Source organism: Colletotrichum tamarilloi (assembly GCF_030869305.1).
Source record: "Colletotrichum tamarilloi strain Tom-12 chromosome Unknown Scaffold_4.1, whole genome shotgun sequence".
NCBI lineage: Eukaryota > Fungi > Ascomycota > Sordariomycetes > Glomerellales > Glomerellaceae > Colletotrichum > Colletotrichum tamarilloi.
Genome location: NW_026849387.1, coordinates 1 through 216,667, shown reverse-complemented (window position 1 = coordinate 216,667; position 216,667 = coordinate 1). Strand labels below are relative to the sequence as shown.

At 52.8% G+C, this 216,667-nt stretch overlaps 81 protein-coding genes across 81 annotated transcripts, besides 1 other annotated feature; 42 read left to right on the top strand and 39 right to left on the bottom strand.

Annotated features, from left to right (window-relative positions):
• Positions 1–1,152: 1,152 nt before the first annotated feature.
• On the bottom strand, positions 1,153–3,458 carry CTAM01_01718 (glycyl-tRNA synthetase; the record flags this gene model as incomplete). The annotated part of the gene is made up of 2 exons (XM_060517759.1): positions 1,153–1,548; positions 1,605–3,458. The coding sequence occupies 2 exons, from the start codon at positions 3,456–3,458 to the stop codon at positions 1,153–1,155; spliced, it is 2,250 nt and encodes a 749-aa protein (XP_060387293.1).
• Positions 3,459–4,382: 924 nt separating this feature from the next.
• CTAM01_01717 (brix domain-containing protein) lies at positions 4,383–5,660 on the top strand (the record flags this gene model as incomplete). The annotated part of the gene is made up of 1 exon (XM_060517758.1): positions 4,383–5,660. The coding sequence occupies one exon, from the start codon at positions 4,383–4,385 to the stop codon at positions 5,658–5,660; it is 1,278 nt and encodes a 425-aa protein (XP_060387292.1).
• A 470-nt stretch (positions 5,661–6,130) lies between these two features.
• Positions 6,131–7,438, bottom strand: CTAM01_01716 (triose-phosphate transporter; the record flags this gene model as incomplete). Its single annotated transcript, XM_060517757.1, has 4 exons — positions 6,131–6,176; positions 6,233–6,423; positions 6,481–7,110; positions 7,178–7,438. 4 exons carry the CDS (start codon positions 7,436–7,438, stop codon positions 6,131–6,133), a joined length of 1,128 nt encoding a protein of 375 aa, XP_060387291.1.
• Positions 7,439–10,066: 2,628 nt separating this feature from the next.
• On the bottom strand, positions 10,067–10,790 carry CTAM01_01715 (uncharacterized protein; the record flags this gene model as incomplete). The annotated part of the gene is made up of 2 exons (XM_060517756.1): positions 10,067–10,385; positions 10,459–10,790. 2 exons carry the CDS (start codon positions 10,788–10,790, stop codon positions 10,067–10,069), a joined length of 651 nt encoding a protein of 216 aa, XP_060387290.1.
• A 1,521-nt stretch (positions 10,791–12,311) lies between these two features.
• On the top strand, positions 12,312–13,014 carry CTAM01_01714 (uncharacterized protein; the record flags this gene model as incomplete). The annotated part of the gene is made up of 2 exons (XM_060517755.1): positions 12,312–12,452; positions 12,751–13,014. 2 exons carry the CDS (start codon positions 12,312–12,314, stop codon positions 13,012–13,014), a joined length of 405 nt encoding a protein of 134 aa, XP_060387289.1.
• Positions 13,015–13,649: 635 nt separating this feature from the next.
• CTAM01_01713 (dTDP-glucose 4,6-dehydratase) lies at positions 13,650–15,204 on the top strand (the record flags this gene model as incomplete). The annotated part of the gene is made up of 4 exons (XM_060517754.1): positions 13,650–13,788; positions 13,853–13,988; positions 14,044–14,579; positions 14,636–15,204. Coding segments are annotated over 4 exons (1,380 nt in total), but the record flags the coding sequence as incomplete, so codon positions are not given.
• Positions 15,205–17,109: 1,905 nt separating this feature from the next.
• CTAM01_01712 (uncharacterized protein) lies at positions 17,110–17,580 on the bottom strand (the record flags this gene model as incomplete). Its single annotated transcript, XM_060517753.1, has 1 exon — positions 17,110–17,580. One exon carries the CDS (start codon positions 17,578–17,580, stop codon positions 17,110–17,112), a length of 471 nt encoding a protein of 156 aa, XP_060387287.1.
• A 1,918-nt stretch (positions 17,581–19,498) lies between these two features.
• Positions 19,499–20,995, top strand: CTAM01_01711 (methyltransferase; the record flags this gene model as incomplete). The annotated part of the gene is made up of 2 exons (XM_060517752.1): positions 19,499–19,866; positions 19,972–20,995. 2 exons carry the CDS (start codon positions 19,499–19,501, stop codon positions 20,993–20,995), a joined length of 1,392 nt encoding a protein of 463 aa, XP_060387286.1.
• An 800-nt stretch (positions 20,996–21,795) lies between these two features.
• Positions 21,796–24,819, top strand: CTAM01_01710 (Pep3/Vps18/deep orange family protein; the record flags this gene model as incomplete). Its single annotated transcript, XM_060517751.1, has 3 exons — positions 21,796–22,015; positions 22,096–24,679; positions 24,735–24,819. The coding sequence occupies 3 exons, from the start codon at positions 21,796–21,798 to the stop codon at positions 24,817–24,819; spliced, it is 2,889 nt and encodes a 962-aa protein (XP_060387285.1).
• A 304-nt stretch (positions 24,820–25,123) lies between these two features.
• CTAM01_01709 (V-type ATPase) lies at positions 25,124–25,953 on the bottom strand (the record flags this gene model as incomplete). Its single annotated transcript, XM_060517750.1, has 4 exons — positions 25,124–25,272; positions 25,432–25,750; positions 25,826–25,838; positions 25,919–25,953. 4 exons carry the CDS (start codon positions 25,951–25,953, stop codon positions 25,124–25,126), a joined length of 516 nt encoding a protein of 171 aa, XP_060387284.1.
• Positions 25,954–29,912: 3,959 nt separating this feature from the next.
• Positions 29,913–31,365, top strand: CTAM01_01708 (eukaryotic aspartyl protease; the record flags this gene model as incomplete). The annotated part of the gene is made up of 2 exons (XM_060517749.1): positions 29,913–30,104; positions 30,154–31,365. The coding sequence occupies 2 exons, from the start codon at positions 29,913–29,915 to the stop codon at positions 31,363–31,365; spliced, it is 1,404 nt and encodes a 467-aa protein (XP_060387283.1).
• Positions 31,366–32,453: 1,088 nt separating this feature from the next.
• On the bottom strand, positions 32,454–33,131 carry CTAM01_01707 (AIG2 family protein; the record flags this gene model as incomplete). Its single annotated transcript, XM_060517748.1, has 1 exon — positions 32,454–33,131. The coding sequence occupies one exon, from the start codon at positions 33,129–33,131 to the stop codon at positions 32,454–32,456; it is 678 nt and encodes a 225-aa protein (XP_060387282.1).
• Positions 33,132–33,847: 716 nt separating this feature from the next.
• Positions 33,848–35,653, bottom strand: CTAM01_01706 (uncharacterized protein; the record flags this gene model as incomplete). Its single annotated transcript, XM_060517747.1, has 3 exons — positions 33,848–34,034; positions 34,105–35,299; positions 35,368–35,653. 3 exons carry the CDS (start codon positions 35,651–35,653, stop codon positions 33,848–33,850), a joined length of 1,668 nt encoding a protein of 555 aa, XP_060387281.1.
• A 1,501-nt stretch (positions 35,654–37,154) lies between these two features.
• CTAM01_01705 (uncharacterized protein) lies at positions 37,155–39,005 on the top strand (the record flags this gene model as incomplete). The annotated part of the gene is made up of 6 exons (XM_060517746.1): positions 37,155–37,394; positions 37,449–37,485; positions 37,541–37,611; positions 37,710–38,086; positions 38,176–38,715; positions 38,915–39,005. The coding sequence occupies 6 exons, from the start codon at positions 37,155–37,157 to the stop codon at positions 39,003–39,005; spliced, it is 1,356 nt and encodes a 451-aa protein (XP_060387280.1).
• A 1,461-nt stretch (positions 39,006–40,466) lies between these two features.
• On the top strand, positions 40,467–41,033 carry CTAM01_01704 (uncharacterized protein; the record flags this gene model as incomplete). The annotated part of the gene is made up of 1 exon (XM_060517745.1): positions 40,467–41,033. The coding sequence occupies one exon, from the start codon at positions 40,467–40,469 to the stop codon at positions 41,031–41,033; it is 567 nt and encodes a 188-aa protein (XP_060387279.1).
• Positions 41,034–41,907: 874 nt separating this feature from the next.
• On the bottom strand, positions 41,908–43,402 carry CTAM01_01703 (uncharacterized protein; the record flags this gene model as incomplete). Its single annotated transcript, XM_060517744.1, has 2 exons — positions 41,908–43,112; positions 43,237–43,402. The coding sequence occupies 2 exons, from the start codon at positions 43,400–43,402 to the stop codon at positions 41,908–41,910; spliced, it is 1,371 nt and encodes a 456-aa protein (XP_060387278.1).
• Positions 43,403–43,884: 482 nt separating this feature from the next.
• CTAM01_01702 (uncharacterized protein) lies at positions 43,885–44,605 on the top strand (the record flags this gene model as incomplete). Its single annotated transcript, XM_060517743.1, has 3 exons — positions 43,885–44,183; positions 44,235–44,401; positions 44,457–44,605. 3 exons carry the CDS (start codon positions 43,885–43,887, stop codon positions 44,603–44,605), a joined length of 615 nt encoding a protein of 204 aa, XP_060387277.1.
• Positions 44,606–44,757: 152 nt separating this feature from the next.
• Positions 44,758–45,351, bottom strand: CTAM01_01701 (uncharacterized protein; the record flags this gene model as incomplete). Its single annotated transcript, XM_060517742.1, has 1 exon — positions 44,758–45,351. One exon carries the CDS (start codon positions 45,349–45,351, stop codon positions 44,758–44,760), a length of 594 nt encoding a protein of 197 aa, XP_060387276.1.
• Positions 45,352–46,713: 1,362 nt separating this feature from the next.
• Positions 46,714–49,088, top strand: CTAM01_01700 (uncharacterized protein; the record flags this gene model as incomplete). The annotated part of the gene is made up of 5 exons (XM_060517741.1): positions 46,714–46,760; positions 47,013–47,369; positions 47,460–47,897; positions 47,968–48,224; positions 48,298–49,088. The coding sequence occupies 5 exons, from the start codon at positions 46,714–46,716 to the stop codon at positions 49,086–49,088; spliced, it is 1,890 nt and encodes a 629-aa protein (XP_060387275.1).
• Positions 49,089–49,403: 315 nt separating this feature from the next.
• CTAM01_01699 (2OG-Fe(II)oxygenase family Oxidoreductase) lies at positions 49,404–50,571 on the bottom strand (the record flags this gene model as incomplete). Its single annotated transcript, XM_060517740.1, has 2 exons — positions 49,404–50,052; positions 50,273–50,571. The coding sequence occupies 2 exons, from the start codon at positions 50,569–50,571 to the stop codon at positions 49,404–49,406; spliced, it is 948 nt and encodes a 315-aa protein (XP_060387274.1).
• A 622-nt stretch (positions 50,572–51,193) lies between these two features.
• Positions 51,194–52,881, bottom strand: CTAM01_01698 (uncharacterized protein; the record flags this gene model as incomplete). Its single annotated transcript, XM_060517739.1, has 3 exons — positions 51,194–52,378; positions 52,462–52,522; positions 52,583–52,881. 3 exons carry the CDS (start codon positions 52,879–52,881, stop codon positions 51,194–51,196), a joined length of 1,545 nt encoding a protein of 514 aa, XP_060387273.1.
• An 865-nt stretch (positions 52,882–53,746) lies between these two features.
• On the top strand, positions 53,747–57,526 carry CTAM01_01697 (uncharacterized protein; the record flags this gene model as incomplete). The annotated part of the gene is made up of 4 exons (XM_060517738.1): positions 53,747–54,001; positions 54,074–54,384; positions 54,440–55,772; positions 55,829–57,526. 4 exons carry the CDS (start codon positions 53,747–53,749, stop codon positions 57,524–57,526), a joined length of 3,597 nt encoding a protein of 1,198 aa, XP_060387272.1.
• A 224-nt stretch (positions 57,527–57,750) lies between these two features.
• On the top strand, positions 57,751–58,053 carry CTAM01_01696 (uncharacterized protein; the record flags this gene model as incomplete). The annotated part of the gene is made up of 1 exon (XM_060517737.1): positions 57,751–58,053. The coding sequence occupies one exon, from the start codon at positions 57,751–57,753 to the stop codon at positions 58,051–58,053; it is 303 nt and encodes a 100-aa protein (XP_060387271.1).
• A 582-nt stretch (positions 58,054–58,635) lies between these two features.
• Positions 58,636–59,716, top strand: CTAM01_01695 (uncharacterized protein; the record flags this gene model as incomplete). The annotated part of the gene is made up of 2 exons (XM_060517736.1): positions 58,636–58,922; positions 59,194–59,716. The coding sequence occupies 2 exons, from the start codon at positions 58,636–58,638 to the stop codon at positions 59,714–59,716; spliced, it is 810 nt and encodes a 269-aa protein (XP_060387270.1).
• A 1,713-nt stretch (positions 59,717–61,429) lies between these two features.
• Positions 61,430–61,981, top strand: CTAM01_01694 (uncharacterized protein; the record flags this gene model as incomplete). The annotated part of the gene is made up of 1 exon (XM_060517735.1): positions 61,430–61,981. A coding segment is annotated over one exon (552 nt), but the record flags the coding sequence as incomplete, so codon positions are not given.
• Positions 61,982–62,065: 84 nt separating this feature from the next.
• Positions 62,066–62,293, bottom strand: CTAM01_01693 (uncharacterized protein; the record flags this gene model as incomplete). Its single annotated transcript, XM_060517734.1, has 1 exon — positions 62,066–62,293. The coding sequence occupies one exon, from the start codon at positions 62,291–62,293 to the stop codon at positions 62,066–62,068; it is 228 nt and encodes a 75-aa protein (XP_060387268.1).
• Positions 62,294–64,509: 2,216 nt separating this feature from the next.
• Positions 64,510–64,943, bottom strand: CTAM01_01692 (uncharacterized protein; the record flags this gene model as incomplete). Its single annotated transcript, XM_060517733.1, has 2 exons — positions 64,510–64,720; positions 64,924–64,943. 2 exons carry the CDS (start codon positions 64,941–64,943, stop codon positions 64,510–64,512), a joined length of 231 nt encoding a protein of 76 aa, XP_060387267.1.
• Positions 64,944–67,468: 2,525 nt separating this feature from the next.
• On the top strand, positions 67,469–70,619 carry CTAM01_01691 (uncharacterized protein; the record flags this gene model as incomplete). The annotated part of the gene is made up of 2 exons (XM_060517732.1): positions 67,469–67,493; positions 70,363–70,619. The coding sequence occupies 2 exons, from the start codon at positions 67,469–67,471 to the stop codon at positions 70,617–70,619; spliced, it is 282 nt and encodes a 93-aa protein (XP_060387266.1).
• Positions 70,620–75,366: 4,747 nt separating this feature from the next.
• Positions 75,367–76,713, top strand: CTAM01_01690 (homeobox domain-containing protein; the record flags this gene model as incomplete). The annotated part of the gene is made up of 3 exons (XM_060517731.1): positions 75,367–75,507; positions 75,566–76,400; positions 76,466–76,713. 3 exons carry the CDS (start codon positions 75,367–75,369, stop codon positions 76,711–76,713), a joined length of 1,224 nt encoding a protein of 407 aa, XP_060387265.1.
• Positions 76,714–80,819: 4,106 nt separating this feature from the next.
• CTAM01_01689 (uncharacterized protein) lies at positions 80,820–81,239 on the bottom strand (the record flags this gene model as incomplete). The annotated part of the gene is made up of 1 exon (XM_060517730.1): positions 80,820–81,239. The coding sequence occupies one exon, from the start codon at positions 81,237–81,239 to the stop codon at positions 80,820–80,822; it is 420 nt and encodes a 139-aa protein (XP_060387264.1).
• A 1,643-nt stretch (positions 81,240–82,882) lies between these two features.
• On the bottom strand, positions 82,883–83,200 carry CTAM01_01688 (uncharacterized protein; the record flags this gene model as incomplete). The annotated part of the gene is made up of 1 exon (XM_060517729.1): positions 82,883–83,200. One exon carries the CDS (start codon positions 83,198–83,200, stop codon positions 82,883–82,885), a length of 318 nt encoding a protein of 105 aa, XP_060387263.1.
• A 3,872-nt stretch (positions 83,201–87,072) lies between these two features.
• On the bottom strand, positions 87,073–87,210 carry CTAM01_01687 (uncharacterized protein; the record flags this gene model as incomplete). The annotated part of the gene is made up of 1 exon (XM_060517728.1): positions 87,073–87,210. The coding sequence occupies one exon, from the start codon at positions 87,208–87,210 to the stop codon at positions 87,073–87,075; it is 138 nt and encodes a 45-aa protein (XP_060387262.1).
• An 887-nt stretch (positions 87,211–88,097) lies between these two features.
• On the top strand, positions 88,098–91,179 carry CTAM01_01686 (uncharacterized protein; the record flags this gene model as incomplete). The annotated part of the gene is made up of 6 exons (XM_060517727.1): positions 88,098–88,320; positions 88,381–88,684; positions 88,758–88,974; positions 89,043–89,345; positions 89,404–89,889; positions 89,947–91,179. 6 exons carry the CDS (start codon positions 88,098–88,100, stop codon positions 91,177–91,179), a joined length of 2,766 nt encoding a protein of 921 aa, XP_060387261.1.
• Positions 91,180–91,987: 808 nt separating this feature from the next.
• Positions 91,988–95,289, bottom strand: CTAM01_01685 (uncharacterized protein; the record flags this gene model as incomplete). Its single annotated transcript, XM_060517726.1, has 3 exons — positions 91,988–92,173; positions 92,232–94,782; positions 94,838–95,289. The coding sequence occupies 3 exons, from the start codon at positions 95,287–95,289 to the stop codon at positions 91,988–91,990; spliced, it is 3,189 nt and encodes a 1,062-aa protein (XP_060387260.1).
• Positions 95,290–97,069: 1,780 nt separating this feature from the next.
• On the bottom strand, positions 97,070–97,609 carry CTAM01_01684 (uncharacterized protein; the record flags this gene model as incomplete). Its single annotated transcript, XM_060517725.1, has 1 exon — positions 97,070–97,609. One exon carries the CDS (start codon positions 97,607–97,609, stop codon positions 97,070–97,072), a length of 540 nt encoding a protein of 179 aa, XP_060387259.1.
• Positions 97,610–98,960: 1,351 nt separating this feature from the next.
• Positions 98,961–101,297, bottom strand: CTAM01_01683 (vanillyl-alcohol oxidase; the record flags this gene model as incomplete). Its single annotated transcript, XM_060517724.1, has 10 exons — positions 98,961–99,307; positions 99,383–99,519; positions 99,615–99,787; positions 99,857–100,027; positions 100,098–100,196; positions 100,273–100,499; positions 100,559–100,570; positions 100,639–100,668; positions 100,721–100,751; positions 100,806–101,297. The coding sequence occupies 10 exons, from the start codon at positions 101,295–101,297 to the stop codon at positions 98,961–98,963; spliced, it is 1,719 nt and encodes a 572-aa protein (XP_060387258.1).
• A 761-nt stretch (positions 101,298–102,058) lies between these two features.
• CTAM01_01682 (uncharacterized protein) lies at positions 102,059–103,787 on the top strand (the record flags this gene model as incomplete). Its single annotated transcript, XM_060517723.1, has 3 exons — positions 102,059–102,418; positions 102,488–103,528; positions 103,602–103,787. The coding sequence occupies 3 exons, from the start codon at positions 102,059–102,061 to the stop codon at positions 103,785–103,787; spliced, it is 1,587 nt and encodes a 528-aa protein (XP_060387257.1).
• A 717-nt stretch (positions 103,788–104,504) lies between these two features.
• CTAM01_01681 (uncharacterized protein) lies at positions 104,505–106,899 on the top strand (the record flags this gene model as incomplete). Its single annotated transcript, XM_060517722.1, has 4 exons — positions 104,505–105,905; positions 105,968–106,074; positions 106,143–106,441; positions 106,538–106,899. The coding sequence occupies 4 exons, from the start codon at positions 104,505–104,507 to the stop codon at positions 106,897–106,899; spliced, it is 2,169 nt and encodes a 722-aa protein (XP_060387256.1).
• Positions 106,900–108,184: 1,285 nt separating this feature from the next.
• CTAM01_01680 (uncharacterized protein) lies at positions 108,185–109,277 on the top strand (the record flags this gene model as incomplete). The annotated part of the gene is made up of 4 exons (XM_060517721.1): positions 108,185–108,268; positions 108,400–108,813; positions 108,867–108,957; positions 109,210–109,277. The coding sequence occupies 4 exons, from the start codon at positions 108,185–108,187 to the stop codon at positions 109,275–109,277; spliced, it is 657 nt and encodes a 218-aa protein (XP_060387255.1).
• Positions 109,278–109,834: 557 nt separating this feature from the next.
• On the bottom strand, positions 109,835–110,582 carry CTAM01_01679 (uncharacterized protein; the record flags this gene model as incomplete). The annotated part of the gene is made up of 3 exons (XM_060517720.1): positions 109,835–109,972; positions 110,035–110,341; positions 110,398–110,582. The coding sequence occupies 3 exons, from the start codon at positions 110,580–110,582 to the stop codon at positions 109,835–109,837; spliced, it is 630 nt and encodes a 209-aa protein (XP_060387254.1).
• Positions 110,583–110,998: 416 nt separating this feature from the next.
• On the bottom strand, positions 110,999–111,990 carry CTAM01_01678 (emopamil binding protein; the record flags this gene model as incomplete). Its single annotated transcript, XM_060517719.1, has 5 exons — positions 110,999–111,147; positions 111,208–111,442; positions 111,500–111,636; positions 111,689–111,715; positions 111,774–111,990. 5 exons carry the CDS (start codon positions 111,988–111,990, stop codon positions 110,999–111,001), a joined length of 765 nt encoding a protein of 254 aa, XP_060387253.1.
• Positions 111,991–112,789: 799 nt separating this feature from the next.
• Positions 112,790–113,479, top strand: CTAM01_01677 (uncharacterized protein; the record flags this gene model as incomplete). Its single annotated transcript, XM_060517718.1, has 2 exons — positions 112,790–112,910; positions 112,974–113,479. The coding sequence occupies 2 exons, from the start codon at positions 112,790–112,792 to the stop codon at positions 113,477–113,479; spliced, it is 627 nt and encodes a 208-aa protein (XP_060387252.1).
• An 86-nt stretch (positions 113,480–113,565) lies between these two features.
• Positions 113,566–114,045, bottom strand: CTAM01_01676 (uncharacterized protein; the record flags this gene model as incomplete). Its single annotated transcript, XM_060517717.1, has 1 exon — positions 113,566–114,045. The coding sequence occupies one exon, from the start codon at positions 114,043–114,045 to the stop codon at positions 113,566–113,568; it is 480 nt and encodes a 159-aa protein (XP_060387251.1).
• A 1,615-nt stretch (positions 114,046–115,660) lies between these two features.
• On the top strand, positions 115,661–118,194 carry CTAM01_01675 (tetratricopeptide; the record flags this gene model as incomplete). The annotated part of the gene is made up of 2 exons (XM_060517716.1): positions 115,661–118,063; positions 118,120–118,194. The coding sequence occupies 2 exons, from the start codon at positions 115,661–115,663 to the stop codon at positions 118,192–118,194; spliced, it is 2,478 nt and encodes an 825-aa protein (XP_060387250.1).
• A 1,539-nt stretch (positions 118,195–119,733) lies between these two features.
• Positions 119,734–120,343, top strand: CTAM01_01674 (histone H4.1; the record flags this gene model as incomplete). Its single annotated transcript, XM_060517715.1, has 3 exons — positions 119,734–119,743; positions 119,979–120,116; positions 120,180–120,343. 3 exons carry the CDS (start codon positions 119,734–119,736, stop codon positions 120,341–120,343), a joined length of 312 nt encoding a protein of 103 aa, XP_060387249.1.
• Positions 120,344–120,757: 414 nt separating this feature from the next.
• CTAM01_01673 (trafficking protein particle complex subunit 2) lies at positions 120,758–121,384 on the bottom strand (the record flags this gene model as incomplete). The annotated part of the gene is made up of 2 exons (XM_060517714.1): positions 120,758–121,064; positions 121,200–121,384. 2 exons carry the CDS (start codon positions 121,382–121,384, stop codon positions 120,758–120,760), a joined length of 492 nt encoding a protein of 163 aa, XP_060387248.1.
• Positions 121,385–122,259: 875 nt separating this feature from the next.
• On the top strand, positions 122,260–122,681 carry CTAM01_01672 (uncharacterized protein; the record flags this gene model as incomplete). The annotated part of the gene is made up of 2 exons (XM_060517713.1): positions 122,260–122,539; positions 122,629–122,681. The coding sequence occupies 2 exons, from the start codon at positions 122,260–122,262 to the stop codon at positions 122,679–122,681; spliced, it is 333 nt and encodes a 110-aa protein (XP_060387247.1).
• A 520-nt stretch (positions 122,682–123,201) lies between these two features.
• CTAM01_01671 (RNA recognition domain-containing protein) lies at positions 123,202–123,884 on the bottom strand (the record flags this gene model as incomplete). Its single annotated transcript, XM_060517712.1, has 2 exons — positions 123,202–123,708; positions 123,819–123,884. The coding sequence occupies 2 exons, from the start codon at positions 123,882–123,884 to the stop codon at positions 123,202–123,204; spliced, it is 573 nt and encodes a 190-aa protein (XP_060387246.1).
• Positions 123,885–124,713: 829 nt separating this feature from the next.
• CTAM01_01670 (nuclear pore complex protein An-Nup82) lies at positions 124,714–127,453 on the top strand (the record flags this gene model as incomplete). The annotated part of the gene is made up of 2 exons (XM_060517711.1): positions 124,714–125,070; positions 125,129–127,453. 2 exons carry the CDS (start codon positions 124,714–124,716, stop codon positions 127,451–127,453), a joined length of 2,682 nt encoding a protein of 893 aa, XP_060387245.1.
• A 2,393-nt stretch (positions 127,454–129,846) lies between these two features.
• Positions 129,847–129,915: a sequence feature (Short protein (CTAM01_01669, KAK1509546.1) was converted to a misc_feature.).
• A 355-nt stretch (positions 129,916–130,270) lies between these two features.
• CTAM01_01668 (uncharacterized protein) lies at positions 130,271–131,528 on the top strand (the record flags this gene model as incomplete). The annotated part of the gene is made up of 2 exons (XM_060517710.1): positions 130,271–130,382; positions 130,444–131,528. The coding sequence occupies 2 exons, from the start codon at positions 130,271–130,273 to the stop codon at positions 131,526–131,528; spliced, it is 1,197 nt and encodes a 398-aa protein (XP_060387244.1).
• A 2,742-nt stretch (positions 131,529–134,270) lies between these two features.
• On the top strand, positions 134,271–134,807 carry CTAM01_01667 (uncharacterized protein; the record flags this gene model as incomplete). Its single annotated transcript, XM_060517709.1, has 1 exon — positions 134,271–134,807. One exon carries the CDS (start codon positions 134,271–134,273, stop codon positions 134,805–134,807), a length of 537 nt encoding a protein of 178 aa, XP_060387243.1.
• A 772-nt stretch (positions 134,808–135,579) lies between these two features.
• CTAM01_01666 (KilA-N domain-containing protein) lies at positions 135,580–136,961 on the bottom strand (the record flags this gene model as incomplete). The annotated part of the gene is made up of 3 exons (XM_060517708.1): positions 135,580–135,610; positions 135,672–136,833; positions 136,886–136,961. The coding sequence occupies 3 exons, from the start codon at positions 136,959–136,961 to the stop codon at positions 135,580–135,582; spliced, it is 1,269 nt and encodes a 422-aa protein (XP_060387242.1).
• Positions 136,962–140,528: 3,567 nt separating this feature from the next.
• CTAM01_01665 (RHO protein GDP dissociation inhibitor) lies at positions 140,529–142,094 on the top strand (the record flags this gene model as incomplete). Its single annotated transcript, XM_060517707.1, has 5 exons — positions 140,529–140,625; positions 140,677–140,767; positions 141,134–141,797; positions 141,857–141,905; positions 141,964–142,094. The coding sequence occupies 5 exons, from the start codon at positions 140,529–140,531 to the stop codon at positions 142,092–142,094; spliced, it is 1,032 nt and encodes a 343-aa protein (XP_060387241.1).
• Positions 142,095–142,850: 756 nt separating this feature from the next.
• Positions 142,851–143,935, bottom strand: CTAM01_01664 (calcineurin-like phosphoesterase; the record flags this gene model as incomplete). The annotated part of the gene is made up of 3 exons (XM_060517706.1): positions 142,851–143,311; positions 143,392–143,646; positions 143,704–143,935. Coding segments are annotated over 3 exons (948 nt in total), but the record flags the coding sequence as incomplete, so codon positions are not given.
• Positions 143,936–147,000: 3,065 nt separating this feature from the next.
• Positions 147,001–149,303, top strand: CTAM01_01663 (zinc knuckle; the record flags this gene model as incomplete). Its single annotated transcript, XM_060517705.1, has 3 exons — positions 147,001–147,116; positions 147,202–149,223; positions 149,291–149,303. 3 exons carry the CDS (start codon positions 147,001–147,003, stop codon positions 149,301–149,303), a joined length of 2,151 nt encoding a protein of 716 aa, XP_060387239.1.
• Positions 149,304–150,279: 976 nt separating this feature from the next.
• On the bottom strand, positions 150,280–151,244 carry CTAM01_01662 (cell surface protein; the record flags this gene model as incomplete). Its single annotated transcript, XM_060517704.1, has 2 exons — positions 150,280–151,052; positions 151,136–151,244. 2 exons carry the CDS (start codon positions 151,242–151,244, stop codon positions 150,280–150,282), a joined length of 882 nt encoding a protein of 293 aa, XP_060387238.1.
• A 7,782-nt stretch (positions 151,245–159,026) lies between these two features.
• On the top strand, positions 159,027–160,466 carry CTAM01_01661 (TTL domain-containing protein; the record flags this gene model as incomplete). Its single annotated transcript, XM_060517703.1, has 1 exon — positions 159,027–160,466. One exon carries the CDS (start codon positions 159,027–159,029, stop codon positions 160,464–160,466), a length of 1,440 nt encoding a protein of 479 aa, XP_060387237.1.
• An 819-nt stretch (positions 160,467–161,285) lies between these two features.
• On the top strand, positions 161,286–161,596 carry CTAM01_01660 (uncharacterized protein; the record flags this gene model as incomplete). The annotated part of the gene is made up of 2 exons (XM_060517702.1): positions 161,286–161,527; positions 161,584–161,596. The coding sequence occupies 2 exons, from the start codon at positions 161,286–161,288 to the stop codon at positions 161,594–161,596; spliced, it is 255 nt and encodes an 84-aa protein (XP_060387236.1).
• A 1,162-nt stretch (positions 161,597–162,758) lies between these two features.
• Positions 162,759–165,037, top strand: CTAM01_01659 (uncharacterized protein; the record flags this gene model as incomplete). The annotated part of the gene is made up of 2 exons (XM_060517701.1): positions 162,759–163,049; positions 163,103–165,037. The coding sequence occupies 2 exons, from the start codon at positions 162,759–162,761 to the stop codon at positions 165,035–165,037; spliced, it is 2,226 nt and encodes a 741-aa protein (XP_060387235.1).
• A 170-nt stretch (positions 165,038–165,207) lies between these two features.
• On the bottom strand, positions 165,208–165,855 carry CTAM01_01658 (uncharacterized protein; the record flags this gene model as incomplete). Its single annotated transcript, XM_060517700.1, has 1 exon — positions 165,208–165,855. One exon carries the CDS (start codon positions 165,853–165,855, stop codon positions 165,208–165,210), a length of 648 nt encoding a protein of 215 aa, XP_060387234.1.
• A 597-nt stretch (positions 165,856–166,452) lies between these two features.
• Positions 166,453–168,872, top strand: CTAM01_01657 (uncharacterized protein; the record flags this gene model as incomplete). Its single annotated transcript, XM_060517699.1, has 3 exons — positions 166,453–166,474; positions 166,530–168,724; positions 168,780–168,872. 3 exons carry the CDS (start codon positions 166,453–166,455, stop codon positions 168,870–168,872), a joined length of 2,310 nt encoding a protein of 769 aa, XP_060387233.1.
• A 308-nt stretch (positions 168,873–169,180) lies between these two features.
• Positions 169,181–170,423, bottom strand: CTAM01_01656 (UDP-galactose transporter; the record flags this gene model as incomplete). Its single annotated transcript, XM_060517698.1, has 4 exons — positions 169,181–169,300; positions 169,361–170,185; positions 170,269–170,298; positions 170,358–170,423. The coding sequence occupies 4 exons, from the start codon at positions 170,421–170,423 to the stop codon at positions 169,181–169,183; spliced, it is 1,041 nt and encodes a 346-aa protein (XP_060387232.1).
• A 978-nt stretch (positions 170,424–171,401) lies between these two features.
• Positions 171,402–172,539, top strand: CTAM01_01655 (glucose N-acetyltransferase; the record flags this gene model as incomplete). Its single annotated transcript, XM_060517697.1, has 2 exons — positions 171,402–171,647; positions 171,721–172,539. 2 exons carry the CDS (start codon positions 171,402–171,404, stop codon positions 172,537–172,539), a joined length of 1,065 nt encoding a protein of 354 aa, XP_060387231.1.
• A 1,974-nt stretch (positions 172,540–174,513) lies between these two features.
• On the bottom strand, positions 174,514–174,820 carry CTAM01_01654 (uncharacterized protein; the record flags this gene model as incomplete). The annotated part of the gene is made up of 2 exons (XM_060517696.1): positions 174,514–174,653; positions 174,718–174,820. 2 exons carry the CDS (start codon positions 174,818–174,820, stop codon positions 174,514–174,516), a joined length of 243 nt encoding a protein of 80 aa, XP_060387230.1.
• A 1,936-nt stretch (positions 174,821–176,756) lies between these two features.
• CTAM01_01653 (major facilitator superfamily transporter) lies at positions 176,757–178,844 on the top strand (the record flags this gene model as incomplete). The annotated part of the gene is made up of 5 exons (XM_060517695.1): positions 176,757–177,206; positions 177,264–177,337; positions 177,387–177,493; positions 177,545–178,605; positions 178,671–178,844. 5 exons carry the CDS (start codon positions 176,757–176,759, stop codon positions 178,842–178,844), a joined length of 1,866 nt encoding a protein of 621 aa, XP_060387229.1.
• A 613-nt stretch (positions 178,845–179,457) lies between these two features.
• On the top strand, positions 179,458–180,216 carry CTAM01_01652 (uncharacterized protein; the record flags this gene model as incomplete). The annotated part of the gene is made up of 1 exon (XM_060517694.1): positions 179,458–180,216. The coding sequence occupies one exon, from the start codon at positions 179,458–179,460 to the stop codon at positions 180,214–180,216; it is 759 nt and encodes a 252-aa protein (XP_060387228.1).
• Positions 180,217–180,598: 382 nt separating this feature from the next.
• Positions 180,599–182,203, bottom strand: CTAM01_01651 (uncharacterized protein; the record flags this gene model as incomplete). Its single annotated transcript, XM_060517693.1, has 1 exon — positions 180,599–182,203. One exon carries the CDS (start codon positions 182,201–182,203, stop codon positions 180,599–180,601), a length of 1,605 nt encoding a protein of 534 aa, XP_060387227.1.
• Positions 182,204–183,483: 1,280 nt separating this feature from the next.
• CTAM01_01650 (uncharacterized protein) lies at positions 183,484–183,678 on the bottom strand (the record flags this gene model as incomplete). The annotated part of the gene is made up of 1 exon (XM_060517692.1): positions 183,484–183,678. The coding sequence occupies one exon, from the start codon at positions 183,676–183,678 to the stop codon at positions 183,484–183,486; it is 195 nt and encodes a 64-aa protein (XP_060387226.1).
• A 288-nt stretch (positions 183,679–183,966) lies between these two features.
• Positions 183,967–185,182, bottom strand: CTAM01_01649 (HD domain-containing protein; the record flags this gene model as incomplete). The annotated part of the gene is made up of 3 exons (XM_060517691.1): positions 183,967–184,543; positions 184,617–184,794; positions 184,855–185,182. Coding segments are annotated over 3 exons (1,083 nt in total), but the record flags the coding sequence as incomplete, so codon positions are not given.
• A 589-nt stretch (positions 185,183–185,771) lies between these two features.
• On the bottom strand, positions 185,772–186,842 carry CTAM01_01648 (uncharacterized protein; the record flags this gene model as incomplete). The annotated part of the gene is made up of 1 exon (XM_060517690.1): positions 185,772–186,842. The coding sequence occupies one exon, from the start codon at positions 186,840–186,842 to the stop codon at positions 185,772–185,774; it is 1,071 nt and encodes a 356-aa protein (XP_060387224.1).
• A 1,765-nt stretch (positions 186,843–188,607) lies between these two features.
• On the top strand, positions 188,608–190,410 carry CTAM01_01647 (beta-xylosidase; the record flags this gene model as incomplete). Its single annotated transcript, XM_060517689.1, has 1 exon — positions 188,608–190,410. One exon carries the CDS (start codon positions 188,608–188,610, stop codon positions 190,408–190,410), a length of 1,803 nt encoding a protein of 600 aa, XP_060387223.1.
• A 579-nt stretch (positions 190,411–190,989) lies between these two features.
• On the bottom strand, positions 190,990–191,485 carry CTAM01_01645 (uncharacterized protein; the record flags this gene model as incomplete). Its single annotated transcript, XM_060517687.1, has 2 exons — positions 190,990–191,113; positions 191,172–191,485. 2 exons carry the CDS (start codon positions 191,483–191,485, stop codon positions 190,990–190,992), a joined length of 438 nt encoding a protein of 145 aa, XP_060387221.1.
• Positions 191,186–191,449, top strand: CTAM01_01646 (uncharacterized protein; the record flags this gene model as incomplete). The annotated part of the gene is made up of 1 exon (XM_060517688.1): positions 191,186–191,449. The coding sequence occupies one exon, from the start codon at positions 191,186–191,188 to the stop codon at positions 191,447–191,449; it is 264 nt and encodes an 87-aa protein (XP_060387222.1).
• Positions 191,486–193,806: 2,321 nt separating the features above from the next.
• CTAM01_01644 (uncharacterized protein) lies at positions 193,807–194,912 on the top strand (the record flags this gene model as incomplete). Its single annotated transcript, XM_060517686.1, has 2 exons — positions 193,807–193,971; positions 194,025–194,912. The coding sequence occupies 2 exons, from the start codon at positions 193,807–193,809 to the stop codon at positions 194,910–194,912; spliced, it is 1,053 nt and encodes a 350-aa protein (XP_060387220.1).
• Positions 194,913–195,897: 985 nt separating this feature from the next.
• CTAM01_01643 (uncharacterized protein) lies at positions 195,898–196,932 on the top strand (the record flags this gene model as incomplete). The annotated part of the gene is made up of 1 exon (XM_060517685.1): positions 195,898–196,932. The coding sequence occupies one exon, from the start codon at positions 195,898–195,900 to the stop codon at positions 196,930–196,932; it is 1,035 nt and encodes a 344-aa protein (XP_060387219.1).
• A 1,326-nt stretch (positions 196,933–198,258) lies between these two features.
• CTAM01_01642 (uncharacterized protein) lies at positions 198,259–200,060 on the bottom strand (the record flags this gene model as incomplete). The annotated part of the gene is made up of 2 exons (XM_060517684.1): positions 198,259–198,353; positions 198,455–200,060. 2 exons carry the CDS (start codon positions 200,058–200,060, stop codon positions 198,259–198,261), a joined length of 1,701 nt encoding a protein of 566 aa, XP_060387218.1.
• Positions 200,061–202,851: 2,791 nt separating this feature from the next.
• Positions 202,852–203,571, bottom strand: CTAM01_01641 (uncharacterized protein; the record flags this gene model as incomplete). Its single annotated transcript, XM_060517683.1, has 1 exon — positions 202,852–203,571. One exon carries the CDS (start codon positions 203,569–203,571, stop codon positions 202,852–202,854), a length of 720 nt encoding a protein of 239 aa, XP_060387217.1.
• A 2,499-nt stretch (positions 203,572–206,070) lies between these two features.
• Positions 206,071–206,653, top strand: CTAM01_01640 (uncharacterized protein; the record flags this gene model as incomplete). Its single annotated transcript, XM_060517682.1, has 2 exons — positions 206,071–206,404; positions 206,622–206,653. 2 exons carry the CDS (start codon positions 206,071–206,073, stop codon positions 206,651–206,653), a joined length of 366 nt encoding a protein of 121 aa, XP_060387216.1.
• Positions 206,654–207,695: 1,042 nt separating this feature from the next.
• Positions 207,696–209,534, bottom strand: CTAM01_01639 (uncharacterized protein; the record flags this gene model as incomplete). The annotated part of the gene is made up of 2 exons (XM_060517681.1): positions 207,696–207,737; positions 208,035–209,534. The coding sequence occupies 2 exons, from the start codon at positions 209,532–209,534 to the stop codon at positions 207,696–207,698; spliced, it is 1,542 nt and encodes a 513-aa protein (XP_060387215.1).
• A 1,868-nt stretch (positions 209,535–211,402) lies between these two features.
• CTAM01_01638 (uncharacterized protein) lies at positions 211,403–212,586 on the bottom strand (the record flags this gene model as incomplete). Its single annotated transcript, XM_060517680.1, has 3 exons — positions 211,403–211,526; positions 211,599–212,353; positions 212,431–212,586. The coding sequence occupies 3 exons, from the start codon at positions 212,584–212,586 to the stop codon at positions 211,403–211,405; spliced, it is 1,035 nt and encodes a 344-aa protein (XP_060387214.1).
• Positions 212,587–214,747: 2,161 nt separating this feature from the next.
• Positions 214,748–215,622, top strand: CTAM01_01637 (uncharacterized protein; the record flags this gene model as incomplete). Its single annotated transcript, XM_060517679.1, has 2 exons — positions 214,748–215,007; positions 215,067–215,622. The coding sequence occupies 2 exons, from the start codon at positions 214,748–214,750 to the stop codon at positions 215,620–215,622; spliced, it is 816 nt and encodes a 271-aa protein (XP_060387213.1).
• Between the last annotated feature and the right edge of the window lie 1,045 nt (positions 215,623–216,667).

Sequence of the window (216,667 nt, the reverse complement as noted above, 5' to 3'; positions counted from 1 at the left end):
CCCTCTCGGGTCCGGGGGATCCACTTTACGGGATACACTCCCGCGGCCCGTCTCGAATCGGTCACGTGCCATTTTATCAAGGTAGACAATCTACACCGAGGCCTGACATCTGGACCAGCTCGTGTTCTTCAGCATGAAACAAGAGAGAATACAGGGTAGAACGTGAGGTGGGGAAGTCTTCGCCTTTTCCTCTAAAGTTGTGGTCACTTTGGGGTGAATCGTATAGGTCAGTCATTTTGCGTTTGACCAAGTTGCACCCTTTCACGATCTTTTTGATCGTATAGCATCCAGAGAACATCAACAAACCCGAAGGAGAAGTCCTCTTGAAACCCCTCCTTCCACTACACCCCCGACAGCGATCCCGTATTCACAAGACAGTCTGGAAACGCACCCCCTCTTTCCGGACGACGCAACAGCGGCACATTAGCGAGTATGCTCCAAGAACAAAAGCTGCTCGCGTCCAAAGTGTCGCCCTCCCTTTATTCCCAATCTTCTTTCCACGCATGTGTGAGTGTGAGCTTGATTTCACGATTCGCTCCCCCTTGATAAGCAGAAGAGGGAAAGTCTTTCAGAACGTGACATGGTCTCTGCTGTAAGACGAATTGAACCTCTACTACAACAGATATATCTCAGGGTAGCATAACAAAGTTTTCACAGCCTCTTCGTTGAAAACCTGCGAGAGTCAAATACGCACTCATTTGTAGCGGCCCCAAGGAAGTTACATTATGCTGCACGGGATGCTCCCTTGTGTGGTAGGTATACAGCTCTTGCCAGACACGAACGGAAAGGGGTCCCCCTATGCCTGAAATAACAACACAGCGTGAGGCAGCTCCCTCGGATCATCGTGTGAAGAAGGGTAGGAAGACGATACGAAATTCCGTCATGCCTGAGGTACACCAGGGCATGAGGACGCACCGACAAGGTATCAGGAAATGATTCAAATGCACAAAGGCTCAATTGAGATTGTTTACAGGTGTCGCTTCTGGGCGACTTCTTTTTTTCAATCCCCCCTCCCACGGACTTTTTCAACATCCACCTATTTCTTTCTTTCTCCATCTCTATAGAGAGGCCCTTTGTGACGGACAAAAAATAAGGGGGGGGAACATGGTATCCATATGAAAATTCTTTTTTTGCTGCTGCCATTTCTGTTTTTTACCGGACAGTGACATCAACCTCCTGGCTCTCAAACGTAGGGAGCTCAGCCGCGACGTCCTTCCACTCCTTTGCACCGGTGACGAGGCTCTGGATGGCCGCGATGATGGTGTCCTCGTCGGCGCGGACCTGCTTGGTCGAGTCGCGATCGCGGAGGGTGATTGTGCTGTCCTGGACGGTCTGGAAGTCGATGGTGATGCCGAGCGGGGTGCCGAGCTCGTCGTTGCGGCTGTAGCGCTTGCCAATAGTGGCCGAGGACGAGTCGACGCGGGCCGAGATGCCGTACTTGCGCAGCTTCTGCGAGATCTTGCTGACGAAGGGCTGGAACTGCTTGTTGGCGGACAGGGGCACGATCAGGACCTTTGTGGGGGCGACTGTCGGGGGGAAGGACAGGACCTGGAGTCGTTTGATTAGTAAATCGTTCATCAAGGGATGCTCAGGGGTTAACTTACACCACGGGCCTCGTCACCGGCACCATCCTCGGTGGCGCGGTTCCAGTAGACGTGCTCAATCAGCGAGTACAGGATACGGCCGATACCAAAGGAGGGCTCAATAACGTTGGGGGTGAACTCCCTGGTGTTCTCGACGCGCTTTCTGAACTCAATCTTGACGAGGTCCTTGCTGACCTTGACCGTGCCGCTGCCGACGCCGGCGACCTCGAGCTCCAGCTCGCCGTTGTCGGTGAGCTGCTTGGCGAGCTTCTCGCGCTGCTCCTGGGTGGTTCCCTCGAGGGCGGCCTCGACCGTCTTGCCGTCCTTCTTGAACTGGGGACCAAACTTCTTCTTGTCGATCTCGACCTGCCACTCCTCAAAGATGAGGGGCTCGTCGAGGCGCTCGCGCACGACGAGGGGCGCGCCAGTCTTCTTGGCGTGAACGGACAAATCGTAGGCGCTGCGATCGGCGCAGCCGACACACTCGATCCAGCCGGAGGAGGTGAGGAGCTCGGCGTCCCAGCAGTCGGCGGCGTAGTGGGCCATCTCGTTCTCCATGTGCTGGCGGAAGCGGACCTTGGTCATGTCGACACCAATCTTTTGGAGGAAGAGGTGGATGCGGGCGAGGAAGTAGCCGAGGGTCTCGTTGTCGACGACCTTGTTGCTCACGGCGTCGCCAATGGTCATCTTCTTGACCTCGGTCTTGCCGGCGAGCTGGGTGTGGCGATCGAGGAGGGTGAGCTCGACGGTGTTGACCTCGGGGAAGCGGACGTGCTTCTTGCCGCCCTCGGGGTCGACAAAGTGCTCAATCTCGGCCATGAGGAACTCGCGGACTCTCAGGAGACCGGCGCGGGGGGAGATTTCGTTTCTGTAGGACTTGCCGATGGAGGCGGAGGCGAAGGGCATCTGCTGCATGTTGAAGTCGAGGAGCTTGGCAAAGTTGAGGAACTGGCCCTGAGCGGTCTCGGGGCGCAGGTAACCGGGCAGGTTGCTGCTGGGGCCAATGGCGGTCTGGAACATGAGGTTGAAGGCGACGGGGGGCGAGGGCTGGAGGCCGGTGTTGGGGTTTCTGAGGTCGTACTTCTTGATGAGCTCGCCGAGCTCCTCGCCGTTGTAGTTGTCAATCTTGGCCAGAATCTCTTCGTACTCCTGGACGACAGCGTCCTCAAGCTTGACGGCCTCGGCCTTTGTCTTTCTCTTCTTCTTCTTCTTGGGGTCATCCTCCTCCTCGACCTTTTGGCCGCGGGCCTCCTTGTCACCCTTGAGGCGGGCCTCGAGAACGTCCTCAACGAAGTGGTCGGCGCGCAGGATATCGCCGTTCTTGGGGTCCTTGCACATCCAGTCGGCGAACTTGTCGACGTGGCCAGAGGTCTTGAGGACCTCGTGCGGGGTCAGGACGGTGGTGTCGATCTCGAGCATGTCCTCCTCGAGGATGAAGTGCTTGCGCCATGTCTCGACGATGTTGGCCTGCAGAGCGCAACCGGGAGGGCCGTAGTCGAAGAGGCCAGCGACGCCGCCGTAGATCTCGAAAGCCGGGGTGAAGAAGAGACGGCGACGCAGCATGGCGTCGAGGGTCTGCCTGTCGAGAGGCTGACCCTTGAGGGTCGTCGCGGTGGTCGTCATCTTGGAGGAAGAGCCGGCGGCAGCGGACGAGGGCTTGTTCTTTTTCGAGGGGACGAGGACTTGAGCCCGGGAGAGGTGACGGGAGGTGGTGAGGGTGCGTTGGTGGGAGGAGGAGTATGGGTTTGAGTAGTGGGAGGAGGGGGAGGGGTAACGTTGGTGGGAGTGGAAAAAAGCGGCCGGCCGAACTGCACAGAAGCTAGCTGTGGAACGAATTGAAGGTGATTGGTGTGCAACAAAGCGAAAGGGCTTCATCTGCTCGATCGTTTGGTGGGGTTGTTTAGAGGAGCGTGAGTCATCTGGGGAGGATGGAGTCACTGGCAGCTCACTGTAAGGTAGTCTGGGCTGCTGCAGCCAAGTAAGTAATGCCTATGGAGGGCTAACCTGGATGGATGGCCGGCTCTCAATTGGAAAGATGCCCCGAAGAGAGAGAGTGCGTGCAGTGCAGACTGCAGAGTGTGAGCTAGGTATAGAGGGGTAGGTAGTGTGTATGAGCGAGTGTGGTCGTGGTCGATGTCAATGTTCGTCTGCCCTTTCCAGTTTTCACACCCCTCGTTGGTGGGCAGCCTGAGGTGGGAAAAAAAGTTCTACCCTCCAATTCCAGGTTGGCATTGGGTGCACCAAAAGAGGCCTGTCTGTCAGTTGAGGTGGCCCTGTCGTTGCGATCCGCGCCAGGCCAGGAACACACACGGCACCGGACGGACCCCCTTCCTCTGTCCCGCAGCCGCAGACCGGCACCAGGCGACTGGACTCGACCAAAATCTTGCCTTTTGGACCCCCACCCCACTCGATAGGTACCTACGTATCTTACAGTGGAATCACGGATCATTCAATTCGCCGTTACTTCGTCCACCAACGACGAACGAGGAAGACAATCCCTGGCGCCCCCGCAAACCGAACGTCGGGACCCATCTCAAATGCATCTGCTGCAGGGATTGGTCGGTGCCCCGCCAAAATTTCTCCAAAGCTGATTTTCACTGATTGTACGGCCTTTTTTTTTTCTGGACCGACGAAAGTTGTACAGCATCATTTTCTTTGCGACAGATACCCTCAAACCGAACCTCCAAACGGCGATCGAGCGATCTTAATCCACGGGCAAATTGTCTACGAACTCGGATAGAGGAAACTCACCTTCTATCAATCGAAACGAAAAAGAGAAAACAGAAGCCAATCTTCAAGATGGGCTTCTCCAAGCCGGGCAAGTCCATGGGGGCTTCGCTCACAAACAAGACGTCCAACAAGCTCAAGCGCAAGGAGATGTACGTCCTGCAAAAGAAGGACAAGGATAAAGCCCAGCGCGAGATGCGCTTCCGCCGCAAGAAGGAGGAGGACAAGAACCCCGAGCTCCGCGCCGCCCGCCTCGCAAAGAACAAGCCCCAGACCATCGACAGCAAGCGCGTCTGGGACGACGTCGACGACGACAGCCTGGGTAAGGTGGTGGACGTCGAGAGGCTCAAGAAGAGGAGGATAGAAGAGGAGGAGAACGCCGCGCTGGAACAGGAGCTCGACGCCGAAGATGGCGAGGACGATGGCGAGGACGACGACAGCGATAACGACAGCATGCTCGACGACGAGGAAGACGAGGCCGCCGCCGCGGAGAAGAAGGCCGAGAGGGAGGCGCGGCGCGAGGAGAAGCGCCGCGCAAAGAGGGACTCCTCTGCCGCGCCCTCGACGACCTCGACGAACCTCGACCTCACCCCGTCCTCCCTCGCCCTCAAGTTCCCCAGCCTCTTTTCCGAAGACGCGCCCCCGCCCCCCAAGATCCTCATCACCACCTCCCTCAACTCGACCCTCCACCACGAGGCCAACATCTTCCGCACCATCTTCCCGAACTCCACCTACGTGCCCCGCTCCGCCCACCGCTACGGCCACAAGTACTCCCTCCGCGAGATCTCAAAGTTCGCCGCCAACCGCGACTACACCGCCGTCGTCCTCCTCAAAGAAGACCAGAAGAAGCTGACGGGCATGTCCATCGTCCACCTCCCCGTCGGCCCCACCTTCACTTTTACGATCACAAACTTCATGGAGGGCAAGAAGCTCCCCGGCCACGGCAACCCGACGAACCACTACCCGGAGCTCCTCCTCAACAACTTCAAGACCCCGCTCGGCCTGCTCACCGCCGCCCTCTTCCAGCGCCTCTTCCCCCCGCAGCCCGAGCTCGAGGGCCGCCAGGTGCTTACGGTGCACAACCAGCGCGACTACCTCTTCTTCCGCCGCCACCGCTATGTCTTCCGCGAGAAGCGCGAGACGGAGAAGAATATCACGACTGCCGAGGGCTCCGAGATGAAGGGCGTCGAGGGCATCCGCGTCGGACTGCAGGAGGTTGGCCCGCGGTTCACGGCTAAGCTGAGGAGGGTGGACAAGGGTATCGGCAGGGCGGGCAGCGAGGGTGAGGAGTCGCAGCCGTGGGAGTGGAAGGCCAGGATGGAGAAGGACCGCAAGCGGTTCCAGTTGTAGAGAGTGGTTTTTTCCCCCGTGTGGTCTTTGGTCACCTCGGTCGCTGCGGATGTCGGGGTGTCAAGTACAGTGATGCATTGTGTTATTGGCCAGGGAGTACCCCGTACGGCGTTATTTACATGGCTTCAAAAAAAGGGTAGATTGGGTTTTTAAACATGTCATGTCGCGTATCACAATAAAAGAAAGAGGCATAAAGATGCGTCAGGTTTTGGTTGGAAAATAAAGGAAGTGTTTTATTTTTCCCTTGCTACGAATTCGAGTGCCTGTGTTCCCCATACGCCGAGCCATGATAGGTTTGGGTTCATGTAAAAGAGGTATCATCCCAAATAGACCCTGTCTAATCCCGACGGGCTCAATCTACTCAACGCCATCTTGATTCCCATGATCACCATGCTGCCAAAAAAGAAAGAAAAAACCGTTTCCGAAATGTTATAAAGTCAACGTAGAGCCTCAGCCAATGTGACCATGGCCTACTTGCGCTGGTTGCGCTGGTGCTGAAGCATGACGACAGAGTAGCTGCGTGAATCGTTAGTTTAGTGTTCATATGCAGAGAGGCTCTGTTCACAACTTACGCAACAATGCCGCCAATGGCAACAAAGACACCAAGAACCGACTTGTCGCCAATGGCTCTGCCTGACACCATCCAGCCAAGAGCAACAATGGTGCAGGTCTTGAGGTGACCAACAACAGTGCTGGACACAGGACCGGTCTGGGCGATGATGAAGAATTGGGATATGTTGATGAGCGAGGCAAACGCGCCAGACTATATGTTGCCGGTTAGCAACAGTGAATCAAGGTACTCAAGACAGAGGAAACCTACCATGCCAATCATGATCCAGCGGTTGCCAGGAACATTGACCCAGTCGGGGAAGGTGTCAACAAAGGGAATGACGTAGAGAAGCATGAAGGAGGCGATGGGAGCCTGGTTGTAAAGCAGCTGCATGCTGGACATCTGGAGCTTACGGTGGTAGCTGGCGATCCAGACGGTGTAGAGAGACGAGGCAAAAATGCCAGAAAAGGCAAAGACGACACCCAGGGTAGAGGTGGTCTTGACCTTATCGTCCTTGGTAGGCAGAGAGTCGTAGTAAGAGACCATGCCGACTCCGAGGCAAGCCGGGATGAGCGCCATTATCGCATTCCTGGGCAGTGTCGCCTTATAGAGCACATAGTTCATGAGCGCGACGGTCGGCGTCAGCAGGATCCGGGCAATCTGGTAAAAAGTCACGGAAGAGAAGGCCAGGGAGAGATTCGGCAGGATGACGTTGAGGCACATGGCCACGGAAAGCGGCAGCAAGTCCCGGATGGCGGCACGGCGCGGAGTAAAGTAAGCGAAGGTAGGCCGGGAAAGGACGAACAGCGTGCCGAAAGTGACCAAGAAGTGGAAACTCGCAAAGGTGAGCTGGCAGAGCTTCCATTGAGGGTCGGAGAAGATGGCCTTGTTGGTGAAGACCTGGGTAAGGTATTGTCAGCATATTTTCGCATCCCTGGGGAATCGCAGGTTTCGGTGGTATACTCACGATTCCAATCGTCGCCAAGGTGTTGACGGTCATCCAGATAATGGCAGAAGTCATGCCAGACTTCTGGGGCTCCTCCTTCTCATTGGTCTTGGGCAAGAGCTTCTCGTCCTCCTCGGTGCCCAGCTCTTCATCATCGTGCGACTTGAGGTTCTGAACGCTGTCCTCCATCGGGTCCAACTTGGTTAGCTCGTGGAGAGTCGCGGCGTCGGTGGAAGACGAGGCGAAAGAGCCCGCTCGCTCGGTGCGGTAGTCGTCAGTCATGGTGGGCAACGACGAGAGATGGCGAGACGAGGTAATTGGTGTGGAAGGAAAAGAAAAGCAGACAAGCTGAGTGAGTGAGTGAGATTCGAGTCCACGGTAATGAGCGGGAGCAAAAGGAAAAAAGGGCGGGCAGTCGGCGAGGCGGTGCGTGAATTCAGGCGAGGGCCGGTGCTGATGGATTGAGATCGTCGCCAGGTAAGGGCTTTGGGGTCCTATTTCAGTGTACCATGGGAAGTCGGGTTGCACAAGGGAGTGTCGAGAGTGCAAAGTCGTCGGTTCGTTGGAATGCTTTAAAGGGAGACGCCTCGTCTGGTAGAATTCCGAAGGGCAACCGCGGAATTGAAGGGAAAGGGAGTAAAGTAGACAGACGGGTGCAAATATAACGAAAGTCGTATGGAAGGTCCGAGGCGGCGGCGTCCCAAAGTAAGTACGTCGTTCTTGCCCGCCTGGTCTGCCAGTTTTGGGGTCTCGTTCTTTCTCTTTTGCGTCAGACTCAGGGCAAAAAAGGCTGGCGGGGGTCTCGGTGGTGGTAGTACGGGCAAAGTACGAGACTACCTGGGAGGTTCCTTCCCTAGTCGTAGCTACTAATAGTTACTAGGCAGTGACCAGTACCTACCCCGGGCTGAAAGCAGAGAGAGCAAGAGCAAAAGCAGGGATGAGGGATGAGGGATGAGAAGGAAGGAGGGAGACGTAAGGAAAGGGCAGGGGAAGGTGCGGGCCCCACGACCCCGTACCGGGACTTGCGACGTGCGATTTGCGACTTCCACGTCCATCACACACATTGATGATGATTCTGGCACTCCCGTTGCTGTGTCGCGGCGCACACTCTCTCAACTTACCCACACAGACTTGCGCACCGCTGACAAGACTGCATAGAAACAATGTCTGCATTCCGAAAGCTTGGCACACGCTTAACCATCGTGACGAGAACCAGCTAGTTAAGCTATGGCTGCATTGCTCTCCTCTCTCTCGATCCGGCGGCATGGACCATAAAGTAGCCAGCCATCCCATCTGAACAAACAAGACGAGGCCAAACCCTGCTCTGCCACCCCGCCATCGCTGCCGCCGCCCTTCCTTCCCTGGGAGAACGCCCAGTACAAGGCTGCAAGCCATTTGGACCATGGTCCGTTTCCCTGGACTCGGGTTTAGGGGGGCATCGAGTCCTGTACCCTACGGATACAAGCACCAAGGTCTTGAACGTCCTTACACCAAGACATAGAAAAACACCTGCAGATCGAGATGGCTGCATCAAAAGCCACCAATCCAACCGGACGCAAGCCCACGGGTTCCTCGAACTGGACGGGAGCTGTTTTCTGGAGACCGCCTTTCTTTTCTGGTCTGTCTCTCTCTAACTTTTTCTGCCTGCCTGCCTGCCTGCCTCGCCCTCATCTGCCACGGTGGCTTTCCTTCTCTTCCCCAAAACAGAGTCTTGTAGCGCACATTGTGTAGGTATCCGTACGAGTACATGTTGTGGTCCACACCACGTAAGTTAGCGCCAAGCCACTAATACTTCGTAAGCTTCAGCCCCGCTCAAGATCCAATTAGACCCGACTCGACAATCTGCAAGTCTCTCTTCACCCGTCGTATCCGTCACATCTGCAACACCACAGCATGGCACCAAACCCGCCGTATGCAGCACACTCGCACTCGATCTCGACGTTAGCTTCGCTCCAGTCGGGTCCCGTCGTCAGTGTTCTTGACACCTAGGGCAAATAGGAACACGAGATCTTACTGTTCTTCACCCGGCGATCGCTCGTTGCACCTGGTGCCGATGCTTCGAGCAAGAACGAACGCAGCCTCATATTCTGCATCAAGTCGTTTGATCAAGCAGGTCGACAAGCCATCCTCCGCGAGCAGCTCAAGAAGTAACGGACAGCCCGATATGCGCCCAACTCTCTCCGACAGCCGCCCCAACTTTGTCTAATTGTCTGCACTCTCGCTCTCGCCGGCATCCCAGCGTGAACTTTCTGTGATCCGATCCAATTCGCACACGCGTCACCGTGTGGACCGTGGGCAATGGCCTTGACACAGAGAGGGTTTCGACGGAGCTTCCCCCTGGGATGGCGGCTGCTCTTGAGGGACACACGGCGCTGTTCCCATGGTTGCGCCGGTTCGCTCGGTTCCTTCTGGGTCGTCTTGCTCCATCGACTTGAACCAATTGTCCAGCTGTCAAAAATTCTCGCGGATAGAGTTTAGTAGAACAATTAACGCCTAGATTGGAAAGTTTACTCCCTGAGACATTAGAGTCACAGTACGAACCTCCGCCAATGCTGCCAAGTGGCCTACTTCCAGCCTCGCTCCTTGTCGCCAATATCTCTCGACGTCTGAAGGAATGCACCATGTCTTGGCCGCTGTCGCAGCTCATTCCAGCGGTCCTTCAGCATGAACAGCATACAATGTGCCGCAACGCAACGGCATCTTCTGCCGTTCGTCTGTCGGATTACTCCACCGTTTCCCGCAAATTCTGGCGCGGCCAACCGTTGACGAGACTCTGAAATGTCTAGGACATGGGGGGTTTGAAACGAGCCGACAGCAAGTCATGTGTTTTGGCTGGGCAGCAGCGTGCAGTTACTGCAGTGCCTGGCATCTGTCGCTGGAAATGCCGTCCATGGTCCTGATCCATGATCGTCACTGCCCCTGCGCCAATCTCATCTGAAGACGCAAGCATGCAAGTCGAGTCCGCACAGCCGGGAGGAACGGGGGTTCCATGGTCTTGCCGGCTCCCTTGGACGCCAAAATTAGTTGGCCTTGTACGGCGTAGGCCGCTCGCTTGACTTGGGGGCCATCTGTCGTCGGCTCATCTTGCTCAACATCCCTCGCGATGAACATGTCAGCGATTGCGTGGAATCTGGCTACCGTCCACTCCATGCCAGTCTGGTGTTGACTACTATTGTCTCCTCCCTCCGATAAGTCATCCTCGAGCGTTTCAGCATTCCCCAGAGAGACCCTGAGGCAATGTGGTCTACCATGGTGCTTTGGTCGATTCGTGGCATGAGGGGGAGGATGGGAAAGATGAGCACCACATTCTTGCGCGTCTGCCACCCCACAGGGCCCATTGCAAGCCACCAGGGACGCGCGCCCGGCCTCCCCAGCATCGACGGCGCCCGCTGGCGCCGGAGCTGGTGTTGCCTTTGCCCATCACGGCTCCACGTTCGAGGAGCCGGGCGAGTGGGAGAAGCCGGCTTAGCACGCTCCGCTGTCGCCATCGTCCGTCAGCCAATGGAGCATCATGAGCCGGAGACACATTCGTCAGTCTATCCGTGAACGTCGGCCCTAGAGTGGCTCGTATCGGATGTTTACAGCATTGGATGACTGCATCTGTGGCGTCCGTCACGGGCCGGTTCACGAGCATGTTTCTTGCTGTCGTGTTTACTCGCAGACTAACTCGAAGCTCCTCGACTCTCACTGGAAGGTGTGGCCGGGGACGGAGCTCGATGAGCAGACAGCTACATCTAGGTCTTGGCGGTGTGATGGAGTCAAAGTGTAAGTACTTGGAGCCAGGGTTGCAAAAGGTGCGAAATCGTTCTACTGTGTAGACCTTACTGAACGTGGGCATGTTGGACATTCCAGCGCTTCTTAGCCCCTGACATTCTTCTTATTGTTTATTTGCCCCTGCTACCCCTGCTTTCTCCCTGATGAACGAAAAGAGCCCAAAGTATCACGGAGGTAAGGAGGCCAAGAAAGTGATGAAGAGATTGGTTGCGAGCCCCATCCCTCTAGGCGCAGAAGCAAGAACAGCGTATTGTCAGACAATAGGCTGAAAAGGAACTAGCGGCCGGTCTGGAGGCGTTTGTGGAATGGTCCCCCGCCCACGGCGGCCACGGCTGAGAAGCCAGCTGAGACTGGGACGGGCTGGGAATCTCAGGGCACTGGTCTATCTGTGGCTAGTTGACAAACTATTCAGTCTCGACGCCTCGTGGTCGGCCGTGCCGCCATGATACCCGTGGAAAGCGGTGTCTTGGACGTACGTAGTCGCTCTCCCTAGTTTCCATTAGCTTGCGCGGAAAGAAGGGGTCCCATTCCATTGGGAAGTCTCGTTTAAATTGGGGTTGCATCTGTCAAGTTGCTGCACGGCATCTCATGAAAAGAGCGGCTCCGGCTGGGTATGGATTGGGTTTTTGGGAGGGAAAGGTGTTGGGAAGGGAAGCAGAGGGTAAGGGTATGGGTACCGGGAAAGTACCTGTCGCCTTGGACGTCAGAAAGCAAATACGTACCGTTACTTGTCCGGTTCAACTCGCTGCCAATCGGCTCTCGAGTCTTGATGCCTTCCCGTACGTATCCCATCATCACATGATCCGTCAACTCCCTATGGTGAGTGTATTATGTAAGGCACATCCCCCGGTGATCGATACTCGAAATCGCCCGTTCTGACACGTCTAGATACGCCGTTCAAATACAAGCTTTTGCCGGCCGGGTGTCTGCAAGCTCCGGACAAAACTGCGCCGTGTGCGTACTGCCGGGAGACTGGAGCTGTATTTTATTTTTGGGACATCGCGAGGGGCCGCGGCGGGAGAGCCTGAGAAAGTTGTCGTGGACGCAGCCTGTGCCTGGATGCCATGCCAGGGTTCCCTTGGAAAGTCCCCGGTTCGCACTAATCACGCAGGTGCTCGAGGAAAAAGCAAGCACATATACCTCGCTGTTCGCATAGGTAGTAGGTAAGCTGCTGCGATAGTCAGTGGGCAGTGGCTGACGTAGGTATAATACTGAGGAATCGAGAGTGATGGAAGAGATTGAGAGTACGGGTGCAAAGTACAGATACTTTGCAAACACAGGCAAGCGTCATGTTTCAAGATGTTGCTTCCCAGCCAAGACCCTCTTGGTGTCCACCCCCACCATCCACCTCTCAGTCTCGCTCCTCCGTACCACATTACGGATGTCACAACTATTATTTGCGATCCCATTCTCATCGCACTTGTTATACTGCACTTGTCTAGTACCTAAGTACGGTCAAACTGTTCCTTTCCCACCAGTTACCGTAGCACCTGCTTCGAGGGCAGCAGGCCGGCAGCAGCAAGTAGCCATCGCACCATCCACTTTCTCCCACACCGGGCTAGATCGGCATCCATGAGATTGTCCCCAAAACATCAGCCAAGCACCCACACTCAATCGGAGCGACGACCGTGGCTGCAGTCGTAATCGCAAGGAAGCCACATCCACAGCTGCTAACCAAAATCTGAGTGAGATAGAGAGAGAGAACCCAGCTAATTAGCTGACCTACCTACATGTCCCGCTGTACTCTATACATGATCCAAGCTACTCTGATCCCGTTGCGTACGAATAACCTGAATCCCTCTCTCAAGTCTCTTAATTAGCGACGGACAGACGTCGAGAGACACGTTGCCAAGTACTCGCCGCAGCTCGGGCCGGTACTTGATTCTATCCTGGAGCTACGGATACCCGCCCTGTACCTGGTCGTCTATGCTCGTTCCCCAGTCGAGCTTACGCCAATCATCTCGGCCCTTGCTGATCTGCTGTCCACCGACCGCCTCAACTTGGGATGCCTCTTACAGCCTACGCACACCATCTCATTTGAACGCCTACGACGGTTCCATATGCACCTTGCCGAAGCTATCTGAACTCTGGCTGTCACTCTGCCACAGACTTTTTAAAGGTGGCAGGTATCCAGTTCTCGCCCTCCAGACCTCCGTGCCACTGCTCATCTCAGCCTACTGCATCCATCATCTCGTGAGACGGAACGACAAGCGACTAACCACAAAAAATTGGGCTGACAGAACTCCTTGAATTCTCTCTCTCCCTCATACCTATCACCGCCGGTCCTGCCCACTCACTTGCTCCTGCCAATATTTCTCACTACTAGCTACTACCACTACTTTTTCGCGCTGTCAATACGACTGATTCGCCATAGCCACTCCGCTTGGCTCTCACTAACGAACCATCCATCCTTCAACCACCGCGGACCACGTTCGGCCTCCCTTGCCTCAGTTGCGCGCGACTCGGGGTGGTGTGAGTGAGACAGAACAGGGCACAGATCGCCAATGGCCTCGATTTAGACGTGATAGGGATATCCCATATCTGAGGTAAGATTAATTGCCCGACATGAGCGTGTCTTGCGTGTGGGCATCCAGCTAAACTCACTTTTAGGGCCACATACTCTCTCCCTTGAAAGCCCAGCTGGCTTTCCCTACTTGTACTTCAACCTCGCACAAGCCTGACTCGCAATCGAACCCGAACCTTAAACTCTCTTCGAGCTCCCGACACCGACCAGTCCGCACGACTTTCCTCAACCTCTCTCACACGCACACAACCAAACGACACGCCAATTTACAACAGAGATACCGTTCCGACCGTCGAAATGACTCAACTCAACGGCCAGAACCGCGCGCCGAGCAGTACGTTGGAAATCGTCCTTATCAACCCTTATCACCATCCGTGGTTGCTAACCCTCAATCCAAGCCTACAGCAATGGTCACGGCAAGTTCTTCCAGGATGGAGGTATTTGGAAGGAGGCGCCCTTGCTCAAGGGTACCACCAAGTTTGAGCCTCTTCCCGATGTCAAGAACATCATGATTACTGGCGGCGCAGGCTTCATGTAAGTCGCGGTCTTGGCACTGCGGTTTGACCGCAAGCTAACAAAATACCTCAAGCGCATGCTGGCTCGTCCGTCATCTCACTCTCACTTACCCCGACGCATACAACATCATCTCATTCGACAAGCTGGATTACTGCTCATCACTGAACAACACTCGGGTTCTGAATGAGAAGTCAAACTTCACCTTTGTCCACGGCGACATCACCAACCCCACAGAAGTCCTTCACTGCCTGAAGCGGTACAACATTGATACCGTCTTCCACTTTGCCGCCCAATCACACGTCGATTTGAGTTTCGGTAACTCATATGGATTCACTCACACCAACGTGTACGGCACCCACGTTCTGCTTGAGAGCGCCAAGAGCGTCAACATCAAGCGCTTCATTCACATCTCTACTGATGAGGTCTATGGCGAGGTGAACGATGACGATGACGACCTCCTCGAGACCAGCATCCTCGCACCCACGAACCCTTATGCTGCCTCCAAGGCTGCCGCCGAGATGCTTGTCCAGTCCTACCAGAAGAGCTTCAAGCTCCCCGTTATCATCGTGCGCAGTAACAACGTTTACGGACCGCACCAGTTCCCCGAGAGTATGTCATCAAAATACTTGAATACCTATCGAATGATAGCTGACCAACTCGCTCAGAAATTATTCCCAAGTTCAGTTGTTTGCTGAACAGAGGCCAGCCCGTCGTCCTCCACGGCGACGGAAGCCCCACCCGTCGCTACCTGTTTGCTGGCGACGCGGCCGATGCATTTGACACCATCCTCCACAAGGGCCAGATGGGTCAAATCTACAACGTCGGATCCTACGACGAGATCTCCAACATTGACCTCTGCAGCCATCTCCTCAAGGAGATGAAGATCCCCTTCTCTACGACGGACGAGTTCAAGAAGTGGGTTAAGTACACACACGACCGTCCCTTCAACGACCACCGCTACGCCGTCGACGGCACCAAGCTGCGCCAGCTCGGCTGGGACCAGAAGACGAGCTTCGCCGACGGCCTGCGTATCACTGTCAACTGGTACCGCCAATTCGGCGAGGAGTGGTGGGGTGACATCACCTCCGTTCTCACGCCTTTCCCTGTCGTCCAGGGACTGGATGTCTCTGCGGACCAGGAGCCCGTGGCCGACTCACCGCCTACTCCCGAGTCGAAGAAGAGAAAGGTGATTGATGGTGTCAACGGCACCAACGGCCACTCTGTTAGAGCATAGACCATACGCTCATGAGTGGACGAGTGATTGGGAGGGAAGGAGAGGGGGAATGAACGAGAGACATGAAAATTGACATGAGGAAGGGTGTGCTCCTTCAATTGTTACGATGTAAATCCCTTTAGAGACGTGCAACAGGGTCTGGCGTATGGCCAAAGAAAGCTTGGCAAGTTTGCAGAACACACAACACAACAAACACAACACATTTTTCTGGCTCCGGTTTATGGCGGGGGCGTAAAAGGCACACAGTATGGCGGTTCAATCATAGAGAGAACATATGGTCGATGGTCGGCAAATCGAAGCTTTTTTCCAAAAGTCAAGTCCATATTTGATATGCATATGTGATGTGTTGGCCCGATAGCCTTTGTGAGACTTCTTTGATATTGTGTATGATGACGGGCGACTGTTGCCCAGGTAGAGTAGAAGGCCAAGACAACCTATGAAAGTGAGGAAAGGCGTTGCGTTATAGCTCAAAGAGCAATGATCAGGTTATTCGTATCGTTGAGCCCACGTGCAGTTTCTTCTGCTTCTATCCTTTGTCATCTGCATGTTATGCAATGAAGTATGTAATGAACTCTTACAGTCATCGTCATCCATTCATAGAATGAAGTTGGTCCCCCCCCCCCCCTCTTCTCATGACAACATGTGGGCCAAGGTGTAAGCGAGAGAGGGGGCGGCGGTGGTGGCATGCAGGTTCACACGTTTGATGTTGGTTCTTGTTGGAGAGTGAACCATCTCTTTGGGTTCTTTACTTTGGTCCCGAGGCAAGGGGAGGCAACCGGAACAACAGGCATATTGACCTGGTCTAGGGGTATCGTTATTCTGGAATACAGAAGCTCAGATGATGATCGTCTCGAATTCTTTCAATGGGATAGACAGGCAGACTGGCTACATTGCATGGACTGAGGAGGGGGGTTTTCCCACGTGTGATGATGGCTGTGAAGCTCGTGAGCCGCGCCTCTCGGAGACTTTTGGCGACATTCGGCTGTGGATGGTCATATTCCTTTTTTTCTTTTTTTTGGTATTCCTTCTTTGCTCGTGATCCTTCGCATGAGGGGAGGGGAGGAGGGGGCTGGACCACGTGTTTTTCATTCTCTCTTTCTGACATGCAGATGCAGGGGGATTTGTTGCTGGGTTCCTTTGATTGTTTTTAGGGTATTCAAAACTTGAGCAAACCAGCCTAATGGCCCGGGAAGTTATCCTTCTTTCTCCCATTTCCACATGTTTCTTGTGACTGCTGTTCTTATTATTTTCCCCCTTTCTTTCTTAGGTCCTGATGTCACTGTTAGATGGTCAATGGACCATCTGTACGGACAGAGTGGTCGAGAGACACAAGGGAAAAGGTCTCGACCCCTATGAACGGTACGATTACTCCGCTCTCCCCTCTCTTCTCCTCTTGGGAGGTCGTCAAGGGAAGGAGGGCAAGGCAAGGTAAGGTACCGCGCGAATGGTTCGAGATGGATTTACACCCCGGTCATTCAACTTTGGTTGGTTCGGGATCGGCCTTCTCGGAGGCGGAGGGATTCAAACTTGTTCTCTTTGAATTCGAGGTACGGATGGATACCTACCTGCTCCATGAGGTTTGTGTAACCTACCTAGATTGGCAGGATTGGTAATGCCGTGCAGCAGTAGTAGATAGCTCACCTCTCCTTCTTGCGTTGTTCCGGCTTGCTGCTGGTGCCACCGGTGCATATTGAAATACCTATCTAGCTACGAGCGATAACCATCGGGCTCTTGTCCATCTCCGGACCCCACCTTGTACGGACTTGTTCAATTTTATCGAAGGAGGGGAATTGATGTCCCATCTGGGATTCGATTGGAACATGATGGGCTGGTGGGCTGAAGGTTGGAGCGAACGTCAAGTACATAGCAAGGTACAGGAAAGTCACGGCCGAGGAATAGCCCTCTTTATCGCACAGATTGGAATCTGGGTGAGGGCTGGACAGTACATTTCCCGCTTTCTTGGTGGATAATTCTCGTAGATAGATAATGATCCTGTAAAACTGCTAGACAACGGTCCTTGAGGCTTGATTCGCGTGAACCGCTTGACCCCCTCTCTCTCTTCTCTCTTTTCTTCCCTTTGGGTTCCCATCCTCTTCCCCCTTGGACGTGCTTGAGCTTCTGGGTAAGGGCAACATTAGGTGTGGTGTGGGCGGGGGCCCCGGGGGAGGGAGACGACCTACCTTGATCCACAACGACCCGGACCCATTCATCCCCGAGACCCGGGCCAACCAGAAGTGGCAGCGAGAGACCTGGGAGGGAGAGACAGAGCCCCCGAGGCGCGGTTGTGGGCTCTGAAGTTGTGGTTCGGTGGGGTCTAAGCCCAAGCCTCCAAGGTTCCAACGGCGGGGGCCACGGAGAGGGGGGGCTGTCCCTCATCCTTGGGCCTGGGAGTCCTTGGACGCACCGCGGCGATGGAGAGTTCTGAACGAGTGCCTGTGCGTGGGTTTTCCCTTTTCTTTGAGCCCAGACTTCCGTCCCATGCTGTTGGGAACAATATCGCGGGTGGGAGCCGGAATTGGGTTAAAGGATGCGCATAAGGGTTTGGTATGCTTTGCTTATCAATGGGGAGGAGGAAGTAGCATGTATCGTACTCTCAGAGGTCAAGAGATGAAGTGGTGCCAAGGTAGGCAGTGGAGGGTATATTGCAGCTTGCCTGCAGCCTCCGTCTACTACCTCAAGTGCTTAGGTGCAGTAAGGTGCTGACTGCCCGTACCGGCGGTTCCCTGACATCGTACCAGTCCTCGTTTCTAGACTTCATTCTAGATGAGGGGAAGAAAACGAAGGAGGCAGATGGTCCATCATAATTTGGTCGACTCCTCGAGCATAGCAGGCAGCCCTATTTATCCAATCTGTGAGCCGCTGGGAATCTCAGTTGGTTGCAAGTACAATCCTTACGTGCCCAGTGTTTCTTCACGACTACAATGTGTACCCTGATGTAGCACACTGACCTTGCATATCCAGCGTACCAATGCAAAGAGCTTGGTGGCTCGAATGTACGAATGAAATCTCATGTCTTTCGCGTCCTGCATACTGCGTAGGAGTACGTAGGCGTAGAAGCGTACTAGAATTGGAGCAAGAGGTCCAGACGCAACGAAATGATACCTTACCTCGAGCCCGCACCACCATCTCTGGGTCCATTAAGATGCCGTTTTAACGACATGGCCCTCGTCCACTCCCGCAGCTACTGTGCAGTAGAGTATCCAAGCTCGTGTCTCCGTATTAGTTCCAAGCCAGTCGGACTCTTGGAACAAGAGACTCTCCGTAGTAGGTTCCATTGCTAAGGTAAAGCAACGATCTCCACGGCAGCTCCCACACTTTCTGCCGCTGTGTCTGTCCACAGTCCAAGTGATTGACGAGACGGACAGTCTACGGAGTACAGTAATGCATTGTATGTATGTATGTATGAATGCCCGTTGGTAATTCAGCAGTGAAAAGAACCCTTGATCGTTTGCCCCGTCGGTTCCCACCCACCCCCCTCGTCCGTCGTCCTCGTCGTCCCGGTCCCATCGCCAGCGTCCTTGCAAGTTGCGAGATCCCGGCACCTGTCAGGATTTCTGCACAGGATTAGAGCAATGCACTGGCCAAGGGCACCCGCACTAGGACGTCCTCCCCGGAGCAGCCATACCCTTTCAGTGTTAATCCTACCCGACTGGCAAGTCACGTCGTCGCCTGATTATCCTCAAAACGAACGTCCTTTCCACTACTTCGTACCCCCCTCGAAAGCCTCTACTACGTACGGAGTTTCTTAAGCCATCGTCTCTCTGCCAGTCCCGCCCTCCCGCGTCTTCCTTTCCAAGAGAGGCCCCTTCTTTCAATCTTCTCCCGCTTTACCGCACTCGGCCTCGTACCATCTTTTCTCTTTTGTTCCTCTCTCTCTCTCTCTCAAGTCTACACCAAGGAGCAAAAACACACTTTCCACAATCTGCCCGAGCAATCGCAATCGCGACCACCGATCGGCCGACCGATAGCATCCGGATTTGGCACCAAAATCGCCAGCCCTCTATTTCCGTCCTTTGAGATTTCCGCGAGAACCCACTCCGCCGCCCCCCTTTACTGGCCCTCTACTGCTACCTAATCAACCTCGACGAGAACGACGAAACCCATTCTCCTTTTCTACTCACAGCCGCCAAACAAAATCAACCAACCTCATCCCCCCGGCATCCCGTCGCGGGTCATGACATGACGTTCCGGGGCCGCCGACTAGGAACAGAAAGACCGCGATAGGGACCCTTTCCAACTCAGACCCTTCCCGGGTGGCACAAACGGACGGGACGGGTCTCGGCCGCCGCCGCCCATGGCCAGGAAGCGGCGCACCAAGAAGCGCAACAAGGGAACCAGCACACGACCAGACCCCGCGCAGGGCGCCGAGTCCAGCATGTCCACCACCGACGAGCTCGCCTCCCACTCGAGCGACGGCCTGTCGAGCGGCATGCGCGATACCGGGAGCGCCGCCACCGAGATGACGAGCGTCATGGGCAGCACCGAAGATGGTTCGCAGGCCGGTCTCGAGGCCGACGAGGAGTGGAATTCGCAAGAGGAGGAGGGCATGGAGGTTGACGATGACGATAATTTTTCTGTGTTTGCGCCGAGTCACTACCCTCGACCGAGCGAGTCGCATCGCACCGAGATGCCCTACATGACGTCGCCAAATCACCAAGACATGTGAGTAATTTTCTGGGATGTGTGCTGCTTTTTTTTTTCTACGCCTATGCAGAGCCCGCCAAGCGATGACGGTTCGGACGAAGGCTGACTAGGAGGTTACTGCAGGTCGTCAACGAGGTCATTCATGGAGCGAGAGTTGGACTACCAGTGGGAAAACGGTCGTCGATACTGCGGATCCCACTACCACCTTCCAAACGATGAGTGGGAAATGTGCCGCATGAGCTTAATCCACAGAGTCTATCTCCACGTTTTCGACGGCAAGCTGAGCACGGTACCGATGGAGAACCCACAGAGGATACTAGACGTCGGCACGGGCATTGGCGAGTGGGCGATAGGCATGGCGGACGAGTTCCCCAACTGCGAGGTCATTGGCACAGACATTTCCGCCATAGCGCCCACGTCAATACCGATGAACTGCTTCTTCGAAGTCGACGACGCCGAGCTCGAGTGGGAGCGCGAGCTCAACTCGTTCGACCTGGTACACTTCCGCCACATGATGGGCGCCTTCCTCGACTGGAATTTTATCTACAAGGAGGCCTTCAAGGTCATCCGCCCCGGCGGCTGGATCGAGCTGCTGGACTGGGACGACCAGCAGGGCTTCAAGAAGTTCCTCTCAGAGTTCCCTCCCACGTCCGAGATCCACGAGCTCTCGAGAGACCTGACGCAGGCGGGCGTCAAGGCCGGGCGGGCGAGAGGCGTCGCGCACATGAACCCGAAGCTGTTGACGGATGCCGGCTTCACCGATATCAAGCTGACGGAGCACACTATACCTATTAATCTCGAGTCGAGCGAGGGCAAGCTGTGGCTGATTGCCTGCATCGACGGCCTGGAAGCCGAGTGCCTGCGGCCGCTCACAAAGTACATGGGCTGGGAGCCCGATCACGTAAAGACGGCGTGCCACAACGTCGCGAGGGAGATGGCGCGCCTGGCGAGGGATCCGATCAAGTCGCATGGTCTCATCGTCAAGGCGCGCGTATTGGTGGGAAGAAAGCCGACGACTGCGGTCACGCCGCCGAGGGTGTACCCGATTTTTAACGACGACGCGGATGAGACGGATGATACCGCGCGTGAGGATGCTTGCAGCAGACACCATGACGATGACGAGTCCGCCATTGAGACGGCGGTCTGAGTTGTCGAATGACCTACTCGCCTTCACCTTCTTGGTGAGGCGAAGGCAATAATTTTCTGCTCTATCCGGGTGACGAACAGCCCGGGCCTAACTAAATTAGAGCAACCGCTATTACCTTCATGTTCACTTGCATACATCGCAACTTTCACACCGGCAGAAGAGCTTGGCCGGTCATATTTAAAAGCGATCAACAAACTTGCATAGCTCCTACTTATTTTACCTTACCTTCTATGGAAACCGGACGGGGTCGAGAAAAAGTACCTTGCCTTTCAAAGCGATCAACTGAAGATACTCGTATCAAAATGGGGGATGGCAGGTTCGAGGAGGACTCGAGGTGCACCAATGTGCAGACCAAAGGGGTCGAGAGATATCCTAGCTACTAGGCAGATTAAGGATAGTCATTGAAATTAAGATGAAAAAAGACGAAGCTCTCTATTTGCTGCAATATGCTTAGCTATGTGGTGAGATGAAGAATTCCCAGTGAGGATTGCCGCAGAGGTGCCGAATAAGTTGTGAAATGTCACAACTGAATACCTCGAGCTTGAGGAACTTGAGAGCTCGGTGCTTCAGAAGTACGTACCGCCATAGCTCCGTTCCCAGGTTGCAGTGGGGAGCCGGCCGAGCTCCCTGCCTATGTCATCCATCCTCTACACAACAGCGACCACACACACAATCACCAGCCTTCAACGAGTCGTCCACTTTGCGCAACCGCAGCTGGCGCACTCACCAACGCTCGAAGCGAAATCACGATCCCCAGCGACGATGCCCGTATGACCCCGACGTAGCCGCCCCTTCGAATCATGGCTTTGAACCCCACCGACGGCTTCGTCGCCGCCGGCAACGGGGTGCTCGACCTGGACGACGCCGCGCTGCCCATGTTCATCGTCGAGCGAGTCCAGCTGCAGTTCTCCATCGCGGCCGACTTTGTCGCCGCCCAGGTCGCGAACAATGTTTTAGTTTTGGCGTTATCCAACGGACGTATCTTGCGTATCGATCTTAATAGACCCGAGGATATTGATGGTGCGTTTTTACAGTCGGACGGAATGACGGTACTTTGCTACCTACGAATAATGGGTTGCTAACCATGAGACTATTCGCAGACATTGACCTCCCCAAGAAACCGGCAGAAGTCGGCGTCATCCGCCGCATGTTTCTCGATCCGACCGCCTCCCACCTCCTCGTCTGCACGGCGCTCGGCGAGAACTACTACCTCCACTCCCAACACAAGCACCCGCGCGCCCTGGCCCGCCTGCGAGGCGTCTCCATCGAGAGCGTTGCCTGGAATCCCTCGCTGCCCACGGCGTCGACCCGCGAGATTTTGCTCGGTGCCGCCGACGGCAACATCTACGAGGCCTCCATCGAGACCACCTCGGAGTTCTATAAGAAGGACATCAAGCTCAAGAACCTGCACAAGCTCCCGGATGGACCGATCACGGGACTCTGGGCCGATACGTTGCCGAAACGACCGGACATGCGGCGGGTCATGATTGCGACGCAGAGCCGGCTGTTTCATTTGGCTGGCAAGGTCGGCAGCGGCCACGACAGCGGAGGGTCGGTGTACACGAAGCTGTTTGAGTCGGAGCAGCCCGTCATTCACGAGCTGTCGCGCGCCTCGGCCGCCGCCACGTCTGCGCTGGTCGTCTCGCCGGATCCCCCTGACCAGAACCCGTACGAGGACGAGGCGCACGAACGGGCCTACGCGTGGCTTTCTGCGCAGGGTATCTTCCACGGGCAGCTCGCCTCAAGCGCCGAGGGCAAAAAGATATTCAATGAGTCGAGCATGCTCCCGCGGGACAAGATTGGTTCGTCGTCTGACGGATCGGGAAGCAAGCGAAAAGCTACGGCGGATTACGTCGAGGCGATTGCGCTGACGCAGTGGCACATTGTCAGCCTGATTGGAGGCCGCGTGGTAGCCACGAATCGCCTGACTGGAGAGGTGGTCTATGACCAGATCGTGTTGGACCCGGGCCAGAAGGCTGTGAGCTTGTCTGTGGATCTGCAGAAGAACACATTCTGGATGTTCACTGCGCAGGAAATCTTCGAGGTCGTCGTCAGGGACGAGGACCGCAATATCTGGCAAATCATGCTGAAGCTGCAACAGTTTGACTCTGCGCTGCAGCATGCCAAGACGCCCGCGCAACGGGAGACGGTAGCGACCTCATATGGTGACCACCTCGTTGCCAAGCGGCAATATATGGAGGCCGCCTCGGTGTACGGACGAAGCAATAAGCCATTTGAAGAGGTGGCTCTTACCTTTATCGACAACAACGAGCCGGACGCTCTGAGGAAATATTTACTAGCGAAGTTGAGCACGTCGAAGAAGGCGGCCGTCATGCAAAGAATAATGATTGCGAGTTGGCTGGTAGAGATCTTCATGGCGAGGCTCAACTCGCTAGACGACACTATCATTACGCAAGCCGAGCTAGCGGACGGCCTCAACCCGGCGCAGTCGAGAGAGCAGCTCCACGCTGTCCAGGGCGAGTTCCAGGAGTTTGTCAACAAGTACAAGTCTGACCTCGACCGGCGGACAGTGTACGACGTGATCAGCAGCCACGGTCGGGAGCAAGAGCTGTTGCACTTTGCCAACGCCGTCAACGACTACAACTACGTCCTGTCGTACTGGGTTCAGCGCGAGCGGTGGCCCGAGGTACTGACGGTGCTGAAGAAGCAGACGGATCCTGAGGTGTTCTACCGGTACAGCACTGTGCTCATGACGCACGTCGCTTCGGACCTTGTTGAGATCCTCATGCGCCATTCCGACTTGAAGCCTCGCAAGCTGATTCCTGCGCTGCTGGAGTATAACCGCAACTTCGAGGGCACCCCTCAGCAGAACCAGGCCGTCAGGTATCTGCAGTATGTCATCAACCAGCTCAACTCCAAGGATTCGGCAGTACACAACACTCTTGTTTCGATATATGCACAAACCTCCAAAGATGAAGCTGGTTTGCTGTCATATCTAGAATCGCAGGGCGAGGAGCCGAATTACGACCCGGATTTTGCCCTTCGCCTGTGCATCCAGCACCACCGCACGCTGTCTTGCGTCCACATCTACACCAGCATGGGTCAGTACCTGCAAGCCGTCGACCTGGCGCTCTCGCATAACGAGGTTGAGCTGGCGTCTGTGATTGCCGACCGGCCCATGTCCAACCCGCCTCTGCGGAAGAAGCTCTGGCTCGCCGTCGCGCGCAAGGTCATTTCGCAGTCCAACGGCATCAAGACGGCCATTGACTTTTTGAAGCGGTGCGACTTGCTAAAGATTGAGGATCTCATCCCCTTTTTCCCGGACTTCGTCGTCATTGACGACTTCAAGGAGGAGATTTGCACGGCGCTCGAGGATTACGGGCGCAACATTGACTCGTTGAAGAAGGAGATGGACGAGTCGTCACAGACGGCGACGAATATCAAGGTCGACATCGCCGCCTTGGATCACCGGTACGCCATTGTCGAGCCCGGGGAGAAGTGCTACGTCTGCGGGCTGCCGTTGCTGAGCAGGCAGTTTTTCGTCTTTCCCTGCCAGCACTCGTTCCACTCGGATTGTCTGGGCAAGAGGGTGCTGGAGCAGGCTGGGGTCGGCACGAGCAAGAGGATCCGCGAGCTGCAGGTGCAGATTAGTAAAGGTCTGGTGAATGGTGCCAAGAGGGAGGCCATGATTACGGAGTTGGACTCGTTGGTGGCATCAGCATGGTGAGTTTACAACGGGTTGCCTATTTGCGAGTGACGTATTGCTAACATGACGCAGTATTCTTTGCAGCGAGTTTGCCATTAAGAGGATTAATGAGCCATTTGTGACGCCACAGGATAACCTCAATGAATGGAGGATTTAAAGGGGGTGGGTGTGTGGTGGCCTCTGTGGTGTAGACGTCCGCGGTCTCTTCTTATCTTTGTACATGATAGCAAAAACAAGAACCTTGCATGAGCAAGCGTTGTCTTAATGGCTGCAATACCCGGCGTTTTCAAATTCAAGAGTTTGTTCAGAGTACATCCCGGAATATCATGGTTTAAGACTACTATATTGATTCTGATTGTATTGTAACCCGATATCTCGGTTTCGACAACAGCGTAAGTCTTGCTTTGGTGTTGAAGGCTTTGATTTGGATTTGTGGTGGAGAGACAGGCAGGGGATTCTTTTCAGGAGCCTGAGCAGTCGGTGACTTGCGTTTGCGAAGTCGAGAGCAGGAGGATGGAGACGATGAGGCCGTAGAGGCCTAGGACCTCTGCGAAGATGAGGATTAGGACCATGCCTGTGTATAGACGCGGTTGTTGGTTCGTGGCTCTGACTGTTGAATGGGTGTTAGTTACCATTACGACCTTGCTCTTATGACCCTTTGTTCCTCGACCGAAGGCCGTAGGTGTCATCGACAGCGCAGAGTAAACAACAAAGGGGGGGGAAAGGGAAGTGGTTGAGGAGAGAAGTGGGATAGAGGAGAAACGGTTACCTCCAGCATCGCCAACAATCCCGATCGCGAACCCCGCCGCAAGCCCACACAGGCCGACGCTTATCCCCGCGGCGAACTGCAGGAAACTCGTGTGCAGGGCCTGCTTCTCGACGAGGCGGTTCGCGATGATGACGGCGGCGACGAGGCCGTAGATGCTGAGGATCTGGGCCATGATGGCGCAGAGGGTGTTTTGCATGAGGCGGTCCGGGCGGAGGACGCCCGCGGAGAAGATTGCGGCGGAGGATTTGGCGGTGCCGTAGGAGGAGCCGAGGACCGTGAAGACTATGGCGGATATGCAGCCCATTGCGCCGAAGAAGGACTAGTTGTTGGTGGTGGTTAGAGGAGGAGAGGAGGGCTTGGAGACGAGGTTTCGAGGCTGGAGGGAATGACTTACGGAGTATGATGGACTTGGAGGATGAGGTGCGTTAGCTACGAGTTTCGCGGGATCTGTGATGTTGGAAAGGGAAGGTGAGGCTGTAGTACGCACCAGCGGTCCAGGTTCGCAAAGACGATTTCGTCCATTCTGGTGGCAGGGGCGGATGATGTGAGGATGGATTGCATTGACTTTTCTGGTTGATTTAAGCTTATCTGATGCTTAGAGGGCTTTCCAAGATCTGATGAGATGACGGGTAGTTTTACCGGGAGAACGTATGGTCACGCATCACAACTTATATATCATCTACGTTTGGTTGCATCGAGGAGGCCTACTTCATTCGTCGCCATACTACACTCATGCACAGCTCTTAGACTTAGTTGCCTAAAATACGTAAACCAGGCTTGAGGCATACCTATTTCGCGGTACACCTTTTGACTTTCCTTCGTTGAACCACTCACCATTCGCGGTGGCTTGTCACGAACGGGATAATTCCGATCCGATCTTATCTTTTGTACTTACATGTACGGCGTCGGGCGAGAGGTAGCCCTACGCGTGGCACGAATGCTGACTGCCTTACGGATACTCCAGGCCCTGTGCACATTCAGCCGTTATGATGTACCAATGGAGAGACCTACTTTCAACGAGCTGACTGGAAGGATGCGGTGGCCGCGGATGCTCGTGATTGGTTCGTGGTGGCGACAAGATGAGGTGAGCCGGACGGGAGCGGCGCGGTCGGCGCCGGGGACCCACCCCAGCCGGCCGGTGCCAGTGATCCGGATTTAGAGATTCCACGTGATTATACATGTGACTTTCCAGGATGCCGTGCACGGTCCAAGGGGGAAGTGGGGAGCACCGTCGCAGAGATGCTTCTTTTCGGGGGATCTCCAGTTCATGATTCGTCCTCGAAGCAAATGGCTGGCAATCCCCGTTCGGGAGGAAACGAAAAAAGAGTGCGGGCGAGTCAGGGGGGATTCTTGCGCGCCAGATGTGCCAGATAGATGGGCGAACTTTGAAGAACGAGCGGTCGCACCCATCTTCAATCTATGACCTGGGTCCTTACACATGATCTGCACCAAGAGCGGTGCTGTCAGGCGGGTTTTTGGAGTCCTGATACAGTGACACTTTGAAGTCTAATACTCCATACTCACATACGGAGTAGTATCCTTCTTTTCCTATGCCACGGTTCAAGGTTGACCTTATTTACGGATCCCGTTCTTATTTTTACTCGGCCCGCGGACGGTAGAGAAAAAGCGGACACGCCCACCTAACAAATCCACTTCTCGTACGAAATCATGAGAAATACGACAAATTGGAGAGGCCGACGGGCCCGTGGTGGCCTCGTCATCCCTCATTTTCTTTCGGCCTCCTGGAGTCTTGGAGTTCTTGGACGTCTTGCCTACCTTTTGCAGTAGCGCCGGGACTTGGTGCTCTTGGCCCGGACGCTGCTCGCGCGCCACATCCCGGACCATCGGATCTCGGCATCGGTATGGAGTGTGGGGGGGGGGGGGGGGGGGGGGGGGGGGGGGGGGGGGGGGGCGCGCTCGCGCCGGGGGGGGGGGGGGGGGGGGGGGGGGGGGGGGGGGGGGGGGGGGGGAGAAGAGGGAGCGTTTGGACGAAGCGGCGAAGCGCATGTGGTTGGATGACGGGGACTTCCTTTTTAGCTCATTTACGTTCCCTTTCGAATTCCCGTTCCCGCCATTGCCTTATTACACCGTCATGGGAGACTGATTGACGATTCGAGCCTAAGGCAAGGCAAGGCAAGGCTCGATGGACGGGCTCTTCCGGATTCCCGGAGTGGCGATGAACGCATCAACGCGATCGGGTCTGTCGGCTAGACCAAAGTGAAGATTATGAAGCAGATGATTCCTCACCGCGTTGGCGCGTTGCGCAATCCATGAGCGAACATGCGCTGGTGATGCTACGATCTCCGACGTCAAGAGACGCAAGCAGGAGTCTTTTCTAGAGGACTGATCAGTGATGCGGCTCTGGCGGCACCGTGTTGCCGGTGCCAGCACTTGTTCTGTATCGTGAGACCTGGATGAAGGGTAAAGGTATGAAGGAGGTGTAGGTGTCGAGTGTCGAGTATCACCAATTTTAGAGGTTACAGTTCTTTTTTGTGTCTTGCTGCGTTCGTCGTCTTACCCCATGCTGGCTCGGACCGAGAGGATGTCTGATTTTATCAGGGAACGCGACGAAGAACACCTCCTCGGCTGGCCTCGAGTCGCAAGTCATATCCGTAGGTCGGGTGTGGCAGCGAGGGCGCCTGGCTGACCAGAGCGTTGGTGAGAAGCCTACAAGGTAGAGAGAGGTACTCCGTGAGCCCGTAGCGATGTTGGTTCCAGAATCCAACGTGTCTGATATTCCGCTAGCTGAGACAGAAAAGGGTTCGCTGTTGGTCGGGGGTTACATTGATGCTCGCGTTTCACATGCAGCCATTTTTACCCCTGCCCAGCTGCTGCAGCGCAACCGCACGACCGCAACCGCAACCCGCACCGCCCTCTTCTTTTGCGCAGCCGCGGTGCGGAAGACACTCACACGACTATTGCGCGCTCTTCCTTCTCCGAGTACTCAGAGCGCAAGTGTGACTCTCACTGTCCATACTACCGTAGACTGTGTGAGAGAGAGGGAATGTGGGAGCAAGGGGGGCTGGGTTGTCTTTCCTTACAGGCTACGGACCTACGGCTACCGGCCCACGCAAACTGCAGAAAAAAGGGCAGAGCACCGCAAAATAAAGGGGACGGGATGCTTAGAAGGGCAAGATGCAAGCACGGCCACGCGTCTTTTTCGACTCCGCCTGACATGGCTCTCACCACTCGCTAGCCTCCCTTCCCTTTCCCCTACCCTTCCTTCCCTTCCCGTTACCAGTGGCAGTGGTGACTGGTGCGTGAGAGTCTGTGATACTTGTGATACCTGTGATTCCAATACCCCCCAACCCTGTCGGTGAGAAGGTTTGACCCGGGGTCGTCCCGGGCTGGCAAGTCTGGAGACCGTTCGGCCTTCCCCTTTCTTGTCCAACCATCTTGCACCAATTCGCTGCTCCGTCCGTCAACATCCCTTCCTTCTCACCCTTCTAAGCCTTCCGCTGTAAGCGTGACCAAGTGGTCTCTCTTTACGGAGTACGCTGTAAGTCTCTCAGTCTCTCTGTCTGAGTCTCTCTTGAGGAGCAACTCGCTACTCCCGGCCTCGTCCAAACACGCTCAACCCCGGACCCTGTCCGCAACCCCCCGTCAACCCGTCCAGTGCCCCGCCGAGCATGACGACGAGGTCAAGTCTGCGACTGGGTGAGACCTTTTGGACGAGACTGTGGCGCTTGGCAGTGTCAGTTCCCGCCTTGCCCATGGTCCGCGCTGTTGCTGTTTCTATTCCAAGAACAGAGGGGGACCAGAATTTTGACTTTTGGTACAAAGAAAGACTTGCATCTCATCTTTTGACTTGCTTTTCTCGTCCAACCGCACTTTTTGGCTCTGCTTCTGCTCTTTTGGCTTCCTCTGTGCTTCCATTGCATTGGACTATCCTGCTCGTGCCTTGCTCTCTACTGCAACTTACTCATCCAAAGACCACCACCTACACGAGTTAGTATTAACCACTAGACACTCCGAGTCTACTTTCACTTTCTTAACTCCTCCGGATCGCCGGATTTTCCCACTCACTACGTTTACGCGTTGCGCCGAAAGCAAAACGGAAAGGAAAGAAAAAAGGCCTTTGCCTTCGCCTTCCTGTCTCTCTAGTCTGGTTTGGTGGTCCGGTGCCAGCTCACCACTCCCGCCGCCCCCAATTCGTCTTCATCAGCAACGCAAGCTCCGCCACCATCACGGGTGACGAATCCTCTCCCCACCGTGCCGTATACCGAGCCCACTCCCCCCCGCGAGCAGTCGCCTTCACCGAACTCCGGAATTTCGCAACCGACTATATTTTTCTCATCCTTCTAGTTTTCTTCTCTACCGTCCGTGTTGCGCCATCAATGACTTCATAGCACGACGCCATTCTCTTATATCTACATCCTTCCGGCACCCTTGTCTTGGCGGCCGGTCGACACTCACAGCTTGGATATCGATCTAATTCAGAGTCGTACAACTCGCTGTACAAACACAAACACAGACTCAAGATGAAGTCAACAACATTAATTGCCCTCGCGGCTTCACTACTACCCACGGAGGGACTCGTACTCAGAAAGAGCGAAAGCAGCGCACCAAGGGTGGTTGGATTGGACCTGCACCGCGCGACAATACCGTACACACGCAACAAGAGGGACATGTTGAGGAAGAGAGGTTCAGTGCAAGCGACTTTGGACAATTTGGTAGGTCTACAAACGATGTCTTTTCGGTACAATCTCTAACACTTCCAAGGAAACTTTGTATTTTGTGAACGGCTCTCTCGGAACACCAGCACAGCCTATGCGACTTCACCTCGACACCGGAAGTAGTGATCTCTGGGTTAACACTGCAAGTTCGGCTCTTTGCAAAGGTCAAGGCACGCCATGCTCCGTGTCCGGTACCTACTCGGCCAACGATTCGTCAACCTACAACTACGTCGGAAGCTGGTTCAACATTAGTTATGTCGACGGCTCGGGAGCGACTGGAGATTACGTGACGGATAAGTTCACCATTGGCGGATCTACTTTGACCGACTTCCAGTTCGGTGTCGGCTACACGAGTTCATCCGCGCAAGGCATCCTAGGAGTCGGATACAAGGTCAACGAAGTGCAGGTTGGGCGTGCCGGTTTGGCCTCCTACGACAACTTGCCCGCCAAGATGGTCTCTCAGGGCCTCATCCAATCCAGCGCCTTCAGCTTGTGGCTGAATGATCTGGACGCGAGCCAGGGAAACATTCTTTTCGGCGGAGTCGACACGGAGCGTTTCGAAGGCGAGCTCAAGACCGTACCCATCCAGAAGGAGTCTGGCAGCTACGCCGAGTTCCTCATCACCCTGACAAAGGTGACGCTCGGCTCAAAGACGTTGGACGAAAACATGGCCCTAGCCGTCCTGCTCGACTCGGGTTCCAGTCTCACGTATCTCCCCGACGACATGACCACGACAATCTACTCCATGGTGGGCGCCGTCTACCAGCAAGAAGAGGGCGTCGCCTTCATCCCCTGCTCCACGGCCAACTCGGGCTCCAACATGACCTTCACCTTCTCGGGCCAGCCCATCACGGTACCCATCGACGAGCTCGTGCTCGACCTCGTCGCCATCACCGGCAAGCGCACGTCCTTCTCCAACGGCGTCGAGGCCTGCCTCTTTGGCATCGCGCCCGCCGGCGACGGCACAAACGTCCTCGGCGACACGTTCCTGCGCTCGGCGTACGTGGTCTATGACATTGACAACAACGAGGTCTCCTTGGCGCAGACCAAGTTCAACGCCACGAGCACGAATGTTCTCGAGATTGGCAAGGGCAGCAGCGCCGTGCCGTCTGCCGTCGCCGTCGCGAGCCCCGTGTCCGCCACGGACGGCATCGTCCGTGGAGGAAAGAATGCCGCGCCGTCGTTGGCGCCACTGGCGGCGTCCATCTTTGCGGGATCTGTTGCCTTTGCGACTGGGTTCTCGCTCTACCTTTTCTAAATCACCAAAAACAACCAACACGCCGCATTCTGTTGAATGGGTTTCGGGGGATCTTAATGTTTCAAACGGTCGATTTTTGGCTTCTTCATAGCATTGCATTGCGAGGGCGTTTTTGGGGGTTCTCATGTTCTACACAAGATGTTCAAGATTTATGGCTGATGTACCTGCATCGAGCAAGGCGTTTTTTCGGATGTGCATTCAACAAGACAGCACTCATTCCTTTTGGAGGAGGTAGGCAGAGAGAGGAGAGCAGGATACGAAAGAGACGGCCGAACAGCCTGAAGCTGTTGAGTAGAGCGATAACCTACAAAGAGATACCTAGAGCCAGAAACTTCGTCAATGATAGTATTGGCTGATTCTTCATCACTTTTCACCGCATTCAATGAACCATGCTCATGTCGCGATCCCGTCTCTAGTGATGCTTAGCTGCTCTAACCAGTTGTACCAATCGCTTCCATTCCATGGCCTGTGCACCAACCACGTGCTCCATTCGGACCATTCCTCTTCATCTGATGTCTCTCTCTCTCTCCCTGCATGTCTCATTTGGGTTCTAAAAAAAGAAGTCTTTTCTCACCACGGAATACCGACTGTCCGGTTTCCAGTTGCTGCTGTAGGCCTGTACGCAACCTCCTGGCCTGGCCCCTGACAAAAAGAAAGGGACAACAGTACTCATCACACGCTTCTTGGAGAGAAGCTTGAAAAGGGGGCAGGCTACCCCCGTTTCCTAGTTGGGCTTTTGCCAAGGCGTTTCTTGACTATGCCAAGAGGTTTTGGAGTGTTTCCTGGGGGATTTTGGCGACGGGATTATGCGGTTGGTCTGTCTTTTTCTCTCTTACGATTGCCCTTTCTGAGGTACTGAGGTATGATGAGAATGGTAGGAAGGGGAAAGGGGGAGTTCCTCGGCTTGGGGGTATAGTTTGGGAATGACGATGGGTAGGAAGCGAGTGCTTCGAGGGGATCGAAATACCGCTCGCGAGAGTCGGATCGTGAAGCCCAGCGCTCTGTCCAAGTTTTCTTGGGCAGGCTGTACGGGAGATCGTGCTTTTTGGCGCCGTCTGATCCCAGGGCAGGACGAATGCTTAAGAAACTCAAGAAATTTCGAGAAACGGGTCCTTGATGGTCTTGGTATCCTCTTCCGAAGAAGCAGCAGCAGCAGCCGGGATATAACCCCGAATCACGTCATCAACATACCCCCGCGGCAACCCAAACCTCTCCGTCGCCTCGTCGACGCCGCGGTTCATCCGGTCGACGTACTCGGCCCGCGGCGTCGAGGGTTCCGTCCTCTCGGTGTCGACGTAGACTAGTGCCGTGACGTTGCTGCCCGGTGTGAGACCGGCGGCAGCCGAAGTGGCGCCGGTGCCTTTGGAGGCGAGGTTCGCGATGCTGACGGCGAGGTCTTGTTTTTGGTAGGCGTGGGGCACGCCTTCGCATCTGTCGAGGGTTGCTTCGTCTTGGGGCGGGAGGGCGTAGAGGACGCCGTAGACGCCTGGAGCCGCTGAGGGCGGAGCCGAGGGTGGAGGAGGCGCGGAAGCTGAGGCCGGGTCCGTGGTCGGTGCGGCGGCGGCGTCGGCGTCGGCGAGGTACGCGGGATTTATGGGGCCGTTGGGGACGACGTTGGCGTAGCGGCGGGCGTTTATGATGAATGTGTGATCTGGGAGGTGGGCTAGGCCGAGGGGTGTGGAGGCGGGGCAGCGGAGGGACATTTGGGTTGGGGAGAGGTTGGAGCCGTAGGCGAAGTAGAGGCGAGGGGGGTCCGATGAGGCCATATCGTTCGTCGGCTGTGACTGAGATGGTGTCCGAGATGTTGTGGTTGGGATGTCGGCGAGCGTCGGTCTTTCTGACTAGTGAGTTGGGCTTGAGGGTTCCTTGGTAGTTTGGGCTGCTTGCGTATCGTGTTTTTCTTTTCTCTTCTCTTCTTATATTCTCCCAAGAAGGTAATCGCTAATGGAGTACAAATTGGTATCGATTTGGATGTTGCAAGTGGGAGGTGATGAGCGTCCCCAATTTATGGCGAGATGGCTGAGACTTAGGCAGCTAGCACGCCACAGGTCGATGCTCGATGGTCTCAGATGCGGATGCGAGGTGGGGGGAAAGAGGACACTGGAGGATTCGACCTGCCTAACTTCATGTAAGCCATCACACTGGTCTTGTTTTTTTGACGAAACCTTTTCGTTTCCACTGTTGCCTGCAATCGCAGTCCTTGATTCTCATTTCACAGACTTGTTTCTATTCTGAGTTTCCGGTTCGGAAATTGCTACAGTTAGACATACCTCTACGGAGTTTTGGGGGAGCACCTAAATCAGCCCAGTTCCGGGCCGAAAGTGGGACCGGAGACACGGCACGGCACGGTTTTAGCGGCATGAGTGCCTTACATCTTCATTAAAGCATTATCTACTAGTATGTATCCGTACATCACTCATAGAGCCTCCTCTCTCATTTTCATGCATAATTTCGTCAACGTCAGAAACGAGAGTCCTTTGACCTATGACGAAGCAATGATCTCGGCAGCCTGCTCGGCGAGGGCGTACACCGCGGCCTGGATGTGAGCCGTGATGATTGTCGGGAACACGGAAGCGTCCACGACACGGAGGTTGCTGACACCCTTGACCCGCAGATCACTGTCGACGACTTTGCCCATGGCGCATGTGCCCATAGGGTGGTATGTGCCACTAGAAGACAACCTGTTAGTTTCGAGGGCTGGGACGTACAGCACATCCAAAGGTCAGGTAGTTCACTTACATGACGGAAGCACGGATGCGCTCCTCAATCACCTCGTCCGTCGACTCGAGCGTAAACGCCTTCAGACCTTCCGCTGGCGCTTCAGCCTCGACGATCCCCTGGCTCAGAGGCGACTCGCCGCCGATCATCATCCGCGTCATCCGGCGGATCGAGTCGCGCCACACGAACCGGTCAACCTCGGAAGCGAAGAAGTTGGGGTCGATGAGCGGGGCCTCACTCGGGTCCGCGGAGGCGAGCGTCACGGAGCCGCGGCTTGTGGGGTGCAGGCCGACGTTGGCCGTCGTGAGGTAGGTGCTGTTGGAAGGGAGCGCCGGGTTCGTGTTGACGTAGAGCACGAACCCCTCCATGAGGGTGCGCTCGTTCTTGAGGAGCGGGTGCGTCGCCGGGTCGGGTGCGGCGCCCTCTTCTTTGGTGATGGCGGCGACGAGGCCGTCCTGGTCTTCCACGCCAAAGGAGGCGACAAAGTTGTTGGGCTGACCGAGGCCGTACTGCGGCTGGAAGAAGAGGGTGTTGCCTGAATCGACGGTCGAGTTGCGGTACTGCGGGGAGAGGCGCCAGTTGTAGGTGAAGAAGGGGTGGTCGGCAAAGTTCTTGCCGACCTCGGGCGCGTCGAGCTTAGTTTCGATACCGTGCTTGGCGAGTTCGTCGGACGGGCCGATGCCGGATAGCATCAGGAGTTGCGGCGTGCGGTAGGCGCCGGCGGCGGCGATGACCTCCTTGCCGAGGATCTCCGTGCCGTTGGCGAGGCGGACGCCGGTGGCGACAAGGGTACCGGTGCTTGAGCTGTTGTCACTGCGGAGGAGTATCTTCTCGACGAGCGTATCTGTCATGACCGTGACGCCGTCGAGGGGGTAGTACTCTGACGCGATCTGACGGACGCCGTTGCGGCGGTTCTCTGCAATCTCGCCAAAGCCGAGGTTCTGTCCGGCGTTGGCGTCCAGGCCCAGGAGAGCCTTGACGCCGACGGACTCGTACGAGGCGTAGACGGCGTCTCTGAGGGGGTAGACGCGGCCCGTGACCGAGGGTACCTCGACCTTGAGGGGTCCGTCGTACCCATGCTCGTCGGCGTTGACGTCGGTCCAGTAGGCCTCGGACCGCTTGAAGAACGGCAGCTGGCTGTCGTAGCTCCAACGGGAATCGTTGGCCAGTTCGGCCCACTCGTCATAGTCGACGCGGGCACCACGCATCCATCCACCTCAACAAGGGGTCAGTATTTTCGGATGCACTTTTTACCACAGAACAAACTTTGGGGAGTTGACTTACATGTGTTGATGAGGGAGCCGCCGCCGAGACCCTTCCCAGCAGCGCTCTGAATCGTGCGGCCGTTGAGCTGAGATTGCGGCGTGGAGTAGTAGTTCCAGTCAAAGTCCCCCGCGATCAGGTTGGTCGAGTTGACGTAGAGAATGTCCGTCCGGCCAGCAGCACTGGAACCGGCCTCGATGACGAGAATCTTGGCCGTGTTGTTAAGCGCCAACAGCCGGCTCGAGACGACGGAGCCGGCGAGGCCGCCTCCGACGACAATGTAGTCCCAGACGTCGGTTGGCAGCATGATTTCCTGATTTGTGTGTCGTTATGCAGGGCAGCGGCACGTAAAACAGGATTCGACGCAAAGATTCTGAAAAGGGAATACTTGGCGCAAGTTGTGATTGATGCTGCAGATCGGGAACCGGGAGGCTGGGACTGCAGAGTGTGTGACGAGCCGTTGCAGAATGCAATGCAGAGAGAATCGGGCGTAGTAGAGGGACGAAGAGAGAAGACCTCACACACTCGAACCGGACAGACGCCGCAGCCGCTTCTCTTTTAAGAGCAGACGCATCGGGAGATATCACGCACATATCGCCCGTCAGCTTCGTCCTCCGAGGCTCCGTTCTGCGGCCGTTGCGGAGACTTTTGCCATGTGGAACTCGGCGCAATTTTGGATATTTCGATATCGCAAGAAGAAAATGGCCAGGGCCAGAAGGTGGCTCGGGTACGGCGGGTGAGCGACATCGACAGATCAAGAGGTTCTCCCCCATTGCCCTCCCGTTGAAGGGGATCCACCAATATTCCTCCTCCACGGGGAACCTTTCCGGGCCAAGCTCTGTCGTTATCCTCTGACCAGGTTCCTGACTAGTTGACAGAGGCCTCTGAGTGGGCTCATCAGTCGATTGAGTGGTGTTGGATGTTCAAGGATCCGGAGTTGTGGGGTTTCTTTCGGACCAGGTTACCGAATGCAGAGACGACTTGTTCTGCGGTCCGTCATCCCCTGTTCCCTACGACGCGGTCCGCGGATAGGGTTAATGTGATGATGGGACTTGGCTGGTCGATCGACGTAAACTGAGTTTACGATATGCAATGGGTCTACGGAGTACTGCAACTCTATGGAAGCCGTAAGCATATTCCGACTTCGTCAGCGGACAGACAGAACTAACGTCTGTTATGCTTGTTTTCCAAACGTAGTCTCGTTGGTTTGAGATAACTCGACATAGCCGTCTTCTTCACCTGGATTAGCGCGGCTCCATAGCACTTTTGGAGCGGGCCCTATTTCAATATCCCAGCTTCATGCAGAGTGCAAGCACAGGAAGTCCGAGAGACTCTCGATCTTTGTATCGCAAAATCGTATCACCATGTGGGAATTTTCGCGCCCCGTCTACATGGTAGACCTCTTGCGTTATCATGAATTTGTGATATCTCATCATTGCCACGCGGGATCCCAGTGCGCCCGCCTCCCGCATGGCCCATCGGCCGGTGAGCCATGACCATAACCTGGGTTGGTTTCGGGGGTGCCTAAGACGAGGCCTGTTGGACGCCCCTGTCAAGTAGGCCTTTGCTTTTTTTTTTCACCCCTTCGTACGGCTAGAACCTGTGTCTTGACTCGATCATGCATATGTTCTGTTCGCTTGAAGAATGTGGATCACTCGCTGTGCCGTTGCGGAAAGGAGGTTGACGGATATGTTAAGCCATTAGGCTCCCCCGTTCCGTCTGGTGCGGCGTCTGCGGTATTAGTTGAAGACTAGATCTCCAGCCACCATATTCGCCCTGTCGTGCGAGACGACACCCGACACGAATCCATGATGAGAATCAGCGGTGCGCTCTTTGCTCGTCTAGCCGTACCGACAAACGCTACCGTCCAACCAGAGGATGTTATCCAGACCGAGATCGTGCCCCTTTCCGACAGAGCGGTTCCCATTGTCGTCGTCAATGTGCTACTGACGTTTGCCACAACACTATGGACGGGTATGCGGTTATACAGTCGGCGGAAGAAGGGACAGTCATTTACCATTGAGGATTTCTTGACTGTTGTTGCTCTGGTAGGACACGACGTGGTTGCAAGTCGTATTTCAGGTGTATTGACAACATAGTAGATCGCCTTCTATGGGCTAGTGGCCTGCAATTTTGTTAGTGAGTTGGACCACAAAGTCCTGCAGAGCTGGACTATACTAAAAGGTGGTTCTAGTGGTCTATCTCGGAGGAACTGGGCATCACTACTTGACCCTCCAGCCATATCACGTCGAACGCATGTCAAAGGTCAGCCTATAAAGATATCCCCGTGTTGCCCCTGATCTCTTTTCTGTTGCCTCTCCTGAGAACCTCGACTAACAACACGCCTCTCGGGGAGAAAACAGGCCGCATACGGTGTTCAAACCCTCTTCGCCATCTGCCTCGGCTTCATCAAGATCGGCATCACCCTCATGCTCCAGCGCGTATTCTTCGTCCAGGGTTTCAAGATCGCGGCCCGCATCACCACGGGCCTCTGCGTCTGCTGGATGCTCTTCACCATTCTCATTGGCATCTTCATCTGCCAGCCCGTGGCCATGAACTGGAACCCGGCGACGCCCGGCGGCAAGTGCGGGGACCAGAACGCCGCCTTCGCCGCCGTGGGCTACTTTGACCTCGCGACGGACCTCATCATTCTAGTGCTGCCGATACCCATGGTGTATAACCTGCAACTGCGGTGGCCGCACAAGGTGGCTTTGTACATCATCTTTGGCGCAGGCGCTCTGTAAGGGAATCCCCAGCTTCTTCATCTCGCCCTCACATTGTTGTGCCATTATATGGATAACTGACCGTGGCCTGTACGACTTTCTCCAGGACCATGATCTTCGCCGCCCTACGATTAAAGAACGTCTTGACAATGGACTTCACGGACGTGACATACTCCCAGGTCGGCGTCGTGCTGATGGGAACTCTCGAGCCCGGCGTCGCCATCATAGTCTCGAGCAGCCCCCTCCTGAAACCGATATTCGATGCCACCGTCGGCCGCTTCTGGTCCCTACGCGGCACACGCGGCGCCACAACGAGATCCGGCGGGGCAGGGGCGGCCTCTGCCAAGCCGAACACCCTCCAGACGATTGGCCAATCCGGGCTTCTCGGGTCGAAACTTTCTAGAGGCGGGGGAGGGAGGTTTAGTCAGATGCACTCGACACACAGCGACGATGATGACGATTTGGAGCTGGATAGGTTGCGAGAGAAGAGGCATAACGTGGCCGTAATGGCGGCCAGCGGGAATCCGTCGGAGGATAGCGTGGCGAGGGACTTCAAGGGGAGAGGGGACGATGCTTCGGGCTCCGAGGTTGGGATTTTGGTGACGAGCAAAACGAGTGTTGTGAGCGAGGTCAGGGGGCAAGGGTTGTGAGTTCTAGTCAATGTTCACGTCCAGATTATACTACGGCCATTTACTGCTTCACCCTGGCTGCCTGAGATATTGACGTTCGTACTGAAGCGGTGCCAACGGTACACTATATCATGGACGTCTTGAAAAGGCCTATCTGCGTGTTGAATGTTTCGAAGTGGCTTGTAGTCGTGCGAGAATGCTTCAACAGCCGTCAAGTATGACTGATGAAAAGCTGAAGGTCCGGGTACAAAGGTTCTGGGCAACAAATCCTCAGGAAGACGCAAATAACATGAAATTTGATCTATAGAAAGTCATGAATCTAGCACCGGTGATGTGCCTAGTCCTCAGGGAAGCTTTCTCGATCCCCACAGCGGGCCTCTTCTCTTCTCTTAATGAGTACAATTCCGGTTGGTGAACTTATACATAACGAAAGGGACTAACGATGTGGTCCGCGTATCGACAACTAATCAAGGCTTAGAGCAACGGATTTGTGGTTCAAGTTCCTGCTATTGAACTCAGTGCTTCCTTCAGCCATTCTTGGGCAGGGCGGTAGACGTTAGCTTCATTCAAATATATCTTGATCTTTGTACACGGTTTCAGTCAGAAGTCGTTCACTGGGTGAGGCATTCTGAACAGTTTCTTTGACATAATTGCTGTTACACAGGTCTGTAATCCATTGATGAGAAGAAGGTGTGACTTCTTCAATGTTTACCGCCATGAACAGGCATCCTTGGATCGGCAGTTGCGGACACACGCAGAGACCTTGAGGGTGCTGGATCAGGAGGAGAAGGTGGAGCCGCCTACGGGTACAGAGTGAAACTCATGATGTGACCAGTCTCGTGAGTTCGGCCAGCAGTCTCGTAAGTTCGGCCAGACAAAGCCAGACAATGATTAGATGATCGAAATACCACCGTTATTGGCGGTGGCTATTTCATGCTCGCTGAGTTCCGCTTCTATATGGTCTACTATAGGGAGAGATACGGTGGAATTTCCGTCTTTTCAGTACCTACCTATATCAACCTCTCGGTTTCATGACTGCTTTGAAGTCCTACCATGACCTTAAATAATGTCTTGCATGCAAGCAGACATGTATTCATCTAGGGAGAGAAGATGATTTGTGTGACGAGCTGCAGCACGGTTTCCTGAGTCCGCTTCCGACGACCCTCCATTACACCCGAGCCAGAGGCAACGCCATGACAAACGTCTTCCAGCCATTTGTCCATGGTAGCGCTGAATCAACCACGAGGATAGTATTCATTGCAAATGGTGACCACCTCCTGAAATTCGCTTTCAAGAAGATCTGATATGCTGGTCCTTGGCACCAAGAAGACGGCCTCGGCGGCTAATCGAAGAGAACAACAGACATGCAGCGCGGATCATCACCTTTCTGTTTGATGCTTCGTCTGGTAATCCTTGGCGTAGGCGGTTAACATTGGCTTTCTCTAATTCATTATCTGTTATCGTTCTGTGTTTTGAATATCTCTCGTGACAAACAAAAGAGGGTGGCTGTCCACAACTATGGTTTCTTTGATGCGAGGTAGTACTATCTCAACCATGTTCATCGTCAATAGCATGTGAATATCTACACTTCGGGATGCTGCTAAAAAAAAAGGTGAGGCCTTCAAAACAGCTAGGGGTTATACCTATATAAACAGCATGACATAACAGTCAAGTATTCTGTCCAGCGAGCTTTCACCACCCACGACACGACTCACAGTCCCAGACCAACACATCCGACATTTACTCGAATCGCCGCGCCTTTGCCAGAATGTTTCAGCCTCCATTCAAAGATGATTCTGTGAAGGAAACATCCGGAGATCTGCCCAGATTTCCAGAGGATTCCGGAGACAAGCCGTATGCCGGAGAAAAATGGAATTCTGTCGGGCAATTAGGCGTATGGGCACCACTACCTGCGAATGAGAAAAATTATGCACTCGAAGTCAAGCATCGCGAGAAAGACCACAGGCCAATCATGATTTTATACCTCAAAAATGACGAGAAGAATGAGTACGAACCACGAAGCTTTGCCTGGCTCGAGCCACTCCACGAGAACCCTCCAGAAACAGGAAAGGACGAAACGTACAACCATGTTTACAGCAAAAGTCTATGGCGACCCCTAGAAGAGGCAGAAGGGCCGTACAAGTTGGACACCTCGTGTCCTACTAGTGGCAGGAACATCGTAATGAAAATCGAAGCGGGAATTCTGAGGATGGCATGGATACCAGAACCGGGCAAGGATGACCCGCCGAAATGGCACGTGCTTGTGCCAGTAAACCATCCATTTCAAGACTCGGCTTTGATGCAGTTATTTAAAGGAAGTTTGGTTGTACCCTAAGACATGTACTGCCGGCGTCAAGGCAGCCTTCTCAGTTTATCGCACTCTCTTTTGGCATAGCAATAATCAACACCAAATCGTTGACCATGCCAGTAAACATGTTCTAAAGAATACGCTGTCGCTTGTGCGCTGATGATGCTAGTTCCCATGTCCCTTTGCCCATACAGTCCCTACAGTTGTTGAGTGCCCCCTTGTACTAGACACGACGGTCACGTATTACTTGACATCTATCGCGTCTATAAGTAGGCAAGGAACTTTTTCAGATGTAACGCGAGGGACATAGCTTTGCATCATCAATTCGGAGTCCACTTCTATCAAACTGAGTTCATCCTAATATAGTGGCCACAATCAGAAGCAGTGCCGTGGTGACACTAAAGATCCTTGCCAAATCACCCCCTATAGGCTTTTGGATGGGCGCTGACTCTCGGACTTGATACTTCTGAGCAAGGTGGGAGGGAACGCAAAGGGCCTGCGAAGGGCGCGAGATCTGTTCTGTTCTTGCTCCAGATCTCACAAGTGCCACGAGATATGTCATCCCGGTGACAATCCCTATGATATCGTTTTCCAGCGTTGACAAAGTTTTATTTTCGTGAAACTTTGAGCTGGCGATCTCCTTGACAGGGCAGTCCAGAGCCAGCACACGACGAGGGCGCTGATCGTGTGCCAGAGGTTTCCGCCTTGGTCTACTTGATTCCACGGGGCATTCGAGATGCTGCCCTACTCGTGAGTAAGACTACGCGTCTCTAGAACCTTTCATTCTTGGTTCAAGTGGTTACACTAGCCGTAACGGATATGCGTAGGATCGGTAGTGCGGCAGCATCTGGTATTCGCGGAGGAGACTCGAGGCAACAGGCGGAATTTCTTCAGCACGTTGCTAGTAAAACACCTCGCCCTTCATCAGCACTCGAGCCGTGCGGCGAAGATCCGCCGACACAATCTCGCCATTGTCAAATGTAGCCCCGATATCCACCTTACCGCTCGGGTGCCCAATAACGACAGACTCCTTGGCACGGCCACCAATGAGCTCCGCCGGTATCGTGCCGGGCAACTGACTAGCAGCCCCGAGACACAGCGCAAGCGTCAACGGCACAGCCTTGTGCGCCTGGCCCATGGACAGCGCAAGACACCGGATGTCTACGTCATCCGCGCGCGTCTCGGAGAAGAGCAGCACGATCTTGGGCACGCTCTCCACGTCCGGGTTCAGTCCCATCATAGACGCTCCCGCGCGCCGGATCCCGTCCAGTTTGACCTTGAGCTTGGCATCCGCCTCGACGACCTGCGGCGTGAGGTCTTCGGGCGAGGGGATGCCCAGGTCGGCGGCGCGGACAAAGACACCCGGGTTGCTGACGTCGACGAGCGAGGCCTGGATTGTGCTCGCGTCCGGGAGGAGGAGCCAGTCGCGGGGGTTCCCCGTGGGGAGGGCCTTGCCCGTCTTTGCGCCGGCGGGGTCCAGGAAGCTTAGGGTAATGGGGGAAGCGGTGCCGGGGACGCCGTCCATGGTGTAGGCGCCTTCTGGGGCGTATTTTGGTGAGCTGGTCCCGTCAACGACGACCCTGAAGCGCGATGAGATGACTTTTGATGTGTTGGTGTTGAAGATGCGTACGGTAGCGAACGTCTGGCCGTCGGCCCCTTGTTCGAGGCGCGGGTTCGGGATGAGACCTTCGTCCAAGCTCATGGGCCCCACTGCCGATGAGAGGTTTCCGCAATTACCTGCTGTGTCGAGGCTGCCATCCTTGATGCCAACTTGAACAAAAGTGTAGTCCACGTCCACGTCGGGGCGCGAGGGCGGAGACAGCACGACGATCTTGGACGTTGATGAGATGCCCGAGCCCATTCCGTTGAGCTGGCGGCCGTAAGGGTCCGGCGAGCCCATGGTGGCAGGCAATACTTTGTGCCATTCGCTTTCTAGCGGAAGGTTGTGTCTATGGATGACGAGACCGTTAGACGTTCCGCCGCGGACGAAGAGCGCGGGAAATGACCGTGATGACGAATAGGGGCGCGTCGATGACATGTTTGCGGATAGTCTGGATAGCCCGGAAGCAGCGCTCTTTGTGTTCCTCAAGAGACTGCGGTGAATTTCTTGTAGAATCATCTTTGCCAACGATTGCGACAATTGAAACAGTTTTTGTTGTAACTAGTTGATGTTGGTATTATTGAAATAGACAGTCCTTTGTGGTTGTTTTCCGCCTGAATCCTTACCCACCACACGGGAAATGTCCGTACCTGGGCCAGTTCAAGCCACACGCGGCGCGGCGTCCGTCTACAGGGGTCGTGGACCACTGAAAACCGTTAAGCACCGCCAAGCCGGAAGTAGACGAGGAGGATCCCTGCAGTGATCCTCTCCAGGGTCTCACATCTCTTCTCTGCATTATGAGTAACTCACCATATTTTTACTTGGTGAAGTACTCTATGTCATTTGGCGTGCGGTCGAGTCTCATACAAAGGGAAAATAGAGGTAAAAGAAGAGGGAATGGGAGATTTTGGCACTAATCCAGACCTCAATTGCCTGACGACAGATCGATCGGCCGAGTGATGACCGAATCGGCACCGAAGTCATACAAGTCCAAGCCACCCGGGCTTGAGGCTTGTAAGACCGTCTGAAGGCAGGCATCGCGTCCGCTTAGCTGGAGATAAGCATGGACATACCGTAATAAGCGTTTCGGGTTGCGGAAACAAGCTTAATCATGGGTTCTTGAGAATCGTCGATATATGAGATTCATATTCCCCCTCTTCCGTCTCATCTCATCTGACATCATCGCTACGGCCACGTTTTCAAACCACAACACAAGAAGCATCAATAAACTCTGATAATCATTATACTAGAAATCAAAGGATTCTCAAATCCGACAGAATGAATCCATACGTCGAAGTGACTTTGAGCTGGCTCCTCAAGAACTCCCGCGCCCACGACGCCAAATCCTTCTACACATCCCCGGCCTTCGCCTCTCATACGGAGCAGACGATCACCGTCACGTCGCCAGACTGCGGTGCGTCTCCAGCTACTTTGGGTCCGGAGTACATCACAGAAGGCGGCGGCCGTATTCCCGCGCTGTCGTGGTCCGCGCCGCTAGACCTCGAGTCAAAGGTCAAGGAGTGGCTCATCGTGGTCGAGGATCCGGATGCGCCCCTGCCGACGCCCATCTGTCACGGGTAAGTCGCACACATTTCGAAGAGAGGAAAATGCTGACTTGTCGACTGTAGTGTATACAGTGGCATTGCACCTGAGAAGAAACAGGTGAACCCCAAAGACTTTGAGATTGAGGATGAGAGCAAATCTCTGCTACAGGGAGGGTTTTACTGGGGTAAGGGGCGGAGGGAGGGTGTGTATGTTCCCCCGCGGCCCCTTATGAACCACGGTACCCACAGATGTGAGTTTTGATTTCTTTTGCATTCAGGTAGAATGGGAAGACTGACAGTCGACAGATTTCTTCCAAATTGTTGCCCTGAGCGAGCCACTGGATAGGACAATGCTGGAGGCCCGGGCTACTAGGGAGCAGGTCGCCGAAGCTATCCAGGGCAAGGTTCTGGGTTGGGGTATGTGGGTTGGAAGTTGTGAGAGGAAGTGGACGTGATATCAAGGATGAGAATTCCAACGTTTAGCGCCATTTCCTAAAGGATGATGACAAGCAATGGGAGAGTTTCTAGGTATCTTGACGAGAATATGAAACCATAGCGCTTGATGAGATCGCCGATGAAATTATGTGGTGTGAATGAAATATGACCTTCAATTGTCTTTATCAAGACGATGGTGAACCGCGTTCACATGTTGTAAAATCAGGAACGCAGAATGATCGGGCTCCAGGCTCGTGACGTCCAGACACATTTCGTTTTCATCCCCAAACTGAAAGATGGTTTCCTTCTCCCGAATCTTTCTCAGAATCTCATCGTCAGTCAACTTGGTGTTACTAGCCCCCTCACCATCTTTAGCACACCTCCGGCCTCCAAGTCTCCTGACATTCTCGTCCACGTCGCAATGTAACACGATCGAGATGAACGGCACGCCCCTTTTCTCAGCGGCCGCCTTGTAATTTTGCGCCGCTCCGCTGCCGAGAGGACCCGACTCCCGCGCGTCTGTAAAGATGAACGTCTTGTCCGCAAGCGCAGGGTGTGTGGCGATGGTGTCCAGAGCGTGTCTGCGGAATGTGGTTCTCAGATCGTTGTAGGCCTCGGCATCGTCGCGATCGAGCATGGCGGCGACGGGGTCGATTACCAGGTGGTTGTGGAAGACGCGGCTGCGTGGAATAAGTGTAGAGAGAGCGCTGGCGACGGTGAATTTGCCGACGCCCGGGTAGCCGTTGATGTAGATGAAGCAAGCCATTGGATTGTGCATAGTTCCCAAAATACGCAGATGTTCTCGGCGGCGATTTCACCAAGATGGTCAAAGTGATTATCAACCTGATTTTATCGAGGAACCCGAGAGCTTTCTCCGACTACCAGGCTTACTTCAAAACTTTCGAGGCAGTTGCGCCTTGCCTCAGTGACTCACCACAGTGAGACCAAGCTTCATACCTCCATGGCGCACCCTAAGGTGTATTGATTCAATAGGTCAATTGATGAATGGCCGTTCTACTTACCTCCTTGGCCTTGCCTACATAGTCAATGGACATTGGCATGCATCAGTCTAAAGCATATGTTCGAATGTGGCGTCTCGCTACGAGTGTATTGAGTGAGTTGTGTGCTACACGACAAGCGTCTGACTCGTCGCCCTGATCGCAAAACACCATAGACTTCTCGCGATGACTCAAACGGCGGATCGAAAGAGAGGCATCGGCTTCGTTGTTGACTAGATTGCATATCAAACGTGCTTACCTTAAGATACAAGGAGGTACGGACATTGTCCGCGATAAGACCGCCGTTGAATCCTTCAGAAATGGACTTGGTAAGCGCACGTGATCGTCTCCTCTTTCTCTGGTTGCGGTCGCGCCTTTCCCAGCATTTCTCATCAAACCGCACTCCTCCTCACCTTTCTTCTGCATTGCCGAAACCGCGCCGAGTTTCCCTTTCTCTCCTCTCCACCTCTGCCATCAACAACTCACACAACCACAGCAGCTGCCAGCAAGTGAGCCAGACAATCAGAGCGAGCACCCACAAGTGCGCCAGAATCGGCTCATTTAAACACACAAAGCGGCGTTTAAACCAGGACAAGGAAGCAGAGCGCACGCACGCACGCGCGCACCCTACCCTAAACTTGATGGACCCGCCGCTGAAGAGCCCCGCGTCGGCACAGAGGGATACCTCGCCCAGCCCTCCAGTGCCGAACCGGATCCGGCGCAATACAGCATGCACGAGCTGTCGCGACTCCAAGGTGGGCTTTCACTTTTCCTCTGATACTTCCTTTTTGTATCTCTACATACCTTTCATACATACCCTGGACCAGTTCATCTTGTATCTGTCCCTCAAACCCCTTGCATGGCGACCTTACCTCGTGGTGTTTTAATCTTTTAAACGTTCTGCTGCCACACATGTCAAGCATGCCCCGTGCCCCTCCAACGCCTCTCCCGGTTCCCATTCCCATTGGATCGCGGTTGACATCCGGGACTCGGGAAGGACGGATGAGGGGCCACCTCGTCAGGTCCCCTGGGGCTCATCATGCAATGTCAGCAAACATGCCGATGAGACTTATTCTGTTCCTTCGGCGTTTTTGCATGTTCTAGGAATCCGTCGCACTGCTATACCGAATATGACGTCCCGTATGCTAACAGAACGTCTTTGGACGACTGGAAATAGGTCAAGTGCAATGCGAGCTACACGCCCAACAAGCCGTGTCAACGTTGCTCTAAGCTCGGTATACAATGTGTCATTGACAAGTCTCACAAGCGGATGACCAGACGAAGGTGGCTTCCCTTTTCCTCTCTTCTCCTTTCCTCCCTGCTCCAAAGGCGCCCGTCTTTCAATTCCCGGTGGCCTATGTTATTGTGTGTGTCTTTCCAATACAAGATCACGGTCTAATATCTCCGCGCGTGTGTGAACATCAAACAGCAAACTAGAACAACTCGAAAAAGAAGTCCAAACAATCAAGAATGCCGTCAACCCGAGCCCCGTCTCCGCCACTGGCATCCTCCCTCCGGCCGCCTTGCCGCTGCCGCTGCCGAGCCCGAGCACTGCCTACCCCGGAGCCGCCAGTGCCTTTTCGGACCACCGGCCGCCCCCCTCCGCATCAAGGGTGAGCCTGCCGGCCTTGTCTCCCGTTCAGCAGGCCCGCCAGCCGGAGCAGGTCCCAACGCCGACCCTCACATCGCATACGACACCTACGGGTCCCGCGAGGCAGCCCGCCCATCCAAGGGCTTTGGGGTCCAAGGTACTGTCTGGGGAGGATATCGATTTTTACTTTGACCAGTGAGCTACCTTAACCCTTCTTCCTACATCATCCCCAAGCCAGCACGTATCCATATCAGAAAAACAATGACTGAGACGTTATGACAACAGCTACTTTGAGCACTTCCACCCTTATTTCCCCATCGTCCGCTCTCAGGACCCAGACAAGCTCTACAAACAGAGCCCCATTCTCTTCTGGACCCTCATCGCCATCTCCTCGCGGCGGTACACCCGCGACGCCGGCCTCTTCCCTTTTCTCATCGAGAACCTGCCCCGCGAGGTCTGGGCCGCCGTTTCGAGCCCGCCCATCAGTATGTCTACTGTTGACGCCCTGCTCGTCCTCTGCACATGGCCCTTACCCTCCATCCGCTTCCTCAACGACCCGTCGTCCTCGTACGTCGCCATCGCTCAGAATGCCGCGCTGCTGCTGGGTTTGCATACGGGCCGTGGCACACATCCCGAGTTTTGTATAGGACCGAACCGGCAGACTGATATCACCGACGAGGAGGCCTGTTTTACGTGGATGGGGTATAATATCCAGGCTCAGAGGTACGTTTTTGTTAAGTTGTAAACATATGTGACTCAATTTCGGCAATTGGTATCTGACTACGTGGCATAGAGTCGCCTCAAGTAATGGATTCCCGCCCCCGGCCGGCTTCTTCAATGAAGCCGTCAACAGGGCCGCCGGTGGGAGATCCCTCCCTGATGCTCTGGGGTACTTTGGCCTCCTTTACGAGATGCAAAAGTTTTCTAACAGACTGAGCCGGACCGTCTTCTCCGTCGCCGAAGAAGGCGAAGGCGTGCCGGACACCGTCATTCAGCTTTTGGAAGATGAGCTGAACAAGCTAAAGCAGCTACAGGCTCGACACAACTCTGGTTCGTAAACATGATTCTCTTTTGCCTCCCCCCGAAACCACGTCAAGAAACCCCCCTTTACTGATAAGTACAGACCTCGACCTCTTTACCATCCTAGCAGTCCAATTCGAGCTCCAATCCTACTACTTCATCCCTCTCTCCACCGTGGACAAACCCACTTTCCGCCACAACGTAAATCGCGCCTACAGCACAGCCCAAGCCCTCATCAACCTCTCCTTACGTCTCGAGTCCTCCCACCGTTTCCTCCTACACACCCCGCAACACGTCTTCCGCACCATCCTCGACGCCGCCGCCGTGATATTCGACGTCCTCGTCTCGGGCCACGCTACAGACGTCGAGCTCGCCAACGCCGACGTCTCGGTCAAGAACGCGCAAGAAGCCCTGCGGCGGTGTTCCGTGCAGGAAGGCGATTTCGCCATGCGCGTGCTGCGCATGTCGGAGAGTTATTGGAGTCTGAGGCACATGATGCCCAAGCTGGAGGCGCCCATCTCGCAGTATCCGCACCGTACGGGTGCTGTCATCGCGTTTGGGACGCTGAGACGGTGGAAGAAAGAGCTTGATCAGGCGAGGGTTGGGCAGGGCGGTTCTGGTGTCGGGGTCGGTGGTGCCGGTGGTGTTGCTGGAGGAGGTGGTGTTGGACAGGGAACCGGGGTGGGGGGCACGGCGTCGACGCGTGAGTGTAGGGGTGGCCGGGGGTTCGGTGGAAGTGTTGCTGACCTTGTGGTAGCGGCGGCGACGGATTCGAACGCGAACCTTGTGCCGGCGAGTGACCCGCTGCAGGATATCGACTGGTCGATGCTCATGGACGATTTTGACTGGACGGCTGGGGGTGGGGGAGAGCCGAATTTCCTTGGTCTTTCATAGTAGGCGTCGTTGTGTTTGTGAGAAATGCGGCTAACGTGCGCGTGTGTGTTCACTCCATAATTTCTTCCCTGTTTTTCTTTCTCATCTTCTTCAAGCAAGCCGGAGCATTTTGGTGGCTGGATATCTTTGCATCATTTTGGGACGTATGTTGGGGGAGGGGGGGGGGGGGCTATATTACTTGAGAAGGGGTGCTGAAGGTTGGCGTTCATATTGTCGTACAAAAGAACAGACTGAGCAACACTTAATGTTACCATGTTAAACTGAGAATGATTCGAAGCTATGATGCTGTATGGAGCACGTCCGACTCACGTCATCTCACTCTATCCTCCCAGTGCTCCAGATATTCAGCCCGACCTTGACGCCTTTTATGACTGGCAGTCCGGCGTGCCACGTCTCGTCATACCCGGCACCGCTCCCATCAGCCCGGAAGTTCTCCCAGTATACCGCGTTGCCCGGAACAGGCTTGAAGGTAGTCCCCTTGGCCTCCTCGTCACCTCCCATCTTCTTCTCATCACCACCATCACTAGCTTGATCACCATCCCTCCCTCCACACTCCACAAACCGACACCAAACCTCCTTCTTCAACCCCGGAACCTCCAACAACGGAAACTCCGTCCCGCCACCAACCAAGCCATCCCCGTTCCCCGTCCCAGGTGGCACCTCGTTCTCGTCCTCGCCGCGCGCGTCAACCCACGCCATCATACTACTCACCCGCCCCCACCCGCCGCGGTTGGCGGTCCAGTCGAAATGATACGAGTAGTGCCCGCCTTCGACGTACCGCTGCGTCCGCAGCCTCTCGATCCAGAGGTCCTCGCGCCAGCCCTGGAGGGCGCGAGCGCGGGCCTCGATGCAGCGGACCGTGTCGTCTCGCGGGAGGAGGGCGACGTCGGAGGAGCGGATGGAGGTGTCGCGGTGGGTGTTTGCGCCGTTGTGGGTTATTGTTGAGGGTTCGAAGATGGGGTTGCTGGTGAGGTGTGTGTGAGTGAGTGAGATGAGTTTGAGATGAGTTTGGGGTGAGGTGAGATGAGATATGAGTTGAGATTGAGTGTTGGGCGAGTGGGAAGCTTATGAGAAAGCATGGATTCATCTTCCTCATCTTCAATTGTAACCAAGGTTCCGGATGCGTGTGTGACGCGACACGAAATAGGGAAGGCAAAATACATGCATGTAATAAAACAACATACCTAACCTCAAGTAGATGCATCCTTTCCTCCACACTCAAAAACCCTTCGATATACAACACCAACGGCTCCTTGGAAAAGATGCGCACAGAGTAGTCGTCGGGTGGGCACGACAGAGCCGTGGCGTTGGGATGTTCGATGGCGAGAAGGGACTCGTTCATCTGCGGTCGGGGCGTGCGGGCCACCCGGCTCCGGCCTGTGCTGCTTCGGCCGCCGGATGTTGACGCCGGGGAGAAGAAGTCGACGAGGGGGTCGGAGAAGAAGATGAGGAATGCCACGAGGGCGATGACGTAGGAGATCATTGTTGGGTTGGTGTGAGATGCATTGGTGGCTTCAGAATTGTCAATTGGGAGTTGATTGGGTGTGACTTCCTTTGAGACGAACAGAAAGCCAAGGTGAAGAAACGAACAATGTCGTTGGGATAATCAGGCGACTTTCATGTTGGAGGCTTCCGCGTCGCCCGCGTTCTGCGGTGTTGGTTGTCAAGGAGGGCTCCGCCACAGCCGGGCCGTGCAAATCCGCGACACACTGTAGGAACATGACCATATTGGACGCGAGATGACCCTTATTTCATCTTCAACTACCTCGCGTGGTATTACTTAATCACATACAATTACCACAATGAACCAAAAAAGAGTTCACCCCCCCGGTGGCGAATGGGGGCTACATCTCTTGGTGCACATGCTGGGATTCGAACTCGGGTACTCGCTAAGCCTGTCGTCGAGTAGGCTGGTTGGCGTATAAATTGAATGTTGACCATGAACCATTCCACCACCCAGCCAGTTTGACCTGACCCCCGACCTAGAGGGCGCCTGCTGGCTGGTGACAGGAATGGAAATGAGGAGGTCTATATACCCATCAAGGTAAGGCGGTAAGGCACGGTAGGTAAGGTGGTGGTATATTCCAGATGTCCAGGTGTGTATTCTACTGCTTCTTCTTCTCACCAACATCCGCCCCGCTACGCCTTCCATATCCCGTCTTGGAGTACGCCGCCATGAGCCTCCACAGAACCCACGCAAACCCAACAACTACCGCAGCCGCCGTCCCGACGCGAACCCACTCTGCCTGCCCGGCCTCGAGAACAGGCACGCGTACGGTGCTCGTGAGCCGACCTCCGTCTCGTCCGGCAGCGGGTCGCGGCTCCACGTGCCAAAACACCGTCCTCGGTCCGAACAACGCGTCATATCCGAGATTCACCCTCTCAAACGGACTGCTCGGGAACTTTGTCCCCTCTTCGGACGAGCACGCCCAGAAGACGGCCGGGTAGGGCACCTCTACCTCGGTGTACCCGCCCAGCGCGGGCTCCAGATATCGGAGGTGCAGCGGGACCTCCGCCGTCCACTCTTGGTTCGTCTTCCCCTCTCCTGTCGTCGTTGGCGGCGCGAGCTCGAGAAGGACACCGGAGCCCCATGGCTTTGTGGCGTACGCGGGCGCCTCAAGATCCACGGGCGCGCTGGCGTAGCGCAGGGCAGTCAGGTTCTTGGACTTGAGGAACAGGTCGTCGGCGAGCTGGTAGCGGTCCGCAAAGATAGTTTTCGGTAGCGTGAGGTGCGCGTGGATGGCACAGTAGGCATCCCCCACCGGCGGCTCAGCCGAGTCGAAGCGCAGCTGCAGTGTCGGGTGCAGGCCCGTCGGCTCGAGGAACGTTGCAGAGAAGGAGCTGGCGCGTTGCGACCCCTCGTCTCCCGAGTCCGAATGCAGCCGGTGGCGGGCAGGCACGTTGAAGAGGACGGGCGCGGGCTTCTTGTGCTCGCCGAGGACGGTGAGGCCGCCCGCCATGCCGATCTCGTGCGGCTCCGGCTTCGCGGTGGAGTCGGTTGTGAGGATGCCGACCTCGGTCCTGTGGTTCGGTGTCGAGGCGACGGCGACGCGGTGTTTGCCGTAGGGCCATTGTGCCGTCAGCTTGAGGGCGTGCGAGATTGTGTCGTAGGATATGTCAAAGGATGCCGCCGTCTTGAGGTCCTCTGCGCGGGACTTGCAGTTCGCGTCAGATGCCGAGCAGAGCTTCTCGGCTGTGTACTGGCTGAATGCGGCGAGGTTATCTAGGGGCTCGTAGTATTGGAGTGCTGCGGAGTGAGAGAACCTATCGTTGGGGAGGGTTGTGAATGACTTTGTTTGACAGAGTTAGTCTTGATGATCTTGCCTGGTTGAGTGTGACCTCGGGAGGAGAATTGTCTGGAAGTATAGCTTACCTCTGACGACGTACAACTGCTCCCACCAAAGGCATCCTTGAGAGCCGTGCAAAGTCTTGTCCTTTATCTCATGTGAGTTTTCCTTATGTTGCCCAGACGATACCCTCTGATTGAGACTCACGCGTCCCATTTGATCTCCTCCTTCTTTGGCGTATAAAACAGATGGAAACCTGGTGATACCCTCGAAGCCAAAGGGCCAATAGTGTCATAGGCGAACGGGCTAACCCATCTAATGTGTAGCTCATGACTCTCACTCAGAAGCTGGGATAGCTCAGAGGGAAGCTCCTCAAGGGCCAAGGTTATTCTATCTTCCCTGACAGATAAGAGCTCGGGACCCTTTACGCCGGCATCGCTAATCTCAAGAGACTCCGGAGGCGCGCCGTCACTGGGCTTATGAATGAAGGTGATTCGCTGACGCATGTTGTACGATGACCTACGCAATCTCGCTGCAGACTGGGGCAAGTGAGTTCCGCTTCAATGTATCCGTAAACGCTCTGAATATTACCAGAAGATAAGTAAACGAGATGCAAGGTGGTAAGGTCAATGAAAGTGGATTCTCCGGTGACGTGAACGGGTTGGTGTGATCAGTGAGTGAACAGTGTGCTCGGATGGGTCCGTTGGCATCGATGTCGGAGCTGGAGACCCGTTGCTGAGGACACTTCGCTCGGTGCCGAATCCAGGGACATCCACTGACTCCACCCAAGCTTCTGGTGTAGGTAGGTGCTGCCTATCTGAGGCACTAGCCACACTCAGCCACAACATACTAAACATGTACAGGATTATATAAGCCAGCTCAGCACGTGTAGGGGCTAAAACTAGACCCATACTTTCACGAGTCCAGCCCGCCCTGCCACATTCGGTCACCGGCTCATCAGCCACGCTAAGCCGTTTTAGCTACCGAAGCTGGCGCGGAGTGGGATGCCCCTCCAACCCCGTCCGCCTTCCGTCGACCGAGACGAACGGGGCCTCGTCGAAAGACACCGCCGACGACATCTTTTCTCTTATTTTTCCCTCTCTCACAACCCAAAGGCTCTTTTTTGCTGTACCTGACGATGCATCAGACGTCACTACGATTTCTACAGACCATTTGGCTTCCACGGCCCTCCTAGCACATTTGGTTTTTTTCCGTGTCACTATTTACATCTCATGAATACTCAAATTGTGGTAAAAGAGACATCCGGCGCCGTGTTTCACTATTTGGCCACGAAAGCGCGTATAACTGCAACCTGGATACCTAAATATCGACTCATAGATTGGCCAAGGCTTGCTTCGAAAGCCAGTGAACATGGGCGATCACCAGCCGTATGTGACCATTCGGTCTCGGCGACCCCATGACGGGAACAGCGTGAGCAGTGCAGACTCAACTGTAGGTGCCAGGGTCTCGGCGATCCAATCGCGCAGAGTACGTGTAGACTCACAGGCCGACCATGATCAGTACGGTTCCAGCTCCGGCGATGCGCCTCGGCCCGCCACACATGATATCAGCCGCGTGAGCTATCACGTCAAGCACCTCGATAGCTTCGCTCAGACCTTGGAGAATGTAAGTTGAAAGATGAAGTGACGAGGCTAGGTTATGTGGTCCAGGTCACATACTGACACTTCATCCACAAAGTCTGCAAACCGAGCATTTCCGAACCGCGGAAAATCGTCACAGCGGTATTCAAAGGTGCAGGCCTTGCTCCTGCATTGGGGCTGTGATGACCTTTTTGTGTTACCTGAGCTGGAGGACCTGGAACGGTGCCTCCGCGAGGATTATGCCTTTGGCACGGAAAAATTTCCTATACCGTCCGAGAACTCACATTTAGAGCTCATGATGCAGGTCGGTAAGCTGATCAAGGACCACGAGGCTCAAGACACGCTCTTTTTAGTCTACTACGGCGGCCATGCCAGGATAGATGAGTCTCTTCAGAGCACTTGGTGCGCGTAAGTCTGCAGCATTATCTCATCTCCATCACTCATATTCTCACAAATTCATTAGCACTCGACATCCCGACTCGCCATGGCTCCAGTGGTCTGCCATTCAGACCTTGCTAGAGCGCTCGGCATCCGACGTTCTCATCCTCCTCGACTGCTGCGCGGGAGCGGCGAGCGCAACGTTCCCCAACGGCAACAGCATCACCGAGACCATCTCCGCCTCGAGCTGGGACGCCATCGCCCCAGATCCGGGCCGCTACTCCTTCACAAACGCCCTCATTGAGGTAATGCAGGAGTGGAGGCTCCGCACCTTTTCCGCGGCCATGCTGCACGCCGAGGTCCTCGCCCGCCTAAAGCACCCGCGCCCCGTCAACATCAACGGCAAGGTCTTCGAGGCCAGGTCGACGCCAGTTCACTTCATGATGACGTCGAACCACAAGGCGCCGAGCATCGAGTTGTCCCGGGTCGTGCCGGCTGAGCAGCGGCCGCCATCGCCGCCATTGGATGCCGCGATCACTGCAGACGAGAGCGGATCGCCCGAGGGGATGATAGGTGGGCGAGGGCCTGGCGCACCAATGGCAGGGGAGCCGAATGAGGATACGCCGCATGTCATGATCTCGCTGGCGCTGGAAGACAATCAGCAATTGGATCTGAGCGCCTGGGAGCAGTGGTTATCCAACTTCCCAGCCCTGGCAAAGTACGTCAAAGTCCAGGGGGTATTCAAGAGTCATTCCACATTGCTCCTCTTATCTATGCCAGTCATGGTGTGGGATCTCCTGCCAGAGGACCATGCAACCTCATTCATAGCCTTCATTCGTTCCAATAACCTAGTGTCAGAGAGGAGTCGCAAGGACGAAGAGGCTAGGGTGGATGTTCCGGTGAGCCGAGGCGCACTTATAGCGCATGACAACACACAACCGGACTCCGCGTCGATGGGCACATTTTTCTCGGAAGTCACATACACGAATGCTCCAACGATAACAGGCAGCGTCGTAGGGACGCAAGTGAGAGGCAGTGAACCAAACGTGAGAGTAAACGAAGGAGGACAGACCAACATCCAGGAGCTAGACGCTGAATCACCATTATCGTCGCCAATCGTCAGACCATCGCGGCCCCTTCAGTCGCCAAACTCAACAGCTTCGATTGGAACCCTACAACGGCACCACACCTCATCTTCTCAAGTATCATCGGATAGGGCACCAATATCCAGATCCATGATTCCGAACCAGCAGAGAAGCGCGCGGAGAACCATGTTACACGATATCCCAGAACCGCCCAAATTCTCACAGCATGTTGAAATCCTGCTTCAACAGTACTACAAGCAAGAGCCGTTGCCAAACGATGATCAAAAGAACTTTGTTGCCTCAAATTTGGGCATAGAGCTGTGGCACGTCGAGGTAGGCTTCATCATCCACACTGTCGCGTATTCAGAATAGCATAGTAACTGTAGTAGGCCTGGTTCCATCACCGGCGGGAACGGGATGTCGTCTCGAAGCAATTCCAAACCCTTAGAATGGGCGGTGGCCCAACCTCAGAAGCATACCAGGGAGCTCAGATGATACTGCCGCATCACCTTCAAAGAATCATCGAGGTCCTTTCTTCTAGCAGGATCCTAATGATTGATCTCCGTCCTCCAGCAGACTTTGAGAAGTCTCACATCATGGGAGCAATCAACCTCCGCGCACCCTTAAACTTTATCAAAGAAGCCTCGTTTGACATGATCGAGCGAGCGTTCCCAGACCAACGCAGCAGACAGGTCTTTGGCGAGTGGCAGTCCACCACATGCATGGTCATCTACGACCGCGTCATAGACGCCTCACGGGACTGCCCGTTAGCCGATACCCTCTACGACAAGTTCAGGACCTGGGGCTGGCCAGGCAGGTGCTTCGTTCTCAAAGGCCACTACAAGGAGTTCAACGTCTCGTACAAGACTTCCATCACCGGGTCCAAGGTGTCGGGCGAGGCAGGGCATCAGCAGCAGCAGCAGCAGCAGCAGCAGCAAAACCCGGATCCCCTCCGCCAAGAGACATCGGCGGCCGCACCGTCAGAGACTGATGACGCGGCGGCGAGGAGAGCGCAGTACCAGGAACTGCTGACTCAAATCGACGACGAGGGAATAGTCGCCAGCAGTAGCAGTAACAATAGCAGCGGCTACTACACCTCGTCGTCGAGGCCCGATCCCAACCACGACCACGACCCGTCGGCTGCTAGCTCGGGCCGCGGCGCGCGAGCCACGACGAGCCAGCATGAACGAGACCTCGAAGCCGAGTTCCGGCGTCGCGTCCCGGACCTCTACCGCAAAGCCCTGGAAGTCCATGACAACAACGGTAGTGGCGGAGGCCGGGCTGCCGAGACGCCGCGCGACACTCCCGCCTCTGCGCCCGCCCCTGGCGCTGCTTCTGATGACACTGGCAATGGCGGTGGCGGTGGGGGGACAGGAATAGCAGAAACGGTGACGGGTACAGCAGCAGGAGCCAAATCATCAGAGGAAGCAGCGACAGGAACAGCGACGAGATGGGACGGCGGCTCTGCCTTGCGACGAGGTGGAGGTGGAGGTGGCAATGCCAACACCACCGACGGGGAGGAGGACAGGAACAGTACCACAACCTTTGGATTCGACACAAAGGCGCCGCTGGTCGAGTATCTCGACAGAGGCCTCTCCCACATCCGGCAAGGGAAACCCGTCACGTCCGCCGCGAGTGACAGCTGGCGACCCATCGACGTGGCCCCGACCTCTTCGTCGTCGTCGCTGTCGCTGTCGTTGACAAACACCACCAACACCGCGATTGGTGGGATGTCGAAACTTGCCGCGGAGGGCTGTCATGCCCACTTTGACTCAGGGGCCGCCGTCGCCCTCGCCACGCCGCTGGGTTCTTCAGATGATTCTTATGTGAAGATCAGCAGGGGAGATGCGCAGTACGCGGGCGATCTCCCTGCTCGTCTTGGTAGCCCCCCGAACCCGGGCCATCAACACCAGCAGTACCATCACCATCACCGCCAGAACCAGAACCAGAACCAGCACCGCGGCGGCTTCGTCGGAGGAAAAGACGGGACGATGAGGGATGCCCACGTCGTCGTTGGTCCGTCCGGGGATGAAACGCCCAAAAGGGGCCGGGGCGGTTTCCTGAATAAGGTTCTGCGAAGGGCATAAACGTTGAAAGCGTGCTTGCCCCTGGTTCAGGTGTCATGGTTTTCTGTAGAGTTGAAGAGGGGGGGGGGGGGACTTCTTTTCCCGAACATGGGGCTGGCTTGGAGGGCCAGAGGGGAAAAGGGGAAAAAAAGATGTGATGCTCGTGGGCGTTCGTCTCAGGAACCCTTTTTCATCTCGCGAGCTGGCGTCTTTTTTCGGACTTTTGGTTTTGGACGGAAAGTTGTATGGCGTGTATGGTGTGTGCGTGTCAATGTCGATGGTCAGGGCATAACCAAGCAAGAGCCCGTCAATGGAGGAGAGTTGGGCTGGGAACCATCTGTGGATACACACAACATGCGATGCTATTCGCGACACACCACCACCACCACCATCTCCTTCTCCTCTGTTTTCACTTTGGGCTTTCTAGATTGAGCGTTTCTTTCCCCCTGGTTCGATGTTTTGGGATCAGGGGCAAATTTCTAGTTGGCATTGATGGCAAGACTGTAGATGAGCATACTTTGGTTTGGTTTGATACCGGTCTGGAGTAAGCAGTTTGTTCTTGGTGGGTGCCCCGTCAGCCCTTGGTGTTCAAACCAGTTCGGAGAGGGAGAGATTTCACCTTCACACAAGCAGGCGAGTGCGGGTTGGATGGTGGCAATGATGTTCGGAAACCGGAGTATCGTAGTTTATCGGACATGGACCACATTAGGACAAGATAATCAGTATGTATGTAGCGTAACAGAAGCAACAGCAGCATAACCTGGTCACAGCCTTGTAAGGTGTTCCCCTTCTTCGTCTTATTCTGTTTCCCGTGTGCTAAGCTTCACTCTATCTCGCTACCCCTCCATGTTGTATCGTGTATCTGTGTATGGTGGCATATGTTGGCCCCTTCAACCCGTCCATGCTCCCTCGCTTTCGCGCCTCTGCCTGCTTTCGTCTCTTCTTTACGAATCTGATAGTCACAGTGTCGTTTGGAGATATTGGCGAGAACAACGCTCCTGCCTGTTTCTCCAAGGGGAGGGGGTGTTGGGTTTGGAAGTTGGGTTTGGTGGTTGAACGGACGGACGTTCGACACAAAGGCCAGGGGGCATGATGGAAGAGACGGACGAGAGAGACAGATACAGAGAGAGATGCGATGGAAAGGGTCACCCCTCATCCTTCTCCGCCAGCACGCAGCGTATGCACCTCTCAATTCCCCATGGATCACCCCTTCTCCGCGACCCTTTCTTCCCGTCTCTTCGGGATGTTTCTGTCTAGGCTTTTCGTTCAGGCATACAAGGGGGAACAAGAGTCCGACATCCAGACCAGGCTCAAACTCAGACTCAATACCAGACAGACCCGGCAAAGGCCTTGTAGCACCGTTCGTCTCGAACAGAAATGTCAAATACTTTTTTTCCCACTTGGTACGTGCCAGCCCTTGACGTTTTGGAAAAATCCGCAGTTTCTCAATGCTATCCATTCTTTTTTTCTTTTCTGCTTAGTATCTCTCTCCCCTATTTTTTCCCCTTTGGACAGCACTCCCCTTCCTAACCTTTTGCCCCCTTGAACCCGGAAGCTCGGGTATCACGTCATCCATTCCTGATCATGGTTTTTGCTATGCTTTAAGGACCCCCAACTCAACAGCAAAGACACATACGCAAGCACAGAGAACGACTGAGAGGCAAGAGAGAAACAGCAAGTCGCACCAAGGCAGGCATACCCTTTGCCGATTCTAGTCGGGCTTACCCATGCCTTGTCTTATTTGTCAAAAGGTCCGGACGGAGTTGGTTGGAAAAAAGGGGGCATACAGGGAAAATCTCCAACGTAAGGAGAACGAAGGAGGGGAGGGAGGTTTACCCGAGTCTACCTACTCTACAGGGTTGCAGCAGTTACAGTGAGTGGTTGATCATAGATCTGTGGCGAGAGATAATCAACGTAGATCCCCTTGTTTCCTATACTACAAACTGCCGTTTTGTTTATAACATGGTTTTTCTTAGTTCCAATATATTGGCTCAGCTTGTGGTAGTGAACGGTGCTCAGGCATTGGGAACCTCGCTGCTGTTATCAGGTACTTCATACCTAGTACAGCTGGAAAATAGTAGACGAGGAAAGAGAGAAACATCACGAGTAGCTGGTTGGTCGCCTCTGGGGGAAGAGGGGAGAAACTGGTGTCCGATCCGAAGATATGCAGGTTTCGATCTCATGTGTGCAAATCAACCTACGGCACTTTAGTCTCACAATCGTCCGAGTAGGGAGATGCTCAACGGTCAGTCGCGAGCGGTTGTACCTGGTCTGATGTCTGCTCGCGTGTGGTGTCCAAGAGTACAGGAGACATACACTAGTCTCAGCGGGCGTTTGCCAGGTATGGGCAAGTTTCTATCGCATGGCAATGGAGAGGAGGTTGGGCAAGGACGAACGTCCGGGGGGGGGGGGGGGCGCCGCCGCCACCGTCAGCAAGCAGCAGCAGCAGCATTAGTCGCAGCAAGTCAGAGCGAGAGAGAGCGCGCGCGCGGGATCATCTGTGTGCCTGCTGCCTTCTCATGTTCTTGCCGAGCTGCCTGTCAAGTGGAAGGGACGACCTGACCAATCCAAAGCTCGGCAAGACGAAGGTCAATCACGGGCGTTCTTCTTCAGATCAACGAGACGAAAGTGACAAATCGCTCTGACGCCGGGTGTCAAAAAACGTCCATAGTTGACAGGTAGGCGCAGCAGGGCAAGGCAAGCATAACGTGCGAGCGGCCCCGAAGAGACGGGTCGGGTTGGACGGTTGGCTCGTTAGTGGTGGTGTCGTCGTCTTTGTGACAAGCTTCACCTCAAGATACTCTACGGATACACACACTCTCTCGCTCGCAGGATATCGTCCAGAAGAGGCAAACAGGTCAGTGACTTTTGTCTACACGAGCGTGCGGGCGGGGAGAGAGGGACTGATGTTTCTTCTTTCGCGACATGTCCAAAGGGGAGGGGGTGCGGTGGGCGTGGCGCAGTCCGTCAACTCGGTCCCCAACGTTTGCTGTCAAAAAGAGATTTTAGAGAATGCGACTGGTTGGCAGATGTGACAAGTCGTCGGGCCCCCTTCTGTCTTCTGCTGCCATGCCAAATTCTGAGAAGGGCGTGAATGGGGTTGGTGGGTTGCGTAGTGTGGTGTAGGTAGGGATCCTACAAGCAGCAAGATCCTGTAGGTTGCAAACCGTCCCATTTTCCAGAAAGGAAAAAGAAAAGAAACAGAGGAGAGAAGGCAGACCCCCCATCCCTGCCTGCATCACGGACGGAGAAGAAGGGGGAGAGTCAGCGAGAGTACCCGAACATCGACAGACGGTGGTTTGACAGCGGGTCATAGATATGCACGACATAACATCATGACGAGAATCCGAAGGGAAACGGAGACAAATCAGAAGGCGGATAACTCGAGGTCAACGTGGTGAAGAAACAATTCCGCGCCCGCTTTGGTACTCCGACAGGTTCTGGAGTTTCTCTCTAGATTCCGTGCGCTGTGTCTGCTGCTGTACGCTACGTTCGAGCCCATCTATCGGGAAGAGAAACGAATCTCTGCATGCTGAGTTCCCCTTGCCCTGTTGTCTCCTCTTCTAGTTTTCTTCTCTCCGCACGACGCTCGTTGTCAGAAGAAGGGAGACAATGTATGAGAAATGTCAAATTTCGCTGTCGTCGGGAATTCGCATCCAGACCTTGGATGCGAGAACGGAATGCGATTCGCTCGCCAGAAATCGTGACAGGTGCTAGGGTACACCCTGGTACGCCGGGGGAGGAGTTCCCAGCCCCAAAATGAAGTGGTTTTTTTTTTACGATTTGACAGGGCGCTTGGACCATGTTAAGGCTGGGTTCAAGCTCCAGGGGACGATAGATGGGAGGGGATGAGGAAGCGGATGGAGAGTGGACTGGATAGATGAAGACAAGGAGTCTTTTGGGTACGATGTAGGGATTGTTGATGAGCATCGCCATCCGGCTCTGGAGTCTGGCACTGGCCCTGGCCGCTCTTCCCTGTGCCTGTCCTTCTCCTGTCTCCCCCCCTTCTACTCATCGATCTTGATTACAATCATTTTGGGGGCCCTTGGAGTCCCTTCCAGTTGCAACATCATCCATATTCGTATGCACGAATACACCAGAATTGGCAGATTGGAAGCCAACAGTCGGCTGGCTGGCCGGGATCAGATCAAGGCAAACGGGTGGAGAACGGGCATCGAATTCTGGCACCGGTCGGACCTGCCTGTTCAGTTTCAGATGTCCGGAAGCAACGCCAGAAGATTGCCAATTGAGCACGGCTTCCGGGATAAGGTCTGCCGCGAAGAACAAGCCCAGAATTTCTACCTGCGGTCATTGTCCGCGGGGCGAGTTAACAAGTTGCGAGTGGATGAGATTCCTGACAAGCCCCATGTTTCCCTTCGGCCCTCAGGGGCCGGGAAGCCAATGTGTGAGCCCTTCGTGCCCTTCTGCCTTTTCAGATCCCTGCTGGTCACGCCAGTCTTGCGTCCAGCATTATGAGGGTTGCTCCCCCAAGCCTGGCTGATCCATGGTTATGACGGGGAGCATGGTGTCGGCAGAAGGCATGTTTGGATGTTAAACCTCCTAGCCACTTTGCCACCCCACTCGAATCGTCCTAGTCCGATCCATCAGCGTTGGATCTGGTGGTCCCCTTGCGGCTGTCAAACTTGACAGATCCCCTTTACAATTTGGTCGCCAGTGGGGAGAACCGAGGCCGATAATCGATATGACTCCCACCGTCGAGGGGTGCAGATGGAGCTTCCGACCAGGTCTGGCAATAAGACCTTCTGTGCCGGCGGGAAATGACTTCATAATGAGCCCAGATATCTCGTCAAACTGTCCTTTAACACGCTCCTAGTGGGGTTCCAATATCTGCCGATTCCCAATAATCTTTCTGCGATTCTTTCAACCTTGCGACCGCCGCTTGGATCTGGGCCTGGACTTGCACTATGCACCTTGTCAAATGTAAAGGTATGCACGTCGCTGGCTCGGGACTCGGGAGTCGAGTCGGGAGCCTTGCGCCCGGCACGCCTTGCTCGAGATCTCATCGAACCCAAAATTCCCTTCCATTGCCAATTCCCCCCTCAACCGATTGAAAAGTGTCACCGAAATAATCCTGAGTTGTGCCCGATAAAATATGCTTTTGCCCCTGTAGGATGTTGACAGGCTGTGGTTGTGACGGCATCGGAGCCGCAAACTCTCCACAACAACGTCTGCGCCTGCCTTTCACAGAACAGACGATGTGACTGCCCATTCTGGCGCTGCTGTCCTCTTCCCGCTGCGACGCTACCGCTGGGCGTTGACGGTTGCTGTCACCCTAAAGGTTCGCGCTTGACATGCGGAGCAGAAAGGCGGCTGCATCAACTGACGTTGCCGACAGCTCGACGTTGCCGCAGCCGAACTTCTGTGGAAGAGAGTGTAGGTCCAGTCTGAATGGAACTACCGGTTGGTGGACCTCATGATCTCCATTTGATATGTCTGTGTCACTTCCAGGGCGCCCTGAGGAGCAAGGCCCGTACATGATGTATCCAGCACGGCCGCCCCAAGGCGGCTGTGTTACTCAATAAGGAGCAGCTTGCGCGACGCGATACACGGGGCCGTGACCAGGGTCACCACAGCCCAAAGATCCGATCTGGGTGTTCCAGAGAAGAAAATATCGTCACGACTTCTACTCGCGAGGTACAGGTGATGCCCGTCTTCGTAAAGGATCCACTGAATCCCCAGGTCCACGGGATGGTTGGACAATATGACTTGTCTTGATTGCACCAAGAGATTCCAAAGCGGCGTAGGGCCCATTTGGAAGCCTGCATCTTGTACGACGTGCCTGACTGTAAATGAAAGGTTGGGCCAAGCTGGTGGTGATGCCGGCGAATCCCGCCTGTGCAATACGGTGGTGTCTTCCATGTCCAACGTGAAAACGAGCCGTTGACGGCTTTACGTTCACGAAGCCCATGGTGAAAGCCGTTTGGCCCAGTTAGAGGCATAGCAAATATGAGTTGCTATTGATAGGAGAAATTGGGTGTTCGAAAAGGCTGTCGAATCGACTCAAGGGAGCCCTGTCCTCGAAAAGCGGAAATCGTCAGATGGCAGACGCTTGTATCCGAATATCCGACAGACCCATTAGTCTAGATTATGACAATCTGTAGAACCTGGATCGAAATTATATTAGCCTTTACTGGTCAATAGCGTGGTAGTCATTCGACATTCTCTCGTCCTCAAAATCCATCACTGATCAGAAGCATGCAGGAAACCGGTGGGACGTCGGCCATAGTCCACATTCGAAAAGCAAAGCATCTGGCTTATCGGTCGTAGATCATGCGAGAGCATGCTTCATCTTGCAGCAAACTGCTAGAAGGAATCTTGCAAAAAAGCAAAACTTTCGGTGCTGTTCGAGTTGCTAGCTATCTATGAGGTTGTACTTCGTACTGTACCAACTATACTCTGAAGACAACCCGAGTTCCACAAATGGTCTCCAGATCCCAGGAACTAATTGTGGCTAGACCGATCAGTTATACGGCTTGGTCATGGCTATATTCTGTATCCAACTGGCGGACATTTGACCCAGCCTCTTGGGCACACTGCGAAGACATACTGACGCAACAGAACAGAATGTGCACAGATAACTCTGTTACGAGTTGAAGGTTCCGCAGAGTACAAGACACGCTGAGCTCTGTCCCGACTGAAGACCGAAAACAAGCACGGACTCTGTGTCATGTGGACGAGAAGCTGCCAGATGACAGGCTATAACACGAGTCTTGGTAACACGCCGGTTGCGGTATGTTACTGCACGTCGTCCTGTCGTACAGCCGTCCTTCCAGTTGATGAGCTACTGATGTAGAGAGCCGTTGTGCTTGTTAGTAGTTACCGACGCCGTGAGTAACAGCAGTGTTAGGAGTCAAGGGTGTATCGCAGACTGGGAGTCCTCGACTATTTGCCTAGAACAGGTAAACCATGCGGCTGGTTCCAGGGACCACAACTGTGCAGCACAGTCAACTCGTCAAGCCCGTCTTTGCGAGACCGACTTGACCTCAGCGGTTCGCAAGAGGCGCGAGCAAGGGGTTCTGGCCACAATAGAATAAAGGCCCGCCCATAGGCCCAACCTGAATGAGCGGGTCATTGAGGCGGTGATTGTTGGCATGAGGTGTCAGACCGGAAGGGTGCGGCTCATCCACATTTGACAGGCGATGGAGGATTGCTACTGCAAGATTATCGATCTTGCCACGATTCACTGGCGCGGTCCTGTCATCCAGCTCCAGGGTCGTCGAACAATTGTTGGTCTCTCCACGGCAGCGTGCTGGATACGGTCCCCGGGCTGTATCAAAGGACCAAACCCCCGGGAATGACAACTACGGCAAAGCAGCCCACTCGTTCGTTGCCCTAGAGTTTGACAAGGTCGTGATGGCAGAATTTCTCCCGCTGCGTTCTCAGCTGGCCCCCCATACTTGAGTAGCGTCATCAGCATTGGCGTTGCACCGCTTCGTATGGCCTGCGCGTGCTTGCAATTATTCTCTCGCAGACTGCATCAGTGGTGTTCGTGTCCAGACTTCAGACGTTCACCAAGTGGCTCCTTACATGGTCGCCCGTTCGGTACGTTTCGGTAGTGAAATAGGGACGGAGCCGGTTCCGAGTCGAATCGAAACGTGGGGCCCAGAGAAGAACAAGATTACTGGGGTGGTATGGTAGCAAGACATCCCTGAAAGCACCCCAGCTGGCGGGCTCTGCCGTCTCATTAATGGAAAGCCGTCCCCTTGTCATGACAAAGGAGATCCATCTGGATGGGAACCCTCGCGACGGGTAATCTTTGCTTAGTTTGGTCATTTTTGCGAATATGACCCCTGCAAATGCGGTTGAGTGGGCCACCCAGCGATCTGGCAGGCCGAATAAGCCTGGCATTTCGTCGAGAACAACGAGTCCCGTTTCTTTCTCCCTGATGGAGACATCGTGGAGCTGTCAAACGTACGATATCCGTAAAAGCCATGTGTTGGTGCGCAACAACCTGGAGTTCGAATGTCCACCTCAGCGATCCTTTGCGGGCTCTTCTGCAATACAGGCCGGACATGCCGCTCGAGTCTCGACAGATAGGATGCGAGGACGTACCTATGTTGGAAAATTTAGCAAAAATAAAATTCTGGAGGGATTGTCAGCACAATCGTCCATAATCGCGCCGCCCGCCGACATAGCACATCGCAGGACGGATATCTGGGCCATAATCCGTGCAAATAGATGAAGGGAGGCTGAAGCAAGTCAATCGGGTCTTCTGAAACATGAGGCGTTGAGGCGAACAGACGCTCACCACGCGATGGTGATGTTGTGTCCGTTCGGGCGGACTATTAATCGATGTTATGTTCTATTTCAGTCGATTTGAAAATGTGCTAGAATCGTTTTCCCGTCAATTGTGCTGTTGCGTTCAAAGTTTTCTAGAAAGACATACCTGACAGCTACCTGAAGCTTCGGGGAAAATGTTTGGAGTCGGCGGGCGCCATTCCAACCTAAGTCGCGGATGAACGCCTTCGGGAGCAATTCGGAGCATACACTGTTGTGACACGGGGTATTTTTAGGGTTCCATCGTTCACTCCCCCGTACATCATTCCTTGTCAATGCGGTCAGAACGGACCTGGATCGTGTGGGTATGACAAGGCAAACCTCCACAGCAGCCCGTGAATCCCCTTTTTGCCCTTGAAAGGTGGAGGAGCAAAAGTGCGCGGTGAAGCTGGACCGCGTTGACCGCTGCCATGCCCGGTGGTACTGAAAATCGCTGGTTCGGACAAATCAGAAGGGCGGCAACGTGAGCGTATGTATTGTACTTGGCGCCGAGCGATGTGCAGACGGGAAGCAAGATCGATTTGGGAACGGCAGCGAGTCAAGATCGCGCATGCTGCTGGCGTCTGCAGTGCCGACCGATGCAAATTGCATCTGGCCGCATCGGCGAGGCGGGCGAGCTGAGGGGATTCGGACATGGTCCAAAGAAACGACAGCACTCATGTATGCAGTTTGCTTGACACGATGTTGTCAGCCAATGGGGCGTACGCGTTGTCAGGCGTAGGCAGGCACACAGACAAGCATCTGGAGCCCATCAGCTAGCACTACAAAGTGCTCCAGCATGAGTCCAGTGGGAAGATCATCCTGTCCCGTTCTGCGGGTGGGCGTGTGCTCCGGCGCACAGGGCAGCGGGAACGTGCAATGATGGCGGTAGATTGTGATTGAATGATGATTAGTGATGTCGGGACCGCCCAATGGCTGAGGCTTTTGGAAGATTGGTCGAAGGCTTCCAAGGAGCGGAGACGAGCAGACAACGGAAGTTCCCAGCTGTCCCTCAGGGATTGATTAAGTCGACTGTGGGAATTAAATTATCATCCCCCTGAACGGAGTGAAGAAGAGTCGACTTCCGACGTCGTAGAACGATGTCGATGTATTCTCGATGGGGCTCGGTCCCGATTTGATAGCCAAAAGTCGGTCCTGGATGTCAACGCGCAGCCTGTGGCGTCCAGCCTTGGGACGACGGGGAAAAGATAACTGACGGGGGGGCCAATCCCACGACGGCAGTAGGAAGAGCAGAGTTCTTCTAGTCTGCTTCGGTTTTGCCCAGGTAGAAACGTTTAACCTCGCCGAAGAATGAGTCTGGCCAGAATTTGAAACGGCACCGAACAATCGGTCGGTTCTGTGCGTGGACCGGAAGGAACCCGCGCTTGACGGTGCCATATTGGGAACGATAAGAAGCCTGTGTGTGTGTGTGCTCGCGGAGGTTGTTTGTTGACCGGGCTCCCAGCAGAGTGTCCATTGAAGTGTCCGATGTACACGGGCATGGCACATGTTTCTGTGGAAGGGTGGTCGAGTACGAGGGCCGGCTACTTGCACAAGTGCCTAAATGATGGATGTCCTTGGTGTGCTTGCTGGTGCTTGGTGTGAGTGGTTGGATGGGGGTGGGATAGGAGAGGCGCCATCGGGCGCATGTGCGGCTTGCGCATATGCGTGGCCCAGATACCGGCGATGGCCATCGGTGAAGGTGAGGTTGGTGAGTTTGTTGTCTCCCCTCGGATTCATCACATATCACATCGGAAAGGGTCGTCGTTGGCGGATGTTCGCAGCAGTTGTCATGCCCGGGTCTATGGCACCGGTCAAGACGGGTGTGGACGGTTAGCAAATGAGAAATCTGGATCGGAAAAAGCCTCCCCGCTCCATCTACCAGTTCCTGGATGGGAACCAATGGGAAGGGGCAGTGTGGAAGGGGTCTCCTCCGGAAGGAGAGATGCTCACGGATAATTGGGCCCAATATTCCGTGAGGCAGGCACGGCGCACACCGCACTGGAGCTTCCCAGCTTGATTGTCTTCGTACCGTCCTTGTCTTTCTAGCTGATTCTTAGGGGTAAAAGTAAGGTACTTTGTCATGGAAGGTACGGATATCTGTCCCAAATACGGCATTCAGACAGATCAGACACAGATACAGATACCCCGTACGGAGTACTCAGTCCAGAGAACAGGGCAAGGTACAGCCGAGACCTTGCACTTGCTTTCGCTTGCAACTTGCAGGCAAACAATTCATCAATCCAATTCACCTTGGAGATGGAAAGTGGGCCTCTGCTTACGCCAGGCGTCCCTTACCTAGTACACAGTAAGGCTCAAGGTCCAAGGCCAGCCAAGGGTCAATGTCACGGTTGGGCGGGCAGGGCAGATTCGAGACCGGGGGCCAGGGGCCGGCCCAGACAGGGAGTCGACGACATTCAATGCAAGTCACACTCGCTGTCCGTCCTTTACCTGCTTCCGACTATGACTTGTCGGTTTTGCAGCCTTGCCAGAGTGAGGTTGGGGGGTTCTGTTTTCTGCAAGGTCACAATAAGATTACACTTCTATTTTCTCTCTAATCTCCTTCAGTACCGGTGTAGAAGCAAGCCATCGGCATGTAGCCCGTGTGTCAAGTGACGTCTGGGCGGAACTGAGGACGTAACGGCGTGCGGGAATCGGAACTTGTTTTCGAACGTTCTGGGGGCGTGATATCGTGCGAAGACCTGAACGGCAAGGTCGGTGAGCCTTTGAGGAACTACCAGGAGACTAGAGATGGCCGTCTCTGAAGCCAGCTGTGTCAGGCTGCTGGAGCCCGCTGTCTTCTGCTTATGCTGGCGGCCCAGCCCATTGCTGATGGAAATGGGAAGTCTGGGCTAGAGATCCACGGCTTGGGCGAAAGCAGACTAGTGTTATGAGCGTAGTGGCTATTTGTGTCCCGTCTGAGAGTCGTTGATTCCATTGTTTACCTTACCTAACTTTGGTTTGACGTTTTATGAGGGGATAGGAAGAAAGTGCGACGAGAGAAAAGAGTAAGGAGGAAAGGAGGCTGGCCGCTAAGAAAAATGGCAGGTGCAAGTGAGACGGCAGGCGCAAGTGCAAAGTGCAAGAACCAGTTGCAAAGTCACCCAGTGGCTCTTTTCCCTTCAACCCGACCTCAACCCGCGTATCCACTTTTCGGACCTTAATGGAAAGAACCAGCTGCACCACTTGCTCATTGGCCAGCTAGACCTTGGTCATAGGAAAGCTTGGATAACCGGGGCACGTACCTGGCTCCATTAATACCTAAGGTAATAAGGAAGCTACCTAGAGAGACGACTTGCCTTAGGTAATACTGCGGATAACTCCCAAATCACTAGCCACAACCACACAACCCGAACAAAATTGCTGTAGTTTTCACTTTTGAGGCTAAGGCACCTCAGTAAACAATGCATCTTATGCACATCTCAGACTTGTGCTAGCCAGGCTCCTCTCTGACGGACGTATGCAGATGCCATCTAATCAGGACGCATCAGCTTCTGCGTCGCACCTCGAGCTGGCGCCCCTGCCATGCGTGCCAGATGCCAATCGCACCAAAGGACTGAAAGTCTGAAGACGATGCACGCGCCAGGCCGGGTACAAGCAGAACGCCCTCCACACCATCACCACTGACCACCACCCTGGGTCTGTCGGTCAAGCCTACCGCGGTAAGCTGGATTACCTATCGATGCATACAGATACACGCCATCGGGAGCTCCATACCGATGGTTATGACAATGGCGAACGAACAGAATAGCGACCACAAGGGTGGAAATCCCTCATGCCATGCAGATGAGAGTCGGTACCGTGCATCCCCGAGATCGATACCCAGCATCGGCTACGAGATCTGGGCAAGCAAACCAGCAGCCTCCCGCGCCTCCCACCATCACCCGACCCTTGCCGTTGCCGCTCTCAGCCAACCAGAGACAACCGCCGTGTCGACAAGAGCGCCATGTGCAATCCCGACCGGCCTGGAGAGGCGTTCCGGTGACCCAGATCCAAAGCTGGTGACGGCGATGGCGATGGCGATGCATATTGCACGACAAAAGAACCAACCGTTACAACACAATATACGCCATTTCATGCACTTCATAACAAGCAAACACCGACCCCGCCCTGGCTGGTCCGTATCACTTCACGAACCAGCACGCATCCATCTTCCCTAGATATGCACTTGGACCATCCAACAACACAGCGACCTCAGACAAGCCAACGATGGACTACGGTGCCATCTTCTATCTAGCCTGATCCCGTGCGAACGTGCTCATGGAGCTCGGGGCTTTCTGCACCCAGCTTGGCTTCCTACGTCCAAAAGGCAGTATAGTCGCCATCACAAGCGCCAAAACCAACCATGTACTGTGCGCTGTCATTCTTGTTCGGCGTTGCGACAAGCATGCATCAACCAACAAAGAGCCCGTTGGCTGGTGGCGTGCAGCGGTTGTCGTCCTTGCCAGCCCTAGACACAGACTGTTGGCCTATCGCATGGGCCGCTCTGCGCTGGGAGAGGCCGTTGTATCGCCGGAGGAATCGGTACCTGCAGTGGGCGCAGAGTCCGCGTGGTTGCTCTGGCTAACATGCTACTCTAGCGCAAAGTGTCTGGGGGATCGTCATGCTGGCCATTGCTGAACCGCAGAGCAAAAAAGAGCAGCAAAGCCTAGTAATGAGTAACCCGAGAGACACGACTGGATTCTGGCCCAGAGTTCGCAGCTGTGACGGGATCGGCCTCGCACTGCATTCTCACCATATCAAACAAACCCAGCCAGCAGGGGGCGTCTGGGAACCGGGATGCCGTCAACCGCCGCGCCAGGGCCAGCAGGTGATCACGCTGCGCTTTGCCATCTGAGCCAGTTGAGCCAGTCGGAGTGCGGACTACTCGAGGAGTGAGTTAAACAGATAGGCGACCCAAACCAAGGGCACTCGAAGCAACATGCAGACTGTATTCTGGACTGAATATCCATCCGGCACGTCCCTTCAAAGGACGACAGGCACCACAGCTGCAACGTCTCTTCCTTACAATACGGAGTACATCTCGAACGTCAGGCTCATGAAGACACCATGGCCCCTGTCGACCCATCAGTCAGCACCCGGGCTTCCGTCTCGCCTGGTCTGCACTCCTGTGTATGATGTGCACCCCGTTCCGACGGAACCCCAACTCAACTCTTGGGGCGCAGCAACTTGAGGCGACACCTGACAAGGAGCCTTCATGACAGTTCCTGAAGAGCCAATCGCAAGTTGAGGATGCGTTTGACAACGTGAGCAATCCCATCTTTGGTTCCGATCAACCTCAGATCAACCATACCGTGGTCGCACCTTACAGCCAATCGCAATTCTTGTTTACCTAGATCTCACGAACCTTCCAGCCCTTCGAGCTGTCATGCACACGCCTGGAGCCGTTTCTGGGACCTGTCAAAGGGATTGTGAGCAGAAAAAACATCGTGGGACCCCAGGCAATACCGTCGCAAGGATTCGCCACGGCCGCCAGGGCAAAACATTGATGCTACTCGGAACCTGCCACTTCCTTTCCAGCCACAGACAGGCCCAGTCAATCGTGGTGCTGACCGGGGCCACATGATCACCGCGGTAGATCTACGTTTTTGACAGCTCTCCCTCGCGCGGACGGCTTCGGCTCCGGAGGCGCTGCCTGTGTACCCTGCGACAGACGACAGACTCGGCCCCTTCCTGGAGTTGAGGCTTGACGATTGAGGCGCCAATACCCTGATTAGCTTGCTTCCGAAAAAAGGTCTTCTACCAGAAGTTGAAACGGTAGTCAACGGTCTTGACCAGAATGCACTTAGTGCGTCTCTCTGACTCGGTGGTTCTCTCAGCCCTGAGTGCATCCTCAACAACGCAACGGCGTTGCTGAAGAAAAAGTAAATAAAAAATTACACATTCTGTGGGCGGCTTACAATGGGCGACGAATAGGATATGGAGCCAGAAAGAAGACGCCTTGAGCCGCATGACACGCTGCACCTCGATGCTTTGCGGGGAGAAAGACCAGGGAGGGGGGAGGGTTGAGTGACAAAAGTTACACTTGTCAAAGTTTGATCATCACCAATCGCAGACCAGCAACTCTGCTCAAATGGATGCTTCGTTTTGAAGTCAGGCCTGCAAACACTTCCTGATAAGGCAAATGTCAGAACGATCCGATAGCTAGACGTGACCCGTCATGGACAGCCGCGCCGCATACATCGCACGCAACTGTTCCAAAACACTCGGACGGAAGAAAAGCATCCAATGGTGAATGCCGTTTCAGTCTACATCGGTTGTCCTTGAGTCGAGGTGCCATGGCTTTTGTTGACAAGCACAGCCACCATCATCGAATGTTGCGGACGAGGCATCAAGCCAAGTTGGAAGCTCAGCGACTGGTTGAACCCAAGAACACCCAGACACACCCACGAGGGAAGTTTGGGGCACGTCACAGACGTCAGCTGCGACCGGGCGATTGACGGGTGGCTTGAAGAGTCAAAGGCAAAGGGAAAACAACAACAGAGTTCATCGGCTTGGTTTCTTCAACCCAAAGCTTGGGAAAGCTTGGGATGGACGTTTGAATCGTGTTCCCTGCCCTCTCACTCGTCGACAGACTCGCGCGGCTATGTCAAATACTTGAGCCTGCGACGCTCGCGGACCTTATTCAGGACTCGCACAAGAATGCGATACCTGAATAGCGTTAGGATTGGGCTGAAGGGGGTGGGCGTGTCAGCGGCGGATGGCATAGCCGCTCTAGCGCACAACTCAACCTTTGCTTGCTTACCTCTCCTCCCATCCAGGAGACTTCCGGACCCGCCCTATTGTTTAGGATGGCTGTTAGACAGGAATTTTGGGGGAGGGGAGGGGGCGTGGACGGGATCGAGAAAAGACAAGCAGGGGAGCGCCATCACGTCAGGGCTCCCCTGGCTGCTACTCTCCTGGCCTACCCCCCAGTCCCCCCTCCATGAAAACATCGTCTGTCCATCCATTCACCTTATCCGCAGGCACACTCGTCAGACACACCACCAATTTGACACCAGACATGCACACACGCGCATATTGGCATACGAGCTCGAACCGGAACTTCAACAACCAGTTGCAGAACCATACGCCCCATTGCAGCTTTGTGACACACCACCATTCGCTTTCGTGACGGGAGTTCCCTTTCCTGTCAAGATGTCTCCAAGTCATGACATGTTGGACGTATGCCTGACAGTGTTGAGAGTTGTCTCACTCCCTGACCATGTGCACAAAAAAGAAAGCTGCTGGTATTTGCAGAATTAACGGCGCCTCCCTGGGTCGAGGGCGCGAGCACGAGCGATGGATTTCGCCCATCAACAACAAGATGCTAAATCGAGAGATTCGAGAGCTCGAGAGTTACTAGTCCTCTTCTACGGCTATGTTGACCAGTCTTCAAGAGCCGATTGCTCACGGACGATGAAGGTTGGTCCAGCAAGAGGTTCAGGAAAATTCAGGACTCCCGCTGTCTTCTATTTTGGACTGCTGAGCTCAGACGGCAGTTGTTCGGCGGGTCAAGAACGCCATCTTGAATAACAGATAATTTCTTGGGGGTGATCGCTGTATTGCCGTTCACGACATCCGGGACCTTGATTCTCAAGGTTGGAGGGTGGTGGATAGAGCCGACAGGGCCTTCACTGCTCGCCCTTTATCGCTTTTGTTAGACTTCATCTTTCTTTCGGTAATGCTATGGGCACTCATTCATGTCAACATTGGACAGAATCTGTCGTATACTGAACCCATCTCCGGTTTACCATGTTCCCTCGCTGAACCTGCTCCGATCAGGAAATGACGGCCAGCCGGGTCAGAGGCCGTTACGTACCAGAGTAGGAACCAGGCCACCAGTGCCAACCCCCGGTCTAGTTGATGGGGGCCTATTCTTCATTTATGTCAATTGTGCAAATCTCTATTTTATCCTCGATTCTTATACAAAGACTGCCTACGGAGACGGAAGTCTTATTCACTTTAATCCATCATAGGACCTGAGCGCGGCCAGAGCGTTACAAGCGACAATGAAGGGGCTTGGCTGGGAAGGTGAGGTAACTGGTTGAAGCCAGCGCGCCAGTTGCATATGTGATGGCACGTTGAATAGTGTATCCGTAGCAGGTGGTCAAGTCGTTGGAGTAATGCAGCGCCATTGACTCTTGAGTACTCCGTACCAACTGAAGTGTCTCCATATCCATAATCCGCCGCCGCCGCGCGCGCCCCCCCTTCGGGCAATTTCATCTACACTACGTACATCACAACCGTCCTGGCCCCGGGTGGGAGCCCACGAGCAGCCGGGGAGCACAAGTAGACCCCTGCCCACAGACGCTACGGCTTCCCTAGTGGCTCTTGTTCGTGTCACTGTTCGAGCAGGCTAGTGCTTCTCCCATCTCTTCCACTCTTCTTCTTGTATCCTGGTCACTTTCTTTCTCGTTCAGACCCCTATCCATGCTGTCCTGCTGGCACATCCTCAAGTACCACCTCGAGCTAGCATAATCAGTCCGTTGCCCGCCAAAGGGAACGCCACCGAAGCAATCCTAGGACCAGGCCCTGACTGGGGTGTGGGTACGGACGGTGTGGTCCTGCGACCCTGGTCGAGATGGGCAATCCCATCCTCCTTCTTGTTCCTCATCGACGGCCTGCTTGTACCCTGATCGTCCTCTTGCCATGCCACCCTTGCCCATGCCTCGCAGCTCTGGGCTAGTTCAGGTTTAGTCTGTTCCGTCAAAACCATCCTCCCTCCCCCACATCAGCAAAGGCCTCGTTCCCAGATACATAGCAAGGCATTAAGCATCCGTGGGCTGTGCGCTTCTTCCTCTCCAGACCAGTCCAGTTTACTTTGCTCTACTACGGATACCTCACAAGCACAAGTCTACCTACCAATCTACTCTCAGTCAGAGTCTCCACGGTCCGATTCACAAGAACCTACTAGTTGGGGGCTCTTTCGTCTGAGGCTGGTTCGTGTCAGTTTCAGTGTGCTCAAATCACCGTCTTAATTTGTCCAATTTGGCCCGTCGCCGGGTCCTCCTCTTCCTCCTCCTCGACACTTCTCTCCCATTTCCTATTTTGGCACCACATCTGTGCACCGTTGCCCGTTAATCTTCCTGCACAAGACCTCTTCCCAAGCTCCAAGATATACAAAAGGACTGCCATCCCACCTTGCATCTACCTCCAGCATCACCGACCATCATCCCATTCGAGCTGCTTGTTGATTCACGGCTGGGACCACTTGACCATCACATCAGCATCCTTTTATCGCTTCTACTTCTTCACGCCTCTGTCTGTCGTTGACGAGCAATACCAATACTACTACTATTCGACCTCGCCGCCGAACAAGCTTCATCAAGCAAGATACAACAAGCAATCGTTCTCCGACGTGCTACTTTCACACAAGAAAAAAACGAACTTTCCTGGCTGGACCGTATTAGGTACAGCTTACTCGCATACCTTTCTCCACATAAGAACCTGGGCTGATCAGCAGCAGTCCTTAAAACCGCCGTGCGGCTTCATCATTCGAGTCCGCCAATCTTCTTTTTAACCCACAGGATCGAGCACCCAAAGTGTCTCGTCCGCAACGGTCGTGTCTAAAAGACTTTCATTCTCAAAGAGAACAGCACAAGATGTCTATGCTCGCCATGGCTGCTCCGTCCCCCCATTCAGCATTCAAGAACTACCCCTGGGATGGCGGCAGGACTTCCTCAGACTACTCCTCGCGCCCTCGTACTGAGCCCGAGAGAATCGCCTTGCCATCAATTCGTCAGGTATGACGATTCTCGCCGCCCACAGAGGCGTTTGAACACACAACTGACTGGTATACAGGCCATCCCAGAACTCCACCTTCGCCTGCAACCCCAGGAGGCATCAACCACCAGAACTACCTCTTCCAACACCTCGCCAACAGTCGGATATGCCGGTGTCATGACGCCTCCCGAGTACGTTCACTCGCCAAACTCAAACAAGAGGAGGAGACTCTCAATCGACGAGGAGCAGGAGAGCGAGAGAGTCAGCCGTGTCCCCAGACTTTATGAGTCTCCTGCTCGCATTCCTCAGCGCCAGATTTCCCCGCCAGTTCCTTCCCGCGCTGCCACTGAGAGCTGGACTGGATCCGCAAGGACGAGCCCTTACATGTCTTCATCTGGCATGCCTTCCATGAGATCCCCCGCCATGGAAGTCAACGAGCGTCTCGAGTCTCGCCCAACACTTCCCAGCCTCCCGCCTATGAACTTCGAGAGGGAATCGATCCCCATGCAACGTGTCCGCGGCCACTCCCAAGACGAGTTCCAGCCCATCCGCCCTTCCATGGCCATGTCTTCAGGACCCATGATGGAGGCCACTCCTTCATACCGCCCCAGCGGATACGCCTATGGATACCACCACCCCAGCCGAGTCCAGTCTCTTTCCCTCGGCTCCATTCACCCCTTCGACCGCACACCATTCTCAGCCGCCGGCTACGGTCACTACCCTGAGTTCATGCGCATCGGAGAGCTTGGAGCCATGGGAATGCACGGTGACAGCAAGCAACGCAAGCGCCGTGGCAACCTGCCAAAGGAGACGACTGACAAGCTGCGTGCTTGGTTCGTCGCTCACCTGCACCATCCCTACCCCACGGAGGACGAGAAGCAGGAGCTCATGCGTCAGACCGGTCTGCAGATGAGTAAGTTTACACTTTTCAGAGCCCGTTAGGTGTGGGACCAAAAACGCTAATCTTTTTGCCTCTAGACCAGATCTCCAACTGGTTCATCAACGCGCGGCGCCGTCAGCTTCCCACCATGATCAGCAACGCCCGTGCAGAGTCCGACGCCATGTCCAGCCGCAGCGGCGAGAGCAAGATCCTCCCGTCGACAGAGCGCAGCGAGTACGACGACGGCAAGCGCAACAGCGTCCCCCTCAGCGATGGCGAGGCCTTTGATGAGGACATGGACCTGAAGCAACGGCGCTCTGCACACATCAAGAGGGGAAGCATTTAGAAGAAAACGCCCCTTGAATCATCCAAGACAAAGAAACAAAAAACGTCAAACCAAAAAAATACTACCAACGCCCAAGACAAAGGGCAACCTCCTGCGACTTAAGAATTCTTTTATCACTATACCAGACGCGCGCTTCATTCTATCTTATCATCATTAACGACGGACCACGACCGCAAAAGACCCAACCACAACAAAATTCGGCAAAATCAGGGGCAAATTTCTAATATTCATGAGCTTTGTATAAAAAACAATACCGCCAGGAGTTGATGGGATCAAGTCCCTCCTCCTGGAAAGCACCCTTTTCTACGTCGACTGTATCTATGGGGATAATGTATTCTTACACAACACACAAGAAAAGGCGACTTGGGGTTTTACATCACAACACACACAAATGGGACAACTAGGGGCGGGATCGGGAAGGGGGGATAGGTGGGAAACCGGATTGGGCTGGTCGGACAGACAAATCTGCATAACAAGTTTTTCTCGACAACTGTTTTATTTTTTTCACAACGGGGGTGGGAGGTGTTTCATGGGTTAGGCAAAGGGGTCAAACATTTTTATTTCTCTTTCTCTTCAACCCAAAGAGCCAAACCAGAGGCTTGAGCTTCTCTCTTCATCACAGGATACGTAGAACGATATCATTGTAACAAATTCTCTTTATTTAACTGTCTATGAGCCTACACACAAAAAGGATGTCATTCTCTTGTATATAGTACAAAAATATTCCAGGATCAAACTTCTTAACTCGTATCTCCAAATCCATTGCTGTGTCCAACACTCAGAAAGATTGACAAGTTTTTTCTCCTCTGTATTTCTGCATAGTCCACCTGGTGAACCCAACAGTCCGGCACCATAGGAAAAGCAAGACAGCCCTGCCTCAGAGCAAAAGGGGGTGGTGTGTCAGTGTCTAATGCGCTTGTTTCTTGTAAGTGACAGACAAACATGTTCCCTATGTCACATCCCTCTTTGGTAGAACATTTCTTGTCCAAAACAAACAAACAAACCGTCGGAGGCTTTCAAGTCCACGGGCCTCTTTTCTGGTTCTTCAGCTGAACAGAAGTCAAGAGATGGCGAACAATCCAAGCGCAATGTTTACATTTTGCACGCAGATCCAATCGGACACAACAAAACACAATCACCACTAACACTGTAACTTTCTACAACTAGGCAACTAAACAAGAAAGCAAGAGGCTGGGTTGAGAGGTACGTACGTATGTGTGTGCATGTATGTGCATATGTGCGAGTGTGTGTGTGTGTTCGAACATCAAGCAACAAGAAACATGAAAGGTCTGTGTGGTTTCCCAGTTCCTGGATGACAGTCAAACCAAAGGCACTCCCACCCCTCCCCTCCTTACCTTGCCTTACGAAAGGCCTGGCTGGCTACGTGCCGTGGTATTCCGACAACGTCACACGCATGGTGTTGGGTCTTGTTTTTGCTCTCCACATCCATCCAACCCGGGCACTTTCACCGTGCTCATCACCTTGCCTTAGTCGAGGGCTGAAGGAGGAGGGAGTGGGCTGGCAAGAGCCCCCTCCAGGGCTGCGTGTATGTGCATGTGCGGGTGTGCGTAATGCGTTTTGCGTATCGCTGTGCATTTGCGTTTACCTGTGCGGTTGTTGCTGAAGTGTGAACATGGAGAACTTGGAGGCGTGTGAGAAAATGGCGGCGACCCGAGATCCTGGGCGGCGAGCTCTTAGTCCCGCGGAAAAGGTCCGTCCGTTTACAGCTTTGCCCCTTCAAACTACCCCGTTTCCCGCCTTTTTGCCGGTGCCGTTGTGACCAAGACGTCGATGATATCGTTGTTTTGTGCGCGGCGGATGAACGTTTCTCTTCAGAGACTTACGGTCAAGGTGAAAGGGCGGACTACTGCAGTCGCCTCTTCCCTCGATCTCAGTCTCTGTGTGACTTTCCCGCCGTCACCGCCGCTTGGCCTCTTTTTTCCCCCTCAGACTCCGGTTGCTCCGTCATTACACACGGATTCTGCAGCGGGCGGGCCCTTTTCCTCGAGGGGCTGATGGTTGAAAGAATAGTCGTCACGCAAAAAGGCGGGATGGAGACAAGATCAGACACTGTAAACGCACGTGTGTGTCGACAAACCCCTACAACAATTCTCCGAGATTGGTAGAGAGCGGCCGCCCTCTTGGTGTTAAATAAATTGTTAAGCTGACCGAGTTTCTTCAATGAAGGCCACCATCTCTTTCTCTAGTGTCCCTCTTAGAGCTCTTTTTTGGTGCCGGGCTAATTAATGTCTGCTTGCTAAGTTGACTAGTCTGATATTGTAGTTCGTCGTTGGCCCCCCCCTCTTTGGAATTATCCCGCCATTTCGTTGTGACAACAAGTCCGCCTCTTTTTTTTTTTCCAACGCGATTAGTTTGTGTGGAGAAGGTCCAAAACTTCTGCAAGCACATTGCATCACATTAGGTGGTTCATGTGGGCAGCAAAAAGCGAGTGACTGACGAGGATTGAGGAGGCACAGAGGCTTGAGGATGAGGTGAAGTACCAAGCTACTGTATGCTCTAATGTGAGGTGATGCGTGTGTTTGGTGATTTTTGTGTGTGAGTACATGTAAGTCTACCTTATGTTGTACATGGCCGACAGCGTTTAGTAATGTATGTGGCGTCGTGAAACGTGAAACCTCTCACACACAGCCATTTTCCTCGGGTTCTGCAGCTCTCTCTCTCTATTTACACTGCGACATACAAAGTGGAAAAGAAGACTAACGCTTCATGTCAGGGCGTTACAGCTGATTCGCTGGATTCCGAACATTGAATGGGTAACGAAACTGTAGGTATTTCCCTGCGTGCTTGTACGAGATGAGGCGGGTATCAAATCAGGCCAGGGCAATAAATCTTTTCCTTTCTTTTTTCGGTGGTTTCACAAAGAGCGCTGCAGGCGCGGACGGATTCGGGAGGGGCCCTCCCCTTCCGCCGCCCCTTCTCGAGGGGAATCACGGGACTCGCGGAAAATGATAATACGAGAAAGGAGAAGTCAGGAGCGTAAAGGTGAAATCGGGTCAGGTCAGGTCAGGTCAGGTACCTGCAGTTCCTGAGCAACCCACACCAACAAAAGTTAAGTACGGATGCTGTGGCGTAATCGTTCATCAAGAAAAACGAGGCCAGCCGCAGTCTCCGGACCCCAACAACACACCAACACACAATGACATTGACATAATGGAGCAAACACCGAAAAGGCGGAGTGGGCTAAATGTTTAGAAACCTCCATCCTCGGCCGGCCTTGCGAAATACATGGACCACACTCACACTCACACTCGCATTCACACACATAATATCCGGAATGGATGCTTTACTCCACAGGAACTAGACACGTCCCCTACCTTAGTTTACCCATGGCTCGCCGCGCCGCCCGTCACAGAGGCACACCTTGGGCAGTTCAAGTTTTGAGTGCGACCCTTCTTTTCCTCTCGGTGGCAGGCCTCGCCGTCCTTTCGCGCTACCTTACCTTGCGGGCCTGGCTCATGGGAACGTCGGCGAAGCTGTGGTAGCCACGCAGACGCACGCCAACGGCGCAACCTCTTCGCACAGGTGGGATGGACACCCACCACTACACTACTACCTCTCTTCTTGAGGTGCTCTGCGAAAGTGGGTTGCCTGGTTGCATATTCGGGCAGTGGACCAACGCCTCCCGATCTCGATAATGGGAGCTGCAGATCTCCTTGACCACCTTACCTACGTCCGTCCTACCCTCTGAGTCCCTGCGTACGTACAGGAGCACTGGTTCTATCCCGCCCTTTCTATTGTCTTTGAGGCTTTCTTCTTTTTTTCTTTTTTTTTTCTCCTTTTCTGCCCACACTCGGAAGGGGGACCCTCAATGTCAGGTACTTCCACGAGAACCCCAGTGTACTTTGACAATGGGGCGAAACATTGGCATGCTACTACTAGTTACTGATGATGCCTTGCAGTTGCTTTCCCACCCTTCATGCCATGCGGGTGTCTAGCCTTGCTGCTCTCCTGACTTGTCCTCAGACTAGGTTGCTGCTGCTACATGCAAGCTGCAAGTGCATGACCCGTGGGTTATTGGGAGCTCTTTTGCCAATTACTCTTTCCGCAGGTGGTTGAGATAAACCTCCTTTTCCTGTCTCTGTCTCTCACATCTTGGCAGGACGCAAACCTTCATTTATTCCCGGGACAAAAAAAAAAAAGCAAGGAACCGTAATGGCAGGTAGACACGGACATGGATCGCTGGTCCACGTTGCCCGTGTCAAGGCCGAAAGTGATCGACTGCCGGTGTCAGGATACCTCCTCGAAGGCCCCTTGACTGGTCGTGACAGAAGAACCCAAGACAGCTGGATAGGGGGGGTAATAGAACTGGTCGGAGCCATTAGCATGGTCATCCGATGAAGTAACCTTGGTCTTGCTGAGACGTTGACGTGAAGGGGGAAGCAAGTCAGTCCTTCCAAGGGGGTGTGAAGTTTGATAGGTACGAGGCAACAACCACCACCACACCATAAGCTCAATCTCGACAACCAACCCAGCCAAAGGGGGCCTTCGATACGTTTCCGCACCATTTCCCCCTCTCATATCGAGCGTGTGCTCTTAGGGAGTTGGGCTTGCCGCCCGAAAGTCAAATTAACATCTGCCAGTGTGCTACGGCAAAATCCTGACAAGTGACTGGGCCCGATGCAAGGTGCGGCAGGTGTCTAGAGGTTGAATGAGGGCGAACCAGAGTGGGAAGCGAGACTCGTCGTGATTGCGATGTCACTGGGCCTCGCGTCCGATGCACAAGCGTCGTAGCTTTGTGTGAGATGACAACCAGTCGCAACGGCCACTGGACGAAGAAGGGGGGGAGGGTGTGCAGATTCACAACGTGTGGACTGCAGCACAACACAAGACGAGACCCAGGAAAGGCCGCCGTCGACAGGGAACAGGGCTCGCACGTCCGGTTGCTTCAAGCCGGGCCAAGAACGGCCGGCGCTCAGAAGGGATGTCAGTTGCCCACCCTCAGGCACGGGACATGAGACTTGGGGTGGAAGGTTGGCGAGTCAAACTCCGCCTTCTGGTACGGCTGTTGCTGTTACAATGTTAATAGAGCTTGAGGCGGCAGGAAGCTATCATGGATGTCAGCAACGAGGCCAAGCTCAGCCCATCAATGGGCGTGAGGGTGGGAGAGCGACCAAAGAAGGCATGGGCTTGCCATGTCAGCGTCACTAGGTTCGTAGGGCCTGTTACTGCAGCATAGAATAGGAAGGCCGAAAGATATTGGGATGGGAAGGCGTAGATCCATCATCCAAGGGTGTGTGACTTTCTCATTTGTTCGGCACTTTCTGGCGGAGCTGGGAGGCGTTAGATGCAAACGACCTTGCGCGGCGCAATCGAAGCGTGATGCCTATGGAGATGTGCAAGAACCTGGAAGCCCTGGATGGATGGTGACATGCCGTATCGCCACTTGAGATGCAGCATTAGAGAGCATGGCCATGGTAGACCGGGGAGTATGGTGAGGAGAAGTTCAAACGACGTTGGCGCGATGGAGAAATGGCGGGCGGGTCTACAATCTGTAGCGGGTCCACGGAGATCAGCGGATCTACATTGGACAACGACAACCACGGTGCCACAGTATTATCATACAGGCACATAGAACGAACACAGGGACCTGCGCGCTGACGAGGAATTGGGATGAAGGCAAGCCATAGCGGCCGGATGTATCATGTATCCGTAAGGGGGATGCCAGTTCGTGATGCCTGGGCCCTGTCGACGAAAGCAATTCCGTTTCCAGGATAGCAGATTGGGGCTATGTGGATGGGCGTCGTGAGCATGCAATTTCATGGCGTGGTGAACAATTTGCAGGCCAATAATTAGATGGAACTTGGAGTCGATGCTTGTCTTGGTGGAGGGCCATGTTCGATACATGTCAAGGCGATTGGCTGTTTGGGATTGGCGGAAGGTATCGAGACTCATTCGAGAGGGTCCAAGGTGCGGATGTCGGGAGTGTTTCGAGGGCATTCAAGGGTCGATAGACTATGGCGCCAGGAGCGTTAGTTTCGTGCTCTGCTCGCTCTTTGGCGTTTGTGGCTTGTCTGTTGGTCGGCCAGACTCGCATGGCAAGGCCGATGAGGCGCATCTGGAAAGGGTAGAAGGAGAGCGTCTTTGTCTCAGGGCATTCCTTTGACGGATTCAAGGTGTTCCATGAAGTTGGTTCGCCTCTTGAGGATGCTTAGCGGATAGCCGCGGCCGTGTTGACGCTTTGAGAAGTTCTGCAGCGACAAGTAGTCGAGCACAGTCGCCGGGCCCCCATGTTTCGAATACTTCTGCTGGGGTTCTCCAGGAATGCTTCTCCTGTGTTGGGTAGGCCAAGACGTGTCAGGGTATTGAATCCCTTGAGCAGGTACCACTTGATGATTTGAATTTCTTCGGCCCCCTTTGTTTTCGGAAACGTAGCAAAGTACTGAGCCGGTTCGGGAACGAGGTGTCTCCTGTCAGAGCCGTCGTGCAGCGGGCAGAGAGAGGGCCGAGGGGCGGGTGCCGCACACATCATTGATGATTGACCAAAAGTGCCTTGACGTGCCGGGAAAGGCCTGGTACGAGAGGGATGCCAGCGATGACTCGCCGGTGGAGGAGAGCCGTTGGGGATGTAACTCTGTGATGTGTGTGAAGTATCTTTCTTCTCTTTTGCGGCAAGTCGATTTCCAAGAAGCGCATTCTCCGTACACTACCGATACAGAGTAGTAGGAAGCGTGATGAAGAATGGACGGGAACGCAAGATTGTGAGTGGAGGATTGACGTTCACGCTGGAGATTGAAGATGGCTTGTGCCCCACAACCTAACTCTAAGGTACGAAGTGATTCGTACCTCACCATGCTCACTAAGCCCAGGGTACGTACACGGTAAACCCTGGTCAGGCGGTCCGGACCAGTAGCGACGATACGTACCTCTGCCTGACGTTGGTGAAGTCCCGTGGGATCCACTTGAGCTTCATGTTCCTTCCTTCCTTTCCAGGCCTTGCCGAAAAGGTACTCCCAATCTGGGCCTGAGCGGGTGGGTCTTTGATGTACCTTTCTCAAATAAGCTCCCAGGCAACCTAAGCTCTGATCCAGCTCCATTTCTGTTGGGCCGACCAATGAGAATGGGAGTATACGTATTCCAAGAACATATCGAGATACCGAGACCGTTAGGAAGTACCGGGGTCCTTCCTACCTATTTCTACCAGGTAGATACCTAGTAGGTATCAATTGAACAAGGGTTTGTCGTCGTATAAGCAAGGCGTGAACCGTCGAATCCCTACTCCAGTGATGTGCGACGCTCAATCGCCATTGCCAACAGTGCCGTATCGCGATCATTATCCGCGATGTAGCACTGACTGGATGGCTGCCATCCTCCAGCCTCCAGGTCCGGGCTATAAGCGGAAGGGTAGGGGAGGGAGGGACGGGGGCCATGTGGGGAATGATCCGGTCATGGCTGCCATAATCCCGGCGCCCCGATTTCCGCCTATCATCCGCAGCAAATGATCGCCGGGCCCCGGTCGCCATCTTGCAGCCGCCCTGGTTTGGCCCTGGTTCAATCGAGCCTGAATGCCACTCAACTTGTCAACGGCTGCGTACTTACCGCGTAGTAGTTTGCGGATTTTCCGACCCATGCTCCAAGAGATTTTGTTCCTTGACAAGGCTTTTACGATTCAAGGTTTACCTGTCGCAGGTACGTAGTAGAGAATGGACACAATATTGTGCCTACTGCGCAAGATCAACCACGAATACCTGGTCGCGAGAGACGGATATCCCACCTACCATTCAAGCGATGCCCTCGTACCAATTCCGCCATCACCTTCATCCCGACGACATCCGTGCTTCCTCGGACTATGCCCCAATGGTCCGTTCAGAGACACTTACCTACCTTAGTCACTCGAGGATTCAAGCCAAGCAAGGTAAATCTCTGCAAAAACGGAGCAGCGGTCAGGTATCCCACATAAACACTGTAGCATAGTACCAGCCTATGTACAAGTGCGGGTACGTGAGCAGGATATCCTCCTCTTCTGCCTTTTCTAGGTACATGCTGGACACTGCTACTTGCTTGCTGGGTCATGACCCAGAAGAACTGGTACATACGTGGCGCCTTGCACCTGCTCTCACAGAACCAGCTCGTCACTGGATCACAGAGGGCCTCAGAATGAGTGCTTCCTTCCTCAATCCGAGCATGTCACGCATGGCGACCCAAGGTATGTACAGATCTGGGGCTGCGGCTGCCGCCAACGTAGGGCAATGCGACCTGACTTGAGGTGCCAGTCAGCGAGACATTGGACGCCCCATCTGCCAGCTTGCCAGTGCATCGTCCAGACTCCAGTGGACGCCTTGGGAGGCTTCTCGTTGCATAACTCGACACTAGAGCGTCGCCATACCATCTCCACCTTGCATTATGTTTCGTCACGATAATGGGCCACACTCGGACCTTGACTCAAGGCGTAAGCCTAGAGCGGTCTCTTCCCAACATCACGCAGCCTGGCTCACTCAATCAGAGTCTCCAACACATCGTTTCTGCGTGTGTGCCCCCCATCGCTTATCACACTTTGCCTCCTCAAGACCAGTGTGCCCTGCAGGCTGAGAAGGTCAGTCTAGCATGGCCTGGCCTGCCGAAAGCCAAGGAGTGTCACTGACTTCACAAGTTGTGAGTTGTCCCTGCCCCCATCCTCACTCCTCAAAACATAGTTTGCTCTGACGTCTATCCCGATTCACACCCGTCAGCCGCTTGGTTCCACTCGACTAGCAACGCACCGGGCGGTCATAGGTACTTCCCCAGCCTAACCCACGTCGGCTCGTCTCTCATCCTCAAAGTTAGTGTTTCTACGAGGGCTGCCCTGAATCGCAACGGCCGACGATCCCCGTTGCCTGTCTGCTCCCTTGTCAGGTGCGTTTGGCTCCTCGACTCTAACTGGCTGGGACCTTCCTCCGATGCGCGGCTGCTTTGAAGGATGCACAGAACACGAGGGCGCTCAGATGACAAGTCTGAAGGGCACCACCCACTGGCAGCAAGCCAAACAGCATATTTTTGGTGAAACCACCTAACAGAGGCCACTCCAGCCCCTTTCATTCTACCATCATGGCAATCCTCATACTTTGCTTTGATGGGGCTGGATTTACCTACGCACAGCCCTGATAACAGGGCATTACAAGGTTTCCAAATCCATGTCGCCAATCTTCGAGAATCACTAAGATCACGGCTTGTCTGCTGACCACGCGGCGGGAAGATCATGAAGCCTGGGCCACCGTCGATCCTGATCAGCAAGAGTCCTGCGCCAAACGCCGAAATCCCCGGGTCCGTTCGGCTTGTCAATCTTAGTTGGCTTCATCTCCCGTCAAGTCTCTCGCCCACATATTCCTAAACTGGCCTCCCGAGAAGCCACTTGAGCAATCCTCTTAGTGCCAAACAAAATACCTTCCGAAGAACTCGCGATCTGTGGTCGCTTCGGCCCCGCAGAGGAGTAAGCCAAGCATCCCAGTCAGCAAGCGGTGGCGGGCAAGCGCTGCCTGCGCAAGAGACATTCTTTGCAGTTCGTAGTCAACCTCAAAATCTCTTGGCCGCGTTCGTTGAATGATTATCCCCAAACGCCGTCGTGTGTCAATTTCTCACTCGGCGTTGTGCTGACATCCAGACCACGACGATCATCAGCCTTGGGGCCAAGCCTAACGATGTCTTTTGCCATGAGGCGCTAGACTGGGATACCGTGTGCAGCTGTCAAAAGGTTCAATGTCTCGCTCGCATATTCGGCTTCTCAAATCCAGTCAATTGTGCTACCTTTGGTGTCATACTCAACCGAGGGACAGTGTTGGAAGCGTGGTGGAATAGTGGACCGTGGCGTTCGGCGCGCGTCAATCCTCCACGCTCGCCCGTGTTTTAGTTCGGCAGCAATGTGAGACTAGTGGCAATTCTCTCGGCGCGGTTTCGACTGGTAATTTCCCGACTCCGTTGCAAATCACACTCGCGACTACGAGGAGGATGCCGTACAAGGCGTAGTTGGAAGGCCTGGCCGTCACCTTGATTCTGGCGGGCGCCATCGTCAGTGGCTGCCGTTCCTCGACACGCTTCACCGATGAAGTGCATAGCCGGATCTCCCGTCATCCTTCGAAGAACAGAGTTTCAGACCGTCGACTGTGACGAATGAGAGTAGGTGTGATCACTCGTGATCGTCCCACCAAGGTGAGAACAGTCCATCTGACCGCGACTGACCACGAGAGACTGGCACTCAGGCACTGTAGGTAGGTATTCGCCCTATGGCCGAATGCTATGACAGCACAATTGGGATGGCAGTCGGTGAACACCTTGACCCAGGGCCCAGAGTGCAGCAACTCTGTCCATCCCGTTGGGTATTCGTTCCTGAGGCGCCACGGAGAATTTTAGTCTTTTGACGACGCAAACTCAAAAACTCGTCATCACCAAGATTGCAGACGTTTCTTCGTCGGCTACTTTCACCTGATACCTTAGCTCTGGGGACACTGACAAGCTTGGCTGTCGGCTCGCCATTAACTTCGGCCTTTGGCGATGGATCCAGATCATCCAGGGGAGGCGGCGATGAGCCTCCGCCGATCGTTGAACATCCCCCGAGCTGTCCGTGAGCCTGCGCAGCTGCGGTGCTGCGATCGGCCTCAGCGTTCCTGGCGAAGATCACCGGGCCAAGAGCCACCAAAAAGGGCACTTAGCAGCGGCTAGGCGGAAGGCTCGGCCGAGCCGGAGCCGGATGGGATGAGATCACCGGAAGAGGTCGCCGAGTGTCGGCCAATCCATCCGCGCGTGGAGTTTGCGGAGTTCCACAAATTATCGGCTGAAGAGCGGGAGAATATCGGACAGTGTCCGGCAACGGCGCCGAAGATCTCGACGTCGTTAGTATCCATTTTGCGCCGTTTAACAGACTTGGCATACCTACATGAATTGCAACCCACGTGGAGAGCAGCGTGCACAATTGGTCGCTCAGTCTCTGGGCAGTAAGAAGATCGAATTGTTCAACTCCTGGGGCTCATGATGAGTCATCACGGAAGGCTCGTCATAGAACTCTCCAGAGCCAATCAGGACGAGGCACTAGATCCATCTCGGACATCGGACATCGGTGCAGAAACTGTCCGATTGAGTAAAGAATGGGGCCGGCACACGCTCGAGCGCGTATCTGCCTGGTGTAGACCTGTTCCTAATAGTGTAGCAAAGGGCCACAGAGAAACTGTGAGTTACTCTTTGGCCTTTTTCGCCGCAATAGTGCTTCTCCAAAGCCCGCATTACGTACCCATTGTCTCTTGCGTCACGCTGCAGCCCACCCGAGTCCGACTCTCTCCCGTATCTTCCGAGTTGTCCTGAGTCTTGGAGCCCCCCCGGCGCCGCCGAGGCCCACTCCCGGCACTCTCTCCCTATCTCCCGCTTGCCGAGGTCTCGGAAGGAAGTTTTTGCGGCTCATCATGGAGACTGACGACGGCGTACAAGCGGACCTTCCGGGCTCCGCCGCCAACGGTTCGGAGCCGTTGGCGTGTGTGACATGCCGGTCCCGGAAGCTTAAGTGTGATCGAGTGAAGCCGGCATGTAGCCGTTGCTTGAAAGTCAAGGGAGAATGTGTGTATCCGGAATCCAGGAGGAAGCCCGCATTCAAGCGGAAGAATGTGAAGGAGCTCGAAGAGAGGCTAGGTAATGCGCTCTCATATACTTTTCCGCCAAAAGGAGCGTGTTACTGACCAATATGTATAGCCCAAGTGGAGGATCTTCTCAAAGAAGCTGCCAACAAGGGCAATGGAGCACTACCTTCTGAGGGTGACTTGGATAGCCGGATCAACATTGGCATGGACGACTTCCATGTCGACATTGAGACGATCATGGCCATGCAGAATGGTACCTTTGACGACGGATCGTCTGGTTTTCACACGGGAGTGAACATGAACAAGACGGCACCGCCCTCTCAACCTGAAGCACCAAGCTTTGCCAATGCCTCGGGGGAACTCATGGGGCTGGGGCTCTCAGAAGCTCTACCCCCTTTTGAGATGATGGAGGAGCTGTATGTTGGCATCTGACGCTGTCTTCCTTTTCTGCTCTCGCAATGGCACGAGCATATCTGACTGGAGAACCAGAAACAAGAGCTTCTTTGAGAGGCAACAGCACTTCATCCCTATCATTCACCCTGGACGATATCTCCAGGCGTTCTACTCGGCGCCTCATAAACGTCCGCCCATGTGTCTGCAGTACGCGGTCTGGTCTATGGCCTCCAACGGGCATGAGAAGTATAGCCAGTATCACGACATTTTCTACAAACGGGCTCGACAATACGCAGATGCGGATGAGATGAAGGTGAGTTCTCCCTCTCCCTCACCCTATGCTCTGGATAGAATTCGCTGACGCTCACACTACTACGTTAGGGATTCGGCGAGCACTTCCTCACTATCCAACACGCGCAAGCGTGGGCTCTCATCGCGACGGACGAAGCGAGGTCTCTCTTCTTCACGAGAGCGGCCATGAGTTCCGCAAAGTGCGTACGGCTCGTGGAGATGATGGGTCTTCACCGCATCGACGGCGACGGGCAGGAGATGTCGCCGACCCTTGCGCCGCCCACGTCGTGGGTTGACCTTGAAGAGCGGCGGAGGGCGTTTTGGGGCGCTTACTGCATCGACTGCCACGCAAGTATCGCGACTGGTTGGCCTACTCTCATCGACCCCAACGAAGTATGTTTCCCCGCATGTCTAGCCCCTTTTTCTTTTCTGAATACTGACACCCAGATAGATCACTACACATCTTCCCTCGTCGGAAGAGGCCTTCAACTCGGCCCGTGAGGAAGAAACATCAACCCTACCAGAAGCGTTCCAAGGCGCCTCATACTCGACCTTCGCGGGCGCCGTCATCATGTGCTACATCTTCAACATGCTCCTGAAGCACGTGCACTGGGAGCGGCCCAACGACAGGCCCGCGGACGTCGAGTACGGCGAGTTCTGGAAGCGGCACAGGGACATTGACAACATGCTCTCGAGCGCCTTCATGTTCTTGCCGGAGCGCTTCCGCCTGCCGCAGAGCATGCGCGACCCTACGTCCGTTCACACGAACCTCAACCTACACGCCTCGGTGATCTGCCTCCACCACGCCGCGATTGACAGAATCGAGCGGAACAAGCTCCCCGAGCCGCTCAAGGCCGCCTCGGAGCTGCGGCTGCGAACGGCGGCCGAGGAGGTGGTGAGCATCATCAAGTTGACGAGCCACATGAACTCGGGCTATGTAAGTGAAAGCCACGTCCGCCTCGAACCCGGCTTCGGAAACGCTCATGCACTGCAGAAAAGTCCCATGGTCGCCTTATCGCTGTACTCGGCCGCGTCTGTGTACGTGTACTCGGCGAAATGCAACATGGACACCGGCTTCTCGACGGCGGACCTGCAGAATCTAAAGTTCATCATCAACGCCATGGAGGCGATTGGTCGGCGGCACATTATTACGCAGGCCTTTCTCCAGCAGATCTTCATGGACATCGAGCGCAACGGCCTGTCGGGCGTCATCGATCTGCCCAATCTGGCACACTACAAGAACCTCTTTGGCTGGACGTCGTCCAACATTCCCTTGCTCGCGCGGACGTCCATCTCAAAACACACCGAGATCCAGCCGCCCTTGCCCGGCAGACTGCCGCTCGGCAACCCAAAGGGTACCGCCTACGAGCACTACCCGATCAGGGTGCAGCACGACGGCGGCTGCAACACCCCCGTGTCCATGGGCGGCACCAACCCGATGCTCGGGCCAACGCTCGGCAAGTTCGACCAGCCTATCGGGATGGGCCCGCCGTCTTCATCGGCGTCTATTGATACGCGGGACATGGGGCCGAATAAACGGAAGCGGACATCGGAGTCGACGACGACTACATCGACAAAGAGCCCGGACGTGACGGGCATGGCGCAAGGGGCCGCTTTTGCTTACCCGTCAGTGCCCGTCGCCTCTGGTATCGACAGCGTGGGCGGGTTCGGGTCGGGACTCCTGCGAGGGAGCGGCATTATTGGACCAACAGCAGGAACGGCCACTTTCCCAGTCAACCTCCCGCACCGGAGTCCCGCGGCGGGACAGCCGTCGCCAACGTCCGTGTTCGACAAGAGCACGCCGTCGCAGTCGACGGGCGGGAGCAGCAGTAACGATACGCCGCCTGGTCTCGTGCGGGGTAGCACGTCTTCGCCGGACGATGGAGGCACCACGCAGGGTGCCGGCGGTAGCGGCGGTGGGGGCGGGAACGTCAATGAGATTATCGATATTACGAGCATTCAGAACGCGATGCTGGGCGGTGGCGCCGTAGGGTCCTCGTCGACGTCAACCTCAACAACCACGTGGGACTCGAGGGGCTTGCAGTATGCCCCCAGCACGGATCCGGTTTCTTTTATGAATATGAACTTTGACTCAATTCCGCCGGGTATGGGGATCGATCCGTGGACTGTGTTGGCGAACATGGACGATTTGACGTGGACTGGGGATGGAGAGGTGTCAGCGGAGGCAGCTCCAGGAGGGCTGAATGGGAATGGAACTACCGGGTAGGATGGAATGAAAGTGGAAAGGGATGCTTGGTTCGGATTCGAGGAACGGATGGGTATGATACCGGAAATCTAGGCTTTTGTTTTTGGTTTTGTCGGGGTTTCCTGGGTACGAGGGGGAGGGGAGGCGGTGGGATGGGGGTTAAACTTCTGATGATATCCAACGGGAAGGTGAGGTTTGGCGTCGCAAAGCAGGCCAAAAACGCGGTGATATTGCATCAAGATAGCGGCGTATGAGGAAGGAGGCTTTGTTTGGCTGATGAACAAAACATCACGGTTACTATGTGGGGACACGAAACGCATCTCATTCCGTTACTATACCAACTCAACAAAACATCACCACTATATCAAAACAAAATACCTTACGCAATAGCAGAAAACTCGATAGTTGACAAAAAAAGCTCGGGCGTTGGTTCGAACCCTATCCCTACGAAAAACCAGCGTCCCAGTTTATTCATCACCCGTTTAACCACCAGGCTACGTGGCCCCAGCAAGCTTGCGCTGTACCGGGGAGACACTCCTTCCTTCGAAACTGTGTCCTACATACCTTCTGGCTGAGGTGGGAATACCGTCGGGTCCTTCTGGAATACGGACTAGATATTCGTAGGCAGGTGCTTGGACCCTCTACCCCTATTCATTTATCCAAGAATCGTGGCTATCAATCAGTGAGTGAAATTAGGAAGCCAAATATGATACTGCGATCTCAATAAGTCAGAGACTTAAGTGATGAACGAGATCGACACTCTTGGGTGACCAGAGTCAGTTGCGAGGTAGGTAGCTACAGTCGACCATGAGTTCCGAGGCCACTCAACCTACAGCTCTAGGTCCTCGAACACCATTAGCTGCTTAAACGTCTCCATCTTCGATATGTCTGCGATAACATAGGCCTTGATCATCTCACTACTTTTGTCTTCTTCTCTTCCTAGTCCTTTTTGTGTTCCTTGGATTTCCTTGCTCCTCCACAGCGCCTCGCTTCTTTGATTCGTGAAGATGAGTTCCTGATCGCATGGAGCTAACGGCACTTTCAAGCTCATCAGCAGCATTGGCTGATAATACCGTCTTGCACCAGGCTTCAGCCTTTCCAAACGAATCGTGTCCAGCGGGAATCTTAGCCAAGACGCGCGCAAAAACTCTTGGAAGGAACTCATCGCCGCAAGAACCTGTCGTCGTAGGCAGTAAGAACTTGGCCCAAGACTGGCACACGTCCCAAAAATTGACCTTCTCTTGCGCCAGAATTCCTCCGGGGGTTTCTGAGCGCGACTCTCTGACCACAGTGATATTTTCGAGCGTCTCTAAATCATTCAGCATTGCAAAGAGAGTCTCCTCGTACACTGTTGGTTGTTTGAGCAGGTGCACACGGCGTATCGTGATAAAGAACCTGAGCCAAATCGGCATCTCCAATCTTTCATTCTCGTCGAACTCGATGGCCGTTGCGACTGGATTCGCTCCGTGTTCGAGCAGCGTAAGTAGAATGCGATTTTCTGCCAAGGCGAGCAAGTCATCATCCTTCTGCCACCATTGCGTATCCGGCTCAACGGTGGGGTTAACCTTTTCCCTGCGACGACAAAACAAAAATTCCCAAGGACTTTGAAAGTGATATTTTGCCTTGAGTCCCATAACATGGCTGTTAGGGTCATAGCCGCTCTCCAACAGCTTCTTGAGGATCCAACACTGGTCTGTATTGGCCAAAGTGTGACACGGGTCGAGTATCGGATAAAGGGGAGACTGGACTCGGCTCGCGTAGGTGCCCATAAGGTATTCGTGGCTTACTGAAAGCTTCCTTCGGATATAACCCAGGATTCCAGCTTCTAAAACACAATGGCGAAAGATCGTAGTTGCAAAAGAGGGGTCGGTCAATTTGACTTGTCCCCGCGAAAGCATCCGGGGCAAGCTGTTTTCCAGATTATCTAAAAGCGCTGCCGTAAGTGCTTCCGAGCTTTCGCCTTGCATTGTAGCAAGACGCGCGTATGAAAGACCTTGTTTCAGCCTCGGAATAAAACCAGCAACTTCTGATGTGGGATTTTTGGACGGCGAAGAAGTTTCGCTAGCAAAGGTGGATGTTTTTATCCACGCCACAAATGCCTTGAATAGCGATAGACTAAAGCAATGGCTATTCTTCGTGTGTTCTCTTAGGAAATCATCCATTTCGCCAGTGCGGAGAAAGTCGTAGACGGTTCTGTGAAGAAACTCCATGCGGTCGCCGTTGCGTTCCAAAAGGCCTTTACAACGCCCGTTGATACGTCGTGAAACTGAGCGGTAGATCTTCTCGAGAACCTCGGGATCTGTGGGCATGAGCTTTGTATGTGCGATGTCTTTGAATGCGTAGTTCTCGTTGCCGTACTCGAAATCATGGAGGGAGAAGATCTCTATGCGCAGAGGTCCCTGTGCTTGAAGCGCGAGCGACAGCGTCCCGGCCATCTTCTCATTATAGAATGGGTCCACACTTCTTATTATATGCCTGAAAAACTCTTGAAGATCCTCTGGAAAGGTTTCCAAGCGTCTCTGTAGATCTGATAGGCTGTCGTCGTTTGTAAGGCCCTCTCGTAGCAGCCGGACTACGAGCGTGACCCAGAGAAAGACACCCTTGGACTTGAATGCAACCTCCTCGATGAGGGACATTGATGAAACGAAACTGAACTCTTCCAGAAGAACCTTCCACCTAGGATGCGCTTGGAGACGGTTTGCCGTATAGTCAAGAATGTCGTTGTAGGTAAGCTCATGCATATAGAGCTTCGAGTCCGAATTTTCCCCGAGCGCGTCTTCGAAGACGTTCCACGGTCTGCTCGAGACGCACATCTTTATAGAAGGGCTTCGAGATAGTTCTTTGAGCGTTTCGCAGACATCGATGTGGTCGCCTTCGAATTCATCCAAGCCGTCTATAAAGAAGATGATCTTGCATGATAGCTCATCTAGATGAACCCCAAGGAGTCTGAGAAAGTTTTCGAACTCAGATTGACGTGGTGCTGCCGAGGACGTCCCCCAGCCGTCTGGTATAATCTTTGAAATGAGCGCCGGCTTCCTTACTAATACACCGAATAGGAGAGATCGCAAAAGGCCTTCTAGTGACCGTTGAATCGGCGTGCCGTATATCGTAAAGTAGTGGCTGACGACAAGGAGCTTCCGCGTTCCGGCCCACGTCTTCAGGCACTCCCTCGTATCTTTGTTGTCCGCGATGTGTTTCATAAAGGTCGACTTTCCTGACCCGGGCTTTCCAGAGACCCAAAAGAGTGTGTCTTTACCCCTGAGCCAATGTCGCAGCTTGCTATACATGACCCCAGTCTGCTCTGTTTTCCTCAAGCTCCACTTGAAGGTTGTAAAATGAGCTTCAGGTATCCTCTCATATCTGCTTGTCCGGTCCATATAGTTGAGCTTGGCTAGCACTTGGGCTTCCCTCTCGAAGACTCGGGTTTCAAGCGACATCTTTGAGACGCTTGAGCAGATTGTGTCGATATCTACCGGTATAGTTGTCTTCGGGTCCTGCTGCCGAATGTAGTTTCCGAGCTTCCTAATTTCTTCGATCATGGCGCCCAATCTAGAATCGCTGTGAAGCGTCCAGATCCCTCTACCAAGACGTTGAACATTATCTTGGAGAGCTGATATGCTTTCGCTACGGGCAAGCTGAGCAAAACGTCACTTGATGATGTAGGTCAGGGTATACTTACTTTGATGCTGCGCACAGCAAGAGAGTCATCGCGCGTTGGCGATCGGCAATCCGCGTCCTGTATTCCTCAATTTCGCTCGATTGCCAGACTTCGGAAAGGGCAGCTCGAAAGCTGCTCCAGTGCTTCGGGCCCTTTGCCCCAATGACCTTCAGCTTGTTCATCTTTCCAAGAAGGACTTCGCAGTCCTGTTTGCAGGTGTTTGCGAAGTCGGCAAGCTGTTTTCCATGTCTGGATATAGCTTTGCTGGTGTTCGTCGACGAAACCGACTGGGGTTGCTGAAAATTCCCATCGAAGTCGATCAGCATCCCGCAAACATCTTGAATGTGGTTATTGTTGCTACTGGTCCCTGTGGCGGATGCATGTAGTTTTCGGGCGTCATTGAAAAGGCCCACAACGAATTGGGTAAATTGTAGCAAGTTGCCTGCGAGTGCCACGGCTGTCACGGGGTCCATGGTCGAAATTTTGAGGGAGCTGAGTCTCGAAAATCTCGATTTTCTACCGGATCGTTCATGGGATTGAGGTAATTTAACGTCATATCAGACGTTTAACCCAAGGAATCTAGGCAAACGACCAGGCAGATTCTTCAATCACAGCGATCTCCATTGGCTGCACCTCAATTTGATGCATGAACAGCTGACCAACTCATAGCCACAGCCACAGCCACCACCAACCCAGAAGCCAAGAAAAGAGACAGGTTCGTTCTCTCAACTCTTGCAGCGCAGTTATGAGCTGACGCGTTTCATTGGATCACATGAGTAATTCGCTAAGGGTTCCCGAAGCGAGATGTAGACTGTAAGGAGAATGGAGCACAAACGCATGAAAGTTTCTTAAATTCAACTCAAATCTCATTGACCTTGATGTTACATTCGTTTTGCAGAAAGTACTCAGACCGAATCCATTACATGTCGAGGTTGAGATACCAATCTGTAGTACGGATACTATGAAGTTCTTATCACCACGCTTCTCAAAAGTCATACAGATAAAGCCTTGAGGCAATGTGATAATTATCCCATGACGGGCCCTTGTTGAAACTCTGCAGTTCATCACACCCCGTCACACCAAGCCCTCTCTCTCAAAGTTTCTCTTCACCAACCCGACCAAGTTGCCTTAGAAGGTACCTCGCCGAATAAGCAGCACCTCAACCCACGTCAATAACGAGCCCTTTGGCTACCGACCAGCGACCCAATCGGAAAACCAAAATCTCCTTTTCCCATCTCTTCGCGACCCGATTGCCGGGGCTATCGAAACCTGGCTCCAACAGCATCCTTCCAGCTTACCCTGCATTCGCAAGGCGTCTGCCGCGTTGCCCCCTAGCCGCGTAGGATGCCCAGCTCAACGTCCTTCACTCAAACCCCTGCTCGTGAGGCTGACGGGTATCCCTCGCCCCTACCCAACCCCCTCCTCTCTAGTCTCGGTGCGCAAGACCGAAACATGAGGTAACCCCTCTTCTGAGTTTCTCTCCCCGCGTAGGTCGGGGTACATGTCCCAAGTGACGCTGCTTTACTTATAGAAGCGATAAATATCAACTATTACGTGATCGCCGTGTCTGCTACCAGTGGAAACTCGACAGCTGTAGGGACTTTGTGACCAGAGAGACATGGGAAATAGCAGCCTCACCGGAGAAGATCTTCTCGTGTACAGTGGGGCCACCCTTCAACGTGTATGGCTAGTCAGTGTATTTTGGGCCGGAAATATCAGGAAGTCTGGCAGGAAGCATGGTGGTATATTGAGTAGACTGTGAACCTCTCCTAGGTATCGGGTGAGACTGACTGAACCTCATGTAGAAACCGCTCTGACTTCAACGGCTTGAGAGGCCGGGGTTCTCGTTGTCTTTTCCTTCTTCTTAGGTTTGGCTTTATTTCGTTCGATGAGGGGCGGCCGTGAGCCGTGTATTGATACTGCTACTTTCTGAGACGTGTTCTCTCAGTAGTTTATGATGAAAGAGACAGTAAAGGCGGTTACCATATAAGTCATAAAGGTAGGGTAGCTCAGCACTCGTAGAAGAATTACTGTGTGTTTCCCAAGTCGATTGGTTACTTTAGTGAATTTGATGCAACTTTGTATTTTGAGGGGCTGACACTAACTAAACTGCACGATAGCCCGAAGTAACCTTCTTGAGCACATGCGTATGATTGAACCCCCCAGTCGACTGAGTACTTATTTTTTCGGATACAGACATTTTATTTCGAGGGACTAATACTTCTACTGTCGTGAACACGAAGAAGTTCTCGTCTAATGCGGTGATGTGCTGGTTGCCTCGGTCAGGTTTACCAGCCACGGATTTGGACTTAATTCAAGTATACCACTTGATGCGTCTCCTGGTTTCTTATCCTTTTCCACGCACTTCTGCCATCGCGTCTTGTTTTCCACTTCACCGTCGGCAGTCCATGACAGAAATTGTTTGCCTTCTCTGATCTCGAACACGACGTGGTAGAGAGCATCATCATCGGATTCCGGTTCATTGGCGTCTTCCTCGTGGTTCTGAGCTTGGAATTTACTTCGTACCCAAGTGGTGCTAATATCGCAGCTGGTGGTCTTATTGTGTGGCTTGAGGTAGCACACGTTGACCTCGTATGGTTTTTCTTTGGTCTGAAAGCCTCTGAGGTCTATTATCTTAAGTCTGGGTTCCCCGTTACTTTGATTACATTTTTGGATCCGAACCCATCGATAAAAATGTTGCGCATGGTTTGAGTATAGGCCGCAAAACTTCTCGAGATCGTGTTGGGCCTCAACAGTTTGCGGATTCTCCTCGACCTTTGCAGCATCAGACATGGTTATGAAGGTGTGGTTTGATTGAGTCAATGTTGAATTTAACGGTTCGGGATTGCGAGATGTTTTCTTAGATGGTGAATACTCGCTGGGAAGACGGCTATCTCGGAGCTTTAAATAGAGAAGGCATCATATCCTTTGTTTATGATGCTTAACCTTCATGTCCTCGAACAGCATCTTCGACTTGTCGCCTAATAGTGGCGGTAAAGGTGGGTGAGGTGGTGAACCGTTCCTTCACATCAAAGAACTTCTTTGCTGAAGGATACGTGTGACCACTCCTGTTCAGAGGTGCTTGCCAAACAACCGAGGAGAGAAACACGAGGTTCTGAACATATAGAACAAAGACTGAAAGATCATGGGAAGTGTGCTCACTTGAATCGCCGTCGCCAAAGATCGGCAGATGAAGCATAGCTGCATGTTCAAAAATGATGTTCTCTATGGCTCACCTGTTGTACAGAGCCTCTAATAGCTGCCATGGTACTTTATGTTCCGTGTCACCAAAAGTCTAGATTGATGAATCTCCTCCAAGAAATCACCGATAACCTCACCTTCCCAAACTGCAATATACAGCCATTTCCAGGGGGGAAAATCGGGTTTCCGATATTCCATAACTTAGAAAAGTCAATGAGATCTGGCGTAGTAATTTGGTCCGCTTCAACCAGCGAAATTCTGGTGTTGTATGTTTCCTATTATTCCCGGTGATGTAGGATCTTGGGCGGGGCCATTTCGGGAGACGCCATGATCGATGCTTCTGAACCTCGATTCTATGACGTCCTCTACATCGATAGAATGGTTGTTAGGGTGGTTATTGCACTTGTAATGCAGAGCTGCCACCTTTAGAATTAAGCCAACGCTGGATAGCCTCTCCGCCTTCAGTGATACTGGTCTTAAAGCTTCAAGTCCTGCTATGTTTCTCCATAGCGAAGATTCAGCCATAGAGAAACATCGATCATACCAGAAATGGCAATGACAAATGATGCCAGCATCTTTTTCGCTACGATGAACGATATGCTCGATGCACGCGAGTGAGTTGGTGGCTGATGGCAAGCTTTCAGATTGCCTTATTTTACCTTAGGTCGTGAGAAAGATGGGTGGAGGGGTAAGAAGCGGGGGACCGACATCAGCTTCCGTGACGGCACATTTACCCCGCATAAGTGGGTACTGGAACGGAGGACGGCGCCTTCGGCCTGGACTCCGAAGACACGGGTGTACATGTCTCTGACACCCGCGGACTGGCCTTTTGCGGGCCCGGAAAGGCCAGCTGCTTCCCGACGTCCACAAGATGAAGTCAACGGGTGTGGCCATCTGTATCTCAAATGATATCTAGCAGTCCCCAACTACGATTGCAACATTACTACAAGTGACTCTTTACAAGCTGGGTATCACCACGAGATAATCTTTCTGCTTCATCATTTCGAAGCGCCCATTCCCGTTTGTCGTATCTCTTTGGCCAAATCCCGTTCTTGCCAGGAGCAAGAATGCCGTTCGGATCCAGCGCATTCTTGATTGTTTCATTGAGCTTCATCTGGGCGTTGTTGTTGAAGTTATACGTATTTGCGATCTGGTCCATCAACGCTAGATGTGTTCTGTACTCGCCCCAACCACGTTCCGCACAGTCCTGAATCAATTGCCGGATCAGCCACCGCGCTTTCAAGCGCTGCTGAGGGTCTTCGCGGTTGAAGACAATGCACACAATGTGGTCTGCCAAATATCTCAGTGTCATGGTCCCAAGGCTGCTTGAAGTGATAGAGGGCTACTAACGCATTTCTCGCATACCAATGGTGAAGGTGCCAATGAAGTCGAGTCCAGCCTCTGCGAACCTGCGCTTCGTGACCTCGTATTGGAGCTTGGCATCCGTCCCAGAAATTTTTGTGATGGGCGAAAAGAATAGATGCGCACCATTTGGTAGCCAGCTATTGTAATAATGATCAGCAGACTGGACAACATTGAACTGTGATGTCAACGCCGGGATAGGGAAGACATGACGGGATGTTGGCCAGCCACATACCTCACCCAACGAAGCTCGTCCAGGGAAGGAACGCCTCGCAAGGTCTTCTCCCTTGTCTTCAAGACGCTGTATGGTTCATTTCGATCCTCAGCAAGGAAGAACTTTGAGCCGGGAACCTTTAGGAAAGCGGCCTTGATGGTATCAAGAAAGAATTTCCGCACAGGCTCCGGGCCCTATCGCGATGGGGATTAGCCATTGTTTCTGTAAACAGCGCCCGAAAGGATCTTAAAGAGGTTCTTTACATAGACAGCACCATAGAAGTTCCAGCGACCAAGATTTAGTCTGGTTGCGATCGCATCAAGGTCTTCATCGGATAGTGGTTCGGTCTTGTTCGTATAAGAAGCCTTATTACCAGCTACGGCGGCGTCCAGAAGTAAATGGCGAATAGTGGGCACATTCTGAATGACTGTTTGCTGTGGGCATTATTCTCGTCAGTCTCCGTAGGTCGATCAATTAATCGAGAGACGGAAATATTCAACTTACTAGCCGCAACGGTCTGATAATATCCACGATTTCTGACAGGTCATCCTCGCGAGGGAATGTGATCATGTAGGCTTGATATCCTCCAGGATTCGGCATCAACTTTCACGGTTACTGTCAGCAAATGTACTCTTGGTCAAAGATCAGGTTACTGAGGAGAAAGACATGGTTGACTCACCCACACTCCCATTTTGACAACGATGCCAAGGCTACTCTGGGAAAAGATTCCGTCGTTGTAAGGGCCGAACCCATAGCTGAACAGCTGCCAAGCAGAATTTGCTTTCTGTTCATGGGGCGGAAGGTCTGAATTCCCCGAAGACGGGTCCGGAAGCGCTCCCATGCCAGTGCGGATGAGGGTGCCGTCGGGGAGAATGACCTCCATACCGCAATGCATCATGAAGTGATCTGCTGAGAATCAGAGGTATGATCAACTTAGTACAACAGTCTTCTCGACGACATCTTACCTCCGTAAGGCGCTGCAAGATTCCCAAAGTAATCAGCCTACAAATACGGGTCATGGTTGAGGCCAGCCTTCAGGGCTTACTGTAACCGACACCTCTCTCAAGAGTGTTCCCTGCACGTGTACGTCAGTCAAGGACTATATGTAGGCAAGCCGTGATTCGTACCAATGATTGAGCCACCTCCAAGATCAGGCACCTAAATCCGTGGTCAGAAAAACACTTCCATGGTCCTTGCAAAAGAAGAACGTACATCTAGCCACAGGTGTTCGCTGAGGCCAGTCTTGACAAGATACTCATAAAGACCAGCAAAGGTGACCCCAGGCTCGACGAGAGCGTAAGCTCCATCGACGTTTACCTCGAGGACCTTGTTGAGATGCTTTCCGAGTTCAATGCCGAGACTGCCTGGAACTCGCGGTGCTGCGCCGCCGTACCCCGTGTTGCGGCCAATGGAAAAGGGCCAGACAGGCATCTGCAGCTGGTTGCAAAGCCGCATCACATCTTGGACTTCGGGGACAGACCTGGGATTGACGATGGCGCACGATACGAAAAAGTCCCTCTCATAGACGGCGTGCATGTCGTGAGACTTGCACGGGTTGACGTAGTCTCCATCGGCCAGCTCCTTGTCTGCGGAGATGATGTCGAGGTTCTCTGCCCCTACGATTGGGACTACGGACTCCACGAAACGCCCAAAGTCATTGGCGTTCCAGCCGGGGGGAAGACGACGAGGTTGAGGGCAAGGCATTTTGTATGACGATGAAGTATCCGGCCAGCAAGTGCTGTAAGATCGCTTGTTGGCGCGATGAACTAGTTTCAAAGCAAGGAAGAAAGAGCTTAGTAGTAAGCTTTCACTCATGGCATCACAATGTGTTCACGTTGTCTTATAGATGCAGATTGAACATACTTCAAGTGCTTCATCTTCTGCCTACGGTTACACCATCCGCCCCAATTCCGAGGCCGAGGTCATGAGCCTGCCGATGCAGCACACCCTCTCGGGATTTTCCCCACACAACTCCGCATCGAAACCGCCGCTCTACTGCCCGTGTAAGTGAAACTATCTCCGAGTGCGGGGCACCGGTAAACTCTCACCACTATGCTTGTCGCTGCCAGTTCAGTTACCGAAGCCTCCTGCGATTAGTGTCCATCGATTGAAAGAATTGGGTGCGAGATAGAAAGCGTTCCCCGTGGGGTGTGGAGTTTGCTCCGACGTCTCTTCATTATGCTTGCCGGCAAACTCCACACCCCACGGGGAACGCTTTGAATCCCGTACTAATCCTCTGGCGATACGTTCCTATGCAACATGCTTTCAGGAAAGCCACTATGGCTGATCAACCATATCCAGTTGAGAGTACTGCCCAGGGTGAATCTTCCATATAAGTTTATGGTGTATCCGCGCAGCAGTATGACGGAGTTGTCAAAGGAAGCCTCTATCTTGGTATCAAACGGACTCACCCATGTGAGGTTATATTTCCAAATCTGATCAGTACTATCCACGCAGCAAAAACAATGAACTTGGTCTCGACACAGTCTCTGAGCCTACCACGTGATGGTTACATGTCCTCTGCGAGGGACATTATGGGTAATTGGAGTTATGTGATGGTGTTTGCGGTTGTTCTACTCCTCTGGTTCTCTTCGACCATATATACCGTGTTTTTCCATCCTCTCAGTAGTGTCCCAGGGCCATGGCTGGCCCGTTTCAGCGAGGCCTGGAGATCCCACAAGTACTTTCGAGGGACATGGCACCAAGATGTCGTCCTGTTGCACCGGAAGTACGGGAAAGTCGTCCGAATTGCCCCAAACGAGTTGAGCATTGTCGATGAAGCCGGGCTGAAAGCACTATACGGCCATGGTCAGAAAGTTGTCAAGGTCAGGAACCCGAGCCCCAACCAGAAGCTTGCCAATATGTGAAGTCTGTTATCTGACTGTGGATCACAGAGCAAATGGTACGACACTTGGACCGTTCCCAACATGAGTATGAGTTTCTTCGCCGTCAGGGACATCAAGACTCATCGGCATCTGCGGTCTCGCGTCTCGTCCGGGTACTCCATGACTGCTATTCAATCCATGGAGCCCTTGATACAAGATGTCTCAAACTCTATGTGGCAGAAAATGGGAGAGTTTGCCGATAGGAATGCTCCGGTTCGCATGGATGAGTGGGCAAACTACTTCGCCTTTGACGTGGTTGGTAGCCTGGCTTTGGGCGGCCCTATCGGTTTCATCGAGAAGGGAAAGGATGTTGACGGTATCATCCGGTCAATCCACGACGGCTTTTGGCTCATGGCGAACATGGGCAACATGCCATTCCAAATGGTGTGGTTCAACAATCGCATCGCGCAGTGGGCCCTTAGGTCCTTTGGCGGCGAACGGCTCCAGGCCTTCTCTAGATTTGTGGACTGGCTAGAAGTCCGCGTTGACGAGCGCTACCGAAATGGCCTTGGTTTCAAGCGGCGAGATATGTTACAGCTGTTCATCGATGCCAAAGATATGGCAGGGCAGCCGGTCACAAAGGGCGATGTAATGATGGAAGGCGTCAATATTCTGGGCGCCGGAGCAGATACGACAACTATTGGCATTCTTGCCACGCTGGGCTCGCTTCTTCTTCATCCCGAAGCGATCGTTCGGCTCCAGGCTGAGATCGATGAAGCGTATTGCTCTTTGGGACTTGAGAAGACAGGGCGAGACATCGAGTTCTTAGAGTCGTCCAAATTGCCGTTCCTATCCGCCGTCATCAAAGAGAGTACAAGACTGCACCCTTCTATTCAGTATCAACTTCCACGCGTGGTTGGTCCCGGAGGCTTGCAACTCGATGACATGGCAGTGCCTGAAGGCACGATATGTGGCATAAGTCCCGCTTCGATGAACCGGTCGCTGGAGATATTTGGCCCAGACGCTGATGAGTGGAAGCCTGAGAGATGGATTGCGACTGATGCAAACCATGAAGAAAAGATCAAGTATTGGAACTCCCATTTGACAACGGTAAGAAAACGTCCAAGGCTCTTCCCTGTGTGGTCATCAGAGAGGGCAGCAAAGGTTGCTAACGCGATTACAGTTCGGCATGGGAAGCAGAAGCTGCGTAGGGAAGAACTTGGCCACGGTTGAAATGCACAATTTCATTGCGCAGTTCTTCCGCAGGTTTGATGCTTCATTAGTGGATTTGGACCGCCCCTGGCAAACAAAGACGCAATGGTTTGCTTTTCAGAGGAACTTCTGGGTACGCGTACAGCGTAGATATTGATCTAGATCAGTGACTAGTGTTTAGCTTTTGGTGGGAAGATGGATTCACTCGGACAATGGGAATCCTCCAGATCAGCCCATACATAGGCATCGCATGAAGTAGTGGTATCAAACAATTGAAGTTAGGCACAAGAAACAGATCAAAAAGCCTTGCATTCGAGTCTCTGACCAAACTCACGCTGCTCATGTCGAAGAAACATAATTCAGGTGAGGTGCCGAAATAAAGATACACACTCGAAAGACAGTGTAGCCAGAAATAGCCGGCCCTTCACGCCCCCTCTCTGCCGATCCTCCCGGCAAGGCGCGGTTCCCCGCAGATCCACATTGGGGACTGTCTGGGGAAGCAAACGGTATTTCATGATCATGTTGCCTTGAAGAACCATCACCCCCGATCACCCACGCATAGTGTCTATTCGGCGCCCCATGATCCCCGACACTGATAATTTAATCAATCATGGCTTCCGGCACGCTGTCTTCTTCTGCTACCTCTGGCATCACATGCCAAGTGTGCGACCGAAAGTTCACACGTCTCGAACATCTTCAACGCCACGAAGTGATGCGTATATAAGCCCAATCTCCCATCATCCACGCTCGATCATTGGAATTTCTGACGTTTAGGCTCCGCCACAGATAGTACAAACCGCCCATTTAATTGCCATTTCTGTTCGCAATCTTTCGGGCGCAGGCAAGTAAGCTCATTTCGTGTGAAGGGACGACCATGCTAAAGCCCAACTACGTTCGGAACAGAGACGTTCTCAAGCGTCATTTCAAGGCCTGCAAAGAGAGGCTTCGGGCCGACGTAGAGATTCCGCAACTTCCTCAAAACACTAGAGGCAAGAAGAAGACAGCCTGCGATCGTTGCAGTCATCGGAAGCGAGCTTGCAGCTCTCAGTGGCCATGTCGTACCTGTCTAAAAGACAACAGGCCTTGCACGTATACAGCACAGATTGCCAGCGATGAGAACGATACTTTGGCTGCGCATGATACACAATGGGATACATCACCTATGGCAGACAACAACCGCAGCGATGCTAAATCAGGTACTCTGACGGAACGATCCGTGGCCCAAGAATCTCCAGTCCCGACCACACCACTCGATGCGCGCGCTTCCAGTAACGACCTATTTCACATGCCTGCAACTGGAGGCGGCATTCTAGATACATATCTAGACGAACCCCTGACCGACGAGTTAGACCTAGGTGATCCCTTCCATTACCATGCTGAAGAAGCGCCCGACCTGCTCATTCCCGACCTGGTCTACTCCACATTCGACTTCCCATACGAGACCCAGACACAGAACACGATCAGATATCACTTTAACTATATGAAAAGGTTTACCAAGTTCGCGGGTCTGGCGCAGTCCTTCGAATGTGGCTCGCTCCAAGAACGACAGTTACTGCTCCAGCAGATCCGGAGACCAAACCTCGGGTGCGATGGTCGCAGTTGGGACAACTACTTGCGCTCGGTATTTCCCCTAACCGCAGAGCCTAAGATATCATGGCGTAGTAGCCAGACCCCTTCTGTCTCGCTCTCGACCGAATCCCAATACAGCCTCAATAACCGGTCTGACGATCAACTCTCCAGGTTCCAAGTGGGGGAGTCTGTTGACCTGACGTGCAAGATTGTCGCAATGCTTAGAGACATCACCATCAGCAAACCAAGAGGCAGCAAAATCAACATCTCTTGGTCCGGCTCCATCGAGTTTTCCTGCCACAACTTCTTCTCCCCTCAAAGACTACAAGACAACCTCGAGCTATTCTGGTCATGCTGGTATCCCAACTGCCCCATCATTCACAAACCATCCTTCTCGACCTCCAACGCATCACCCTTGCTCATCGCCGCCATGGCCGTCTTGGGAGCATGCCTCTCTCCGTCGCCGAGCGTCCGCGCGAACGCCAACATTTGGTTCAACAGTGTAGAAGAACTCGCCTTCCTCGACGAGGTTCTTCTTGATGAGTCTGTCACTGTTAACGATTCCGTCTCATGTGACGATGACGCGGTCTATAGGCGTCTCGAGGCGATCCAAGCTGCCTACTTGGTTTGTCTGATACAGTATTGGGAGGGTGTGAAACCGAGTAAACGTCGTATTCGGAGGAATAGGTATGCTGTTGTCTTGGATGTAAGTTAGATGCAAATCTTGCACATAGTCCTCCCGTTACCAGCTGACCACCGTACTTTCAGGCAGCAAGAGACTTCGGTTTGGATGATCTTACCCGTCATAAGCTGCCGGTTGATGATTCCTCCACTTTCAGCTGGAAAAGGTTTGTATTACTGGAGATGCTTATTCGGTGAGTTTACCACATAGGAGGCATGGAGTTCCCAAAAAGGCAAGCAGAGTCTGATGTGCAACAAAAAGAACCGGGACCTACATCTTCCTACTCGATGGTGCATTTGTCATCTTCCACAACTCACCTCCGAGACTCGTGGTCGCCGAGATGAGAATGAGTATCGTCTGTCCCGACTCCTGCTTCCAAGCGTCCTCTCAAGAAGAGTGCTTCGTCCTCCTACACAATTGGACCTCGAGCGAACCGAGACAAGCTCACATGCGGGTCGTCGATCTCGTCGAGGCCATGTGCAACAACCACCTCAGCGACGAAGAAACTTGCGAAGGTCTAGCGGGTCTCAGCATGCTGAACCTGTTCACGGCCATCACTGGTATGTACCTTACTTCAATTGAATCTTTACTTGTCATAGTACTTCAGGTGTTGTTTACACGCAAACGAGGGCAGACGCTTACGCGGTGTAACTTAGCATTACACACCCTCGGGTTCCACTACGAAGTATCTCTCGCGCCCAACAGCGGATCGTGGCACCTTCAGATGGGGCTGAACCGATGGATTTCGCTCTACGACCAGGCCGACAGCTGGGTCGCTGAAAACTCACCCGGTCTCCTGCTGTGCGACGAAATGTGGCGACGGCTGGGTTTCATACGCCACGCAAAGGAGTTTTGGATGCTTGCTCAGTTGATGCTGGATAAGTCGCAAATCGAGTTGAACACGGCTGGCCCAAGTGGCGGGCCGTTTGACAAGACCCGAGGTACGGTGTATGACGAGAATACCATGGATTATGTTCACAACTTGGTGCAAAGTCTCGGAGACTTGAAGATAGCTTAGGATGTCGGGTTTGTAATGCCTATATTGTCACTAAGCTGAAGCCATCGTTTCCTGTCTACGTGCCCATACCGTCTCTCGGCTTGGACTAATAACTTAGAGCACCCTGGGCCTCATGAAAGTGTAGCAAAAATGTCTGGCTGTATACTAGGAGTTCTCCTTAAAACCAACACCGATCTGCTATAGCGTTGGTCTTCCATCTACTGGAATAAGCCATAGGGAGGTGAACCCCAAAACGTGCAGGGCATACTCCTCGTGCACGCGTTTCCTCGAAGAAAGCTCTTCGACGACTTGCCGATAATCCAAGACGACTGAATTTGATGTTTCTATGTTCATCGAATGCCGTTCCCATCTGCCGTGAGTTGTGCCTCTAGGCGCGGGTGTCATGTGTGTTGACAACACAGCGGCGGCATTTTCCCCACCTCAACGGCAGATGGGTCTTCAACCACGACATAAGGTACCTTAGGGAAAACCGTCGACGCCTATAAGTAACCGAGGTTATAACTCAATAACGACGTGTTAGCTTTGATTGAGAGCCGGGACCATTTTTGAAATGATCTTGAGTATTGCTTCAGGGAGATCGAGTGGGCATCACCGCAAGCTGAGCTTCAGAAGTTTCCTTCTCTCTCGAGACTACCACATACGACCATACCCATTGGAAAATTCGGGATCCCGTCCGCTCTCCCATAGACAAGCCAATGAGGGCCGGATTAGTAGTTGGGTCGGTGACGACCAGCGAATACCTGGTGTTGTATGTTTTTGAAGTTTTGTTTTGTGAAGCTATCGTCGTTTTGTCGTGGTTGGTGACGATGGATAGCATGGGCGGATGTGGTGGGTTTTGGTGGTGGTGGCCGATGGGGGGTTTTGGCTTCTCCAACTTCCAAGTACGTACTATGGTCCTCCAATTATCATGCTAGCCCAGTCCATCATATGTTGAAGACGCATGGGCCTGCCCGATGGTGGGTATTAAACAGTAAATAAGTTTCAACCGTATCTGTCTCGCAGCGTCATGAGTATACTCGATCAGTTGAGGGATCAGCTATTGCGCTTTCAGGCGCTGCTGAGGGCCCACTGCGCTCAATTACTTCTAAATCGAGTAAAGCTGCCTACTAATACGGGGTGGCAGTGGAGCTTTCGTATAAGTCCGCACTGCCACCAGTGACCACTCCCGAGACATCTAGAATCGTACACTAGCGAGAGCGCTACTATTTGTGCGCCTCCTGTTCGAATTCCGCCTTTGAGAGATGGAACTCTACTTTGACACAAACATTCATGTCGGCACACTCAAATGAAGATCAAGCGTGAGGTCGGTCCGCTGGATCACCGCAGGAGACGGACTCGCTGTCTGCCATGCGCCAAAAGGCGTATCAAGGTAGGTACCTATACACAGCTCATTCCCACATATGGCGTTACTTGAACTCACACACAGCAATCACAAATCAGTGTCAAGGCGGTTCTCCCTGCGAGTACTGTACTCGAACCAAGAAACGTTGCCTACCTCAGGCCACATCTACGACCGAAGTGCACTTCATCAGCCCCAGATCCTCTGAAGAAGGCATGCAAGTCGCTGGACTACCGGCACACGTCAACATACCCAGCGCTATACTCTACCTTGACTATTTTGATCTCTTCATGAAGCGCTGTCTGTTTACAGATGAGTTCAGCGGCCTGGCTGCCGACCTCTTACCCCTGGCCCAAACATGCTTGCCACTCGGGCAAGTAGTGACAGCGATTGGCGCACTCGAAGCCAGCCGACGCGCAACAGTCAAGTCCTCTCGCGGGCAGCAGCCACCTTACATCGTTGCCTTTGTGTCATACGGGGAAGCCGTCAAGACGCTCCGAGCTCGACTGCAGGTATCAAACGGGTTCCGCTGCGGTGGAGTTCTCTGGTGCACGCTACTTCTTGGGCTATTCGAGGTGAAATACCTCAACCATGTTTCGCTTTTTGAATCGCGTTTACTGACTGGTAGTTGAAGTTGATGACTGAAACTTCTGGAGACCTGTGGGCCAAACACATGCTCTACGGGACGGCTAGGATCATCCAGAGCGTAGGAGCAACGGGTCAGTCGTGTCAGCTTGACAAGAGACTCTTCGGAGCGTTTAGATCGCTAGAGGCAAACCGAGCGATTCTGTACGGCGAAGATACGTTTTTATCGCAGGAGCCGTGGTCGAAGTCTCGAGGATATCTTGTCGTAAACCCATCAAGTCAAGCAGAGGCAGTCTTCGACCTCCTGATCGAAATCTCTTCCTTTAGTAAAGCGTAAGCAAGCCGCATTCTTGACTGAAATGAATCAGAGCTCAAAATATTGATAGGTTCTTCGACCGTATCGAGTCAATTCCGGACACACTTCGACCTGGGCACCCGGCGATACACGCTCTAGCTGAGCAAGGTCGACGTTTCCAGCAGCGACTTTGCAGCTGGCACGACCAAATCACACCGTATTTTGATCACCGTGATCCGTATTGCATGCTAGCTTTATCAAACTACAATGCTCTCCAACTATTCTTGTGTAGAAACTATGCCTATTACGCATGTTGGGAGGGGCAAGACATCCCCTCGCTAGCAGCACATGAGATTGAGGCGCATGTAACCGCTGTGGTAGATCTCTCAAACCAAATCCTCGAGTATTCCAACATACCGGGGGTATTACTCCTGTTCTCTCTCCGAATGGCTGGAGCAAATACAAATCAGTCTTTACAAAGGGATGAGATTGTGAGATTGCTTGACAAAATAGCAACAAAAGGGTTCGCGGTCTCAGGGAGAATCAAAAGGGATTTACAAGAATTGTGGGAATACCAGCACGCGGAAATGGCACGGGACGACATTTGAAATATATTGAGTATACCGAGCAGGAGCCTCTATGGATCAAGAAATGAAGTCAAGTAGGTCAAGCCGAACATGTATGGTCGAAGCCCCCGGGGAAACGTGATTCAAAGCTCATTTTGCCTGGATATTGAAGAACTCCATGATCACTCGGGTTCGCAAGTCAGGGGCAAAGTAGTCGTAGCCAACGATAACATTGCATTCATTGACGTAGACCGTCACCGGAATGGCACCCTGGTACATGATGCTCCACTGAACAAATGGTCAACTCGACGGTTCACGAGAGATGAATTGAGATAGCAGGGGTCTCTTACCGCGGCAACAGGCGATGGGATGAAATCCCTCTGCACGAGTCCTTCGTAGACTGCACCAGCTTCAACCAGAATATTACTCTGAAAGATGGGGAAATTCGAGTTCACATAACCCCTCCACACGCTCGGGGTGGTGGAGTTTGGGCCATACGTCGTCATCGTGTTGTCCACGAGGCCTGACTCGCTAACGTTGGAATAGTCAAACAACGACCACGAAATCTGACCCTCGTAGGCTTCGCCCACACGGACGAAAGCATCGGAAGGGGAATTGTCGATGTAACCAGTCGTGATGTGGGATAGGTTCGCATTCCTGGCTCTCGCGATTAGAAAGAACGTAACATTATTACCGGTCGGGGAAAAAGTTACCATTTATGCTGAACAAAACTGGCCTGATACTCTGGTTTGATCAGAGGTGGCTGTGGCTGTTCGAAGCCGGCAGAGAAGGTGATCATGAATGACGGGAAGGCAGGGGTCCCATGGGATGATGGGAGACAGGTTGCCCTAACTGCTGTCGCGGCAAGGGCAGTGAGAAGAAAGTTAAGGGATTGCATTGTGAAGTATGACAAGATTTTGGGCGAGATGCTTGAAAGTGAGGAGGTTGAATGTTCTCGTCTCCCTCATGTCTGGACATTTGTTCCCCTTTATATACATCGCGAGCATTTCATTTCTTCAGCGTCGCTATTCAAGTGCGTTCTATAACTACCAATTCGGGATAGCTGACTCCACTCACTAGGAGCGCGGCTGTACAACATGACGAACGGGAAGGCTGCAAATCGCGCTCGATTGGTTCCAGACATGTTCGAGAACCAAAAGTTCATATGGAGAAGGAGTGTGAGCCTGCCTGACGATGGTCATCGAACGGTGGTGAACATGTTTTAATTGGATCAGCCTTGTGGTGTTATGAATCTACTCCACCGCAAAGACAGTTCGGCATAATTAAACCACCACTTTTACAGCTACCATAAAGCTAGTTTGTCTTCTTCTCCTCGTCCTTAGGCACGTACGTCTGCCAAGATTTGTCGCCCATAATGCCATCAATCCTGTTCAGCTTGGCCACCACGTCCGCACGGTCTGTGAGGTGCCTCTTGATATGGACCGTGGTTTGGTAGAGAATAACTAGGGCAGAACGGCGTCAGAAACAACGGAAGAACGAGGGGTGAAGAAATGTTGACTTACTCGCAGGCACAATGACCCAAGGAGCATTGAAACCAACGTAGTAGACCCAGAAGTACAGAAACTCAGGTCTGCTATGCGATACTCCGTTGGAGTAGAACTCGATCAAGCTGGTTGAGTAGTAAAGCACGACGCCGTACAGGTGCCCAACACTCATGATGATCTGAAATGGGTAACGCAACTGGTTCCGCTTGGCAGTAGTGATGACGATGGCCCAGCAGAGGGGGCCCCATACGAGCTGGAATCTTGGTCAACAGTGGGCTCTTTCGAAATACCAAGAAGCAGCGCGACCTACTACTGTGAAGGACTCAACGCAGAGCATAAATGGATCGGAGGTCAGGTAGCGAGAGTCGGAGAGTGCATACTCCTTCCACAGCTGGCCAAAGAGACTTTGGTCACTGGCCAGGCTCTTGTGGTTGAGGATAAAGTATCCTGTGGAGACGTTAGACTTGGACTGAGAGGAACCGAAGGATCGCGAATACACCTTCGAAGAAACAGTGAAGGAAACCGCCTGCGTGAATGAAGCAATTAGCCAGAGCTGGGCAAGCAATGTTCTGAGCACCACGCACAAAGAGCAAACCAAGCCACGGTAAGCTGGTCCGAGGCTTTCAGCTGGGGATAGGTGTTTCTAGCACCCGCGACGGCTGTAAAGACGACGAAGGATATTATGCTCCCGAAGAATACGAGCAAGCTGAGAACGGAGTTTTTGTTGGCGACATAGTGCGGTAGGGCAGCGGTGACTGGGTAGTAAGGATGCGCAAAGGCGGCGTCTGTCGAGTTATCCATGTTGGGCTGGTGCTCAGTGTGATTATCTCAAGACTTTGTGCACGCGTAGAGTAACACTTTAGTTCGAGTGATGCCAGAATTTCGTCGTCTTGTTTGCGAGGTGGTTGGAGTTGGGGTTGGGCCAAAGTTGAAATGGGGTTCCCCGTTCTTCAAGATCGCTAGAAGACTTGCTTGCCGAACCAGGGTCGAAGTTGCCCGATCAATGCCAGACACACCTTCCACTCAACATTCGGCAACAAGTACGAGCGTCCGCCTGTTTCTCGACGTAACGAGAATGTCGAATTAAGGTCTGGAAGGATTGCTCAGGTCAAGGCCCGATTACCAGGTGCCTACTTCCTCGTGCAGAGGCAGCCAGCACTCGGCTCAACCAGGTACCTGAGAAGCACGGATCCCTTGCAGCACTAGCACCTGCCGACACCTCGGCGAGCTATCGATGCCTGGTGACTTTCTTCCCGGTTCTTTTTTGGTATTAGTAACACGGTGCAAAGAGATTGAATAACCGGAAGCAGCATCATCGGTGCTCGAGAAATGGGATGAACTATGAGGTGAAAGTTGTCGCCCTGCCCTACATGGTAGCTTGTCGTATCCCAAAGAGGAAATCGGACCGCTGATCTTCCGCTGCTCGGGGGCCGCCCGCACCAGACAGCCGTTACTTACCGCCAACTATTCAACTTCGTGACACGCTTATCCTTACTCCCGTCCTTGAAAACGACTACATCCTATCTTCCGAAAAGGCCTCACTTACTCGCCCCAACACCCATTACAAGCCGGACATATATACTCAAGCTAAATACTCAACATGGGTGACGTTCCAGTTGAAGAGGCACCTTTCCCGCTCACAGACGTTGATAAGTGGGTCCTCTCACAGACAGATGAGGAGTTCAAGAAGCATGGCTGGGAGGAGCTCAAGGAGATCATTGGTAAGCGCGTTTGCGTTGCGTCTTCTATAGATATTCTGTTTCAAAGATCTGATTAGACACCAGCGACAAATAAGCTCGAGGTTTTGAAGCGAAAGCCGTCAGACCTTCGTCGATACATGAAATGGACGGCCGAGACTAAGGCCGAGTACGGCTCCATGACCAAGTTCCTTCTCACCAACCGCCTACCCAAACCCTGGGGCGAACCACCTTTTACTCCCAAGTCCATCGTGCCTTTTGAGGATCCTTCCGATTACCGGGTTCTCGTCAACGATTGGCCGTATGGACTTGACTCAGGCATCACCCATATCGTGGTTTGGTCGCGCACCATCATCCCTACGGACCCTGAGACCGGGGACATGACAGTAGAGAGCAGGCGCACTGTTCAGGATTTCATTGACAGGTACTTTGTCAAAACTCTTGGTGATGTCGGAGAAGACAGGGTTATCTGGTTTAAGAATTGGGTCGCCCTTCAGAGCGTCCGGGCCTTGGAGCACATCCACGTGCTGGTGCGGGACGTCGACCCGGAAGTCATCAAGAAGTGGTCTGAGGAGCAATCCTGGCACAGATAGACCTAGTCGCTGCATTCCCGATAGAATAGAACAGATAACCTGGCTCGTAGCGCTCAAGTCCTAGGCAGCACAAAATATGACTCTGACTATGCGGCTCGACGTTGCCTCCTGTTGGCGGGCGGGGCAGGCTCATCGCTGTTCGCAGCGCCCATCTGTGCCATACGCTTGCCAGCTCCGAGCAAGCCATAGCCAGCGTATGCGCCGTAGGCGGGCACGGCGAGCCACAGGAACCAACCCCAGTTGCCGAATAAGATAACGAGAATGACGGAGGCCCAAGTCACCCATACGACGTCGAACATGTACTCGGTCAAGCCCGCAGCGGCCAAGTCCTCGCCAGAGGACTTGAGGCCTCCTCCCGCGTCGTACTTGGGACGGCCAGATTTCTCAAGGACGTACTCGCAGATGAGGGCCGGAGAGGAGAGCAGGATGAACCAGAAGAGAGACCGGGACTTGAAGATGAAGTAGAAGATGAGAAAGGCGACATTGACAACGGCGGAACCGATGTGGAGGTTGTTCAAGGTGGTGGCGTTGGATTTGGCTCTGTCCTTCTTTGCCTTTTGCGCCATGGTGGAGGATGCTGAGGGTTGTTTCGTGGGGTATGAAGTTGGATGCAATGTACGGAGTAAGGTATTGTGACGATAAGAGGCCTCGAGAACGTGAGTGAGGTCAAGTCAATTAAGTTAATGATGTCGGTCTTCGAAAGTGGGGTCCAACGTTCCTGGGAGTAGAAGACAGGTTGCGACCTTGTTGGAATTGAGGCTGAAAGGATCAGGGTGACGAAATTCCAGCAGTCGAGGCGGATGGCTGATATTGTGGCTCAGGCGCGGCGGGACCCAATGGAACGGGCAGACCGCGATAAGTGGAGCCCCGGGAATGGAAGCGAAAGGTGGCGGGTAAATGTCTCTGGCGCAAGGGGAAGGCACGGGGGAGGCGTTGCGACTGCGACAGCGACGCGGACACAGAACGACAGAACGGGCTGGCAGGTGGGGGGCTGGCGGCAGGGGGGCTGGTCAGCTAGAGTAGGTATCTAAGTATCTTTTGGTAGGCGCTTCTTCCGGTCGGGTTGCTGGGCAAAGACGGCGGCGGTCGCTGAGGTATCGTATGAGCCAATCAGCTTTGTAGTGTCACCACACCAAGCGCGACCTAAGGAAGGAAACGCCGCAGTCAGGTCAACACGCCATCGTCCAGACTTGGAGCAAGAGACGCTGACTGGACATGCACATAATGGCAAGCCGCAACATGGCCTTGGATCTGGACCTAAAGTGACACCTTCACGACCATCTCTACCTCTCTCCCCTTCCCTCCTGCCATCCCACGCAGAGTGCACGGCTGATCTGGCCTGACGCCTGTTGATCTGACGAGCTACGGAGAATTCTCACTTCGCTCACTTTCAGTCTCGTCCGTCACCCGCCTCCCGCCTGGCTGTTTCCCTCTGGACAGCAACCCCCCATCATCCTCCCCTCCATCCTGTTCACTTCCACTTCACTCGTTCCCTGGGGAGTCTTTTGCCGTGCCCATCTCGCTGCGTTCTCGTTGCGCCCGTTTTGCTTTCTTTTTGGTGCGCTCTGTTTAGTCAGTCAGATGGACCGCGAATTTTGTCTTGTGTTGCTGCAAAGAGCCGATACTGCTGCACTTTGACTGAGTTCACTCACTGCCCGCCTGTTGCCGAACCCAAACAACAATCCAAGGGGACCCACCACGCAACGAACGCCTTCTTCGCCCCGACAGGCAACAATCCGCAAACTGCCCATTGAACCACTTCTACGACCTTACGAACCTCGCCGTCGCCTTTTGCAGCATTTACCGGTTCAATTCGACCTTGCACTCTCGCCTTCTGCTGCTCTATAATTGTTAATCCTCAATCATCTGTCGACACAAACGCGCTTCCAGCACCCTTGCTGCTCTCGGCCTCAGGCTCTGCGCGAACGCCCACCTCGAAATTCACGGACGCAACTTTTTGCGCCTGCACAAAATCCTATACCCAAGCTCGACAGAGCCCGAATAACGCTTCCCGACCAAAGCTGCACGTCCAGTGCATGGGGACGCTACCGAGGACCGCGATTTTTACCCTTCAAATTCAACAGTTGCTGCACCACCCGCGAGATCCCATGGCCATAAACTGCCGTGGACGTTAACCCTCCTCCACCGAACCGCCCACCTCTTTTCCAACACCCACCGAGAATGGCGCCCACGAGTGCCGCCATAACAGGGCTGCTGCGGCAGGTAGTGTACTACCATGTCGACAACAATGCCTACGAGAACGCCCTCTTTTTCGCCGAGAGGCTAAGCGCCCAAGATCCCAAGTCGAGCGAGTCCGCACATCTCCTGGCTCTATGCCACCTCCGTCTCGGTGACCACCGAACTGCCTTCGAAGTTAGCAGGCCATCAGCTTATCGTGGAACGAATTTGGGCGCTGCCTGGATATTTGCGCACGCATGCGTCAAAATGGAACGATACAAAGACGGCATCAATGCCCTAGAAAAAGCACGAGAGAAATGGATCGGCAAGACGAACATGGGCAAGCACACCACCTCGACCCGCTCGCTCTATCCAGACGAAGCTGCGATTCTGTGTCTGTTGGGCAAGCTGTATCGGGCGTACGACGACAAGCGAAGGGCAATCGAGTGTTTCGAGACTGCAGTGAGAGTCAACCCTTTCATGTGGGATGCCTTCCAGGCACTCAGCGACATGGGAGTAAAGTTGCGTGTACCAAATATTTTCCAGGTCACCGATCCTCTGGTTCATTGTTTTGAACAGGAGCAGGGAGTGTTGCCCCAGGAGCCAAAGGAGAGCTCGGCAAACTCCTTTGAGCCAAAACGGCCTCCGATTCGATCAACAGCGGACTCATCTGACCCATTCAACCTCCATCGATCCTCCACATATCAGGATATGCCTTATAGTGCCAATCTCTTCTCCGCGGAAGCAGAGGAGAATGATTTCATGTCAAAAATCACAGCAGCAAGATCTAGGCTAGCCCCACCGTCCACGAGCAACGGTGAACTCGACCTCATGGAAACACCCACCGGCCCAGTGTCTATGCCAGAGGTCCCTACAATGCGTTCAGCTTTCAACGCTGCGGAGCCACCGCAAGCGCCGCCACGGAGGACAAGAACAGCCCAGGCCGTGGATCCCAGCCTTTTCGAAGCCCCACCGAAGGTCGGTTACAAGCTAGGTGCCAAAAGAAGTACCAGAAGCCAAGACAAGGACTCAGTCGAGCTGCATTCCGATACTGGGACCGGCACTCTGCGGTCGACCATGGCACCCACGGAGCGGAAGAGGACGGTTTCGGGCCATCCGGTATCTAGGCAACACACGGAAGAAGCCAACGCACCTGCACAACGGAGAAGTGCCAGGCTTAACATGTTTAACAAACCCTCAATTGCTAAAGCGAATTCCGGTGCCGCTACCATCGGCGCCGCAGCAACTCGTGAGCTGAAGAAGGCTAGGCCCCAGATCTCACGGATAATGCGACCTGGGTCTAGTGGCTCCAGTGTTGGCAGGGTCGTGAGCGGCAATCGCAAGCCGGTTGAGGACAGTGGCATGGATGTTGATCATGCCGAGACCACCCGTGTGAGAGAGCCCCACGCGGTACAGCACGCAGTACCGAAAGCTGCCTCACACGAACTAGACAACGTCAGAATCGAGGAAGCTTTGAGATGGGTCATGGAGCTGCTCAAGAAATTTGCCTCTGGGTACTACTCACTCAAAGCGTTCCGGTGTCAGGAGGCGCTGCAATTCTATGCTTCCCTACCAAGAAGCCAGCAAGATACACCTTGGGTGTTGGCGCAAATGGGCCGAGCGCATCACGAACAGGGTTCGTACAAAGACGCCGAGAAGTACTTCAGAAAATTACGCGTGGTGGCGCCGACGCGGATGGACGACATGGAAATCTACTCAACGATTCTGTGGCATCTCAAGCGGGAGACGGACTTGTCCTTCTTGGCTCATGAGCTGGTGGATGCCGACTGGACATCCCCTCAAGCCTGGTGCGCTCTCGGCAATGCTTGGTCGTTGGCAAGGGAGCATGAAATGGCTTTGCGCTGCTTTAAGCGAGCGACGCAGCTGAACCCCAAGTTTGCATATGCCTTCACGCTTCAAGGCCACGAGCACGTTGCCAACGAAGAGTACGAAAAGGCTCTCAGCGCCTTCCGCAAGGCTGTCACGGCGGATCGACGTCACTACAACGCGTACTATGGCATTGGCCAGGTGTTTGAGAAGCTCGGCAACTACGAAAAGGCCTACGTTCACTTCCATACGGCATCCGATATCAACCCGACCAATGCTGTCCTCATTTGCCGTATCGGAGCAATCCTGGAAAGGCAAAAGCAAATGATAGCTGCGCTACAATTTTACACCAAGGCGACAGACCTGGCCCCGCGTGCACCCATAGTACGGTACAAAAAAGCACGCGCGCTGATGAGTCTGGGCAAGATAGATCTCGCGGAGAAAGAGCTGCTCATTCTGAAGGACGTGGCCCCTGACGAAGCCATGGTGCACTTCCTTCTTGGCAAGCTGTACAGAAGCCTGAATGAAAAGCAAATGGCGGTGCGCGCTTTCAGCAATGCTCTTGCTTTAGATCCAAAGGTAAGGTTACCCAGTCAGGACAGCACAGCAGACATTTGAGCTAACAGTCTGAGCAGGCCAGTCAATCGATCAAGGACGCCATCGAGAGTATCGAGGATGACATGGGCATGGAAGACTCCATGATGACATAGGATGAAAGGAGAAAGAAGGTTGTCTTCGACTAAGGCTTTTTTGCCCTGCCGTACCGACAGGAGCGGAAGGGCGTCGGCGATTGTGCGTGCGTTTTCTGTGGGGGGTGCGAGAACTGGCAACGAGGCCGGGTACCCACGACTTGACGAAAGCGAGTTTTGGCCAAGCTTTGAATTTGGGCATGGTATAACAGCACGATGACACGGATTCATGTTGCATGCTGCATGGCATCGGCGTTTAGGAAAGTAAAGCAGGGTTGCATATTGGCTTGCTTGGGGAGGGCTGAATGGATGACCCTCTTGTATATTAGCGCCCTATGAGGCGCCGCAGTAGTGACTGATACGACAGATCGCTGGTCATGAAAAGTAATGCATCACCTAACTTTGATGGTCATTGCCCTTTGGTGCATGGTGATGGATGAAGCACACAGAAAAGTAGGCGCAAGTGTCCTCATCATACCAGTTTCGTTAGGTGACACTACCTGCCGACCAACTTCACCGGCAGATCACTAAGGTCTAACGGAGTGATCCATGTCGCGTCAGATCTACCTTAGGCTTTAGAGGCCGGCCAGCTCGTTACCAGGGGCGGAATGCGCCATGAATCTGGCCTCCTGGGCTGTCAAAACCTTTTGAGAAAGGCCGTGACCCCGGATTATGAGCCGCAGATGGGACTGTTCCCTCGATCTGAATTTCCACCAGGTGCCCAAGTCATGTGAATCGGCAGAGGGAGGGGCTGATTTACGGGACTCCCCTTGCAATTGCATGAACACCCAGCAGCGGGGAGGAGGATGGCAAAATTGGACCAATCAAAAATAAGTCTCGCTGAGCAAAAGAACCGTGGAAGATGAAAGCGGTCGGCAAATCGGGAGCGGCAGTGGCCATTGGCAGAGTGCAGGAACTTAGGAAAAAGACCATTGGTGACGCGTGACCGCGACAAGAGTTCAATGTCTGGAGTTTGAAGTGGAAAGAGAGAGCTCGGGCCAGTCAAAAGTCACCGCACTTGCCTTGACCTCTGCTTTTGGCAACCAACACCCCCCCTGCTTTCGACGGCTCTTTCTGCTTGGCCCGGTCCCCTTGGGAAGTTGGGTCCTTCCCCCGACTACATAGAAAAAAAGAAGCCGTGCACGTTCCACCCCCACCCAACAATGCGTGCAGCGTTCCATAACAAAAAAGCGCGCCTGTCAAAATAGCGCTTCGTTAAGCAACCATGTCAGCCAAAGAGCCCCGATTTCCCGGCGGAAAATAGAGGACAATTGCCCGTTTTTTTCAGAAATAAAGAGCACTCGCCAAATCGGGACTAGCCTACTGATCCCATCAGCGCCTGCCGCACCACACAATCAGTAACCATCCCCCCGGACTTGCAGCACCGCCTTATTTATTCTTTACCCCCCTCAGCTGTCTCTTCTTCCTCCCATTCCCACTCTTCTCTTTTCCCACACCCAACGTATCCATCAACACCAACTTTCAACGTCATCAACGACACGTCTTTATCGAGACGCGCTTATCCCATCCACTTAAGCATCTACTTCAACCTCATACACAATGACTGGACGTAAGTTGCGTCTCTATTTTACCTACTCGACCCTGCTCTTTGTCGCCGTGTCGTGGCGCGTTCTGAGTGCGGCGTAACCCCGCGGTTTAATGGATGAGGATCCGTTGGTATGCGTCTGCTTTAGAACGCGTCTCAACCTCATCCATCGCGGATACGCGTCTCATTCTGGTCGCATCATGCTGTCTACTTTGAGTCTTTATTACTTAGTAGTTATCATGATACTAACGTCTTCCAGGCGGCAAGGGCGGCAAGGGCCTCGGAAAGGGCGGCGCCAAGCGTCACCGCAAGATTTTGCGTGACAACATTCAGGGTATCACCAAGCCCGCTATCCGCCGTCTCGCTCGTCGTGGTGGTGTCAAGCGTATTTCTGCCAGTAAGTTGAATCAACATCCTCTACCATGCTCATCAATAGTGTACTAACATATCCCCCTTCTAGTGATCTACGAGGAGACCCGTGGTGTCCTCAAGTCCTTCCTTGAGGGTGTCATCCGTGACGCCGTCACCTACACTGAGCACGCCAAGCGCAAGACCGTCACCTCCCTGGACGTTGTCTACGCCCTCAAGCGCCAGGGCCGCACCCTGTACGGTTTCGGTGGTTAAGCGTATCACTTCGATGGTTGCTTTGCCTTTTGCGCGACTCGGATGCCATGGCGCCGTGGTATCTGGACTGCTGAAAGGCGAGCTTTCGTTGTGGATTCATTGGTCTTTTCAACGGTAATGGGGATATGGATACATCACGTTGATTTATGGCGTTTGGGAATCACGAGACTCTGGGAATGATAGTGCTCTCATGGCGTCGATAGGCAGACGCATTGTCTGAAATGGAACACCAACCAATATGGTGATTTGAACACAACATACACTCTTGTTCCTCTGGCGTGATTTGATCGTGACGCGTGTCGTGTTTACGTTTGGTAAAGTGATCCACTCTGAATAATGCGAGTAGTCTAGGCTGCACCTGCTGTAAAACATGACTCGCTTGGTCTACCTCGTCCACCATGGCCCTCGTAATGTCTAGAGATATTTCCTACCCGCCGCCGCAACTCGTGACCTAAACACAGGACTCTTGACTTCCATATTGACCCTGTAGAACGGACTCATGATGGCCTTGACCCAGTTCTCGTACACCTCTTGAAAGAAATTCTTGATGGCCTCCTCGGTCGCGGGGCTGGTGGGGTTGGCGCCGATGGCCGTCGACGAGCGCGAGGACGCCGTGGTGGAGGGCGCGGAGGGCTGGTGCAGGAGGAGGAACTTTACGTTGCCCGCCGTGACGAAGCAGGAGACGTAGTTGTTGAAGAACTTGTCTACGATTTTGAGGTACCTGTATCGGGTGAAGGAATCGTGTCAGCAGGCTTGCGTTTGTGTCTGGCCTATGCCGTCTTGCATTGCGATGGTCGAGAGACTAGGGTGAAGGAATGTTGTCTGGAGTTTTGGGAGTGAGGTGGGAATTTTTTACATTTGCCCCTGCGCCCACTGTACTTCCTCCACGATATCCAGACTGCTGTGCAGGATGAACTGGTTCAGGTGGCGGACCTGCTCGTTGAAGCGCGACTGGCCGTCGCCGCCTTGCTTTGAGGTGCCGAACTCGTATTCGAAGAGGGGGTTGTCTTGCGTGCCGACGATGGCGAAGTAGTACGACATTGTTGCGTCGTGTGTGTGCGCGCGGCGTTTCTTTCCTTCTATCTCTTGGTTCCAGTCTTGCGCTCTTGGTTATAACGAACTCTCTATCACTGGCGCGACATGCGTGGATGAGTGTGCTTGTGGGAATCTGGTTTCGAATTGCAATGCTTTGGTTCTAGGTCGGGGATACGTATGCGGCTTCGCAAGGTGAGGGTACCGGAAATAGGGACGTCGAGTTTAGTCGTAGAATAAGGCAGTATAGTATTCGCTCGAGGTTGAGGGGTTCGTCGTCGTGGGGGTACGGGGGGTATCTCAAGAATCGCTGGATCTTCGTATCGTGATGTTGCGCCTCTCTCTCACCGAGTTCCCGCTGCTGTTGCACGCCTCACCTCCAGCGACAGCTAACACCTAGGTAGGAACCTTAGCGCAGGGCCCGCGGGGCGGGCTGGCGGGCCTGCAGGACGACAGTGGAGACTCCCTCCCGGGTTGGCACAGTGGTCCATTGAGGTGGGAAATTCCGTAGGAGCGCGCAGAGCCAGCCAATTGAGCTCTCCAATATGTCTCCACTTTGGATCGGCTTTCGTAGCTCCAAAATTTCCCTAGGAAGCGACTGCATCGAACGGTTTTGTTTGTCAATTGAAGGAGAGAGGCTGAAGCTCCTGAGCACCACAAGCGACGACGACGCCAGAGACGACGACGGATTGCGAGGCAGCACGAGATACGACTCTTGTGGGAAAGGGATAGACACAATACTTGGGGCATAGTCCATCCGGAATCCGAAGCGGATCGAACCCGAACAGCCGCCCTCCACGAACAGAGGCAACATCACGGCTCGACAACAGCCGACATCCTTTCTCTCTCGCCCGTCGACATACACACGCGCACACACATCCAACATGTTTGGAGCCTTCCGCATGACCTCTCCGCTCTCGAGCGGCCTCCTCTGGAAGATCCCGTGGCGGCTCTCCAAGTTCCAGAAGCGCCGCCACCGCGAGCGCCTCCGCGCCGTCGACGACGTGATTGCGACGGTGGACGCCGCGCTGGCCAAGAAGGGCGAGACGGTGGCCGCGCTGGAGCGGTGGAAGGCCGAGATGCCGACCGAGGCGGAGATGCTGCCGAGGGACAAGTATACCATGTTTGATCGCAAGGAGAAGAAGTACCGCAAGGGCATTCACAGTATGTTTCCCCCCCCCCCCCCCCTTTTTGTCTTTTCAACGTAGTATCGAGCCAATGGGGGTATGAAGCTAATAATATGTCTTTTGCAGAACTTCCCAAGTGGACGAGAGTTTCGCAGAGATTGAACCCGCCGGGTTACTAGACCGAACTATCAGAGGCATTGGGACTGGCCAGATGGGCTGCGAGAAACTCGGGACGGAAAGAATGGCTTGTTGGGAATCACGGCCCTTGTACGAATATGTACTCTACGCAACCCGAAGCTGAGGAAGGGGAGGGGGTCGAACGGACGGCTGCCGTTGCAGTGGACAGGAGCAGACAAGAAAGCTTCTCTGTATATTATAGCATCTGCTTTGGGCTCAGGAGATAAAATCACACACCTTTATGTACAACTGCATGGGGCGAATATGAGGCTGAAGCAGAAAGTTCCAATCACGCACCCAGGTTTCTACCATTTCAATGTCCATGATTGTGTCATATTGGGGTATCGATTCCCAGAAGCCTGCCTAGTTATTGCGAAAGCATTGTTTCCCACCACCCAAAGTAGAGTCTCTCGTTCTCCTTTTGCGTCTTCTCCCACGTTCCATCTGCTTTTGATGCCGTCCTTTGTCGGACAAAGACGTGTTCCCCAGTCCCAAACATATCCGTACACAATCGCCCAACACTCATCGCGACTCCTCATACTCGCCCATCCGATCGTCCCGATCCCTCTGCATCTGGATCGCCCTACCATGCCCACCTCGTCCCTCGTCGAAGTCCTCGCGGTACTCGTCACGCACCTGCCCACCGCTCTTGCCACGACCGTACTGTCTCCCCTCCTCAAAACCGGGGTCGAGATCGGTACGGATGACGCGCTCGTCGAGCTTGGTGCCGCCAATGTACTTCATGCAGTCCAGGGCGTCCTGGTGGGTATAGTACTCGACGAAGCAGAAGCCGCAGGGGGTCTTATTGAAGCGGTCGAGGCCCATGACGAGGCGCTTGATCTCGCCGCACTTTGAGAACAGCTCGTAGACCTGCTCCTCGGTGGTGTAGAAAGAGAGGTTGCCGACGTAGAGCGTCGTCGCGTTGGCGAGGGGGTCCTCGGGGAGGGGCTCGTTCTTGGTGGCGGCCTCGTCTTCGGCGTCGCGGGCTTCGCGGGCGGCGTCGCGGTTGTCGTTTCTCCTGCGCTTGTTCTGTGAGGGTTTTCTCAGATTAGCTGCTGGCTGTTTGAGGGTTTGCTTGTTTCCTTGCTTGAACTGTTGGAAAGACAGAAGGCTGGAGGGAAGCTGTAGCTGTTGCTCACCCGGTTGTGGTAGTATGCACTCGGCCTGTCGAGGCGCTCTACTGTGTTTCTGTGCCGGACCTGCATTCTGAAGGTGTTGGGGGTTTGCGGTTGAGGACAATTGGTTCGTTGTCGGTCGTGTAAGTGGGAATTGAAAGTCGAGGGTCGAGAAACGGCACTTGCCTGGTTGCAAGTCAAATCGAAAGGTACCAAGGTACCTCAGGCAGGTGCACCTTGCTGGGACTTGAACTCGATGGTCTGTGCGCAGCAATCACATCACGTCGTTGCTTCAACGTCACTTGGTCAATTCAATTGACGGCATTTCTAGAGAGAAGCTACTTTATCCGGTCATGATCTTGAATTTTTGATTCAATTGAGAAGATTTGATAGCTTCAGCATATCTAAAAGTGGCAAAACACTAGTCCATGGCTTATTCCTATACCTCAGAGATGCATTCACTGCTACAGGATCTCTCCTATTTCATTCATGAAAACATTACAATAGTCAGTATAACTTATGGCAACGAGTCTGAGGACCTCGTTCTCTTGCTGTCGAGTCCATATAGTTGTCTACTTCAGGTGGTGATTACGATACCTTACCTCACCTTACCTTAGGTACCTAGTAGGTGCTGAGGCATGAATGAAGACTTACATGGTCCGTTGTCTGGTCGATCTGATTGGTGCAGCGCAGATGTAGGCAGCGCCGGGAAAGCTCAAAGTGGGTCTCGGTGTGGCTGCTACCAGCAACCGCGTTTTTTGACCAAGAATAATTCTAGCAACAAGCTCACCAGCAAACACCACTGGAAAAAAGTCCACGAACGACACTCGAGCTCAATTTGGCCTGCAGCACCCATCCGACCACCCGAAAGCCTGCAGAGAATCCCCGATACACGACTCGTTCGATTGAGAGGGACGCGATGCCCAAGGTCAAGAGCTATACGGCCCCGTGGCTATCGCATGGGCCCGGCCACAGCTTGTTCGCGCCCTCCAGCGACGCCTCCAACAAGGCGTTAAGCGCCCCGTCGCCCTACGGGTCCAAGAGGAAGAAGATCCAAGGTCCGAGGCGGACGATTGCGAGACGAGGAACCGAGGTCTTTGTTGCTGTAGGCAAAGAATTGCGATGGGGCGATTTGGCATACCTGAAGGAGAAATGGTCGACAAAGCATGCGCACCGTCGCATGGGCAGCCGTGTCAAGCGGGAGGACTCGACACAATCATTTGACGATGATGCTATTCCCTCGACGGAAGAGGCGGCTACGGCTCAGGGTTTCAGGGTAGGTTCGGTCCAGTCCTCAACAGGACGGGTGACCAAGATGCTAACAAGTCTCACAGACTATCAAGACATCTGTCGCAGACGACATCCGGCAGCTTGTCATCTCTCCCAACTCCGATTACCTCGCTATTCTCACGGCGCATACCGTTCACATCTGCGTGGTTCCCGATTCTTCGCATCTCACGGCCGAGGACACTGGACCTTTACGACCCAAGATCTGGACACTGGGACCTACAACTCATGTCACCTCGCGATCCCCGGTTGCATCAGCTGTATGGCACCCACTTGGCGTCAAGGGATCTTGCCTCGTCACCGTAACGACCGATGCTATTGTGCGCGTCTGGGAGTTGTCATTGACCGATCGGTGGTCATTTGACTCTCCCACACTGTCGATCGACTTGAAGAAGCTGGTGGATGGTACGACGCTGGACCAGGACTTCAGCGCATCCACGGCTGCTACGAATGCCAGCTTCTCGCAGTACTCTCTGGAGATGCAGGTGGCCTCTGCTTGCTTTGCTGGCCGCGGCTCAGGAGGATGGAGCCCTATGACTCTCTGGGTTGCGATGAGAGAAGGCGACGTCTACGCATTGAGCCCCTTGCTGCCCCAGAAATGGGCACCGCCTCCTACTCTTATCCCATCGCTTTCGGTTTCCATCGTATCCAAGGTGGCTGCCCTAGAGGATGACCCTGCTGTATCTGAAATGGACAAGCTCCTCGCTCAGCAGCAGCTCGAGTGGATGGGTGATTTGGATTCTCAGGAGCCCCAAATCCTCGATACAGCGCCCGGCGAAGAGACCGTGGAGGTCTACACACGCCCTTCCCGGCCGGGAGTTATCCCAAGATTGCAAGGCCCGTTCGAATTCGATGCCGATCCCGAAAGCGAGGACGTCGGGGACGGCCTTCTAACGGATTTGCTCGTAATCGGGAAGAAGGTGGACACTGACGACCTGATGATGGGCGAGGACGAAGACTTGGACTTTGACGAAGGTGACCAGGAGGGACTCTCTCTCTCGGTCATCTGCCTCCTGTCTACCACCGGTCAGGTCCGCGTGTACTTGGACTTGGAGGGCGTCGAAGCACAATGGCTGCCCCCGCGAAACAAATCCAAGCTTGGACGCCTCTTGTCCGCTGCCGACCCACCTTCACTGTTGACGTTCCAGTGCATCGACACCATGGCCACAACTGAAATGAACGACGACGCATGGCCGACGTTTTCATCGGATGTCATGTCACGCTACTCTCTTTTTGTCACCTCGCACGCCGGCGTCACCTTCCTTTCTCTATCTCCCTGGGTTTTCCGCCTCGAGGGTGAGCTCTCGGGCGAGTCGGAGGCGGGCTCTGACTTCCGTCTCGGTCTTCTTGTCAACGGACAAAACTCTATTCGCGAAAGACTCTACAACCAACCCTCAAGCGATGTCAACGTGCCGCTCGCCGCATGCGCCGCCATCCGCGATCCGGATTTGGGATACTTCCTTCTCTCGGCCACCCCGTACGAGCCAATTGCCTTGACGTTCGAGACGCCTGAGGACGACTTCTCGCCTGTCCGCCACGAAACGCCCTACGAAGAGAAGCCTACGACTATGGAACCATTGGACTTTTATGAGCCCCGTCCAGCTTTCCAGCCCTCGCACGCATTCGAGCAGCAATCCGACCTTCCTGAGCTGATTAACAGACTCCGTAGCTCACGCCACAAGACCATTCTGAACCAGGAGATCAGGTTGTCTCCGGTTACGCTGCAGATCTTGACTGACGCCCATCGTGTTCTTGGTGAGGATACCTACCGGCTCGGCACAGCTGTGGCGGAGATTTTCCGACGCTGCGCTACTCTTCAAGATGAGCTCAGGGATCAAATTAAGAAGGCGAACGAGGTCAAGGAGAAGATCGACAAGATTGCGGGCAACGACAAGGCCGGCGACGGTGAAAGTGACGACGTCCGGTTCGAGAGACGTATCGCAGAGGCACAAGATCGACAGAAACGACTCAACGAGAGACTAGAGGGCGTCCGCAAGTATGTTGGCAAGGCAGCAACAAGAGAGCTCAGTGCCAAGGAGAGGGCCTTCGTGGCAGAAGTCAAAAATATGGAGGCCAGCGTTCTAGGATCACCCTCGGAAGACAGCCCGGGAGTGAAGCAGCAGAAGCAACTCAGGAAACGTGTGGAGGACGTGCAACGACTGAAGGACGAATTATTGGCAGAAGTGGAACGGATTCAAAAGCAGAGTGAGGACGGCAAGGGCGGGAAGGATTCATCGTCTTCGGTATCGGAGCTCAAGATCCCGACAGAGATCCGCAAGGCCAAGCTGCAGCAAGTCATGTCCCTCCTCTCACGGGAGACGGCTCTGGTCGAGGCTGTCACATCGCGCCTGGAGCGTCTTCAGACGCAGTAAGATGGAGTTGATGTAGACAGAGTGGGATGACAGGATACCGGGCGGCAGTTACTTCAAGACTCGTCCCGCTTGGTGCCCAATAGCGACACAAGAGCGTTCACTACACTGACTATTGAACCATAGAGGCGCAATGGATCGATATTTGGTGAATGGTCGAGTGCGCCAATCGGTGCGAGGGCAAGCGCAGGGCGTCAGGCGGCATGAGCACAACAGAGGACCACGGACATATGTTTCGAGAATTGGGAACGCACAACCGTAGCATAATTTGAGGTTGGATCAATCATCAAAGAGACGGGAACGTCTGAGTCGGGCAAAGATTGTCTTTAAGGCCGCCTCATGCCCGTCTATCGTGTCTTGGTGGTGCCATTGGACAAGGAAGATGCCGGGTTCTGGAGGTTTATCACATAGCCTTGAAGTTGAATGTCGTCAAAGAAAGATAGATATTGGTGTCACCTTGATCTAAGGTAACCCTCATGTTTACTCAGCTGCCGTTTGTGGGTCTCCGAAACCACGTCCAATCAACCCTTGGTCGCCCAACAGCCTCACTTAAGGAATACTTGGACATGCTTCGCCTATCAGCTATTGATGATCTTCCATTTGCATACTTTGTACCCAGAATCACGAGAACTGGTGCCCGACCGGTCTTGTGAAGCAAATTCGCTTGCAGGACACGAGAATTCAAGCTATCTTATCCAGGAGTTCAGAACAGCGTCCCAAAGTGTTTCAATGCTAGGTAACGAAGCCACAACCTCACGTGGACCTCTTGGCTTTTCGGGTACGTGGACATTCGGATATCGTAGCTCTCAGTAGCACCCGAAGATGGTCGAGCCCGCCTCTCGTCTCATCTAACCTCGTGGACGGCGAAGCTTGCATGCAGTAGCGAGCGTCACCTTCAGGCTTCGCCCGGAAGGAAAATGGGACATGGCTACCGTTGCTTTTCCCCACGTTCCACTTTCCGCTTCGCATTGTACTCAGCGTAGGCGTCCATCATGTCTACAGTCTATTAACCTATGGTGAGATCGTACTGCCCTAGTGCCTGATCATCCCTGTCGTACACATACACTGCCCTGCCAGCAAAAGCTAAGGTGCTTCGCAAGGTCCAATCGTTCCCTGCATGGGCTGGGATGAGGCGTGCTTGCAAGGGCATTCCTCGCACGTCCACTTTCAGTAACTCTTGCCTTTCAGACGAAGCCCAGAGACAATAGGCGAGAAGGTCTGACATTGTCCTGGGGTTCGCCCATTCCGACGTCTATACACACGCACGAGCGAGGACTCTCGAAGCCCAATTTTTCTTTCTTGTTTCGTTTCTTCCCCTCCTCGAGAGCTCTGTGCGATCGCCGTCGTAGGGTTGCGAGCTCACAGATGCTCAACTCCCAACCAACGTTCGCTCGCAGAGTCGCAGCACAGCAAAGACCCGAGCGCCAGTCATTTTGCTGTCTCAGATTGATCTTGACCCGCGTTCTAGAGAAAGATCCTTCTCGCCTGGGAGGACATGCCAATTGTATGGCAGTCCTGCGCAACGGCCCAACGATGACGGCAGGCAAGCATGAAGTATGGTCAGTACTCGGCAACGGAGCCATAGGGCGGGCGTGTGTATCTGAGGGTACCTCTACGCCAGGACAGCGGGCTTCTCCGTTGTCGATGCGAGTTTTGAGTAGTGCAACCAGAGCGACGACCAGAAGCTTGTGAGTCGGGCCACGATGGAGATTTTCTGCGTATTCGGGTTTGAAGCTTGTGCGAGAGAGTCCAAAGACATATGACTCTTGGAGTGAGATTCGGTCGGCATCTTCACCGGTTGCTTGCACTACTCGTGCCAGCGAAACACACCGCCAGGTAAACCGAACAGCTGGCTTTTATATCCTATTTTCAGGTCCTCAAGAAAGGTCGTCTAGCTAGCCACGATTCCCTTCGTCATCGTGGCCCTTGCAGAACGGGAGGCATAAGGTGAGCCGCATCTTGTGTCAGAAGTAGACGGGAGGGAACAAAAGTGCAAGACGCATCGGGGCCAGCCACACCAGTTGACTGGCCACCAGCCCGCATGCAGGGCGGCCCAGGATATACAAGGGACGGACAAGCACGATGAGAGCTTGTGATTGGTAAGAACAAAATCGAAAGCAGGGCAGACACACTGAATTTGGCCTTCGAACGGTGGTATCTCTAGGTATCGGGCTCGAGTGAAGCCTTTCGTTTCTTTTCGTTGCATCCTTCAAAAACTCCTCCTTCCAGCGAGTGGCTTGGCCGCTTTCAATACTAGGTACAGCCCAAAAGAAGACTGTATCGAAACGTTCCTTTTTTCCATTTGCACTACAGTCCTCCCCTTTTCCGGTTACCGCATGTTCCTTGTTGGCAGGCAAACACTCACGCAAGCATGAGCAAGTCACCCCGAAGATCAGATGGCAAATCGCGTATGGACATGGGGAAGCACAGCAGCTGAAGCTCCCTGTCTCCGTCGCTCGGTCTGAGATCCTCATTCCTTGCTTCTCGGCCGGCTCGGTAAATCTCAGGTCCTTAGAGACTTTCGACTCGTGCCATGTCGAAACTACCACTTCCATCGCCTCACTTTCCCCTTTCTGTCACTGTCAGAACGTGCCGTCCCTGAGCATACCTCGTGGACCACGCAACCGCCCAAGTACTGCTACGGTACGCCCGAGGTGCGCCTTTCAGGCTGCAGGGTCCTCTGCATGCCACCGATTTGAGTTGCTTATGGGATGATGACCCGGAGATGCAGCCGTGATGTATAAGAAGCGTTCTTGGCCTTCCGTCCTCGCCCTTCTTCTTCACCAACCTTATCAAGTCTCTTCTCGCCTTACACTGCACATGCTCGTTCTGCTGAACAATACAACCGAATCCACAACATTGTCAAGACGTCCTGCATCTACGGTAATGGCTCCCTACCCGTTGTGCCTTGTATGGCGCGAGCAGATCATAGGTAGGCATCTTCACATCTTCTCAAGGGGTGTCAGACACACGAGAACTAACTCGCCTTACAGACAATCTTCGTCTGATATCTGGCCGCAGTGCTGTCATTGATATTTACACGTCTCGCCAGCCTAACAAGTCATACACCATCTACGCTGTCAAGGTCCACCGGGGTAAACGCCAGGAGATTCTTTCAGCAACAGGCCGCGATCTGGAAGATGCCTTTGAGAACCTCCACACCAAATCCTCTCAGGAGGTGTACCAATTCATCGAAGCCAACGGCTTCGCCTTCCCCCGAGGCGTGAGATCAGAAGACTCTGAAAGCTCAGGCAGTGAAGCCTCAACCATGGACGCCTCTGATGTGCTCTCTCTGTCTGCCGGCTCTGACAGCGACAACGACGACATCATTTCCAGGAGGGGTAAGAAGACAAAGTCCTCCCGGCGCAAGAGCAAGCGAAAATCCCGCAAGCACACCAAGGACGATTCTTCTTCCTCCTCTGAAGAAGACGTCGACTCGGAACCAGAACAAACCACGCGTATGCGCCGCCCGGCCCCTGGACAACGCCCGTCGTACATCCCCGCGCCCCCCATGGCCGCGATATCTCAACCTCCCCCTCCCCCTCCAGGCTGGACTGGCCACCGTCCACACACCTTCCCCCGCGCACCAGACGGTGTACCACCGCCACCCCCACGGGGGAGCTTCCCCCCTGGCATGCGACTCCCATCACCACCTCACGGTATGGTTCCCGCAGCGATGACCACCGCCGTGATTCCGGCAATCTCCACTGCCCCCTCGAAGCCTGTCCGCCTCATCATCAACTGGAGAGGCCACGGCGAGAAGAAGATTGTTGAGAACTGCCAGCCGAGCCACCGGGCTCTGCAAAAGACGGCGCTCGCCCACGTGCGGTCTCAGTGGCAGACGTTTGACAACGTGCTCGCCCAGGAGATGACGCCGGGCAGGCTTTGGGGGCTGGGTGCCAAGGTTCGCAAGGTGGCGCTGGGCAAGGACATGTACTCCATCTCGGCGGCCGGCGGGGACGACCTGGGTATGTACTTCAAGGCGGAGGATATTCCCATGTTTGAGGTCGAGGTCGATCACGATGGCAGTATCATGCCGCCTCCGCCGCCGCCTCAGCATCGCCACGGTCAGCGTTGAGTTCTTGAAGGACGGATTCGGTGTGATATGGAGGAATCTCTGCATTCATCTTGTGAATTGGCTTCGGATTAGTTGTAGGGCGCGATGTTCCATGTCAGCATACGTGCATTTCTCCCGGCAGGTTTCGATTTCGGTCACGACATCTGCATGGGTTTCGGGGGGTTCATCAAAATTGCATTTCGGATTTTGGTTACAGGGTAGAAAGCAGGCTCGATCGGAGGAATTTGTCCTCCCTTTTTGTCTTCTTTCATTTTTTTTCAGCTTTTACTTGGGATTTTGCTTTTTGGAAAGGGGGGTTTAGGTCTAGATATTGTGTTACGGCTTGGGAGAAGGAGCAAAATCATTCATGGGGTCTCTGTTGTTGGTGTGTTACACAAGCTTGATATCAAATGAGCGCCAAAAAAAGTCTCTGTTAACGCTCACCTCCGTCTCTTGATCCGCAGTTTTCGTGATTGATGTTGCGATGGATGTTTCATCAAATGGTGACATGATGGTCAGCGTGAGCCATTTCCTCATATCTAATGCTCGTAAATCCAACAATTGTTACGTTGACCTGGAATATCCAACCCGCGCGCCACAATCCGTCGTCAAGGGGGGGTCGGAAAGCATTTCTCATCACACCATCTAAGGCGGCGCCAAAATGGTCCATGTACCCGGGGCCCACGCGGGGGTCCGGAGCCGGGATTCCAGTGCAGGGAGGGGTGGCATTTAGGAAAGGAAAGGGGTTAGGTTACGGTGTTGCGACCCGGGACTTGAGAAGGGGGGGTTCCGATTTGAGTGGGGGCGAGGGATATGCATCATCGTCAGCCTCACGAGCAGGGGGTCATGGGTGGTGTATGGTGGGTGGTCATCCCACGGAGCTGAGCGGCAGACGCCTAATGAATGAGGCGGCCATTAATGAGAGATGGACTTTCGATAGTTCCCGGGACTCGGGTTGGGGAGGGAAGCAGGATTTCGGTTTCTGGGTTGAGGCCTGCCGAATTACGGGCGTGATTGGGTTGTTGGTGGAGTTGCTAAGGACTCATTGGCGATGTGGTTTGAGGTGCTGCTTCCTTCTTCGGTGAGATATCTTCTCCGAGGCAAGGCGATCGGGTCGGTTGAGGAATAGTATGGGAAAGGGTTCGGTGTGACTGAATGATGAGATGCAGAGCTTTCCGCGAAGATGGAACCATAGGACGACGGATGTTTTGTCCCCTATCTGCTAACCAAATGAGAACGCGTGTGCGAAGCCTCTTGGATATCGTCCCGAAATATAACGGGCGTGATGAGCCCAGATCAAGCGCTCTGCCACTACTCTCTCGATTGGCCACATTTTAAATGATAGGCTACAAGAATATATCCGCTGGAAGGCTTGCCAGACATCGTAACAGATGTGAGGAGCTGCTCTCACTGGTGAGAGCGGGGCTCTTCTCTAGCAGTCAGACTGTGAGTGTGACCTAGAGTACATCACCCTTGGACCTAGATACGACCTAGTCGATTAGCGAACATAGGCGAAACGGAAGTCAAATTTGTTAGTGAATCTTCCACCCGAGATGCGAAGCGACATAGCGTGTAGTCAGGAAAGTTGTTATGAGTTCATGCATGTAGAGCGTCGAGTACGACTTCTCACAAAGAGCGTCCTCAATAAAGTTCCGCGGCATGCGTGAGAAGCAAAGCTGTATAAAGTGGCTTCGTGATCGTTCCTCGAGCGTTTCCTAATCATCAAGGGAGTCTGTCTTCGAGTTCGTCCAGACCATCGGTGAAGCAGGCCATGCTGCATGGCTCGTCGATGTGAACCCTGCAAGGAGCCTGAGAAAGCTCTCCATCTTATATTGCATACGTCTGAGTCTATCAAGGGACGTACCAAGCTCATAAGTCGGTTCAGTAAGCAATGCTGTCAAGTCTCGTGGCATGTCCATCTGGCTAGGCAAGTATCCATGGAGCACTGCCAAGCTCCACGAGCAAAATAGGGCGACACTGCCCATTCCATCGTTCTTGAATGATGCTCTTTATCACCGTCTCTTATTCATGCACGAACAGTCCCGCAACTTGATTCTTTCACCGGATTACTCGAGAGGCCGCTACTGGTAGCTATGGAGGGGATATCTGGCGATTATGTTATCGGCTGTTACGGGTGTCTCCTTGCCCTTGACGGTCGTCCTATTGAAGTTTTTTGAATTGCTGAACCAACGCACTTCAATAGAATAAACTACTTCTTATGGGGCCAAACTCTGACGGGTCTATGAAAGGGCTTTTGTGAATAGTCTCTCGATGATCAGGGAAACGGTAGAGATTGTTCAGATTTCTGAACAGAATTGCCCTCGCCTTTCAGCATGATGCTCTATTTAGCGAAGCTTGCCGAGAACTGTGAACATTAGCTAAGATACTTTCCTATGATTCTTCAGTCGTTATCCGTCAGTTGAATAGGATGTTGCTGAAAAGAGATGGTCACCCGCGTCGTTCAGCAAAGACGGTTACTGTTCCACAACGATGAACCCCTTTGACACGAAGCAGAGGTTTACCGCATTTACCATATTCAATACCGCGCGGTAGATGCCCGTACTTTGTATTCATGGTACCGTTTGAGATGACGAGTCTTCAAATTGAGATACGGGGAAAGTCGTAAGTATATAAAAGCGATGGCAAAGCTGCCTGTCCAGCCAGTATTGACATCCCAAGGCAGCTTCCATCCTCAAACTATCTGATTGCACCCAATATTCACTCGACCCACCACGGCTTTAATAAAACATCGTTCCGCTCAAAATGTCTGGCAAAGGCGAAGATTTCATACTTGAAGCAGAAGATGCGTGGCCTGGAAAAGGACCTGATAAACGTTTGCTCGGCACCTATCGGTACGATGGAGACCCCGAACATCCCTACCATGTCATCATCTCGGTGCACCCCGACTTCTCCAGTAGTTCGCGTTTACGTTTTGAATACCACGAGTCAAAATTGATTCGGAAAGCCAACATGCTTCCATGTAAAGGCGCCCCCTTCGTTTACCGCCGAACCGATCTTGGTAATAAGAAGCAAAAGTGGGACGGAATCGGTTGGCCAGACGAGGTTTGCCAAGAGAAATATCGCCCAGACATGAGAATTGTCCGTTTCGAAATCAAGGTCTTAGATGACCCAGAGCACCCGACGAACAAGGACAAACAACACGTGGAAACAACAATAACTTGGATGCCCCCCAATTGCGCAAAAGGTTGGGCAAATTCGCACGTGCTAACGAAGGTTGCGGATCCATGTAAAGTTGTTGATGAGGCACTGAAGCAAAGCAGTGCAGATACGAAAAGCTAGAACACCGTTGCAAAGGACCATGGCTTCTCTAGGCTCACTCGGTTCGTTTTGGCGTACCCTGAGAATTTGTACCATCTCAGCAGTACCTAAGGTACTCTGCTATCGCATTCTTCACACTTGCAAATCGAATCGCATTGCCCGAAGGGGAGAACGAAGCCTTTACCTCGTGGGTTCGCTACCACCGTGTGCTGTTTGTCATATGCTAGTACTTTACTGTCTAACTTGTTAGTTCTGGCATTTCCTGTTCCACCATAAAGAGTCTCTGAAGTTGCTGTGATGAGATATTAGCAATTATGATATTCCACAGCCCAAGTCCGAGCAGCGGCTGGACCCCCTTAGCAGTGGTAAAGAGTGAATATGTGTCGTCCATACAGTCAGGTATCATTACCTCCCTCATCCACCGCTATTTACCAATCAATCCCAACCATTGGAGAGGCTATAGCCTCCAGCTTGAATAACATCTCCGGCAGCCTGCGCTTATAACCAGTCCATGGTAGTAGAGGAGGTAGCGTGATTAGGCGGTCAATATTGAGGGAACTCTGGGACACATCAGATATCGCAAGTAACCGTCGCTTGCAGTCAAAGGAAGAAAATACCTGCCGGTAAGGCGATCGATTCTTGGAAGTATTTCTTTACCCCTGACGATTTTCCTTTCTTGACTTTGGATTGCCTGACTTGATGAAATGTCGGGGAGGCTGGCAGTCAGTTCTGTTGGGCAGATCACCGTCCACACATGATTTGCAGTGTGCCTCCCGACACGTCAAATGACGTCTCAGAAAGAACCAACAAAGTACGAGAATGCGCTTCAAATTTTGTTAGCCGATTTCAGTCCCAGATGGCAATGAGCAAATCAGAGATACATACCCGACGGCCAGTGACACGGCACTCAGACCAAATAAAGCCCGGTTCCGTACGCGGAGCTTCTTGACCTGCACCTCGGTGGTCTTGGCCTTCTTCGACCGCGGCTCCTCGACGACCTCCTTCTCCTCATCCTCATCGTCTCCTTTTGAAATCTCTTCGGCTCCACGCTTGCTCTTGGCCTTGGGACTGTCAACGCCTTCTGACTTGATGGCGGCCGCCTCGACCATTTGCTTCGCCTCCGCAATCATACGCGCAGTCTCCTCGGCAGATGGTGGCTCTGCGCTCAACAGAGGAAGCTCTAGTGACACGGCAGTGTGCTTAGTCTCGTTGCCGTCCTCATCCGTCTTGATAGCTTGGTCAACTATGACCTTGGCCTTGGGCTCTTCTTCCCTAGCCTCGAATACAAGCACTGGTTCCGTCTCGACAGTCTTGACAATGGTCTTGATCTCCGCTTCGGCGTCCTTGTCCTCTTCAATAACGCCGTTGACTTCCAGCTTGGTGGCAATTGTGGGCGTAGATTCTCTAGGCTCAACAGAGTCGGCCTTGGCCCGGCGCTTTCTGGGCGATCGGACAGGTCTAGGGAGTGTCGTGGCAGCGGCGGCCTTGGTAGGGCTTGCTGAGCGGCGAGATCGAGTGCTACGAGGGAGTGAAGTCGGGGTAGGAGGAGCAAGCTGAGGGTGAGCCTTGAGAAGCTCGTACTTGGGGGGCGCCGTAATCTTCTTAGGAGGGCTATCAGGGGTGTTGGAAACGGCAATAGTCGCGGGATCCAGTAGGGCGCGGATCCAAGGCCCAACGCCGTACTCCTCGGCCAGCGCCAATGCATGGTCTGGAGGAATCCAGACGTTGCCGGCAGTCTCCTCGGGACTGGTAGAAGCGAGTGACTTAATGTACTTGCGTTCGGCCTCTTCTTCGGCGGCCTCGGCGTAAGGGAAAGTGGCCTTGAACATTCCTGTCGCAGAAACAAAGCCGTCGTGGCTGCGTCGCATCAAGAAGTAGCTGTTAGGGCTGGACTTGAAGATGCCAGAGACGATACCCTTGGGCAAGGGAGCGCGGAGGTGGGCATAGTCGAATACACCGAGAGCAGCGCCTTCCCCTTCGGCCAGGTTGACCATCTTGGCCGTCAGCTGAGTCTGACCGAGTCGACGACGGGCTACGAGGTCATCGTCTAGAGTCTGGTTAGCAAGCACAAAGTGCTAGGCGCAGTCAATTGTTCGTACAACGGGGCACATCCTCAGTCATGAGGGTGTTGCGCTTTGCGGGCAGGTGCCGCTCGTGAGCTGTAGCAGAAGGCATTTCGGAAGTGTGGGACAGAGCGCGTAAAATTGGCGATTAAATTGGGTACGTTCAAAGGAAGTTTGCGATGCGCGCTGGCGGCAATCGAGGAGTGGTGTCTTCCAGGTCGCGTCGACGATGGGCTCGATCGGAGGAAGGGACTAAATCGTCGCGTCAGCTTGAGGGCAGGTAGGAGCGCATAGATGGCGCGCAAAGAAGAGAATGATGGTGAGGTCTGTGGTAGGTGTCGCTTACCGAAGACTCGTTGGAGCTGACGGGAGCTGGCGATGGAGTTGGATCCTCGGAGCGCCAACGTGACGTGACGGGTCTGTCGCGTAAAAAAAAAAAAGGGTGCAGGGGTGGGTTGGCGATGCGGTTGATGAAGAAAAAAGATTATAATTGATTGTAGGCAATGGGAACAGCGATCCCGATAAGGGCACAGGCACAAAGGGCAAAGCTGTCTCAAAGGATGGATCGAGGGGAAGAAAGAAGATGTGGAGGGAATGTGTGTGAGAGAGTAAGGTGTGGTAGTGGTGGTGTGAAGGAAAGAGGGAGGGACGAGTCGCGGGATAAGAGAGAGAGAGGTGGTGGTGGTGACTTGTGAGGAGGAGAGGACGGGGGAGGAAATGGAAGGAAGAGAGGCGGCCCCGGGACGGGAAGAGCCTGAAGCTGGGCTACTTTTGCGCGCGCAAATTGGAGCAGTAGGTACCTCACCACTCGAGTCTCCAGCAGCGTGTCTCGTCCACCGGAGCGTGTGGCAGCAGCAGTAGTAGAGCAGTAAGAGAAAGAGAGCTTCACCTCAAACTTTGGGGGTCCTCCTGCTCATTGGGTAAGATTGGAGGGAGGGGTGGAACTGCGGGTTCGGAAAGCGAAGCGTGACGGCGTGACCCTGACGCGAGAAGCCTGAAGGTCGAAGAGCACGTAAAAGGCACTATTGGAACGAAGTATGCGACATAGATGAATACCTCTGTTAATCAATACTATAACACTGGAAGAGATGTACCTGTCTATCGCGACTGCCACTTGCCGCATTTGACGACCAGCACTCCCGGCGCTTTCCCCGGAAATGCAGTTAGAACGGATAGATACATCCTGCCAGCTGCGCAAGGTCGGAAGAAAAGTCCCTGACTCCTGAGGAAGGAGGGAAGGAAGATTATCGATGCGACGGTCCCTTCCTTCTTTGCCTTTACCCGTTGCGTGACCCATGTCGCTTCTTAAGCCAAGCCGAGAGAAAGTTGAGATTTTGACACTCAGGTTTTCTGTCCCACTGAGCACACGTTTCCTCAGAGAAGCTCTTCAGTCTGCCCCCCCGGTCTGTCCCCAACAATTTTCGTCGCGAACGCGCAGAGCTTTGGACACCCTGGGCGCCGTTCGCAGTCTCCAGCCAAGCGGAGACAAACGAGCCACAGGCCACAGGATTCTAGGTTCTTCAAGCTCGAGAGGGTCCAGTGTCTCTTCTCCCATTTCACCAAGGTATGGAGTACTGAGTACTCCGTACTGTGTCCGTACTTCTCCAGCATGCCATGCATGGATATCCCCCCTTTCAACTTGGTCGACATCCTTTCCTTGCACCGAGATTGAAAGCGGCGGCAGCACCAGAGCAAGCAGCGCGGGGGGCCCTTACCCGGCTACGATTATGCCTAGCAACGGGCGAACTGCAGCTATCCCGCCTTCAGCCCATCATTCGACCACGTTTCCCCCATCTCGTGCATTGCAGTATCTACCTACACAGTACAGTATTAGCTGCAGCAGCTGCAGTCTAATCGATAAGGGAAGAGTGCTCGCTCATGGAAGTCTTGGTTTGGTTGACACAATAGGAGGTCCATCTTTTCTGTCGCTAGGTGCCTAAGACAGATGAGGCCGATGGTCAGCCTCTAGAGTTCCTCATCTCGCCTAGGCTGAACAGCAAGAAAGACGGATCCAGGAACCAAGTACAATAGGACACTGCTGCCAGAGCAACGACAGTGCCAGGCTTGCTGATATGGTACACGGCGTTCTCGTTGCTGGGATTTTGGATGGCTTACCAGCCAGAAACTACCTATTTAGAACTGCGCAACCGTGACAAGCTGGTACTTGGAAATGGGTGATGCTTCCTGCTCTTTAAGATGGCCTGAATGCTGATGGGATCGGCTTAGTCTTGGTACCCATTACATAAGCCGTTATGTGGATACTGCATAAATGCACGTTGCTCTTCTGTGCATAAATCCCTTGGGTCATAATAATGCAAACCAGCGACAAGACCCACTAAAGAGAAGCTCTGGCCTCCGGCAACGATACCGCTGCCAGCAAGAAAGCTCTTCAACACTGGCGCACTACGTAGTGCGGATAGCTCATTTTCATGGATGGCCCGCATGAAGCATCTGCCACCTGTCAAGCGCGGACTTACTAGACGATATTCTCACATTGGGTGGTGCGAGTGCTTACCTGAGTGCCAAGGTATTCAAGCAAAGGGGCGCGGGATGAAGTAAGCGGGTGTTCATTCTGTACTTTATTCGCGGTCTCCCGTCTCGAACAGTGGGGAGTACCGGATTCCTGAAGCTTGTCGATTGTGCCCCTCATCAGGAACCACTCCAGACCGCTCATCCAGCCGATACGCGCAATATCGTGGTTGATATGAATGGATGCTCTCCTCTTATCCTCCCATCCCGTATCGAGATTGGCTGCAGAAGACACTTGGAGGGGCAGAAAGCTGCATAGCAACCTACTGTGGTAGGTATGTGTATCTGGGTATCTAAGTACCTACACAGCTACTTGGCTCTCCTGCCCGGGGTACTTGGCTTGGGCAATGTGGTACGGTAAGGTCGCACGGCATGATAGTCGTCGAGGTTGGATCTTTTGATCTTTGTTTCCTCATCAAAGCTATCGAAGAGCAGCCTCATCAGTCAGCACAGTTGCCTTTGCTCTGACTTCGTAATTGCAAGGGGAGGAGATACATAGGATGGTAGGAGTAGGAGGGCTTTGGTGATTGTGCCTGGTTTCGTGTGTGAAGTTCCATCTTGTTCCAGATGTTGGCCAATCAATGCAGGTCCAGACCCAAAGATATTTCGACCAATGAAGTCTCTTGTCCCGTCCAGTCAAGGCCAGTCCTGAATCCATCAGAGCCCACTTTACAGCGCCCACAGTCCCCCAACTGGCCCTGACGCGGTGACGCTTCCCCCCAATGCCGCCCCCCCCCCCCCCCTGCCTCGTCGATTTTTGGCTGGCACTGGCTGGGAAGAAGGCAGACCCAGACTCCCAGACCCAGCCCGACCTGAGCAGAATGAGGGGCAACGGGAAGCGGTGACCTTTGCCGTGCGCTCTTGCTTTGCGGCTTGCCTCGCCTTGACTGGCCGGGGACAAGGCCATGGCCTTACCTCAACTCCATTCGCCCTGACCTTACTACCATCCTACCTTACCTGATCCTCAACTTCTCTCCTCCAGAGTAAACATTGTCACAGCCTTCCAATTTACGGCATCATCACACACCTGTGCTACTTTCCTCCCATAGCCTCCGATACACCCGCTCCCAAACCAAGCCTCCACAGCTCAAGCTTCAGCTCCAGCTCCAGCTCCAGCTCCCACATTTACCCCACCATCACCATCATCACCATGGCTTCCCACGAGCAAGAGGACACCATGCCCGAGGAGACTCAGGGCTACAAGCTCTCCCAGCCCAAGCAGAGTCTGGCTGAGTACCAGAAGATGGGTAAGTCTTTGACTCTGTATTGATTCTTGATCCCCATTTGGTTTCTTTCAGTTCTGGGTGCTGCTGTTTGGGGGCGAGACAGCTCCAGCTGGGTCCCTTCAGAAATGCCCCTCACACCTTTCTTCACCTTGCCTTGGGATCGGTGTGTGCAAGATGTGAGCCTCTTTCATCTCTGCACTCACCTCGGTGACAGGAGGCGGCTTGCTCGACATCCATCTCATGGCACAGTTCACCAAAGAGCCATCAGGCGAGGGAAGGCACCCAGCTGCTTGCACCTTCCTCACCCACGCCCACACCCATTCTCACACTCACTCTCGCACTTCACTCACCTTCACCTTCACCCTTGCTGTCTTTCAACCACTTTTTTCATGATCACCATCACCGTTGCCATCACCAATCTCACTTTTCACTTTCTCCTTATTACCACTACGATATCAATACCACAGTTACCTCACATGTAATACCCTCTCATTACCATGGAGGCGTTATATAAGGGTATGCGTCGCAGGATGCAGAGGCGCAACCGTAATAACGCCCTCGCCAACCGGAACTCCATTGAGGTTCCCCCTGTTCCTCTCTCGACTCCCTCGGGATCGCGTCCTCAGTCATTTAAGATGATGGAGGAGAGACACCTTCACCGAGCAAGAGCTCTATCACACCCTGTTCCTCCCAATCCTCCCAACTCACCCCGCCTCCAAGAAAACATGCTCACCCAAGATCTCAACCTGATTCGGGACTTTTATATGTCTCCCCTTGTCGTTAGGGCAGCACATGGTCTGGCTGTTCTTGAGCCCTTGGACCTGGAACAATACGAGATGAGAGACGACCGGCCGACTAACAGCACCACAGACGAGAACGATGAGTCTCTCCAGCGCTACAAGGAGTCTCTCGGCCTTGGCGGCGGCAAGGACCTCTCTGACGCTTCCGACCCCCGTGTCTGCATCATCCTCTCCCTGACCATGGAGTCTCCCGGTCGCGACCCCGTCACCATTGACCTGGCTGCTCCTGGCTCTGAGGCGACCCTCAAGGACAAGCCCTTCAAGATCAAGGAGGGCGCCAAGTTCACCATGGTTGCCAAGTTCAAGGTCCAGCACGAGATTCTCAGCGGTCTGCAGTACGTCCAGGTCGTCAAGCGCAAGGGAATCAAGGTCAGCAAGGACTCTGAGATGCTGGTAAGTCTTCCCTCCCCCCACTTTCATCTCATCACAGTGGTGCTGACCGTCATCTCTAGGGCAGCTACGCTCCCAACACCGACAAGCAGACCACTTACACCAAGCGCTGTAAGTTTCGCGCCTGAATCAGTGTCGGTTGATGTAGTAATACTGACCCTTTGCACAGTCCAAGAGGAGGACGCTCCCTCCGGCATGCTCGCCAGAGGTCACTACAACGCCATCTCCAGCTTCGTCGATGATGACAAGAAGACTCACTTGACCTTTGAGTGGTCTTTCGACATCGCCAAGGACTGGTAGAGTGGACGAGGCCCCTATGGTTGAATTACACTCTCGCCCTGTCATCCTCATCCTCATCGACCCGAAAAGCTGTCCTGTCTCTCTCGTCTTACAACTTCGTCTTCCGAGTTCGATCCCTTTCCCGGAAGGAGAACGCATGCATCGGCAGAATCGAACTCGATCGCGGGTAGGAGGACATATGTGGTGGAACTCGAGGCAGGCATGCAGGACCAACATCTCACTCGCTCACTTCCAACACGAAGAGAATTCAAGAAGGTCAAACTAGGTCGCGGCCAACACGCAGGAAACATGGGTGATGGGCGAGGCCGATGGAAATTCCCTTTTTGTTCTCTTGCTATACAACAACACACACTCACACAAATTTTGCTCTTAACCTCATACACTGGTTATTGCACATGAAGTCACGATTACAAAAAACAAAACAAAAATTGGACGGTTTAGATGGCAGATACTTTTTTCGTTCTGCTGGGCCATCATCTCTTGTGCCCAAGCTACAAAAAATACAGATCCCTTTGGATCCTCATCAAATGTTCGTCTATGGATCGTCCCGTGGCGTAAGGCGTAAGACGTGACACCTTTTCAATGTACTCTAATCGTGGTGGTCTCGTCCACCTCGCCATTGTGATAATGACCTTTCATAAGTACAGCTCGGTGATGCACCTGAATCGAAGCTCAGACCACACACCATTTTCTTGCTCTTGTATAAATCATCCCCTTCTAATATCGTCTAGGCATCGAATGCAGACTCCAGCCGCGTTACAGAAAGTAATCGGGAAGGGAGTTGCCATCTGCCTGCTTCTCTCCACCACCCAGCTGCATGTCTTTATGCTGGTCATTCTCTGGTGCTGCAGCAAAGACGTTGAAAAACCTCTCGCCGGTGTCGCTGACCTCCAGAACACTAGCCATATTTCCACATCTGTAGCAGTAGTTAGGCGCACTCCATACTGTACTCAAGCGATCGTCGTATAGAACTTGGAAGCCCTCCTGGCATAGCTGGTGTGCTCTCAGAATGTGGTCCATATTGTTTACAGCCAAGAACTTCTTGACTACTTGTGCGCCAAAGGTATAGCCAGCTCCACGTGGACTGAGAGAGAACTCGTCGCGCTCGGGATCGGGATCAGACCAGACTAGGTCGGCCATGGGGCCTTCGTGAGGAATCTCGCGGAAACGGTCGATGATTACGATTTGGTCGATGGAGTGAATGGATGGGGAGAGGCCTGGAGCATACAAATTAGCAAACTGTCGATACGGGCAGGTAACGGCGTAGGCGCGCGCGTAGAGATGTAGGCTGTCTTACCGCCGTGGACGCAGAAGATCTTGTCGTTGATGACCACGCTCAGAGTCAGAAAGTCGAACATGTCGGTAAAGTAGTGCCATACGTTGGCGTTTCCGTATTTTCTTGAACATTCGGTATAGAAGCCATAGGACTGGGTGACGCCGCGAGACTCATGGTTGCCTCGAATCAAATGCACGCGATTGGGGTATCGAAGTTTCAAGCACACAAGCAAAGATATCGTTTCGACACTGAACATACCGCGGTCGACGTAGTCTCCTGTTGGGCAGCCAGTCAGTCAGGCTTTGTATTACCAACTTTTGATCCAAAGCGTACCCAGAAACAAGTAGTTGGTGTCTGGACACCAGCCACCAATCTTGAAGATCTCGATCAGGTCGTAGAATTGACCATGGATATCGCCGACGACGGTGACGGGGGCGCGAACGTGAACGACGTTGCTCTCGCGCATCAGCAGCTCTTTCGTTTTGGCGCAAATGGCCTCGATGACGGATTCGGCGAGAAGTTCCCTCTTATATAAGCGCGAGATGCACTCGTCGAGGTCGACGGAAGCTGTAGCAGCACATCGTGGTCAGGGAAACTGCACAACCTGGGGGACAAGAGCCATTCCTACCTGGGAGCCCGGGCATCTTTCACGTAGTGTTATGCGACAGCAGCTGTGAGACCGGTGGTATCTAGTTGATTTTGGGGTGGAAAAGGTGTAGCAGGACTACAGCGAAGGGTTGTCGCAAAGGTCGGCGGTTCAAGAAGCAGGTCGTCGGAGACCACTTCTACTCAAGAGGCGGGCGATGTGTATTGGGGAGCTTCGTGGTTGTAGTAACATGATCGAGGACGACGTGTCTTTACATGCGAGCTGGAAGCGCGCGGCGGCAGAATGGACAAAGTGGACGAGTTGAAGCGCAGGCTGAATCGACGAAAGATGGGGGAGAAGGGGGGGGGGGGGGTAAATAGTGCACGCCTGTGTTGGGTGGGCTTTGAGTCGTCAAAAAGGACTGGTGGCTCAAGATACCCAGTCGCTCATGGCACAAGAGAGGAAGAGAACGAAGGGAAGCCGTGGCGATGCCCTCGGAAAGAGAGCGTGGTGAGGTAAGCTACCTAAGGCAAGGTAAGGCAAGGGACCTTATTCTTCAGTCGCAGTTGAACATTCTTTTCTGGAATGGTATGGGTGGTAGCTCTTACGGCGGGCAGCGAGGGACGTCATGCAGCAATGGACAGACGACGCCCATCTCAAATTGGAAGCAGCCGGGGGACAAGCTCGGGCCCGGCTGAGAAATCCCATCCAAACATCAGACACTTCACCTGCTCACGTACCTGACCGCGTGCTTACCTAAGGCAGAGTGACATGGAGGACGGGATGTGATTGGGCTTGGTCACATGCTACGGCCCCGCATTCAAACCTGGTAGTTGGCAGACACGGCAGGCTCAAGGCGCTTACGTACACATCAATAATTTAGGGGGTTCTTGTTCGCTACAAGCCCCTACCTTAGCAAAAAACGCCGCAGAAGCGCTGGGACTGCACCACGGCGCAAGGTGATAAATGGGCAGGAGGGCCACTACTGGCCAAGGAAGCCCCAGACTTGTCAGGTCAGCAGGGGGGGGGGGGGGGCGCGTCCATCAACGGCTGCCCTGGGCTCATATAAAGTCACCTTCCCACCCCTCCGTCAGGTTTGACATGCCGGGTGCGCCCTTTTCTTTTCCTCACCTCACGCAGTTGCGTCTGTACAAATCACCTGCACTACCATTTTGATGGTACTCGTCCCATTTTCACCGGCCCGACGAGCTTCCCCGTTCATTGTCATTTCTTCCCGCCAGCGGCAGCTTTGGGTCTGCGATTTCCAGAGAGACAACAGAATCTTGGTTGCTATTGCGAGCCCCGGCAGTGGACTGTAGTTCGATACTTTATTTCCTTGGTTGTTTTCAGACGCGTCTATCATTCACACACTGAGAGATGCTGGGCTGCCGACCCCGTCCGTTCAGATCAATTCCTCACCGTCTCCAGGGTTCAAACAGCACCTGATATCCGGATCGTCATAGAAAAGCAGCCACACTCTCCCTTCACCTTGGTTTTCCCTCAAGTTCTCAGGCACCGATATCTCTCTGGTCTGCCAGCTGGTCTTCTTGGATGTCGCGCCCGTCTATCTACCTTGGTCTCCGTTTGAATCTAGAATACCTAGCCTTTCTTTCATTTTTTGTCTTGACCGTTTCATCTTGCTCCTGGTTGAACTCAGATGCCCTGCGCCTCCGTATGCGCGATGGAACAGCATCTAGATGGTCCCAGTTGAGGTATTCGTATCTCTACCTTTTCAAGCCTCGCTCGAACAGCTCCAAATTGCCCTTGAGCGTGGCATAGCATCATAGTCTGCCAATCTAGCCCAATGACAGCAGATGCGAGCTCCTCAACATCTGGCTCATGACAACCTCGAGACTTGAAGACAAAACCAGTCCCAGATGTCCCATGAGATTTGTCATGCAGTCAGATATTGCCCCTCTAGATCCTAGTTTCTCAGATGATCTGGATGCACAAAGACAGTGCTTATTTGCTTCACTACTTATGCATGACATACCAACAGTGTGTTCTTTGATGGTGCAGGCTGCACGTCGAAGTCTGCCCCCCTCAAGGCACAAGACATGCATTCGTACGACATGCAGCAAATCAAGCTGCATTGTCTGTCAGCTACTTACTGCCTCTTCCCAATGTTCTCGAGTCTAAGCCTGGCTGGACCGTGTCTCCTGCTGTCCTGTCCTGCCCTGAGGCGCCTGCCTTGCGAAAAAAAGAAAGCATGCCCCATCCGGCCCGATGAATTTCCGGCTCCTTTCAGCCTTCTGCGCGGAAGGAGTTGCCGTGGGTGTTCAGCTGTGCCTCACTGGGCAGGTGCATTTGCCCCACTTTACGCCTGAGCCTGGGCGCGCAACCTCCGTCCTTTGGTCAACTTCGTCGCGCTTTCCCACAACCTCATCCCAGTTGCCCTCTCTGGAATGAGACAAAGCCCACGATATTCGCCTGGTTCGGGCCTCGCCATCAGAATCCCTCACTTTGGAGGTTGGACTACGGCTTTCATTACCAACCCATCTCACCTTTCCCTCCATACTTCGGCCATCAGCAGGCGATGCGCCACTCCAGACTGCCTAGGCGCATTCACTAGAGACCTTTGAAGGCTTCGAGGCATCGTCACCTTGATCAATAGACTGCCTGCCATCTCGTGTCTCAGTCAAATCAAGAGACCATCTCATATCCGCCACTACCTGTTCTGGGTTCGCCCATTATCAAGCATCTCCTTCACCTGCTGTAAGCGCAGCCCGAACACCAAGGTTTGCGTCTCTGACTCTCCTTCTCCTTCTTTGCCGAGCACCTTCTGATATATCAAGTCTTCTCTTATCCAGCTCGTGTTGGCAACCTCATCCGAATCATTTCTGCTACTAGTATACGGATACTTTCACCCTTCTCTACTTCTTGTTTTCTTACCGGGCCACTCCCAGCTCATAGATGCTATCTAGTTTCTCGTTACCTTGGTTACGGTAACACTCCCTACACCCTCATTGATCTCCCCTTCCGGGCTTGGGCTTGGGTCAAAGCTGTACGTCGATCCAAGAGCCAAGACACGACCATCATCAACCATGGCCGACCACGCCCCAGGAATGGGGCCGTCCATGAAAGAGCCAAGCTGCATCAATTGTGGCGGCGTTGGCCATTGGGCTGTGGCTTGCCCGGAACCTGTCAGAGCGAAGCCCGCGTAAGTTTCGTGATGCAGAGTCTTGTCGGACGTGACAACAACTGTCCCTTGCTTCAAGTTTGAATCATGGCTGACTCGACCAAAGTGGACTGTCCCGGAAAAATATTTCGAGTGGCCATGATCATCATAGCCGGGGTGGTGAATATCAACCCGGCGGACGCCGGCCGGGTGCTGTTGTGACCAAGTACTCGGCCCCACCAAGCGGCAATCCGATCGTCACTCGCTACGCTCCGCCCCCGGGTCAACCCCATGCTCCTCCGTACCCCGGCCCCCTGCCTTCATATCCTTCATATCCTCCACCTCCGAATGGCTACCCTCCCCCGCCAACAGGGAACTACCCCGGCTATCCCCAATACTCCCCGCCGCCGCCGCCTCCCCCGGGTGCCCACCCACCACCTCCCGCTCCTCCTGCACCATACCATTATCCACCATCTGGCCAGTATGGCGCGCCTCCGCCTCCCGGTCCGTCTGGACTGCCGCCTCCTCCTTATCAACCACCACCACAATACGCTGGCAGTGCTCCTTACCCTCCTCCTCCTCCTCCATCTTACTCTTCTGGGCCTGGATATCATTCCGGTCCTCCACCTTCAGGCGGCCAGTACCCGCCCTCATATAATTCCACACCTCCGGGAGGCTATCCTCAGCCGCACTATGGGTCTCAACCGCCCCCAACACCGAATACTTACCCTCCCTCATGGGCGCCGCCACCTCCAGGATATGGTCACCCGCCTCCTTTGCCTGGCCCTCCACGTGCTACACCACCGGGGCTTCCGCCAATTCCTCCTCAGAGGAACCAGCCGCCAAGAGACCGAAATGGGCGACATCGCCAAGGGCATAATAATCGAGATCGTTCTCGCCGAAATAAACAAGGCAATCAGTCGAAACGAGATCCTTCACAGCCTAGACCAAAGTCGGAAAATAAAGCTAGACCAGTGCCAACACTGCCACAGCTCGAAGCCGTATCAAAGGCCGTCGAGGCGCCATCAGTCGCGAGCGACACACCTAAAAGCGTAAACATCAACAGTGCTTCAGAACAGGAAGCTGATGAAGAGTACGATTGGGACTGGGAAGAAGAGATGATCTTCAAAGAACTAGAGAAAACCCACCAGCCAGACCCAATTGCTAAGCCGTTACCGGGGCCTGAGGAATACCACGATAATATTGTGTTGCCTCCGGCGTGGAACGCCACTTGGATTCAGTCTCGATTTGCAACAGAAGGCAACCTCATGGAATTTTCGCGGCCGATACGAGAAACCGAGTTCTTCGTCACGTTGCAGTACGATCCAGCATTCTGGAAGTGCCCTGAGGGAAGTGCTCCTCAACAACCCCCTGAGCCACGAGAGAGGCCCACCACGTTCAAGTCCAGTCGCCTTCCAGGTTTTCCGTCTCTCCCTCCGAAACCTCCTACTCCAGAGAACCGTGAATACCGTCTGGTCAATAATCGAAAGCGGACTTTGGACGATTCAACATACAAGAACCCTCGAGCCAGGGTCGTCCCAGAAGGTGGCGAATGGGCGGATCATCGTCACAAGAGGCACAAGGTTGACTCGCTTCCCGGCTATAATGCCGCCTCACCGCACAATCGGAGATCTAGGGAGGACTCGAGACCGACGGATCGCTATCGTCACCAAAGACCAGAACGCACTGATTCCGATCCAAGCCAGACGCTTCTCTTGTCCTTGGACGAGTCTCAAGACGCCGGCCCATCAAGGCGATTTGAAGACGCGGGACTCCAGGATTCTGGTTACTACAGCTCTCGGAACGTTCGCAGACAGACATCGACCAACAATTTCCAGGAAAGGGCGGCATCGCCACCTATGCTTCATCGCGGAGCATCACGACCAGACAGTCGGCCACATAGTCGACAGGCGTCTCGGTCCCGATCTCGTTCTCGCCACTCCCGCCGCCGTGGATCTCACGGCAGCCATGATGAATCACGTCCAGCTTCCAGGCAATCTGTAGCGTCCTTTGGTTCTGATGCATCGGAACTATCTGCACTAGAGGCCGAGCTCCTCGGCATTGCTCCCAAGTCCAAGGGAGACCGAGATGGCAAGCCGGATGGAATGAAGATGCGTAAGCGCGTCACTAAAGTTGATTCGGCTTACAGGTAAGTTTCTTTCAATGGCTATCGTTTTTTCTTTCTTTTTTTTCTTCTCACTAACCCGGCATCGAAGTCGCCGATGGTGATTTTCTCCTTAGCTTCCATCCACAGGGGCGCACTTTCATGATTCAGCAAAAGCATAACATCTGGGTGTATCATCAATGCTCTACCCGTCAACAACGCAGACAGTTTCTGCGCAATTGTTCGCATCGTTACACTCTAAATGGCAGCAGCCTAGACATAGAGGCACCGCTATAATACATGACAGTCTGGCGGCATAGCATCAAAATCCGGCGTTGGGATGGAGTGAACCTGGCGGCCGAGGATTGGATCTTCGGCCTGGGGAAGGGCGTCCGTCATGTGGGTAGAATACTCGTTGAATGATTGACTATCATCTCGTTTCTTGCAATAGACACCTCCCGTCCATCTCTTTTTTTCTCAGTACATGTATGGCCGAGAGAGGCATGCGAATGGCCAGGCCAAAATCAAATTCACAAGAGAACCACAACGTTTCCTCCACCGCTATTGGTCAAAAGTGTTTAGTTTCCTGTCCGCCTGACACAAGTCCGGTGTCAAGTCATTGCAAGACCGAGCAGAAGGGATATGGCCTGTGCATCAGAAGTCTATTCAGCTTCGGACGAGGGCAGTGTTTGCCTCAAAGCGTTGCCTGATTAGTGTCCTCGGGTCATTTTGTCTGTTCGACTTTAAGCATCTGCCTTGCCGGGTGATGGAAGTATCGGTGAAGAGGTCTGACTGTCAGGTTGACGAATTATGATGTTTGTTATGCTGACATTATCACACAGGATCACATCACAGCGAGCGTGTAGAAGAGGTTTTTCAAACTCCGATCGGCGTCAATTGCCTATGGAAAAATGACGACCTAATAAGAAAAGTAGTATGTAGGAAATAAAGAACGGCCGTTTCCAAAAAGCTCTATACCCAAGTCTGGAATCCACCAAGCCTCAGAAGTCCCTGACTTCCTGCAGCGTCGATCGAGTCCTCCAAACTCCCAGGTTTGACACACCGAGAAGATCCTCATCAAAGAATCGCTGGACGAGTCGCTTATGCGCGGTTGTTGAGCTCCATGCGCTTCTTGAGACGGTAGGCAATGGCGCGCTTGCGGCCGGCGGCGGACTGGGTGAAGGCAGCAGAGCCACCGAAGGGGCCGGCACCAGCACCGTTGCGGACACGGACGACGCAGACGTTGGAGGCCATGCCGACCGTGCCGTCGCAGGTCATGCCAGCGGGCATCTGGACCTTGATGGGGAAGTCGGTGTTGGTGGCAAGGGACAGACCCTGGACGCCGAGGCCCGGGACGTCAGTGGTGACCTGAGCGCTCTGGAATGCCTCCTCCTTGGTGCCGCCGGAGGTGCCGTCGACATCGGCGGTCATAGGACCGGCGCCATCCTGGTTGATCTGGCGGAAGGTCATGGAAATGGTGCCATCATCGGCGGCGGTGGGCATGCCCTGGGAGGCACCCATGCCAGCAGTGGCGGCGACGCGGGCCTCGGGGGGACCGCTCTGCTTGTTGCCCTTGTTCTTGCCACCGCCACCGAAGAGGCCGGCGAGACCCTGGCGAGCGTAGAGCTCGGCGCGCTTCATGTTGGGGATGTTGTCCTCGACACCAGTGCCAGATGCGGCGCCGTTGTTCTTGGGGGCGGCAGCACCACCCATGAAGTTGTTGACCATCACGGAGGCGTCAACGGGGCCGTTGCCCTGAGTGCGGCCAAGAGGGCCAACCTCACCGGAGGCGATCTCGCGGTCACGGATGATGGCAGTGTCGGCCTGAGAGCCGCAGCCGTTGGAGGAGCAGTCACGGGGGGTTCCATCAGCGACTGAAAGGTGAGTGAGTTAGTTATTTATGTGTAGGTGTGTGGAAGAGCAAACCCTGTTGCTCAGGAAAGTGGTAAAAGCTTACTGGTGAGACCAGGCATGGTGACGCCGTTGGCGCCCTCGACGGACATCAGCGTGCCGTGGGCAGAGACGGTAGCAGCCAGGGCGGCGACGAGGAGCGATTGGGAGCGCATTTTGAATGAGAGATTCGAGCTTGAGGGAGCTAGGTTGAATCGGAGTTGGTTTTAGAGATTAAGAGATCCTATTCGTGAAGAGCCACCGGGGCTGAGATAGGTAAGGAAAGTGGAAAGGGTGAAGAAGTGAAAGGCTTGCTTTGTTGATGCTGTGTGATGAGGTAGGAAAGAAGGTTAGACGTGATGGTGTGGACGGGACTGTTATATAGAAGGTCTCGACTGGACTTGCTTGGCATTCCATATCATAGTCAGGGGAGACGAATTTGACAAATTCCTTGGGTTGAGATGGGACGGATTTTGGGTGGGAGGTTCGGAATCAGATCGTTCCATGCTGGACCACCGTCGTAGCAAGCAAAGCAACGAAGCAGTGCGGTGCAGGCAGAGACAAGGCAAGGCCAGGCGGGTGGGCAAGCAAGCATGTAGACGATGAGGTTCCAGGGTCTGTTCTCAGCTGAACCTCACCTCCTTCTCCTCCTCCCATACACGCGCGCTCATACGTACACAGAGGTACATTAGCGGCAAGGAGAGACATAGACACGCCCTTGCCGGCCTACCTTGCATCCCCGATCAGACCTTGCACCCTGCAACCCTTCGTCAGTGTCAGTGTGTTCCCAATGGCTAGGACCTTGAAGCCGTCAGTCGAAGTCAACCTCAAGCATGGCTCGGTATCGCGTCGGCTCGAGCAGCATAGGGAAACAAGAGGAGGGGCGTGAGTGGGCTGGCTGGGGGCGTGTGAACCTCGGATTCTATCCTTTGATTGACTTCATAGCTGAACGCGAGGAAATTGGAATTGTGAAAACCCTTCACCGTGATTCAACCAGGTGAAGTTGGGACGACAAGACCACGGCGACGTCGGAGGCGGGTCACTGGACGGTAAGCGTGGACATGCGATACGAAGGAGGCTGGGGTTTAGAAGTTGAAGCATCACAAACGGATCGCCAAGAGGCAGCTCAGAGCAAATCGCATCTACGTTGCTGGAGTCGTCTTCCAGAAAGAGAGACGTGGAAGCGTCCCGAGAATCCACCCGCCCACATACAGATCCTGGGGGTGCTGCTAGGCTTGGATGGGTTGGGGCTACTGCGCCTCGTTGCCCTTGGTAAGGTAGTTGCTGCGCGCGCGCGTGTTTGGTGGTGTACGGCGTGTTTAGGAGACGGAATGATTTGAGTGATGTGCAGTCTGGATATGCGGCGAGGGGCTCGCGATGTGGAGGATGCGCGAGGATGTGTCGATGTGCTACCGGGTTGCTAGCTCGAGGCTCGAGGCTCGAGGGGGAGAGACATTGAGGGACGATGTGTGGGATCATTGGGATGTGAAGTTAGGTTCTCGGGTGCATGAAGCTTGGCGAATCTTTGCTCGCGAATCTGTTTCAGTGGAGGTCTTGGCGACGAATGGCCGTGCTGTGCCTTGAAGTTGATTTGAGTGACGATGTGAGAAGAACACAGCAACTCAGGGACTCTGGAACTCTGCCAACTCAGGAACACGCGCGTAGCTTGTAGTCAGCAAGTCAGGTTTTAGGTGTAGGGGACGCACGAGAAGAGACAACCAGAGTTCCGATTGGTTCAAGAGTCAGAAACTTGATGCAGCCTTCTTACGGTAGCCAAGAAGTTTACGGTTTCGGTGATCGGACTGGCATGCTTGGGACCTAGGGAAGATCTGGAGTCGCCAGGCCAGAGGTGAAGGGGAGATCTTCTGTGGCCTACCACTACGGAACGGAGTATCTACCGTGATGTTCACAGGGACTCTCGATGCGCAACCGTTGAGCTCCGTCCGCTAAGCCTTCGAGGACCCGTTTATTTCCCCTGGCTAAAAGTCTTGGTAGTAAGGATTTGTATCGCCTCAGCCCTGAAGCAGGCCTCAAGAGTCTCCAAGTCCAGGCTCGGAAACGCTGGTCCACGTTTGGGAGTCAGGAAGTGCGGCCGTTGCCCTGGCCGTGTGTACGGGGAGAAGTACTTTTCTTTGGTTACGGAAGACATGCCATGGTTGGCGGTGATTGTGGTTTTACGCTTGATTAGCTGGCGCCGGATGCATCTCAAGGCTGGTAGCCCTCTCCACATCCGGGGTAAGTAGGTAGTTAGAGAGACACGGTCTCGGGGTGTTCGAGTAAGCCTAAGATGAGATCTGCTGATGCCGCTGCAGCCTAGGACAGCGATTTTGGAGTGTTCGTGTTCCTCCGGCGGGCGATCACCCGCGATGTGCGTCCGCGATATGCACCCGAGTGGTGCAAATGGAAGGTTTGCCTGTCGGCACCATGGTACGACTATCTGTTTCTATGGATCAAGGAGGGGTATATGGTGAGCAGAAAACCTTGTGGTGATGAGGTTGCTGCGTGGTGACGAACAACGAGCGAAGCAATGCATGAGAGATCGACTCAAGATCCCGCCGTTGTAGCCTGCACTAACGCGAGGAGCAAACGGTAGAACGCGGCCTGCAGCAATGGAAGCTTTCTAGCGGGCTTGGAGGGCTGTATGTCAACCAGAAGTGATGTAGACACGCTCTCTGTCTGTGGCTCCCCTTTCTGATGGGTGGTGTGTTATGACAGACAGCTCAGTGTGGTTGTCAGTGCTCCCCCTTCCCCATAACGATGAGTCTGACCTGAGGTGGCCGTGTGACCATAGGAGAGCGGAAGAGCGTCCGAGTCACGTCAGGCCGTGCGAGGGATACAGTTGTTTCTTCAACGTGGTGGCTAGGAGCTAGTGTGACTCTGCGAGTAAGAACGTAAGACAAGCAGGATTCGCAAAGACACGGAGAAGCAGGCCCGGCCTGAGACTGACGCGAGCGTTTATGTTCGGAGAATTACGGCGGGAAGAATACCCAGGAGACTGTGTACGGAGTAGGGTGGCAGCAGATCTCATCACCTCAGCCAGGCGTGGGCGTGGCAGGGGTTGTAGGTGAATCAAGGATAGCAACGTACCGAGGCCCCCTGCTTGAAGCTTGAAACGGGAACCAAATTTAGAGGCAAAGCTTGGACTGTTTAAGCTCGTGGCATCCGAGGCAGCGGACAGCCAACTAACACCCTCTCGAATCTTGATAGGCTCTCTAAGAGTCCTGCACATGGATGTACGTGTAATTATCTACATACTTGCATACTTAGGTAAGGTAGCAGAAGCACGTTGATGCAAGTGTGTACGGAGTACATGCAAGTGTAAGTGTAAGTGTGTGCACAACGTACACGTTTCCTCCGCGTCATCAAACAAATATGCTTAATTGTGCATGGCAGTAGTCTTGTCTCTGCTTGGGCCAGTCCTACTTTACCTAACGAAGTTGGTTGATTGCTTTCTTTCTGACCTTTGTTTTCGGCTTCCTTCCCGTGCCTGTGCTTGTTCCTGGTGGCTCTCTTATTCCCCGACCATACTCCATCATCCACGACTAATGCAGGCACAATGCTAAACCAATCTGTCATCCCGCAACTTTAACATAACCCGCCCTTGGCGCATCTTGTCTTCAGTCAGTTCAGCCTATTGACTTTTTCTCACAACTATACACGGGCTACTTCATGCCCTATGCTACCTTGCCATGGAACGATTGCTTGAACTTCTTTCCAAATCAATACGGTGCAACTGCCCGTTATAGTATCTCGCTTTCGTCCCTTTAGCCCCTAGCCCCTCGGGATGGTTCGCTCCCATCCTCATTCTGTCTTGACCTTTCTCTGCCAAGACGGTTCTAGATTCAGCGCCACCTCTCCTTCGGCACAGCCATGGCGACATGGCCCAAATGGTAGACAGCCCGCCACTTGACCCTCGTCACCCGTAGATGGGCTAGCCCTGCTCCCGGTGGCTGACATGACATGTGGCTCCCGTCCGCTCTGACATGCCACCAGCAGGCGCAACACGTCTCTCAGACCTCTTCTGTGACAACCTTGGTACACCTGGGCAGACGCTGCCGGTCAACGGCAAAATCAAACTTGGGATAGCTGTTTGGGCAACTCGCCCTCCGCGACCTCTAGCGCGCTTCTCACGTCCGCGACGGCAAGGTCACACACCTGTGATCTCCAGCCCTGTCGCTCACCGAGCTAGCGAGAAATCCGCAACGTTTGTAGGCCGGCATTGATGTTTCCCCGACCAACTGAACATCGGTCCGCGGCGATTGATCTCATCATTCAGATTCCTCTTCACCTTGCCTCAGCGCGGATCACGATGCCTCCGTTTCCTGCCGTCTGTTCGAGGGGCTAACCGGTTTCCATCCCTACGCCCCTTTATTTCCTGAATGGTAAGTAAACAGCTTGTCGCTGCTCGCCGATGGAAAGATCCTTGACGCACCCTGGCTTCTTGATCATTCCGGAGTCCCTTCTCAAAACTCAGGCTCTTGGGGCCTTGGGCAGAACGAAGTATCGAACCAAAGCCAGTCGTTGACTGATTCCAGGCACAGTTGCCAGGTTGGCCCGGGTTTGCCTTCAGGCAACTCTACAAGGACTGTGCAAAATCCGACGAAATGATTTCAATTCCTATGGTTCTGCCAAATAACCTACGCGGAGGTCCCTGGTCAGTACAACCCATCTCCCCTTTAACCCTATTCGCCCCAAACGCTCCCTTGTCTGACATTCGTCCCTTTGTCTAGCATCGCTCCCTTTCTTTGGCGAGCTTCGACGAATGCGAGCGTCGAGAAGACGAGATGGCCTAGCTGTTGACCAACTCCTTGCCATCTCATTACCGCATCATCCTTACACTCCAGCTTACTGGTAAAAACGTTAACAACGAGCAAATTGAATTGATGTTCTGCTCATCACTGTGTTCTCCAACATACCTTAAGGTGCTGATTTCAGCTTCCTGCACGCCCGTTCCAACCTGCATTACCGATATCCTTTCATCATTCGCTGACGGCGGTATCTTGACCAAACAGATGGCATCTGTGCCCACATTTGGCTTCAGACCGAACGTCAAACGCGTCGTATGATCCCAGAGAAAGCGACACCGAGTTTGAGGGTCGTGGAGTAAAACTGAGCCGGGCTCATGATATCAACAGTGAACGGACAAGTTGACTACTGCGCCTGGTTATGCTTAATCACCTCATACACAGAGACTCAGGAGCTGAATGGGTCTGACAGCAATTTGTCAATTTGCGGTGCCATCTCAGAGAGCGGTTCAGATGATTTGGGCAATGGAGAAAGCTCGTGCAACGTTCGTCCACAGCAGCCATTTCCCGGGTAAGCTCGCTTGCGGTATGAGTCTCTTGCTGTCTCGCGGCTTCTGAGACGACGACTGATGGTGATAACCTGGTTGCCGCTTCTATTTCTGGCCTCGCAACCCAATCAAGCGTCAGGCTGTCTCTGATCGGAACTCTTTGATGGCCTCATAGGCCCATCAGTCTCCGTGCTTAGAAGTGCTCGTTTTGCCCCATATTCACTCATCTCCATCTGGACTTCATTTCATCCTCAACTGTCGCTCGAACCAATGCTACGCTGATATGAGATTGCTTGAGACCGTCTGTCATAGTATTCAAATTTCGTACTGCTAACTTGTCAGACTTCATCTTTTGTGATCTAACTGCGATGCATGCCATGGACTCGCAGGAGACGTTGGGAGTTACGGATGTAGCTCTTGGCTCCCCTGTCACCTTTCACTTGTCGAACGAATACGAGTACGTTATAAAGAAATTGCAAGAGAGGTACCAAAGCTCGTGTCGAATACTGGTTGTCAGAGTGAGTATCCAATGTATAGTACCGTCACGTCGGATACCTTACAATCCTCTCAATCACGGTGTCTCCATCCCACCATCACTTCATACAAAGTGTTTTCATGGTGGCAGCCTTCGGAGGTGTCGGTCACGTTCTCGACGCTAGTTGGTCCTTCCTTTACAGCTTCTAGGCGAACGGACACAAACTTCGAAAAATCAAATCGGTGAAACGAACCCCTATAGTTTCAACCTTCCCCACTTGCGGAGGAGCGTATACAAATCCCCAGGCGGTTCTCCGGTTTCGACTTTCATCCTGTTCAACTTCGGGACGATTGTCCAGTGAGCTGGAATACCGAAACCGGACCGGCTGAAGGAGCCGAGGCCGCTGTGCGCCCGTTGCCAAGACTGCTGCTGTGGCGTTGAATCTGATCTCATGAGAGTCTGGTCTGGTGAAGAGGGGCATAGTACTTCATTTGTGAAATGCCGTTATGTAAGGTGCAGGTATCAGAGTTAGCCGTTCAAGGGAAATTTGACATTGCTGTTAGACTCGAGCCAATTGTTATTCTCTTCAAGACAGCTGCTTGATTGTCGTTGATCGGTTTCTGTGACACTATCGGTCTTTGAGACCAATGGTATTGGCGAATTATAGGTTGACGTTGCTTTCCATCTCTATTTCTCGTGCGGAATCTCATGACTCCTCGCCAATAACCTTGAACGCGTGCTGGGCAGCTTGCTTGGTGCATCAATGATGTTCCAGCCGGCGCAGACTTGAGCTGCCCACTTTCTACCGTCCTAGCTTGACAAACATCCAAGTGGCAAACTAAACATTGCAGCAAACTTTTGACCAGCTTTTTGTTGAGTTAACTGATAAGATAGACTCATTTTATAAGTAGATATCGAATTAAATGGCCATCCAAAATGAGAGATTAATCTGATACATCATACTTACAAGGTGACTAGCAGCGCATATTTGGTCTTGTGCCCAATCCTCCGATGAATGCTCAGAATCGATGCCACCTTAAAAGTCACACATTATCGCCATTATCTTCTTTCTGAACGTAGTTACAAGTGTAGTCAGCTTTTGTCTGGCTCCTGGTCAGGGCCAAGTAGCCAAGGTTGATTGCTAGTCTTCGGATTGAGCTTTCAGCATCGTAGGCGTGCACGTGTGGAATTCTCGGCAAATATCTTTAGACTCGACTCTTAATATCATCCAGGGCTCAAGGTATCATGTTTAAGGACGAGTAGGATGCTGATACTAAGGGTCCTTTGCACTTGATCTGAAATACTGGCAGACTCCTCAAATATCCACATGATATCAATGGATTTGAAGATGAAGCCTGTGCCTGGTGATCTTTGGCGTTCGAATTGAGGTACCTTTCCACGCAGTTTTAGTTCTGGACGAATTTGAAGTCACCGCAACTTTCAAATGCTTCTTGATGACTAACAACAAGGATTTAGCATGCTGTCATGCGTTGCTAGACAGAATGAGATCGCGTGCTCGTATGGCCTCTCACGACTTGATGCTCCAGACCCTGGTTTCTCTTAATAACGTGACGGCGGATTGTGCGTCGTGCATTACGAAATCCATAAATATTCATTCCAAGTCAAAGCTAATCATCTGTTTTCATTGGAGGGAACCAAACACGATTACGTTTCTCCGGAGTGAAGTTGAAGTATATGCTGTTTGTGTGACTACACTCAAAGGAGGGGGGCGCAAGGATCAAAGTGAGCAACTCGACTGAAGTCATCGAGCTGGATCAAAAATGTATTGATTTTATTCGGAGTGAGCTCGACTTGGATTACGTTTATAAAGCTGGTTATGTCAAATGGAAACCGCAAGAGTAGAGGTTAGGTAATGGAAATCCGCGTTCTCTCTTGGCATGCCTCTTGGCCACTCTAACCTGGTGAACGATGCTACGATTCTCCAGATGATTAGATAACGAGAGACATCTTAACTCCTGGGGAACCACTGGTTGTTGGATTTAAAGGGTTCTATGGATCACACAAGAGATTCCTAGTTTCCTCATGACGTCTAACTCCACCACAGGTCCGCAGCCACGATCTAACTGTCTGTCCCCGATCATACGACATCTAAGTCAACAACATCACCTTAAGAAGAGACTCGAACCTCTCACAAAAGCATGCTGTTACTGTTCTCCAGGTTCAACCAGAATGTACGCGTATGTCCAACCAGCCAGTCCTTGGCTCTCGGAACACATCAAGTCCTACATCCGAACGCACGCGCCGGATGCCATATTCATCGACAACTTCGATAATTTCCCGACCAACTCCAAGATAGTCTTTCAATTTTGTGATGGTTGGGCCTTGAATCGGAACTTCAAACTCTTGAACTCAGCGACCACGAGCCTGATCAACGCCTACCCGAACAGCGACGCTTTGGCTCGGAAAGACTATCTTGCCAGAGTTGTGGAGCTGTGGATAGCTAAGAGACCAGAAAGCATCCTCAAAAGTCATGTGCCAGCTACAGTCCGTCTATCGTTAGACTATGCCGAGTATGTCGAGGAGTCTTTGACTGCTGCAGACGACCTTTCGCTCCTGTATTCACTCGAGACAAATGAGAGCAAGCCCCCATCAGAACGCGACTGGTGGATTATGAAGCCGGCAATGGTCGACTGTGGTGCTGGCATCAGACTGTTTAGCACAGTAGATGAGCTTGCCGATCATCTCGAGCTTGCAGAGTACGAGGTTGAAGAAGAGGACGAGAGCATCCTGGTATACAAGAGTCAACAACCTCTCCCAGATACGACCCCATGTTCAGAAAAGGGCGACCCGGACTTCTCGCCAACACTATCTACACCTGGTCTAGACTCTCTTGATGTGCTAGTTACTGCCACAGGCGCCTTGTCGCTAAAGCAAAACTTGGAAGCGATCCAAAGAAGCCCAAAGCCCCAGCACATTTTCAAGGAAGGCGGTCGTATTCCGTCAGCCCAGATGCGCGAGTTCGTCGCTCAGCAATATGTTGTCTCTATTCCGCCGATAGAGAAAAGAAAGTGGCACGCTCGAGCCTACGTTCTCTCTGTAGGCCGTCTCAAGGTCTATGTGTTCAAGGAACTGCTTGCACTTCTTGCCGGAGAAGATTACGAACCGCCCTGGTTGTACCCAAGCCTCAAATCCTCTCTTACCAACACAGCCCTTCAAGACGAAGATATTTTTGTCAATCGAGAGTCAATGAGAGACTTTTGGGATGTTCCAGATGATTTGCTGCCCGGTGACTGGAAGGCGCACGTCTTTGAGCAGATCTGCGCCGTTTCCGCGGAGCTGTTCCGAGCCGCTGTACACACAATGGCGGACAAGTTCACGACAGTGGACAAATGCTTCGAACTGTTCGCGGTGGACTTTCTCATAGACTCAAGCGGAACCGCGTGGCTGCTTGAAGTCAATGAAACCCCGGCATTCTACAATGTTGGAATTGCAGGACCTTTGGCACTGCGCTTGATGGAGTCTGTCATCTGTGTGACTATGGAACATATGGGAATGGCTCAGCCTAAAGGTCACAATCACACTTCTGCGAAAGAGGGGCTGATTCAAGTATTGGACGAGACTGATAAGCTTGCCAAGAGCAACATCACGGAAATTCTGCCCGAAAGCTAATTGCAATCCAATCGACTACAAGACCAGATAAGGGATTCTAAAATCCGCACTGAAATATGCTTAGACTCATTGAATCCAAACATTCTTTATCGCTTTCTTTGAATATGATATTTAACCTGGTCATTGGGAATTGGTTTTGGCAAATGTTGCCATGTCTGATGCTTGCATTGAACCAGTTTCGTCGGTAAGGGCAACTGGGGTTAGTTGGAAGGCGAGGGCCGCTCTCACATGGAGAAATATTCTAGAAGAACTACCCCGCTTCGGCTTTCTCATCCTTAATTCTGCATCCCATGCCTGTGTCAAGACGAGCATTCCATTTAGCGAAACCTAAGTCGTGATCCAAACTAGGAGATTCAGATTCCAAGTGCCAGGCGATTGCTTTGAGGAGCCATGCTACGCACAAAGATTACTTCTTTTAGTCTCTATTATGAGTCCCTTAGTGTAAGAAAGAGGTTCCATGATATAGGATGATCTTAAGGTGCGCTTGGAGTGGACCTGTCTCGAGATTGTGGCAGGAGTCAAGTTCACCCTTATGTGCTAGGGGCCGCCTGTCAAGTTTGAGACAACCGCGAAACCGGCCTGTCATCCCATTTGTGACAACACATGAGCTTCACGCCCTGGTTCACGCAATGCATATAAAGGCTTCAGGTAGAGCAGAAAAGTGAATATTTAGCTTTTGAAATGAGCATCTCATTTCCAAAGTTCAGACTTCGCTCGAGTTAAATCGATTAACCTTCCGGCTGGCCCAATCCTCTTTCCTAACACTGAACCCTCGAAATCTACCATTCCATTTCAACTCCCATTATAAAACATCGAATAATGAAGCTCTCCTCTATTTTCTCAGTCACCCTAATCGCCTTTTTCGGCCTTGCTGCGGCCTCGCCTCAGCGCGGCGGTAGCCGACAGCAGCAAGCCGCGGATAGGAAGGCTCTTCAAGATCTTGCCGGGACTGATGTTGACCCTAATCTTGAAAACGGCACTACGCTTCTTTCAAGTGGACAAGGGGAATGCATTGCCGTCTCCGGGAAAGCTGTCTGTTCTGATAACACAGGAGCTACATTGTGAGTTGACAAAGGATGTGGTATTCTGTGGATGTGTTTACTAACAGCTATGGCAGTAATCCTAATTAAGGGCACATTGTATAAAGATCGAAAAGAAGCTAGAGTTGGGCAATAACCTATTGGAAATACATTCAGCTTTCTTCACGATGATATTCAAATCATCTTGCTGCCGATTGTGGCCTGCGTCATTCCAACAAGGCACAAGATGCCTGGAGGCGCGGATAGGGCTAGAGAGGGACTCTGTGAATGCCGTTGAAACAAAATCTGTCTACATTTGGGATCTTTCGCTTCGTTTAGTCGAGTTAAAGAAGTATAAGTTTGCTTGGGTTGAACTTTTGCTAATTTGCCGACGATTATTGTCTGAACATGTCTCTGTGCTTCGACCCTCCTATACCTTCACTCCAACATCAGGAAAGTCAGCTATCTGGATGATGCAGAAAGTAAGCTGCATTGTATCAAACCCGAGAAGCTCTTTCCACTGCTTGAATTGACTCGATCGTAGCCGAAGTTCACCAGTAAAATTAGAGACTGGGCATGAAGACGGGAGTAGGAAAGCTATGTACTTGACGAGGGAACCCTATTGTGTGTAGCATCGATAAACTGGGTGGGTTTGTTTTTTGGTTGGTTAACCGTTGGTAATGTGTCTAAACTTTAGTGATACGGATACTCGGAGAATAGATAGGCAGTAACGCCATGTTGTACGCACAGACACCCGCGCTCTAATTGATGATCGATAAGGTAAAGTATAGAGATGTCTTTGATAATTCTCAACGAGTCTGCTACTGACTCTGAAATGTTTGCAAAGCCCAGTCTCTGCGAGCCTGGAGCGAGCATCTTCGTAAAAGAAAAGAAACAGTCCGCTCACCTTGAAGCTGGGACAATGTAATTACACCGCGCATGAGTTGGTGCAAGGCGAGTCGAAGTGGACTAAGGTGAGGACAGATAGGCCAGGCGGAGCCTTGACGTGCCACTGATAGCGCAGGCAGTCAACCGCTAACCGAGATTCTGGGGACCCCTGGCGCGCTAAAGCGTTGCTGGGCTGGGCTGATCCCTCCACCGCCGTTTCCTCCCCACCATCAACACAACAAATGCGCTGCCTGCATTTGGAACCGATTCAATGCGACACGCGCCTGCGTAGATGACATCCCCCCTATACTCCATCCGAAGGGAGACGCAAGACAAGAGTCAACTTTGATTCTTCGAGGCCGCTTCTTGAAAGCAAAATGTCGTTATGGCGACTCTGCCACCCAATTCTCTGCTTGCACGGTCACGCCAACCGCGATCGGGCCCGTCGACCAAGACCCTGAGCGCACCCCTCAACGCCTCGATATCTACGAGTACCGCGCCTACCACCAATGCCTCCCTCTTTTTGACCAACCTTCGCTTGTTGGACTTTACCTCGTTCCCAGACTGGCCAGACTTCGATGCGCAGACTTTCTCTGTGCAGAAAAAGCGCATCCACTGCGTAGAATGGACTCTCTACCAGCTCTTTGTGCTCTGGGACCCGGAAGAGGCGCGGAATGTATGTGCAAATAGCGTGTGTCCTGGACTCTGCTAATCTTTGGTGGTTTGCAGAAGCTTCAACCCTTCTTTCCGCCCAGAGACCATGTTCAATCCATGAACCTACGAGCTGCCCTCCTGCGAAGCCTCGACCAGGCCAAGAAGAATGGAGTCCTCGGACGAGACGCCGTGGTTCGCAAGACCATGCTAGATGAATGCAAAGGGGAGAGATTGGAAGAAGTTCTTGCCGTATTCTCGTCCGCCGTTTTGAAAAAGATGGTGGCCGAAGTGACAGAAACCGAGCACGAGTATCCAGCCATCGCCCAGCAAGTTGCGTTAGAAAATCGGGGTTACAGTGCCGAACGGACGGAGCTTGTGACTCTTGCGCTTGCTCACAGAGCCTCCATTACCAATGCTATGCGGAAGAAAAATGAGGCCAGGAAAAAATATCGCGACCTTGCTGAAGTGTTGAGCCAGAAGGAGAAAGGCATTGCACGGAGGAAGGAGGAAATCAAATCCGCTCGAGAAATAACAAGCGCGCGAGACCTACCAGACAATCTCAGGTCGGATACTTGGAGGACGGTGCGAACGAACTGGGCTGGGAATGAGAAATGGATGGAGACTCTTCTCTACGGTGACTCCAACGCCCGCAAGGATGGCCTGTTGTCGGCCCCCTTTGACAGAATCTGGCGGCGCTTGGAGTCTGGCCGACTTACCGAGTTGGAGACGCACGATACAGGGCTTTTGGAGCAATTGGACGACCGTGTCAGGACGCAGAGGGAGAGACTCGCGAGATGGCAGGAATTCCGAGCCGGCATGTTCGGCGAACGACGCAAAGCCAGCACGTCCAAGATGTCACAGCCAACGAGAGCAAAACGTGGTATCGACCTCGAATTCGACTTCCATGAGAGCTTGCATCTGGGAAAGACGAGCCCGAAAAGGCAGCTTGCAAAGAAGAGCACTTCATTGTCAAGGAATTACTCCAATCTTTTGGATGACTGTCTGGCAGAATTGGCTGAAGTAGGCTCTCTGCCTGTGGTTAAGCTCACCGAGACATTGGGCCCACGGACTCGCCAACATGAGAAGCCAGATGGGATTCTGGCTACGAGGGAAAGCCTCGGAGACGAGACCATCTCAGAACTCAGCGAATTAGAGGACGATTTGCATGGAACAAACAATCTACCCCGGCGTCCGTCGCTGCAGGAACCCCATCTCAGACGTCTCGAACGTCCCGCCATCAGCATTTCTTCCCGCACCAGCAGTTCTGACCTGCCAGCCCCGCTACCTAGCCCATTGCTACTACCGCCAGAGTCGCAAGATGAACTGGCTATCCCTCCGCCGACCCCCCCTTTACCGGACGAAGACGACATTACGGAGGCGATCCCTAACCGCATTGCAACTCCGCCCCTGGAAGAACAAGGCGAGGCGGAGGTTCCGTTTGAAAGGGAAGACAGCTCACCCGAGCCACCCAAATCACCAACACAAGAGCTGGCAGACCAGATCTTGAAGGACATAGACGTTGCATCCCCCTCACCTGTCAAGCGCTCCAAACCACGTCATACCCTGTCCCTCGCAGAGCGGACGCGGTTGTCAATGGCTCGATCCTCGCGTAACGTCAGATACGACCCAGACGACGAGGATGACACGCTGACCCTGAGACCATCCTTTGCCAGTGCTAATCGCCGGACTGGGGAAGTTACGATTCGCGTGACTGATGAGGACGACCTGGTGGCTCGCACACGCAAGAGCATGGTTGGGTTTGAGGCCGTCCACCAAAAAGCACAACTGGACAGACAAAAATCGCTGAAGAAGTCACGGCCTCGAGCCCGAACCGAGAGCCAGATCCCCGTCGTTGAGGAGGAGACGATGGAGCTGGACCCCGATGCATCGATACTTGCCGAGGAGTTGATGGCCGTTGAAGACATGGAAGCTGTATTCCGTAGCCGGCCGAGGATCAAGACGAGCCCGGCCCCCTCACCGTCCAGGAAACCACTTGAGAAATCTCTGTAGACACCTATACACACTCTGCGCCCTCGAAATACAGAGTTCAAGCCGCTAATAACACCCCAAAGTAACGCATTGGGACAACAAAATCTTTGTGATTTCTACATATTGTACATCTTGTAAACACCATGTGCTACATCTTCTCCAGGGATATTGTCACATGCTAAGGGTCGCTCCTACCAGCCTTGATTCTTGAGCTCCATGACTCTCGCCACTGTTGCCTTGAACCCTTCCTTGAAACGAGCCCTCCATCTCTCGCTCTTCTGTCTCTTACGCTTCTTTCCTGGGCGCTCATGGAACTTCTGTAGTTGGAATTGTCTCTTGATCTTGTTCTTCCTGCAGTTGAAGTCAAGAAGCTTCAGTGCCTTGGCCAAATCCGTCTTGCTGGTAAGGTGTACGGTTCGACCAGTCTGTGGACGTGTGCGCAGGTCGGGCTCTTGCTTGCTAGTGGGGTAATGCTTCTTGAGGAATTCATCCGATTCCATGGCGATAATTTTGGAAATATCAAATGTGTCAGAAGTGGCGTCGTATGCGTAGGGACTATCGGACTTCTCCTGAGAAGGGGCAGCCGCGTCTACGGCCGGCGGCGGAGGCGGCGGTTGGGCGTAGTTCGTCGGGGAGGGCTTGGAGAACAGGCCTTCAAGGTTTGACCGTGAACCGGAGCGAGGAGGAGCCGAGAGGATTGAAGAGGTCGCAAAGGCACGCGGGTGAGCCCATAATGGCTGTCGGAACGCTTGTGATGCATGCAGAGAGGGACTGCGGATGGTGCAGGTGGTGAGCAGTCTTTTGCTCAGCAACCCGATTTCCGACGCCCTAGAAGACATTGGTTAGTCAAGAATCAACAGTGAAACGAGGAGAGATGCTCACATTGCGATTGAGTGTCGCCGAGGCCAGGCGAGCACAATGCAAAGGAATCCGATTTGGCGCAGCTTTGGCGATTGACCTTACAATATTTCCTTCCAAAGCCCAGACCTGACGAGTCGCGAATTCAATCGATTGGGAGCTTAATCGGCGAAGGGTATCTCCGAGATGCCGAGGAACCCACCATTGAGTATCGACCAATCAAAGAGCTGTCGCGTTACAAGGCCAATTCGCGTTGGCCTCGCGCCGAATTTTGGAGAGAACTGGATCAGGCCCTGAGAGACTTGACTACAGAGACAGACCAAGAGCTTCAGTGTTCGACTTTGGAGCTCTGCGTCCCACCTACCGCCACGCCCTCCGTCTGCCTCTGTCTCCCACGCAGACCCTGTCGCCCCTTCCCTTCCTTCGATCTGAGCGGCGAGGTCTGAACCGGGGCATCACCCACAATCTGTTTATCACTGACCATCTCCGCGACTCAAGCCAGTCTCGCCAATTGCAGAATCGTTGGTCCACGATCCCACATCTGCCCTTCCATCAGCAACCCCGTAGATTTTCCCACCATGTCCTACAATCCTTATGGAGGTGCGTCAATCTTCGAACCCCCAAGCGATCTATTGCTCACTCATCTCTGCAGCAGGAAACCCATATGGGCCGCCTCCGACTTATGGTGGCTTCCCGGGGTCCAATGGCGCCCCAGGCATGGCTCCTCCACCTGGTCTAGGTTCGGAATACAATGCTCTGATACCAAGATGCTCTGCTAACCCGTCTTCAGGCCCTCCGCCAGGCATGTCTTCCGCTCCGGGAATGGCACCACCTCCCGGTGTCCAGCAGTCCAACAATGCCCAAGCTAACCGACAAAGCGGCCTGCCGCCTAACTTCCAAGCTCCCGCGAACCTCCCAAATATCAACTTCAGTGCACCCGTCATTCGTCTTGGTACTATAGGTGGCAAGCCAGGCGGCCCTGATGTCGGCAGAAAAGATAGCAATACTCCGAGCGGCGGACGACAAGGATTGGGTATGGACCGCGGGTACGATCAGTCCCGCGCTGCCGCACGCGAGCACATGCAGTCCCTGGTCCCGCCGACCAACGAGGAGAAGTTGAGAACATTATTCATCCATAAAATTCCTGAAGGCGTAAGAGGCGATGAAGGCATCGAATCCATCCTCAATTCTGTCGGAAAACTTCGGAGATGGGACGTCGCTACTTCGGTGCTTTCTGACGGCAAAGGAGCAAAGTTTGGCTTCGCGCAGTACGAGGATGCCGATTCCTTTGCAACCGCTTGCGATCTGCTTCAAGACATCGAGGTCCCCCTGAAGCGACAAACCCCATCCGACAGTGTATCATCGGAAGGCGACTCTTTCGATGGAGTTGAAATGGTCAAGCTCCAAGTCGCCATTGACCCGAACTCTCTCAAGTACATCGAATCTTACAAGGAAGGCAGAGGCGATGATAGTAGTGCCGAATCTCGGACAAAGACTGCCAAGGATACTCTGAAACAAGTCATCCGGGAGCTAGTGTATCCAAAATTCTCAAGCACAGCCGACGGCGAAGGCGATGTGTCAATGAGCAATTCCGGAGAGAACGTCGAGGTTGTCAATATCCCTCTGGCTCAAGATGATGAGCTTGCAGATATCCCTGCGGAGATGAGAGAGGTTGTCGCCGCAGAGATCGCAGCATTCAGAGAACGCAGCAACAAGCGAGATCTGGAACGTCTCAAACGTGAGGAAGAGATGGAGGAGATGGAACGGAACCGCAATGGACCCTCACGGTTATCACGGCTGGATTCTCCGCCGCCTTCCAACACCAACAATATTCCTGTTGGACCTCGTGGGATGCACAACGCGCCCTCGGGCCCCAGAGGACAGAATGGGTCCCGCACGACATCCTTCGTGAACGGAGGTATTTCGAATGCCGAATTGTCTATCAACCGCGAAGACGAAGATACGGAGGCCGACGACGAGGAGATCTACCAGCGGGAGCTCTCGAAGCAAAAGTCAGAGGAAGAAAAGATGTATCTTGAGGCGGAGCGAAAATGGGTCAACAGAGAGCGTTCCCGTGCTGCAGCCTTGGAGAGAGAAAAGGACCGTGAATTGCAGGATGAGGAGACGCTGGAGAGACGCGTACAAGAGCAGCTTGAACGGGAAAAGGCCTGGGATGACGAAAGAGAAGCGTCTAGGAAGAACCACTTGTACTACCGCGACCATGCGGGCTGGGTCAAGAAGCGACAAATCGAACGAGCCGACGAACAAGCCAGGGACGAGGCAGATCGGAGGGCTGAAGAGGACGAGCGCCGGAGAGAGGCTGCAGACATGGAGAGGGCGCGCGGCATGGCCGACTCCTTCCTTGACCAACAAGCCCATGAGATGGAGCAGCGACAACAAGCAGCCGCGTCCGCACCAGCGCCCTTCAAGTTGTCGCTGGGTGCTGCGGCTCAGCGCGCACAAGCCCAGCGCGTGGCTCCTCAACGACGGACTGTTGCTGAGGTGGAGGGCCTTCTTGACGACGAGGAACAAGACAGCACAACGAGAAGACAGCTTATCCCCATCCAGTTCGAGCCTACGACTGCGGCGGACAAGATGACCGAGGAGGAGATTAGCAAGGCTGTTCGTGCTCTTGCCCAGGAAATCCCGTCGGAGAAAGACGGCCTATGGAACTGGGCTGTGCAGTGGGACTTCTTGGACGATGCCATCATCCGCGACAAGCTCCGTCCGTTTGTCGAGAAGAAAATTGTCGAGTATCTAGGCGTACAAGAGGAGATGCTTGTTGAGGTCGTGGAGGAGCATCTTCGGAAGCACGGGAAGCCTTCCGAGCTGGTGGAAGAGCTTGCAGCGGTACCTATACCATGCCCCTCTCTTCTCTTTGTAGGGTCTCTAACACTTACCGCAGGCATTGGATGACGAGGCAGAGGATATGGTCAAAAAGTTATGGCGCATGGTCATCTTCTTCACGGAAAGTGAGAAGCGTGGATATCCAGCATAGTCTAGGCAGTCCCTATTGTATTTTATCGACATTCCGGCGGCAGCACCATTAGCTGCGCTCTTCGAGGAGGGCGGAAGAATCATCTCAGCAAAGTGCTGCTCCTTGGCCACAAGTGCGGAAAGAAATGTGAGCGAGGCCGTAAAGGCAACTACTCCCCCGAGTTCACGGACATCAGGGAACTCACTCTATTTACTAGAATATTCGAAGTGGTGAAACCATCCATGGTCTCTAATCCAGAACCTCTGCTTTATCGAGTGAGATGATTAGGAAGAGAAGCCGTAGGCCATGAACGTACGTGTCATTCGTCATTAAACTATTGATCCTTCTTTAGGTCTTTCGTCACTGTCTACTTTGGAATCAACAGGCATTTCGGTCTTCCAGAGAGATCCGAATACGCCTCCTAGAACCATTGCGATACCAGAGTACAACTACAAGCCAGTCAGTTCAAGGGTTCGAAAATCTTAGTCGAGGACTCTTGGTGTCCTTACCTCAAAGCTCAATGCGTGAGGTGACGAGAGTAAGGGAATCGTCGAGGCTGACAGGAAACCCAAACTCTGAGCATAATTCTTGGCAATGGTGCTCGATACACGGACCGCCCAAGAGACGAGAAACCCTCCCATGGCTTGCAGCAGAACGAAATCCCAGACCAGCGTCGTGTAACCAAGGAAAAAACCTTTGGCGCTAAAGTCTGACTGCCACAAGAAGCCGCCGAGTGCACATAAACAGCCGTATGCCGCCAGCTGAGCGTTGCGAACCATGAAACTACGATCTGAGGACTTCAGGACAGCTTCCATATAGACACCCGCGAAAGCGCTACAGCAACCAGCCACCAGCATGGCGACAATTCCGAAGGCCCTATCTTTGCCTGCGTCACTGCTGTTGACATCGCTCAATGACGACGGTAGAGAACCGACCTGTACCATGACTATTCCTGCTGCCATGATCACCAGGCACACCCATTGATGAGGGTGCAGTGTCTGTTTCAGGAGGGTTTTGCTGAAGATAGGTGTCAGGATGAGCTTCACTTGCGACAGCATCAGGTACGGCAGAATGCTGAGGTGGTAAGCCCCAAAACTCTGGCTGGTGGCCGAGAGCGTGTAGAGGAAAGCCGGTATGGCAGCGTTGTCATGGCCGCTCCGCACGTAATCTAAAAACCCGGAAGTAATTGCCGTGCGGTCTTCAGTATTGTTGTAAGCCCAAGCAGCACCGCCGAGGGAGATGAACAACTTCAAAGCCTCGGAAAGGACAACAGCACTGAGAGGCTCATACCGAGCGGAATTGTCTTGCGGGCGGCTCTGCACCTTGTGCTGCAACTAATTACCGATCCCCATCAGTCATATTCTAGTTGTCCATGATTGAACTGCAAGTTAGGCGCAGTCAAAGGCTGTCAACTCACCAATATGCTGGCCGCATTTTGACAGACGAGCTCCAAACGTTCTGTCAGATCTTGTCCTCGCCAACAGGCAATGGGGTATGGAAACTTACCATCGCAAGAACAATGCCAGCCGTGATTCGAGCGTATCGGCGACGCGCAAAGTTGTTTGGCGCCATAGTATCGTCCGTCTTTGAATACTCATTGATCTTGTACTTTTTTCATCGTGATTGTGCTCATTCTGCTGTTCTTCGTTTGGACACTGGCAGCAATATTCCTACCGCGGTCACGGTGCCGGAATCGCTATCCGAAAGTTGCGGTAGCTCAGGGACATAGTGGGGGCTGACCCTTTCGTGTTGTTGACTCGTTGATCAGTGATTCATATCGACTCACTCTCCACTTCATAACTTTAAGCCAGGGGGACCCATCCCAAGCCAAAATAGCGATAGTCAAGCCACCCAAGAAAGGGAATTGCCAGTTGGGCAATATTCGGTACCGGGGAGCTGGGACTGACGTTAACAATCGATACAATACTTTTGATGGATTCAACATCGACCCAATCAAGCCCTCAGCCACGAGAAGGCTATATTCTTGTTCAAAAACCACGTTTCTTCCGAACCACAATGGCCCAAAACACTGACAGTGACTGTCTTGACGGCTTGGCCTCGGCTCCGGGCACTCCGCGTCAACATTAGATTTGCGCTAGTAACCACCCTTGTCGGGCCCCAAGAACCCCCAAGAGACTAAGACTGTCATTCATCCCTAAATGGGTGCGCGTCCCACCCGTCTGACATTTGGGCCATTGGATACGAGGTCTTTCGCGCCAGGAAGCCCTGCCTCAACCGTAGTGCTTCACGGTGAAGATTTACTTTTCCGAGGTCAGCGGGAAATCGTCCCTCATGCCGTTAGCCTCCTTTCTTGAAGAGGAGGGGCATCGCTGCAGCCTGCACCAGGCTCAAGTAAGGAGGGTGGTATCCTAGGCCATGGAACTGTGGCTTTGGCGCAGGTTAAGGTTTTCGTAACTTTTCCCCTGATTCAACTTCTCTGTTCATGGACGTTGATTGAGAAACGGTAATCAAATCCCTATCTGAGTCTCTATCCTTCCGTGGTATCAAGTGGGCTGTCAACTCAATCCATCTTCCACCTCGTCGTCGATCATGTTCATATCGACGAAGCGCGCCGTTGCGCTGACTTGCGGCATTTTTGTCTTCGTTCTTTTGACGGGCTATCAGTCGATCAAGTACAATTTCATACCAAACCCTCTACAAAATGTCCTAAAGAATGGCACATTCAATAGCTCGGGCTCGCTTGCAGAGCTGAAGCCATTCTGGACTACCGAACAGCTAGAACCTCGATTTGCCTATGTTCAGTATGCGACGGACATTCACTACCTGTGTAATGCAGTATGTCTGCCCCATGGCTTTCTAGGTGGCGGCGTGATACACGGGTGACCTCTTGCTAATGCGAGACAATTAGGTGATTAACTTCAATCGCCTGCACCGCTTCGGCGCAAAACACGACCAGGTCCTGATCTTTCCCAAAACTTGGGTGGAAGGGGATTCAAAGGAGGCCAAAGCTATCAAGACCATCCAAAAGGCTCTACCGGACCTCGTCCTGCGGCCCTTTGGTCTCCTCACAACACACAAGGGAGAGGCAACATGGTCCAAGAGCCTGACCAAGTTCCACGCCTTCGATCTTACAGATTACACACGAGTGTTAGCCTTCGATTCCGATTCGCAGGTCTTGAACAACATGGATCACTATTTTCTGGCCCCAATGGCAGCCGTCGCCGTCCCCCGCGCCTACTGGCTGAACGAGAAGGATACACCCGTCGTCAAGCAAGTCCTTGGCTCCCATGTCATGCTCATCGAGCCCAATAAGTCGCGGTATGACAAGATTGTGAGCGAGGCGCTCAAGTCCGGGGATTTCGACATGGAGGTCATGAATCACATGTTCAAGGACTCGGCCATGATCCTCCCGCATCGTCGACTTGCACTTTTAACCGGCGAATTCCGAGCCAAGGAGCACCAGAAATACCTTGCGCCCGACGACGACGAGGAATGGAACGCCATGGCCGAGGTATCAAGAGCCTATCTGGTCCACTTCAGCGATTGGCCGTTGCCAAAGCCGTGGCTCTCCCGTTCGGATGCGCAATGGAAAGCTGCCTTGCCGGACTGCCCCGAAGACGAAGAAGACAAGCCTGATCGACCCCGGTGCGCTGATCGGGTTATGTGGGAAGGATTTTATGAAGATTACGAAAGTGACAAGAAGAAATACTGCAAGTCTTGGTTATGATCGCGGCACACATACCGGTACAGAGTATCATCATTCAGAAACTTGCGTCTCAGCCGAATTATAAACGATCCCGTGTGTTTCGGCCAAGGACGACAACGACGACGATTAAACGCCTCGGAAAACTCCTCAGGGCTACCTCAGAGCGCTCTTAGCCATGGCATATAATCCACTCGTGAAGCATTGCTAGCGGGCGGGCGGCGGCATCCGGTCCTTCCGACTTATCCGGCACATACGGCGCAGAAGCGGCTCGGGCATGCCGAGCTCCGTGATCACTTACTATCAGAGGCTCCACGACGGGCGAAAGTGTGGTCAACTAGGCCGTGCCAGCCAGCTCTCACAGTCTTTCCGCCTGATGGTCGGAGAACAAGAGGAAACAGGCATGTCGGCTTGCCAGATATTGCGAGGATATATGCCCACACTTGGCATTCCATTCCAGCTGGCAAACGTTGCTCGTAGGCTCCAAGTTGCCAATTTGGCTGCTATTAGGACTTCTTCCAGCAAAACACGGCAAACATTGTAATCCGTCAGGATGCCGCGAGAGTCTAAGCGGTGGATGCGCCGACGGGAGCCCCTAGCAAGGATTTGTCTCCTGAGAAAGCTGAAATAAGTGGTCTTGGCAGGAAAATAGAAACACTCAATAGATATAGAAAAACATAAGTGACTATTTTTTCCACATCCAAGCGAGCATCGTTCGCGTACTCCTGTGCTCATCGTCCGAGGCGTGCCGCGATGCCCTGATATGCGATCTTCAGACCCCATGTTGTATTCAGCGTCACTTAATGCCGGTACATGAGCTTCCTCAAACATCTGCCTCTTTTAAGGTATTTAGGCATTGCGCTACGCCCCAGACCTCTGTCATCAGACTCTCTTCTACCGTTTTACACGATAGCATGTCGACAATCAAAAGTTCTGCATGGCTTGACAGCTCGACGTCTTATTCGGCTTTATGGTGCTCTTTCGGCCGTGTCTCTATTGGAACCGATAGTTGCCAAGTCCTAGTTGGAGTCCGTATGATTGAGAGAGGAATTCAATGAACAGTCCGTTTTCTCTGGCAAACTGCATTATTATTTCCTTAGCCTGTATTCAGGGATCTTGCCATCGGAGCCTAAGTTTGGATTGCAAACCTCAGAACTTACCGGAAAAGGTTGGACGTACTGAGGGAACGATGATAGCTATGAAACCAATACCAAGTTCTAGGCTAACCTAAAGGTTAATTGTAATGTCGAGCGCTCCGAATGTGATGTGATTGTAGGTCGTATGATCGCAGCTGTTATGAAGTAGAAAGCACAGCACACAAGACTGATGATGAGTATCCTTTCTGGGCATTCGCATCATTCCAAAACTGGAATCGGCAAACTCGAAATTGGTATGCCAGTCATCACATCTGAAAATATGTCACTAAGTTAGGAGGTACTGGTCAACAAATAACTCTAACAGTCTGAAGAATGCGTAACTAGGAAGTTCAGGGTTTTATAGAGACGTCGATCATTGTGGGAAAGGTCGTATAGTCTCAGGTAGTTGGTACGGTACACAAGTTGAGACTGTTGTTTGATGCGAGTGAACTCAAAATCCGGATTCACTCGGTGAGTTTGCGAGAGTCTCAAATATGGAATAATGAAAACAAGCTTCGTCTTCTAACTCACTTCAGCTTGCTATATGGGGGTTGATTTCTCAGACTTAAAGACCAAGGCTAGGGAAACCCTCCTGACAGCCACGACATAATGATGGACGGGAGTATATGAGTTTGTGAGTCAATATTCTATAGCTAAGGAGAATATCGGTGAAGTGACAGGGTAGAGGCTTTGAGCTCTGTTTAGGAAGACTTCACGAAGCTGATCCACTCGAAGATTTCTCGTATCGATTCTGGCTCAGTCTTCCTAAACAGAGCTCAGAACCCTTACAACATACTACGTATGGAAGGCTAAAACTTGTCGGACTTCTCAATCCAACTAAGCCCACTTATTGAGTAGACGCTTAGTTGCAAGTAGGGTTGTAGGTAATAGCGGGGTCATATGACACGCAGCGGTTATTGCCGCAGATGGGAATATAGTTGCAGCTGGTCAACGAGCCACAGCAGTCGTCGTTGCATCTGGCATAGAGTCCTGTGCATCTCTCTACAATTTCATAGCTTGATTAGGGACAGATATACAACACGAAGGGCGCCGTGTATTTACTAACTTTCAATGGCAAAGAGTGCACCGGCGTCAGCGTTGGGGGAGGATGGCACTGCAGCAGCCAGAGAGGCAAGGCCGAAAAGGGCGATTTTCAGAGTTGCATGCATCTTGATTGAAAAGTGTCTTGGTCGTAAAGAGTGTTGGAGGTGTCGAACTGAAGGTAAGTAATTTGTCAATTATTGTCTGATGAGGGAAATCATGCATGAAGGTCAAAGGCGTCAAGGCTAGTCTTTATAAAGACTGTCGAAAGGCTGTAAAGTGTCGGAGTAGATACAGTCATTCGTATTGTTTGTATCGCTTCGTACGTCGTACAATGTTGATGTTCTACCTCTGGAACCCACATAGTAAGGTTTAGCGGTCATCCGCGGGATGGATTATTGATACTCGGTTTTCCCGGAAGTTGTAGATATCATCTCGGCTAGTCAGATGTATACAAGAAGAGGCTTCGGTTGTGGTTAGTTGCGTGGGTCGCCCATATAATAGAGTGCTCACTCCTCTCCCCATACTACTATACATCTGCAGTGTCCTCCAGAATATAGCTCGTCCAGCCGCGGATATGGTGCTTGGGGCAAGCATGCAGAGTCATCCCGCCGGTTTATGGGGATACCAAGGGTCGGAGGTGATTATGTAAACGGACACTCCGTACTGTTTACTTTCCAGTGTGTTTAAAATGGACCATTCATGTGGAGTTGTTTGCTATTTAAGGGCATAGCAATAGGCGTAGACTTGTCACCCATGCGCATGCCTCCTTTCTCCTACGGGTTTTTAAAAGCCCATTCTTTATGCATTTTGATTGCAAAGCAACTGAGAGGAAAGGCCAGGAAAAACGGGAGTCAAGACCCAATCTAAAGCTGGAACAAGCGTATGTCAACTGTCAAGACACGATGGGAATTTGGGAGGTGGGCCGAAGGCTTTGGCTACGGACTTGCGCAACATGCCTTTATCTCCCAATCTTGCCAATATCGATTGAGAGAATTCATATTTTGTCAACGCCAGTCTAAATTCCATCGCCATTGAGCCTCATCAGATAGAACACGCCACGATCCTCACGTAATTCGAAGTTGAAACAATTGCAGCCCAATCTTTGGATGACGATCCCACGTTTGTTTCAATTTCGAGGACTCAAGTGTTTGAATTATCCGAAGTAAGACAGCGGAATCGGGAGATGAAAGAGGTCCGGGGGCCGGCCAGATTAACATAACTTGTAGTGAGGGACCCGAAATCCAAACAATCGGCTCGTCGCGACGCGATCTAAGCCGGCGTGCACACACACGGTTTCGGTACCGGAGCGGCGATCGCAGAGAACAGCAGAGTTTCAGAAGTCTGGTCAGCTGTGTTGATGAGTCAGTGAAACATAGTTATCCGGCGAGATCCGGCTCCAACTCACAACAGCGCAAATTGCGGCATGTCGCACTGGTCTGGAGGAGAGAGGAACAATCCTCGGACTGGGATCCAAGCTAGGGATGCCATTTGCTGAGAATCTCCACACGCGGGTGCGTTTTGCAGCGTCTCGCAGAACAAGAATTGAAGAATCCGTAGGCTCTGTCGTTGAATTTGAGTCGTCCGAGTAGTTTTTGGTTCCCGGGAAGGCAGCAAATATGGCCTTGATTCCACCGGTTACCGCCGTCCTATCGGCCGTGTGGGGACCCGAGAGGTGTCCGAAGTCGCATGGCGCCGATGGCGCAATATGTCGCCATACCTGAGCCCCAGTGCCGGGCGAGCCTGCATCCTCTTATCGGCAATTTTTGTTTCCCTGTCAAAGAGCTCTTCCTCAGATGCCCATTGACTGACTGATATGGGAAAGGGAAAACATTGGGTATGATGCCAGGCTTGATTGGCCAATACACGGCGTTGCCTTCCTCCCCAGTGCATGGGAAACTCCGAGTGCCACACCGGATGCATGGCATGGTTGTCCACTGCGGATCTGAAAAGGTTCATCCCGGCTGCATCAGAGTTTTGAAGAGCCGATGACACCTTCCTTTTCTTCCATCTGCTGGCTTGCGGCTCTGTGATTCTCTCCTCCACACAACCAAATCGATCAGCATGACGCGCTCAAAGACATTACAAAGTGGTGAAGGAACACAGAGGGTAGTTGACGAGAGGTCGCCTTTGTTGTCGAGTACTCGACGGGGGTCGAGTTCGTCAGGTGAGAGCTCTTTGACTTCCTCGTCGTCTAGCGCAGACTCGGACGGCCAATACCTTCCATGGCATCTCACACGGTCGTCAGAAGTCGTCGATTCGAGCGTCGATGTCGAACAAGTAGCACCCGTTGCAACCGCCAGCGATGATGCAAAGCTACAAGCCAGAAAGACCTCGACTTGGGCAGTTGTCAAGATCGTGTCTATCCTGCTGGTTGGAACTTTTACTGCGAACGCCGATGGCTCTTTGGTGATGGCAACGCACCCAACGATTGCCTCTGAATTCGATGATCTCGAAAACTCCAGTTGGCTCTTCGTATCTTTCGCGTTGGCAGGAGCGGCAACTCAGACTTTGGTTCGTCATCCTTCCCTACCTAGTTCAAGTGAGTCCATTCACTAATACGGCGGAAAGTATGGCAAGCTCAGTGACATTTACGGGCGGCGTGCCCTCCTCATGGTGGCTTATACCTTGTTTTCCGTTGGATGGTAGGTTTGATCAAGGCTATCCGTATGATTGTCAACTGACTGTTCACAGCGCAATGGTCGGCGTCGGTCGCACAATGTGGCAAGTCGTGCTTGGACGGGTCATTTCAGGATCTGGTGGCTCAGCATTGAACGTCCTCGGGCTGCTCTTGGTGACAGGTAAAATACGATAGAGGACCCTTGATGGAAGGACTGAGCTAACCTTGATAGATCTCGTCCCACTCCGTGACGTGGCTGCGTGGCAAGCAGGTATCAACCTGGCCGCAACAGTAGGACGAAGTCTTGGTGGACCTGTGGGAGGTTGGCTAGCCGATACCATTGGATGGCGATGGTCTTTCCTCGGCCAGGCACCCATTTTCCTACTTGCTGTCTTGCTGTGTTGGTTTTTCCTGCCAAAAGGCAAGCAAGTGGGCAAGAGTGATGAAGGTATTGAAGCAAGCGGCAAGCCCATCAACGGCAAAAAGGGCTCTCTAGCGAGGATCGACTTTCTTGGCGCTGCTTTATTGGCACTCTTCATCTTGACCTTTCTCCTCCCGATTGAGATTGGAGGTACCAAGATACCTTGGAGCCACCCGCTCATCTTCGTTCTCTTTGGCGTAGCTGTCGTGTTTGGTGGACTCTTTGCCGCCGTTGAGGAGTGGTGGGCTAAAGAGCCAATCTTTCCCCTGGAACTGTTGAAGCATCGCGACATTATCTTGACGTACGTCATTAGCGGTGGGCAAGTCGCGGCTCAACTCGGCCTTATGTTCTCCGTCCCGCTCTATTTCCAGGTGACACAGCGTGTCTCTAACACTGTTGCTGGAATACATCTCTTCCCCGCTGTCTTTGGGAATGCCATCGGTGGCGTCCTTGCTGGATATCTGATCAGAAAGTTTGTCAATCCTGAAGATGCAAATTGTTTGGAGCGACATGCTGACTTGCACAGAACTGGACGTTACAAATCTCTATTGATAATTGCGACTATCGCATCGATGTTCTCCTACTCGCTTTTGCTGCTTCGGTGGCATGGAGATACAAATGCTTGGGAGTCGCTTTACATCGTACCTGGTGGGTTTGGGGCTGGCCTGGTACAGTCGGCGGGTTTCATCAGCATTCAAGCCGCAGCCAACCCCAAGCACAAGGCCGCAGTGACGTCGGGAATGTTTTTGACATTCCAAATCGGCATGATCCTCGGCCTGTCATGTGTTAGTGCCGTCATGATGGAAACGATGAGATGGCGGCTAGACGCATTGCTGGAAGGCATGGATCTCAGCGCAGTTGTGCGAAAGCAGGTAAGCAGAGAGGCCAGTCGATGATTCTCTCAAGCCGTCGCGGACACTCACATGAATTGGGGTAGATTATCGCAAAAGCGACATCGAGTGTTGACTACATCGATCATGCGGATGAAAAGGTTTCAGCAGCCATCGTGCAGGCGTACGTCGAAGGTTTGGGATTTAGCCACGGTTTCTCACTCATCTCATCAGCGCTGGCACTAATCGCGGCTATTTTCGTAAGAGAGCATAAGTTGTGATGTAGAGCATTGGCGGAGCATCGATTGCTCATGTAGAGCCATGAAATCTCCTGGTCTGCGTACCTAGAGAGTCAAGGTAGACTTTGGCGACATTGTATGTTGGTATAGAATTCGAGTAGAAGAGAGGAAGAGCTGGGTTTGGAATGACATTGGATCCTGTGAGGATGCAACTCCAGGTGCACAGTTGACTAGAAGCTTTTACACCATGTCCCAACACTGTGTGTCCCTTGACAAGTGGGCCGTGCACAACACGTTTTTGTGGCCGGAGTATCTCGGTGAATTCTTCGCGGCACCTCGTCTCATCCAACAACCGCCGCGGCAGCATTGAGGAAGACCTTTTTTTACCAGAATATAACCAGCCATACCGTCTTCCAAGTACCTAACCAGTGAAGAAGGAACCGGCGATACTCCTACAAAATTTTGAAATTCAGAGGAAGCACTGCAGTCTACATCAGTTCAGCCACTGATACCTGGGGCCCCTTCGTTTGCCATTCCGACCTCGCCGTTGCCTCATCACTACTACCTCCAGGTGCTGTTATAACTACCGACATCATCATACCAGAATTTCTCCCTCAGGACATATGGTATTCGTTACGTATAGAAATCCGCAATCATGCCGCCCAGGCGTTTGCGTCTCGACTTCTCCGCCGCTGAGCTACACGCCTTGGGGATAACACCCGACATGGACCCTCGCACGTTAGTAGAAGTGCTCCAGAGACTCCACCAGAGACTACAAACCAGCGTCCAAGAGGCTTCAGTACAACCACGGGAAGAGCAAAAGAATCCCTGCGATAACTGCCTTGACCGCTATCACAAGACGAAACATTGCCCGTTACCCTGCGGCCACTGCGGCCAGGCATGGCACAACGTCGCCGCCTGCACTAGCTCCAAGCGCAATCGTTGCCGCTGCAGCCCCTTTCCCCAACGACACCTCGCCAAGCAATGCCCCAAAATGTGTACGCCGGGCGAATGTCCCACCTTTCATATGGGCGATGGGATCACAGCCATGATGTGCAAAGCCCGCTGCTGCATGTGTGGTATCCCGGACCATGCCGGTCGCGATTGTCACCTCAAGAAGTGCCGCTGCGGAGGGCAGCACTTGACAGTCGACCACATGCCTATGGATCGACAGTGCGTCGTGGTGAGCTGCCCGCGATGGTTCTGTGCCAAGCATTGCCAGGCCTGCGAGGCCGAGCTGGAGAAGCTCAACGATGAGGTATGCCAGAGCTGCGGCTCCAAGCAGGAGATTCGTCCATCTGTGCCGCGGTCCCACCAATGGGCGAGTCCTGATTTTGAATATGTGGATGCAGCGTTGGCATGGGGCAACAGCAAGTATGGCAAGGCTATATTTGGTAAAGATGTCGCATTTTGAAATCAGCATTAGGAGGAAATCCCGGGCGCCAAAGAAGCACAACGTGGCTTCCGATAGAGAGCCTCAAGTTGTCACGATCAGCATTCCAAGCACAGTTTATGACTTCGCTGCGCTTGGATAGTGGAGCTATACAACCTATTAGGCTACATATATCATCGAATAGACCCTTGGTATTACTAAACTCGAAGATCTCGAGCTGGAAACTACCTTTGCAAATCTAGACCCGAGGTAATGTTGGGGTCCTGTCAAGAATGCCGCATGTATGGTGGATGGTATCACGCGACGAAATCATCCTTTCAACTCCCCGCCAAAAAGCAGACCTGCCCAGATGTGTGTAAAGAACCTAGCAAAACGCCCTCCATGACCATTAAAGTACTCTCTTTCAGTCATCCTCCCAGCCGCATCCATCGTCATCCACCTCGACCTTGGTGCCAAGAGCCTCCCTGCCTTGGCGAATCATCTCCTTGAGCCTCTGGTTGAAATCATTAATCCTCGCATCGGTGTCATGTTCATCTTTGATTCGTCTGGCTGCCAACTTCTTGGCTTCCACGTCGAGCCGAGGGCTCGCGCGGATGGAGTCCACCCCGAAGTCCTTGAGTTTACCGCGAGGTGATGCTGCTGAGGCACTGCTATTGGAGCGGCGATGCGAGCGTATAGGTGGGCTCATTAAAGATTGTGCCGGTGACGGAATGGCACTCTGACGCCGGGCCGAGACGGTCGTCTTCGCGAACGGGTTCGGGCTCGAGCCGGCAGACTGCATTGGAAGTGGGATTCGGCTCGGCGAGGGCCCGGTCAAGGTCCTCGGCGGCTCCGGAGACCTCACACTAGCGAAGCTTGCTGGTTCCTGATATGACAGTGGTGCGGTGTCCGGAGCATTGTATTCGTGGCTAGCCGTAGATTGGCGGCGGTTGTGGATCGGGATCGAGCTGAGACGAGGCTTGGGAACACTAATCCTCCGGCCTGTGACTAGGGAAGGGCGCATGTTGCGGGATGCTGGTCGCATCGATGCCCTCGAAACTGGCCTATTGCCTGGCGCTGACTCGTCCACCACAACCCAGTTTCGCAACTCATCATGATTCCCAGCACTCGTCTGTCGGCGTTTTACGGCGGGTCGCGAAGGTGTGGCCTCGACCTCGACCCTAACCTCGGGTTCGGGGTTCAGGGCTTGGTCTGGCTCCCGGGCATACGATGTGAAGAGGGGCTGAGGGAAACCTCCGGGCGGCGTGGTATCTCCAACGGGGGTATCCAAGTTTTGGGGACTTTGCTGTTGTCTCCATTCGTATTTTTCGTTGAACTTCTCGGATGGTTCTAGCTGGGGCGCAGACAAAGCTGATGTAGCAGCTGAAGAGGGACGGATGCTCTGGCCATCAATGGTATAAGCCTTGCCACCCCCAGCAGAGAAGCCAATGAAGGCCCCAGCCTTGCAGAATTCCCAGACTTTGCCTACGACCCCACCAATAGTGTTGAACGCAAAGCGACTCCAGCCGCCGGCGACTGGATGGCTAGGCTGGACCAGTACAGTCGGCTGGCCTGGAATAGGCGATTCCATCTCTTCGTGTGGTCGTTTTGATCCCAAGGCTCTTCGATAATCGCCGTCTGAGTACATGCTCTCATCCAAGTTACCGTTGTCGTAAGGCGTGTTGACGCCGGCACCAGGTGTCTCGAGCTGGCCAGCCAGCGTGTATCGGGCTTCTCGGATCGGTAAAGGTGTCTCGTGTTTAGGGAGTTCGCTCGAGCTGTCTAGATTCATGTTGCCATCGTTCCATTCATTCAACGGAGTAGCTTCGCGGGAGGCATTGTTGCGCCGTTTCCTTTTTGCCTGAGCTGAAGGTGTATTTGCTTCGGCGTGGTAGCTATTTGCTCTGGCGAAACAGTAGGAAGAACCGGCGGAGGGGGAAGTGGGTGGTCGGAAGACGCCAGGGTGAACTCCGGCGGGTTGTGCGTCAAAGTAGGTACCGGGCATTCGGTACTGGGATGTGAAGGCCATGGTGCAGGTCGGTACAGGCGTCGGAGGCCAGGGCGACGGAACAAGGGATCTCGAAGGGCTCACGGGTGAGGCAGGGTAAGGAGTTGCGGGAACCACGGCAAGGGGTCGGGCGGAAGCGGTGACTGTTGTGGTGTTTGTGTGGTGATTCACAATGTCGCAAAGCCTAAACGAAAGCTCATGATCGATCCGGAAGCTAAATCCCAGGCCTGAGTCTCGGGTGTCGGGTGGTGTGCAGAAGACAAGTCGTGGTGCGCTGGCTCGATGGTTGTTCGTCGTGCAACAGGCCGTGCGATGGCTGGCAGCAGGCGAGCGCTGTCAAATGGGGGAAGGAAGCGCTCGAAGATGAAGCGAAGAAGGATTCCCGTGTTGACAATGCGCGCGTGCTTACTCGGCCTATGCGTTGATGTGTCGGCAGGCAGCTGTCGTCGGGTTGGAGAAGAGCGGCGCGGTCAAGTTGTTTTTTGGGGGGGTCCCTGGGGCGAAATAGGTTGGGTGACCTGGAAAGTAGCAAGGAACAGCTATGGGCAACCAACAAGCTCGGTCCTGGCGTTGGGGAGAGCTTCGAGTGCCGGCAACAGCCGTTGATGATGAGTGTCTTGATTGGATGTCGAGCGTGTGTCGGCTGGTTGGTCTAGACCCTGAGAAAAAGTGATGGCGCTCAGGGTGACGTCGAGTTTGTCATGCGCTTCTTTGGAAGAACGCAAGGGAAAGGAAGGTACTAAGGGAATACCTAGGTAGGTACCGAGAGTCTGGAGATGTGCTGTATAAGGTAGAAATGGTTCGCCTGTACTTAGGTACGGATACTCAGTATCGGAATGAAAACCAACGTCGATCGATGCAGATGGTAAAAAGAAAAGAAGACGCGATGAAGGGAAGGCACACCGACAGCACAATAATTGTACGGAGTATCGGCCTGAATGTATGCGTATCCGCCGCCAGTCCCTGAATCAAAAGTCGACACTAAAACTCAGACGAGGCGGAGAGGGATGGGAGGTTGGCAAGGAAGGATGTTGGGCAAGGGGGTTTATGGAGGTGCACCCGTTTTTTCTTTCTTAATACAGTGAGCCTAACAGTATAGCTGCATATCGTGTCATCTTGTTCCGTTCGCTTTGCCTTTCCGCACCACCCGGTGATGCACGTCTGTCAGTGTCAAGCTGACATTAAAATTAATATTTCTCAGGGTCTCGCGACGGCTCCTTCAAGGTTCCCTGCACTGTACCTTTCCCCCGGAAAATCCCAGGGGAGGGACAAAAAGCCAGCCTCTTTTTTTTTTTTTTTTGTTAAGCGAAAGGACTTGTAGCTGTCTCAAAGAAGGAAGGCGCCATCGGTTGCTGGGGTGGTTGATCATCTGGAGGTCCAAGCGCGTGGCTCAGCAAGAATGTAAACAGAGGGGCAGCACAACGGGGCGGTGACCCAGGGCCTGCCGTCGGTATCGGGAAGTACTCACACCCGGGAACCTCACGCGTGACGCGCATACTCCTTAATTCATATTGATAAAATCATCATCGTTGGCCTAGCTTTTCTCTAAGATCTAGGTATCATCTATCATATGCTACATGCAACACCATGTAATGCAAGCAACCTGTGTCAGGACCCGTAACTCGATTTTCCCTCCGCGATTTCAGAGTCTGACCTTCGCAACATAATGGCGTCTAGGTTCAGGGTGGCCAACACCGCTGGCAGGTTTCACAGTCCCACGTATCTGTACTCAAGTACGGAACCACTATGCATAGCGCTCATCAATCATCTATTCGGCGCGTGCATCATTTGCGCTCGTAGTAATCATCTTGCTGCTGTCGCCGGTCTTTCTGGACGCCGCCTTCGATACCATCCTCGCCGTGGACATGCTGCTGGGTGCCCCAGAAATGTTCGCGCTCCTTGAGCAGAGCGTCCGCCCATTCCTTGGTCTCGGGTAATGTGAACTTGGTCGCGACGTATGCGAATTCGCCCAAGTCAAGCTTGCCCTGGCCGCGCTTCTCATACTCCATCATCTGGAGAAGCAGCTCCATCTTGTCCAGATCGTGTACGTAGTGGCTGTTGAGGGTCTGGGAGTCCTCGTACTCTTGCCAGATCTCGCGAATCTCGGCACCTGGGATACCGCCGTAGACACTGCCAAGAAGGTTCTTGGTAATAAAGTCCATCGTCTCCGCCTCACGTCTGTTCTTCTCGGGCTTCGCCACGCCATCGACGGGTGTGATGTCTCCAACCAGAGACTCGGCCATGTCGTGTATCAGGCACATCTTCATGCATCGCGCGAGATCGAGACGGGGCGCAAGGGCAGGCGGGGCGAGCATTGATAAAAGGGACATGCGGTACATGTGGTCAGCGATAGATTCTCCTCTGTCAAGGCCCTTGCGTTAGCGAACATCGACATCTGTATACCTTGCGATGATTTGCAACGTGGGGTACCAACCTCGCGATGCCAAAACGGCGCCAACCCTCCCGCTTGGTTGTCTTGAGGCGCTCAATCAGATGGAAGTAAGGGAGCGGTGAGCCGGCGTCCGCAGGTCCTGCAGTGCCTGGAGAGATTTCAAGAGCCTTCTCGACGGTCCATGTTCCTTCAACTTTGGGGGTTTCGACGTGACCCAAATCTACGCAAAGGGTCAGCAAAGGATGGCAAGAGGACAGCCGCGTAGGCCCAGTGAACCTACTCTTGATGTCCACCTCGCCATTGGTGCTGGAGGCACTTTTGTTGCTGTGGGGAGCTGCGGAAGACATGATTGTGAAATCGCTCGGAGATGTGAAAGGAGCTCTATTGTATGTCTGTTCTCGTTTCGCGGAGGACGATTGCGACAGAATAGCTTTCTCGTGGAGCGGGGCAAAACACGCAGAGTGCAGGGAGAGAGTTGGTGGACGAAGCAAGGCAATTATCGCGGGGTCCGTTGCTGGCGCTAAAGTGACGGACTGAGCCCAATGCAAGATGACTGGTACTGGCGTGAAAGGACAAGAAGCGAAGAGAGACCGAAGGAACAGGTCTGACTGAGATCAGGAAATGGAATGCAAAAGTTGGGAAAGCGCAACGGAGGGAAACAGAAAAAAACAGATGGCTAAAGCGCAGAAAGGGGCCTCTCCGTTCCTGCCTGAGTTTGCTTGTCTTTCGTCTTCCAAGGAAGGGACATCCCAGCTTTGATGTCACCACCGTCACAGGCAGCTCGCTACCTACCTACCTTACCTTACTTGTAGGTACGACTGCAAGCAACCGGCCGCCGCCTGCCTTATCGGCTCTTTCGCACTCACAACCTGACAGACGGCTGGCGGCCCCGACCGAAATGGAAAGGAGCCAATCCGTCCACCTGCCCTTCCATGGAGCCCGGCCCCACCCACATTCTGCAACCATTCAGCGGCCCGCCATTTGCGATCCCTCCTTGACTGGCTTCCCATCTCAAGTTTCCAGAAAGACAAACATAAATGATGCACAACATCTTAAATATGCGCAAAACCACTGCTTCGGCATCATGCTTTACCCTGGTCGAATGCTAGCCATGCACTTCGTGTGGGCAACCGTCACTGTTATTCAAGCTGTACTGGATTACCTGTTTCTCCCAAGCTACTCAAACTACAAATTCACCTACAGATCATAGTCCGGAATATCAATCGTACTGTTTGCTTCCAATGCATCCTTGATTGCTTGGCAAACAATCAGTGCACCAAGACCTGCCTGCGGCGAGCAGCTAGCTGACTCTTTGCCATGGATTACACGACAGAAATGCGCAAGCTGCAGCTCAAACGGAACCCCATCTTCTACCGCCAGCTTCTCTCTCGCCATCTCCGAATGCCACGACTTATTCGTGCCCTTGTATGACCATATCGACAAGTCAGGTACGCTGAGTGATCCCTCGGAGCCAAATATCTGGTAAAAGTTCTGTCCCGTCTTGGGGATAAGAGGGTTCTCGCCTGTTCCCGCCTCAAAGTTGTAGGGTGATGGCACGTTGTCTGAGATAAGGAATGTCCCGACAACGCCTGATTTGAATCGAATCGTGAGCGCCGCACCTTCTTCGGCTTCATGACCTCTCTGCGAAGTCGTCTTTTCCGCATGGACTCTTGTAATCGGCCCGAAGAGATGATGAAGCAGGTCGATTTCGTGGATTGCATTGATCAAGACAACTCCTCCATCTTTTCCCTGCCTCCATTCGGTGGGAGCCTCGAAGTAATCGCCCGGCTTGTAGGTGGTCCAGAGTCCGTTAATGGCTATGATCTTGCCTAGAGCTCCCGAATCGAGTACCTTTTTTGTACTGATGATGTAGGGATTGAAACGTCGATGATGGCCCACGAGTGTCTTGACCTCAGTGGTTTGGAGATGACTCAGTAGCTCGGTGCCACTCGGGATATCAGAGCTGATGGGCTTTTCGACGAGCACATGGACGCCTCCCGAGGAAAGCTGTTTCGAAACGGCGACGTGCGTGTGGTTTGGGGTGCAAACGATTGCAGCTTGAGGCACATGTTCCGATTGCAAAAGGTCGCTGACTGATGTGAAGTGTGCTACATTCAACTCAGCTGCTAGTTGAGCCCCAGCGGGCGCGGGATCGACCACTGCAACAAGCTCTGCATCGGGGCTCTGAACGACTGTCCTAGCATGTCTCGGACCAATCAGACCGGTGCCGATAATGGCAAAAGAGATTATGCCTTGGTGGCTCGTCATGTTTGGACAGCTGGTGATTGGTAAGGACTTCGAATATCCTACTCGCAAGTATGAAATGCGCACGATGCGAAGTCAAGTGGGCAAGGACGGAAACTTGGGTAGTGCTTCGAGTCAGAATTCACTCAATGACCGGACGCAGGAGCCTTGCTCCACCCCAATTGTACGCTGAAATGGAGCAAACCTCAGTCTCTATATATCAGAGTCCGCGACATTGAATATCCGGCTTGACACAAGAGCGGAACTGCGTTTACCCTGCGTCGGATATAAGTCCAGCTGAATTTCCAACTCCTGGCATACGGCAAAGATATCATGCGTGTGCGCCGAGAATGATTTCAGGCGTGCGGGCGGGTGCTGGTACGATAATCAGCTGGGCCCCATCCCCCGCATAGCGGACCTAAGCGTGGGATGGCTGAACCCCGCATTCCCTGGCCCATCGCGGGGGAGGACTTATGACAAGGCCGAAATCGGTCGTGACTCGTGATGAAGACCCAATTACCTGCTTCGATTCATCTACCAAATGCTCTACCTGAATTCGTCACGACGGAAGTCGGCGGCTTCAATAACTTCGGACACCAACGCCGCATCCCCTTTTGGCCCCTCACATTTACCCAGCGCCGTTTTGGCAAGTTGTATTCACAAATGGCTGATTCCCGTGTTAGAGGGCAAGAATAGGTAGACATGATGGATGTTGTGGCTCTTTCCAGCTCAATATGTTAAGAATGAATAGTTTTAGTTTCAGGATGAAAATCTCACAAGACGTGATACTGCAAATAGGGAAGTTAAGACCAAAGCGACTACCGAGAAGAGTCTGGCAAGAATAGAAGGGAAGCATGTTCCAATCGCGGGCCGTGCAAATCTTACGAGTATCAAGACAAGCACCAGAGCCTTCAACGAGGTACCTTAAGCAGCATTTGAACCAACTGTGGGCGGAGAAGTTACTTAAGATGCGGGGTCAACGGGAAGCGCTCCAACGGGGAGAGATCACCCGGCCTGGGTCCTGTCATGAGATCAACACTAAAATCCCCATCAGTGCCCGTCATGACCGAATGCTTTGTGACTCGAGTGACATGGTAGTGCTGTCAATGATACACTTCCTCGGGCCTTGTACGCATCGCGCGTCCCAGGATGCGCCTATACTTTCTCTCTCCCAAAGTCCTCTGATCTTCTCGGACGGTTCGGCTCGATAACATCCGAAGTTGTTAGGCAAGGTTTAGATTTGCTGGCTTCTCAGTTCCAGCTCGTGGACGACATATAAAGGAACAAAGTTTAGGCCGACGCCTTCGAATGACATTGCCAAGCTTGCCAGGCTTACTCTGCTATCGAGAGTAAATTAGACTGTACATACAATTGGAGTCCCCCTCGCTAGTGCTCACAGTACTTCAATACTACCCCATCCCTCCATTTACCTCGTCTCGGAGGAACCAAACCAGAAAAGTAGTGTACCCCAGGGCGAGGGATGACGCACCCAACTGAAAGCACCAACCAATGTGAGGGGGAATTGTGGATCTTTGGGAGGCTCGCGCCTTGTTTACAACACAATGGACAAGGGGTTCACTCTTCCGATGGGATGAAGGATTGCCGTAACCTGTTGCTCGGGCTTTTAAGATGCACTCGTCGCATGTCGCATTCGAAAGAGGGGCGAGCAGAGCGCCGAGGGAGAGCGGTATAAGAGGATGGCTATAATCTCCTGGAAACATGCCCATCTTCTCAGTCGATTGTTGTCCGAAGATTCCACTGGCTCAAAGCTCCGAACCCTCTTCTCGATATGCGGCGCATTGCTGCTCTACTTGTGGCATCGCTGCTACCACTTGCCGTCATCGCCGACTCAGACAAGGGAGATGACCAAAGCCCCAAGTTCTACAACTCAGCTCGGCATGCAGCCGCGGACCCTCACGTCTTTTACGACTCTGAAAAGGGCCAGTACTATGCGTATTCCACCGAGGGGGCTGATGAAGGATACCACTTTGCGATTTACATTAGCCCTGACCTTTCGACATGGAGCAAACATCCTGGAGGCGCCTTAAAAGCTTGTTACGATGATCAGATGAAACAGATTGATGGTGGTCAAGCTTGCTGGGCCCGAGATTGGTACTGGGCCCCTGAAACCTACTACAATGAGAAAACCGGATGGTACTTTTTCATTTTCGCTGGTCGTTTACGGGAAGACCTTGCCAAAGACCATTTTCGATATTCCAAGTTCGAAGAGCCTTCCAAGCTAGGAATCGCCGTCTCCCGCTCGCCTACAGGGCCTTTCAACGAGATTCGATCAGAGCCAATCGGCTACTACCCCTATGATCCGGATTATCACGACATTAACCTGGTCATGGATGATCAGCAAATGCTGCCGCCAGAAAGTCTGGCCAAAGGTGAAGCTGCGCCAAAGGGCACATACATACCTACCATAGATCCCAACATTTTCTTCGATAATGACGGCCGGATTTACTTGTACACCTCACGCAATGCCTACCGAAATTGGAATTGGGACAGTACTCTGGGCAAATATATCGAAGAATCCAACATCATTGTGGTTGAGCTGGACCGGAAATGGTGGGATGACCCGTTTGCACGAACCATGCCCGAGATTGCGTCTTCTCAAATTAACCTAAACGCGAACAATGCTCCCGAATTGCCGTCGAACATCACCTCCTACAACGGCACTGGCGAGATTGGAGATCCTCCCCGCAAAGACGGTTGGAAGACAGTTATCTCCTACGGCGCTGATCCACAAGATTGGGAGAATTACCACGTGGATGATTATGTCAAGTTCAATGGCACGAAGAAGAACCGCCGCTGGTCGGAAGGTAGCACGGTTATCACACGAAACGGCAGTGACGACAAGTCGGTTTATATGCTGACGTATAGTGCGAACAACTACGAAGCTTCCAATTACGGTGTTGGGTTTGCAACGGCAGAATCACCGCTAGGGCCGTTCAAGAAATCGTCTAAGAACCCTGTTCTTTCCCAAAAACCCGACGGAGAGTTCCCTATCTACTCAACTGGCCACGGAAGTATCGTGGCATCACCTCCTCCAGACATCAGAATCAAATTTGGCGCGCAAGATGTCACCAGGAAAAGTTTGGATGGTACAGAGCTTTTCTATGTGCATCATGCACGTAATGACACAACGAGGGACCGCTCTATCTTCACCACACGCATGAGCCTCAATGATTCGGCAATCTTCATTGGCTCTGACGATGCAATTAGCATGAGTCTAACACCGCTTGACCAAGCCCTCCCCAAAGACACATACCCGATCAGCTTCCAAGTTAGTTGCTCCAGAGACCGAAGCCCCGGTGCCCGGTTTGACGTTCGCGTCATGTCAAAATCTGGGGCCTCATTTGATCTTATGGAGGGAACAAACAGAGTAGTTTCTCTTCCTGGTGCCATTCAGGCAACCTCCATTGAACCCTCAAGACAGCGAGATGGTGGGTACGTTCTAAACTTCAACACCACGTCAGGGAGGGAGCTGGCATATCAACGACTGAGTGTCGACGGTAACTGGGCGACAGTTGAAAGCAAGGAGATCAGATGCAAAACAACGCAGCGGCGTTTTCTGAAGCAGTCGTGAAAAGCAACATCATGCATGAATCGAAAGATGAAGAACGCAAAGCAGCATTCATCAAGAAGGAGGCCTGAGGCCCCCGTAACTTCGAGGTAGTATTTGATTGTCAAATTTCGAAGCACCTTACAGCTGTCCAAAAATGGCGAAGGCAATAAGAGAGATTATTGGCATAATTTTCCAAAGATAATGACGAATGATTTGCTTTTGCTCTTCGCCCTTGAAACATGTAAAACCTCATACAATCTCAATGATTAAGACATATCTAATAAGGTACCTGATATTGTGAGTGACGTCTCTAGGTGCGGGTCGAAATCCATACTCCCGATGTGTACTGGGGGAGGAACTCCTTGCTGAAACGGTTTGTCCCGAATTTGTATAAACAGAGTAACTATAGGATTCAAGATAAATACTCTCAGTCATTTGATGTAGTGCGATATCGGGAAGAACGGGCGGGAGCAGTGTCCGGTGTCTCGTCAATCGTCATAACCCAAGCGAGGGCTCATGATGGATCTGTGATTTGAAGAAATCGCGTGAGATTTCTCTCAACAAACAATCTGAGATCGTCAGACAGACTTGTTCCTTTTTTTACCAATCTTTCGGCACAGCATCAATGTACAGGCTGACAGGCCCCTGGCTGGTGCAGACCGTAGAGCCCAAAGGACCCGCGTGGCAGTACGTGGGGACATCTCTGTAGCCAGAGGCGCCGCTTCTGAACTCCAAGTCAGTGGATGATATAGAAGAAGATGAAATGAACCAGGGAAACTTACGCAACACCCCAGCGATGATAAATGCGAACACCCCAGGTGTCATAGACCCCCTTTACAAGGGCAAAGCTGTATTTGCTACTGCCGCAAGCATGTTTTTCTCCAAGAAGAACCTCCCCGGTAAGCCCGCAATAGAGATTATCGGCATCATGAGCGGTGATGTGAAGGCCGACGCTGTCTACCGCTCCATCGGGCTGGTGTCGGGTAGAGAAGTCGAGGATCAAGACATCCTCCACCGGAGGGAAACCAGCCTGGGGAGCCGGGGTAGCCACAGCGACTGACGCGAGAGCGATGAGCGTAAGAGTTGCGAAGCGCATTGTGTCCTAGCTCCGTGTTAGTAGTTTTCGCGCTAAGTAATGTCGTTTGAACTAGGATTACACCTACAGAGCTTCGAATAAATTGTGGGAAGTTGCGGAAGTAGTGAATGACAATGGTGTGATGTTCAGGATGAGTTGAGTGACGGGGAAATCAAGTCATTAAATATTCCCTCCGAACACTTCATCAGCCTAGTCGTGGATGATTATGCTCTTAAAAGGGAGACATCACAAGGGTAGAGACCCTCAACTGCAGTGACCGAATCTGCGATCAAAGACATGCAATTGCGGGCCTCGTTTTACGAGATGTTACATTCCGAGCCTCCTCGTAGTCACAAGCACGCATCACAAGACCAGTGATAGTGAATCTGCACACCAAGGGAGAACGCAGGAAGCGGACTTCCATTGTGATGTGCCGCCTCGTATTGGGGCTTCCGCCACACTTCACAAATCTGTTAATAGTATGGGCACTCCGGAACACCCGAAATATTCAGGATCCTATGTGAGACGAGCCAAACAGAAGACGCGTGAAGGCTTGTCATAGCTAAGCGACGCTGACGACCCGTAGCTACAATTTCAGATCTCAAACCCCAAGGTACTAGACTCCAAGTCTCTCTAGCTGTTACGGTGTTTTACGCAACCACGCCATGTCGTATTTGTAAACATCAGGTCACAAAAGAAAGTAGTCAAAACAAAATTTCAAGCTTCCACATCTCCATGAGATGGATTATCGAAGATCGGGTAACGAAGCATTGCGAATACGAGCCCTATCCCCGGTTCTGGACTTACCTAGTCTGGTTGCATCAACTGGGCCACAAACTGCTGTTGCTTACTCAGGACCACCTCAACGAAATGCAGCTTCGATAAATCTGGCAAGGCAGAGCCACACTAACTGCAAAATGAGCATATACACGCTACGTAACATCGTTGGTGATGACTAGGAATGCTTCAAATCGAGGATCTTGCAGGTAAGACAAATAAGTCATCGTACACGACTGCTTGGCTTGCGACAATCACTGGATGATGTAACCGAGCGAATCCTTTCAGATCATGCCACGCTTAGCTCACGCCTATCAATCATGCAAATACACGAAACATTTCAGGCCATTGCATTCATCGTGTACTTATCTCTAAGGCTGGTTCAATTAACATGATAGTTCCTAATTAGGGAACACATCCGAATTTATGGCCCTAGCCAAAGAGAAAAGCTGGGTTTTCAGTCTCCAATTTTGAGTATATATTTCCGAGAGTAGTTATACTTTTGATGCGTCAAGTAAAATAAGCAGCTAGCTTCAGATTTGAAGCCCGGCAATACTCTTAGAGAACTGGACCATACTTGGAGAGCGTTAATTCCGATAAAGCTTGAACGAAACCTATCTCTGTGATTCTTCACCAATATCTTTCCGGAGTTGCTCCCTCATTCCTCATTCGCAAATGAAATGGCCTAGGACGCTAGTCTGCGAATAGGATTGAATTGTCTCTGGTTGTAGCGAGATACCATCATCATTATATAGACCTGATCAAGTTGCTGTTCTGATCTCGGAGCAATGCGTATTGTTCACGACCTTTAATTGCACATGGAGATGCTTTTGCTGCTTATGGCAGCAACCCACTGTGGATGTTGCTGTTGTGAACGTGCGGAGGGCGAATGGGGGCGTAGCTTATCGGACAGGCACAACACAGACTTGAACATAGCCCTCACGGGAAGGGACTAAAGTCGCACATGGCACACAACATCGAGATTGGGGGAAGATGAATCCCATGTCGGGCACACTTGCCGCTTTTTACGCCTTATCGGACCTGGCTGGCCTGCGGGGCCCGGGTTCTCCTGCCCACCTAGCTGGGTCTGCTCCGGCCCACTTTACTGAGGTATCCCAAAGGGATTGAAAGTGAACGACCACAACGCTGTTTCCGACAATTAAGGTAGTCCAACATCGGCTTCTCTTGCGCTTGTTGATTCACGCCCAAAACTGATAGGCGAATTCCGGCTGCAATCTAACAAGATCGCAAAGCTGTTTCGTAGGATATTTGCCCATATTTCACCTAAAGTATGGGTGAATTCAGATACTGACCTGCGACTCTGGCATAGCCCCTTGTGTGGGCATTCGACTCGGCTTTACTTAACGAAATAGAAAACATGGCTATGAAGATCCAGATATCACCTCGATAATGTGTACAGAGAAACAGTATATAATAGCTCGACGTTCCCAGTCGAACTTATTTCCTTTCACCTCATCCAAATCGGTCAGACTAGATCAGCCTCCAAGCCAGCCCGAACTTCTCAATACTGGCGTGTATCCCAAGCCTAGCTTATACTATCAATCATGGACGACAAAGGTGCTACACTCGACATGTCTCTGTTCTTTGGAACAGAGGAGCAGAAACGACAGTTTTGCAACGAGCTACTTCGGTTGCTCAAGTCGCGAGGCGGCGTCAAGATTCAAAATCACGGTATACCAGCAGAGGACATACACAAACTATTTGATATGGTAGGCTCAAAGTAATATGGAGTAGATGACATGAAGGCTGACCGTCACAATAGAGTCGAAAATTCTTTGCTTTGCCCCATGAGGAAAAGATGAAAGCCAAGCACCCGCCTCAAGCCAATCCGAACAGAGGATATAGCTTTGTTGGGCAAGAGAATGTTGCAAATATCAGTGGCTACGAGAAGGGCTTAGGGCCAGGCAAGACTCGCGATATAAAGGTAATCCATACTGCCAGGCAGGAGACGCCATATGCTCAATTGACTAACAAAGTTGCTAAGGAGACTCTGGACATGGGCAGTTCGCACGACGATCTTGTAGACAATCTTTGGGTACCTGAAGAGAGCCTTCCTGGATTCCGGAAGTTCATGGAATACTTCTATGAGAAGGCGTACAAAACCGAATTGCACCTTCTGTCCGCTCTTGCGATTGCTCTCGGTGTTTCGGAAGACTACCTCAGGGCACTTCATAATCGTGCGGAGAACGAGTTTCGTCTTCTTCATTATCCGGCGATTCCCGCCATGGAGCTTGCGGACGGTACAGCGACGCGCATTGCCGAGCACACCGACTTTGGAACGATCACCATGCTGTTTCAAGACTCCGTGGGAGGTCTTCAAGTGGAGGACCAGAACGAACCTGGCGTATTCCGGAGCGTGGAATCCTTGGCACCCACCGACATCATCCTCAACATTGGCGACTCTCTTCAACGCCTGACTAATGACACATTCCGTGCTGCTTGCCATCGTGTCACGTATCCACCGGCAATTAAAGCTGGCGACAATATTGAGATCCCCGAACGATACTCCATTGCGTATTTCGTCAAGCCGAATCGCCTTGCATCCCTGCTTCCCATCAAGGAGTTTGTCACCGAAGCTACCCCATGCCATTATGATGATGTTACTTCATGGGAGTGGAACAACAGGAGAATTGCGAAGCTATTTGGCTAGCTCATATCGCAGCGATGGTTGTTTGGACGATTATAGGCTCTGCTTGGGAAACAGAGCAAAGCTGCCGAGATCTCAAGGATGCGGCCCTCTCGGGTGTGTGGAGCTGGTTTAACCCAATCCAGCGATAGCTTCGGGGTCACTTTCCACTTTAGCCTGGACCCTACGGGAGAGTTACAAGCAATCTGGCCTATGTCCTCTTGTTCCATGTAACTACTGTATAATCAAGATTGTCAAAATCTCACAGGTAAAGTAGCTGAACGTTAGTCCCGATTTTGTACGAAATGAGAAAATGATCACAATGGTCCACGATCGTCTCTCGCATTTCATCGATAAATCTTATTATCTTGACCAGCAGTGCAATTGCGATTGGGGCAGCAACTAACGAAAAGCATCGTACTTGTTGCCAGTCGCTCTCGCGGAAGCTTGCTGATATTACGCATGTTACGGACCTATTAGCCGGTGACATAAGGTATAAAATAGATAACCCAATGCCCCGGAATCCATGCTGCCTGTGTGTGCCCTATAAACGCCGGAGGATATCGACAAATTAACATTTCCTTATTGCCGTTCCAACCTTTGCTATTTGCTTTCCAACGAACAGCCGCTCGCGGTCCGTCCTTGAGAGGTCGACGGCATTGCCTGGTTCGTATAGTACCTATTGGTTGCATCATGCACACGTCAAGGTCCAGGAGCACACACTCTTTTGAAGGATGCAAGACATGCAGGAAACGTCACCTGAAATGCGACCAGGCCACACCAAGGTGTAAACGATGTTGCATCTCAGGCTTGAAGTGCGATTTTAAAGCGGTCCTCCGCTGGGTTCTAGTAAACGGTCCAGATGACTTAAGCACGGCGGTTCATCCTGCAAACGAAGATACACAGTATTCTCGGCGTCACCTATATTCTGGTGAGTCTGAGGGCCTCTATGACCTCAACATGAATATTTTGAAGCTGACTAGGAAGGAGAACAGATGATTTGAGAAAGATGATGAGTACTTCTCTCGTTGCGAGCTTGCCTTCTACAGTCAACGAAGCCATTTCCAAAATCGAGAACGAGTCCAAATCAGTGGAATCTAGGGAGGAAATGGAAATTGCCATTGGTCCTTTCAATGTGTTTCACGGAGTATATCAAGTTCCAGACGGAGCGTCCGAAGTCGGTTTAGGTGCGAAGACAAGTATCCCAGTGGTGGAGGAACGCGCTGTCAACAAATGCGACAACCTGTCTTTTCCGGAAGGCACCGTCTCACCATCGAACCTAGGCAAGTCTATGCAAGCCACTGATTTCGCAACGGCCGATGTCGCCGGAAGCTGCGGTCTCATTCTGAATGATCTCACCGTGTCTGACGCTCTTGACGAGCTTCTCTCGAGCTCTCTAGAAGTCCTTCAATGGGGGGACTTGTTCACCCGGAATGCCGAAGTGAACCATTCTCCCCTTCCGGGCTACTCCATTGACGAAGTTTCATGTTCCAACCATGGACCACACACTATCCTAGACGATTGGACAATTGGTGAAACGATCAACCAGCAGATGACGGAAACTCGAGGGTTCAGCAGGGTACGGCCTAGTGTCTTTCCAGAGCTGAACGATGATCTAGTTGCGGATGCTCCGATACTTTTGAAACACTTTTACGATGAAGTCATAAACCAAATGGGCTCGCTACCGATCAACGAGAAGTCTGCATGGAGGATTTTGAATTTTCCTTCTGCCATCGTCACACTCAGCCAGCTTACTATTCTTAAACTACCCAGTCACGGTATTCGACACGCCAACTTGTCGAACCTTTACGCCCTCATCGCGGTATCCGCATTCCATCTTTCACTCAATTCAAAGAGCTTCCCAAAGATGGAGAAACCCGAAGGGTACTGGAAACGTCTATCTGAGAGGACATACGATTGTGCCAAGTTCCACCTGAAGCTCAGCTTGGAGGAGGAGTCTGCCGCCCCAAAGAAAGCCAAGTACAAAGAACAACTGATGGCCGCCGCAGCTATTCTTGCAACCGCCGTAAGTGTTCTCTATTGATTCGATCTTCTGCTAACTCCGATTAGTTATTATCTGGTAACGAACAAGATACATGTCGATATCTTGTAGAAATGGAGAGGCTAATCCGTACTCGCGGGTTGCGAAAGTCAAAGCTATCACGTCGAGCACGACTGTTACACAACATTTACGCCTGGATGAGGATAGTCTCGGAAAGCACTAAAACTTTCCACGATGAAGCACCAGTACTCGATCCAATTGGCATCAACGATGGTTGGGTCACCGCCCAAGACCATGTTCCTGCGCACGATCAGTCTCAAGCTGGAATAGCGTCGTTCAGGCCAGCTATTTCAAGCGCAGAGCAACTGAGAAAGGTTTACCCAGAAATTACCCTGGATAACTTCCTCCACTTGGAACCACTCCAGCTTCATCCCGACACCACTTCCCACAATATCATCAACGATGACATGACAGATACCAACAAAGACATACATCTAGCAACTTCGATACAGGATCAGGAAGACATGTATATGCAGATATACGGAGTGCCCGAAACCTGGCTGAGACTTGTGTCCCAGATTACACGACTAGCTAATGTTATGGACCATCTTGCGCCAAATGAAAGCCAACTTGACGCCATCAAGATGGCAGCACTACAACCAAAGGCGTCCTATCTAGAAGAAGCTGTGTGTGCCTTCAAATCAAGATACCACGGACAGTACGAGCAAGATTTGAATACCGAGAAGCCTCATGTACATATGGTGCGGGCATTATGCCCGGCCTTAACGATTTTTTTCTATCGCAGGATCCGGAACATCAATCCCATGCTGCTTCAAGAAAGTGTCGATGAGGTGATGGAGGCGTTGGAAGGATTTGATGATGCTTTGAGTCGAAATGAGTTGCTCGGGCCAGGCACAGCTTGGCCAGCTTTCATTGCTGGTGCAGAAGCGACGAAACCAGAGAGGAGGGCGCAGTTCAGCTCTTGGCTAAACAGAGCCTACACTAAGTCAGGATGGAAAGGCTATTGTGTGTCGAGTGAAGTTTTGTGTGAGGTTTGGAGGCACCAGGATGCGGGTGCAAACACGTTACGGAGCTCGACGTGGGTAGACGTTTGCAGGGTGAACCGTCGCTGGCCGCTATTATGTTGAGCCAACGTGATCAACCGGCGACTATGGATGCATTGCCTAGAAGGAGACAGATGGATACAATAAAATTGCTCACGGCCTAGCCAACGTGAAGGCAAAACTTGAGAGATGTGCGAATAATCGAATGGTGTTGCATCAAATTAGGGTATTTATTCAATAGTCCACTACGGATCCACCTTATCGATATACATGAGTGACATATAGCATCCTCGTGAATCATGATCTAGATTCTCTTCTCGTGCAGCTCACTAATGTTCCTGTTGAGGTCGTCATCGTCGAGCTTCTTGGCGCTGGTATCGCCTCCGGTCAACTCGAATACTTTACGATGAGATGCGTTAGCAGGTTCAACTGGAGGCAAGCCATGAAGGGAGGATTTTGAAGTCTAAGTGAAATGAAAATATGAGAAAAGTTTGACCTACAATCAACGGGTGTGGTCGCGAATTGACGAGCCGGAGTCCTCTTCTGGAACAAGTAGTCCAGCTCTGCGAATGTGCGGTTCTTCGTCTCAGGGAGGAAGAAGAAGATCAGTACAGCCCAAAGGCAGCAAAGTCCGAAGTAGAACAAGCCAGTCTTCGCACCCCAGTTCCAAGAGTCACTGCTAGAGTTGAGCATGCGAGGGTTGAGCTGCTGTACGACGATTTGGCCCACGACGTAGATAGCGCGTCCGAGAACAATGGTCTGAGCACGCACACGACTGGAGGACATTTCGCCCACAATGGTGTATGTTGTCGGGCCCAGCGACAGTTTGAACGTCAGGTTAACAATGATCATGACGACAGCCACAGCCAGAGCAACATTGGTCTTCCCTGGAATGAAGCCTAGGATGCCAATGACGAGCATGAGGAGACCGATGATTGAGGAACCCCAGAAGAAGAAGACGCGACGCCCGACTCTGCCCATTAGGGAAATGGCAATGGCGGTGCCCACAATATTGCCTGACTGGATACCCATGCTGAAGTCAAATGCTCGAACCTCTGGCATACCGGCTGATTGCAAGAAGATGGTAGCGTAGGCGCAGATGGCCTGGCCATTGAGAATCTGAATAAGCCAGGCCATGGCCACGATGCCTGTGCGGCGCAAGTTGGTTCCATGGAAACAGTCGCGGTAACTGGCGCCAGCTGACTCGATCTTTTCCATTTCGTTAGTGTGTCTCATGAGAGCCAATGTTTGAGCCATGGTCTGCTCAGTATAGAAGTTCTTGCGTGCAAGACGGCGTAGCGACTTCTCGGCTTCTTCGATGCGACCACGGCGAACGAGGTACCATGGGCTTTCCGGGGCAAAAAAGCCAACAGTGAATAGAGGCACCACCCAAACCCATTGGAGAGCGTAAGGGATCTTCCATGCCAAGTCTCCCTGAAGTCCCAGTGAACCACGGAGAACACCGGCGGCAAGGAAGGAGCCACATCCCCAACACATGGAAACCCATGCGGTGAGGTATCCTCGCATAGCAGCAGGGCAAATCTCGGCAGCGTATGCAGTAGTCAGGGTCTGAAAGATGCCCCAGGGAATGCCGCACAAGATGTTGGCGGCGAAAAGCATTTGGACGTTAACTGCGAAGAACAGTGAAAAGATTGTCCCGCCCATGAGTGCCATGGCACCCATGTAGACTCGTCGGGAGCCATAGCGAGACTGAAGCCAGCCGTTCAGAAGCAGTCCGATGATGCTTCCCAAATTGTTGCCATTGCCGATGGCAGCCTGCCATGATGTCGGGATGTGTTGCTTGCCATTGGCATCTGGCCAACCGAACCTCCTCAAATACGCCTTTTGTCCAAAGAAGTTGTTGACGAGACCAACGTCCATGCCCTCCATGATCAGGGCCATACTCAGGAGCATGCTGTAAATGGCAGCTGGCAGATATCGTGATATGAGCTCCTTGCGGGGCAGCCTCGTCTCTTCTTCGCTGGCGGCCGCGGCAGCTTGGATCAGAGCAATATCGGGAGTGTATGTGCCGTATTCTGCATGATCGACGGACCCGGACCGGGCCTTAGCCAAAGTCTCAGGCAGTCCCTTTTCGTTGTCGGCCATCTTGACACTCTACTTGTCTATGCTGAGGATTTGTGTAAAGATAACAGCGGGAGGTGATATTGGTAGGCAAGGCAGGAAGCTTGCCGGGAAACAGAGGAGCGGAACACGGGGAAGATAAGCACTTGCGTATTTGCAGGTATGAATACCATTGTCCGGACCGGCTCCCCTGGTTGCCAAGATGCCAAGGAGTGTCCTCCAACCACCTGCCCCCAATGCTGGGGTTATTCGCGCAAGTTCAACCCCGAGTCTGGATTGCGTGAACTCAATTTCCCCACACGGTCCCCATGGGGTTTATAACCGTCTCTTTGGGGAATGCGTAAACGAAGCGGGGAAAGAGCACAATATCCTGGGGTATCTTTCGACCGAGGCCATGAAAAAATGGCTAGAGGAGGAGCTCCTTTGAGCCGGTGGATCAGGTGCCTCATTGATCCAGAAGAATTGGCCAGGATCTTGACCTCTCGTTCCAGTCTGTCTTCAATACGGTGTGGTGCAGCTTGCGCGTGTCTGGACGAACCACTGCATGCTTATGCACTGCAACCCAAAAGCTGATTGTACAATGGCGCCCGTGTCTCGCCTGCATGCAGCAGCTTAACAAAAGGATCAGAGTGCAGACGTTGTAGTTCACGAAAAGCGATTCAAGCATCGTACTGTCCTGAGCGACGTCTTTGTGTAGGGAACCTTGAATCCTAGGTCGGTAGTACTCTTCGTACATGAGCTCTGCTGCGAATGGTGAGGGTACATACCCAAAGTCATTTGATGTCGGTTCGTCTTGAGATTCAGCGAATCCAACTCTGTTTTCTCTCTGTCGGGCCTGCCCAGCGCACTGCCCAGGTTGTCTTGGCTTCTTGGCTCCCTTGGCTCCCAAGCCGCTTGCGCCGCAGCTGCAATTTCATATCGGACTCACTCACTTAATATGGATTAGCCCACGTCTGTCGCTGCCTGATAGCCCGGTATCATTGCAGAAACACCCGAAGGAGTTGTATATTTGGCAAAGTAGCGACATATTCTGCATGCGGCGTCTTCAATCAAGCCTGTGCTGGGTCGGTTAGACACGAAGTGGAATTAAAGTCAATGTTGCGCAACAAAGGGCGGGCAACGACTGACTGAACTGTTACTGCTATGCGACTCTATTGGCCTGATGCGCCCTCCGCCTGGGGACTTTTGCTGGGGTAACGCGGGGGGTGGAGGTGACACTTCCGATCCGAAGTTCTGGTTCATACCCCGCTTTTTCTGACGGTGACTGCAACCTGTTATCCGCACGCTGGCATATGGTCTGAGCAGACCGTGACACTTTGTCACTTCATTAGGTACCTTACTCGGACACAGCCGATTCAGCAATATCTGTGTCCTCTACATGCGTGACAGCACCGAAGCAGCTGTGACACTTGATTCTGCTCTCACAAAGGTCCTCGTTGTTAGTCGGATGTAGACACTAAACCGAGGTACTTACGCAAGTTGGAGATGACGAGGAATCCCTCGGGTTCCATTTGTCAGGTCAAGGCATACCTCGGTCGACTTAGGCCGAAGGCCAAGACAAAACATAGTTTGCCCAGCCTTGGTAAACGCCACCAAATATTCATTCCACCACTCAGGTAGGTTTCCCTGAGGGCTAAGGTATGTGGCACGCACACTCAAGTCTCAATGGAAGAGCATCTGGGGTTTGGGATGTATACCAAAATCGAAAGACAGTGTGTGGTTCCTGCTTCAATCCTGGGAAGTGTGTTCTCTTCGGTAAGCCTGGAATTGTCTACTTCAGAAACCTCTACGCCATCGCACATCCTGCACAGCAAGTCGAACGGGGCTCGTGGCGCTCGACTTCCCAACGACCCTCGCAATGCATAAGTGCCTCGGTGGCATACTCCAGTAGTAGAATGTCCATAGTTGAACCACCACCCTAAAAACGTGCACGGAAAATTTCATAAGTCAAATTTACTGAGCAATCATATCTACGTATGGAGACAATGTGTAGAGAGCAGCCGATTTCGTGAATGCGGACTGACAACCGGGGTGATGGGAAATTTTGCTATGGATTGACCATCTAGCTTCTCGACCAGTTAATTAATCTGCAAAAGGACATCGATCAAGTTCTCTGATGGGGAATCATTAGAGACTCAGGCCTCGACCCGGTCTAAAATGTTTCAAAGCGGCGTGGTGATAGGGGGTAAAAGACGGACCTGCTGAGAAACATCACTCTCTTTACCACCTAATACAAAGTAAGCAAAGAAAATATTTCATGCATGGTTGCTAAGATCGGGCAAATTAATGTTATCTACCGGAGACCCTACAAACATTGCATTCATAATTTCCCATCGGGTGCCTTGGGAACTTGGGGAGCAGCCCGCGTCATCGAAACGAACCAAAGAGAACATGAAGTTGACCCTTTTGGTTAAGGATACTAAGTTCAGACTTGTAATTTTTCGATCCTGGAGATGATTGTGAAGATGCCTAGTGCGATTTATCACAAAGCAAGAATGAAGTAGGAGCCATCTATGCAGAAAGTGGCTTGATTTTTTGTAGTAAGGGGCAGTAACGCGCAGCGTAACGGGTAGCGCTGGGAGATGACCTACTTACTCAAAATACTATGACTGCTGAATCAAGAACCCGTCAAGAATCAACAAAAACTCAACAAAGGGACCAATCAGTATAGTGTTTGGTTCAGGACTGTGATGCGAATGTTGATTGCTTTCTCTTTAGTACTTAACTAGGTATGCAACCGATTTGTGTTGTAAAGCAGACTTCCAGCATATGCCATGTCGAGACTGTTTCAGATCCAGACACACAACGGAACATATCATTTCGACCCAACTCCAGGCTGAGGGCCAATTCTGTTGTCCCACGGGAACCCTCCTTCTGATAGTTCACTTCTCTTCTTTCTTGTTGATATGACCACCACGCACGAGTGCTCCGTCGCATTAAGACTGATTAAATGGTAGATACCACGAGCCAGGTGTTTAGTCACCTGCGTGACGACATGGTGAACGTGTTCATTGGTGCCAGTGCGTAGCATGTAGAAGTCCGAATCGCCGTTCACGTTAACGTAGATTATGTCAACCTTGCTAATGTCGATGTACCCTGTGGTCCCGTTCGGCCATCTAATCGGGTCGCAATGGGTCGGCAGGTTGACATGGTAGAGCACTGGAGTGGTCATTAGAATCGATTCTGGCGCTGCTTCAAGCTGAGGGTCTTGGTTGTCCCATGGAAAGCCCTCTTCCAATAGTTCGTTCCGCGTCTTCACCGTCGACACAACCATCACGCACGAGTACTCCGTAATATTGAGGCTGATCAGTTGATAAAGACCACGAGTCACGTGCCTATTCACCTGCCGCAAGAGAGGAACGTGTCCCTCGGCGCCGATGCGCAGGCTGTGAAAGTCCGAGTCGCCGATCGTGTTTGTGTTAATGAAGTCAACATTAACTTTGCTAATATTTGCCTGCTCGACAGTTTGATGCGGGGTCGGCCAAGAAGCCGGGTTAGTTGAGGGGTCAACCGAATAATCAGCTGGAGCTGCCATGTTGCGCGGGGGTGGTGACGCAGTCCAAAAAGATGTTTTTTTCGTTGGGGGTTTCCGGAAATGCAGTTTCAAATGTATTGAGGGAGAAAATATGCCGATGTTGCACTTTTATATGCGTCCTTTGTCTTAGTAAGGCAGTGACGTGATGACCATATTGGAGTTTTGGTCATAGTTGACTTGGTCTCGCGAGTCTTGACTGGTCAGCCGTACACGGATTGGTTGTTGGACGAGACTTTTTGAAGGCCTGTCTCATTCAGTGGCTTCGACACACTCTTTTGATTTCTAGATAGAGCGAGAGAGCGCCGCAAAAGCCGAAAGGATAGCATCCGGCGATATTCTACGAAGGTCATAGTCTATTCACTACCTCATCTATTCATTCTCAGCTTCAGTTTAATTGCCATGGTATATACGTCAGCATGCGATCGGACCTTTGGTGGTAAGGGCCAATATCGCGTCTGTGACTTCTGCGTATGGAGAAGGAAAGAGGACGAAGTAGTAGAAGCCCAAAAGGACCGCTAGGTAAAGGTTTTGAGTGGAATGGCCGCTTGTTTGGTCCTGACTGTCTTCTATATCCACCCCTTGTACCGAGTGCTCGAAATTCAACAGATAGAATGTGGGAGCCCAGAGTGCTACGCTACTGACAATAGGTGATGAGTGCCCCCCTCTTCCCAAGTTTATGAACTACGGCTAGTGTCACTGCGAGTGCCAGTATCATGGAATATCAAATGATGCGAGAAGGCGGGCAGCCGAAACTGGCAGCTGCTTAATGCCAGTGGTGAGAGTATGGGTGGTATGAAATACGACCAGGAAGTCTGTGCCGGTGGGAGGCTGGAGTGCTTGCACCTAGACCATCGCTGAAATCAGGAAATACAAGAGGACGGACGCCGAGTCCAGCTCCCAATTTCATATTTCCTTGAATTCAGGTGCGGAGGAGACCGGGAAATTTTGTTCCATTACTTGACCATTTGGATCGTATCTGCTTAATAAGACTGGTATTTGAACCCCAAATATTCTCTCGTATTGAAAGATTCTTTATTTGGCGTCGATATGTCATGTTGATGGGTTCTAAGCTGGCAGACCAAACTTGCATCCACTCGGTGCCTGTTATCGAGAGACATAGCCTCGCAAATCACATTCGTGCAAAGCTAACCGAACTATCTTCTCTGCTGAGTATGATAAAGGAGGCTCCGAAGGTCTCGCGAGCTAGGACATAATGGTCGTTACAACGGCCCGTCGGAACGAGCAATGGCCTACTCTCGAGATAGAAACGGAAGGTCGAATTGCTGTTGGTGGTTACTCCTGACCTAAGGAGGACGTATCTCCACAATTGTTTGCCGAGAATTCCACGATCTCAGAGTATTGAAAGCGGTGCCGAAACGTTCTTCCTTATTGACTTATGGTCAAATCGCACTGGAAGGTCAGAGTTGGACAGTGCCAACAGAACTTGAGAAATAAGTCTGTCATATTCATCCACCTGAATTCGGGACGTCTAGACACTTGTGGCCTGTCGTACCTTGTGTGGGAAATCTGTATATGCTAGGTACAGATCAATATTCCTTCCATATCTAACTATAATCCCTGCAGGTGTGTTAAGACACCTCACTTGATTCTAACAAACTCTTTTCAGAGCAAGGCTTGGGGCCATCGATGTATACAGCTCTTTTTACGAACAATCGCAATTAGATAAGGACCGAAAACAAAAATTGAAAAACTATAAAGGCTTAACTTCTTCCTCTCTTTAGCGCATAAGAAATAGCGCAATCACAATCATCTCTCGTTTCTAGAGTCATACCCATCTTCTCCAAAACAATTACTACACCGTAATCCTGATAGGATCCTTCATTCAAACAACTTAAGTATTCTTCCTGCCAAGGTAGCCGCCAGTTTTCGTTCCATCCAGTCAATTCCAAAATTTCTGACTCTCATAGCGCTCTTTATCTTCCTGACCACCAACATGGTTAAGACCACTTCGGTTCCTCCAGTCACCAACGAGACCCAAACACCAACCTTGGTGGTAGCCCTCATTTTTGTTTGCAGTGAGAAGAGCCTTCGAAATAAATGCGTGGCGGATCCGTAGGTGCACCAACACTGGCGACATTCAACATGATGTTCTAGGCGACCATTGCAGGGATAAGACAAGGTGCTCCTGTGAGCTTCCTTGCAGTAATCCAAGGATCTGTTGAGGTCGCACGATTGAGCTTTAAGTTTCGGGATACTGACTTGCGTTTTCGGAGGTGGGAGGAGAGACGTCAAATACTTATGTATCAACGAGATCAGTGAAACCCAAAGCCTGCATCAATCATTACAATTCTGCACCTAAAGATGCTGGTTCTCAATTGATACATCTGCAATCAGACAACGGATGGCCATATCAGATGAATCCTCTATCTATCCCCAGAATCGTTGGAGAGAATAAAGAAGGACACGCAGCCTCAAAGAGAAGACGGATCGCATGTATCGACCAACAACGCTCTCTCAGCTTTGATCTGGCGGAGCATAATGGCAGCACCGTTCGATGCGGCCCAGCTGGACGAGAGCGAGAAATATGTCTTGAATATTGCCATCGACGGCCGAACACGAATTCGGCCATCGGTCCACCCGGAAGCCATGGGCAGCAGGTTCCTCAGCTTCATCCAGGTAGAGCACCCCATCAAGGAGATTCTCGAGAGCGACAACCTCACAGCCTTGTCTTTGCTGATCCGCAGAGCCATTATTGCAATAGATAAGAAAGTCAGAGGTTCCTTCATCAATGTTGTCATTAAGCTTGTGAACAACAAGAATGATCTTTGCGCACTGATTTCAACATCATTCTTGGATGCGCACCTGGCTAGAAGTACGCACATACATATTGGGAAACGTTCAAGATGACGATCTAGAATGGGGCCATGCTCTGGGAGGCAAAATTGCGGCTGTTCGCTGATGTAGCTGCGGCACTTTGAATGGCATGCATATTATGTACCCTTAATATCCTGATGGAGGCCGCGAAATGCTGATTGATACCCCTACAAAAGTTATTTGCAGAAGCTTTAGAATGACTCGATCTGAACTAGATATGCGCAACATCGATAAAGTGACAGACTGATGTTAATGGGTTAGAATTCAAGAAATGGCTGTCGTCGAATCCAAACCCGTACTGATCGAGCACTATTATAAATGTGTTATGTTGGTGGATGGAGGGGACAATTGTAAAAAGTAGCTGGACTCGCGGCTTGGAGTTTACAAGGAGAAAACCTATATGAGCGACTCAACGGCACCAAGCCGACTCGAAATCCCTAAAAGACCTTGCTACGAAAGAAGAAACACGACGGCTACTTGTACGCTCAGAGAAAAAGCGATGTCAGAATTCAAAAATGTGTTGCAGAGGGGTAAGTCTGGCCATGCTCATTTTGGTACTAATGATAAAGGGAAGAGTCGATAGCATGACTATTTCCAGAATACACTATTGAAGTAGCTTTAGCAAGAACGTCTAAGTACTTCACAACAAATGAAAGATGAGCCTACACTTTATTTTAATTGTTCATGGGAGCTATGAACGACATATCGTTCAGCCTACGGTATCCATCCCAAGAAATAAATTCTAGGCCTAGATTGATAAGCTAACATGATACTGTCTTCTATGATCAATACCACAACCGCTCCTTAGATTATTATTTATGAGAAGATAAAGCCGTGATTTGGTATATGCCTAGTAAAGGCAAGGTGGATTAGGTTCAACTCGTCGGGGAGGGTTGAGGGGTTCTGTAGGGTCACCTCGGCCTTGCTTGCTATTGCCGTCGCGCGCGGAAGTTTCGACCCTTGCTAAGGGACCGGACGTATGAGACCCTTAACGAGGTTTGCTATCAAGTGAGTTGGAATACTAGACACTGCTGTTGTGATGTCATACGTCTTCGTGCATATATGTTCCTGGTTTAATTACTATATGTTAACGCGGCTAAGTAGTCCACATCCCTGGCCGTTTTCTTCGTCTAGCAGAGAAGTTAAGACAAGCGAACATTATGTTAGCAAGCAAGGGGGCGGCGGCCTTGATATACCTGACTCGCAGAAGGCAATTGAAGGGTGTGTGTGCAAGTGTGGTGAAAGTGACATACACAGATGCGAACACAATGAATGCAGACTGAGCATCTTTAGGGCACTTGGGGCGTAGAGGTCGGGACATATTGTTTCGTCTGGTGTCGTGATGTATTGGAATATTGAATGATTTCGACTATGAAGTGCATATAACGCAATAGCGTTCAAGTTGTTCTCACTAACAAAGAGTTGATATGCGCTTGTTCGCTGGCTTCAAGATATGGATGCATCGGAATACTGATCACTTCGCGACAAGCGCTCTCGGCTGCAGGGCAGTGACCTTTCGCGACCGGAAAGTTCCGATAGGCAGCCTGCTGATGAACAGGAATGGGATAGTAAACGACGGATTTAATGCTGTTCTGATGCAGCCGCGCTCGAATATGCGACCGTTTCACGTCAGTCGTTCGAATCGTGTAAGCTGCCCACGCCGAGACGGTCCCGTCGAGTGGCAGAGCGGCTGGCCGACAGAGAGTTGAATTCGACCCATTGTTGTCGTCGACTTCGTTTAGGAGCAGGCTGGTATAACGAGACGCTACCACTTGTCTCAAAGCTATCTCGTCAGCTAGGATATCGAGCTTGCAAAGGAGAATCGCTGCCTGTATGGTGTCGAGTCGGCTATTGACTCCTATGTGGACATTTTCATATTTCTCTTTCTCGTCTCGCCCATGGAGGCGCAAAGACCGGAGCATAGAAGCAGTCTTCGGGTTGTTGGTTAATACCGCTCCACCGTCTCCCCAGCAGCCCAAGGGGTTGGAAGGGAAGAAACTGGTCGTGGTAATATCGGCCAATGTGCCAACTTTCGCCCCGTTAACACTTGCTCCAAAGCTCTGGGCAGCGTCGGCGATAATCCATAGACACTCGTCCTCTAACTCAGCCATGGCAGAACGGATACCGTTGTAATTCGCGGGTGTCCCGAACAAATCCACAGCAATGACACCGACAGGCCTAAGACCGGCTTTTCGTGCAGTGGCAACACCTGCGCCAATTTGAGCCGGATTGATGGTCAATGTCTGTGATTCCACATCCACGATTACTGGAACAGGGCCAAGCAAAACCACTGGCTCCACAGAAGCTATGAAGGTTAGTGCTGGCACGAGAACTGCATCTCCAGGACCAACTCCAAGGGCTAACATTGCCAATGTCAAGGCGTCGGTGCCGCTTGCACAGGTGACTGCGTTCGTAGCTTCTGTCAAAGCACATAGTCTTTCTTTGAGTTCGTACACCTCGGGTCCCATGATGAATTTCATGTGATTGAAGACTTGGGACATCCTCCGTTCAAGGGGCTGTTGGATTCGGCGCATCTGAGACTGGAGATCAATGATGGAGATTTTGACAATCTTTTCTGGCAATGTCGGACGTGGGATTTCTTCGAGGACCTCTGCCTTCGGATATAGATGTAATCCGGCAGTCAAGGCGCTCGGTTGTCGAAGGGATACCCGCATTCGTAGCTGATTTTCAACGGCTTCGAGTACGCTAACAACGGCTATGCCCTCGGCCAAATCAGTCTTTGGGACTTTGCCGGTACCAACGCACTCAACAAAGTGCTGGCATTCAATGGCGAGCGGCTCGAGCTTCTCCAGAGCTACAACCTCCATTCGGCCGTCTGGTGCCTCCGGATGACCGCTCGTCCAGTCGATCTTGTTCTTGAACAGACGAAGCTTAGACTCCCATGGCTCTGTATCGTCAAAAACAGCTGTTGCTTCCTCTCCGATCACCGTCATCTTTCGTTTCTTATGAGGGTTCAACCATGAAACGTGGACTTCAGCGCTCGACCCATTAGAGAGCTTGAAATGGGCGTTGACCGTGTCCAAGATAGTGGTGCCTGGGCGTAACAGACTTTCCCCGTAAGTCTGAACAACTGCAGCCTCGACGTTGTCGGAGAAACCTAGAATCATGGATATATCATGAGGGGCTAGGCTCCAAAAAACGTTTTCATCATGACGAATTCTCCCGAAGGCAAGCCGACGCGACTGAATGTGCAAAACCTTTCCTAGAACTCCCAACTTCACAAGGGCCCTGAGCTCTTGATAGGCTGGATGGTTGCGAAAGGTATGACCGACCATAGCTATTCTTTGTATCTGATGAGCCACTGCTTGTACTCGCTTGCTCTCCAAAACAGCTAGAGCTAAAGGCTTTTCAATGAAGACGTGTTTTCCAGCAGTCAAAACTTCGACAGCCATATCTGCATGACAAGTTGCAGGCGTTGCAATCACAATTGCGGTGATAGACGGATCAGCTAAAATACTGGCCCAGTCGCGAGTTGGTATGAGGTGGTTATGGGTAGCTCGTACGAGTTCCGCAGCATCATTGGCTCTGGCCTGATTGACGTCAAAGACAGCGCTCAGTGTCCCAGAGTCGGCGAAGACTCGGATGAGATTCGAGCCCCATTGGCCGCAGCCGATCACAGCTACACTAGAGCAATCTGACCTAGCTGGTGATTGAAGATAGAAAAGTTTTCGCTGAAGATGATGTGGCTGCGTCTTAGTAAATTATAGTACGAAATTGCATTAAGGAGCGGGACTAAGTCTCGAGAAGGTGTTTGAATTCTTTTTCTCCAAACGACGAATTTGAGATTTGGCGCAATCGGCTGAATCAATGACAATCTAAGCACTTGAGCCGAGGTACGAGTTGTATTTGCCTGCTAACAACAGAAGCCCAGCCGAGAAGTCCATCTGGCAGTATCACTATGCTGGCCGATCGAATGCACTGATTTTGTGATCTATCAGTAGGTGGGCACGGTACTTCACAATTAAGAGCGGCACACTGCCTCCCTTTTCTCCGCGTCCTTGTTTCCGCCAAGTACTTGTTCCTCCAAAGTGGTCTGATCAGCGCATGGCGTATTGCTAAAATTAGAAAATTGCCAATCTCTTCCTCAACTTGCATCATGTATGCAAGTCACCTCATCACATCCACGACTTTGACTGGTGCGTTTATGCACGCTCACTTGCTCGCATGCATCATAACCAACTTGTCACTACTCAACACTTCGCGCCTCAATGTGGTATGGCCACTGGAACAAGACATGCAACGCCTTGCCAAGGTGTGTGCTATTAAAAGATCAACTTACACTGTAGCCTGCGGGTCTCTTTAGGCGTAAGATGAAGCTCAGATTGATGGGAGAAAGGTAATTAGAATCTGTCGGGATCTAAGATGCCTCGAATGACTTTATCTGAGTGCCTTTGCAGTCGCCACTACAGAAGACGCTGTCAACATGTGGCGAGTCTTACTGTTCTTAGAAATGAGTGCGAACTGCCCAATTCGAAACAAAATGCTTCTAGTGTACATTCTGAGATCCCAGTTCAGAACTCGAATCGATATAGTTCATCGAACTTTTGATGAGCACCACGAGTAGAGGTCAAAGTTACAGAGTCCAGCTGTAACTGGAGAGTTCGAGGATATACTCCTCAAAACACGAATCTTAGATACAGATGGATACTCTCCCCTTCACGAAAAGAATTAAGTAGAACTAAAAAGTGCGCGAGGATGCATTACTACTCATGTTCGCTTTCTGTGATTGAGATAAAATCATTTTCTGTCGACTAGGGGATCAAGGGATAACTATAGACAGCTCACGGTCGCATCAATTACATGCTATGGCACATCCTAAGGTTTGTTTGTATCGACATCAAACATGGCCTGATAAGACCTCACGAAGAACAGGAAGCGGAGAGCTATGAGAAGGATGCCACTTAGGACAACTGTAGGAAATAGAAAAAAGTCTTGAGACTACTTGAAGGATTAATCCGTGCACTAAGCGGGAGGCTTATTTATTCGCGTATATGTAACCACTGCCAGCAGAGGGGTCTTTGGTTTTATCATATTTCGACAAGCCCTCAACCGGCGTGTCGATGTACTTCTCGATGAGATAAAGCATGTTGTTGAAAGCACTATAGCTCGTAACCATTAGACAACTATCGAATTGCATCAAAAGTGTATGGGGGTAACAGCATTGTACTCACGTGTTTCTGGCTTTCTCGTTTGGCGTCCCAGCAGATGCATTGAGATCGAACTTCATGCTGTAAAGCCTGTTCCGGTCATCGAAACCTTCTTGTGGTTCCGATGGTGGAAATATGCGCTTGTATTCGTCAAGGTAGCGTTGACCTAGGTTCTGCGCACCATATCGCCTCCACATTCCGAGGTCTAGTTCGTTATGCCCGTAAAAACAACCGACATCAAGGAAGATGATCTCGCCAGTTTCTTCATCTGTGCCAATGTTGCCTCCCCAAAGATCTCCATGGATGAGACGGGGTTCAATAGGATTCGGTCCAAGCTGTAATGGGTCTAAAAGACTCGGGACGACAAATTCCAGGAGGTGCTCGGCTGCTTTAGATAACTGGGGCCAAATTCCATTTGCCGCGGCATCTGTCTCTACTGACTTGCGCAGAACCCGAGTGAAATATACCCTCCAACTGATTTCCCAGCCTTCAGGATGTGGAGCGATTCCGTCGAAAGTAGCAACCTCGAAGCCGAATTTGCTGTTTGGGGAGACTTGGCTATGTAGCTGAACTGCTCGCTGCGCTAGCTTTCTGGGATTGGGAAGACTCATGTCTAAGTCATGAAATTCTTCGATGAAGAAGAAAGTATCTGGCGGGCTAAAAGAATACTTGCCCCAGGCTACGGCCCTAGGTACCATACCGGGAACAAGAGCGTTGATGAGACTAATGGCATAGTGTTCACCGCGACATAGCTGTCGGCCATTTTCGGCGACTGCTAACTGTCATCCAGAGTCAATGGTGAACATTAGGTTCAAGTGAAGAGTATTCAGGTATTTTGGGAAATAAAGCAAGATACCTTAAGGAAATATTGCTTCACATCTCCGTCGGGAAGTTCAACTGTCATGCGCCCCGTTTGGGTCCACACCGAATCTTCGTAAGACTTGGCCGTCACAATCTTCGATCCGATTGGCAAAACTAAGTTTGGGTGCCGAATAGTCAGACTAGCGATCATCAAATTGCGAGGTGTAGTCGGTGCTTGATATCCTTACCTCCGTAGATTGCCAGGTCGAGGGGGAAGTCCCCTTCGATCTCCGCCAAAATCCCTTCTTTCCTCTGCGTAATATGAAGAGGCATGGTATCGACGCTGGGGCGAAGTGTGTAGTCGACTGAGGTATGCTGGCTGTTTCACTTATATTCCGATTTCATATATAGAGAAAGATGCCTCTGAATCCACAACTCCCGTAGCTTTTATGAAAGAAAGAGAATACGAAAAGGGAGAGACAGATGATCGGGGGAAGTCAAAATAGGGGGGAATAGAAGACAAAGTAACTCTATGAGGCGTCCTTGGCAACTCAGGTTCCGAATAATGCTTTCTTAGTGAGTCGTTTGCTTGAAAGCGTTCCGCGCCTAAGAGCCTGCCATTGATCAGCGCCGCGATCTGGCTAAGTAATTTGCCAACATGTATTCAAACGTCGGAGGAATGAAAAGTGAGGCGGCATGGTGTCGCACAACATAACGCTACGACCCAAGTCTCATGTGATTGGTCAAGGTTAATGCAGGGGCTGCTTATGACGGAATCCACGCCAATTGGGCGCGTGACCAGCGAAGATATTATTGGCTCCGAATCGGCTTCTTGGAAGTGTTGCCTCCCCTCATACATGCCAATACAGTGGGAATACCTGGAATCAGTCGTCATAAGCGCTCCGAGGATTTGATGATGAACGTAATGGTACAATACTGCTTGTACGCATGTAGTTGTTGCAGGTTCTGGCCTCTAGAGCACGTTCTGCAGGTGATTTTGGCGCCCCCAAAAAGCATCCAAAATCTGCGGAAGGATAGCCAAAGGAAGCACCTACTGTGCCTCCAGCAATGGCCCTCACCAAGCCAACGATATCAACAGAGTACATTAGGATCATTCGTGCAGAGACCTGGGCCGTTACCGAACAGCTATTACTGCCGCCAACCTCACATTCGGGCAAACGTTCCGTCTGTGCAACGAAAATGTCCGGAAAATAAGAGCTGAAGCTGGAGATTAGTTGCAATTTGCAGTTCGTTTGTAGCACCGCTGTCAGCAAGCTGACTGGACTCTTGAGAAGGTTGAATCGCGAACCATTTCGGAAGTGACTAAGTGAATGTCCCTGCAATCCCGCTCGATGCGGTGGGTTTTGTTGAGTTTGCAGAACGAATGACTGAGCTTGTCAAGCCGCCAAACGCCCAGGTTGAGCGGACATCAACTCAGCAAAACGTAGTAATGTAGCAAAGTCCACCTGGTTTGCGAGCATACGGCCGAAAGCTCCTCATTACAGGTTCAAGGAGATGTGGCGAGACATATGGAACTGAGTACTTTCCTCTTGCTTAGACAATAATTGAGCCGGGTCACGTTCACAAGCACCATGTAATTCAAGAAAACGTCACAACCAACGAATGTTCGCTGCGACTGCTCAACTGGGCAGTGTAGCATGCCCGCGCTAGTGTGCCGCCATGCGCCACATTGTGCATTGCCTGTCGCGCTCATCGCTATGCTCGCTTTGCGACCGCATAAGGCATCCAAACGGCCGTCTTAGGCACGAATCGCTTATGCAGCTTCAGACCCCCTAGAGGAAACCGGTAGACTAATGCTAAGATCATGCCAAGGCCCCGTCTTTTCTCGCAAATCGACACTTCTCAGCACCAAAGTCCCTTTGCTTTCGTTGTCACCTTTCCACAGCGCAGATCTAACCCCAACTTTGACCGCAGCGCTGGACTGCGTCAGCCGTCAGCTAGGGCTGCGATGGGTCTGGTCTCTCCGCGTAAGGCACCACATTGTCCGCGTCAGGCATCGAATTCATGTAGAGCAGGAGTACCGTGAGGCAGTGATGGGGGCGCTGTTGGCCGTGGCCTTGCTTTACATGATAGACCAAGATGCATCTAGATCGGTAAGCATCTTGTCCATGTTACACCAGAGCCTTGTCGCTCACTCACTTAGCTATTGCGCTCGGCTACAAAGATATAAGAGTCTTGGCTTTCCCATGTCGGAAAGCCTTCCATCACACATCATCTTCTAAAGATTTCCTCTCAGCCTTGGGCAGCACTTGATCATCGAATATTCCAGAATCAACTATAACAAGCTTCAACTTCTCCCCAAGAAACCCCCCCTGTAGTTCTACACGCTGCTCCTAATCTAAGTCGACGACATGGCCGTCTCAGACAGATACTCCCTCGCCGTCCTCATTATCTTCATCACCCTTTCTATCCCCACACTATTCGTCACATTTAAACACGGCGTACGAGGATGGGCAATTCTCGGATGGGGCTATCTCTTCATATTTTGCAGTTTGAAGATTATCGGCTCAGGCATGGCCTTGGGCGACCCTGAGAGCAGCGGCGCCACCATCGTCTCAAGCGTCGGCTTGTCACCTCTCCTACTCGCACTTTCTGGTGTTCTACATGAAGCGTTAGTTACCCATCTCAGCACATCAGACTCTGGCACACAATTAATGCTGCAGTTTCCAGTCGATTCTACCACATCAGCCCCTCTAAGCGCAGCGCAAATCACAAGCGAGACCTCATTTTCGTCCTCATGTTCCATATGTTCACCATGCTCGGCGTCGTCCTCATCGCGATTGGCATGTCCCGCCTCATGAACCACGCCTCTCTCGACGACGTCTCCAAAGGCTGGACCCTCGCCAAGGTCGGCGCCGTTATTCTCTTCCTCAGCTGGGTAACTCTCGCTGCAGGTGCCGCCTTGACCGTTTTTCAAGGCTACATGCGCAATGATGGCCGCCCTCAGAAAAAGGCCGCCGTCATGCTCCTCACAGCGGTCCTCTTCGCGCTGCCGTTTGTGGGCGTGAGAGTCATCGCGACGCTGGCATATGTCGCATCGGAGAATAGCTCGCTCAGCGCCGCGACGGGTTCTGTGATGGTGAAGGTGTGGCTGTATCTCTTTGAAGAGCTGGCTGCTACGCTCATTCTGGTGATCAACGGAATCCTGGCCAGAAATGTGAAGAAGCTTGATCAAGAGACACGGACGCTGGACGTGGAGCAACGACAGGCCTACGAGCGGAAATAGGATGGGGTGCATATTGTTATAGTGTACGAATATTTCGAAGGGGGAGAGCTGTGGATTTGAAGGGACTTTTGTTGCGGCCAACTTAATATCAGCGTTCACTTGTCAGACTAGACCTCTTTCAGCTACAGCCAGAAGATAGACGCAGGCCCAAAATTAGTTGCCCAAGATTTGTTCTCATTGGTTCCGAAGCATTTTAAAACGGTGTCTTATTCTGAAGTAAGCGCCGCTGACGCAATCTTCCCAGACGCACATTGTCACGATCAGCGACGCTTTGCGGGGCCAACTTCACTCGACAAGAGGTTTTTTTTTTTTTTTTTTTTTGAAAAAACATTTTCGATGAAGACCGCATTATTGCTACTGCGGTAACAGTTGAGTAGAAACATGGGCCATTCTCGTAGGTCGCACACCAAGTCACGAAACGGGTGCAAGGAGTGTAAGGCTAAGAAGATCAAGGTGAGCGGGTTTTGGATATCACTTTCGAACTCAAGTTCACTTCAATGACTCTGGCATGCGCATATGTAAGTGCGACGAACAGGTTCCATGTGGTCGTTGTAACAAGATTTCGTTGGCCTGCAGCCTGTCAACAGAGTCTACGACCTCTATCAATTCCCCGCTTTACTCTCTAGCCTCAAAACCCATCGACAACAGCGGCCCTTCAACCATCATCAACTCTTTTGAAGCTTCTGACTTCGCTCTTTTCAACCATTTCCTGACGACCACACTACCATGCCTTGCTCTCAAAAATGAGGCGTTGCTCATGTCATGGAAATCGGACCTTCCCAACCTGGCACCGAAGTTTCCGTAAGTCAACATACCCACTTCCTGGCACCCCCCTGTTTCTGGCACCACAAAAACGATGGGATCACAACCCAACCTCCTCATTACTATTAACTATTGATCCTCAACCACACCCACTACAATACAGCTGCCAGCCTCACTAGGGCATTCAGAGTCGCTGGATTCAGCCGTGATAACCTCCTTTTCACCCGCTTCGATTTGAGCCCGATGGATATCCCTGATGTTCGCGAACTTCGTATTGGGATCG